The 202,318-nt window shown below is 38.8% G+C and overlaps 4 protein-coding genes and 1 pseudogene across 13 annotated transcripts; 2 read left to right on the top strand and 3 right to left on the bottom strand.

Annotated features, from left to right (window-relative positions):
• Nucleotides 1–27,882: 27,882 nt before the first annotated feature.
• On the top strand, nt 27,883–111,406 carry Ccdc158 (coiled-coil domain containing 158). Of its 7 annotated transcripts, XM_047567018.1 has the most exons (25): nt 27,883–28,128; nt 32,916–32,958; nt 39,892–40,034; nt 42,545–42,762; nt 46,378–46,487; nt 46,672–46,999; nt 47,337–47,413; nt 49,307–49,417; nt 50,292–50,406; nt 57,363–57,482; nt 59,672–59,869; nt 61,031–61,513; nt 65,760–65,949; nt 68,154–68,306; nt 70,333–70,445; nt 72,679–72,837; nt 73,763–73,855; nt 74,532–74,657; nt 89,683–89,831; nt 91,339–91,398; nt 93,043–93,102; nt 95,989–96,056; nt 97,893–98,054; nt 108,899–109,006; nt 111,226–111,406. In XM_047567018.1, the coding sequence occupies exons 3-25, from the start codon at nt 39,965–39,967 to the stop codon at nt 111,300–111,302; spliced, it is 3,348 nt and encodes a 1,115-aa protein (XP_047422974.1). In that variant the 5' UTR covers nt 27,883–28,128; nt 32,916–32,958; nt 39,892–39,964; the 3' UTR covers nt 111,303–111,406. The 7 variants fall into 7 exon arrangements, with proteins under 7 accessions (XP_047422974.1, XP_047422973.1, XP_047422977.1 ...); XM_047567017.1 differs by lacking the exon at nt 32,916–32,958; XM_047567021.1 differs by lacking the exon at nt 32,916–32,958 and having other exon boundaries at nt 108,920–109,006.
• On the top strand, nt 69,025–69,124 carry LOC124995140 (uncharacterized; annotated as a pseudogene).
• Nucleotides 105,994–107,134, bottom strand: LOC124994796 (small integral membrane protein 15-like). The gene is made up of 2 exons (XM_047567058.1): nt 107,023–107,134; nt 105,994–106,112 (listed from the first exon to the last, which is right to left on the bottom strand). The coding sequence occupies exons 1-2, from the start codon at nt 107,132–107,134 to the stop codon at nt 105,994–105,996; spliced, it is 231 nt and encodes a 76-aa protein (XP_047423014.1).
• Nucleotides 111,407–113,061: 1,655 nt separating the features above from the next.
• Nucleotides 113,062–117,089, bottom strand: Stbd1 (starch binding domain 1). 2 transcript variants are annotated; one of them, XM_047567025.1, is made up of 3 exons: nt 116,775–117,085; nt 114,562–114,896; nt 113,062–113,257 (listed from the first exon to the last, which is right to left on the bottom strand). In XM_047567025.1, exons 1-3 carry the CDS (start codon nt 116,977–116,979, stop codon nt 113,186–113,188), a joined length of 612 nt encoding a protein of 203 aa, XP_047422981.1. In that variant the 5' UTR covers nt 116,980–117,085; the 3' UTR covers nt 113,062–113,185. The 2 variants fall into 2 exon arrangements, with proteins under 2 accessions (XP_047422981.1, XP_047422980.1); XM_047567024.1 differs by having other exon boundaries at nt 113,062–114,896; nt 116,775–117,089.
• Nucleotides 117,090–136,934: 19,845 nt separating this feature from the next.
• On the bottom strand, nt 136,935–165,265 carry Fam47e (family with sequence similarity 47 member E). Of its 3 annotated transcripts, none has more exons than XM_047566155.1 (8): nt 164,856–165,262; nt 160,471–160,813; nt 158,177–158,316; nt 154,650–154,794; nt 151,995–152,195; nt 147,422–147,577; nt 144,832–144,909; nt 136,935–137,317 (listed from the first exon to the last, which is right to left on the bottom strand). In XM_047566155.1, the coding sequence occupies exons 1-8, from the start codon at nt 165,062–165,064 to the stop codon at nt 137,246–137,248; spliced, it is 1,344 nt and encodes a 447-aa protein (XP_047422111.1). In that variant the 5' UTR covers nt 165,065–165,262; the 3' UTR covers nt 136,935–137,245. The 3 variants fall into 3 exon arrangements, with proteins under 3 accessions (XP_047422111.1, XP_047422110.1, XP_047422112.1); XM_047566154.1 differs by having other exon boundaries at nt 160,471–160,837; nt 164,856–165,257; XM_047566156.1 differs by lacking the exons at nt 136,935–137,317; nt 144,832–144,909; nt 147,422–147,577 and adding an exon at nt 150,939–151,035 and having other exon boundaries at nt 160,471–160,837; nt 164,856–165,265.
• Between the last annotated feature and the right edge of the window lie 37,053 nt (nt 165,266–202,318).

The following is a 202,318-nucleotide window of genomic DNA, read 5'->3' on the forward strand; positions in this document are numbered from 1 at the left end:
GTGTGTGTGTGTGTGCGTGCGTGTGTGTGCGTGTGCTGGGGATTGAAACCAGAGTCTTACAGATGCTAAGTGAATGCTGTACCACTGAGATATTACCCCAACTGATATGATTTTTATTATAAATAATTATATTTTCTCAAACAAAAATATTACCGAGAAGAGTGGTCTTTTTACATATTTGCAAATTTCTCTAATGGCCAATTTTAAAGACATTTGGATTCTACTTTCTGCTTCTGCATTCAATATGTGGGATATCACAGGTCATAGAGCCTTTGCAAAACTCCACTACACACTGTGAGAAACAAATGGAAAAGACAAACAATGTCTTGGTATTATTATGAAAATGGTTTCGACCTTGATGACCCAAGGGGGTCTCAAGGTCCCCACCCCTGGGGTCCCCAGATCACACTTCGAGATCTGCTGCCTTAAGCAGATCCAACCATGCCTGAAGCCATCTGAGTCGCACAATTACTAGTTTAGTGAGCCATTAATACCTGTTTATTTTTCCCTTAAACCAGTGGAATTGGGTTTCTGCTACTTGCAACTGAAAGAGTTCTGAGCAAGGCATAATGAAACGCTTTGGGGTTCTACTTGGACTGGGAGAAAGATGAGGGGAGCTTATCTCAGCCTCAGAAATAAAACTTCTTGTTTTGTTTTCTCTGCTGATTCCCTCCTTCCTTCTGCTTTTAAATTAGAATTACTTCTATTTTATTAGTTGAATTTTTCTCTTCATGACAAACAGATCCAATACAGGTCACAACTGTACTTCTTGTCTCTACATGAAAAATTCCTACTGCTACTAATGGACTTCATATAGCTCTGTTACTGGATTTATGGCCCCAAAACAAATATTTCACTCATATAAACTCTGCCATTCATCTAGCATGCCCACACCAAATATTCTTTTAAATGTTATTTGCCTAATTACTGTTTGACTTTTTAGAAATCATGTATCACTCTATTTGTTAACCATTATTTAATGAAAAATTAATGTGCTCTTTTCAATTTTTTTTTTTTTTTTTCTTTTCTTTCCCTGTACTGGGCATTGAATCCACGACTTCGTGCATGTAAAGCATGTGCTTTGCCACTGAGCTAGACCTCCAGCCCCTATTTTTGCTAACATTTTAAATGTGCTTTTCAATTTATTAGATTTTACAAAATGCTTTCTGAACTTAATATTTAAGATTGAGTGTCACTAGAAATAAATTTTTAGATGTCACTCTAAAAATAAAGCCAGAGTGACATCTGGTGGTTCTTTTGGCTCACTAAATAACCATTAAAATGAAGTCATTGTAGACAAGACTGTTAACGTATAGGTTTTGAAGGTTATTTGGTCTATCACAGAAAGAATGATTAGAACAATCCCAACAGACAAAAGTCACCTTATTTTAAAGTTTGTGCTCTCTCTCTAGGCAATCTTTCAGGGACAAAAAGTGTTGTGTCTGCAGGTGTGTGCCTCCTTCCTGGGTCTAAGCAGACCTTTCCTAACCTCTAAATACCAAGAAGTAAATTACATGTCTCCTGGGAAAGAAGTAGTTTGGAAGAGGTATGAAAATACAAAGTTTCATTTAAACTAATCAGGATCTGCCTGCTAGAACTTCTCCTGAAACACAGGGCTCTATTGAATGTTGAGTTGAATAGTTCACCAAAACAGTTTCCAAGAGAATGAGGAATGGAAAGTGGATGTACCAACAGTCTCAAGGGTTATCACAAAATGGTCACAGCACCATCAATTTAAATCTTTTGGGAATTATCAAAATGTTCTGTCTTGATTGACATGTTTATTTATCTGTCAAAACTCATCAAACAGGACACTGCAAATAGATGCAGTTAATTAAATGGGAATTATATCTCAATAAAGTCCATTTGTCCATGGACAGATGAATAAATAACCACAAGGCAGTGTATACACACAATGGAATATTATTCAGCATTTAAAAATGAATAAAATTCTGAAACATTCCACAAAATAAATAAACTTTGGAGAATTTTTTTCCCTGGTACTGAGGAGTGAACCTGGAATGCTCTACCACTTAGCTACATTTCATATTAAGGCAGGGTATCACTAAATTGTCCAGAATGGCCACAAATCTGCAATCCTCCTTCCTCAGCCTCCAGGGTAGTTGGGATTACAGGTGTGTGCCACTACGACTTTGGAGATACTACATGAAGTGAAATAAGGCAGACCCAAAAGAACAAATACTGTATTATTCACTTACAGAGGTACCTTCAGTTGTCAGATTCATAGAAACAGAAAACAGAATGGTGTAGGGAGAATTTGGAATTAGCAATTAATGGGTGTAGAGTTTCAATCTGGGAAGATAAAAAAGTTCTGCAGATGGTGGTGGTGATTGCACAATGATGTGACTGTGTAAAAAACAAAAATGTGAATGCCAGGGAACTATACACTTTCAATGGTAAATTTTGCTATGTATATTTTATCATACAATATAAAAGTTTGAAAAAGTTTTTTATAAAGAATCTGTAAAAGATAAAGAAATATAAAGTATGACACTATAATTAATCAGTTCATTGTTTACCACTTAACCCAGGGGAACACGGTATGGGTGAATGTCACAAAATTGCCAGATGTAATTAATACCTGATAGCATATACTTAATACCTGTCAACATTCATAACTGATGAATTATTAGAGTAGATTATTATTTTAAAACGTATATTGAGGTTGAGTCAGGAAGATTGCAAGTTCAAGGCCAGCTGGGCAACATAGCAAGACACTGTCTCAAAGAAACAAGCAAACAAATTTTTTAAAAATCAGTATTTTAAAAAAGGTTGGAGATGTAACTTAGTGGTAAAGTCACCTTATTACATGTGTGCAAGGTCCTGGATTCAATCCCCAGTGTGGAGGGAGAAAAAGAACCAGTAGAAATATACTCATAAACTCACTTTCTAGATTAGAAGTAAAAGATCTTAGTAAGACTGTAGTTCAGCAGCAGGACTTGATTGCACACTCCTGTAATCCCAGCTACTAGGGAGCTGAAGCAGGAGGATCACAAGTTCAAGGCCAGCCTGGCCAATTTAGCGACACCCTGTCTCAAATAAATAAATAAATAAACAAATTTTAAAAAAAGAAAAGAAAAGAAAAAGAGTGAGCTGAGGATTATACAACATTTGTTTAGCATGGTTGAGGTCTAATCCCCAGCATTGTAAAAACAAAAACAAAGCAAAATTCACACCTATGTTGGGGGAGAGATTGCAAAGGGACATGAGGAAACTCTCTGGGGAAACAGAAATTTTCATTGGAGTGCTGGTTCCTGGGTGTATGCATTTATCAAAAGTCATCACTTAGAGGTACATTTAGAATGAATTCATTTTATTGTTAGTGAAGTATACCTCAATAAAGCTGATTTTGAAAACCTCAACACTTAGGATAGCATAGGAAAATAGTTTCAAAAAATAGCCTCAAAGTAGTAATTACTCATCTTCTTAGTCCATGCTACCAGAAAATATTCCTATTAATCTTATCACAGTTCCTCTTGGAAATGCTCTTCCTCAGAGAACCACGTGGCTGCTGCTCCTCTAAATCCTGCAAGGCTTTGTCATATGTCATCACGTGGAGAGGTCCTTCCCTGCTCTATTTACATTCCATTCATCCCCACATCCCTTTCCTTTCTGGCTTTATTTGTCACAAGGGCACTGAAACTTTCTAATATATGAATTTCCTCATGATTATTCATGATCTCTTTCCCAACACCAGAAAGTAGGTTCCATGAGGGCAGATTTTGTTTAATTGGCTGAGTGGTCTTTTTTCCCTTTCTTTTCTTTTCTTTTCCTCCCTCCCTCCCTCCCTCCCTCCCTCCCTCCCTCCCTCCCTCCCTCCTTCCTTCCTTCCTTCCTTCCTTCCTTCCTTCCTTCCTTCCTTCCTTCCTTCCTTCCTTCTTGCTTTCTTGCTTTCTTGCTTTCTTGCTTTCTTGCTTTCTTGCTTTCTTTTTCTGGCAGGGTCTTGCTATGTTGCCCAGATGGTCTTAAATTCATTTTCTTCCTGCTTCAGTTTCCCAAATAGTTAATACAACAGGCATACACCACCCTGCCCAGTAGAGGGCAGGGTTTTGGTGTGTTTTGTTTGGGGACATTCCAGGTACATAAACACTTGTTGAATGAATTCAAGCTTTCTAATTAAATTCATTTCTGTTCTGTGTCTCTGGTGGAGAGAACAATGTCAGAACAATAACTACATAATCTTTAATGTCTTATGCCTTTTCTATTTGCAAAAATTATTGGAGGCCTTTTGCTTCTTATGCCCTCCATGATATATATTGAGTCAATTCTGTGTGTTCAGCTCTGTACTAGACACAGGGAAAATATAGCTGCCAAATAGGATGTAAAAGAGAAAAATTTAAGGCATGATCAGAAAGAGTAAGTATCTACCAAAAATCCAGGCTACTATAACTCTGATTTTGCATTGCACTTAGTTTTGTTTTTGTTTTTTTGTACCAGGGATTGATCCCAGGGGTGCTTAACCACTGAGTCACATCCCTAACCCTGTTTTTCATTTTGAGCCAGGGTCTTACTGAGTTGCTTAGGGTCTCACTAAGTTGCTGAGACTGACTTTGACTTGTGATCCTCCTGTCTCAGCCTCCTGAGTTGCTGGTATTATAGGCAGCAATTACTTGTTTATTTATTATTTTATTTTATTTATTTATTTTTATGTGGTGCTGAGGACCAAACCTAGTGCCTCACACATGGTAGGCAAGTGCTCTACCACTGAGCTACAACCTAGCCCCTGCATTTAGTTTTGAAGACCTTTTAACAAAAGAGGACTTTTAAATTCTAAGTCATAAAGGAAACACAATGGTTAAAGTAATTTTGTATATTCTATACCATAGACTAAGTAAAAATATCTATTTTTCCCAACTCCTATCATTTATGAAACTGATTATGTTGGGTAAACCAAGAATTTTTTTTAACTAAGCAAATCATAAATCAAATTTTTAGTGACTCTACGTATATACATCATGTTTATGATGTCTAAAGTGCTTTTGTGGCACAATTTTAATAAACACTTTGGTGCTAAGATAAAGTTCTCTTCTTTCATTTCATGTTTTTTAATAGGTCATTTTCTTTTATTTGTAAGCACTAATTGTTTGACTTCATTTCCTTTATTTTTCTTTCTTTTTTTTTTTGGAATGAAAAGGGCTGGAGGAAAAAAATCCTTTTCTTATACAGTATGTGGCTGAGTGCTCAGGTCCCCTGCATATCCCATTTCAGATAACAACTTTCAGGTGGCTTAGTGTGTTGGTTGAAGCAGGCCAGAGACCTCCACCCAGAAGACCCTTGCCATAATGAAACTTCTCCTCTTGTCAGAAAGATTTTTACAGGGGATTGAAGATGGCAGACTAGAGGGAGGCTGGGTTCCTTGTTCCTCCCTAACTCAGGTTTTAAACAGAGGAAAATCTGTTTCTCTGTGAGGCAGTCTTTGCTACTCATTGATCCCCTGCTGTTTACCCCATTTGTCCACTGTGATCACCTGCAATCTGCTAGCATAAAAAGTAGTCTACTGGACTACTTTTTGAGTGCAGATGGCTCACTGACTACCACCTATCATCCACCATTTGCCTCTTGCCTGCCCATTGCTTACGTTGGTTATACTGTAGATAATAATCAAACTGCTCCTCTCTGTTTATTATGACAATACTGTTAGCATCTTCATAGGGGTACTATTTGGTTTAGGGCTGCATATTGTCTGTACTGGGTGCTGCTAATATTGATCTCCCCCTTAAAGAAGAGGTTTTGGGAACCTGTAGGGTTATTATAAGCCAACAGGGGGCGGGGGGACTGCAATACCCCAGATCTGCACTGCTAAAGGAGAAGATATGTGAACACCATGAATAAACAAGGGAAGAAAACAATCCAAACAAAGCTAGATTCTATATTAATAGAATCCAATGACAGCATGGTACAAGAAATGTCAGAAAATGGGTTAAAAATATACATGTTTAAAATGATTCGCAAAGGATGAGATAAGAGAGCAAATGCAGGCAATGAATGATCACTCCAATAAACACTTAAAAGAACAACTGCAGAAAATAAAAGATCATTTCAACAAAGAGATAGAGATTCTGAAAAAACAAAACCAGAAATCATCGAAATGAAGGAAACAATAAAAAACTCAATGGAAATCCTCACCAACAGTCTATATCTTTTGGAAGACAGAACCGCAGACAATGAAGACAAAATATTTAATCTTGAAAATAAAGTTGACCAAACAGAGAAGATGGTAAGAAATCATGAACAGAAACTCCAAGAAATATGGGATATCATGAAAAGACCAAATTTAAGAATTATCAGGATTGAGAAAGGCACAGAGATACAAACCAAAGGAATGAACAACCTATTCAATGAAATAATATCAGAAAATTTCCCCAACCTGAAGAATAAAATGGAAAATCAAATACAAGAGGCTTACATAACACCAAATGTACAAAATTACAACAGCTCCACACCAAAGCACATTATAATGAAAATGCCTAACATCCAAAATAAAGATAGATTTTTAGAGGCTGCAAGAAAAAAGCATAAGATTACATATAGGGGGGAACTAATATGGATATCAGCAAATTTCTCAGCCCAGACCCTAAAAGCTAGAAGGGCCTGGAACGACATATTTCAAGCTCTGAAAGAACATGGTTGCCAACCAAGAATCTTATACCCAGCAAAACTAACCTTCAGATTTGAAGACAAAATAAAATCCTTCCATGAAAAATGAAAGTGAAAAGAATTTACAAATAGAAAACCTGAGCTACAGAACATTCTCAACAAAATATTCCATGAGGAGGAAATGAAAAACAACAATGTAGGTCAGCAAAGGGAGGAAAAGTCAAAGGAGAAAGCAAAAATAAAACAAAAAATAAGCCAAAATGACTGGGAATATAAATCATATCTCAATAATAATCCTGAATGTTAATGGCCTAAACTCATCAATCAAAAGACATAGACTGGCAGATTGGATTAAAAAGAAAGAGCCAACAATATACTGCCTTCAAGAAACTCATTCACAGACAGGTGAAAGAATGGGAAAGAACATAACACACACACAGACTCAGTAAAAAAGCGGGGGTTTCAATCCTTATGTCGGATAAAGTGGACTTCAAGCCAAAGTTAGAAGGGATAAAGAAGGACATTTTATACTACTTAAGGGAACCATAAATCAGGAAGACATAACAATTGTAAATATGTATGCTCCAAACAATGGCACATCCATGTACGTCAAACAAATTCTTCTCAATTCCAGGAACCAAATAGACCACAACACAATAATTCTGGGTGACTTGAACACACCACCATCACCACTGAATAGAACTTCCAAACAAAAACTAAACAAAGAAATCATAGAACTCAGTAACACAATCAATAACTTAGACTTAACAGACATATATAGAATATTCCATCCATCGATGAGTGAATACACTTTTTTCTCAGCAGCACATGGATCCTTCTCTAAAATAGACCATATGTTATGCCAAGAAGCAGCCCTTAGTAAATGCAAAAATATAGAGATACAACCTTGCATTCTATCAGATCGTAATGGAATGAAATTAGATCAATGATAAAATACAAAACAGAAGCTACTTCAACACCTGGAGACTAAATAATATGCTATTGAATGAAGCATGGATAACAGAAAACATCAGGGAGGAGATAAATTCTTAGAGGTCAATGAGAACAATACAACATATCAAATCTCTGGGAAACTAAGAAAGCAGTACTAAGGGAAAAATTCATTGCATGGAACTCATTCAAGAAAAGAATAAAAAGTCAACTACTAAAAGACCTAGCATTACATCTCAAAGCCCTAGAAAAAGAAGAACAGAAAAACATCAAAAGTAGTAGAAGACAGGAAATAATTAAAATCAGAGTTGAAATCAATGAAATTAAAACAGAAGAAACAATTCAAAAAATTGACAAAACAATGCAGAGTGAAGAGCAGGAAATGGAGGCCAAGATGGCGGACTAGAGGGCGGCTGCATTTCACGTTGCTTCAGGACACAAGATTCAAAAGAGGAGATAGTGAGAGACTTGGGACCAACTCAAAGCTGCCGGGTGAGTCTCTTCCGTTGGGGAGGCGTCCCGGATGGGGCGGTAGCCCCGGAACACAGGGAATTTGTGAAGTGGAGTTGCTCGGCGAGACGCCCCTCCCCCCACTGGAGTGGTAAACACGGACAACTGGGATCATCGTAAAGGAAGCGACTCAGCACAGCGCTTGGACTCGAGCAACCGCTGGGGCTCCGGGCAGCTGCCTGAGGAGGAGCTGCATGGTGAGCTGTTTAGACCCAGAACGACCACTTCTGAACACCGGGGGGTTGCCCTGAGGAAGAGGAGAAGCTCGGTGGGTCGCTTGGTCTAGGAGTGACTGCATCAGAGCCACAGGCGGTTGCCAGAGGAGGAGCTGCGTGGCGAGCTGTTTGAACTCAGAACAACTGCTCCAGAACACTGGTGGCCTGCCTGGAGGAGGAGAGCGGTGGGACGCTTGGTCTAGGAGTGACTGCATCAGAGCCACAGGTGGTTGCCAGAGGAGGAGGCGAGTGGTGAGTTGATTGGACTAAAAGCGACCGCTCCTGAACACTGGTGGCCTCCCTGGAGGAGGAGCGTGGTGAGTCACTTGGTCTCGGAGCCACCGCTCCTGAACACCCGGGGGGCTACCCCAAGGAGGAGGAGGAGAAACAGGGCGGGTCACTTGGACTTGGAGTGACTGCCTAGGGCTACGGGGGTTGGCAGGAGGAGGAGACCCGAAGTAAGTTGTTTGGACTCCTAGTGACTGCGTCGGAAACCGGGCGGCTGTCCGGAGGAGGAGGTGTGTGGCAGGTCTCTGGGTCTCGGAGCTATTGTACAGGGCTCCAGGTGGTGGCTCAGAGGAGGGGCTGCATAGCCAGGCGATTGGTGCAGAGCAGGGTCCCAGGAGCTAGGTGGCTTCTTGCTGGAAGAGCCGCACAGAGACACGCCTAGGGGCGGAGCTAAGTTTCCAGGGCGGCGGGCAGATTCTCTGGGAGAGGCAGCCTAAGGAGACTCGCCTGTGAAGGGTGAGGCTCCCAGGCCCAGGACGTAGGTCCGGGCCCCTGGGATCGTTGCAGAGGAAGACAGCCCAGCCCAGGCGGTAGTTGTAGATTGAGGGGAACCTCTAGGAGGGCAACTGACCAGCGAGACGTCCACACCGAGTGAGTCTTCCCGGCCGGGGGAGGTTTTCCCACAGGGACGGTAAAACCAGAGACACAGGCACAAACAGGCCTTGCCTCAGCCCACAGTCTAGTTCCCCATTGGATGACCATTGGTCAACAAGTGGAGGCACCTCTGCCCACTAGCAGGGAATATACGCCACCTGAGGGTCACCACCCCTAGAGAGGCAGCTTCTTCGTGGAGCTCTGCATTATCAACCTCCTCCAAGACTTCAGGCTACTGAAGGATAAGAGAGGATATACTAGCAATCTTCAGGGACATTATAAGTTGATAGAGGAAATCTGCAATATCTTAATGACCCACTGATTCCTGAACAATATGAGAAAACAAGGGAAGAAAATGCCCCAAACAAATCTAGATGTTACATCAATAAAATCCAATGACAGCATGGCAGAAGAAATGACAGAAAGGGAGTTCAGAATGTACATAATTAAAATGATTAGGGAAGCAAACGATGAGATGAAAGAGCAAATGCAGGCATTGAACGATTGCACCAATCGACAGTTAACAGAGCAAATTCAGGAAGCAAAAGATCATTTCAATAAAGAGTTAGAGATATTGAAAAAAAACCAAACAGAAATCCTTGAAATGAAGGAAACAATAAACCAAATTAAGAACTCCATAGAAAGCATAACCAATAGGATAGAACAGCTGGAAGACAGAACTTCAGATATGGAAGACAAAATATTTAACCTCGAAAACAAAGTTGAACAAACAGAGAAGATGGTGAGAAATCATGAACAGAATCTCCAAGAACTATGGGATATCATGAAAAGGCCAAATTTGAGAATTATTGGGATTGAGGAAGGCTTAGAGAAACAAACCAAAGGAATGAACAATCTATTTGAAGAAATAATATCAGAAAATTTCCCAAATCTGAAGAATGAAATGGAAAATCAAGTCCAAGAGGCTTATAGGACTCCAAATACACAAAATTACAACAGACCCACACCAAGGCACATTATAATGAAAATACCTAACATACAAAATAAAGACAGAATTTTAAAGGCTGTGAGAGAAAAGAACCAAATTACATTCAGGGGGAAGCCAATACGGATATCAGCAGATTTTTCAATCCAGACCCTAAAAGCTAGAAGGGCCTGGAACAACATTTTTCAAGCTCTGAAAGAAAATGGATGCCAACCAAGAATCTTATACCCAGCAAAACTTACCTTCAAATTTGACGATGAAATAAAATCATTCCATGATAAACAAAAGCTAAAAGAATTTACAAAAAGAAAGCCAGCATTACAGAACATTCTCAGCAAAATATTTCATGAGGAAGAGATAAAAAACAAAGAAGCAAATCAGCAAAGGGAGGAATTATCCTAAAGGAACTGTCAAATAAAGGAGGAACCAAGATGTGTCAAAAATTTTAAATATGAACCAAATGACTGGGAATACAAATCATATCTCAATAATAACCCTGAATGTTAATGGCCTGAATTCATCAATCAAAAGACATAGACTGGCAGATTGGATTAAAAAGAAAGATCCAACAATATGTTGCCTGCAAGAGACTCACCTCATAGAAAGAGATACCCATAGACTAAAGGTGAAAGGATGGGGAAAAACATACCATGCACATGGACTCAGCAAAAAAGCTGGAGTATCCATCCTCATTTCAGATAATGTGGACTTCAAGCCAATGTTAGTCAGAAGGGATAAAGAAGGACATTTCATACTGCTTAAGGGAAGCATAAATCAGCAAGATATAACAATCATAAACATCTATGCCCCAAACAGTGGCTCATCCATGTATGTTAAACAAATCCTTCTCAATTTTAGAAACCAAATAGACCATAACACAATAATACTAGGTGATTTTAACACGCCTCTCTCACCACTGGACAGATCTTCCAAACAAAAATTGAACAAAGAAACCATAGATCTCAATAACACAATGAATAATTTAGACTTAACAGACATTTATAGAATATGCCATCCAACCAAGAGTGAATACACTTTCTTCTCAGCAGCACATGGATCCTTCTCTAAAATAGACCATATATTATGCCACAAAGCTACTGTTAGCAAATACAAGAAGATAGAGACACTACCTTGTATTCTATCAGATCATAATGGATTGAAGTTGCAAATTAATGAAAGAGTAAAAAACAGAAACTACACCAACACCTGGATATTAAACAATATGCTACTATATGATGAATGGATAACAGAAGATATTAGGAAGGAAATTAAAAAATTCTTAGAGGTAAACGAGAACAAAGAAACATCATATCAAAATCTCTGGGACACTATGAAAGCAGTACTTAGAGGAAGATTTATTTCATGGAGTGCATTTAATAAAAGAAGTAAAACTCAAAAAATAAATGATCAAACCCTACAGCTCAAAGCCCTAGAAAAAGAAGAACAGACCAACACCAAAAGTAGTAGAAGACAGGAAATAGTTAAACTGAGAGCTAAAATCAACGAAATTGAAACAAAAGAAACAATACAAAAAATTGACAAAATAAATAGTTGGTTCTTTGAAAAAATAAACAAAATTGATAAACCTTTAGCCACACTAACAAAGAGAAGACAAGAGAAAACCCAAATTACTAAAATTCGGAATGAACAAGGAAATATCACAACAGACATGATTGAAATACAAAACATAATTAGAAGCTATTTTGAAAATCTATACTCCAACAAAATAGAAAATTTCGAAGACATCAACAGGTTTCTAGAGACATGTGAATTGCCTAAATTGAACGAGGAGGACATACACAATTTAAATAGACCAATTTCAAGTAATGAAATAGAAGAAGTCATCAAAAGCCTTCCAACAAAGAAAAGTCCAGGACCAGATGGGTTCTCAGCCGAGTTCTACAAAACTTTTAAAGAAGAGCTCATTCCAATACTTCTCAAAGTATTCCAGAAAATAGAAGAGGAGGGAACTCTCCCAAACTCATTCTATGAAGCCAATATTACCCTGATTCCTAAACCAGACAGACACATCAAGGAAAGAAAATTTCAGACCAATATCCTTAATGAACATCGACGCAAAAATTCTCAACAAAATTTTAGCAAATCGCATACAAAAACATATTAAAAAGATAGTGCACCATGATCAGGTGGGTTTCATCCTAGGGATGCAAGGTTGGTTCAACATCAGGAAATCAATAAATGTCATTCACCATATCAATAGACTTAAAGTCAAGAATCACATGATTATTTCGATAGATGCAGAAAAAGCATTTGATAAAATACAGCACCCCTTCATGCTCAAAACACTAGAAAAAATAGGGATAGTGGGAATATTCCTTAACATTGTAAAGGCCATCTACACTAAACCCATGGCTAATATCATTCTAAATGGTGAAAAACTGAAAGCATTCCCCCTAAAAACTTAAACAAGGCAGGGATGTCCTCTTTCACCACTTCTATTCAATATCGTCCTTGAAACTCTAGCCAGAGCAATTAGACAGACCAAAGAAATTAAGGGGATACGAATAGGAAAAGAAGAACTCAAACTATCCCTATTTGCTGATGATATGATGGTATACTTAGAGGAACCAGGAAATTCCACCAGAAAACTTTTAGATCTCATAAGTGAATTCAGTAAAGTAGCGGGATATAAGATCAATGCACATAAATCTAAGGCATTTTTATACATAAGCGATGAATCTTCAGAAAGAGAAATTAGGAAAACTACCCCATTCACAATAGCTTCGAAAAAAATAAAGTATTTGGGAATCAATCTCACAAAAGAGGTGAAAGACCTCTACAATGAGAACTACAGAACACTAAAGAAAGAAATTAAAGAAAACCTTAGAAGATGGAAAGATCTCCCATGTTCTTGGATAGGAAGAATTAATATTGTCAAAATGGCCATACTACCAAAGTGCTATACAGATTCAATGCAATTCCAATTAAAATCCCAATGATGTACCTTACAGAAATAGAGCAAGCAATTATGAAATTCATCTGGAAGAATAAAAAACCCAGAATAGCTAAAGCAATCCTTGGCAGAAAGAGTGAAGCAGGGGGTATCGCAATACCAGATCTTCAACTCTACTACAAAGCAACAGTAACAAAAACGGCATGGTATTGGTACCAAAATAGAAAGGTGGATCAATGGTACAGAATAGAGGACACGGACACATACCCAAATAAATACAATTTTGTCATACTAGACAAAGAGGCCAAAAATATGCAATGGAGAAAAGATAGCCTCTTCAACAAATGGTGCTGGGAGAATTGGAAATCCATATGCAACAGAATGAAACTAAACCCATATCTCTCACCATGCACGAAACTAAACTCAAAATGGATTAAGGATCTCGGAATCAGACCAGAGACCTTGCATCTTATAGAAAAAAAAGTAGGTCCAGAGCTTCAACATGTCGGCTTAGGACCAGACTTCCTCAACAGGACTCCCATAGCACAAGAAATAAAAGCAAGAATTAATAACTGGGATAGATTCAAACTAAAAAGCTTTCTCTCAGCAAAGGAAACTATCAGCAATGCGAAGAAAGAGCCTACAGAGTGGGAGAAAATCTTTGCCAATCATACTTCAGATAGAGCGCTAATCTCCAGAAGCTATAAAGAACTCAAAAAACTCTACACCAAGAATGTAAATAATCCAATTGACAAATGGGCTAAAGAAATGAATAGACACTTCACAGAAGAAGATATGCAAGCAATCAACAAACATATGGAAAAATGTTCAACATCTCTAGTAATAAGAGAAATGCAAATCAAAACCACCCTAAGATTCCATCTCACCCCAATTAGAATGGCGATTATCAAGAATACAAGCAACAACAGGTGTTGGCGAGGATGTGGGGAGAAAGGTACACTCTTACACTGCTGGTGGGGCTGCAAATTAGTGCAGCCACTCTGGAAAGCAGTGTGGAGATTCCTTAGAAAACTTGGAATGGAACCACCATTTGTCCCAGCTATCCCACTCCTTGGCCTATACCCAAAGGACTTAAAATCAGCATATTACAGAGATACAGCCACATCAATGTTCATAGCTGCTCAGTTCACAATAGCCAGATTGTGGAACCAACCTAGATGTCCTTCAATTGATGAATGGATAAAGAAAATGTGGCATATTTATACAATGGAATATTACTCAGCCATAAAGAATGATAAAATTATGGCATTTGCAGGCAAATGGATGAAACTGGAGAATATCATGCTAAGTGAGATAAGCCAATCTCAAAAAACCAAAGGACGAATGATATCACTAATAAGTGAATGATGACACATAATGGGGGGTGGGAAGGGTTAGTGTTGGGGTTGGAGTTGGGTTTAGGGAGGGGGGCAGGAATGGAGGAAGGAAGGACTGTATAGATGGAGGGGAGGGGTGGGAGGGGTGGGGGGAAGGGAAAAAATGGCAGAATGAATCAAACAACATTACCCTATGTAAATTTATGATTACACAAATGGTATGCCTTTACGCCATGTAGAGACAGAGAAACAACATGTATCCCATTTGTTTACAATAAAAAAAATGGAACTACTTATATCACACAGTATATGTAAAATGATTATTAAACCTTACATAAGTAAAAAAAAAATTTGACAAAACAAAAAGTTGGTTCTTTGAAAAAGTAAGCAAAATAGATAAACCCTTAGCCACACTAACAAAGAGAAGGAGAGAGAAAACTCAAATTAATAAAATTTGTGATGAAAAAGGAAATATCACAACAGACACCATTTAAATACATAACATAATTAGAAGCTACTTTGAAAATCTATACTCCAACAAAATAGAAAATCTGGAAGACATCAACAGGTTTCTGGAGACATGATCCTCCTAAACTGAATCAGGAGGACATACACAATTTAAACAGATCAGTTTCAAGCAATGAAATAGAAGAAGCCATCAAAAGCCTACCAACCAAGAAAAGTCCAGAACCAGATGGATTGTCAGCTGAGTTCTACGAGACCTTCAAAGAAGAACTTATACCAATATTCCTCAAAGTACTCCATGAAATAGAAAAGAAGGGAACACTTCCAAACTCATGCTATGAAGCTAGTATCACTCTGATACCAAAACCAGACAAAGACACATCAAGGAAAGAAAACTTTAGACCAATATCTCTGACCAATATAGGCACAAAAATCCTTAACAAAATTCTGGCAAATCGCATACAAAAACATATTAAGAAGATAGTGCACCATGATCAAGTGGGGTTCATCCCAAGGATGCAAGGTTGGGTCAACATCTGGAAATCAATAAATTTAATTAATCACATAGACTTAAGGTTAAGAATCACATGATTATTTCAATAGATGCAGAGAAAGCATTTGACAAAATACAATACCCCCTCATGCTCAAAACACTAGAAAAAATAGGGATAGTAGGAACATACCTCAATAGTGTAAAGGCTATTTATGCTAAGCCCACGACCAACATTGTTCTTAATGGAGAAAAACTGAAAGCATTCCCTCTAAAAACTGAAATAGGACAGGAATGCCTGTGGGAAGCCATCCTTATTTAGCAGAATCAGACTAGGTTGAACCACGGGACTCAGATGTCTGGTTTCTAGGAACTTCCAGGAAGCATGTGGAGCTGCATGGAAGCGCTTCCCTGTCTCCTTCTGAAATAGTCCCCCTAAGAGAATGACTCCCCTAACTCCACCCCATCCTGTTCATCACAGAAGAAGCTCCTGATCTTGCCCCCTTTACCTGTGTGTTATAAATAAAAGAGAGTTGGGTTACCCCATGTTGTTAGAGGTCAGAGCTGGTAATGGCCAGACCCGTCACACTCCCTTAAATTTAAAAAGAGTATTGGCTCTTGTGTGTTTATTGATTAGATAAGTTTATGGGTAATTGATTGATTTATAGCGAACATCAGTTAACCCTTTTCTCATCTATGTGGGATGTGACAGAAAACCCCACAGAAACCCTCTTTCAGCACTTTTATCCAACATCAGGTTTGAAATACTAACCAGAGCAATTAGACCAAAGAAATTAAAGGAATACAAAAAGGAAAAGAAGAACTCAAGGTATCACTATCTGCTGATGACATGATTCTATAGAGGATCCAAAAAACTCCACCAGAAAACTTCTAGAACTAATAAATTAATTCAGCAAAATAGCAGGATACAAAATTAACACACATAAATCTAATACATTTTTATTCATAAGAGATGAAACCTCTGAAAGAGAAATTAAGAAAACTACTTCATTCACAATAGCTTCCCCCCCAAAAAAATATTTGGGAATCAATGTAACAAAAGAGGTGAAAGACCTCTACAATGAAAACTACAGAACACTAAAGAAAAAAATTAAAGAAAACCTTAGAAGATGGAAAGATTTCCCATGCTCTTGGATAGGCAGAACTAATATTGTCTAAAGGCGCTATACAGATTGTTTTTAATTCATTTTTATTGTAAACAAATGGGATACATCTTATTTCTCTGTACATGAAGTAGAGGCATACCATTTGTGTAATCATACATTTACTTAGGGTAATAGTTTTTGATTCATTCTGTTATTTTTTTCTCCCCCCCCACCCCTCCCACCCCTCTTATCCCTCTATAGGGTCCTTCCTTTCTCCATTCTTGCCCTCTTCCCACCCTCTATATGCGTCATCATCCACTTATCAGTGAGATCATTCGTCCTTTGGTTTTTGAGATTGGCTTATCTCACTTAGCATGATATTCTCCAACTGCATCCATTTGCCTGCAAATGCCATAATTTTATTATTCTTTATGGCTCAGTAATATTCCATTGTATAAATATGCCACAGTTTCTTTATCCATTCATCAATTGAGGGGTATCTAGGTTGGTTCCACAATCTGGTTATTGTGAATTGAGGAGCTATGAACATTAATGTGGCTGTATCTCTGTACAATGCTGATTTTAAGTCCTTTGGGTATAGGCCAAGGAGTGGGATAGCTGGGTCAAATGGTGGTTCCATTCCAAGTTTTCTAAGGAATCTTCACACTGCTTTCCAGAATGGCTGCACTAATTTGCAGCCCCACCAGCAATGTATAAGTGTACCTTTACCCCCGCATCCTCTCCAACACCTATTGTTGCTTGTATTCTTGATAATCACCATTCTTTTTTTTTTTTTTTTTTTTTTTTTTTTGGGTGCTGGGGATCGAACCCAGGGCCTTGTGCTTGCAGGGCAAGCACTCTACTCATAGAGCTATCTCCCCAGCCCCTGATAATCACCATTCTAATTGGGGTGAGATGGAATCTTAGGTATTAGATTTGCATTTCTTTTATTACTACAGATGTTGAACATTTTTTCATATGTTTGTTGATTGCTTGTAGATCTTCTTCTGTGAAGTGTCTGTTCATATCCTGAGCCCATTTGTTGATTGGGTTATTTATATTCTTCGTGTAGAGTTTTTTGAGTTCTTTATATATTCTGGAAATAGTGCTCTATCTGAAGTATGAGTGGCAAAGATTTTCTCCCACTCTGTAATGCTCTCTCTTCGCATTGCTGATAGTTTCCTTTGCTGAGAGAAAGCTATTTAGTTTGAATCTATCCCAGTTATTGATTCTTGCTTTTATATCTTCTGCTATGGAAGTCCTGTTAAGGAAGTCTGATCCTAAGCCAACAAGTTGAAGATTTGGACCTTCTTTTTCTTCTATAACATGCAGGGACTCTGGTCTTGATCTTGCAAGGTCCTTGATCCATTGTGAGTTGATTTTTGTGCAGGGTGAGAGATAGGGGTTTAGTTTCATTCTGTTGCATATGGATTTCCAGTTTTCCCAGCACCATTTGTTGAAGAGGCTATCTTTTCTCCATTGCATATTTTTGGCCTCTTTGTCTAGTATGAGAAAATTGTATTTATGTGGGTTTGTGTCCGGGTTCTGTATTCTGTACCATTGATCTATCTGTCTATTTTGGTTCCAATACCATGCCGTTTTTGTTACTATTGCTTTGTAGTATAGTTGAAGGTCTGGTATTGCAATACCCCCTGCTTCAGTCTTCCTGCTAAGGATTGCTTTAGCCATTCTGGGTTTCTTATTCTTCCAGATGAATTTCATAATTGCTTGCTCTTTTTCTGTAAGGTACGTCATTGGGATTTTAATTGGAACTGCATTGAATCTGTATAGCACTTTTGGTAGTATGGCCATTTTGACAATATTAATTCTGCCTATCCAAGAACATGGAAGATCTTTCCATCTTCTAAGGTTTTCTTTAATTTTTTTCTTTAGTGTTCTGTAGTTTTCATTGTAGAGGTCTTTCGCCTCTTTTGTTAGATTGATTCCCAAGTATTTTATTTTTTTCGAAGCTAATGGGATAGTTTTCCTAACTTCTCTTTCTGAAGATTCATTACTTATGTATAAAAATGCATTGGATTTATGAGCATTAATCTTATATCCTGCTACTTTACTGAATTCACTTATGAGTTCTAAAAGTTTTCTGGTGGAATTTCCTGGTTCCTCTAAATATATAATCATGTCATCAGCAAATAGGGATAGTGAGTTCTTCTTTTCCTATTTGTATCCCTTTAGTTTCTTTGGTCTGTCTAGTTGCTCTGCCTAGAATTTCAAGGACAATGTTGAATAGAAGTGATGAAAGAGGGCATCCCTGCCTTGTTTCAGTTTTTAGGGGGAATGCTTTCAGTTTTTCACCATTTAGAATGATATTGGCCATGGGCTTAGTGTAGATGGCCTTTACAATATTAAGGAATGTTCCTGCTATCCCTAATTTTTTCCAGTGTTTTGAGCATGAAGGGATGCTGTATTTTATCAAATGCTTTTTCTGCATCTATCAAAATAATCATGTGATTTTTTACTTTAAGTCTATTGATATGGTAAATTACATTTATTAATTTTCAGATGTTGAACCAACCTTGCATCCCTGGGATAAAACCCACTTGATTGTGTGCACTATCTTTTTAATATATTTTTGTATGCTATTTGCTAAGATTTTGTTGAGAATTTTTGCATCAATGTTCATTAAGGATATTGGTCTGAAATTTTCTTTCCTGGATGTGTCTCTGTCTGGTTTAGGTATCAGGGTGATATTGACTTCATAGAATGAGTTTGGGAGGGTTCCCTCCTCTTCTATTTCATAAATACTTTGAGAAGTATTGGAATGAGCTCTTCTTTAAAGGTTTTGTAGAACTCGGCTGAGAACCCATCTGGTCCTGGACTTTTCTTCATTAGTAGGCTTTTGATGATCTCTTCTATTTCATTACTTGAAATTGATCTATTTAAATTGTGTATGTCCTCCTGATTCAGTTTGGTTGAATTATATGTCTCTAGAAACCTGTTGATGTCTTCGAGATTTTCTATTTTGTTGGAGTATAGATTTTCAAAATAGCTTCTAATTATGTTTTGTATTTCAATCATGTCTGTTGTGACATTTCCTTGTTCATTCCGAATTATAGTAATTTGGGTTTTTCTCTCTTCTTCTTTTTGTGAGTGTGGCTAAGGGTTTATCAATTTTGTTTATTTTTTCAAAGAACCAACTATTTATTTTGTCAATTTTTTCAATTGTTTCTTTTGCTTCAATTTCATTGATTTCAGCTCTGATTTTAACTATTTCCTGTCAGCTACAACTTTTGGTGTTGCTCTGTTCTTTTTCTAGGGCTTTGAGCTGTAGTGTTAGGTTGTTTATTTGTTGATTTTTTCTTCTTTTATTGAATGTGCTCCATGAAATAAATTTTCCTCTAAGAACTGCTTTCACAGTGTCCCAGAGATTTTGATATGATGTTTCTTTGTTCTCATTTACCTCTAAGAATTTTTTAATTTCCTTCTTGATATCTTCTGTTATCCATTCATCATACAATAGCATATTGTTGAATCTCCAGGTGTTGGAGTAGTTTCTGTTTTTTACTCTGTCATTTATTTCTAATTTCAATCCATTATGATCTGATAGAATACAAGGTATTATCTCTATCTTCTTGTATTTGCTAACAGTAGCTTTGTGGCATAATATATGGTCTATTTTAGAGAAGGATCCATGTGCTGCTGAGAAGAAAGTGTATTCACTCTTGGTTGGATGGTATATTCTATAAATGTACATTAAGTCTAAATTATTGATTGTGTTATTGAGATCTATGGTTTCTTTGTTCAATTTTTGTTTGGAGGATCTGTCCAGTGGTGAGAGAGGTGTGTTAAAATCACCTAGTATTATTGGGTTGTGGTCTATTTGATTTCTGGCATTGAGAAGGATTTGTTTGACATATATGGATGAGGCACTGTTTGGGGCATAGATATTTATGATTGTTATGTCTTGCTGATTTATGCTTCCCTTAAGCAGTACGAAATGTCCTTCTTTATCCCTTCTGACTAACTTTGGCTTGAAGTCCACATTATCTGATATGAGAATGGATACTCTGGCTTTTTTGCTGTGTCCATGTGCATGGTATGTTTCTCCCCATCCTTTTACCTTTAGTCTGTGGGTATCTCTTTCTATGAGATGAGTCTCTTGCAGGCAGCAAATTGTTGGATCTTTCTTTTTAATCCAATCTGCCAGTCTATGTCTTTTGATTGATGAGTTCAGGCTATTAACATTCAGGGTTATGATTGAGATATGATTTGTATTCCTGGTCATTTGACTCTTTTTTTTTTTTTTTTTTTTGGATGCGACTTGATTTCTCCTTTATTTGGTTGTTCCTTTAGGATAGTTCCTCCCTTTGCTGATTTACATCGTTGTTTTTCATCTCTTCCTCGTGTAATATTTTGCTGAGAATGTTCTGTAATGCCAGCTTTCTTTTTGTAAATTCTTTTAGCTTTTGTTTATCATGGAAGGATTTTATTTCATCGTCAAATTTGAAGGTAAGTTTTGCTGGGTATAAGATTCTTAGTTGGCATCCATTTTCTTTCAGAGCTTGAAAATGTTGTTCCAGGCCCTTCTAGCTTTTAGGGTCTGGATTGAAAAATCTGCTGATATCCATATTGGTTTCCCCCTGAATGTAATTTGGTTCTTTTCTCTCACAGCCTTTAAAATTCTGTCTTTATTTTGTGTATTAGGTATTTTTATTATAATGTGTCTTGGTGTGGGTCTATTGTAATTTTGTGTATTTGGAGTCCTATAAGCCTCTTGAACTTGATTTTCCATTTCATTCTTCAGATTTGGGAAATTTTCTGATATTATTTCATTGAATAGGTTGTTCATTCCTTTGATTTGTTTCTCTAAGCCTTCCTCAATCCCGATAATTCTTACATTTGACCTTTTCATGATATCCCATAGTTCTTGGAGATTCTGTTCATGATTTCTTACCGTCTTCTCTGTTTGGTCAACTTTGTTTTCAAGATTAAATATTTTGTCTTTGATATCTGAAGTTCTGTCTTCCAGGTGTTCTATCCTATTGGTTATGCTTTCTATGGAGTTTTTAATTTGGTTTATTGTTTCCTTCATTTCAAGGATTTCTGTTTGGTTTTTTTTCAATATCTCTCACCCTTTATTGAAATGAGCTTTTTCTTCCTGTATTTGCTCTTTCAACTGTTGATTGGTGTGATCATTCAATGCCTGCATTTGCCCCTTCATCTCATCCTTCAATGCCTGCATTTGCTCTTTCATCTCATTTGCTTCCCTGATCGTTTTGATTATGTACATTCTGAACTCCCTTTCTGACATTTCTTCAGCCATGCTGTCATTGGATTTTATTGCTATACCATCTACGTTTGTTTGGGACATTTTCTCCCCTTGTTTTCTCATATTATTCAGGTATCTATCCCTCTAATAGTGAAATATTGGAGATTTCCTCTACTGACTAATATTGTCTCTGTAGATTTCCAATAACTCACCTCTTAGCTTTCAGTAGCCTGAAGTCTTGGAGGAACTTGATAATGTGGTGCTCCACTAGGAAGCTGGCCTTCTACGGGTGGTGGCCTTCAGGTGGGGTATATTCCCTGGTGGCTCTGAGTTGATCCCGAGTCTCTCAATACCTCCTCTTCTTGGCTCCTGGGTCTTGTGAAAGGTCCTCTAGCCTCCTGTAGGTGTCTCAGGAAGGGAGTTGCCCTTCCAATGATGATGACCATGCCCTCAGGAGTAATTCAAAATGCCTGCACCAGCCTATAAACAAGCCTCTGGCTAACTCTGTGATGGCGACAAACCTTGGCGTAGTTGTTGGGTGGGGTTATTCAGTGATGGCGTCTGTCTTTGGCCTGGTGGTTGGGTGTGTTGGCTACCCATTGCCCAGCTCAGCAAGGCAGGTGGGTTGGGTATCTGCCTGTTACCTCTGCAATGCAAGTGGCCTGACTTGCCCTCTAGCTCACTCCGCAACTGCAACCAACCCGTGATGGCACCAACCTAGGTGCAGGAGTCAGGCGGGGTTGCTCAGTTATGATGTCTGTCCTTGGCCTGCTGGCTGGGTAGGATAGCTGTCCGCCACCTACCTCCACCATGTAGGCCACCATGTATGCGGCCTGGCTTACCCACCAGCTCACTCCGCAACTCCCGCTATACAGATTTAGTGCAATTCCAATTAAAATCCCAATGACATTACTCAAAGAAATAGAGAAAGCAATCATGATATTCATCTGGAAGAACAAAATACTCAGAATAGCCAAAGAAATCCTGGGCAGGAAGAGTGATGCAGGAGATATCACAATACCAGACCTTAAACTCTACTATAGAGCAATAGTAAAAAAAAAAAAAAAAAAAAAACAGCATGGTATTGGCACAAAAATAGACAGGTAGACCAATGGCACAGAACAAAGGACACAGAGACAAACCCACATAAATACAATTATCTCATACTAGACAAAGGAGACAAAAACATACAGTGGGGAAAAGATAACCTCTTCAACAAATGGTGCTGGCAAAACTGGAAATCCATATGTAGTAAAATGAAATTAAACTCCTATCTCTCACCCTATACAAAGCTCAACTCACAATGGATCAAGGATCTACAAATTAGACCTGAGACCCTTTACCAAATAGAAGAAAAAGTAGACCTGAATCTCCATCACATTGACTTAGGACCAGACTTCCTTAATAAGACTCCCAGAGACAAGAAATAAAAGTAAGAATCAATAAATGGGATGGATTCAAACTAAAAAGTTTTTTCTCGGCAAAGGAAACAATCAAGAACGTGAAAAAAGAGCCTACAGAGTGGGAGAAAATCTTTTCCACACACACTTCAGACAGAGCACTAAAATCCAAAATTTATAAAGAACTTAAAAAACTTTACATCAAAAATACAAAAACCCAATCAATAAATGGACTAAGGAACTGGGTAGACACTTCACAGAATAAGATATATAGGTGATCAACAAATATATTAAAAAGTGCTCATCATCTCTAGAAATTAGAGAAATGCAAATTAAAACCACCTTAAGATTTCCTCTAACTCCAATTAGAATGGCTATTATCAAGAATACAAGCAATAATAAGTGTTGGTGTGGATGTGGGGAGAAGGGCACATTCATACATTGCTGGTGGAGTTGCAAATTGGTGCAGCCACTCTGGAAAGCAACATGGAGATTCCTCAGAAAACTTGGAATGGACTCACCTTTTGACCCAGCTATCCCACTCCACTCCTCGGTTTATACCCAAAGGACTTACATACTACAGTGATGCAGCCACATCAATGATCATAGCTGCTCAATTCACAATTGCCAGATTGTGGAACCAACTGAGATGCCCTTCAATTGATGAATGGGTAAAGAAACTGTGGTATATGTACACAAAGGAATAGTACTCAGTCATAAAGAAGAATAAAATTATGGCATTTGCAGGTAAATGGATGGAGTTGGAGAGTATCATGCTAAGTGAAATAAGCCAAGCCCCCCAAAACCAAAGGCCAAATGTTTTCTCTGAGAAGTGGATGATGATACATAACAAGGTGGGGAGTCACAGGGGGGCAAGAGAAGAATGGAGGAACTTTGGATTGTGTAGAGGGAAATGGGTGGGAGGGGGTGGAGGAAGGAAAGATAGACTGAGACAGACAGTATTACCCTATGTACATGTATGATTACATGAATGGTGTGCATCTACGTTGTGCACAACCATAGAAATGAAAAGTTGTAGCCCATTTGTGTACAATGAATCAAAATGCAGTCTGTAAAAATAAAAATTTTAAAAAAGGGAAAAAAAAGATTTTTACAAACAATATTAGCAGGGAGGATGTCAGCAGAGGGAATTGTGGTTTGAGATTTCCTCTTTCTTATAAATGCCAGGTTTGCATACAGAAGGTGTGATAGAATAGAGTCTGCAAGCTTGTACAAAAAGATACTATCTGCTTTCTTGATAAAAGCTTGTGAAACTGTGTCTGGTCTAGAGGATGGAATGAAAAGCAGTTGTCACATGAACCTCCAAGTCCCCCGTCCCCCCACACTGGATATAAAGTTCAAAGAATTCCCAAAATCTCTGGAGAATGTTTTAGGCATGAGCCACAAACTTTGGACCGGCCAGCTGCTGCCAATAAAACTGCTTCCTGAAAATTCCTCAGGTATCCAGCCTCTTCTGTCCTACCTCACAGTCAGTCCCAAGGTGCAAATGTTGTCTTCATTTACTCCCCAAAAGGAAACAAAGCTTGTTGCACCTTCCTGCTGAAGTAAGGATGAACTGTGAGGGCCCAGGTTTTGTCAGAAGGGGAAGGTTTATTTTATCTTGGGTTTGAGACTGGGAGGGTAGCATGTACTCAAAATCAATGGGGAAGAACAATCCCCTTTTTGGTCCCTGAGACTGATGATAAGATGATCATCTTGAAGATGTCAATCTCCAAAGTAGTTTCATGTTGGTGGGCTAGGGCTGTGGGAAGCAGGGGTGTCATAATGAGTGGAAAAAATCGAAGTGTGTGGCCCAGGATTACCACCCCACACAGGGATGTTTCCTGACCCAGAAAACTGAAAGTCAGATTTGTCTATCTCTGGTCAGTCCCAGCTCCAATTTGAGTCTTCCCTTCTGTGCATGGGAGAAGGATACTGAGGTCACCGGACCTCCCATGGAGTGGCAGAGTAGAGTGACTGGGTTGGGGAGGCCTACAGCTATACAGAGGAGGCCAGGCCATGACTGGGCAGATCTTCAGCAGGAGAGCACTCCATTTCTCCATCAGCCAAAGGTCAGATGGAACAGAAAGTCAGTGTGAAGGGAAAGAAAATCTCAGCCCACTTTGAGTTCAAGTCCAAAGTGAGGTCTCCTTGTCTCCACCTTTGGTTCACATTGTCATATTAACTCTTAAATATCAAGAGGGGAAGAAGGTGTGGATGCCTCTCAGACAGAAGATCCTAAGTCACCCAAAGGGGTGTTTTCCAAGCCCAGACACTGAATTCTGATTATGTCTTAGGAAAAGCTCATTCCTCGACTTCCTCCAGAGTGGCAAGAACCCAAGGGAAAGGGAAAGGCTGGTCCTTTCTTACAGTGGCCAAAGAATATCAGGTACCTGGCACGGGGCAGGGGTGTGGGGAGCTGGGTAGTCACTGGGTGTACCTGCTCTGCCTCCCACTCTCCACCCATGCAGCCTATTCTTTCATTTTATAGAATTGAAAATGTTTTTTTCCTTTTTTTTCCAGTTATAAAAGCCTCGAGATAATTTCTACAGCTAACATTGTGCAAAAGGTTTACTGGCTCAGGCAAGGTTTGGGTTTGTTATTTTTTTAACCATTCTTAAATTGATGAAGATTTCTTAATTGCATCCTGCAGTCATTTGGATTGACAACATCAGGAAGGACACTTAACAGTGGAATTTCTTGGTGTCTCCCTCAATGTCCAGCACAGGATTTGACTCAGTTGGAACCAATGAAGGGAGACATGCAACAACTCCAGACTTAGGCGTGAACTCTTCCTGAAGACCTCTCAGGGACCTGCGTCCTGTATGACCAGAACCCCACAACCTCTGCTTGTCTGTTCACTCTGCTCAAGCCTCACTGGTCTCCTTATTCTCAAACACACCAAGCACATGCCTGGAAAGCTCCACCTTACCATATCCACATGGCTCCCTTCCACAATACTATAGGTCAGTGTCATTTTGCCAACAATGCTTCTTCAGACCTCACTATGAAATAGCACCTCCATATTCTCTAAACTCCTCACTCTGGCACACTTGTTTTTCCTCTGAGGAATTTGAACTTGTCTATTTGTGCATGGCTCATGTTCCTCCATAAGAACATAAGCTCTACTAGGATAGGAACTTATAGGAACTTTCCTTTGTCTCCTGTTTTATTGTCAAGTCCTACACATGACATAAAGTAGGTGCTCTATAAATATTTGTAGAATGAATGAATGTTAAAGGAACTCTAGACACCTTCCTGATATTTCAATTCTTTATTTTAGAAGCTAAGAATGTTTTTAATATTGTAAAATATCATAAAGTTAAACTTCAAGACATTTCAAAATGCAAAGGATTTTATAATAAAATCAGGTGCACATAATTCTTCACATACATGTGGGTTTAGTTTTATACTTGTCTAACACTTTTTTAAAGCTATACTGGGGATTGAACAGGGCCTCACACTGTGCTGCATCCCTAGTCCTTTCCAAATTTTTAAAAATTTTGAGACAGAGTCTTTTTGCATCACCCAGACTGTCAAACTTGTGATCCTCCTGCCTCAGCTTTCCAGTAGCTGGGATTACAGGTGTGTACCTCTGCACACAACTTCACATTTCTTTTAACTGAAAACTTCAAGAAGAAAAAAAAGTGAATTTTCTTTGACCACAAAACAAAACAAAATGAAGCACCAATGTGAATCATATATTAGGTGGTTAAAATGTTATGCCAAAGAACATACTCATGCTTTGACAAAACAATTAGGGAAAAAAATCAGAATTGCTTTCTGCCTAGATACAAAATCTAACCCACTTACCTTTCTACTTAATATTTTTGGCTTCATTTCCTATTACCACACTTGATTCTTTAGGTAATTCTAAATGTCTGCAAGTGAATAAATCAAAATATTTGTTATAGGTATGATTAAAAAGCAAACTTTAATGTAATTTAGTACTATTTTTACTAAAAATTTTAACTACATCATGTAATGTAGGATTTATTAATATTTCAAATCAGGTTATGCATAAAAGTTATTTGCTGTAGGTGTCCTCATCATGTGATTGCCGATAGAATTAAACGCTGCAGGTTGTATCTGTCACCCACCCACCTTTCTGGATTCCTTCTTTTCGAATGCTAATTTAGACAGCACGGAGAAGTGTGGGTGTGTAATCATACGATCTGAAAAATACTATCTTAGAGATAGGGAAAGTAACTGAGGCACAGTAGAGAAACAGATCTCGGGGTGTAGAATACATCTGAACCTTGAAAAATAATTCCAGACTGAGGAACAGCATCAGCAAAGACAGAGTTGCAAAATGTGAATTCTGCTAACTTGAAATGGTCAAGGGGACCTGAAGAGGTGGGAATGGGTGAGGGTGTCAGAGGATGAGGCAGGGGGAAGGCCAGATCCTCAATGCCACGACTGGGCTTGCCTCCTAGAGCACAGGTAAGAGGCATTGGTGCCGGTTTGTCCGGGAAGATCATTGTGGAGACAACCGTAAGAACCGCCAGGGGGCGTTCGGGTGGCGACAAGAGGAGGGGAGACCCGTTCGCCGGCAGTAGGAAAAGTGAGAGGTACTGAGTGGCAGAGCGTACAAGTGCGGACCGGGTTGCGTCTGGGGTACAATTGGCAGGACTGGCCTGCCTGCGTGCAACCAGCCCTCTTCGCGCTCCGGGGCGAGGGCGCGTGGGGCGGGGGGGCACGTCGCTCGGTTGCCCGGGCGACGGCGTCCGGGGCGGAGTCGGGGCGCTAGAATGACCCCGCCCCTAGGTCGCGGAGCACTTCCTACCACCTCTCTCCCTACGACTCGCGGAACCTCCCAACCGTCCCCACCCGGCTCGTGCCCACAGGGCGGCGGCCGGAGCTCGTGCGCCAAGAGAACCGGCGCGGGGGGGCGGGGCAGCGTCCGGCGCCGCCGCCGACGAGGACAAGCCGCCGCCGCGGGGCTTCGGGGCGGAGAGTGGGGAGCCGGCCAGTCCCCCGCCGCCGGGTCGCGCAGGTGCGACCGCCGTGCCCGCCGGCGCCCCGCGGAGATGCGGCCTGTCTCTTAGGATGAGGTGTTGGTAGCAGGTACAGGGGCGGGTTGGGGTCTGGGGAACAGGGTTGGTGGTTCTCCGGAGAACAGGGGAGCAACTCGTGTTCATTTCTGGAATCTTACAAAGTCTTGGTTTGCACCTGGTAGATGCCCAATAAAGAGTTTCTTAACCGGAATGGACTGCTGTTGTTTTCCGGGATCACTAGACCCCTGGGGACGTTGGCGGTAAAACCGGGGCAACGAAGAAAACCATAGGGGCTTGTGCAAAGTTATTTAATTTGTGGGGGATCATGTGGATCCCGCGCCCCAACAGGACTGCTAACTTCTGTTCCTACCAGCCTCCGGGAAACAGGGGGAAGAGACAAGGAAAACTTGGGGACAAAGAGGAGTCTAGCCTTGGACAGTCAGTAGCCTCTCCTCCAAAATGAGACAGTATTAAACGCTGTGCAAGGGCCCTTTCAGCTTGCACCCTCTCTGAAATCGACTTGAGGACTCCGCTTTGCCCATTATTGGCACCAGTCACAGCACGAGTTCTCGAAAGTCTCCTTTTCCACAAAACTCTGCATCAGGTCCACTCTCAGGCTCTTCCAGGTTTTGTTCGTGCATCGTATTGTACAGTAAAGTCAGGGGAAAGTTGAAGAAAAGTGAGGTAGGCTGTTTCTCAGGGTTTTTTGACTGGCAACTACTAACTGTTACTTTTCTTACCAGCAAATACAGGGGAGAAAGGGCCAGTGTTCCCATTTATCTCAGAGACTAGAGAGCCAAATCTGTTTGGCTGTATGTAAGGTCATCTGCTTAAGTGGAGAAGTGGTGGGGGAGGTCAGACCCTCTGGTTTCTCTGCCACACTTTTTAATCTTAATACAGTTATCTATTCTCTTGTGGGTAAAATGCAATAGAGACATACTCAGAATAAACTAAGGACAGCAAATGACAACAATTTATTTGATATATATGCAAAGCCCTTGCTATTGTGCTTTTGCAGTGAGGACTTAGTGTTGTCTAATATGATAGGGTGACCCACTTTAAAACTCTGTAGTTAGAGCTGAAGAGCTCAGTGTAGAGCTCAGTGGTAGAGCTTTTGCCAAACACATATAAGGCCCTGGGTTTGACCCCCAGCACTGCAAAATCAATCACTAAATCAATCAATCTCTGCCATTTATTAAATAGGGCCTTTTCTGAACCACCTATTTCCAAAGTAGATGATCCCAAATTTTATTGTAGACTAAATAACAGTCACCCCAGAACATCAGGCCTTAATCCCTGGATATCATAAGGGTAGCTTGGGGTAAAGGTTTGTATAGGTGATTAAGTTAAAAATGGTGAAATGGGAAGACTATCATGAATGATCTAGGCGGGTCCTAAATGCACACGCAAGGGTCATAAAAGAGAGGCAGCAGGAGATTTGGAACAGGGGAGGAGAAGGCAATATGACCACTGAGGCACAGAGTAGAGTGCTGTGACCAGGAGTCAAGGAATGCTGGGAGCCAGCAGAGAGAGAAGAGCAAGGAATTCTCTCCTAGAGCCTCTGGGGAGCACAACCCTGCCTGTACCTTGTTTTAAGCACTGTAAGACTGATTCTGAAATACTGGTCTCCAGAACTCTGAGAGAATAAATTGCTATTGTTTGAAGCCACCAAGTTTGTAGAAATTTGTTACAGCAACTATAGGAAACTAATATATATGGCAGTGCTCATAAATCACAAAGAATCCTGTATGGGTGATTATTTAAAAACTACAATGGGGGCAGTAGTGGAGTCCACTGTATATTTTCCTGAATCCTCTAAGTCCTAAGGAAAAGACTTGAATAGGGAATTTGACAAGAAGAGAAAAGAAATTTAAGTGGTGCACAGGAAATTGGTAGTCTAGTATTTAAACCAGTTTTTTTAGACTTTCTTCTGTTATTAATATATCACAGTTTTTGCTCTGGCTAAAGAGAGTAAAGGGATAATGTGACTTGGGCTTGGTCCTTAGCCAAGTCATTGCATATTTATCAGATGTATATCAAATAAGAGTTAGAGACACATGGGACCAAGGTTGGGGACAAAAGGAAATGCAGAAGTGCTTCTAGGTGAGCAGTGTTCAAACCTGACTGAAAGCAACCTCTGGTCATCTGAGATGAAGACATCGTGGGGTTCTTGGGGTACAGAAGAAAGTAGTGTTAAGGTTTAATTGATTCCTGGGACTCAGGCAGCTATTTTCTACTTCTGTTCTCCCTCAGTCTGGTTTCTTTACACTATAGACCTAATTTGCATACCATACAAGTCATCTCCTTTAAGTATACAATCCATTGGTTTTTTTAATAAATTACTGAATTATATAGTCGGCAGCATAATTCAATTTTTGGTATTTTTGTGGTGCTGGGGATTGAACGTATGGTCTCACAGATGCTAGGCAAGTGCTCTACCATTGCAGCCCTTTTTTAAATTTTTAATTTTAAGACAAGAGTCTTCTAATTTGCCAAGACTGGCTTCGAACTTGAGATCCTGCCTCAACTTCCCAGGTCTCTGGGTTTGTAAGTGTGTGTCACTACATGCAATAACAATTGAGTTTTAAAACATTGTCACTCAAGAAAGATCTCATGTATCATTTGCAGTCAATCCCCATTCTCAGTCCCTGCATCCTCTTTGGCTTTGTGGCCTACTTTAGAATTAGGTTTTAGTCCCAGCACTGCACTTCTCCAATTGCCATTTAACTGGCCTCAATTCCTACTCAGTATATTCTCTATCCAGCTGCTGGAGGATCATAGTTTAACTCTACCAATAACTTTCCCTTGTAATTAGAGTAAGTCCCCAAATCTTTAGTATGGTCTCTTTAAGACTCAGTGAGCTCTATGTCCTGCCAATCTCACAACCTTCTCAGGATAATTTTGGAAAGGAATGGAGAAGCACAGCATTCCCTTGCGGGAGGCATGCAGGTGATGTCCCATAATTAGGCCTCTCTTTCCTTGACTACCCCACAGCCTCACTAGCCTTCCTCTTCTTGGTCAGTAACACTGAGCTCTTATCAGCATAGGACCATTGTATGTGGCATTTTCTTTTAAGAAACTACCCAAGGCCTCTACTAGGATGACTCATTTTTGCCACACAGCTCAAGTTCACCTTCATAGAACAGTCTTCCCTGACTTACCTGAACTGAAGTAGCCTTAAGTGCATCATCTCATGGTATACCAGTACCCTGTTTTGTTTTCTTCATTGTGCCTAATTGCTCTCCAAAAGTATATTTGATTTTTTCCTTTAGTGTCTCTTCCCATTAGAATATAAATTCACAAGGGTAGAAACTTGATTGGCCATGATTTTGTTCAACTCTGTCTGAAGTACTTATAAAAAAAGTATTCATGGTAGCAATACGTGATAAACTATCAAAATGTGAGCAACAGTAGTTAATAGTTACTGGAATCTTTCTTAATGCCAGGCCCTGTGCTAAGTACTACATATGCATGAATTATTCAACTGAAGCTTACTACTTTTAACATGTAAAGAGTAAGAGGAGCATGTCTTCCAAATAGAGTCCCCTACATTTAATTTTTTTTTTCAGGGACATTGACAGTTTTCTTTCTGTTATTAGTATGTTGATTTTTAAAGACTGGATCAGTGTATGTGATTGAATCTCTTTCCCCACATCTCTAAACAAGTAGAGAAGTTTTTGCTAGGAGAGAAAGGAAGAACAAAATGCACAGTATAAATAAAAGCAGGGTTCTAAAGAGAGCATAACACACAGCAAGGGAGAGTTATGTTGGAGCAATGTCTTGGGGGAGTGGTGAGAGTTGAACCTGGGGGATTGCTTAGGCCAGACCAGAAAGGGCTCTGAATACTAGTATTAATTCCCACTTTAATCTTTGAGCAGGATTTAGCAAACTAGCTCTGCTTTCAAAGGAAACATGTAATTTAAGAAACTGAAGCTAGATCATTTTGAAGTATTTTGTAGTAGGTCTGGCAAGAATTGATGAAATCATGAAAAAATTCATTGGAACTAAACTTATATAATAAGGTTTTTTTATGACTTATCACCCTACTGAAGTCTTCTTTACTGAGTTATAAGGTACTACAGAAGTGAACTCAACAGAATGTGGTGGTTAAATGGATGTGGAGTTTGAATAGATGAAGAGTAGCTAAACACATGAAAATGTCTAACTTGAGATCCAAGTTTATGGTATCTGAGAACATCTGAGAAAGCAGGTTTAATGGGAAGATGAAGAGAACAGATTTGGGATTAGGTAACAACTTCAATATGACTCCAAACATATATGCAGATAGTAAATGAAAGAAATCCATTAAAATTTATCTGGAAACATTTTTTTTTTTTTAAACAAAACAATCTGAAACTTACTGGCAGCAGTGGAATTGTCCTCATCTGGCTTTAATGTTGACTGAACTCTTGTGTGAGAAGTTAGTCACATTTTGGTTATCTTTTTGCTGAATGTTTTCCATACAAGGCCAGGAATGTCCAAGTTGGAGATGATTTTTAGAGATCTTCTAATCTAACACTCTTAACACTCTGCCCAAGAAAAGGACACCCAGTGACAGTTGCCATCCCAGCAAGTGCTGCTCATTCTCAGCTTGAACACCTCCCAAGGAAGCCCACCCCATGTATATTCATGTCATTGAACATGTTTTGTTGTGCAAATATAGCATAGATAAATGCTATGCACTATTAATTGAAATGTACTTTTATATAAAATGAAAAGTAAGTTTTTGTTGCTCTTGTCATGTGCAAGTGTTTTTTAGTGTTATCAATGAAAATGAACTTCTGATTTGAACTTTTTGAAAATAATAAATTTTAAGTTAATGAATATATATTAATAAGCAGATTTATTTGTTTTCAGGTGTTAATAGAGTAATTGAAAATAAGGATATCCAGAAATTAAGGTATATCCTATTTTACTTCCAGTTATATTTAAGAATTATGAACATATACAATATGTATTATTATATCTGTACCTAATTTATTTTAGAAAACCTGAGACCTTCAGGTTTTCTAATGAGTATCTAGGCTGGAATATCTAAACTATAAGAGCTATAAGAACTTTACCTTTGTGGTTTCCAGCTTTATCTCTGTGGTTGTCTGTCTGGGGCAGAAAGGAAGGTGTGTAGTTGGGGCTCATAAGAGTTAAAGGCTTCCACTGCTTAGAAATGGTTTGCAAAATGCAACTATAATCTCCATTTGGTAAAGATGAAAGTTGAGATTGATATGGGAAGTTTTTCCTGTGCTCTCACAGCTACCTCATGACAGAATAGTTTCCTCATTCTGAGTTCTATGCTGCTTCCCTGTCACCTCCCTACTAAATGAAATCATGTGTACTTACAAAGTATGACCTTAGGCTAGCTTAATTCTACATCATATTATAATAGTCTCTATGCTTAGGCAGTACAGATTAAACCCACTTGTTTTCTCTTCATGGAGCTATATGAAACTTATATATCTACTTTCTAAAACTAGAAGGATATAGCTATTTATTTTGGGAAATTAAGTTAGTATACACTGCTTAAACAATAAAAAAGAGTATTGTTATTCATGTTATTACTACCCTATTATGTGGTACCATATACATATCTATGTATAGATACATATACATTGAGGCAAGTACCAAAAAGAAAGGCCTACAACATGAGTAATTTCAGTTAACCCTTATTCTTTTGAGGCATAGATTATTTATCTTATAGTCTTACAGAAGTTTAATAGTCTCAGGTCACAGAGCTAGAATTTGAACCTAAATGACATCAAGAGAGAGAATGTGATTGAGAAAGCAGACATTGAGAGCAATATGCAGTTAATAAGCAGTTAACAGTAACTCAGGTAGTTAAGTACTGTCCAACATTACTCTCTTCTTTGTGATTCTGAGACTGTACCAGCCCAGAGATGCTACATTGGGATGGTTAAATATGTTGCATTTGAATAATCCTGGGATACTTCAAAATTTTCCAAGGAAACACCTTCAGTCTGGATCTAGGAGTGTATAGACTGATCCTATAAATCCCCAGTCTCAGATGTCCTTGGAAGGTAAGATGGTCCATCATCCTAGAGCCTTGAGTCATTAGTTGATGAATCTGGGAATCTGAATAGAATGTACATCATAAATAATCTGTACCCCATCAAAATAAGGCTTGGATTTTAAATTACCTTGCTGTGGAGACAGTTGTTCATTCTATCATAATCACAAGAGAGGTCCACCTTAATTAGCAGCTAAAAGGAAAGAAATCAAAGGTAAGACTGTTCACACTAGAAAAGTGCAGGTACACATCTATATAGCCTTTTGGAGTTCAAGGAGAATGGATAAGAACCCAGGAGATATTTTCAAGCACTTTCATTCAAGTAGAGAACAAAAACTAAAGCCCATAAACTGTTTTTTTCTGAAATTCCTCTTTGTGGACTATAGTTTCCAAGAACTTTCCTGCAACATTCAAATCAAATTACTAGAGTAGAATATTTACATAGTTATTACCTGTTAGAAATTTAATTCTCCTTTCAATGTGAACTGCTCATAATTTTAAATGAGACAGAATTGTTCTTGCCCATAGATCTTGGGCATACCAGAAAAAAACCAAGATCTTACCTTTATGTTTCACTTTCACACACTTGTAAGTTTCATATCATGATCCTCAAGTCAACCAAGTACAGAGTTTTAACTATTTTATGTTTGAAGCAAAAATCCTTCATTTCCAGAAATTCTTAATTTCCTAAGCTTTATGCCTGAAAATAGGAATAATATTTTAATTCTTAACACTTCCCAAAAATGGAGAAACTCTTCACAAAATTGAGGGTATAGTTAATCTAAAATAGTGAAAATCTGAATTGCAAATATTTGTTTCATTATTCTGAGGCTCATACAAACTACCAGCATTGGCAAATAGAGGTACTAAATATCTTCTTTACAAATAAATGACTGTCTTCAACAAAATTCATCACTAGGGATAGAAGGAACTTATCTCAACATCAGAAAGGTTATACATGACAAACAAAGCCAATATCATACTGAATTGAAGACAAACTGAAAGCTTTTTATCTAAAATCAGGAGCAAGACAAAGATATCTACTCTAACCATTCCTATTGAATATAGTTCTTGAACCTTTAGCTCTAGAAGCCATTGGGCAAGAGAAGGGAATGAAAGGGATACAAATAGGACAAGAAGTCAAATTATCTCTGTTTGCTGGTGGCATGATCCTGTACTTAGAAGCTCAAGGAAATTTCACAGAAGACTCTGAAGCTGATAAATTCAGCAAGATAGCAGGATACAAAAATCAACATACAGAAATCAATAACTTTCCTATACTTCAATAACAAATCTATTGAGGATTTTTTAAAAATTCCATTCACAATAACCTCAAAAATAAACCAACCATCCTTGGGAATAAGCCTAACCAAGTAGGTGAAACATCTCTATAATGAAAATTACAGAACACTAAGAACTCAGAAGATGGAAAGACCTCCTATGTTCTTAGATAGGTTGAATTGATATTGTCCAAACAGCCATATTACCAAAAGCAATACACAGATTCCATGCAATCCCCATCAAAATACCAATGAGTCTTCACAGAACTAGAAAAAATAGTTCTAAAATTCATATGGAAAAACAAAAGACCCAGAATAGCCAAAGCAATACTGAGCAATTAAAGTGAAGCTGGTAACATCACAATACCTGATCTCAAATTATACTTCAGAGTTATAGTAACAAAATCAGAATGGTATTGGCATTAAAACAGACATGAAGACCAATGAAGAACAGAAGACAGAAACAAATCCACATAGATACAATTATTTGATCCTTGACAAAGGTGCTAAAAACATACATCGGAGAAAACATAACCTCATAAAAAAATTGCGATGGGAAAACTGGTTAACCATATGTAGAAAAATGAAACTAGATCCCTATCTCTTACCCTTACAAAAATCAACTCAACAGAGGATCAAAGACCTGAGAGTTAGACCAGAAACATTACAACTGCTAGAAGAAAACATGGGTCAGTACTCTTAGCATATAGGTTTAAGTCCCAACTTCCCTAATAAGATTCCTAAAGCTCAAGAAATAAAACCAATAATTAATAAGTGGATATCTTCAAATTAATAAGTTTCTTCAAAAGAAAAGGAAATAAGAGCATGAAGAGAGAGCCTACAGAATGGGAGAAAATATTTGACAGCTACTCTCCCAAAAGCAGATTAATATTCAGAATATATAAAGAATTTTAAAAATAGGAAAATGAACTAAACAGATGTTCCTCAAAAGAATAAATACAAATGGCCAACAAATATATGAAAAATGTTCAATGTTCTTAGCAATAAGAAATGCAAATAAAAAACATACTGACATATCATCAGAAGGACAGTCGTCAAGAATACAAATAATAAATGCTGGTGAGGATGTTGGGAAAAATGTACACTCGGGCATTGTTGGTGGTACTGCAAATTAGTACAACTTTGGAAAGCAGTATGGTGATTCCTCAAAAGACTAAGTGGGGGTATGAAAAATGGTGGAATGAGAGACATTATTACCCTATGTACATGTATGATTACACGAATGGTATGAATCTACATCCTGCATAACCATAGAAACGAAAAGATGTACCCCATTTATGTACAATGAATCAAAATGCAGTCTGTAAAAATTTTTAAAAATTAAAATGGACCCATCATGTGACCCAGCTATCCCACTCCTTGTTATTTATCCAAAAGAATTGAAATCAGCATACTATAGTGATACATGCATACCAAAGTTTATAGCAGCACAGTTCACATTAGCCAAGTTATGGAACCAGCATAGGGTCCATCAATAGGTGAATGAATAAAGAAAATGTATATATATACACAATGGAGTTTTACTCAGTCATAAAGAAGAATGAAATTTTATCATTTGCTGGTAAATGGATGGATCTGGAGAACATCATGCTAAGTGAAGTAAGCTAGACTTAAAGTCAAAGGTCAAATGTTTTCTCTCATATCCAGAAGCTAGAGAGAAATAATGAACTTTTAAAAAAGGGAGATCTCATGAAAATTGAAGGGAGAACAGTTAAATAGAGTAAGGGGATCAAAGTGTTGGAAGAGGAATTGGAAAGAGGAAGGAAATGAAATTGACCAAGTTATGTTATGTGAATGTATGAATATATCACAATGAATTCCACTTTTATGTGTAGTTATAATGCACCAATTATAAAATAAATTAATAGAAGGAAAACTTAATAGAGTAGAAGAAGACTATCAGAGAGGGAAGGGAAGGGGTTAGTACCAGGGATTGAAATGGAGCAAATTATATGTATTTATGAATATGTCAAAATGGACCTTAAAATTATATAAAACTATAATGCAGTAATTAAAAAACACAAATAAATGGTTGTTTTAAAACTCCTGTTTAAGTAAATAAACTTGTGCTGTCTTCTTTAAACTATTAATTTTGTAAGAAAAAATTCCCTTCCAAAGAACTGTGTCCCAAAGGCTCATTACTAGTCAATCTGAATTAGTTTATTGCATCACCATCTTAAAGTAAACAAATATGGTTTCTACAATTGAGTTCTAAAGTCAAACCTTCACTTTTCTTCTTTCTTCTATTTAATTTCATATATGTTGCTCTCGGATTCTGTTTCCTGCTTGATACTGGATTAGTTTATGATTTCCCAATACTGGGCAATGATTCTCCCTGTCCTGTTCATTCCTCCATGCTCTTGATCTGTCTGTAATTTATGATAACATTACTCAGTAAGTTGAATTTTGTTAGTGTCATTCATCATCTTGAAGAATCCCCCAAAACATCAGATTATATAACCAATCAGATTCTATAACATCAGATAATATAACCATCAGATTATATAACCAACTCTGAAGTATAATTTGTTTAAATGAGAATGGCACGTTTTTCTTCCCAAATAGCAATATCTTCAATTTAGAACATTACAATTGCCTAGCAATTTTGAGTAACATTCCATTTTTATAATTCTTTTGGAATGTTTCCCTGCCTACTACTTATTTCCTAAATGATAGCACAAAGCATATTAAGGTAGAATTTGTCTTAAATTGATAGATGGCACCTCAGTAACCAAAAGAAACTGTAAGTATAATAAAAAGGAATTCTACTCAGTAAAAACTCTGTGTAGTTAACAGTGTTTTAAGATTTTTAAAGCACTGTGTACTTGCAAACATGAATTAATGTGAAATGATAAACAGTGAGTTGTATGTGATTTTCTTCTTTCAATCATTTCAATGGTTCTCCCCTAAGTCTATTTTGTTTGTTTTGTTTTATACCTCAGTTTCTGCTTTATGTTTATTATTTTCTTTTTGTTTATTTTCTATTTTTATTAGATATTTATTTTAATGCTTTCATTTTATCTTTATTTTTAAATTTTTATTTTTTGCAGTGCTGGGGATCTCTTCTTCAAAGAGAAAAGAACAGCTGTCCTTGCACATGCTAGACAAGCTGTCTTCCCACTGAGCTGCCTCCCCAGCCCCATTTTTATTGACATAAATGTTTATGGCTAGGAATTTTCCTCTTTTTTGCTGTTTTTAATGTATCTCAGATCTGATGTATATGTTTTTGCTATCATTTTTCAGAAATTCCTTAACTTCTGTTTGTATTTCCCTTGTTACACAGAATTATTCAATAGAAGGCCTTTTAATTTCCAGATGGAAAGTTGTTTTTGTGTGTGTGTGTGTGTGTGTGTTTTGGTGTTTCATTTTCAATTTCCAGTTGTACTGCATTGTAAACAGAGGATATTATTTGTAACATTTCTACTTTATGGAACTTAATGATCTTTTACTTGTGCCCTAGAATATAATTGATTTTTATGAACTGTGTGCACTTTAGACAAAAGTATATCCTTTATTTTCAAAGTATAGTGTTCAGTATAATGCTACAAGCTACACTGTAGTGATTATTTCATCTAAATCTTTTATATACTTATTTTTGGTCCAATTGGTCTGTCTCAGTTATAAACTGTGTTTCTAGTTCTTATTGCATCTTCTGTTAAAGAAGTGTTTATGTAAGAGATTGCTATGTCATATGATATAGAAATAGAAGTAGTATATCTTTTTTGTGGGATGTGGCTTTTAACTTAAAGTGCTCATTTTCTTATTAAATGGTCTTTGGCTTGAAGACTACTTGGTCTGCTGTCAGGTTTTAAATTGTGCTTTCTTATTTGCATGGCATATCTTTGTCAGTCCCTTTATTTTTAGACTTTTTTGAACCTGTGTTTTAAGCATGCATCTTGCACACAGGGAAAAGGTTTTGTTTATGTTTTGTTTTTGTTTTTTACTACTCTGTAGTGCTGAGAATCCCCAGGGCCTCCTGCATACCAGGCGAGTGCTCTATCACTGAACTGTGTCCCCAGCCCTTATTTTTTATTTTGAAAAAGGATCTAAGTTGCCAAGGCTGGCCTCAAACTTGTGAACCTTCTGGTTCAGTCACTGGGATTATTATCATAAACCACCTTGCACAGCTCCATTTTTATTAGTGATTTCTAATTTGCTGATTTGTGATTCTTGCTAAGGAGATATTTTCTTCCATTATTTGAACAATGTGACTTTATGAGAGGCAAAGGAAAAACTCTGCCCCAAAGCAGAACACTAATTACCATAATAACTAGAGTATTTTTATTTTCAGGTTATCTGCAATAACCCCCTGAACCATTAAAAGCAATAAGTTTTACAATAAAATTTTATTCACTTATTTTATGTAATAATAAAATATTTCCAAATATATAACTTTTTGTGAAGAAAAATTATTACTGAATTTCAAATATTAACAAAGTCAGTTCCTGTTCTCTGAACTTTTTTCACTTAGTATTTTATTAATAAAGATTGAATCCTTGGTCTTTTGTAGACAAGAACTAAAAGAACCAAACAGGGAAGCATTCATAGTTCAAGATCTCTAGGAAGAGGTAGGAATAGTTAACATGGAATCAAAAACATGTGAACCAAATAATGAAGATCTTTTATCAAGTAGTGGCATCGCATCCAATGGAGGTATGTACCCTTTATAAAACAAAGTGGGAAAGTATTTAGAATTAAACAGTCTTCATAATGTTATTTAAAAACTCCTGGTTTTAGTATGTTTTGTTTTTAATTTCAGGGCACAGAACTTAATCATGACTGTCTACTATATTGTTTATAATTCTACTTTATAAGGAAAAAATTGCTTAGTCTTTTAAATGAGCACATCGTTTTTTAGCATAAAATTACATTACCTTTTGCTTTAAAAATTGTTTCTTTGCAGAAACACTTCAACCTCAACATGTTCTACCATGCTTTCCCTAATGCCTTTTGTTCCTCCTATGTTTCTTTGTATACTCATAAGTTAGAATTTTCCATCATTTTGACTCCTCTTCCCTCATGTGCCCCCACATTGAGTCAGGTACCAAGCTCTACTCTTCATATTCTCAGAGAAGTCTTTTAAATTCATTCCTTTAAGGGCTGGGGAGATAGCTCAGCTGGTAGAGTGCTTGCCTCACAAGCACAAGGCCCTGAGTTCGATCCCCAGTACCACAAAAAAAAAAAAAAAAAAAAAAAAAAAAAATTCATTCCTTTACTACTGGCTGGTTCAGGCTCCCTTCATCTCTGCTTCAAATTTCAGTCTGCACTTGGGAAAACAGACACAGATGGAATAAATAGTCAGAATTTAATACAGGGAATTGGTTACACAGAGATGCAAAGGGGAAATACTCCAGAGATTAGCAACTGCTGGAAGCTGCTGTCACCTCTTGGGTAAGACAGTGACAAAAGGAACCATTAGAAGAGCATAGAACCTAGAGCTAGAACCACAGAGAGAGCTGCCTGGAGGGAGGTGAGACCTCCACTAACTGCCAGAAACTCATCTGGGGCTGGTGAGAAGGGAGGAAAACCTTGACCTCTCCCCTCCTCCTGCCTCTGTTCTTCTGCCAGCACTTCTCATTTCAAGTCTACTGGGAGCGAATTGGGAAGTAGTTTTCCACAACCCTCAGCAGAGTTGAGAAGACAGAATGGATTCACGGGCAATGGGCAGATGACCTGCACAGTCCTGACTGCTTTTCCTACTTTGTCTCTCATCTAACTCATTTTTCTAGTATATCTAGAGTTTATTCTCAATTGCTGAAATGTTGTTTTGCTGACCAACTTAACCCTTATTTGGTAAAACTATCTTCTCAGAATGTACATACCATCCTAAAATGCCTTTGTCACCCCCACATTTTCATACCCGTTCCTCCTGTCTACCTTCACTGGCTTACCTCCCACATAACCGCATCTCTTGCAATCATCATGGACACTGGTCCTTAGCCCATGGGTTGTTTCTCCTTCCCTAGGCACATCATCATCTTGTCATGTCATGGTCCTCATGGATGACCCATCTAAGATCTTAGACTCAGAGCTTGACCTCTTCAATTCTTATCATCTTGACCTTTATTCTAACCACTCACTTCCCAAACTTGGGTCTTATTACCAAGAACTGTTGGACTTCTAAAATCTAACCTCCTATCTTTCAGCCCTCTCACTCCCTTATTCCTAGACAGCTTCTATTTTTCTGCCTAATGAAGGTTGTGGTTCTCAACAATGGTCCGTGTTAAAATCACTTTTTGAGATTTTAAACATTTAAATGTATTAGATTCACACCTGAAACTGTGATTCAATAGATCAAGAGTGGGACTTAGGCACCACTGGTGTTTGTTGTTGTTGTTTTATAAAACTTCCCTAGTGATTCTGATTTATAGTGAAGATTGAGAATAACTACAGTAGAGTCTGCCATTTTCTCCTAAATTACCACTCTTCCTATCAGTTCTTCCTTTTGTAACATTATTTTACCAAACCACTTGCCAGTACCCTTTCCCCTTTATTCTGCTGTTGCACTCTTTCAGGAAAAACCCAAATCCTTATCAAACTGACTGACTTCTCTATTTTTGTACTAGGCTGCTAGAATATTTTCCTAGAGAAAATACATGGATACACTAATTTTCCACTTCAAAAGTCATAGTCTTCTATCTCAGTTGGATCCCAATGCCACTGAGTCGCATTTCTTATGATCTTTGCTATGTCTGTTTTCATTTTTTATAATACTTATTTCAGAATTGGACCATTTCAGATGAAATCCAAATTTCTTAGCATGACCCCAGGTCCTTCATGATGTGTCCTACGTTTTCATTCTCATGTCTGACCACTACTCTCCTTCCCCCTGGAATATCCCATGCTTTCTCAAGCCTCCTGGCCTATAATTGTGGTGCTCCCATTGCCCAAAATGTCCTCTCTCCTCTCCTGTTCTCCAGACTGCCAGTTCTCGCTCATGGATACTCTGAAGACTCCTTCAGCTCAGGTGTCATTGGCTTGCCCTCCTCCCTGCAGTCTGTTCCTCCTTTGTGCTTGTGCTCATCTTTCTCAGAGCACTTACTGCCCTTCCACTTGCCTATTTTTTTTCCATGAGCTCTCACTCCTTCAATAGAGAAATCACCTAGCATTATGTTTGCCCCAAAAGGTTGATGAAGTTAATTAATGAATTCTTTAATATTTAGGTTCTTCAAGCCCATTTTTTGTGTCATCAATTCGTGGTACAATAATTGAGAACACAGCTACAGCTGGGACTTTGACACAAATTCCTCTTTTCCCTAAATATGAAGTAGAACTTGATTCTCATAGAAAAATGATCCCTTACCCTGGAAAGGAACACATCGAACGTGTTTTAGAAGAATATTCGCATCAAGTCAAAGATTTGCAGAGAAGACTAAATGAAGTGAGTTGCATTTTTCTCTTCTAGCACCTGACTTTTTCAGGGACAACAGGGAGGCATAGTGCATTGGGAAGAAACTAAACTTCCTGGAAGAAAAAATTGGCCATGATCTCTTGGTTAAACTTGATTTGACCTGTACCTTTGATTTCGGTATTAAAAATTGTACTAATGAACAGTGTACATATCTTTTTGTTGTTAATTTGTCATAATGCCTTGGTGTCATGGTTTAATTTTAATGACACTTGAATGGCTCAATATATTATAATTAATGGCATTCATCTGTAATTATAATTAAGGATTTGTTCAGGCCTGCTGTCCTTTTGTCATGATATCTGTTAACTCTCATTAACCGCCAAGACTCAGCTCCAGCATTTCCTTTTCTGAAGCCTTTCCTCTAGATAACATTGGGTATGTTTACCTCTGTACAGTTATTGCCTTTTATGCAAATGTTATAATGCCTAATTTACCTTGTACTCATTAACATATTGTTCTATCTCATCAAACTGTGTGAGCCCTTCTAGGGGAAACAATCCTACAATATTATTAAGTGCTGAAAATTATGTACCCCACTGTATTATATACAATAGAACATACAAAAATGAATAAGACAGGACTCATAATGAGTTCATAGTTTTGGAGGGGAGCTGGTCAGGTAAAGGAAGAGTGACAATACCTTAGGATAAATTAACTAATTAAGATATATAGAGACAAAAGAAGCGCAGAGGTTCTAGTGAGGAAAAGAAACAGTATCTTTATTTTATGTTCATCCACTGGCAGAGTATGTGACACTTGATTGACTCTCAATAAATGTGTGTTAAATCAGTTGGTAAATAACAGAGCTGTTTGGATCATGTATGTCTTATAGAACAGACATGGTGCTAGGTACTGGATAGATAAAGATGGAAAGGACATGATGCCTTCCAGGTACATATTTGTAGTCTTATTGCTGAGATATTTAAAATAAAAATGTTAACAGTGAGATCTGTCCTTCAGTAGGGGTAAGCAGTGATTGTAAATCCAACTGATGCTTCACATTCTTTATCTATTTTGACTTTTCAGCATTGGTGTTCTCTTCTTCTTCTTCCCCTTCCCTCTTCCTCCTCCTCCTCCTCCTTCTCCTCCTTCTTCCTTCATACTGTGAATTGAACCTAGAACTTCATGCATGCAAGTGCTCTACCACTAGCTATATGCCTTAGTCCAGTATTCTTTTACTCTTTTACTCCAGTATTCTTTAACTCTTTTAAAGTTTGCAATATTTGCTTTTGTGTGTTTGTTTTTGGTGCTGGGGGTTGAACCCAAAGCCTTGTGCTTTGCAACCATATTTTAAATTTCTAAGACAACTTCTTCCCCATTCATTTCTTTGACATAGCATCGTGTTCTTACATTGTGATTGTAATATCTCTTGAATTTTCTGCATATACAAATTTTTGGAAGTGTTTTTCTGTCCTTGCCTTATCTATCTTTTTTCCTCTTTTTTTTTCTAGAGATTTGCTTATTTAAATTTGTTCTGTGCTTTTTATTTTAGAACCAGTGTTCAGTGGCTTTTTTTTTCTGTTCATATGATGAGGTAATAAAAAAACTAATGGACAATTCTTTATTTTTGGGCAGAACTTGATGTCTTTGCTTTGGGATAATTAGGTGAGGCACTAGCTATTATGCTGGGAGCCCCCTCAGTGCCTGATTTTAGAAAGCTTGTGAATTTCTGTGTAGTTGAGCACATTGATTTCAGGTGATGGTGGGTTGTGTTACCAGCGGTAGACTTGGGGTTGCACTGTGGGTGTTGTGTGCTTTTGTGTTCTTGCTGGAGAAAATTCAGGCAAGACAGGAAATGTAGTAAAAGTACAGAGAAGTTTATTAGGAAGGAAGGAACTTTCAAGAGAGAGGGAGAGTGGATTGGTTGTCTCTAAGAGAAGGGAATGATCACATACGCCTTTTGTTCTCCAGTTTTATTGGGGGTCTTAGGGAAGTTTCTAGAGAGTTCTGCCCAGGTACCACCTTTCAACTTTTGACTGACAGTAAGATTATATTAGATTTTAAGTCCTTAGACTTAGCCACAGGTATCCAAGCAAAACCCATGGAGGAAATTTTATTATTATAATGAAATCAAAATCATATGGTAAAGATGTAAAGACAACTTTTGATAAGGATCATAAATGTACTCCCTTCTGGTTAACTGTGTTCTTAGCAGCAAAGAGGAATCTTATAATAAAGAACCTTGAGAGATATAGCTCTTCAGGTAATCCGTTGCTTGTGAGGAATATAACATATCTTGTTGACTTAAGCCAGAGTAGGGCCAGAATGACTTTAGGTAAATTGCTTTTCAAGAGAAAATGAGCAAAATCTAAACTTTTTAGATATCCTGAGGTGACAATATTATAAAAAGTAGAGCTAATGAATTAGCCAACTTGTACATATCTTTTTGTTATAATTCATAGAAAAGATGCACCTTGGACATGGAATTGTTTTTCCTCTAGACAGTGTGTATCAGGACTTGTTCATTTGACTGGCAACAGAGGGATAGATGGAGGCATACAGTGAAAGATAGGAGCAGGTGCTCAAAGATTTACATTTTGATGTGAGCCATCGATTGTGTGCGTCTTCTGGCCATATATAGGAATACTTGAATTCACTGGGAACATGCATTCTTGCTAATATTTTAGAAGTAGACATCTGATAATGAACCCTCTCAAACATGCTTGGTATATTCTATCATTTTGTTTCATTTTAAATTGAGCATTAAGGGAATGCATTATTTTAGTTGTAACTCTGCCTATATGTCTGTCTGGAGACCTGTTGCCATTTCTGTCTTTAGGGAAATTTTTGTCCCCCAAAAAGGATTACAATTTTTTCTAACAGATTGTGTTGATGTAGTGTATTCTTGGTTATCAAAAAATATTTGTGTGGCTTTGGGATTTTGAATTGGTGATTATTTGTGATGTGTGGAAAAGCCCTATATATATTATGATCTCAATCACACAAAATGGAATGTTGTACACATACATGCACAACCTGGAGGGACAAGTCCAACTAAGTTGCTTGTGACTAGATGACTTGGTTCTTTGCTTTTTGTTTGTTTGTTTGTTTCCTACAATGCACATACTAACTTTTAAAAAATAAAATCTGTTTTAAAAACCTGAAAAGAAAAAATAAAGAGAAGATAAGAGTGGTAGGCCAGAACATAGGCCAAGCCTATAGAATTATTCCATTGACTTCATGTTCTCATCACTCATGTCTGTTACTTAGCAGGTTGAAGGTAGGGTTTGACTTTTCTGTATATCACATTCAGTATATTTTCTGTATATATTCAACCAGTTCTCCTATTTTAAGGAATAAAACATTCCCATTTTCATTTTGAGCCAGAAGCCAGATTTATTTTAGATTTATTTATAAAGTAGAGAATGAATGAAAAGAAACCAAAAGAAGCCAAGCTTGAGACAGGGAAATTATTTAAGGTATTCTTATATAGATGAGAAATGAGTATTTGGGCTTTGAATTACAGTGGAAGGACATAGTATGCCATAATGATAAATTAATAATACATAGCTTTTTGAAAATTGTTAGTTATAAGGAACTGTGTGCTGCTAATGGAGGTTAATTTTGCTTTGTTTTTCCCCCCAGAGCAATGAATTACATGAGAAACAAAAGTTTTACTTAAGGCAGTCAGTCATTGATTTACAAACAAAACTTCAAGAAATGCAAATGGAGAGAGATGCCATGGCTGACATCAGGTTGGGATATATTACCTGAATTTTTGTGCAATGCTAGGGATGGAACCCAGGGCCTTATGCATGCTACACAAGTACTCTACCACTTAGCTACACCCCAGCTCTAATTCTGTTTTACTCCAAGCAGTCAAACTACTTGTGTGAATAGGATTTCAACATTACTTCTTTTCTTTCATTTATTTCACAGACGAAGGGAGAGTCAGTCCCAGGAGGATTTACGAAATCAGCTTCAAACTACAGTTCATGAACTTGAAGCTGCCAAATGCCTTAAGGAGAACATGTTAAAAGACAGCAACACACAAATAGAGCAGCTAAGGAAAATGATGCTGGCTCATGAAGGAGTACTTCAAGAAATCCGATCAATCTTAGTTGACTTTGAAGAAGGCTCAGGCAAGAAAATCTACGAACACGACAACACGGCTACTATGCACTTCCGCAACTTGGGCTCAGCTATTAGTAAAATCCTAAGAGAATTAGACACAGAAATTTCTTATCTTAAAGGGAGGATATTTCCAGTAAGTGGTGAGAACACTACTTTAACTTTTTATTAAAATGCATTAAGAGAATAGTATTAGGCATATAATTTTTAAGGTTCTTAAAAGTAAGCCAAGTTCTCATTCTTCTTCTCTGGAATAATAGAGGTTACCTCCACAGTGATCTCTCTTACTGGGAAAATAATGTGATTTCTCTGTATTGCTTCATGAAAGTAGAGCCAGATTAAAAGATCTTGTACAGTATTAGATTTACCTGATTTTAGTATTATTTCTGTTTGCATCTCACTAAAGTATTCCTTCATCTGAAAATCTCTAGGTTTACAAGTACCTAAATCAATGTCTCTTTTTTTAAAACCAGGTAGAGGATCAACTGGAAACATTGAAATCTGAATCACAGAACAAAATAGAGCTACTTCTTCAGCAACATCAAGATAGGTAGGTTTCTGACCAAAGTCAGAAAGTCATAGTGAAATTACACTACAATTTTACAGTCTTGCCTGAAAATCCAAAATCTTATAAGCTGCAAGACACAGAAGATTTTTGTAGGTTTGTGGCAAACCTACATGTTAAAAGGTTTTTTGGCACTAGTTAAAACTTTACGGAAGACATTCAAGACAGTTACAACGGTGGTTTTGCTATAGGTAAGAGAGGCTAAGCTCATTTCCCAAACAACCAGGACAAGAGGAGACTTATAACCAAGGAGCAAGGTGAGAGGATCAGTGGATGGAAAATTATTAGAGGAGACGTAAAACATTGGGTCATTCTTGCTAAAGGCAGGCCAAGGACTTAGATATCTTGTCTGAGGGATGAGGAATCTGATCATTTATCAAGAGTGGGAGGATATTAAAACTGGGTTGGGCCCCAAACAGACTATAGTTAAGGTCAAGGCCTACTTAAAAGATGACTTAGAAGAGCCTAACTTAAGTAAAGTCAAGGAGAGAATATTTGTTGATAATTTATTGGTAAAACTTGACCTAAGCTAATGTTGTTTTTTTTTTTTTTAACAGATAGATTGGTTTTTAATAAAGGAGTTAATTTTCTTTCAATCATATATAAAATAAGAGCAATTAAAAATTTTATTTTGAAAGGAAAATATTTACACATGAAGAAGTAATTGTGCAAAATTTACATGAAAATGTAAAGACAGGGATTTCCTAAAAGATAAAAGGTGCAGCCTTTCTCTGGTGCTGATGAAAATATTGATTAGCCTTCAGTCCACATGCTCAGATTGAAGTCTTCTGTGAGGAGCCACAAGGAGAAAGACCAAGCATTTAGTCATAAAAGTACTATCAATAGCTAATATAATTTTTTATAGTCTATGATTTAATGTGAATATTTACACACTTGGTATTTTCATAATATATTTTGTTTGTAGGACTCTTCCCTTGATTCCACTGCAAGTGTCATATAATACATATAATATATAATACAATTCTCTTTTTTTTTTTTTTTTTGAGACCTTTGCTCAGGCTGACTTTGAGCTCCTAGGCTCAAGTGAGCCTCCTGCCTCCATCTCTCAAACAGATAGAGCTACAAGCACACACACCAGTGTACCCAACTGGGTACTCATAGTTTATTACATTGTAAAATCAAACAAATTCTGAATTCCAAAACCTAGCTGGCCCCTGTAGAATTCAGATAAAGAATTTTGGATTTGTCATAAAAAGAGTAGCATGTACAAAGATGAAGCAAAGTACTAAATGTGAATGTTGACTTCTCAGTATTTACCCTAAAGAATTAAAGTCATCTTACTATAGTGATACATGAATACCCATGCTTATAGCAGCACAATTCACAATAGCCAAACTATGGAACCAGCCTAGGTGTCCATCAATGGATGAATGGATAAAGAAATTGTGGCATATAAAACAATGGAATTTTATTCAGCTGTAAAGAAAAATACAATTATGGAATTTGCAGGAAAATGGATGGAATTAGAGACCATCATGTTAAGTGAAATGAATCAAACTCAGAAAGTTAAGGAGCATATGTTTTCTCTCACATGTGGAAGCTAGAGAGGAAAAAGAAAAATAGGTGGGGATGGATTTCCTAAAACTCAAAGGGAGGTCAGTAGAGGAAAGGGACCAAGGTGTGATCAGCAGGGAAGGAGGGGGGAAATACTGGGGAGTGACATTGGCCAAATTATGTTGTTATATTGTGTGCATGTACAAATATGTAACAACAAAGCCCATCAATATGTACAATTATAATGGACCAATAAAACTGTGGAAAAAATTGGAGAGTGTTAAAAAAATCATTAATTTTGAAGTAATTCATTGTCAGGTGAAATCTTCTTATCAAATAACAATCACCACATTCTTTCTATAGGATTGAGCAGTTGATAAGTGAACATGAAGTTGAAATCACAACACTCACTGAGAAAGCTAGCAGTGCTCGAAGCCAAGCCAATAGTATCCAGAGTCAACTGGAAATCATTCAGTATGTGTCCTCATGGTTCAAAATTAATAATCATTCATCTTCATTTAAAAATATTATGCTAATTAATATCCTAAGATAATTTAGAAATTCCTTGCTAATTGATTCCACAAGTGAAACTTTTCTAATATTCAAATGAACACAAAAATTACAATATGAAAGATAATATTATCTGACCATATAAGATGTATTATCATTAGTGTTTGGATCTTTTGGAATTGCTGTTCTTCTTTTTAAAAATATTTTTCAGTTTATTTACTTATTTATTTTCAAATTACTGAGATTGAACCTGGGGCCTCACTCATGCTAGGCAAACACTCTGCCCTTGAGCTATTCCCAGCCCTTGGCTGTATTAATATTTCAACAGTTGGATAAAGCAATTATACCATATGTATAAATAAAAATTATAGTTTCATATGCATAGATACATTTATTTCTATAAATATTTTATAAATATATATGAATATATACATAAATATATAAACATAAATCTGTATGCATATGAAACTATAATTTGAGATAGTATGTTTTGTATGGATATTTTCAAACATATACCAAAACAGAGGAAAAAAATAGTGTAAAGAACTCATATCTATCCATCCAGCTTTGACAGTTTATATTTTGAGCTGAAACTTTTTTTTTTTTTTTTGGTGCTAGAGATCAAACCCAGGGCCTTGTGTATGCTAATCATGCACTTTAGCATTAAGTTATGCCTTAGTACTGAGCTAAAGCATTTGGGAAGCAATTTTATATAATAAAGATAATTAGCCTAATAATACCACATGAAATAATTAGTGGTTGAGTCTAAATGATAGGGTGCCCATAGGTATCACATTGTTTGCTCTTTGCACTTATATTTCTTCTTAACCCTTTGTAGAGAACAAGCAAGAAACCAAAATTCAATGTATATGCGTCAACTCAGTGAATTGGAATCTACTGTTTCTCAGCTGCGTTCTGAATTAAGGGAAGCCAAAAGGATGTATGAAGACAAAGTAAGTTTAGGTTTTGTTTCTCTGCTCCTAGGAACTATATACACAAAATCAATAATATATTTTTAATAGTTTACTTTAAAATAAGGAATCAGAATAATATCTTCAAATCAAAATCAGTGTATGAGCTGGAATAGGAAGGTGCTAAATTATATGTTAAATTATAAAAATTTTTTATTTAAATTGCACAAATTAATTCATTCTTAGAAACACTTTTTTGCCTATTTCAAGGAAGTTTCTGAAAAACAAATTCAGGGGCAGGGGATATAGTTCAGTGGTAGAGTTGCTTGAAGCTCTGAGTTTAATCCCCAGAACTATGAAAATAAATAGATAAATAATTGAAAATAGAAACATCTTAATTATTCTTACAAGGTTTAGCTTTAGCAAATACTTCAATACCAACTGGTCTACTACCCCTTACACTCAATATTTGGGGGACCTACTTTCTTTCTTACTTTTAAACTCCTAATAATTATTGTATGATTAGCAAATTGAATTTTCTAAGATTAATTAAACTAATTAAATAAAATAAAGTTTAATTAGGAAAATAAGTCTTTATCTTTCATCATGTAATTCCTCTTAAAACCAGATATTAACTAATACTTGATATTCTTCTTCTGTTCTTTCATTTTCCATAGCTAAAGGGAAGTTATTCAATATCATTATCAACCATTTGTTCAGAGCTTAGATTTTTGTTAATTCCAATAATTTGTAAAACAGTAAAGATCCTAAAAAACAAGCAAAGAACTGCCGTTCTGAGGAGCTCATGTTCTTCATTCCCTGTGAGGTTTACCATCATTGATGTTTGTCTGGAATGATCTCAGTTTATTCCTGCTGTCCCAGTGTCCTGTTTTATAATTGCTAGCTTTCTTCTCCTAAGTGTCCCAGTTTGGAAAATAAATCTATCTTTAATAGCCCTACCCATAAGAGATCCTGTTACAGTCATGCAGAGACAATTTAGGTATAGTTCTAACCATTACATTTAGTCAGTTTCTCAACACCTAAGCCATTGGGTGTGATGAGTTAGAAGAAATGGAATATAGGGAAGTCACCAGACTCCTTTTATAAAATGAAAACAATTCTATAGGTAACAGTATGCAGTAGGGGGGAGGGGGCACGGAGTGGAGCTTTGCTTAGGAAGAATTGAATATTGTCAGCACTAATCTTTCCACGACAATTGACCTCCTTTGTGCAATTTTAATTTCCACTGGTGCTCTGGTACTGGCCACAGGAGGGGGCTGTTTTTCCTGTGTCAAGCATAAAAATTAGACCTTAACCTTTAATCTTTGTAGTAAACTAAGACTGGGAAATTTAGCAGTGAAGAGTAACATGAAACTGTATAATCTCAGTAATAGATTTGGATTCTCTACAGTTGTATCTTTTCAGATGTTTTTAATCCTCATAATAAGTATAGTTCATCTTATGACCAATACAAACACAAGCAACTGAACCAATTTTATAAAACAATATTTACCCTATTACACCTGAGCTTGTTTCTCTTCTCAGATGCTAATTTGAAGCTGTTAAAAGGATCTCATGATTTACTGATGTGTTGCAGTTTGAATAATGCTGCTTCTCTTGTAAACCTCCTTGCATAACTCTTGCCTAAATCCTTGTGGCAGGGTCATTTGAACTACTGCCACCTCCAGGGTACCTTGAGAGACCAAGAAACAAAAGCCCAGAGAGGAGCATTTGCTCTTTCCTGCCTCCCTGAGGTCTCCTTTTTGTGTTCTAGTTTTTTTCCTCAGGACAAGCTTTTCCCCTGATGATTGATAGCAGGAATACCCACCCCAACTTGGACAGCCTAAGCCTACACAGAGGGCATAACCTCATCTTACAGAGCATAGAACATAAGGATGGTCATGATTTCAGTACATCATGGTCTGGGAGGATACTGCATTGCTTGGGTCTAGTGGAGGTTGTGCACATCGGCAGAAGTAATAGCTGATAATCTGACAGGATGATGTGTTAAATCCAGTAGAATAACTGATATTCAAGATTTCACAAACCATTTTGAAAAGACTAAATATTCATAATTTAATGACAGATTAAACCCTTTGAAAAGTCACAAAGTACCAAATAAACCTGAACTCATATTTTCTTACATAGTTTATAATTGCCATAGCTTTCCATTACAGCCTCGTTTGGAAAAGTAAAATCTTTATACATAAACCTCACCCATTATTTGCTAATTGTATTTGCTCTGACATTTGGTATCATGTTGATCGACTCTAAGTTAGGGCATGGTAGGAAATTTTTACAAATACTAAAATATCCATCTTAGGAATACAAAAAAAAAGTTCCCAAGTTTTTAATGAACATTTATCTTTGGCACTGTAGAAGCATAAACATCAGAGGAAGGACTGCAAACTTTACATGAATGTTTGTTTTGGGGTCATATAGATACAAACATTAGAATCATTATCTTAGTTTGCTCTAATATGAACAATGGATCACTAAAAATTTTGACAGTCTTACATAATAAACAGTTAATAGAAATAAGGAGGGCTTATTAGCTTACTCAGTTTTAGCTGATATCACTGAGGTGTTGATAATACAGCATCGTGAACTTTATAGAGCCAGCACCTAGTTAACTAGGCTAGTCTCTTTCATTTAGTCAAGGAACACTAAGAGATAATTATCTGCCATGTTAATATAGAGTCAAATATACTTTGGCCTGAAATGGCATTAATTATTTTTCCAACTTTGAAAGCAAGGAAAATCAAGCAAGTTAACAAAATGGATTTCATTTTTGGGCCACAAAAATTCAAATATTAAAATATTTTTGTTATAATAAATACAGAACTGAAAAAGCAAATTCTTCTACTTTCTTTTATTTTCATATGCCTTGACTTTACATTGCGTAAGCCTATGAAAACCTTAAAATTTATTTTATTTTCTGCTGCTTCAGTGCATATTTTAGTATATACTGTCCAAAGAACAATAACAAAAAATGATCAAAGAAAATAATATATAAAACTGTAATTAAAAGTGAGATTTGTGTGGGAAAAAGAAACTACAGGATATGTTGATACTGTATATTAACCTAGTTTATCAAAGGCAGTATTTTTTTCCTGAGAGCAGTCTTCCATTTAAAAAAAAAAACAAACAAAAAACTTTGATCTGGGGATATGACTCAGTGCCAGAGCAAGTATTTAGCATATACAAGGTCCTGGGTTATATCCCCAGTACCCAGAATGATGACGAAGATGATGATGATGATGTTAATGAAAATAGTTTTAATTGTAAAAGAAAGTGTTTACTGTTTTAAAAAATTGTACCATTTAAAACATTGATGGTACAATAGGTCTGAACAAAACTTACCACTAGAATTCCTAAGTTAAAAGAAAACTCATTCAGGAGGGTAATGTTTCTCCTCAGATTAACAAAGTATTTTCATATTGTAAGAATAGAAATTATGTTTCAAAGACAACTTTGTTTATATTTCTTGCGTTTGCACCTTTAAAACAATAAGGTGCATTTTGCACCCTAAGAGTTGTTTTTTACTTTATTTGGTAATTATAGTTTTGAAAATATATTTTAAAAAAAGAAAATTTTAGATGTAGATTTTGGAGCTCACATAAGTGTTTTACTGTAATGCTGTTTTCTATTCTTCTCTTTCCATTTTAGGAGAACCTCCAGAATTCCCCTTTTCGAATTTGGACCAGTAGAAGCTGTCATTATTGGCTCTGTAGATTTGGCTTTACTCTTAACTTTCGCTTTTTGACAACAAAAATATCTCATGATCTTGATTCTAAGTTTAGTTTTCCTACTTTGAAAGCATTTGGGGCTAAATTTCATTCAACTTAAAAATTGGAGATTTAGTAGCACTGGCTGGAGCAGGAAGATTCTGTGCAAATGCTTTGCATAGTTCTGCCAATGCACCTTCATGCTGACTGCAGTATTCCTCATTAAGCAGTGCCTGTGTTTTTGTGTTTTTGTTTTTTTTTTAACACAGAAAAAAATCAAAACAAAGCAAAACAAAAATACTATTTAAAAAATTCTACATGATTTGATATGATCAGTAATATCTCTAAAATCAATGTGAGATTAGAATGAAATTCCAAGCTCACTGTCCAGTGATCCAAACCAAAAAGTGGATTCATAGATGGTAAAAGGGAAAACCAGTGCTGCTATCTAAATAGAAAAGAAAAACAAAACAAAACAAACTTTTACTGCATCTCAGATACCAATATGTTTTCTGGATTTTTAAAAGGCTTTTCTTTGTAGAATTTTTTACAGCTGTTTGTATCAGCTCAGCTGCTACTTCAATGGTTTTCCCTTTCACTGTCCATTTATCTTTTTGATTAATTCATATAAATATTTTTACTCTTAAAAAGTGAAAGGTAAAAGCAGAGCTATAGCAGCTGGGTCAGTACTGACAGCTACAAAATTATGTTCCTTCAGGGGTCTGGAGGAACTTCTGATCTTTAATGAAAAGATGGAAAGATAAGATGCAACTCGTTTTTGCCTTCTTTCCCTCGCTCTTTCTCTCCCTTCCTTCTTCCCTCCCTCTAATTTTGGTCTCATAGATTTTTATCATCAAGTTTGAAGTTATAAAATGGTTATCCAGATTTTTTTTAAAGTAAAACAGACCAAAGAAAGCAGATTTTAATTTGAACTTGTAAAGCACATATTGCTCAAGGATAGAAATAGTTTATGCCAGACTAGGAGTAGAAAATGTTGGCTTTAGTCATGTGATTAACTCACATTAAAAGTATAGGTGAATTTATAGTTCAAAAGACAAACGGAAAATGATATTATTATATTATTATTATTATTTAAATGATATTATTCTTGTATGAAAAGTATTAGAAACAGAACTGAAAGAAACAGGAGATCACCTGGATTTTCTTTTCAAATTATATGTGAAAAAAAAATTGAGATAGAGAGGTTATGTGACAGAACCTGGAGGAGAACCTGAAGGTTTGACTCTTAGTGTGATCTTACTGCTTGGATCACTATTGTCTGCCCATATCTTGCCAGGCAAATATGGTACCTGTATGACAGTACAAGTTTGTGGTTCTTCCCCTAAGTATTTTTGTTATTAGTTTGTGGTGTCGGGGATTGAACCCAGGGCCTCATACATGCTAGGTCAATTTTTAACCACTGAGTTACATCTTAGCCAACTCTAAATCTTAATACCAAGTGTGTGCGAGTCTTTCCTTATAATGATAAATTGAAGGAATGATGTTAACTGATATTATTCATTCATTGTTTTCTCAAGAAGTTATTTATGCTACCGAGTTATGCTTTTGAGACTAAATGTGTGTGTATGTGTGTTAATTATACATGTCTTCAAAGGAGTACGAGAGTAAAAAATAATAAAAAGTACTTCTTTTTTGATGGTGTGGAGGATTGAACCCAGGGCCTCATGTATGATAAGCAAGTGTTCTGCCATTGAGCTATATTCCCAGCCCCAAGTACTTCTTTATGGAATGATTAGAGTTTAGGAACATATTTCAATCAATAGTATTTTTTCTATACTTAATCTTGTGAAGTACATTTTTATATATAATATATAATCAAATGCAATATCAGTTTAAAAATATATCTAATATAAATATTAAAATCTGTATCCTGATCCCTGTAAATCCCTATACACTAAATGTAAAACTGTTTGATATTCCTATATTAGTACTTTCTTAAGTCATGTATGTACGTTAAAATGTTTATAGAAATATAACTTACATGTATTCATGCTTATTATTTATCAAAGAAATGGTTGCAGATATATGTGTATATAATGTTTTTAAATGTATGTTCAGTTAATAAATGAAGATGTTAAATGTATCTGATCCAAATAAAAATAAACTAGAAAGTCATCCAGAAAAAAATTTGTCTTGGTCATATGTTCTCTGGTTAGAGAGGTTTAAGAATAGTACATCATCCAAAGTAAGTTTCATTCTTGACATAATAGATTTGGAAGTCTGTTGAATAGATGCCTTAGAAGTAGGAATAAATATAGAGCATTTATACAGATATGGAAGATTTCTTATCACTGGAAAGTAGATGATAAAATAGTATTGTGGATATCTTTCTAAAGATCAGGTATGCTATGTAACACTATCAGCATATTTTCATTATTTTAATATTTTATTATCTAAGTTATGGTTTGTGTGGCTCATATAAAATCCAAACCTGAAGTCTCATAGTCAGATAATCAAATCAACCCTATGCTGCATGCAGCACCTAGAAGTTAAGAGCTATAGGGACATTATTAACAGTCAGGCAGCCTCTGTCCTCCATGCAGGTAATACAGGCTGAAGACTTTAGGAAAGGAAATGTTTGGTGACCCCTTTGTTTGCTACCAGTGGTACAGTGGAATAAATTTTTCTCCCTACTAAATAGATCAAACAGCTGCCCTGTGAGAGAAAAATAGGCCTATAACAATCCTTTAAAATTGATACTCTTATTCCCATTTTATAGTTGGAGAAAATGAGGATTAGAATGGTTAAGTCAATTGTTCATCTGTGATAAAAACATATTTGGTCAAACTTTCAAAATATGGTAACCATATAATGATGATAATAGCTGTAATATCTATCATTCATTCTTATATTTTCATTGTCTTTTATTACTAAAAAGATATTCTAAAACAAAATAGCTCTTATAAGTATGATAGAGTTCATTTGTGTAGACTCTACAGCATGTTATCTGTGCTACAGTAAACTTCCTTAGAGACCAAATTACAGAACATATCTTGACAGAACATAAACTGAGTAGTTTGAATATGAGAGGAGTGTTATAGACAATGTCCAAACCCAACAGTATCAAATATTTCATTTTGTCTGATTTTTCCTGGCTAAATTCTGCATAAATCTTAAGCTTAAAAACTTTGCAAAACATATCACAAAAAACTTTTATTTTTGCCCCCAACATAATGCTGTTTGTTTTCCAAAGACCATGTTTGTTTTTTATGCCTCACTGACATAGACCGATTTGTGCTCTTCTTTTAGATAGAAGACCTGGAGAAGCAGTTAGTCCTTGCCAACTCTGAGCTCACTGAAGCACGCACAGAACGGGATCAGTTCAGTCAGGAATCTGGAAATTTGGACGATCAACTTCAAAAGCTATTGGTAAGATTATGCTCTAAAATATGAACAAGTTGATTCTGGGAAATTTTTCATCAAAATAATTTTTAAAAACTAGTTTTCTTTATAAAATTTTAAATTTTACAAAATATTTATACACACATAATAGACTATCCTAGACAATGTATAAAACAATGTTCTGTGTACTTTAATTTTTTTTTCTTAAGCAGAGCTGTTATGGTGTTAGGTAAACAGGGATCTTCAAGCAACCACAGTCTTTTTTATTTTTTTTCTTAGTTGTCAATGGACCTTTATTCAATTTATTTATTCATATGCAGTACTGAGAATCAAACCTAGTGCCTCACACATGCCAGGCAAGTGCTCTACCACTGAGCCACAACCCCAGCCCACCAGCCACAGTCTTTTAATTAGAACTGTGTTCTACCAGCCATAGTCTTTGTTTTTTTAATTGTAAACAAATAGGGTACAACTTGTTTCTCTGTTTGTACATGAAGTAGAGGCATACCATCTGTGTGTAATCATACATTTACATAGGGTAATGGTGTTTGATTCATTCTGTTATTTTTCCCTTCCTCCCACCCCTCCCACCCCTCTTTTCCCTCTATGCAATCCCTCCTTCCTCCATTCTTGCCTCCCTCTCACCCCCCATTATGTATCTTCGTCTGCTTATCAGCGAGATCATTCATCCTTTGGTTTTTTGAGTTAGAACTGTATTCTACTAAATTGAAGTAGTGTTAAGTGTTTGTTTTAAAGCTAAATAACATTCAAATGCATACACATTTTGTCTATAGAAATTCTGAATGGATATTTAGGGGGAATTTTTAGAAAAAGAAACCTGCAATAAGATTTTGATAATAGTGAAGTAGTTTTTATCTGTTAGAGTACTACAGGCTGACTGTCTTAGGAAAGGAAATTCCAGGCCCCTTTGTGTGTTATCAGTGATACAGCAGAATAAATTTCTCTCCCTATCAAGCCACATGCTAGGGCATCAGGCTTTGCTGGCAAAATCGTCATCCTTCCTAGGCTGACAGTGTTGATAGGCTGTGGTAAAAGTAGAATTGACAAGTGTGTGCCAGCACACTACACTGTGGGAAAATCCTGTTGAACATTCCCTAGTGTTCTCATATCTAATTTGAAAATCTTAGAGAATGCTGAGGCAGGGGAATCACACATTTGAGACAGCCCTCAACAATTTAGCAACATCCTCAGAAACTTGGTAAGACCCTCTGTACATGTACTTAGTGCCTCCAATAAAACTGCATGTGCCCCCTTTCTGTTTCTTCTTCATCTTTGTAACTCCAAACTGTTCTCAAAGTCTAATTCAAATGCCTTCTGAAACATTTCTATTCCTTTAGTGAAATTATCTCTGCTATATCTTGTCTCTAATGAAAAATCAGTTCCTTTTTGAGTGTTTATGTATATGTCATTTTCCTTTGGATGATAATTCCTTTGAAGGTCAGCGTGTCTTTGTTTCACATACTCAGTATAGATTTTTGGAAACAGTAAATACCCACTGTGTATTTTTCTCAGTGACCGAAAAGAGGTTATTCCATTCACAGTCCAGATGCCACTATTCTGCCATTTCTGAAGCCATATAACTAAGTTACTGTTGTTGTTCCTTTAAGCTTTTGAGCATTTCTTTATTGCAGGAGCACACTTGAGGTAAAACATCAAGTCTTTGTTAAAAAATTCAAGACTTAAAAACAGGATACCTTTTAAAACCTATTGTATTTTTCTTTTCAGTGTATATTATTTGAGGTCTAGTTCCTTGAAATTAATTTGTAATGCTATTTTTTTTGGGGGGGGAGAGTGTGGTGCTGGGGATTGAACCGAAGGTCACAAGCATGTTAAACACAGAGCTCTGCCAGTGAGCTATATCCACAGCCCTCATAATGCTAAAATTTTTAGAAAAGCAAAACATTAACTAATTTTATGGGAAAATAATCACACTTAATCAAGTATTAAAAAAGGAATCAGATTCCAAAAATCAAAACTTTCTCAAATGACATAACTCCAAAAACAAAAGAGTTATATTTTAATTCTTTAATATTAGGTAGGGGGAGGGGGGACATACATTTCTTATTTCTTTGGTTGTGAGAGTGTGTGTGTGTTCCTATGGTACTGGGGACTGAATCCAGAGCCTCACCTGTATTGGGCAAGTGCTGTGCCACTGAGCTATATCCCCAGCCCAGCACATTCCTCACTTCTTTTAGGCAGACCTACACAAGAGGGAGAAGGAGCTGAGTCTGGAGAAGGAGCAGAACAAGCGTCTGTGGGACCGAGATACCGGCAATAGCATCACCATCGACCATCTGAGGCGTGAGCTGGATGACAGGAACATGGAGGTGCAGCGCCTGGAGGCCCTGCTCAAGGCCATGAAGAGCGAGTGTCAGGGCCAGATGGAGCGGCAGGTCAGAGCTTGCAGGCTGTGCCCGCCCCCCAGGTGGCCTCTGCTGGGGGAAGAATGTATTTTATGTCTACTGGTGCAGCTCTCTTTTCTTCTTTTATAAATGGCCTAAAATAGCTCTAAAATAAAATTATGGATTCTGTGAGCAATTTTTAAAAACCTGGCATTTATTTCCATATTTTGACCACTTGTTAAACTAAATATATTAAACTTTATCTCATTTATATATAGGTGAAAAACTAAACTCCAATAGAACTACCTTTTTATTTTTACCAAGAAATTGGCAACCTAATAAATTGCTTATTTCTGCTATAGAAGAGCTCAAGCTATCAGGAAATATTGAGAAATAGCAGGGATGAAGGTTTATAACAGATTTTTTATTGGTTTGTTTTTGCTCTTCCCTCAAGAGTTTTACCCTCTTCCCCGCCTTCCCGCCCCCCCCACACACCAATTGAGACTGATGGGTGCACACCATTCCAGTGCGCCAGCAGCAAGACGTGAATTGCTTTTTTAACAGCTGACTATTTTCAATGCAATGTCAGTTCCTTCTTCAGAGACAAAAGGTACCCCACAAATGTGTGTAAACTTCCCAAAGTGCAAAAGCAAACAAAGTGACCCATCTTGGCTTAGACCCCAGGGAAAGTCATTTCCCCATTCTCTGGATTAACTTGGTCCAGAATAAAGATGAAAGAACCAATCAGAAGTTAGACTCTTACCCTTTTCCACATAAGGACCAGAGGATGTGAATGTGTATTGGATAAAAGCCATTATTCCTTTTCCCCTCAGAGGTAAAATTAAGGGAAGGTTTGGAGTGAAATAGAAAATGAAGGCGTTTATCATTCATTTTACTGTCCTTCTCCTCATCACCAGTGTCCTTAGTCTAGAGTAGTATAGAAAGCATCCTCAGAGGAATTCCAACCCTCCCCTCCTGGAAAACCATTACCGAGAAGCATCTTTATTTGATTGAGGCCTCTTCTCGGTCTAATAAACATGCAGGTCTTAACACATGCTGTCAACCTGGGGTTCTGACAGAAAATGATTTGAGTTAATAAATCACACTTTATCCAAACCATAAGTTCATGCTTTTGAGTTAAATTGTTAAAGCTCCTATTTGCCTATACCTACTCTCCCAAATCCAGGAAACTCTCTTTTCTTTAACAATCAGATGGCAGCGATTCAGGGGAAGAATGAGAGTCTAGAGAAAGTGTCCTCCTTGACTGCTCAGCTCGAATCCACCAAAGAGATGCTCCGCAAAGTAGTGGAAGAGCTAACGGCCAAGAAAATGACCCTGGAGAGCTCAGAGAGGACGGTGTCAGATCTGACAGCTTCTCTCCAAGAAAAAGAGCGAGCCATTGAGGCCACCAATGCAGAGATCACAAAGCTCCGCTCCCGGGTGGACTTGAAATTACAGGAACTACAGCACTTGAAAAATGAAGGTGATCACCTCAGAAATGTGCAGACAGAATGTGAGGCTCTCAAGCTGCAGATGGCCGAAAAGGACAAGGTGATTGAAATTTTGCGCCAGCAGATTGAAAACATGACACAGTTGGTGGGCCAGCATGGACGAACTGCTGGTGCTATGCAAGTCGAAAAGGCTCAACTGGAGAAAGAGATTAATGATAGGAGACTGGAACTACAGGAATTTAAGGTCTGTATGGCATCATTTTTTTTTTTTTTTTGGTTTAATTTGTGAAACTTCTTTTTTCTTGTAAGGAAGAATGACCTAATTTATTGAAAAAGGAATTCTTGTCTGTGGATCTTCTGAAATAGAAAGCATTTGTGTCTATGCGTATTTTTTTGAGAAAGGAATCTTACCTTTGTCAGATTTCAAAAGGAGTGTATATCCCAAAAATGGTTTAGAATCACAGGTACAAAAAAAAAAGAAAAAAATCAGATTATTCACCTTCTCTGATCCCATAGGTTGAGATATTTTCTCCCTTTTCAGACAGACCTAAGTTTGAATCCCATATCCCACCACTTAATAATTGTATAACATTGGACTGTTCACTGAATCTCAGCATCTTTGTCAGTTAAATAAAACAAAACACAAAAACAAAAGAAATACCAACAACTTTATTGGATTGCTGTGAGTTTTACATCAGAAGACATTTATCAAGGACTTAGCCCAGATCCTGATATATATATATAAGGTGTTCAACAAGTATTAGTCCCTTTCCCCATTCTATTCTCCTTCTGACCTTTATAATATTTTACTTGTCCCTGTTCTAATCTGGATTATTTCATTCTATATTGCATATATATAGAATGTATATGTGTGCATGTGTGTGCATTTAAATGGCACTGTTTCTTCTCCCAAACCTTAGGCTTCCTAAAGGGTGCACATCTTATTCACCTTCGTTTTTCCTGCCCCGTGTCTTTTTACCTTGCCTCTCAGAAGATCCTTAGTAAATATTCATCAAAATTCAAAATGATGGGCTAGGCATGATGGTGCATGCCTATAATACTAGTGACTCAGGAGGCTGAGCCAGGAGGATCATGAGTTCAAGGTCATCCTCAGCAACTTAGCAAGGCTCTGATTTGATAATAAGAGACAACAGAAACTTTAGATGCTTCCTTTTCCTCATTCTAAAAATAGGACCAGCAATAGGTTATTATCTCTCTTAGGGAAATAGTTCATTGCATAAAAAACTTAGACTTTTCTATTGCTTAAGCTTATATTAGTTGTATTTTTTAAATAGCCAAACTAACCATGAAAGGGACATACAGACATACATCATTTTTCAATGGTCAACCCTACAGTGAAAACTTAGGACAGGTTTGCATGCAAGATAGAACATATTTAGGGAGAAGAGATAATTGTCCCACCTTCTTGCCTAGGAATATAGATTGCTAGCGTTGTTAAAGTGACAAATGGAAGAATCGCACTGAGTCTGAAACTAAAGATGTAATCAGTTTAATCCTTACGAAAACCTTATGAACGTGGCAGTTATTACCCCACTCTACAAATGATGAAACTGAGACACAGAAAGATTAAATAACTTGCTGGAGAGCAGCACTGCTTTGAATCTTGATCCTAGACAGTACATGAGTAGATATTATTGCCCATCCAGAATCTGCTGGAAGCCTGTTAAAGGCAGGCTGCTGGGCCCCACTGCAGAATATCTAAGTCATTACGTCTAAAACTGGGCTGGTGTTTCTGAACAAGCTTTCAGAAGATGCTGATACTGCTAGTCCAGAAAGCACACATCAAGACCTATGTTAGCACCTCAGTGGAATGTGGATCACCATGAACAGAGTGGCTGATGAAGGTGTCAGAGAGATGGGGACCTGACATGGGAAGAGAATAGGCAGAGAATAGGAAGCAAAGTATTTGAAGCAAGAAAGTGAAGTTGAGTTTATTTTAGCCTAGAGGTGGTATGGGAGCTGGTAAGGGTTTTACATGGCGAAGAGGGGCGACATGAAAATGGCAGTGTTAGAAGTAGATTATGTGACATCAGTACACAGAAGTGGGTGGAGAGATTGAAACTAATCTTCAATTCCCAAATACGTAGCTAGAGCAGCCAAGAGTTCCTCCTAGGTAAGAAGAATTTCACATGGATGCCAAAGCTGTAAGTTGAATACTCAAGCACTAATGCTCAATTCATTTCCCTCCACAGTCAGGTGGAGAAAGGGAAGGGAATTGTAGCCCTAAAAACTGCGGTTTCTCTTACCTCTTGAGGCTAGGTACTATACACATGGACAACAGAGAAGCAGGGTGAGCCTTCTCCGAATAACCATGGCTCCTCAAAGCTGGACCCTTTCTTAGATGATGAAGAAAGGACCAAATGTCCATCAGCTGATGTAAGAGGTGGAAGAGGAGTGGCACATGCCTACCACATGTTGTGATGCCTCAGGGTGCCCAGGGAGAGTCCTCCCCTCCCTTGACCTCTGAGGCCAGCAGTATTTCATGTGTTGGTTACCAAAAGTAGCTAAGTAGAGATCAGATAGCCCTTTTAGGGCCTTCACTGACCAAGCCCATTACAGGTGGGCAGTGAAATAACCCTGGAGTACCCCACCAATCCTTTTTTGCAGCAGCTAAAAGCTTGCCGTGTGTTTACTTTTCAGATATAGCATTGGCCTCTACATCTATACTATTATAACAGTTATATTGCATTGGCTTGTACTGTATTATACTCAACTCATTATTTTAGTCAGTTTTGCATTACTGTGACCAAAATGCCATCAAGAACAATTTGAGGAGGGAAAGTTTATTTAGGGTTCACATTTTCATAGGTCTCAGGTCATGGATGGCTGGGCTCGTTGTGAGGCAGCACATCGTGGGGGAAGGTCCCAGTGAAAGAAACATGCTTCTCAGTCCATGGTGGGGTCAGGAAGCAGAGAGTGAGATGGGGAAGGAACCACAGGAAAGATGCACTATTCCAGAACACAACCCCAGTGACCCAGCTCCTCCAGCCATGTCCCACTTCCCCACCCACCCAGACTGTTCAAACTGAAATGAACTGATTAGGTTACAACTCTCACAATCAACCATTTTACCTCTGAAAATTCCTGCATTAGTAGGAGCTTTTGGGGGACACTTCATATCCAAACCACAACATCCATTAAATCCCAAGTCTTCAATTTAATGAAATTGACTCATGTGAATTAAAATAGTTTAAAAATCATAATCTAGAGCTTATTTATCCTTTATATGTTTTCATATACATATGAACATGTGAAATATACATAATATATTACAAATAATATATATGTGAAATATATATTTTCAAACACCATTATTTTCTCAGAATAGAACTCCAAACATAATAACATTTGTTGCTCAATTTAAATTTTCATGTGTGTCCCATATCTGGGACAATGGGACTTAACATGCTAATGCCATCAGGCCTTAATTGGAAGGACAATATAATGACCCAAGACAGTAAATAGTTTTTCAGATGGCACTTATTTACTTGGAGTAATCTAGGCTAGTTCTGCCCACTAAATGCAAGTCCTTACATTGCCTCTAAGGCTAACTGGATCTTCCATGAGCCTATCTGACCTCATCTCCTACTTTCCTCCAAGTTCACTCCCTTTCAGCTATACTGATGGACCTTGCTGGTACCTGGAGCTCTCTCCCCCAGCTACCCATGTGGCTTGCTCTCTAATCACTTTGAAGATTCCACTCAGTTGTCACCTCGTCAGTGAGGTCTTTCCTGACCAATGGTGTCAGGGTCCACAGAACCAACCTCAGGCTTGGTAATTCTTTGAAAAGTTTTTCTTAAGGCTATGATTTATTATAGTAAAAGGAAATAAAGCAAAGTTTGCATCCTCTCTTTTCTTATTCTTCTGGTCGTTCTTATCTGACCAGAAGATAAATGTTTGTTTTCTGTTTATCTTTCCTCACTAGAGGAGGATGTGAGGACAAAGTCATTGTTTGGTTGTTCCTACTATCAAGGGCCAGGACTAGGTAAGGCAAGTCAGATGTGTTGGTTGGAGGTCCACATCTGTGGCCTCACTCACTTTCCCTGAGTCCTGACCTATTCCCAGTTCCCTAGCACGTAAGAGGGCAACTTTCTCAAACTAGGTGCTCAATACATAATTTTTTAACAAACTAGAATAGAAATATGAAAAATTATGGCAAGTAAAACTGAGAATTGACATTTAGGTTTAAAAAAACAGTGAAATATTACTTTTATCCCACTTACTACTGATGCTTTAAAATAAAATACAGTGTGCTGGGGATATAGCTCAGTTGGTAGAGTGCTTGCCTTGCGAGCACAAGGCCCTGGGTTCAATCCCCAGCACCGCAAAAAAAAAAATACAAACTTAGCATCCTAAAAATAATTTTAAAAATACTAAATGTAGACAGAATACTAATTATATTACTTGTTAATATAATTCAACATTATTTTTATTCCTTTCTCTGTCCTTCATATTTATCATATATTTAGATTTTAAAAGATAAAAAAGATGCCAAGATCCGGGAGCTTGAGGCCAGAGTAAGTGACCTAGAACTGGAAAAGGTGAAGCTGGTGAATGCGGGCTCTGAGCGACTCCGTGCAGTGAAGGACATCAAACAAGAGAGAGATCAATTATTAAATGAAGTGAAGATGAGTAGGAATGAATTAAACAGTCTTTCAGGTATGTGACTTCGTTCGAATTCTACTAAAATATAGGAATGCTGTCAGGTCCAAAAGAAGGGTGGCCATCTCACTTCACAAACACAGATGGTTGTACTTCCCCATTGAACTTACTCATGGCTAAAATCCTCATAATTCTCCATGAAGAGTTTCCACATCTCATGTTCACTAGCTGTGGACCCAAAGAATCCAGAAATTCTGTACCGAGTTTCTAAGAGATGGATGAGGTATATAGATTCCAGATCTCTGAAAGGAAGACAGGTGTTCTGCATAAGTCCTATTGTTTACCCAGTTTGTTTTTATGGAGGTGGAAATGAGTCCTTTGAGTCACATAGCTGGATTACAGGTTTAATAATGTGACTTGTAAATAGACTTATGCAAATTTATTGACAGGAGAAAGTCAAGACCTTACATTAAGCAATGAAATATTACAGTTTTTGACTGTATGATATAGTATTATGTACTTCATTCTCTCTCTCTCACACACATACACACCCGCACAGTCAATAACTACTGAGCGTTTATTATGCCAGATACTGCAATAGGTCCTAGAAATATTGTCATAAAACCTAGAAACTCCCCCACTAGACTGTGAGGTTTATTGTGAAGCTCACATTCTAGTGGGGAGACAGACCTTATAAAGGGGATATAGCACATAGGGTGAGGTACAGTGGAAATGTGCTAGATGCAGATAGCACAGAGAATACAGAATTAGCCTCCTAAAGGAAGTGACGTCTATGTTGGATTCAAAAGAGGGAAAGGAATTTGGTAGATGAAAAAGGTAAAAGAACATTCCAAGCAGAGAGAATATTATGGGAAGAAGCATGAAGGCATGCAAAACATAATGTGATTTCAGAAGTATTAGTTGGAGCAAAAAAAGAAAGGAATGCAGGCTAAGAAATGAGGCAGAATAAATAGGTAGAGCTAGATAGTGTGGAGGCAACAAAGGATTTCAAATGGGAGATTATTGTCATCACATTTTACAAGACCACGTTAGCAGGTAAATTCAGGAAAGACAAGGCTAACGAGTCAGACCAACCAGTTAAGGAGGACTTTGCAATGGCCTTTGTAAATATGAAGAGGGGTTGCAAAGGAAGTGACAGTGAGAATGGAAAAACGTTAAAGAATTAAGAATATTTTTGGAGGTTGGATCAACAGGATTTAGTGATTAGGGTCGAGTTTACTTTTGGGTTTTTAGTTTGTAGTATTGGGATAAAAATGATAGCAAAAACAGCAGGAGAAACCTATGGAAGGGGCAGGCTTGAGGACAAAATCACGAGACGTAGTCAGTGGGAGGCAATTGGTTTTGGGTAGCACTGGGACATCTCCACAGAGACGTCTGGATAGATGGAGATTGATCTTGTTCCCTTCGTATATAAATCTACACCATACATTAATGCATAAATATAATAAGTAGATGGATGAATATGTGTATTCTATTATGTTAAAAGAAGAACTTGGGTCAGGTGATTTGATAGGTACTGGAGAGAAAAAGATAAGATAGAGTTGAGTCTGGTGACACACACCTATAATCCCAGTTACTCGGGAGGCTAAAAGCAGGATGATTGCAAATTCAAGGCTAACTTCAGCAACTTAACAAGACCCTGTTTCAAAATAAAAATTAAAAAGGGCTGGGCACGAAGCTCAGTGGTACAGAAGAGCACCCCTTAGTTCAATCCCCAGCATACCCGCCCCCCTCACACACACACAAAAGATAGGATTGGCAATATAGCTCGGTTGGAGAGGGCTTGCCTAGCATATGCAAGGCCCTGGATTCAATCCCCAACACTGCAAAAATGAAAAAAGATACATGGCAGTCAATTAAAAAAAATGCATGGAAGCCTCAGGTTATTTATAGTGTCATAGAGATTCATCTATCTACAGATGGGGGTGAAATCTGTTAATGGTATATATAGTCTTCCAAGAAGGTTTTTAAGATAAAATAGATTTGAGCTAATTACAATCACTGGGAGGAAACAAATGAATACTAAGTGGGTAGGGGAAGAGGATCCACTCAGCCAGATTAAAAAGAGTGTGCTAGATCCCTGTGTATGTACACATCATTTCTATAACAAATAGAGATGTAATTAAATAAATTCACCTCCAATCTCTAAAATTCTATGATCATTAATTGCAAATGAAACATCCTTCATATCAGTGTGATAGAAAAAAGTAAACAGTATTATTGATTATTGTATTATATAGAGGACTATGAAGTCTTGAAAAGGAATTTTCGAAACAAAAGTGAAGAAATGGAAACTACTACAAATAAACTGAAAATGCAATTAAAATCTGCACAGTCTGAACTAGAACAAACAAGGAATACACTGAAGTCAATGGAAGGATCTGATGGTCATGGTATGCTCTATCAGATATTTTTCTCCTGTTTTTAATTATATTAGTTTAGATTTATTAAAATGCAAACCCATGGACATTGCCTGCCATCTTTTCACAGTGCCAGATAGTTGTATATAGCTATAGGTATTAATGATGAATTTTATGGAGGAGTCATTCAGCCTAATTTTTTTAAAGAAATTTTTAAAGGAAATTGCCGTGTGTTTAATAACCTCTAATGTATCTGAAATCATCGAAGTATCTGAATCTTTCTTTTCCTGTGATTTTTCAATAAATTCTAACTAATTTCGAGGTTAGGTTGTTAGCCAGTTATCTTTAAGAATATAAATACAAGTTACTGATAATTTCCACTGGACCTCTTATTTTTCACATGTATATTATCTACATAAAACTCTAGATTTGTGACTAATTGGCAGTTCTTGATTTCTTCCCTGTGATAAAAATGGGAAGGAGTCCTCCCAACTGAACTACTCAATGAGAGGTCCCTAGACCTGTTTCCTTTTTACCTTGCTGCCCATACTGATCCAGTTAAATTATTGTCTTATCTTAATGATATTAATGAGTATTATCTCATTATCTTAATGAGACTAAGGTTTTGTGTTTTTTTCATGATGTTCACATCATTGTTGGTATGGCTTTATTAACCAAGTATAATATTAATATTAATCAAATTATACATTTTTATTTCTCTCAATATTTCTTAATGTCAGAAGATTCATATGTGCTTTGGCAGCACATATGCTAAAATTGGAATGATACAGCGATTACTATAGTCCATATCCAAGGATGTCACATAAATTCTTCAGATCCATATTTTGTGTAGTTCTTGGCAGTTTGGTTAGTTAACTCGGAAAATGGTAGGATTTTTGAGAAGTTTTCAAAGAGACCGTCTACAGGTTTCTTCTCCCGCCCACCAGGCATATCCACAAACACCCAGTTATGTTAGTTACTAAGTTACCTAGGTGATCTTTGTATTTGTATTGTATTGTATTTTGTATTCAAATGCTTGTTTTCATTGATGAAAAACATTTTAAGGCCAACCATGATTTATTTAATTAGACCAGAATTCTTCAAAGTAGTGAACAAACGATGTAAGACTTTTGATATATTAATAAACCAATGTACTATGCTTCTGTTAACCCTGTTTTTGACAGATTAGATGTAAAAACATTATCTTGTTAATGAGAAGTCAAGTTTTTAATTCTTTCTGATAACTTGTTTTAAACAAGTAGTACATTTTCTTTTTTCGTTTTAACCTCTAAGCTATAGCCAGACCTGATCAAAGTCGTGTCATTTCCAAACCTCTTTCCTCAGCTGACCTAAAAAAGAATACAAACCTAGGGACTTCTGTCTTTCAATTTCTAAAGAAGGATAAGCTTCCTATCTTTTTGATGTCCTACCGCGTCTTAAGCATTCTGTGCCTTGTACCCATCTAGAACATTTTCATTCTATCACCAGTTTTCCAAAAATAATCACATATGTTTCTGGCAACCTCTTGACTACTGAGGATGTAGTCTAAGCACATGACAATAAGCCTGACACTGAAAATTGAATGGTTTGTGATATCACTGGAATCTTTAAAAAGAACGTTAATAGTAGTTGTGTTTTGTGGGTATTTTAAATGTGAGTTTCTGGAAAAAATCATTTTATTAAAAAAAAATAGACATTATTCTTTATATGACTTTCTTTATGTACTTATTTCCTATATGTGTAAGTGTGAGTTTGGTCAATATTATTGTTAACATTGGAAATATGGCATTTTATGATGGCCAATTAAATTAATTCTAGTAGCAAAGAAACCACAAAACATCATCATATCTATTTCTCCCAGCTCAGAATCTCTGAGTAGTTACTAAAATTGTTATATCCCAATACTATGAATCTTGAAGATTTTTTTTCCATAATCTTTCCTGGAAACTCTCCAGCCTCAGAGAATCTTACTTCTCATAGATTAAATTAGCAAATTACAGTACAAATTATAGTGACCTTTCAACACTTTAAGGCCCAGTTTTCTTCCTTTTTTTTCAAGCTATGAAAGTGGCAATGGGAATGCAAAAGCAAATCACAGCCAAAAGAGGTCAGATAGATGCCCTTCAGAGCAAGATCCAGTTTTTGGAAGAGGCCATGACAAACTCCAATAAGGTGAGTCCCTATTCGTAGAATAGGGAAACAAACATGCTCGCTCATTAATGTACTACAAGACAGAATGAGATAGCAGATATACAAAGTCAATGGGGAAAAGAGAAAAGCTTATTTCTGACTCCGAGAATGAGGGAAAAGCTCCTGAAGGAGCAAGCATTGGAACAGGTCTTAGAATAGAGTTAGTGATTTATTTGTCACCATCACCACCACCACTACTATTATTATTATTACTTATAGAACTGGGAATTGAATCCAGGGCCTCACACTGAACTCCATCCTTAGCCATTTTTTAAATTTTGAGACAGGGTCTTGCTAAATTGCCCAGGTTGGCATTGAACTTGTGATCCTCCTGCCTCAGCCTCCTAAGTAGCTGGGATGACAGGTGTACACCACCACACCTGACTGTAGCCAGTGTTTTAAATGGCAGGAATGGGCAAAAGAACATTCAGGGTAGAGACAGGGAATATTATAAACAAAGTATGGTCAATTCTGTCATAATGTTACATATGTATTCCTAAAAACTACCGTGCTGTGCAAAATTGTGTAATAAAAGACACTGGATTGGGGAACAATGGGATTAAGAGCATCACACTAAAAAATTTCATCTATGACAAGTAGAAAACAGTAAACTAATAAAAACAAGTAGTATAGTTTTACTCATATAAAATTGTTAAGAAATGCTATAGTTTGCTTATGGAAGGGTGCACGAAGAATTGTAACTTGTATATTATTGTGAAGCGGGGAGGAAGGAATATTTTCTATAATATCAGATATGACTGATAATACAAGGTAAACTGAGGTAGCTGGCAGATATTTAACGAGTGGGCTTGTAGGCTTTTTGTGTATTCCTATAGAGCTCTATTAAGTTAGGTGCAGTTTTCTACATTGATTTAGTGTTTCTCCTGACTGAAACTATGCTTAAACAAACATGAAATTTGTGTTATGCTCAAATGTGCTTAAGGCTTTAAGAGATTACTGCCTGCTGTCAGTCAAGATACCTGCCCCCATCTAAAGGAAGGCATTCATCATAGCTCAGTGACATTCCCTCAAACAAATAAGAGGACAACTGCAAAATTAATTTTTCTTTCTGAACCCTTTTCTGTCTATTCTGATCACCATAGAAAAATCATTTGCATACAAAAGGTGTGCATTGTAGTGACAATGACCTTCTATCTTACTTATATTAAACATTTTTTTGCTATGAAAAAATATATTAAAAAATACAGACTTAATAAACTGATGTTTCTATTTTACCTTGAAAACTATGTACTTCTTTTTTCTGAGTTTGATTCTGTGAGTCAGTGGGGGGGCTGCTGAAGACTAAAACCAGGATTTCTCGTATGCTAGGCCAGAACTTTACCACTTAGCTACATCTCTTTTATTTTTTTGAGACAGGGCCTCACTATGTTGCCCAAACTGGCCTCATACTTGTGATCCTTCACTCAGTCTCCTGGTCTTGCAGGTGTGCACCACCATACCTGGCTCCTACCTAGTGCTTTTGTAAAGAAGTAAACTAGTTATAATTAAGTTTTATTTAATACCAAAGACATTATACCTGGAAGCTTATTTTTATCACTAGTTGAGGGTAGGAACTTTGTGTCTCCTTTGTTTTTATGTCAGAGTCTGCAGTAGGCATTTGAGAAATGAATATTCAACCTTGAAACAAAATAGAAGCCTGTAAAACTTGCAAATAAATGCATCCTCTCTAAATCTCTTCTGTTATGTTTAAAATAAATTTCAGTAAAATTTGGTATGTGATTACTCAATCCCTGTTTACCAGAACACACTATTTTGATAATTATTCCATATTTTTTAGATTTCATCAAAGATTTCTTAAGCCTAAAAATAAATAATATGAATGATTAAAATATGAAATATGTTATAGTACAGTTCTAATAGCTCCCAACTCCAACTCAGAAGCAATTAAATGGCATATGATTTAAATATACCTAATTCATTTCCTGTGTACATGTATCTCACCATCATGTATATCCACAAGACTAGGATCCTAATTATATATTCCAAGCTTGTATAAATATATAAAAATGGTGTCTACTGTCATGTAAAACTAAAAAGAATAAATAAAAAAATATATATATATATAGATATATATAGATATTAGATATATATATATCTAATTCAGGGTCCTTTAATAAAAGTTTTAAATTTTCATCACCTCTCAGCATCTATACCAGCAGATTATTTCTGATATTTTTCTCCTCTATAATTGTAGGAGAAACATTTTTTAAAAGAAGAGAAGTGTAAACTCAGCCAGGAATTGAGCACAGTTGCAACAGAAAAAAACAAAATGGCTGGAGAGCTAGAAGTTCTGCGATCTCAGGAACGCCGTTTGAAAGAAAAAGTTGCTAATATGGAAGTTGCTCTTGATAAGGTAGTTACCAACTAAATATATGAAGTAATTACCATCCATTTAGTTTCTAATTGCACAGAATTGTTCCAAATGAACGTTCTATGTAGATATAGGAACTGAATCTATCAACTTGTATCATATCTCAAGTACCTAGCACAAAATTAAAAAATAATATTTTATAGAAAATTCTCTTCTGAGGTTTAAAAACATAGTCATAATGTGTTTTTGCCAAATTACCTTTTCCAGGCTAACACAGGCCTTGGAGCAGTTTGATATAAGATGTTCTGACATCCATAGTGGCCTGAATAGGTAAAAATGTCTTCACAAGCATCTAACTTATCCCTAAAGAATGATGTGAACACTGGGGAAGAAGACAGCCTCTTTTTTAATGTAAAGAAAGTAATGCTAATGTTTGGAACGTTGTGGAGTCCAGAAAGTGCAAGTTAAAACATAGATTAAAGAATGAGAAAAACAAGTGACACTGATTACCACTGCAGTTTATTAGGGAGGATAAACCTATTTTCTTGTTACCTAGAAACTCTGGAAGACTAAAATTGTACCAAAATAAATTCTTGATTCCTAGGAAATCAGAGCCTTCATGGTCAGATAAAAAAATCTGTGATTTCATCTATGCCACCTTTGTTTCTAAAATCATGTCACATTGACTTAACAAATTTCAGTTGTGGTTATTTTTAGTCTTTGCTGAGGCTGTTTGCTTAGTCCATTCATTCTTTGAGTGTCCTTTACATATTAAATGCATATGTATGCTGAGGATACAAAGGATAAAGATTTGTCCTCAGTTTACTGAATAAAACAGATGAATAGATAATTGTAAGTGTACTGGGAGTGGTTTATTTCCTTGAAGAGAGGGCAACTCTGCACTTATAGGTTAAGCAAAAGTGCATAAAGAATGGAGGATAAGCCACTTGTGATTGCTTGATTGTAGGCATCTTTGCAGTTTGCAGAATGTCAAGATATAATACAGCATCAAGAACAAGAATCTGTGCGGCTAAAACTTCAACACAGTTTGGATGTAAAGGTAAGGGTTTCTTTAAATCATAAATAGTAGTTTAAGCAGAAGTAACACCTTTGATATTTTTAGATTTTCTTCGTGCACTTTACTCAAATGTATTTTAAACATTATTTGATCCTGGCAATTATTAAAATCTATGCAAACATCATTATATATTATAGCTGTCCTTTTTATGTAGGATAACAAATGGAAATACCACACTTTATCCTAAGTTGAAAAAAAGCAAGTCAAATACAAACAAGTTTCACAAGTCCCCACCTGGGGAATACTCAGGGGAAGAGCCTTCCACCCAGAGGCATGGAGCAAGTGCAGACTCAAAAAACTAGTGTTTGACTTATTCGGGAAACAAAAGTGATGTAATCTACATGACCAAAATGTGTTTTTTAACAACAGTACACTTTACACTGAAATATGTATCTATTTTCAGAAGTATACTGTAAGTTGCCAGCATATTTTAAAAACGTTTTATTCTTTGTATGTGTGTGGAATGGTAGGGGGTCCTGGAATAGAACCCAGGCCCTCGTGCATGCTAGACAAATGCTCAACCACTGACCTGCATCCCTAGCCTTTAAAGTCTCCATAATGGATTTCATCTGTGAAATTAAAAAAATGCATTTTGATTTCATAATTCTTTGGAGTTGTATGAAGGTGCTATTTTTCTCACATCTGTATTGTTTTCCAGGAACTTCAGGGCCCTGGATATACTGCAAATCCTCCCTTGAAACCACACCTTCTCCAGGCAGCATCTGCTATTCGTTCTCATTCTAATGTACCATCTTCCCAGTCTACAGTCAGCTTCCTATCTCATGTAAGTAACCAGTCTTACATTCCACGATTCAAATAACATAATATGTAAGTAACTTTAAATTGGGAAATTTTTCACTAAAAATAGTAACTAGCATTTTCAATTACTAGGTTTTAGATTTGTACATTTTCCTATAAATCCAATGGAATTCACATGAATGAAAGTACTAATGTGGTGTTTTCCTAGGGTAAACAAAAATGAAATATTCAGTGTGATTAATGCTCACAATGATTAAATTATTTAATAGCATTATATTTAATTCTTTGATTATTTCCATCACAAGCATTTTCAGATTACAAAGTAAATATTGAGATGGCTAAAACAAGCATCACTTCAAATGCCAAGGGCAATTTGGTATATTTAATTCTCTACCATGTTGAAAATTATTTGTGTACATTGTTTCCACGTGAACTTATTTTAAATAAAACATTTTATTAATCATAAAAATTTTAAGCCCTTTAGTTAAAATGTTAGTAACTTTGGAAATTTTTTAGTTTAAAATTTCATGATTTTAAAGCTCAAGAAAAAAATATGTACAATGTAAAATTTAGGTTTTATTTCCTTGGTAGGTATAAATTCCTTATAATCACTATTTGAGTCTAACTCTAGGAAAGAGAGATATATTCAGTCAATTTTACTGTTAAAAATCCTATCTAACGTATGGTAGCAGGATCACCAGTACCATTACTAGTTTTCCTTAATACTAGTAATTTCACCAGTACCATTTAATTAAAAATTGTTTACTTTTTAAATAACTAAAAGTTGAAATGGACTCTCATACACTTAAGATATATGCACTGAAAAATAAACTACCACAAAGAATATTTTACTAAGTAATAGAATAATTGTAATATTAGAAGTCGAACATTCTCTCTCACTGGAATTCAGAGATGGCAGATGAAGGACAGGAAACTACAGCTTTTTAAGTATTCTAAAATTGTTTAACTTCTTAAAATATGTTCGTGTTACATTTATAAAAATTAAATCAATCCCCCAAAAGTAACCCACAAATGAAACAACTTACAACAACAAAGATCATCCCACTAGAGATTTTTTGGGACCATAAATATATCTTTAACTTCTTTGTGTGACCTTGGGCAAGTCTGATCCATATATTGTACCTTGGTATTTTCATCTCCAACGAAAAGTTTCTGGAAAGATGATCTCTAGGGTCATTTAGGAAGATCAGCTCTGAAATTTCATAATTTTTCTTTACCCTAAAGCTATTTTATGGGACTGAGAGTATAGATAAGTGGTATATGCTTAGCAAATGCAAGGCCCTGGGTTCAGTCTCTAGCACAGAAACAAGAGGAGAGGGGAAGGGATGAGAGAATCAGCAAAATTTACCTAGTTGCTTTATACATTACTGTATTTTACTATGAAGAACCTTGTGTTATTCAGTTGTCCATCACTGTGACAAAATACCTGAGAAAAACAACTGAAAAGAGGAAATGTTTTTGCTCACAGTTTTAGAGGTCTCAGTCCCTAGTCAGCTGTTTCCCTTGGTTTGGACATGAGACAAGACAGAATATAATGGCAGAAGGACATGGAGGAGGGAAGCTGCTTATTTCATGTCATCCAGGAAGGAGAGAGAGAGAAATATAGAAAGGGAAAGAGGTTAGGGACAAGATAGAGTGCCCAAGGGTATGTGTCCCCAAGTACCTACTCCTTTCAACTAGGTGCCACCACCTAGAGTTTTTACCACCCCCCATTATTCCAGTCAGCTATGAATTTATCAATAGATTAAACCTTTGATGAGGTTAGAGCCCTAATGATCCAATCACTTCCAAAAAACTCTACCTCAGAACCTTGCTACCTCAGGGACCAAGCATTCAACAAGTAAGCCTTTGGGAGACATTCCAGATCCAAACTATAACAGATTTCACCCATCACTAAAAAAGTGCCAGTCATATGTCTGTTAAATTCTTTGCCTTTCTTGTTTTGTTTTGGTAGTAAGGATTGAACCTACGGGTATTTATCAGTGAGCTACATCCTTTTTTTATTTGGGATAGCCTTACTAAGTTGACAAGGTTGATAGCCTCAAACTTACTATCTCCTCTTACCTCAGCCTCCCAAGTAACTGGGATGTCAGGCATATACCACAGTGCCCAGATTTCATTACATTTTTAAATAATTCTAATAGCAAAACTGAGCTATACTACTTGGGAGACTGAGACATGAGGATTGCAAGTTTGAGGCCAATCTGGGCAATGCAGCAAGATCCTATCTCAAAAAAAAAGGATATATATATATATGTATGTGTGTGTGTATATATATATATATATATATATACACACACACATACATATAGATAGACAGATAGATAGACTGTCAAGAATGCTTTATACAATTAATTTCTTCTCTTACAAATTGCTCATTATAGTGCTGAGGTGTAGCTCAGTAGTAGAGCCCATGCTTAGCATTCACAGGCCCTGGGTTCAATTCCCAGCAACAAAAAGAACAATATACATTCTTTGTTTTGTTCACTGATGTGTCCCAAATACCTAGAAATCACTCCCTTCAACTAGGAAACTGTAGGTGTTGAGTTTGCCTAATGGGCAAATGAATTTACTGTAGAGAATTTCTTCAGATTTCCATTGTTTCTTCTGATTAAATCAGTTTTAAATTTTACTTTTGCTCTTTGTAGGTAATTTTTCCTTTTGAATGCTCTTAAGATTCTCTCTGTTTTGGTCTATAGTAGTTTTCTTACAGCATGCTTAGGTATATTTTTTGTATCTATCTTTCTTAGGATTCACTGATCTTTCTGGATGTATATATTGATATGTACATTGATTTTAGAAATATTTATCCCTTATTTTATTATTTATTTTTCCTGTTCTATTCCCTTTTTTCCTTCTGGGACTCCAGTTACACCTATTAGTTTTTTTCATCATGACTATGTGTCCTTATACTTTTTTCTCTTCTGCCTATCCTTTCCTCTCTCTACTTCAGTCTGTTTTTTTGATAATTTATTTTCTAGATCATTCATTATCTCTTCACCTGAGTCCAGCATACTACTAAACCCATCAAATAAATTCTCTATCCATATTTAAAAACCATAACATGAGATATCCATTTAATTCATTTTTTATACTTTTGTACGGAAGTTTTTTCTTATACTATGAAATAACTACAATGGTCTGAATGTTTGTGCCCTCCCAAAATTTATTTTGAAACTTAACCCCTAAGGTATGGTATTAAGAAGTGGGACCTTTGGGAGGTAATTAAGTCATGAGGGCTTCACCCTCACAGAGGGGACTAGTGCCCTTTAAGATGAGCTTCTGGGCTGGGGGATAGAGCTCACTAGCCTGTGTAGCCTGTGTGAGGCTCTGGGTTTAATCCCCAGCACTGCAAAAATAAATAAATAAGAGAAAGGCCCAAGGGAACTTTTTTACCCTTTCTCCCATGTGAGAACATATGGCAGGCACCATTTATGAAGAATAGACCCTCAATCTGCTGGTACCTTGATCTTGAGTTCCCAGCCTCCAGAGCTGTAAGCAATAAATTTATGTTTATAATGCTACCCAGTCTATAACATTTTGTGAAAGCAGCCCAAATGGACTAAGATAGTTAACTATTTAAAAAATTGAAATAATCCCATTATCTAGATTCCCTCTAGGCCTATAAACCTTGTTTCTCTTGATTTCTAATATTGTTGTCTGTTTTCTTTGTTTCTTTTTTTAATAATTGAGTTCTGGACATATGAAAAAAATTTTAGAGATAATTTGGGTTTCTGGATAATTTTTTTTTCTTTCATAGAGAATTTATGTTTGCTTCTGTTCTGAAGAACATGCTCGATCCTACATCACCTTAACTCATTGAAGGATTGAAGTGATTCTGATTATGGTTCTTACTGCAAAGTCTGAGGTTTAACCAGATACTATCCACCTCTGGTATGATTCCAGGTTTCTTCCCTTTAGTTTCTTGATTCTACTGAAAGCTCATGGTATTTTCTTAGTCTCTCAGAAGCTTCTTTTAGAATTGGCAAATATTTCTAGAGAAAAGTGACCGCAAAACCTCACTTCTCTGAATTTCGGGCATAATTCTTTGTTGCTTTGGTAGCTCTCTAAGATGACCTTTTTTTTTTTTTTAAGTCCCTGGCATTGAACCCAGGGCCTTGTCATGTTGGACAAGCGCTCTTCCACTGTGCTACATCTATAGCTCTAGGCAGACATTTAGAAAAAAAATATTTTTCTTGTAAATTCTGAACAGAAGGGTTGGTCTTAAATTACTGGAAAAATGATTCCTCTACTATAGTTATTCCTTGTTCACACAATTTTGGGTAATATCTATAAACTACTGTAGAACATAAATATTTAGCTCTCCTTTAGCCTCAAACACATACGTGCACATGGCACACATTTCTTTTCCTTATTTAACACCACCCCCCATGAAATAATTTCATAAATTTTGGTTAAATCATGTTGAGTGTTTACATTTTTATGACTTTGTAAACACTATTTCCTCACTGAACTCTATGATGAACTATGATCATATTTCTTTTTTTTTTTCCTTTGCCCTTAGATTTGTTTTGTTTTGGCTTAAGATTCTAAATGCCTTGACCTAATTACCTTTCAAATACTCTGAAAGAGAACCATAGTGCTCCTTTTAGTCTGAGCCAGCTAGTCAGTTAAGGTTAGCAGTTCCTTTGTTGGGTGTGTGTATTTACACATGCGTGTGTGTTTTAACAGAGCCCTCCATCTCCTGCTGTCATCTGGAGTGTTCCTCTTTAGGCCTACTGCATGATTGCCTTCTTGGATTTTCCTTCCACCCAAATCTGGAGAATTTCCTTATCATTTTTCCTGTTTTTAGGTTTACCTCTTTCCTTGGTTTATTTCTTTTGTTGGAACATGTAATGCCCTAACTTCCTATTGGAAAGGATGCATTTCATTCTTTTGTCTTAAACTTCATGTGTCTAGAAATGCCTTTATTCTTCACTTATATTTGATTGATGCTCAGAATTTTGTTGCTATTTTGACATTTTGATTCCAGAGTCTTTGTGTGTGACCTATCTTTTCTGTCTTAAAGATTTAGGATCTTTTCTGTACCTTTGATTTTCGTTGCAAGATGATTTCTGCTGGGGGGTCTTTTTCTCCATGTTGTGCTGGATACTTTGAAAACTTTGTTGTTTAGTGCTCAGATATATTCATATTTATTGTTTTCTTTCCTCCATTTTCTTGTCTTTCTCTTTCTAGAATTCTTATTAACCATCTATTAAACCTCCTAGAATGATTCCCTAATTTTCTTTAATTTTGACTCCCATTTTTTCTCATTTTTTATTCCCACTCTTTGAGAAATTTACTCAACTCTTTCTTCCAAACATCTATTGACTTTTTCTGTTATCATTTATATGTGTATATATATACAAATGTGTATATATATATATTTATTTGTGCATGTATACACACGCATACACAGACACACACACAGACACACACACACACATATATATACACACACATATTTTCTAGGAACTCTTTTTTGTTCTTTAGATCTTCATAGCTTTGTAGCTTTCTGTTCTTTCATGGAGGCAATACTTTATCTCTTCTATTTAAGTATAATAACTCAGAGTTTTTAAAATTAATTTCTTCTAAATTATTATTTCTTCCCACTCATTTTTCTGTTTTGATGTCTGTCTTTCAAGTTAGACGCCTTCCTTCCATGCTTGGTGGTCTTTGGCTGTCCCTTCATATTTAAGATGGATGGGTTTTAAAAAAACCTATCCACACTCTGTAAGGTTGGCAGGGTTTGTCAACTGGTTAGGTATTACTTTTTTATTGAGGGACCCAAAAATGATCTATAGATCTTTATTCTTGGGGCAGTTTACTCAAGGGAAGCATCTGTGATCCCAGCAGCACCTCCTGTAGACTTTGAGCCAGCTGTGCCATTTCATCACCCCTCCCTTTCCCTGGACCCAGGAACCTGAGACTCGAATTTCTGAGCTGTTTGGAAATACTCTGGTGCAGAGCAGCTTGCTTCTTGTTGGCTACTTTTGTGAGGTATTTCAAGTTTTAGCTTTCCTTTTTTTTATTATTTTATGATTGATTTAAATTTTTTTTGTTCTAATTAGTTGTACATGACAGTAGATTGCATTTATTTTATGGTTCTTTTTAGTTATACATGACAGTAGAATCCATTTTGATGTACAAGCATGGAATATTTCTTATTCTAATTCAGACCCCAGTACCTCTCCTTCACCTTCCCTTTCCTACCCTCTGCCCCCTTGCCTCTATTGATCTCTCTGCCATTTACTCATAGTTCTTTTTTTTTTTTAATTAATTTCTTGTGGATGTAACAGTGGTGAGATTCACTGAAAAAACTAGGAATGGAATCACCATTTGATCTAGTTATCCCATTCCTCGGTATATGTCCAAAGGATTTAAAATCAGGTTTTAGCTTTCTTTGTTTTGCTAAATCAGTTACAAATTATCGATTTGGCTTCAGTAATTTGTCCCCCAAATTGTTGCCATTACTCATTCAGTGATCTCTCTCCTTTCCTCTTTATTTTTAATTTCTAGTACCATTTCAGTGGAGGGCTTCATATAGAGCAGAAATAAATGCCAAGTGTCATGTTCAGAAGTAAAATAATACTGTTTACATTGTTCTTCATTGCCCCTTCATTTAACTTCATTTATCTTTTAACTTTATTTTACTCTTTTTACTTCATGATTCTAATAATAACTGAGATTTACTGAACACTCCTGTACCCGGCACTGTGCAACGTACTTTGTAGATTATCCTGCTTATTCCCCACAATACTTACATGAGGTAGATGCTATCATTATAATACCTGTTTTACAGACAAGGAAACTGAAATGTGAGGAGCTAGGTGACATAGAGCCTTCAGTCAACAAAAACACAGTTGAACCAAGACTTAACCCAGACAGAGTGAGTCTAGAATTTGTGTTCTTAACCAATATACAGTCATGATTCTCTATACTATTTATCTAAATGCTGTTTACAAAAATAATTTAAATAGTTGTTATGTAAATAGATTCTCTACCTGAATTGTTATTGTGCTTTATTAGGTCTTTGTAAATGAAGTTCATACAGTTTTAGAGCTTCAAAGGTGTTTACAATAATCCAAGAGATTTCCCTTGTGTTACAGGTGAGAAAGTAGAAAAACTAGGAAAGTTATATTATGTGATTTAGTCCAAGCTCAGAAGCTCAAAACATGTATGTTTGTGTTTATAAAATTGGCAGTTTGATTTATAAGTCTTACTAGTTTGATATGGAAGTATTTTAGATTTATGTTTCAGAAATTTTGGTTTCAGCATAAAAAATGAAAATATTTCCATGATGATATAATTTATTTGATTATATGTCAGATTCTGTACATATACACTGTAATTTGTACTGGCTGTACTTGATCTTTGCCACTGGAGTACCCATGGTATGGACAAGATTTTTAGCAACACTTTATTATTACTTTTGCCCTGTTTTCCTACTCATCTATTCTTAATACACTATAAAAATAGTGTATTCCATTTTTATTACATTCTTTTAAAAGGAATATAAGTTATGAGAAAATGGATTTGGTCAGACATTCTCAAAATAGAATAGTCTAATTCAAACTGAATGAGATCAAGCTTTTATATTTAGGTTTTTCATTTATCTTCTGCCTTTAGAGAATGGAGATTGAAGCAGTCAAGAAGTGCACACTCTCTCTAAGCATTATTTATCTTATATCATCACTCATAAATGTGCCTATAACGGACTCAAAGTCATTAGAACAGTATTTGGAGATGAAGGAAGTACAGTAGAGATAAAATTTAGTAGCAATTTTAGAAGCAAATCTAACATAAAAAATGAGTTTTGAGTAAAAATAATAGAAAATTATTGAAAGATAATAGAAATTAATAAAATCACAAAATAAACCTTCAGTCTAACAACAACAATATAAGCTTATATTCTTCTGAAGCCAAAAGGCTGTAGTTTTGCCCTGCAAGAGTATGTTTCCTGGAAACAACCTGAAGTATATCCTAAGCATCAAAGGATTAGAGTGTGGGGTACAAGATCCTTTTGTTGGGTTACTCTAACTTCAGGAAGAGTGTATATTTGGTTTGTTCTTTACTAAACTAACAAGAGTCATATGTAAATCATATATAAAATTTATTTCCCAGGTATTTTCTAATTTTAAAAGTATATTTTTCTTATGTTATCAATCAAGTCAAATTTCATATATAATAAATAGTAAATTATTAAAAATAAATGAACAAGCCAGGAGCAGTGGCAAGAGGATCACAGGTTCAAAGCCAGCCTCAGCAATTTAGAGAGGCCCTAAACAACTTAGCAAGACCCTATCTCAAAATAAAAAATAAAAAAGGGTTGAGGAAGTTGCTTAGTGGTTAAGTGCCCTGGATTCAATTCCCAATACCTACCAAAAAAATTTTAAAAAGAACAAAAAAGATTACAAGATATATAAACATTAAATGGAAAGATTGGTAATTTTTACTAAATAAAAATTCTTAAGTCACAAACCACCATAAACAAAATTAAAAGGAAACTATAACCAGAAAACATGTCCAGTAGCTAAAAAGTGAATAACTGTACATCAATAGAGGAAAATAGCACTCACACCAAGAGTGTTCTAAAGATGTAGATAACATATTCACAAAGAAGTGAAATAGCTGATAGATATGAACAATGTTCGAATTTATTTGTAAACAAATTATAAAACTACATATTAAGGAAAAATGAATGACCAGATTCACATATAAAATGATTAAATGATAATGGGAGGGTACAGTGTGATGAGCACTCTTGGTATCATACTTGACTGATCAGCATACACATTGATGTGACTATTTCTGGTTGTTTTTTGCTTTCAAAGCCCATAATTTCTTTTTTCTTTTCTTAACTTTATTTTTAGGGCAAGTTTTAAGTTTACAGAAAAATTGAGTGGAAAGTATAGAGAGCTCCCATAGATTCCCTTCCCAACCTCACCCCAGTTCTTCCTACTATTAACATTGTATCAATGTGATATATTTGCTTTAATTGACAAGCTGTATTGATACATTATTATTAACTAAAGTCAATGGTTACATCAGGGTTCATTCTTTATCTTATAAATTATATGTATTTTCACAAATGCCTAAAGATATTTATCTACCATTATAGTAACATGCATTTGTTTCACCACCCTAAAAATCTCCTGTGCTTTGCTTATTCATCCCTTCATCCCTGTATCCCTTTTCCTGAACTACTGGCAGCCATTGATCTTTTTACCATCTCCATAGTTTTGTCTTTTCCAGAATGTCATATAGTTATATAGCACATAGGCTTTTCATATAGTAAATTGAATCATATAGTATATTGGCTTCCTTCACATAGTAATGTACTTTTAAGGTCTTTTCATGGCTTAATAGCTCATTTATTTTATTATTGAATATTATTGAATAATATGGATTTCTTGGTTGTTTTCAAGTTTTGACGCGTATGAGTAAAAATGTGATAATCATGTGAAGTTTTTGTGTGGATTTAAGGTTTCAGCTCACTTGGGTAAGAACATAATTAATTTTGTAAGGAACTTCCAAGCTGACTTTCAAAATGACTGTCCTGTTTTGCAAACCAGCAATGAAAATTCTTATTGCCCCACACCCTCATCAGCATTTGGTGTTGTCAGCGTTTTGCATTTCAGGCATTTTAATAGGAGTTTACTAGTAGCTTGTCATTTTAACATGCAATTCTAATGATATATGATGTTGATGTGACCAATTTTCAAATGCTGATTTGCCATCTATCTATATTTTATGGTAAAATTTCTGTTCAAAACTTTTTGCCATTTTTTGAAAATTGTGTTATTTGTTTCCTTATTGTTTTGTTTTATGAGATATTTTTTGTTTTGTTTGTTTTGTCTATTTGGGATATCAGTTCTGTGTTTTGAAAAGATTTTTTTCCTAGTGTGTGACTTGCTTTTTTAACCTTTTGACATTGTCTTTCACAGAGCAAAATTTATTAGTGTTTTCTTTCATAGATCATGTTTTTGGTGTTATATCTAAAAAATTATCACAAACTCCATCTGTGTTTTAGCCTATGTTATTTTCTGGGATTTTTCATAGTTTTGCCTTTTGTCCTTAGAACTGTGATCATTTTGAGTTACCTTTTGTGAAAGATGTCTGTGTATAGATTCATTTTTTGCATGTGAATGTTCAGTTGTTCCATAACCATTTGTTGAAATACTGTCCTGTCTCTACTAAATTGCCTTTGCCTCCTTTTCAAAGATTAATTGACTATATATTTGTGAGTCTATTCTGAGCTCTCTGTTCTCTGCCATTGGTCTTTTTGTCTATTCTCTGACCAGTACCATCTTGTTTACTGTAACTTTATGGTTTGATTTGGTTTTTGTGGTGCTGGGGATTGAACCCAGGGTCTCTAGCAGACTAGGCAAGTACTCTGCTACTGAGCTGACTCCCAGCCCCTATGGTAAGTCTTCAAGTTGTATAGTGGCAGTTCTCTGACTTTGTTCAATATTGTATTGGCTATTCTGAGTCTTGTCTTTCCATATAAACATTAGAATCACGTTGCCTATATCCACAAAATAACTTATTGGGTTTTGGTTTGCATTGATTTCATATATCACAATGGGAAGAACTGATATAACAATATTATATATTCTTATCCATTGATATGGAATATCTCTCTGTTTATCTCTTTTGATCTCTTACATCATAATTTTATAGTTTTCCTATCTGTATTTTCTACATTTTGCTAAGTATTTTATATTTGAGGGCTATTATGAATGGTATTATATTTTTAATTTCAAATTCCCATTGTTTATTGCTGGTATATATGAAAGCAATTGAATTTTTTATATTAAACTTATAGTCTGCCACCTTGTTATAATCTCCTAGTTATTCCAGGAGTTTGTTATTGTTTGTTGTCATTGGGGATTCTTTGGGATTTTCTACATAGGTAGTCATGTCAGCTATGAACAAAGACAGTTTCATTTCTTCTTCTACAAATTTGTGTGCTTTTTATTTCCTCTGTGCATGTGTATGTGTGTGTGTCTTATTGCACTAGCTAGAGCTTCTAGTATAATCTTGACTAGAAGTGGTAGTGAGAAGAGATATTCTTGCCTTGTTTCTGATCTGAATGAGAAAGCACCTAGTTTCTAATCATTAAATATCATGTTTACTATATGATTTTTGTACATTTTCTTTATCAAATTGAGGAAATCCCCCTTCTATTTCTAGTTTGCTGAGAGATTTTACTATCATAGATGGCTGTTAAATTTTGTCAGACATTGTTAGGCTTGGTGGCACATACCTGTAATCCCAGCCACTCAGGAGACTAAAGCAGGATCACGAGTTTCAAGACCAGCCCAGGCAACTTAGACCTTGTCTCAAAATAAAAAAATATAAAGGGCTGGGGATATAGCTTAGTTGGAAAGCACCCCTGGGTTCAATTGTAGCACCTTAAAAAAAAAATTTTTTTTTTTGCAAGCACTCTACCAACTGGCAGCCCCCAGTACCTTAAATTTTTTAAAAAGATTTGTTGTCAGATTATTTTTCTGCATGTATGATTAATTTTCTTCTTTGAGTTTTGAATGTTAACCCAGCCTTTCATACCTGGAATAAATCCCATTAGGGTAAGGTATATAATTTTTTTATACATTGTTGAATTCAATCTGTTAACATTTTCTTATGAATTTTTACATCTGTATTCCTGGAAGATACTGGTCTATAGTCTTCTTTTCTTGTAGTAGCTTTGACTTTCATATTAGACTAATACTGGACTCATAGAATGAATTAAGAAGTATCCCTTTGACATTTATTTTCTGAAAGAGAGTGGAGAATTGGTATAATTTCTTCCTTAAATGTCTAGTAGAATCACCATCAAGCCCACCTGAGTCTGGTACTTTCTGTTTGGAAGGCTATTAATTATTAATTCAATTACTTTAATAGACATATGCCTATTTAAATTGTCTGTTTCTTCTTGTGTGAGTTTTGGCAGATTAACTTTCAAGAACCTGTTCTATTTCATTTAGGTTATCATATTTGTGGGCTTAGCACTGGTTAAAAAAATTATAAACATTGGTGCTGGCTTTAATGGATTTTTTTTTCTTCCAGTACTAGGGAATTGAACCCAGGGGTATTCTACCACTGAGCTATATCCCCAGGCCTTTTTATTTTTTATCTCGAGACAATGGCCTCACTAAGTTGCTGAGGCAGACTGCAAACTTGCGATCCTCTTGCCTTAGCCTCCCAAGTTGCTAGGATTACATGCATGTGTTACTATGCCAGGTAACAGTTGTGTTTTAAACTAATGTTCAGGGAAAATGCTCATGATCTATGAAATGGCTAAAAATCTGGTGACAAAGTATATGCATACACAGATAACTTTTATCTCCATTTTACCAAAGGTCCTAGCATCAGAAATAAGACATAGACATCATAAATCAAGCACCTACACCACCTATGCAGCACAAGCTAAAAGACTGTGATACCTATTTTACTAGTCTTGGCTTGTATCAGTTCAAGATTTTGAAAGAAGAGAGGGTAGAAGTTGAAGAGACCCATAGAAAAGAGTTTTGGGGGCACCTTTCTGTGAGCTATGTTTCACTCCTCCCCTGTTGCAAGGGAATTATGGAGTTTCAGGGACACTTTTCCAGAGCCTGACAAGTGTTCTGTAGAGTTTGGTTTATCATACTTCTTGAGAGAAGTCTATAATGAATAGCTTCTCTGTAGCTGGCAAAGTGAAGAGTATTGCCCTTCTTGGTGCTATGTGACACTCTCCCCAGAGGAGGGCAAAGTTAAGAAACCTACTTCTCATGAGCCCTAGGCAGGCCCTAGAAAAGGGAGATCTTAAAAAGAATCCTATTGAAGGGGACCACCTAATAGGCCAACATGACCACCACAAATATAAACACTGCTGAGAGTTCAGGGCTGGGCAGGAGCATGCATAAATTGGGCTCAGAAACCTGTTCATCTGCTCCCTAGACATCACACCAGGGCCACTCAGGTAGGGCTTTATTTCCCCACAATATCTCTCTCCCCTTTTCTCCCAACCTCAGAGGGACCCAAAATAGCAGCTACCAGAGATCAAAGGAGTAAGGAAAATAGAAAAAGAAACTTACTCCTCCTTTACTGAAACCTACCAAACCTAAAATAGTTCTTTCAGCTTGTTCTATAAATTTATACATCTAAGACAATGGGAGGCAAACACATCAAAATGTTAAAGGTGTTTTTCCACCTCCCTTGTTTTTTGGCGATCAAGGGAGGGCAGATAAGTATATTGCTGAGATACCATGATGAGAATTCATCATCACCTCTGATGGAGAATTGGACTAGAACCAAGTGATCTTCAGAACCCCTCCATACTTGATATTTTTATGATTCTATACTTAAGAAAAGTATGGGTTATATGTAATGGAGTTTAAAAAGACAGTGATGATCAAACTCACTCCTCTGGAATTTACATCTTAATTGGAAGACCAACCCACATTTTGAAATTAAAAGAGATGGAATAGGATGACATCAATAAAATAACATTATAGGATTGGATATGATTAATTGCTAAGTGGATGGTAGAACTGAATGCTTTTTAAAACCCTGTGTCTTGTGACTGCAGGTATAGCTTAGTGGCATAAAACTTGCCTCACATGTGCAAGACCCTGAGTCTGATCCCCAGCACCACAAAACAAATAAAAAAACTCTTGTGTCATTCTCAAAGAACCTAGGTAGGATGAAGACAGAGGCAGGGGAGGAAAAAATCATAATTATATGTTTATAGATTATTACATTTTACCATTTGAAATAAATGTCAAGTGCTTATGCATTTTAATAATTGCTAGAGCTTATTAAATAAACTGTCTAATGGACAGAAGATACAAAGTCCAGGATAGAGCTAAAGTGACTAAAGACTGCAGTAGGATTAAGTTTTTTTTTATCAAGTTCTTGAGATTTTATTCCACCATGGATATGATGTATCTCAGGGTTAGAACAAGAACAAAACCAGAGTTTAGTAAACCAGGATCATCTCCTAGGAAGAAATGTTCTCATTCATGATTAAGAAACTGGTTCACATCTTTATACTTTTTAAGTGAATGGAGTCAAATTTAATAATTTAATGGAGTCTAGTTTATGAAACTTTAGACTCATCATGGCAATTTCCAGGTGAGATGATCATTGGTATACTGGAAAGACCACACTATGACACTTGAGTTAGATGGAGCTCATGATATCTCCAGCTGGATATTGTACGTGATTTGTCAGCAGAGATGGGAAGTAGGAGAAAGTCCAGAGAACCAAACTTTTGCAGTGTTCAACCCTCAGCAGCAATCTGCATTGCAGATGTAACTCTACAATGGGATACATACCTCAGGGGGATAGCTCAGTGACCCACTGAGTCCACTGCAGCAACTTCTGACTGCCATGTGACTTCCCTTCTTGATGTGCCTATTAGGAAAACCTACACTTGTTATTGTATTATAAATATTCATTGGAGAATACTACATACATCAATCTTTATCAAATGTCAACTAACAATTTGAAAATATTGAATGCCTCTTTCTTCATTAGTAAAATGGGAATAGATTAATTCATCTCTAAAGAGTTGTTTACTTCTAAAGTTCTATAGTTTTATAAAATTAGTTTGGCTCTAAACAAAGTAACAAAATTATTTTTCTCAGATGTAATTGAAAATATTTAATGGCATGGTAAGGATGTTCAAACTACATTGTTAAAATTGTATATATAATATACAATTTAATATAATATATTATATTAATTATATTATATTAATATATTATTATATTATATTAATATATCAATACATTATATTAATAATATACAAATTAATATAATATACAATATAACTTAATGTTATATTGTATATTATATTAAGTTATAATACTCTGTCAATTATTGATTGGTTGTTACTGCTTATTCCAATGTGGTAAGATTTTTATACCTGTGTAGTTATTATTTTCCTCTTCTTGCTCTTCCATAATTTTATTACTTTTATGATGAAAATTAACATTTGCATCTGAAAAAATGTTTTTGTTTTGTACATTGTTTTAATTCAGCACTGCATGAAGCCTAATATACTGAAAGAAGACCCAACAAGGGACCTGAAACAGCTTCTCCAAGAACTGAGAAGCGTGATTAATGAGGAGCCTCCTGTGCCTCTGACCAAACCTGAGGAGAGCGGGATAACACCATCTCTCGGAGCCTTGTACGTGCTGTGTGAGACCACATGCCTCAGAGTAGGAAGCGCCTCTCATGAGAAGCTTGCCATTAAGTTGTCCACATGTTACTCTCTGGAAGGTTGAGGTCTAAATAACTTGCAAGAGTGTCTGACGTTACCAGGGGAAGCAGTATGAAAGTGGAGGAGTTAGGCGAAAGTTAAGCAAAAGCAAAAAAAAAAAGTTTGACATCAAGAGAAAATAATATAGTCATTCAATTCAAAAAGTAGCTAGTACAAGGTGTTACTCAAAGTTACACTTGTATAGGAATTTATAATTCCCAGAAGATTTGAGAGCCATACTCTTTTTTGACCATCACAACAACCAGAAGAAGCTTCAAAAGGTTAATTTGCTTGCAACACATGGTCCAATGGTGGAGCTAAAACTAGAAGCCCAAGAACTACATAACCCACCCAGTGTAAATTAGGGAAAGGCCTTTGTTCTCTCAGTATTCATGACAGTTACACATACCAAATTAATAAACAGTCAGAGCCAAAAAGGGTTTAGCCAGCTCACCAGTCTAAATTGCAAAATCAATGAGATTCTCATATTCTTTTCAAATAATACTTTTTAACTTTATTTTGCATTGTCATTTACCCTAGCTTATCTTAAAGCATTTTAAAATGATATATATTTTTATATTTTTCATTTTTCTAATATTTATTTCTGGTTATATGGCAAATATCTAAAAATACTACTGTCTAAAATAATAGCTGTATAAACAATCTCCAGTTCCTTAAGATGTTCTATTAGTATATATTTACCCAACGTGCCACAATATTAGCTGGATTTATCTCATTATAAATATTATTGATAATAATAGTAAAATATTTGTAACAGTCCAGTTATCTAGCATAATATTGCATTGTCTGAATCATATAATGTCAGAAATGTTCTTTTCGCCACTCCATTAAAGAATAGTTTCACTTGAAGAACACTTTCATTTTTCTCATAACTATAATATGCCTTCTAAGCCAGAATAGTAGTATTTAACTCATTTGACAGATGAGTGAATTTAGACATAGATGAACTCACCTCCTTTTATGAAGCTAAGAGACAAATCCAGAAGTAAAAGCTAGAACCCCTGGCTCCCAGCACTGATCATCCACAGGATCAACATGGCTTCCCTGACCAGGCTTCCATCTCTCCAGATGCTAGTTACTGACTTGAGCTGTACTGGACTCTATCAAACATGGATATATTTGATCCCTGCCTTTAGAGAATTTAAGTTAATTTTTTTTTAATCCTATAAAAATTATAGTGACCTTTGTCACTACAGCCTACATTCTGCCTAACTTAAGAATCCATAGAAGGAAATAATTTTTGATTTCATGGATTCCAAAGGTAGCCCTTTGTTCAATTAGTTTGGAGGCCTAAAATTCACATTTTTAGCTCATAAAAATTGAATCATGTGAGCAATTGATTATTTTTAAAAAGACATAGAATCTGGAAATTTACCTATATTTAATTAACTGAAAATTATATGTGTCTGCACAGAAATGATAGAGTAAGAGATTGCATGACTGAATCAAGCCTGAGGTCAGAGATGTGCCATAGGTAAGAAGAATCTGAAATTCTGAATCTAATTTATTGTCCTGGATTTATATGTGGCCTGGTAACTTACAAAGTCTATTTGGATTGTTTTCTTGGAACTTCAAGGGCATATTGGTTTCAGTGAAGAAAACTCATTTCATTGTTGAGTTTAAAAAGGATTTCAATGTAATGAACTTAAAGTAATTTACTTTCTAGAAACCAACTTCATAGGCATTTATTTTTGCTTATTTTAAATTTCACTCATTATGTCAGCTTTCCATCACTATAACAAAATACCTGGAGATGTAATCCCAGCAACTCAGAAGGCCATGGTGAGAAAATTACAAGTTCAAGGCCAGCCTTAGCAGCCTAGTAAGATCCTGTCTTCAAATCAAATATAAAAAGGACTGGAGATGTAGCTCAGTGGTAAAGTGCCCATGGATTCAGTCCCCAGAACAAAACAACAACAACAAAGAATCTGAGATCATTAATTTAGAAAGGGTTTATTTACTTCATAGTTCTGGAAGTTCCGGTCTAGGATCTGATAGACCTATTGCTTTGGGACTCTGTTGGGGGTCCTGATAACAATGGTGGGAAGCAGGTGGAGGAGCAAATTGCTTACCTCATGGACAGGAAGCAAAAAAGAGGAAGGAGCTGGTTCCCTCAGTCTCCTTTGGGCCCATGCCCCCAGTGACCTAAAGACCTCCCATAAGGTCCTACCTCCTAAATCTCCACCATCTTCCAATATTACCATTCTGAGGACCAAGTCTTCAACACATTGGCCTTGAGGAACACTGAACATCCAAAGCACAGCACTGGTGTTTAGCCATACGAAGCTATTTATTATAGGTATTCCATGCCAAAAGAATTATTCTATACATGTTTACAATGACTTATATAAATGTGAAGAGAAGAGTGGTCCAGAAGGGAATTATAACAACCTCAGGGCAGGTTTATAAGAACCTTACTGAAAATAAACCTCCTATCATCAGTAGTTGAATAGCTGAATTCTAAATGAATTCATTAAAAAGAACATTAAAAAAATGAAATCCACAACCTTAAGTAAGACACCAAAAAAAGACAACTTCTGAGAACACATTTTAGCCAAAAAGGAAAAACATTAATATTTTATTATTCATCGCTTGATAATCTCAATAACCCATTGCCTGTAACAATGAGCACATGATCCCCCAGTCTGTACTGAGGAATCTCCTAACTTATCAGCAGACTGCTTTTACTCCCATGTTATGCTCTAATCAAACCAGATTACTCCCGATTCCCAGAGGTTCAAATCTTTTAGTCTTCAAGCTTTTCTCCATATAATTTTCTCTACCTGGAAAAGTCAGAGCCCCAGAATCATTCCTTTGAATCTACATCTGTCTGAAAGTAATATTTAGATGAACCATTTTATTTTATCATATAATTAAAGCTCTATGACCTGTTAACCTGTCTACCACATGGTATCATTTCACGCCAGATGAGACTAAATCAGGCTGGGGTGTAGCTCAGTGGTAAAGTGCATGCCAAGCATGCACAAGGCTTTTGGTTTAGTCCCCAGTGCCAAAACAAAACAAAACATAATAAATTATTTATCTCACAAACCTTTACTAGATTGATAAGGAAGTAGCATTGTGTAATCTTTAATTTCTCTTATTCTTTTACTGACAGAAGCAACAACTCATTAAGAGACTCCACCGAAGGGAGCAAGTCCAGTGAAACACTCAGCAGGTAAAAAATTATCTTACCACCTCCAATTTTCAAAATGTGTCCTTTACTATTCTTCATTAATTAATTCAAAAGATTACTGCCTATAATGTGCCATGTGCTATGCTAAGCCCTTAGAAAATTACAGTGAGCAAAACAGACCCATTTTCAAGGTCTACTCATTGACCAGCCACCTGGCAAAAACTTATTTTATCTTTTCTGTTTTCAGCACTCATAAGAAATAGAGCTAAGTGAGCCCCCTCTTTTTGTCTTAAGAGTCTGAAAGTGGTTTCTACTGTTTAAATTTCGGTTAAATTGAGGCTTATTCATCATTGCATCTTCAGCATCAAGCATAATACCTACCACCTAATAGCCATTTAGTAAATATTTATTTAGGAAATGATTCAAGACAGCATTATAAATATTATATTACAGTCTCTGTTACTTGATCACAATACAGTAAACTTGAACCTTTCTAAATGTATCTTTCTATTAACCTAAAAAATATGAAATTCCTTTTCTCTTGGGGATATAACACTACACAGTACCCATTAATAGTAACTATACTGTATTTTATTTTTTCTGTTTTCTGGTTGCTTCAGACTTATTTAATCTAGCTCATCTAATCTATGAGGTAGGCATTATTTTCCCATATGGAGGTTAAAAATGAAGACTGAGAGATTGCTTTAGCAACGTGATAAGGTCATATAACTTATAGAAAGTGGAACCCAGATTTGAACTTGGGTCTAGCTGTCTCCTAAGTACATGCTTGTGACTCCTACTTGCCTTTGGGGACCTACACTGAACTATTTGGGAAGAAGTCTGTGGAGTACTTATTTTGCCTGAGACAACTAAAGCTCTGCTGTATAGTTCTCCATGACTTAGAAAAATCTGCTTTCTTCAGCAATGAAGTTACCAGAATACCTCATTTTAAGAAAAAAATATATATATCCTTCAAAAAATCACCAAGAAGGTGTTGTTTCATAGTTTAATGTCTGACTTAATAAAAGACAACTGGATTTGTGTCACCATTTTCATTAACCTCTAAAATTTTTTTTAAAATTTCATCCCTGATTTCTTCTGCTAGCCATTGGTCATTCAATAGCGTTTTATTTAGTCTCGGGGTGTTAGAGTAGCTTCTATTTTTTATTTTATCATTTATTTCTGATTTCATTCCATTATGATCTGATAGAATACAAGATAGTATCTCTGTTTTTTTGTATTTGCTGAGTTGCTTTGTGACCTAAGATATGATCTATTTTAGAGAAGGATCCGTGTGCTACTGAGAAGAAAGTATATTCAGTCATTGATGGATAGAATACTCTATGTATATCCATTAAGTCTAAATAATTGATTGTATTATTGAGTTCTATAGCTCTTTGTTCAGAATGGCAATTATCAAGAATACAAGTAACAATAAATGTTGGCAAGGATGTGGGGAAAAAGGTTCACTCATACATTGCTAGTGGGACTACCAATTGGTGCAACCACTCTGGAAAGCAGTATGGAGATTCCTTATAAAACCTGGAATGGAACCACCATTTGACCCAGTTATCCCGCTCCTTGGCATATACCCAAAGGATTTAAAATCAGCAAACTATAATGACACAACCATATCAGTGTTTATAGCAGCTAAACTGTGAAACACACGTAGGTACCCTTCATCGGATGAATGGATAAAAAAATTGTTGTAATATAATTAGTCATAAAGGGAAATGAAATTATGGCATTTGCTAGTAAATGGAAGGAACTGGAAACTATCATGCTAAGTGCAATAAGCCAATCCCAAAAAACCAAAGGCCAAATGTTCTCTCTGATATGCAGATGCTAACTCACAATAAGGGAGGGGGAGATAGGGAAGAATGGAAGTACTTTGCATTAGACAAAGGAGAATGAAGGGAAGAGAGGGGGAATGGGAATAGGAAAGATAGTAGAATGAATTGAACATTACTTTCCTATGTTCATATATGAATACACAACCAATGTAATTCCACATCATGTACAACCAAAAGAATGGGAAATTGTACTCTATGTATGTATAATACATCAAGATACATTCTAGAGTTATCTATAACTAAAGAGAACAAATAATAATAAGAAGAAAGACAATGAAGCTACTTGGGAGGTTGAGGCAGGAGGATTACAAGTTCAAGGCCAACCTGGGTGATTTAGCAAGACCCTGTCTCAAAATAAATAAAAAAGACCGAAGATGTAGCTCAGTGATAGAGCACTTGCCTAGCATGTGCAATCCTCTAGGTTCAATACTCAGTATCACAAAAATAAAATAAATAAAAAATAAAAAATTGGATCTGATTTGCTATGATATCTATTGGCTATTGCTATCAACACAGCCCCTGGGGGAACTCCTCTGATATTTGCAAAGAATGAGACTTAAAAAGCAGAAAACATCTTCATGAAAATAGCTTTGACCTCATAAACCCTCTAAAAAGGAACCAGAACTGCTATGATCTTCTCACACTACCCAGTGCACAGAGAACTTTATAGTTTAACTTATTAATTTTATTAAGTCTTATGCTTTTGTAAACAGATAGCACTAATGCTAAGAGATTTTTGTTGTTGCTGTCTTTGGTTTCTTCTATTTTCAATGAGTTGTTAAGATTGCATTTCCTAGGATTCATGAAAAGATGATTTGGATTTGTCAGTTATTACACAAACATTTATTTTCTGACCAAAATTATATATTATTTCATCCTGAAAAATATTCATGCAAAATGACAATGCAACTTCAAATCTCCCTCTTAGGGTATGTTAGTCTGCAGTTTAGGGTTATGATTGCCACCTTGAATTTTATTTTAAGCCAACAAATTTGCCTATGTTAACAGGTATTCATAAATCTTAGTGCGGTCTGTGTGAACCAGAATGCTTTTGTTACTGTTTGTATGTTTCCAGAGAGCCAGTCATGTTGAATGCAGGAGACCTAGAAGATCCATCTAGTTGTTTCACATTCCAATGCACAGGTGAGTGATACCAAAAGCTTGGTCCTTGTCCCTGATGACAATTTAATAAGGACACAGTTTTGAGAAAAAGGAAAAACAAAAATTATTGCTTTGCTAGCAAAGAAGAAACACAGGGGACCTCTGTCACAGAGGCTGTGATTCTGCCCATCAGGGAGAACAGAGGGCTTTGAAAGAAGTTCTTCAAAGGCTACATTCAAGGTGTACCCCCAGTTGGAGGAGGTTGTGATTCACTTGTTAATTTGAGAGATATCCATTCCTTAGATCTTCTGGTGCCATCCCCCAAGTGTGAATTACTTGGTCCCGGTGGTGGGTGTGTGCTTAGAACCAGATAACTAGGTCTAGGACGGGTAAAATGTAATCTTGTTCTCTTCCTCCAGGTTAGGGAAGGGGAGAGGGAGAAAAGGAAAAGAAAAACACATTTCTTTTAAAATAACCATGGAGGGCTATATTCAAAAGGTGAAGTGGGCCACTGTTAAAAAAGTAGAGAGATAGGACCTGCTGAAAACCCTGCAACTCCCCATTTTCATGAGAGCGAAAGCCAAAGTCATGACAGTACCTCTAAATCCCAATTAACTCTCCTACTATTTCCTCCTTCATTCATTCTGCTTTGTTTACCCTCTGATTGTTCCTTGAACATGTCAGGTGCTCCCCTGTTAGGACCTTTGTACCTGCTGTGCCCACCCCCATTGCTAACCCCCTCACCTTCCTTAAAGTTTTGCTCAGACATTACATTCTCAGTGACACTTAACCCTTACCCCCTTTTTTAAAAAAACCACAGCCTTTTCCTACACTTTCAATCTCTCTTATCTTTTCCTTTTAAATTATTACACACTACCTTATAGCATACTGTGCAACTTACAAATTTATGTAAGCTACATAATTAAACAAAATTTACGTAAATTAAACAAAACCTGCACAGTCTTTAACCATTTGGTTGCCTGATAAATCCCAGGTACCTAGAACCTATCTGACACAAAATAGGTGCCAAACAAATACAGATAAGATGAAAGAAAAAGGAGAATTGAGACAGACAGCACTCTCATTTCTAAGATATTATAAACAAAGTAATCTTTATAAAAGCAAGCTCCTGGTGGAAAAGGTTGAAATAGTGAAACAGGAGTTTTAAGATTAGACTAGATTCCCCCTTTTGCCAATTTCTTCTGGGTTCTTGTCTTGTAAATTTTGAAGAGTAAAATCATGAAAGGGAAGAAAAATAGAGCAGGATTTATTTAAGCACAAAGAGACAGAACTCCCACCATGCGGTAGGGAACCTAATAGCGGAAAAACCCATTTTGGTATGCTAACTTAGGAATTTATATGTGGTTCTGGGTAGAGCATGGAGCAAAATCTCTGTTAAACAGACTTTGAAAGCAGCACTAAAATCATTGATCAAAATCTATGTAAAATAGGCATTGAAAACAGCACCAAGGCTATCTTGCCTTTGAGTTTTTATTCTTCCTATCAATCATATGGGTTCACCCCTACCTTCCCATTTTCCCAACTCTGGGACAGAGGAGTTGACTGGAGTGTTCCCACAGGACAGCCTCATGTCCTTTTACATTTGAAATAGGCCTTGATGGTGCTCATTAATATTTCTACCTGTTGGCCTGCAGGTGTGGTTTCTGTATTTGAACAAGATCTCAATTGGGGCTCATCACTTCAGATTGCTGATCATTCATTATTATTAATCATTAGGATAATTGAGACAGACCTCCCTCTCATTTCTAGGAAATTATAAACAAAATTATCTGTATAAAAGTAAGTTCCTGATAGAAAAGATTGAAATAGTATGCTATTTTTAATCGCTCTTTTATTTTTATTCTTGCAAAATTTCAGCAGCTCCATCGGTGAAAAATTCAGCTTCCCGTTCATTTAATTGTTCTACTAAGAAGTCTCCAGTACATTCACTCCTGACTAGTTCAGCTGAAGATTCAGTAGGTTCCGCATCACAATATAGATCCTCCAAATCTATTCATTCTTCACCTGATTCCGTTAAAGGTAAGAATAATCTGATATAGTTGATGGCATTAATTGATTTCTTACTCTGGTGATCTTAAAGTTCTTTTCCATAGTCAGAATTAATAAGATTTTGCCTGCTGATCTTTTATGCAAGCTCTAATTGATGCTGTGTTAATGGTCTTAAATAAAACAGCTACTGTGAACACCTATGTAAGTCTTAGTAAAATTTGCATAGGTATTATATGGAAGTATTTTCTGATATAAATAATGGACATTTTTACCCTCTATTTTATAAGGTTTGGGGTCTTTTAAAAAAATACTCTGGGTGACTTTTATTTACATCCTTTAAAATATGGCTCTCCTTCAGTCCCAGCCTTTGTAAATGCAAATGTCTATTACATAAGCTTGTCAAAATGTTCCCATTTTTAATATTTAAGTTTATTTGTTATTTGACAAGACAGATGGAAAAAACTGATTTGATATAGAATAAGTGCCTGATAAATACATTGGTATTGAATGTGTGTTAGATTACATTTGAAATGTTTCTCATCATGTATTACAATGACCAAATACCTTCTGTGCTCTATGGCATCATTCCCATTGACCAGGGATAAACCTGACAAGTTGTTGCCTCTCACTGTGTGTCCTGCATGGTTGAGGAAAAGGGTTCCTGTAGAAGAGATGGCCTGGCTAAGAAATAAAAGGCTAATGAAATTTATTTATCATAAATGACAACAGAAGACAGAATTATCTTTGAAGCAGGGGCATGACCGATTGAGCCATCCATAAGGGCTCTAACCAATGAAGGAACCCTGGCTTGATTTATTTATAGCCGTACAGATCAAAGTAGGGCTGGTAGAAGCTTCTTCCGTGAAAAACATGGTAAGGAGTGGAGTTAAGCAAACCCTTTGACTCTAGCCTGTCGTTCCCAGAACCATGACTTGCATTCACAACTTCAGGGGTGAACCAAGGCAGGGTATCCACATGGTTCAGGCAATCGTGAACAATGTTCCATAATTGTGAGTTCCTGAAGCCAGGTTTTCCCTATTTAATAGTCCAACCAAGTCTGGTTTTCTTACGGACCATAAGTGGCACTCTGCAGTTACCTCATCATCATCAAGTCAGTTCTTTTGAAATTTGAAATTTCAAGATTTTTGAAATTCCATGCCATGAACATTTCTAGATCCTAAAAAAATATGAAAATTAGAACCTAATTACATTTTAGTACACTTTCTTATTTACTTTTTTTTTTTTTTTTTTTTTTGTATTTGTGTTCTTCATCTCTTACAATTCTAAGCTATTCTTTTGGCATTTTAAAAAATTTAAAGTGTCTTTGGGCAGGTGGCAGTGGTGCATGCCTGTAATTCCAGCAACTCAGGATATCATGGGAGAATAGATGTCTCTGAAGAAAGAATTTCAGCATGAGCCAGACAAAGGCATAGACATAGTTTATTTAGGAAGGTAGATATACATTCAAGAGAGAATGTGAGCTGTCTCAAGAGTGAGAAGTAGCCCTGACTTGTGCTAGGGGTTCAATATTTATAGAAGAGCTGTATCAGGGGCCAGACTGGAGGTGGATCCAGTTTGGAACTACACAATTTCCTGCCAGTTTTCCTGTGCTTGAGTGTTTTACTCATTTTATGAGGGCCTAGGTCAGGGGTGTGGGCCAAAGTTTACAACTGTGTTTTCTGCATCTCAATGACTTGATTATGCATTTTAATGCTTAAGGGTGTTTCCCTTAAGATTCCATATTTCTCTCTTCTTATCCTAAATCCCTAGACTTTAATCCCATAATCTTAAGGGTTGGTGAGGGCTGAAGAGCTCTCTTTTATGGCTGCTTCAGGCTGGCAAGGGTCAATGACCCTACCTAGCTGGGGATCATAAGTTTCATCCTGACTGTGCTAAAGGAGATAGACATTGGTTCTCAGTTGCAGGGATGGGTTGATATTCCTGTGTTGCTTTCCTCTTAACTTGGAATTGTTGTAATTTGTAAGATAAAGGTTTTATTAGATTAAAAAGACCCAGCCTGAGCAATAGGAACAGAAGTATACTTACCAGAGGTCTGAACAGTGGAAACAGCCAAGTGAGGTTAGGTAAGTAAGTGTAAATAGTTTCATTTTCCTGTACGTATCTCAAGATCTGGATATTTTTTAGCATGTCTGTCAGATCAGAAAAATTAGCTTAAGGCAAACATCATTTTAGCAGTCTCTTCTGATTATTATTATCAGACACTCATGCATAAAACGTTTTCTATATCCTTATTCTTGGTAAGGCTGATTCAAATGAACACCAAATTACATTTAAAAGAGCAAGTCTTGGGCTAGGGTTGTGGTAGAGTACTTGCTTAGAACTTGTGAGGCACTGGATTCTATTCTTAGCACCACACAAAAAATAAATAAATAGAAAAAAGGTATTGTGTCCATCTACAACTAAAAATATTTTTTAAAAGAGCAAGTCTTTTTAAACGTCCATTTATGATTGTTCTTTAGTTATACTTTTGTACCAGGTATCTAAGACCAAGTTGGTAAAAAGTTGACCTTACTTCTATCTACTGTTAGGGTAGATAGGGTCAATTGAGATCTCTCAGGGATCACTTTGGGAGCTTGTGTGAAGCCTCCTCTTTTAGTCTTCCTCTACCAGTTGTGCCATCTGCCAGGATAGGTTGTCCCATCATTTCCTGGGTCCTAGCTGACCTTAAAGAGAAAGGGCCAAAATATTGACTATTGTTTTCTTGGCCCTTTTAACTTCCTTAATTTGGTTTCCACCTTTTGATTTTAAACATCCAGCAGGTCAGTTTCACAAGTAACTTTAATGTCTATAATTTTATTGTTATCCCTTCCCTTTAACTGGGGTTAGTATTAGTACTAGAAGTCGACCTTATAACCTTATAGGTGGTGGCTTATCTCAAAGTAGCTTCTGTTAGAAGGAGTACTTCTTCAAAACACTAACAGGCAAAAGGTATAAATACATTTTGTATTTTTCTTAAAATACAAATGAACAAAACCAAAAACATTCAGTTTGTATAATAGCTTTGAACCAAGAAACATAATTTCTATAATAACACTAGTATCTTTGGTGTTATTACTCCACAAAGACACATTAATTTATCAACTCAATCACAGGAGATCCTTTACAAACTTTACTTTTCTTTAAAACTCTCTTACAATCTTACATATGTCTTACAATTTACCCAAACTTTTACTTAGTTTTGTATTATATCCCTGGTTATTTGGAGGTCACAATAATCTTTAAAAAATCTATCTTTTGAACACAACTTTAAGTAAGTTTAAGTCTAACCTACTTTGGAATCATCCTAACATGGGATAAGGTGAGAGGCAGAATCTTAACTCAGGTGAAGTGGGGCTCTTGACAAATCTTAGGTAAAGTATTTTATTTCTGAAGCTAATCTTTGCCTCTTTCTTAAATATTATTTTACAAAGTTATATTGTTTCTTGAGTATGAATATCAATTAACACAATATAGCATTATATCTGAAACATGAATCAAACAAGCCAAAAGAGTTCCTGACTCCTGTTTGCTGAAAAGTAGAAAAATATTTTCATATTCCCCATTGTCAACCTTTGAACAAATCAGGATCTCCTTATTACCTTCCAAAAATACATTTAAATTCCCATCCCAATGTAAAGGTAGCACAAAATTTTATAAATAACTTATTAATGACACTATTTTCATCTAATTACATAATAAATGATATAAATAAATCCCCAACTAAATTTATTATTCCAATATAAGTCTGAAAGAGACTATTGCCATAGATAATTTTAGTTTGCAGAGCGCCAGCTTGGTAAAGTGTTGTCCTAAACTGTATATTTTAAAGACTGTATACTTGGAGGATGTGAATACATCTGATATACATAGAAGCCCAGTAACAGCATCACAATTACACTGATATCCTTATATTAACCAAGTTTAATTTTTTAAAAAAATTTAGAATCCAGTGTAGGGTAACTATAATTACAGGTCTGCATAGGTCAGCAACACTGACAAAAATTGAAGTTTAACTTTAAATCTCTTGCATGTTTAAGAAAATGTTCAGAAATAAACTTCTTATCTGATGCATCTCATTTCTATAATACAAGCTTTTACATAGCACTTAGACAAAGCTTGAACATACATATTTAGTTCCACATTTAGAACTTTCTTATATCTCTTTCCTGGTTGCTGATCCTTTCTTAAATTTATATTCTGAAACAATCCTTATGAAATTTCTGAATTTTCCCCTATTACTCCTCTTAATAAGATGAAATACATAATGCCATTTACAGTACTTTAGTTGAAACACAACTGAAACTTTTTGTGCTCTTTCCATATGGAATTACACCTGTTAGAATTTTAACTCTTAGTAACATTGCTTAAAGATCCAGAAATAAAATAATCTTAAAACCTCTTTTCATTTACCACGTTATAAAAGCACTTTTAATAGATTCAAATATATATATAACCTTATAGGATTCAAGAAGTTAAGAGTACTTTAATTTGCAAATTAATCAGATGTCTCCTCCAAAAACATTTATGAAGATTAATCCCATTTGTTAAACCTAATTTACTCATTTTTAACTGTTAACTTTAGGTTACCCATGAAAACCAAGACATTAGACAAATATAGTTAACAGTATAAGCCATCTTTTCATTACTGAAGAAAAACCCTAGAACCAATGGACAAAACTCTTCAAACATTTTATAGAAATCAACACTCTATTGATTGGCTGACTACCAAGAAAAACATATGGGTTAATTATTTTAAAGACATTTTTCCTCTTATCTGTTTAACCAATTTAAATTGAACTTTTTCTTAAAGGTTTAAGTCATGTGAACTAAAAGGTATTTGGATCCATTCTTATTTTTTAAATTTAATTTATGAGCACTCATTTATCTGTGTGCCAGTTTTGGTATCATGTTAACAATATTTAGACAAACACACACATGTAGACACAACATACAGTACACAGGCACACACTAAAACAGACATACACACTGACAGGAAACAGATTTTTGAGCTTTCCCTTGAATAATTAACCTCTGAATAAAGACAGAAGGAAAAACAGAGGGCTAAAAAAGTTCTATAGTTAAATAAAACAACACTGATCTGAACAAATTTAGACGTGTAGGATCAATCGTGAATTCATCACAAAACCATGAGCTCAAAAAAATACACAAATTCTGGGAGAAAAAAATACACAAGTTCTGGGGAGCGGGGGGAATGGCACAGCTAAAATTACTCTATTAAAGAGCACACAGAACATCTCCATCAGACTGAAAAAGAGTGCACTTTTGGATCAGATTAGAATCAGGCCAGATATTTAAAGAATATGGGAACCCATAAGTTTCTCAGGAAAATGGTTCTTGAGGTAAAGAAGGCTTGTACATATGGGATATTTTCATTTTTCTTCCCTATGTCCAACTGGAGAGAAGAGGAAACCCCATGAGAAGTAGGGCAATCCCCTGACATTCTCACGCCACCCTATTAGCTTCCTGAAGCTGAGGCTCTGTGATTTGGGGTGACACCTGCTACATTATTCCCAAAACAGAATGTTGACCTCTTAAATATCCCCAAAAGGTCCAAGACCTGGCAGAGCTGGCCTTTCCAGATCCCCTCCGTCGGTCTCTCCTGTTCTCTAGCATTTAGGAAGGAATTTACTGAAAGAGCAGAATCCCAGAAGACAAGAAAAAAGTCCCATAACAGCCTGGATTTAAAAGTGACACGTACCTTCTCTGGTCTTAAACTGATTTTAGCACCTGCTCATGTGGCTGACATTTTAGATGGGTATCAGGTAGGCAGCTACAGAGTAGGGAAAGCTGCCGTGTTGAGCATAGGAGGCAGAATTCTCATACATTCGGCGTTTTTGACCATTCTTTTTTCTCTCCCTTTTGTAAAACCAGTCTCTTAAGGTGTGGTGTAGGTTTGTTTCCCTTTGGAGATGCATTTTTTTTTTTTTTTAATTCTCCCAGCTGGTAATGAGGCCAGGTTTGAATGTAGAATATTATCAGGCATCTCTTTTAATCTGTGATTATGTCATCCCCTGGTATAACTTGCAGCCCAGGATCCCCCCAAAAAAATAAACGAAAGAGAACAGAACATTGGCACCCATGCCACAGAAACTCTTTGGCCAGGGGACATCTCCCCGGTCCTGGAGCCTCTAATGGTCAGCAGTTCCTGCCCCTCTTTCCATGACCTCTGGACTTAACTGCTGCCTTACCAGCATGGTCATAACTTCTCTCTTCCTTAATGGGTGGCCACGAAGAAGGTGCAAGCCTCCAGCTATCCACATTACCATGTGACGGTTACCCTAGGAGACCATGAAACCATTAGATGTCTTTCTTGTAATAAATCCTGATCTTTCTGTGCTAAGCCTATTACAAACTTTGGTGGGGAGTTGGGGGGCAATTGGGCCTCATTCAGAATAGAGTATACTAACTTTTTTTTTTCCTTATGAACATATCAAATTTATTTCAATATCTGGTTTCATTGCAAAAGTAGAGCTGTTGGACAATTATTTAACTTACAATTCATTCTCAGAGGTGCAGAAACATTAATAAGCTATTAAATACAGTGAATAAAATTACTGGACCATGCATTTAGAAAAGCCATGATTAAAAGTCAAAAGTTCCAGTTATACTACTTGACTGAAAGATCCTTTAGCTCTGTACTCCCAATTATACCACTCTTATTTTGAATATGATTTATCCTATTTGTGCAATTATTACTATGCCCAATAAAATCTTCCCAAATTTTAAGACTTTCTTTACCATTTAAGAACTTATGACTTAACTGTTAACTTTGTAAAAGAAATATCAAATTCTAGTTTTCACCTCAAACTTGTTGGATCAAGAAGTACAAGTTAAAGAATAGAACAAAAACCAAAAGTGTTATCAATATAATCAACAAATTATCTGATAAAACTTTTTACATACTTCAGTGTTCTAGTTAACACAAAAATAAACTGGTTCCAAAATCTCTTAAGAAAATGGCAGTGTTCATAAGTACAAAAACTGTTAAAATCAGAAGGTAGTCTTCTACATAATCAAGACAAGACAATTCTTTATAAAATTAGGTTTTAAAATGAGAATGTCTTGATAATTGCCAGTTGTCTCAAAGGCTAAAGTCAGAAAAAATTAAGAAAATAGACCTCTATACTCATTGATTAATACTATTTTACTTTGAGAAATCCAGAAATGATTACATTCCAAGGAATAAGTAATAATGATAAAAGATGTGATTAATATGCTGTATCTCCTTTAAGCCAAAGCAAACTTTTCACCTCAGAGAGGATAATTCTTTTATATTCTTAATATCCTTTGTCCAGAACAGGATCCCATTTTAAGCCACTATTTGAATAAAGTTCATAATCTAAACTCATTTTTCTCCATAGAATGTTTTCATTTCAGTACAAAAGCTACAATGGCAAATGACTTAGTCACTTATGTTTTTAAGAATTTGCAGGTTGAGTATCCCGTATCTGAAATACTTAGGACTAGAAGTGATTGATTTTTTCAGATTTTGGAATATTTGCATATACCTGAGATATCTTGAGGATGGAACCTAAGTCTAAACACAAAATTCATTTGTTTTGTATAGGTTGAAGGTAATTTTATATGATATTTTTATATGATATTTTTAGTGTACTTGTGTTTTGACTTAAACCCTTCAAGGAGTCAGGTGTGGAATTTTCCACTTATAGATCAAGTTTTGGATTTTGGAGCATTTGGGGTTTGGGATTTTCTGATTAGGGATATTCAACCTGTGTAATAAATGCTTATTTATAATAGTTGCCAATAGATACCAAAAAACTTCCATACCCAAGCCTAAAACTACAGTATTGAGGTCAAAACTAGCATGATTCTTCTATAAGGTCAGATTTCATTTACCAAATAAAATTCAAAGAAACCTTAGTGAGTCCTTCCAAAGCTGAATGATTTCCAAATGATTTTTCTCTGGTTACAAAGCCTTTTCATTCCTTCAGTCCTTTTTCAGTCGTTTAGCTTTTGCAATATTTTCTTGACGTTTTTGTTTCTTCTTTTGCTCCTTCTCCCTGGCTTCAATCATCTTGGCCAATTTCCAGGACAGTACAGCACTTGCTTATGATCAAGTGGTGATCTCTAATTTTGTCTGGAATTATTAGTAAGCCAAGCACAATTTCAGATGACCCTTGGTGGCTTTCCTTCTTTGGTTCCACGGTATACTTCTGAGAGGGTTAAATTCACCAAACCGGAAGGAGGAAGGCAGAAGTCCTATACTAACTTCTTGATAACTATTTAATTTAAGGGAGGACATTTACCAGCTAGCTATGCCTTTAAAATTTGCCTTACATGTTCCCTTTGCCTTTTTGGGTCTTCATACTCACAGGACCATTATTTCATATTATGCCCTTCAATTCAAAGTACTCTGTTAGTGCTCTGGGAGATAGCCCCACTAGGGAAAATAAATAATTTGGCTTCCTAAAATACGTTATGAGTAGTTTAGTCTAATTAAGTAAGACAGAACTTCTGGTCTTCCTCCTGCCAGATGAGGGAAGTACAGAAGAAAAAATGTCTTGTGAAAATCGAGAAGGCAATCTAATTTAAAAGCTACAGGAACTCTACCTTAGTAATTCCCCAAAATGAATCCCTATTTAAGAGGTAGACATCAGGGACAGACTTGGGGGAGAAGCATATCTAAAGAGGGAGAGATTGTTCATTTCATACTCTGGGGATTAATGGGTCACCTCTTTCCAGTGACTTCGAATCACACTAAGACTTTATCTCAGGATCCAAGATTGACTGCGTGAGGGCCTCCTCCACTTTGGGGCCAAGTCAATCAGAAACAAAAGACAGACAGTGGTTAATATTTGGTAGTCCTGAGGGCTGTCAGTGTTAGACTTAGGACATGAGACCTTCATGCAACAATGGAGAGTGGCCTGGTCAGCTGCCTTTAATTGTCTTAAGCCTTCCTGTGTCCCATGCACCAACTTTCTCCCACAGAACAGAACTGAAGCACGTCAGGACTTACCCTCCCAACACCTGGGTGAAGAGGGAGATCTGTACAGTTGGAAATGACTGGGACAAGGTCTATCAATCATGTCTGGACACTGAATCAATGGTTCAGGTGGCCAGTTGTCCATCTATGAGGTAGATCCATGTCAGCCATCACCACTATTTATTCTTTTTAGAACATTTTAAAGGAGAAGACCTCTTTCTCTTTCCTTTAATCCCAATTGAGTTTGAGAGTTAGCCCTTCAAAGGCTAAGAACTTTTGAACTGGGCATGGTGGTATACACCTGTAATCCCAGTTGCTCAAGAGCCTGAGGCATACTATATCTTTGGGGTACACTCTGTGTCCCCATCACGATCAGACCTTCCAGTCTGTCCAGCAGTGTAAGCCTCCAGGGTACTCTTGAAATCCCCAACCAGGATTAGACCTTTAAGTCTGTTCTAAATTGTCTGTAAATTATCTCTAGTACAAGTTCTTTGTCCCCATTATGCCATTTTCAGGATTCTTGATACCCCCTACCTAGACCTCACGAAAAGAAATAAGAAAAAAATCCTAAAAATAACATCCCTAAGATCTCAAGTAATCTGGGCACATTTAAGAATTTACAATTTCTTATTATTTTTAAATAGAGAGGACACAAAAACCTGTAGAGAGCTTAGAGACACTTTGGAATAGGACAAAATCGGGTAAGTTTTCATGAGAAATCTGTTCATATAATAGAGGTTCACTTTATAATAGTGGTATTTCTCTCTACTTATCCTAAATCCCTATCTGAGGGAGGTGAGGCAGGAGGATCACAAGTTCAAAACCAGCCCAGCAACTTAGTGAGGCCCTAAGTAACAGTGATTCTCTGTCTCAAAATAAAAAATAAAATGGGCTGGGGATGTGGCTCATTGCTTAAGCACCCCTGGGTTCAATCCCCAGTACTCCTCCCTACCCCCAAAATTTAAAACTTACCTGTTAAAGCTATGATTATTGTAGGAGAGATGATCACTTCATTAATTTATGTTACATGATAACTTGGCATTTTTTCCTGTTGTCAGATACTCAAAAAAATCATGTTTCATATCATTAATGTAAGAAACCTCTCAGGATATTGTTTCTCATCCTCTTGAATTAAAATAATTACTGGATGATGCCTTTAATTCTAATGTCTATAATGAAAAAAGATGTCTTTTGATAGCAAAATGAGCCAGCAAATAATTTTGCGAAGCTTATGTAGCTAGTTAGGGACTGAGATCAAAATTAGAATATAGTTTAGGGGATATAGCTTAGTAGTAGAGCACTTGTCTAGCATGCCCAAGGCCCTGAGTTCAATCCCCAGCACTGCAAAAGAAAAGGAAAAAAAAATAAGGATTGAAATACTTCAACTTGCCAGTCAAGTATCTTTAGAGATAGACAGTACTTAGCATATTTATTGGAGAATAGCTTTCATGCCTCAAGTTACTTTTTAGTTGCTATAGCCACTTTTATCATAAGTTCATTTGACCCTTCCCCATGATGTTAAACTATTCTCATTCAGGTGACAACTAATGCATGAGCAGTGGCCTCATATATATTTGAAAGTGGTACCAGTGTCTGAATTAGATCTTGCTCCTCCAAGCCCCAAGTTAAGGGAACTAGTCAGGTTTGGCATGAAAAGCTGTCATTTATAATGCAGAATTTGTCATTAAACTTGAAGTATTCTCAACCGTCCCATTTAATACTACATAGTTAAATAATAGTAGATTGGTTGGAAACAAAATCAAACAAACTAGCATTGCGATATTTAGATAGGAGACAATTTTCTTTATTTTAAAAGTGTTTTAAAGTTTCCTTTATTTTCAAGGAAAAGCTGTTTAACCTAAAATTGCAAATGTACTTTAGATATCACATCTAAGCAATTTTCTAATAGATTCACAGTCTCCCCCACTAGAAACAACAGGAAAAACATGCAGAAAACTTCAGAACAGATTGGAAAGCTTGCAAACCCTGGTAGAAGATTTGCAGCTGAAGAACCAAGGTACAGTGCTCATTTTTGGAGAGTTGTTGTTCATAATCATACGCAGCTGGGCATGGTGTCACATATCTGTAATCCCAGCTCACAAGGCTAAGGCAGGAGGATCTCTAGTTTGAGGTCAATCTCAGCAATTTAGTGAAACCCTAAGAATCTTAGTGAAAACCCATCTCAAAATAAATAAAGAGCCAGGGATGTGGTTAAGTGTCCCTGGGTTCCATATCAGGGACCAAAAAAAAAAAAGAATATTCAACTTCCCTTCAGGTTAAGTCTCCTAGCTGTAGAGCCACTAAAAAGGTATTGAATTAGCAATTCAGAACCTTTAGTCAAAATTTGAGCTTCTTAGCCATGACCAACATTAATTATCTGACCTTGGGCCTGCTCTACCCTACTCTTATCTAATAGGGATGGCAATTCTGCTGACCAACCCTCAGTAGGGTTGAGTGGTTTTTCACATGGAACTTCCCCATACACTGTCTTTCTCATCTATTTTTTCTGTAGACAGACACTTTTATGATGGTAGCCAACATAGAATTAGAGTTCATAGCCATAAAACAAAACAATGGTATTTAGCCTATACAGAATTTAAATTAGTATAGAGCTGTAAGAGACAGTGCCACCCAATGAACGAATCACAAAATCACTTATAATATTCTAAAGCCATTTGAATGAGATATTGTTACAATGTGCTGATGATAGGTAGCTCTTGATAAGTACTATGCATATGGGAGCGCTATAATGATAACTTCATGAATCCAGAAGTCTCTGTCAGAGAGAAACTAATTTTGGAATACATCTGTTATTCTATCTTTTCATCCCTAGAGAGTGTAAGTTGATGGATGAAGGAAAATACTTTTCTAAGAGCAAATATTTATAAATTTAACCTTTTTCTCATTTACTGAGCACTTCCCAACTATGCACCAAGCCCTGTACTCAGTGCTTTACCTCGTTTTCTTCATGTGGCCCTCGAAACAAAACTGGGAGGTGGATGCTGTTGTTATTGTCACATGAAAATGAGGAAACTGAAGAGCACAGTTGACAAGTTCTGTGTCACACAATGAGCAATACAGCTGAGACTTGATCCCTGCAATTTCTGACTCCAAAATCCATGGATTCTGTTTTAATATACTAGGTTGTATCACATCATTGTTAAGGAAAATTCATAATTCCTTCTGATAACTCCAGATCCATATGTACATAAACATCAAAAGAAAACGTTTGATTTTTAGTTTTTTGGGAGATTGTCTTTTTCTTTAAGGAAAATTTATTATTTCTTTACCCTGTTTTTATTCATACTTTGACTTATATTTCTGAGTTCATCTAATTTATGCCATCATGTAATGATCCAAATGAAAGTCATGTCGTATTTGCTTAAAAAGTATACAAGTATTATTGTATTGGATGCAATAATTTTTAGAAATTCTAAACATATCTTTTTGGAGAGAATTTTGGTAGCATTTAACAAAACAGGCCTGGGGATATAACTAGTAGAGCACTTGCCTAGCATGTGAAAGACCCTGGGTCCATCCCCAGCACTGCATAAAACAGAAATTAAGTATCTGCTAAAGTGCATGTACCCTTTGAGCCAGAAATCACAATTTTAGCAATTCATTCTACAAGAAATAATAGAATAATTGCACAAAAGTCTGTATATTAAAGTATTTACTGTAGTATTGTTTATAAATAAAGAAATTACCTTTTAAAAGTTTATTTACTAACATTTTGGTATATCCATGTAATGAAATACTGTGCAATCAGAACAAAACAATGAACTGGAAAGATGTTGACATTTGGTTAAATGAAAAAACAAGCTACATGTATTTCCATTTGTGTAAAGAAGAAAACTCTCACACAGGCACGTGCATGTGCATGCAGAAATTCACCGAACTATTTACAGTAGTGACCTCTGACCCCAACAGATAGAGGGAGGTGAAGACTTCTATCTCTCTTTGTGCCCTCCTGAAGGATTTGAATTATTTACAATTAGTGTGTATTACTTTTTAAATGATTATATATTGATATTAACCGCTCATTTGAAACAACCCACAGAGCAAAGGTTTGCCCTAAAAATCTGTTCCACAACTCCAACCTTTCAAATAATATGCTACATTGCAATTTTTCAGAACTTCTTAATTCTACATTGCTAACAAGTGAATCTTTAAAGAAGCACATTTAAAACCTAGGTAGATTTTCTTATTCTAACTTTGTTTTATTGACGTTTTCAGCAATGTCTTCAATGATTAGAAATCAAGAAAAGAGGATACAAAAAGTGAAAGACCAGGAAAAAATGTTACTGAAATGACACATTGCTTGCCTATTCTTTACAGTGGGATGATGCCCGATTAATTGTGCTGTTACTTTAATTAGTGCCCTGTGTGCTTTTTTTCTTTTTATGTGAAAATTTAATAAAAGATACCTGTCCTGTAAAATCTACTTTGAAACAAACTATTCTTGAGTACTCGCACAGTAAAACTTCAAACAGTACTAGCTATATTTGGAAGTATTCATATATTATGAAGTATTCATTTGTGCTAGTTCCAGTGTATTGGAATTGTGTTTTGTTATCTTTACTGGCTCTGGGACAATAGGGTCATTTTTTTTTTTTTTCAGCTTAAAAAAAATTCCCGGGATAAAATGTCCTGGGGTAAACAGTGGTATAATGCCAAGGATAGGACAAATTCCAGCAGGCCTCCTTTTGTGACCCTGAACTCACTGTTTGTCCTGTCAATATAAGTGGAGGTAATCAGATAGCAAAACTTTGGAGCACACAGTCAAAACTTTTAGAAGTCTTTATTAATTACTAAATAATATTTTTGTTACTTTATCAAGTGAATAGAAAGTTCTAGATTGAAATAATTCAGTCTTGTCTTAGATTTTAATAAAGTAGAGGGTTTTGTTTGTGAACCAAATGCAGTGAGACAAGAACAGAAACAAACATGTTTCATTTGTGCCAAAACATCAGGGACAACATAGCAGAAGGCCCTGTGTCTAAAAAACTGTGTTCCTGCTTCCCAGTCCAGAACTGTTACTGAGAACAGTTGTCTAGCAGAGGGCCTATTTCCCAGTCCCACTTCCCTCACATCCAGGTGTGACCCCCTGACCAGTTCTCATTAATAGAATGGAAGCTGGGCAGAGCACTGTGGCACTTTGAAGCCAAAAGTGTTAATAATGCACCACGGCTGGCTGGGCCCAGTAGATAGTAAAGGGCTGAGGAGGACATGCATGCTCTCAAAGCCCTATTGCCACTCTCAGTGAAATACTCTAAGTACATCCCATTCTAAATGATTTTTAAAACAAAATTTAATAGTTTATGTGTCTCTTAAGTCTGTTGGCTTTAGTGAAAGATTTTTATTTCATCAGATAACAAAATGAATACTGACAGAATTCTAAAAAGATTTTTATTTAAATTGTTTTACCTTTAATTTTACCATATAGGAATGCTTGATCATTTTGTGCATTAATGATAAATGCCTTCTGCAGACCTCACTGTTACAATATGAAATTCGCTATCAAGTATGTAAGTAGTATATATGAACTTAACATATCGTACTATGAACCCCAAACTTTCAAACATAGTTCTGTTTAGGACTTTCTCTAATGCTACTTTCAGTTGGGTTTATGTTTTTTTTCAGCAAAGACTTTTACTCGGATTAAACATTGGTTCATTAATAGATGTTACACTTTCCAAAAGTTATTTTAACATATAAAAGTTCACTTTCAAGTATACACATGCTGAATTTCCCTCCAAGCAAAAGTTTTAAAAGAAATATTCTAAATTTTTTCTCCAAAGGGAGGAGAAAAACACACTCTTCATACTTAATCTCTCTCTTTTTTTTTTTTCTCTTTCTCCCGTCTGAGGGGCCGGGGATTCAAACCGGGGTCCTTGCGCATGTAGGTGAGCGCTCTCCAACAAGAGCTATTTCTTCAGCCATATTTAATCTATAACTTTTGATATTTGCTGTTTTTCCTGTGTCTTTTATTAGTGGAGGAAAATATTAGTATTTTATTTTGCATGTAGGCTATTATGGTACCAAAATTAGACGAGTAATTCAGACGTTTAATAAAGATTAAAACTCAGATTTTATTCTTTGTTCATTTACAATAACTTAAAGCTTAAGTGTTTCTTTTCAGAGCAAAGGTGTACTTTTGTCTCACTGACCTGTGTAAAATTTGTCACCTGAGATACTACTGGGATGAAAGGAGTGGGAAGGGGGGACGATGGAAACAGTTGAACAGGACAGTCCGTCTGTTGAAGACCTGGTGGGAGAGGGCGGCAGTGAGCAGAGAGATGATCCTAAGGGGCTCCCATGGGGAAGTGATGGGTCCAGCCAGGCTGAAACTGGACCTGCAGGTCCTCCAGGAGGTATCCCTCAGGCCCCCTACTCAGCCTGCATCTGAACCTCATTCATGTCCCCTTTCTTCATGGGGATGTTCCCATGCCTGACTTCCTTGATGACAGACTTTGATTAGGACCCTTGTTTCCATACCAGTCGTAGATCATTAAGACCAAAACATACTTACTACTTCAAACCCACACCTGGCAGAAATCAGATTAAAAACCTGGGGAGTCTCAGAACTTTACCTCAGATCCTTACTAATCCCACGTAGTGGCCAGACATTTTTCTGGTCAGTTTCATATGGTGTTAACTATTTTAAATGTAAAATGTGTGAAGAGAGTTTCTTCAGCTGTTTCCAATGAGACTTATTTAATGCCATGGTCTCCAGAGCTCCTATAAATGCTCAAGCTTGAACCAGTGTAGCTGGTTAGTGTCTGGGCTTCCTGACCTGAGTTTAGCCAAGCCACTGCGGCCATCCCCCACCCCAGAAGGCCAAGCTCCAAGGTAATGATTTATCAATACCCGTCAGTCAACCCAAGTCACAGGGGGAAAAAGACCATGCTCACTGGAAGCATTTCTGACATTAGACAAAAGCCACTAGGAAATTCAAAACAGCTCTGATGGCTAAATTTGGAGTCATGCTGCCTTTATTTTAAATTATTCAGTGTGCTCTGCACCCTCAGCCTCCTCTACATTCTGCTACAGCCTGTTATTTGGCAGGCACAATCAGTGGATCCCCCACAGCCCCTGAACCACTTTATCCTCATGACCAGTCTCTAGGAGTCTATTGCTGCATTCTTCCCAGCGAGTAACTCCCCCATTCTCTACCAACACAAACTTCCATTCCACCACTGTATCTGCTGGCAGGAAAACAGAATGAGACCAAAACCCATCCTTGTGGTAGTGGAGTGGGATGTAAGTTTTCCATCTCCCAAGATTCTCATGGTCTCCAGTTATTGCAATGAATTGCCTATCAGTGCTGGTGATGTAATGCACCTGAAACCTGATGTTAACTTGCCGAGACTCTGAAGCCATTGCTGCAAACTTTTTTGTTTTCCCATTCATTTCCCAACCTCTTGCCTCCACAAGAGTGCTTTTGCCACAGTCCATTGAGGCCTCAAGACTGCCACCCAAACCAACATCTCCCCAGGATGAGTGCCTAGACACCATTTCCCAGTCCTCATGGTCAGTGAGGTCCTGACTGTTCAACCGTGCAAGACTCACTTCTGTAGCTCTGTTCATGAGCAGGTTGCTAGAAGGCATCTTCTGTGCAAAACATGTAGCTGCTTTAGTGGGTGTGTCATGTTCTTTTTGGAATCTCTGTTCTCCTGTGTGAGATTCAAGGCTTTCATTTCTTGAAACTTGAGAGTAACCCCTGGAGTTACCAATCTCAGAAGTAGCTACAGAATGTGTGCCTGGGTTCTGTCTAGCAGGAGCATGCTGTCTTGCATTGTCCCAGTGTTCTCCGGAAGGATTCTGCAGTCCCTGTGATGCTTCCTGCAGGTTACCACGGCCTTTGGTCTCAGAAATCAAATGTCCATTGCTTTCTTGAAGATGCTCTACGGAACAAAAGGAAAAATGTAATGTGTTAGGCAGTTCACAAAAGAAAGTAGACTGAGAATAGAGATTGTTATTGAAGGCTTTACTACAACTCTGCAGTTCACCAAGTCTCTGTTAAAATATAGTACATATTTATTTACCTGGTGTGTTCCCAGCACTGTTCTAAGAATATACATGTCTACCTGATAATAAAAGGCACATCCAGGAGCATCAGTGCGTGAGCACAAGACTGTAAATGAAGTGGCACGTTGTAAAGGCAGAAGTGTAAACCTGTCCTCAGTCTGTCACAGTCCTGGCTGAGTTGGCATGCAACCAAGTTAAGTTGTTTGGCTCCTATCATCAATAATGCTGTCCAAGGGCTGCAGCTATATAGCTCAATGGTAGAGTATGTGCTTAGTACGTGCAAGGACCTTGGTTCATTACCCAATGTATGCAGGCGTGCACACACACACACACACACACACACACACACCAGCAGGAGTCATTTCTGAGGGGGAACAGCAAGGACAGTGCATGGCTGGTCAAGGTAAGAGGGTGAACTGCGAGGGGAGTAGTCTAGTTTCTCCTTGCCAGTACTACAAGAACCTCTTTAAAAAAAAATTTTTTTTTTTTTGCAACCCCTTCCACTGTACATTAAAAAAAGACGTTCTTAAAACTACACAAACCAAGTCCCCTAAGGATTGTTTCCTTCTTGGCCATTTTATTGGTAGTCCAAATAGCTCCTTACAAGACTGAAATCTTCAAATATCACACAATCAATCCAGGTCGGGTATTTGAGGGGAAAACAAAGGGCAGTTGCGTTTCCTTTTCCCTCTTTTTTCAGTGGTGGGTTTGGAAATGAGATGTCAACAAATACTATTCTGAATTTGCAATATTTCGACCTAAAACAAGAGGCTGGCTTTTAGGGGGAAAAAAAAGATAAATGAACCCTATTTACCCCAAACTGATGGCAGGAAAGTCACGGCAGAATTTTATGTGGTTACAAATGAACACTCCACTAAAAATAAAGTTCGCAGATGTCATTTTCACCATTAGGCTGCTGTCCAGGACGGGCTGTTTGCCAGGGGAGGAGGGCACTGGACGGAAGGTTTTGTGCCAGTGCTCGCTCTTTGCCTATCTTCTCTAAAATATAGAGGTTTGAACCTTGATGTCGATTTTACTCATCAGAGCGGATCCCCTTATCAGAGTTGGATCCCCTATTAAGAGTGCCTTCCCGGGGATTAGATCACCCTGCACTGTTCTGGAGGGACTTGTGCGAGGGCTGGTAATTCTGAAATGGGCGCAGGGCTTCAGCTGCGGCGTTCCTGGCTGGAGTCCAAGCTGAACTTTGCCTTCCTGGTAGAAGCATCCAGATAGCAGGAGGGGCTCACGACGCTGTTTCTGAAGTCATCTCTAATGTGGGGTGTGGGGTGGGAGGACGTGGGGCTACGGGAATGGGATTCAGAAAATGTCCCTGATCCGCCAGAGATTGAATAGGATTGTGGGATGCCCCCAAACCTAAGACTTTCTTTCCGAAAAGCCGGGAAGCCGCACCGAAAGAGCAGCCACCCACACCGCACCAAGCACCGCCAAGCCGAGGAGCCAGTCCCGGTTCGAGCGGCCGGGACCGGTGCTCTTGGGCGGGCGCCGAGGGCAGAGGCTGGGCGCGGCCCTTGGATGATCGGGTAGAGTATCTCCAAGACCTCCTTGGAGGATGAGAAACGTGCTCGGGCCTTGGAAAAAGAGGGCTTGGGAAGGGTCCAGGCCCTGTGGGGAAAGCTGCTGCGCCGAATCCGGGCGCTAGTAAAACTCCAGGTGGGTTTCTTTCTTTCCTTCCCTGGTGAACTTCACAGCACCTGGCAGATACGCCCTGGAGACCCGCAGAGGAAAAATAATACCTGGTTTGGTGACCAGCTCTTGCTTCTGAGATCCGGGGCTCAACCCACCGCCGCCAGCATCCTGATCTTCTCCCGCAGCCGCAGCCTCCCCAAGAGCAGCGTCTCCGTCCTTCCCGTTGTCCCCAGGGCCGCCCCGCAACAGCCAAACGAAAAGCGCTCCCGCCAGACCCCCTCCGACCAGCAGGGCTGACCAGACGGAGCCCATGGCTGAGAGGATGCAGCCGCGGGAGACGAGGACCCGGACTAGGGCTCTGATCACGCAGGCAGAGCCACACCTACTCCGCCTGCTCCAGCCTTTTACGGTTTCTGCGGCCGGCGCTCCAGCGCGGAGCCCAGCCCTCCGCGACTAATACTCAACTTTCCCAGCCCCGCCTCACGATCCGCCCCCGAGCTGTGGCCCCGGCAGCGGCCGGGCAGGGACTCGAGCGCTCTCCTCTTCCAGCACTTTGTGCTTGGTTCTTCCAGTCACCCGCTGCTAAGAGCGCTTGGTGCCGCGTTCCGCTTGTGTCCCGCGCGTGTAAAGAACTCAACAGCGCACAATATTCCGCGCGCAATTGAGCCCTTTTTTCTCCCGCGGCTGTCAGGGAGGCCCTGTTCTGCCTCCCGCCCCTACGGGAACCTCGTTTCTCCTCCCCTTTGACAAATGCAGCTTGGCCAACTGTAGGCCAACAGCTTCCAGGAACTTTGAGGCGCAAGAGGCCGCTGTGCGTCGGTGACACGCGGGCCTAGGGCTAGCTCTGGAGAGGACGTGCATTCGAACCCGGGGTGGAGTGGTGAGTAGGTGGATATGTTGCCAAAAACCTGCGAGACCTTGTAGAAACTCCATCTGGCAAACAATAATTTGCGCTTCGTCTCCCCACACTTTGCCTCCTCACCTATAAAATAAAAGGATCGTATTGACAACGTGTCCATCTATAAATGTCAAGTATTTCAGTGACACTCTGTCGTTGCTTCTTGCTTGACCTGCTGTGAAATGCACTCCCACCTGTGTGAACTGGATATTCTCCAGGGATGGAACTCCTATAGATAAATTTATTAGTAAAAATAAAGCAGCCCGTTTTGTATTTCAAGTGTTTTATATGTGTTTAATTTGATCTCCCAAAAACAACAGCAATCCTGTGAGCTCAGAAGTATACACTTTCTCCCATGAATTCCACAGCCTCTGCAAATGTAAGGACGTTACAAACTTACTTTCAAGCTGAAGATCCCCACCTTTGTGTCTGAGCCTGAGCCTCTCCGTTGAACTACAGATTCCCAAATCCAACTGCTGAAGGCCATAGATGGCAACTATCCACTTTGGAGTAATTACTAACATGCCTCCTGGTGGGACAAATCATTTCAATGTACCCCTTTCTGGGAATAGGCAACTCCTGACAGGAAGTTACCAGAGGGCTGGCTCAGCCTTCCTGCGGGTGGCAGATTCTACAGATACCACCCCCGTCCCCCGCCCCCCCCCCACACACACACTTATAAGGAAGGGGTGGAAGGGAAGAGGCTGCCTACTGGGCATCTCCTCTTGGCTGCCTAATGGGCATCTCCAACCCAGTTCACCCAAATCTGAACTCCCTAAATCCTCTACTTGCCTCACTGTTTCTCATCTCAACAAGTGAAAACGATATCCTTCCCATTGCTACAAACAAAACAAAACAGGCTCCATCAAGCCATCTGTCAGGGTGATTTTGTAAAATCAAGAGTATCATGCGAGTCTTCTCCTCAAGACTTTCCTATTGCTGTAGATCTCAGCAAAAACCTTGACAGCTCTATAGCATCTGACCCCCATGACCTCTCTGGACTTATCTCCAACTTGTCCCCTTCAGCCACACTGACTTCCTTGCTTTAAACAGATTCTATATGCATTTTTAGCACAACAGAGGAATCACCTTTTAGTCACATAGGTTTCCTGTCTTCAACTAGTTATGGCATCACTGGAGGATTTGAGGAGCAAACCATATCCAAACCATAGCATGTATCTTTTTTTTTTTTTTTTTTTTTTTTTGGTACAAGGATTGAACCTAGGGACCCTTAACCACTCACCCAGATCCACATTGTTTTATTTAGAGACAGTCTCGCTGAGTTGCTTAGTGCCTCCCTATTGCTGAGGCTGGCTTTAAACTCACAATCCTGCTGCCTCAACCTCCTGAACTGCAGGACTTAGAGGTGTGCCCCACTGCACCCGGCCCATAGCATATTTCTTTTATAATAAACCAGTAAATGTAATTAAATTGTTTCCCTGAGTTCTGTGATCCATTCTAGCAAATTATAGAACCCAAGGAGGGAATCATAGGAAATCCCAATTCATAGCTGGTTGGTCAGAAGTAAGGGAGGCTTGGACTTGGAATTGGGCTCTGAAGTAGAGAAGTCTTGAGAAATTGAGCCCTTTAACTTGTGTGATCTGACACTAACTCCAGGTAGATAGTGTTAGAATTGGATGAGTTCGGAGCTGGGTCCACAGAGAGTTGGAAAGTTGTTTGTTGTGGAACCACCCTTCCCCTTCAGTTTTGGTGACCAAGAGTGAGGTTTTCAGAAAGCAGAGAGCAAACAGTATTTTTTCCATTGCCTTCTTCCTTGTCACTCACAGTGTCTTCGCCCCACTCAGACCTCTCCATCATCTGTCCAGACCACTACAATCACTACCCAAGTCATCGGGCACCTCTTTCTGCTCTGGCTCCCATCCACTCTACAACCATTCCTGATTTAATCCTGCTCAAGTATAGTCCTGAGTAAGACAGTGCCTATCTGCCAGATTGAATTCAGTCCTGATTTTAGCCTTCAAAGTGTCCTAGGACACAGCTCCAACGACCCCTCCAGGCCTTTCTCCACCAGTTGTCCGTACTCCAGCCAAACTGGGACTGGAGAGTCCTGCTCTGCAAAATTTTCATCTTTGATCAAAATATTTCCTAATGCTATTTCCTTCTGTGAAACTCTTCTTTAGCTAAAAATCCCACTCCACACCCCCATTCCTCAAATTGATCTGCCATTATTTTATTTGAACTCTGAACACAGTATAACCTTCTTAGAACAAAATATGAGTTTTTCTCTAATTGTATTATTATTATTGTTTTAGTTTGTCTAATCCCTATGTTAGATCATAAATTCCTATAGGGTCAGTGCCTGTTCATTCTTTGTATTCCTTGGAACACTAAAGCCTATCATCTAAAGGCCTCCATTTCATTGTTCTTGTTTATTGGATACCTAAAATATGCTGACAGTAGGCTAAGTGCTTTGTAAGGATTTTCTCCTATAATGACCTCAGAGGAGTAATTCTGCCCAAGGGCATTCAGATGATGAGTGACTGAGCTGGGAATTGAACCCAGAATTCTGACCCCAGGACCCATGCTCTGACATTCTAGCTATACTGAATCCTAACGGTTGTTAAACTATGTCCAAATTTCAAGGTATAAATTTTAGAAGTGAGTGTGCAAATTTGGATGTGTGACACCTGAGAACCTTTCTGGGAATATTCCAACATTTGTAGTGAATTTCAAACATGCTCTTGGTTTGTAATTCTTCTCTCTACAAGCCCCACCTCCTTAGGGAAATGTATTTATCACCACTAGCACCTGTCCAGTGCTGTCAAACCTCAGCTCCTGGGTCTCTGCATAACATTCAGCACAAGCAAAATTTCCCTGCAAAGCAGTCACGTTGGAGCCACCCGGCTTCAGGTTTCACAGAGACATTTTCTAGCTGCAACTGTTTGCAAACCTCTGACTCATCTCAGTTCCAGAATAGACACCAAGCTGAGCTGCTATGCTAAATGACGAAACCTTTAGAAAAGGAGAATCTGTTGGAAAAACTAGCTCACTGTATACAGAAAAAGTAAAGCTGGATTAGTACTTCATGCCACATAAAATGGTAGACTCAGGAAAGAATAAAGTCCTAAGTGTTAATGGTAAAACTACAAAGCTAATATAGAACAAAATCCGAGAAACTGTCATTGTGACATTGCCTACACAGGAGACAATTTTTCTTTTTTTTTCTTTTTTTTTTTTTTTTTTTTAAGGTACTGGGGATTAAACCCACGGTTCCTTTACCACTGAGCTACATCTCTACATCCCCAGTCCTTTTCATTTTTTATTTTTAGACAGGTTCTCACTAATTTGCTGAGAGTCTTACTAAGTTGCCCAGGCTGGCCTTAAACTTGCAAGTCACTGGGATTACAGGTGAGTGCCATCATGTTGACAGGGATGCTCTTTCTTTGGTGCCTGGAACAAGTCCTGAAACCTAACAGGAACTTATGAAATGCTGGATTGAATAAAATTAACATATGTAGAAATATTCACTCACAGGCAACCTTGTAAATGAAAATTAAAATAATGTTATGCCATTTTACATCAAAGAGGCAAATATTAGAAGATATGGTACTGCTTTTGGAAAAATAAACAGGTATAAACAACCTGTAAGAATTTTGTGACATTAGGAATGCATACACCCCATGACCCAGCAGTCCCACTCCTCAATATGTGTGGCCTAGAGGCCACCTAGCTGCACATCGAAATGAAATCTCTAAGTAAAGTATGGTGTATGCCTATGAAATGCTATATTACTGTGAAATTTTTTTTTTATTGAATGGATAAATGGATATCAGGAATGATAAAGATCTAGAACATATTACCAAACTTATAGCAGGTAACTGTCCAGAGGTCCTTCCTTCCCTCCTTCCTTTCATTCTTCTTGAGAGAGAATGAAGTAGTTTAGACAAGGTCAAAGTAAACAAACCATGATAAGAACAGCCTGGGTGCCTTTACCTCGTGTTTATTGTCTTCTTCCTCTTTTCAGTATTATTCTTTAACTGTTCTCCTGATCCCACCCACCTGACCATAGCACCCAAAATACTGTTTTCTCTTAACCTTTATCAAAAAGAAAGCTGATAGGACACCAATACCTTAGAGAGAATTTGATAGTTTAAAGTAAACCTAGATGGAAGACTAACCAAAAAAGAAAAAAGAATTTCTAATGGACAACCTTTACACCCTGGGTACCTGCCCTGGAGGGTTTTGCCTCAGCTCTTCCCACCAAAATGTGCAGCATGGGCTGCTCATGTAGAAAGCAGCCCTGTGAGTCACCATAGCCACTGTCCAAGGGACAACAGGCTAAGTCACAAAGAAATGCAACAAACCAAAATCATTTCCAAAATGTTCAAGCTCACCAGTAAAAAAGGAAATACAAATTAGAATAACATATCGATTTTCGTCTATCGAATAGGCCAAGTTTTTTTTAAAGAACTCTTATATTCAACCCAAGAAAGAGGGAAAAGATAGATGTTTAGTGGCAATTTATATAATATACCCAAAGTCTTAAAAAATACCAAACAGAACAAACAACTGTGTGGGTATGTGCATGGTCATCTAGATGCATGCATACATTTTCTCACAGGACAATTCCACTTCTGACAATTTTGAGTGAGTAGAAGCCAGACATGTTGCTAAAAATCCTATACTGCATAGGACAACCCTTCAAAAAAAAAAAAAAAAAAACCTGTAAGAATAACCCTGTATAAAACATCGATATTCTATGCTGAGAAACTCTGCCCTACAATATCTGAGCCAAGAGGAAGCACAATACCTCTTATGACCTAGTGACCTCGTCTTGGAATCACACATGACCACTTCTGCCACTTTTATTCATTAGGATGTAACAGTTAAATCCAGCCCACATTTAAGAAGATAAGAATTAAGGCTGGGCATATGCCTATATTCCCAGCAACTTGGGAGGCTGAGGCAGGAGAAGGATTGCAAGTTCAAGGGCCTCGGCAATTTAGCAAGATTCTGTCTCAAAATTAAAAATAAAAAAGGATTGGGGATGTGGTTCAGTGGTTAAATACCCTGGGTTCAATCCCCTGTACCAAAAAAAAAGGTGAAGGAAAAGGAGTAAAGAATTAAGAGTTCCATCTTGTGACCAAAACCATCTGTCTTCTAGCCACAGATTATTTATATTCCTCTCACATATGAAATATACTTACAAAATTTCCCCCAAATCTCATTCCTTTTTAGCATCGCCTTAGAATCCAGAATGTTAGAATCCAGATCAGGCTCAGGTACAGGTGAGACCATATAGGTGTGTTATTATAGTACATTTCCTTTCAATCTGAGACAAGTTATCTGCACCCCACCATAACCACCAGCAGACAATGGTAGCGGAGTTGTAGAACCGGTCACCATAGACTCTCCTGTTCAGAAACGGGGAAACTGGGAACCCAGAGGAGTCAGTGCTTTATAGCAACTCTGAGAACCAACCAAAGCAGTGCTGGAAGTTCCTTGACTAGGACTGTGTTCTGCTACTGCCTGAGAATTATTCTCTATGCCTTCAACTCAGCTCTCTTGGTTCTGTCCTAAGTCATCTGTTCTACAGTGGAAACACATTTGTAACTGAGAGCTTCTCTCAGCATCTTTCAGCTAGTTGAATTTTAGAGACCCAAAGGGCTCTTTTCATTTTACACTATCTCTGATTCTTTTAGTTCAAGCTGGCAATGTTTATACCAATATAGTTCTTTGAAACACTCTATAGGTCTCCAGGGAATTTTATTGAGTCCACACCATTATTCAAAAGTCAAATCCCCAAATCTCTTTAAGTTAAGCCCTTGTCTTCCTTGAGTTTCTGTTGAAGAAAATCTTTCAGCTTCTTAGAAGCTCTGTTGTGTGATCTGAAGAATCTGTGCAACACTCCGTAACATTTTTAGGGAAACTTTTGTCTAAATGATTGCAACTCTGAGGCAACACTTTTGATCTTTCCGAGGTCTTAACAAAAGATTTAACATTCACACCCTTGGATTCATCTTTAGACCATGTTGCAGGAAGTGTCCTGGATTTGACCTCTGCTCTAAATTTTTTTAAATTTAAGCATCATTTCCCATGTGTGAAGCTAGTAATTTTCAAAACCATAAAATCCCAGTTTCTTTTTATTTAGCTGTCCCTTTTGCTTATCTCTATGCATTTTACTATCAGCAGTGAACAGAAGCCAACATTTTGTACGAAAATCTTCCTAGTGAGCTCTAAGTGCATTTGCTACTTTTCATGTATGTTGGAAAAACAAACTGCTTAGGTTTCCTGTTTTCACACCACAATTGATAGAGAAGGCTCCTGTGATCATGTGTGTATGTGTTCTTGTCAGGGACCAAGAAGAAGTTCTCATTCTGAGGACGTTCTGACCTTTATGATAAGCAGCAGCCCAGGGAGCATTTTGCGGTTGCCTCCCCTGCACAAACACCCTGCAGCTGAAGGCTGACGGATTCCCCGAGCGCTCCCCCTCCCCACTCCCGGCTGATAGTTCTGCCTATGGCCCGCCGGTGTGAACTTGCACCTTATCAGGAGCCCAAAAGAAAAACACAGCCAACCAGCCTGTGTCTCATCATACCCCTCATTCCCTCAGCATAAATACCCTTGAGAACAATAAAAATTTGCAGCTTGATCAGAATTCCTGTCTTGCTGTCACTCCCTGTGTCTCTTGTCCCTTCATTCCTTCTCTCTTAGGTTTGCCATTCTGTGTTGATGTCCCGCGGGCCGGGACAGTTGGCGCCCAACGTGGTTGATTGGAACCTTTGCCAGAGAAGCGAACGCCGCCCTCCGGGGAAGCCTTGGCCAAGCGGAATTCGGGATTGCCTCGGTAAACGCGACCGGGAGTCAGATCCAGGAGGAGAGTGAGGCCGGCGCAAGGTGAGTGACACATCATGGGACAAGCAGTTTCGTCGCATGATTTGTTTCTGTCGGGTCTCAAGGAGGCCCTCAAGACTCAGGGAGCGCGTGTTAAGAAAAAGGACTTAAAATTATTCTTTTCATACATAGAGGATTTGTGTCCTTGGTTTCCCCTCGAGGGGTCAATTGATGGTAAAAGGTGGCTCAGAGTAGGAGACTGCCTCAAAGATTATTATGAGACTTTTGGTCCTCAAAAGGTGCCTGTCACTGCCTTTTCTTATTGGAATTTAATTAATGAGATTCTTAAAAGTTCACCCTTTGACAGTGGTACTTTAAACTTGTAAAAATTGGGGAGCAGGCAATGCAATCCACCTCCCGCCCCCCCTCGGCATGCCCTTTGGTTAGTATTCAAATGCCCCCTACTCAGCCTTCTCAGGACCCTGGGACCCTCCCAGACCCCGGGACCCTCCCAGACCCCACCTTACCAAAAGAGTCCCCTAAAAATCCCCCTAAGATTTATCCGGTTTTAAATCCCTATGATGAGGTGACCCCAGAGGAGGAGGCTACCCTGGAGGAGGCAGTGGCTCAACACCATTCTCCAGACCTGCCTCTTAAAAATCCACTTCCCTCTTATACACCCTCTGCCTTTCGTGCTCCGGCCCTTCAGGGACCTACTGCCCCCCCCCCCCAGATATTTTTTTCCCCGCTTCCCTTGCCTAATCTAACCCCTTTACGTGAGTCTCTCCAACATAGGCGGGAACAAATCCAACTTTTAAAAGAACTAAAAACCCTTGATGCCGAACTTTGCTCACTGGCCTTGGGCACTGAGTTAACACAAACTGGCCCCAAACCCCTTAATACTCGTAAGGTGAAGCCGCGTGGTCAGCCTGTTCTTGCCTTTCCAGTTACTCGAAGTCAAGCAGATCAGCTCGCACAGACTAAAGCAGAGGGTCTAGAAGGAGGTCAGGAAAAGGAATCAGGGGAGGAACAAGAGGTAGAACCAGAGGGAGAACAAGAGGAGGACCAGGAATCAGGGGATGAGGAGGAGCCCACCTCTGGACAGAGTGGAGCCCTTGGTTCTTATAAAAGGCTGAGCCTCCGTTTTCTTGAAAGACTTAAAAAGGCTTGTGCTCAGTATGGTCCCACTGCACCTTATACACTGGCCTTGCTAGAGAACCATAGTACACAATGGCTCACCCCTAATGATTGGAAATTTTTTGCCCGAGCCACCCTCAGTGCAGGTGACTTCCTGTTGTGGAACGCAGACTTTAAGGAATACTGTCAGGAAACTACCCCAAAAAATTCAACCAAGGCTTCCTCTAAATCCTGGACCTATGTTAAACTAGTGGGTAATGCGCCATTTGATACTACCCCTAAACAGGCGTGCTTCCCTACTGGGCTCCTAGCACAGGTTCAAACTGCTGGTTTGCACGCTTGGAGACGGCTCCCTCAAAAGGGCTCAGTCACCACCTCCCTAGCAAAAATTTGTCAGGGTCCTGACGAGCCTTACAGTGACTTTGTTGCCCGGCTTAATCTAGCTGCAGAGCACTTACTTGGACCAAGTGAAAGCGAGAGCTCCTTTGTAAAATATCTTGCCTTTGAAAATGCCAACCCGATATGTCAAGATGTTCTTCGGCCCCACAAAGATAAAGGGGACCTTTCTGACTTCATTAGGCTGTGTGCCAGGGTAGGAACAGCCCATGCCATGAGTCTCGCCATTGGCGCTGCCTTCACCAAGGCCCTTCACAACCCTGGCCCACGTACTTGCTTTACTTGCGAACAGCCTGGCCATTTTGCGTGAGAGTGCCCAACAGGGAGACTGGGTCAAGGACCCATATCTCCTCAAACAGGGGCTAAACCACCTCCGCTCACCCTTTGCCCTAAATGTGGTAAAGGTCGCCACTGGGCCAAGGAGTGTAGATCCAAGATCAATGCCCTTGGACAGCCTATTCCCTCTAACTTCCCGGGAAACTCCTCTCGGGGCCAGCCCCTGGCCCTGACCGCCCCCAGAGCAAACCCAGGGGCAATAAGGTTTGTTCCCTCTCAGACTCCCAACCCAATCCAGGCCCCCTGTCCTTCTCCACAATCACCTCCCTCCAACGCACTACCCCAGGCAGCGCAGTATTGGACCTCTGTGCCTCCACCGATACAATATTAGATTCTATGCAAGGACCCCAAATAATACCCACTGGGGTTGTAGGCCCCCCTCCACCTCATATGTGTGCTCTTATTCTTGGGAGAGCTCCTACCACCTTACAAGGTGTTCAGGTCTTCCCTGGCATCATTGATAATGATTACACTGGAGAAATTAAAATACTGGCCACAGCTATTAACAGAATAGCGGCCATCCCTGCAGGAACAAGAATTGCACAATTAATACTTCTTCCCCTCAATTCAGGAAATACTCCCGCCGCCCAAAATTCACCACGAAACACGGCCTCTTTAGGTTCCTCTGATGTGTATTGGGTCCAACCTATCTCCCACAAAAGACCCACTCTTACCTTATTTACTGAAGGAAAGAAATTCCAAGGGATCCTAGATACTGGTGCGGACGCCACAGTTATTTCTCAAAAATATTGGCCATCAGAATGGCCCCTCACCTCATCACTAACTGACCTTAAAGGAATAGGGCAATCAAAAAACCCCTTAGTTAGCTCCAGGGCACTCAATTGGACTGACACAAAAGATAACACAGGAAATAAAGGAACTGTTACCCCCTTCGTTGTTCCTGATCTCCCTGTCAACCTTTGGGGACGAGACATTCTAAGCCAAATGAAAGTTATTCTTGCTAGTCCCGACTCTTTAGTCACTCATCAAATGCTTCGTATGGGCTTTATCCCTGGTACAGACCTTGGGAGGCTAGGACAAGGACAGGTTGAGCCTGTACAGCCCATACAAAAAAATAGACAAATTTGGACTTGGGTATTTGGATTTTTAGTGTCGGTCCCTGACCCTCCTGTACCCCATGCAGACAAAATTATTTGGGAAACTCAAACTCCTGTGTGGGTGGATAAGTGGCCCCTTACCCAAGAAAAATTAGAGGCTGCCTCCATGTTAGTACAGGAACAGTTGACAGCCGGCCATGTGGAACCCTCAACCTCACCCTGGAACACTCCTATTTTTGTTATTAAGAAGAAATCAGGCAAATGGCGTCTTTTACAGGATTTGTGCGCTATCGATAAGGTTATGCGCCCGATGGGGGCACTACAGCCAGGCATCCCTACACCAGTAGCTATTCCTAGGGACTATTATAAAATGGTCATCGACTTAAAAGATTGCTTTTTTACTATTCCTTTACATCCTGATGACAGACCCTATTTTGCTTTCAGCCTCCCCCGCATCAATTTTCAGGGCCCTATGCAAAGATTTCAATGGAAGGTCCTTCCCCAGGGTATGGCTAACAGCCCTAGTCTTTGCCAAAAATATGTTGCTCAAGCAGTAGACCCTGTGAGAGAGCGGTGGCCACAAGTTTATATATTACATTATATGGATGATTTGTTAATTGCTGCACCTAATACCTATGATCTTAACAATTGTTATTTGGATCTCTATAAGGCCCTCACTGCCTTGGGACTTCAGATAGCCTCTGATAAGGTTCAGACACAGGACCCCTACACCTACTTGGGCCTCAAACTTCAAACTAATCAAATTCAAATCCCTAATATACAATTGTGTGTGGACCATCTCCACACTCTTAATGATTTCCAAAAATTACTAGGGGATATCCAATGGCTAAGACCATATTTAAAACTACCCACCTATGTGCTTTTGCCTCTTAATGATATTTTAAGGGGAGATTCTGACCCTTCTTCCCCTCGAGAGCTTACTCCCGAGGCGCAGCAAGCATTAATTCAAGTCACAGAAGCCATTGCTCAACAATTTGTTACACAAATATCTTATAACCTTCCTTTGGTTTTGGTTATATTACCCACCCCTCATACACCCACGGGACTATTCTGGCAGCGGGATCCACATTTTAAAAATAAAGGTTGCCCCTTGCTTTGGGTTCATTTGCCCACCACATCCTCTAAAGTTATTGCTGTCTATCCTGCTCAGGTAGCTTCTATCATTATTAAAGGTCGCTTGCTTTCTCGACAACATTTTGGCAAAGACCCTGATAGCATTCTGATTCCATACACTAAGGATCAAACCCAATTTTTACTACAGACAAGGGGTGAATGGGGTATTGCTCTATCAGGCTTTTTGGGAACAATTGATAACCACCTTCCCAATGACCCCCTTTTGCATTTTGCTCAATTACATCCATTTATTTTTCCTCGGGTTACTCGGAAGGCTCCTATTCCACAAGCCCTTACTGTTTTTACAGATGGCTCCAGCAATGGCCGTGCAGCCTTTGTTGTTGATAATCAGCCCACCACCTTTGATACTGCTTATCCATCAGCACAGCTTGTAGAATTGTTTGCTATAACACAAGTCTTTATGACATTTTTTGATAAACCTGTTAATATTTATACAGACAGTGCTTACATTGCCCATTCTGTGCCCCTGTTGGAGATTTCACCCGCCATTAAGCCTTCCTCCAATGCAGCCTTTTTGTTTAACCAGCTTCAACAACTAATTCAGGCTAGAAAACATCCATTTTTCTTAGGACACATTAGAGCACATTTTGATCTTCCTGGTCCCCTATCACGGGGTAATGCTCAGGCTGATGCAGCCACTCGCCCCCTTTTCCCAGTTCTTATTGGATCCATCCAAGAGGCCACAGATTTACATAACCTTCACCACTTAAATTCTCAGAGCCTTCAGTTGCTTTGTAAAATTACCAGGCAACAAGCAAGGGAAATTGTAAAAGCGTGTCCTGCTTGCGTTGTCTCCCTTCCTATTCAACATCTGGGTGTTAACCCTCGAGGATTACTGCCCAATCAGATTTGGCAGATGGATGTTACTCACTTTCCTGAATTTGGGAAAACAAAGTACATACATGTTTCCATAGATACCTTTAGTGGCTTTATTTTTGCATCACCACATTCTGGAGAAGCTACCAAGGATGTCCTTTCTCATCTTGTCTCAGCCTTTTCCATAATGGGAAAGCCAGCACATATTAAGACAGATAATGGCCCTGCATATACCAGTACCAAGTTCAAACAGTTTTGTGCCACTTTTCAAATCTCTCATACTACTGGAATTCCATATAACCCTCAAGGTCAAGGCATTGTGGAACGTGCACACCTCACCTTAAAAACCTGGCTTACCCGCCTTAAGGCCTCTTCCCTTGCATTTACCACTCCCAGGGATCGCCTTAATCATGCATTATTTGCTCTTAACTTTCTTACCCTAGACAATGAAGGACATTCGGCCGCAGACAGACATTGGCATCCCTCTTCTAATTCTGCTTGCCCATCTGTTATGTGGCACGATCCTTTAACAAATAAATGGAAAGGCCCAGATCCCGTCCTCATTTGGGGACGAGGCTCAGCTTGCATTTTAGATCAAGAACAAGCAGCCCCAAGATGGTTACCAGAATGCCTGGTCAAACAGGTCAATGATTTACCACAACCCAGGGACAGAAACCTTCCCCCTGAGGATGAATCTTCCTCTCTTATAGATGCAGCCGACAATCTATGCAAAAAATCCCCTGAATGGCAAACCCTGTGACTGCACACCATTGCTTCTCTGGATAATGGCTGCCTGTTCACTGCTCTCCCACAGCCATGCAGGATTTGAGGACCCTGCTAAGGTCCCCTCCTTTGCTTGCTGCTTATCGTATCTATAGGTCCTTTGATAGTCAATAAGATCATGGCTTTTCTTAGAGCTCATATTGAGACTATACTGGCGAAACCTATTCAGGTTCATTACCATCGACTGGAGATGATGGATCGGGATGGTGATCTTAAAAGACCATCACCCCTGTGAGCTGAACTGGACAGCCAATGACGGGTAAGATTCGTGAGAGCTCATACCAACCTAAGACAGGAAATGAGGGCTAGAGCCTCATTATCCAATGATGGGTAAGGATCTTGCTCTGTCACGGACAACCTAAGACAGGCACAGTTCCCGAGGGATTGTCACTCCAGCACTGTACCTGTTCGGGCAGGCCACGCCCCCGCCTCGCCACATAGCCTCTATCACCCCTTTAAAATATGGCTCTCAGAATATGATCAATAATTTTATATAAGAAAGGGGGAAATGTCAGGGACCAAGAAGAAGTTCTCATTCTGAGGACGTTCTGACCTTTATGATAAGCAGCAGCCCAGGGAACATTTTGCGGTTGCCTCCCCTGCACAAACACCCTGCAGCTGAAGGCTGACGGATTCCCCGAGCGCTCCCCCTCCCCACTCCCGGCTGATAGTTCTGCCTATGGCCCGCCGGTGTGAACTTGCACCTTATCAGGAGCCCAAAAGAAAAACACAGCCAACCAGCCTGTGTCTCATCATACCCCTCATCCCCTCAGCATAAATACCCTTGAGAACAATAAAAATTTGCAGCTTGATCAGAATTCCTGTCTTGCTGTCACTCCCTGTGTCTCTTGTCCCTTCATTCCTTCTCTCTTAGGTTTGCCATCCTGCGTTGATGTCCCGCGGGCCGGGACATGTTCTCACACACACACCAAACAAGCAACTCTGCAGTGAAAGACAGTCCTGTGTCCTCTAAGTGAATTCAATTCTGACCCTAACCACCTGGAGATAGATAGCATCAGGTCCCACAGGTTGAGAGCTCAGTGTCTGTCCCCTTCTCATTTTAGATGCCAGTCCAAGTCCCAGGTTGTTTTGCCTGTGCTTTTAATTAACCCACTGTAAATTGGGACCTAGGGCTAGATGTGTAACTCAGGGATAGAGTGTGTGCTTAGCACATGTGAAGCTCTGGGCTCAATCCTTAATACCAAAATAAATAAATAAATAAATAAATAAATAAATATCACTCAAATTAACAGCTTTTCCATATCTCTGATGTGAAGATATAGTATTGACCCGGAAAGAGTGAATCCCTGAATTCCAAAATGGAAACATGTCAGAAGATGCAGATGGCGTCAAGTACCCTAAACTCCAACCTAATGAATCTGTACCACTCAGATCTGCTAGAAAACACAACTGGCTCTTGGACCCAGCTGCTTCCTCCTCTGGATCCTTTACCCTAACACTGAGACCATGTTGTTCATGGGCTACTCCCAGCCAATGACTAAAGATGGCAGAAATACCAAGGCAGGCCCTTCTGGCAAGTTCAAAGGCTCTTCCTATAGATCACTTCAATCTGAGGACTCCCCAGTGGACTGCCAGAACCTTTATTCACATCGTGCTTTGGTCCAAGATTCTTCTTAGACTTATCCTCCTTCCTTCCACAGAGATCAGACATGCATCTTCGTCTTCTAACAGCTCTCCTTGTCCTTTCCCGTTTACTTCTCTAGTGGAGCTCATGAGCATCTAACCCCACCTTGCCATCTGCTTCTTGACACACCTGAACAAATGCATTTATCCTCACCAGAGAAATTGTCTCCACATCTCTGTCTCCAAACCTCTGTGTAATGAGGGTTTCCCATCTTCCATGGACAATGGAATGATTGATCTTCTTTGTGGAATTAACCTTGGATTTGCTGATCTGGCTTAGCAAAACCATTCTCTTCATTCTTCACCCCAATATCCCTCATTGCCTTGAAACTTATAAGCAACTATGTGCTAGAAACCAGTTGTAGCAATTCATAAAATCAACTGACAAAATCTCAGGAATTTAGTGAGCTGGTTGGTAAACACAGCCATTATTAAAACATATATACTTACAACAAAATAAATGAGTCCTTACAAAGATAATGACTCAAAAACTTGTCACTCCCTAGTTATTTAGCAACTTTATATTGTTCTCTATGCTCTCAGGTTATTTATATTCATTAAATTTGGGTGTTGGAAACACTAGATAACGGTGCTTCTTGCACTTCTCTATGGATTTTAGAGGCCAGATTTGCACTTGATCTTAGCCAAAAGCCTGAGAAGTGATAAGGAGGTCAGATTTAGACATGCTGTTTCAGCTCATTTCTTCAGTCATCTGAGAAGCTGCCAGCTTTGAGAGCAGCATGAAGCAAGAGAAGGTTTTCTAGCCAGTTCAGGAAGCGCTGCCCTCTGAGTCAGTGGAGCCAATGCGCTTTCAGCACCTGTGGCAGATGGGGCTGCTGAATGGAGCTTTGGCACGTCCAGAAAGGAGAAGCATAGCACAGGACCTCAGAGCTTTGCGACCGAGTCATAAACCCTGTGGCATATAACTGTTCTCCCTTTTGAGAAATAGATCATGGCTTCTTGCTGGGCACTAATAAATAGAGCAGTCTGAGGATGACACAGTAGGTCACCATGTGACCGACGCCCATGATAAACAGGGGGTTATCTGATCCACCAAGCCATAAAGTCTGCTAACATTTAGTGTGTGTGCACATGTGCCAGATTCTCTTCTAAGTACGTGTAACATGTCTTCTAATCCACACCACATTTCTGGGAAGAAGCACTGTCATTTTCTTATGGTCCCTATTTTAGATGAGAAGACTGAAGCAGAAAGAGTGTGTTGGTCAGCTTTTCCTTGCTGTTAAGCTAAAATACCTGATCAGAACAGTGTAGAGGAGAAAAGATTTATTTGGTTAGGTCCATGGTCAGCAGACTCCATTGCTTTAGGCCCAAGCTGAGGTAGAATGTCATGGTGGAAGGGAGATGCAAAGGAAAGTTGCTTACCTATGGTATCCAGGAAACAGAAAGAAGGGGGATCCAGGGAGACAAGTTATAATCCCCAAGGGCATGCTCCCAACAACCCCCTCCACCAGTCATGCTCCACCTACCTACAGTTACCACCCAGTTGGTCCTTTCAAATTATTAATCCTCCAAATGGATTAACCCCCTGATGAAGTTACAGTTCTAATGTTCTAATCATTTCACTTCCTACATTAACACAGGGGCTTTGGGGGTACACTTCATATCTAAATCAGAACAGAGGGGTCAAGCAACTTATCCAAGGTCATATAGTTAATAAGTGGCAGACCTTGGTTAGAGTCTACCCACTGGCTCCAAGGTGCCCATGTTTAGTTGTCAAGTCACATTGCATCTCATGAGCCAGTGGACGTTTTCCATATAGGATGGGGCTTGAGCAGACAGTGAAGACAACAGATTTCATGATGTGCCACTCCTACCACACACCATTTCTTATGCAGCCTAAAAGTCTGACTTGAACAGACAACCAGCACAGCATGGCACCGGCCACAGGAGGACTGCTACAACATTACAGCCCAACCTGGTGGCTCTGAAGATCAACAGGGAAGGGGAATTTTCCAGCAGGCAGAATTTTAAATATTTCACTTTTCCATAGTTTAAATGTCCTCCACCAAAACTCATTCTGAAATTTAACCCACATTGTGAGGTTTTAAGAGGCAGGAAACAATCTGACTATGATATTTAGAGATGGGGCCTTTCGGAGGTAATTAAAGCTAAATGAGGCACCAAGGGTGGGGCACTAATCAGATGAGGCTGTGGCTTTACAGAGGACAGAGCAGAGCTAGTAGGTTCTGTCCTGCCATGTGATGCCCTATGCCATCTTGGTACTTTGCAGAGTCCCCACCAGCAAGAAAGACCGCACCAGATGGAGTAATCACTGAATCTTGAACTTCCCAGTATTTGAACCATGAGCTGAATAATACACCCTTGTATTATTTATTTGTTTTGCTTTTGTTTATTTATTTATTTATTTGTTTACAGTGCTGGGGATTGAGCCCAGGGTCTCATGCATGCTAAGAAAGCGCTCTACCACAGAGCCACATCCCCCGCCCATCCTTTATTGCTTATAAATTACTCAGTCTGTGGTACTCAGTTATAGCAATAGAAAACAAACTAAGACATACCCTGGTGACCACTGGATCTGAAAAGAGAAATGACCTGAGGTGCAGATAACACCAGTCAATAATCAATAGCTGATGTTTTATGTCAACAGCCAGAGACTTGGAAGGTCCAGATATGCAGGGCTAGTGACAAGGACGTTTGAGGGAAGAGGTCTACAGGGACTCTCAGAATGGATACAGACTTGAGAATATTTAGTTCTTTGTGAATGTTCATCAAAAGGCCTCCACAAGAGAGGAAGTAATGAATAAAAGGTGAACAGTTGACCTGTCCTCCGCATGTCACCTACTCCTTCCTCCTTCCTCCAATATATCAATGACTCATGAACAAAGTGGACTTGGTGGCAGAATTGCAGGTTGTATGCGGGTTCAGAAATTTATGAGTTCAGTTGCATCAAAGCTGATCTGGCTTCTGCTGCTGTTGAATATTTAGTTGCTCAGTAATTAAAGCCAATTGTAAGTCCCCGACATGCATCAGATTGAATATAATGATCCAGGAATGACATGGCCAGGGAAGGAAATTAGTTCTCTCCATCCCCCCACTGCCAGCACACTTTCTGCATGGCACCTGAACTCTAGAATTCTGGGACTAAATGCCAAAAGCCTGCCACATCCACAGATTTGTGTTATCCTCAGAGGGTCCTGGAACCAATTCCACCAGATACTAAGGGATGACTTTATTTACTCAACTAGCAACTAACACTGTTTCTCCTATAACCAGAATACACATGGGTCTCAGAGCCAAGAGATGACATCAGGAGGACCTCCTTAAGGTTCACCTGCAAAGTTGTTCCTTAACCCCAGGGCCGGACTCTGATGATTTAAAAGCATGAGAGAAGACTTCCACCATAAAAAAATAAAATTAAAATTAAAATTAAAAAACAATAATAGTTCCATTGATTTTGAAGCTCAGATTGCTACCTGGTCATTGCAGATTCCTCATGCCATTTGACAAACTGGAAAAAGAGAGAGCTATCTTTCTCTTTTTGCGGGGAATGATGAATGATCACTAACAAGTACAGACTGATTTACAAAAGTCATAGAAATCAAGGGACCTCTTGGAGTTCCTCCGTATCCAGTGACAAAAAGTCCTGGCATCAGGATCACCAAGGCCCAGACCTTTTGTGAATAAAGGTTTAGGTCACTCTACCAAGATATAATTCCTACCAGCCAAATGACTAGCTAAAAATAACAAGAATGTGGCTTTGCAAATAGACGAGGGAGGCTGAGACCGAAGCTCAGTGGCAGAGCGCCTGCCTAGCATGTGTGAGGCACTGCGTTCGATCCTTAGCACCACATAAAAATAAACAAAATAAAGGCATGCTGTCCATTTTCAACTACAAAAAAAAAAAAAAAAGAAAGAAAAAAAAAAAAGAAAATAGATGAGGAACTGATACAGAGCAGCCATGGCCTCTTAACCAGTGGTAGAAATGAATATCATTGCTTCTGTATTCATTTTCCTTTTTACCATGTCATATATGCCGTATTTTTCAAAAAGTTTCTTCTTGTCTCTTTCTCCACTAAGGGTGTGTTACTGGTGATCAAATTCATAATGTAGTTAGTTGAGCATACAGATTATTGTGATGGAATCTTGACTGAACCAGAGGATGAAAGGCCCTCACCCAGAGATTTTATATTTGAGGGCAGATGCAGTAATGAATACCACTTTGACCTAACCACTTTTGAGAAGATGATTGTGCCTTCTTCTGTAGGATGGATGATTGCATTAATCAAGGAAAGTCCTATGGGTGATGGTTTTCTCCCTCAGTGGTGCTGGGGATTGAAGCCAGGGCTTCACCCATTATTAAGATATATTTTCTCACTGAGCTACATCTCCAATCCCTCTGCTCTTTTTAATTAAAAAAATGAAAGGTGTGTCCTCTCACACTGTAGAAGCTGAAAATACCATATGCTGTTTTCCTGTGCCTACCTCTCTCATAAGTATGGAGCTGGGTTCCACCAAATACCTCAACAGAGACTCTGAGGTAGAGTGGGCAGAATACACACTGGGGACAGGTGGCTATGACCTTGATGCTGTACTGACTTTTGGAAGTAGTAGAGATGTGACTCTGTGGCTCTAGTAGTGGCAGCTAGCATCCATTGCTGATGGGGACCTCCCAAGTAAGTAATGATTGCCATTACTTACTTGCCCGGGGCATCAACAAAGATGTTTTCACCAACTCAGATTTGGGACATGGATTTGGGTATTGTTCCAGGCAGGATAGACCCTAAATCTGGTCCTCTGACTGTAAAGATACTCTGGAGGAGCCAATATTCTTTTGATAAATTCATTCTGATTAAATCGACCTGAATAGGTTTCATGGAGAAAGATTTAGAAGGATACATTTCAGTGAGTAAAGAATGGTCATTTCTGACTCTTGCAGGAATTACTGATATTTTCAATGTTCTATGTGGTCTGATTTTCCTAACATTTGTATTAACATTTTAATAAAAACAGTTTTTTTAAAAAGTAATTAAAATAGATATGCTATCTTGAGTTTTCATTAAACTTTCTGACCTATGACTTACATTTTAGGGACACACTTATTGTCAATATTAATTGCCTAAAAAAGGAAAAAAACACTTCAGCTAGCTTAATTCAAAGTGAAAGAAAATAATAATGTAAAGGAAGAGAAAATGAGGTACTCACTCAAAACCAGGGATAATAACTGGGAGAAATGCAATAAAGCAATTCTGCCTTTATTTGTTGTTTTATTTATTTTTATAAATAGTTGATATACCTATATAATATTCACAATGATATAAAAATGTGAGACTACATGTGAATATTGATTTCGGAGTTGATAAAATATATAAAACATTAATTAAATGAAGCAGACAGTAATGAGAAACATTTGTAAGTATTAGATCTTACATTTATGGATGTGGCTAAGTTGCAGTCGTATGTCCACAGTAAGACACTTAGGACACTCATAAATTCTACTTAATGTTTAAAATGGGAAAGCAAAAGCCAACTATGTAGTCAATAAAATCTGCCTAATCATCTTCCCAAGATTCTTCTATGCTCAAGTGAGCTTTATAGGAGTCTTATTATGTACACATTTACTTTTCTTCCCAATATACATCTTCTCAAGGCACTAAAAAAAATGAGAGAGGTTTTATTAGATTAGCCAGCAAAACCTGTACAATCCTCCCCACACCACTATCATACCCAAATTAAAAATCTCACCCTCTGACATATATCCTTACACTACACAAAATCACATGTTGATAACTTGACCATCAGAGATGATGATCTATAGAAGGTGGTTGCGCAGCATCAGAAATACTCTGATTGAATTCACATTTGTTCTATGCCCAAGCCTAGCCCAGTCCAGCTCAGCAGTCTTATGCTGCTCATCTCTGCTGTTATAGGCCTGGGATCCATTTGTGGAGCAGAGGAAATGAAGCTGTGGGCAGTGCATAAAGTAGATATTCCAGGAGCAGGTACTGGAATGTGTATATAAATCCATATGCTTAAGTAACATTTGTGAATATATGCCTACACAGTATAACATACTTTACGGTAAAAAAGAGAAGGAATGTTCACATATAAATTTAAGCAAATAATAAGTATATATATATATATATATATTATACTTTGTATATAGGTGTGTGCATGAATATGCATCTCATTTGCTATAATAGCTTCCCTCTTTTAGTTGAAATCTTATTGATAAGAGACCATGGAGGGCCGGGCGTGGTGGCACACACCTGAAATCCCAGTGGCTCCAGAGGCTGAGGTGGGAGGATGGAAAATTCAAAGCCAGCCTCAGCAATGGCAAGGCGCTAAGAAACTCAGTGAGACCCTGACTCTAAATAAAATACAAAATAGGACTGGGGATGTGGCTCAGTGGTTGAGTGCCCCTGAGTTCAGTCCTGGGTACCAAAGAGAGGGGGGAAGAGAGAGAGAGAGAGAAAGAGTGAGAGAGACAGACTATGAAATGCAAGAATAAAGGGACAAAATATTGCAGGACTTTGAGTAACACCTGTTGTCAGAGGACTCAGCTATAGACAGAGGCATCACTTCTCTGGAGTTAAATCAGCTGAAGAGGATAGCCAGTACATCAGGCCTGCTTCTTTCTGCCCCAAATTGATCTACATGCTCATCTATAGAGCAGATTAAACAAACAGGAAACAAACCAAAATGGAAAAAATAGTGTGTTTTGTCACTAAAAAATGTTAAGGTAGAAATATGATACACAATAGCATCGAGAACCAATTAGGGAGCTGGGGTTGTGGTTCAGAGGTGGAGTGCTTGCCTAGCATGTGTGAGGCACTGGGTTTGATTCTCAGCACTGCATATAAATAAAATGAGGTTCATTGACAACTAAAAAAAATATTTTAAAAAAGAGAATAAATTAGGCCCCAGGCACAGTGGTACATGTCTGTAACCCCAGTGATGTGGGAGGCTGAGGTAGGATAACTCAGTGGAAAAGCACCCCCAGGTTCCATTCCCAGTTTAAAAAAAAAAAAAGAATGCAAGAAAAAAAATAAATCAGTATATATGTATATGTATATACATTATCACATAATTATATATCTATATATTATATATGTGAAATCATGTATATAATTATTAAAATATAAAATACTTGAAATCAAAATATATATTGTAATGTATAAAGCTGCTCTCACGCCCATCAGGTACAGCCATTTTCCCCACCTCCCAACCACTTGGCAGTCTGTGAACATCCTAGCTAGCTATTGGTTCATCAGTCAGCTTGCAAGTATCCTTCTCCGATATTGGTCCCCTGTTAGCCTGGCGGAATTCAACTGTTTACCATAGCTTCCCCACCATCTTTTCCCATTCTTTTGTCTGTCCTCCTCGCTTTTCTCTATCCTCCTGGCTTTCCACTCTCTCTAGCGCGTGCCCTTTCTTTTCCTTTCTCTTTTCCTCTCATTCTCTCTCTTACCCTGCAGGGAGACACCGTTTGCTTAATAAATTCCCTTATGTGATTTCCCGTGTCTGGCGTGGTTTCCTGGGATTTCCTTACATCTGGTGCCGAGACTTGGGATGGGTCCTTCCACTGTCGCGAGTGGAACCTCATCTAAGCCCCAGTGCCTCCCGGATACAGCCCCATCTTCCATTCTGCCCGGACGCTCTGCTCTGCATTCATCACCGGACTTCAGGTTGGTGAGTCCTCTAGGCTGGTTCCCCTAGGCCGATTTATACCCTTGAGGAGGCTGAGGGGTGGGGGTACCCCCAGCCACAACTTTTATAGTTACGGCTGGCCCCTATTGTTGGTCTTATCTGCCGGGTGGATTCCTGATTTTATGGTGGAGATTCCCTCTCAGGGTTGAGGCTCATCTCGTACTCGCATTCGCACTCGAAAACCTTGATATCAGGTCCACAACTCTTCTCGGCTTTTGCCTTAGTGCTTGTGTGACGACACAATCAATGTGCTGCCCCTCATCTCCAGCCCAGTACTCTGGCCTCAGGATGCCCTGGCCACAGACTCGGCTGTATCAGTCCCCACCATGGAATCTGGGTCCTCCAATCTGACAGATTCCACCCTGGGAACCCTTCGCCCGACCCCCGGTACTTAAAGCCATCAAAATCCGTTTGTGTAATGACACACAGCTTCCGTGTGCGAGCGGGCAGATGGAAAGGGATTCCTTATCTTCAAGTCTCTTCTTTCTTGCTTCTTAGCTCTTCCTGCAGGCTCAGGCGCCTCCAGACCCTGCTTCTCTGTTTTCCCCTGCTCCCCCATGTAATATAAGCAGCCCCATTCGCCAAGTAGTGGGAGATAATTGTTTAACAATTTTCTGCTTCCAAACCTAAATTAATTACTAACCAGGAAAAAGAGTTAAAAGGACCTAAGCATCAAGTTTCTGCTAGAACATTTTAGCCCCTTTCAGATTCAGATCTCAGTCAAGGCTTACATTGAAATGTAAATAGAAGAAGGCGTAGTGGGAGATCAGTCTCAAACCCAAAGAAAAGAAGTGTCCATTTAAAATTTCTCCTGGGCTACAACTCAGAATACTTTTCTCCCTTTCACCTTTTCTTTCCTTCTCATTTTCTCATGCTTTAATTAATAACCATTATCATTTTTCTTCTAGGACTTTTGTTTTTCTTAAATGCTACATTTTTGAGCTCACAATTTTGATCCTACATACCTACGTTAATGATTTTTGATCAGTTTTTTTTATCCAACTCTAGAGTTATTTTTGAACATCCGTTACATTGCAATGGAGAGAAGTATTACAAGGCCTTTGCTTTTGTGTTAAATATAAGCGTGCATAAAAATTAAAATTTTAAAAATGGATCCAAATATTTTTAATTCACGTGATTTAAAGAGGTTCAATTTAAATTAGGTAAACTAATAGAAGTAAAATGTCCTTAAACTTAACTCACTTAAGTCTCTAGGTGGTCAAACTAATAAAATGTTGATGTTTATAAAATGTCTAACATCAATTTTTCTAGGACTTTTCTTCAACAGGAAAGAGACAGCAAATACTGTTGGTACACTTGTCTGATATCTTGGTTTTTCTACAATAAGATGAGTGAATTAGAATCGACATGTATGGGATTACTCAAATGTGTTTGTTAGAGACATATGATTAATTTATAAAGTTATTCCATGGAGTAACATACTTAAAAACATTATTCTTTGTATATTAAATGTGTTCATATTTTCCAGGTATACAAGCCTTTAAAGCAGAAAATTTATCAAGCTGCTATTCTCCAAATTAAACTTGTCTGTAATGGTAAACGTATCATTTAATGTTCTATTATAGGACCTGTCATCAACAGGGTATATGTAAAATTGGTTAAAGTTATTGAGAGTCTGATTTGTTTAAAGGTTAAGCATAAAAGCATTTTACCACTTTGCCACACAAAAGGATATAATATTAAATTGTGTTAATTAATTTTCATATGAACTCAGGAGTCAATATATGTAAACTTCTTAAAATGACATTTGAGAAAGAGTGTAATGCGCAGTAGCAAAAATGGGACAACAGTGACTGAAATTGGGGTCTCTGATGACCTTATGGCTATGGCATGCCTGGTGCCTGGGAGTGCTCCTGTGCAGGGGCACAAGATGCCTAACTGCTGTGGCAGTACATTGATCTCAGGCACACAGTTCTTGGGCAGGAAGGAATTCTTTTGCTAGATAACCAGTGTTTCATCAGCTCCCTTCTCTGGTTCTTGCCCACCTTACAGTAACTTTGGAACCTAACATTGCACATATATAAAGATTGCTGACATAACTCTTTAGATCCGCATTTCTATCAGAGAACAGAGCTCCATCTGATCTCAGCTTAATCTTCAAAATCTGTATTTATAACCCTTTATTTTCTAATACTCCTTTGCCCCTCACTGAAAAGCCCCACGTTACCTGAGATAAGACTCTGCCTCACAACCCTGCTACACATTACAATGGCTCCAAAGTAAGCCTGACTTTAACTCATTTAAAGTTGTGTTCAAAAGTTTGATGTTTGTTGTAAAGATTACTGTGATCTCAAATAGGAACTCAGCCAAAATTCAAGATAGCTATTGCACAAACTGAATGCTTTACTGTCGGTGATTCCATTTTGTATTTTCCTTGTAAACTCTAATTGTTGCCTGATCAATATTTTGCAGAAGTATTGCTTCAAGAGTGAACACTGTAAATTAACTTGGAATAGTTAGCCATCACCTATAGGACAGATAATGTAAACCCCAATTAGATAAAAGGGGGTAAATAACTGTAAAGTCATAGACATTGAAGTTAAAGCCCAGTACTCTTATTTTATGACTGGTGAGACTGACTTACTTGATGGTTAAGATCAAACTTAGAGATTGAGATTAAATACAGAGGTCAAGAAAAGTCCATATTTGGGTCTTGCCCTCAAAGTCAGCCTGAACCCAGGGAACAAGAGGACTTCTCTAAGGAGGTTTGCAACTCTGGGTCACACAACCTCCTGATCAAGGAGATTAATGAGGCCACTAGAGGAAAAGCCACTCAGTGCACCTGCTGCAGAGGAGGGTCAAGGAAAAAGGGAGACATCCCTGGTGCTTTCAAGGAAAGCCACCTCATCGAGGAGACCCTGCCTAACCAATGGCACTAATGGCGCTAAGAAGCTGCTCTTAAGTTCTCTATGAGTGACCCCTGTGGAAACTCAGCTGACTCTTTGACAGGAACAGGTCACTTTGACCAACTTGATCTTAAACACCTAGCAAAACAGTTAAAACCAAAATATAGCCATTCTTGGGCATTTAAAAGAAATAATACTTAAATGTAACTTAAGATGTACACTTGTGTTAGCCCACTAGAATAAAGACTAAAAGCTACAAAAGAGATTCTTAAGCAAATGTGCCTGATAACTATCAAGAGAAACTGCCAGAGTCAGAAGTTTTAGTCAAGTTTAAAGCCTACAGACACAGGTAGGCTTAATCTTGTTTGCTAGTAACAGAAGTATAGAGATCTCTACTAAATGTTGTGTTTACATTCCTGATAACCTGGACAATGTTAAAGTTCCCAAATAAAGGCCTTGTCCTCTCCAGTCTTTGCTAGGCCTTGTTATGGGAACAACTTCTCAGTTCTTCCACACCCTGGTGAGGAATTATTGACTTCTGTCATCTTTATGATATTCATTGGCATGTTCCAGGTTCTGCAACATTTATATTGTATCAATCTCATTTCAGTACTCATGTCTTTTTGTTCTTCTCTCATAGAAGCACCCATCCCTAGATGCCTGTACAACCTGCTCTTCCCAACCAGACTTCTACCATGAACTCTTCAATTGACCTGATTTCTAAAAAGGGAACTCCAAACTGCTTGCCCCACGCTGCCCGCTTCCAGCTCGAAGAAGCCCGATCAGTCATCACCCCCTTTCCCTACAGCAGTGAAGGAGTTCCTAGAATTAGAGGGGTAAATGAAGTCAGAATTGGGGACAGGCAGTTAGTGTAGAAATAGGGAATCAGTCAAATCGAGGAAATGAAGTCCATGAAAACCATCTGCCTTTGGAAGTCTGGAAGGAGAATGGACTTTTTACATCTCACCTGCAAAACCAGCCCCAGTCACTTAGGCAGGAAGGAGAGAGAAGGCTTCAAAAAGAACTGGAGAGCAAAAGATTTTCTTATAAAAAAAGAAATGGGGGAATGTAATGTATAAAGCTGCTCTCCCGCTCATCAGATGCAGCCATTTTCCCTGCCTCCCAACCACTTGTCAGTCTGTGAACATCTTGGCTAGCTATTGGTTCATCAGTCAGCTTGCAAGTATCCTTCTCTGATATTGGTCCCCTGTTAACCCGGCGGAATTCAACTGTTTACCATAGCTTCCCTGTCATCTTTTCCCTTCTGTCTGTCCTCCTCGCTTTTCACTCTCTCTAGGATGCGCCCTTTCTTTTCCTTTCTCTTTTCCTCTCATATTCTCTCTTACCCTGCAGGGAGACACTCTGTTTGCTTAATAAATTCCCTTATGTGATTTCCCGTGTCCGGCGTGGTTTCGTGGGATTTCCTTATATATATTCTACATATAAATCTGTAGAGATATACTTATGTGAACCTTATGTACAGATTAGGCAGCTATTATCAGTATATATAAGTACATAACTATTTGTATAAATATATTAAACATATCTCACGGGCCTAGTATTGATGTTCAGAGCTAAAGGAGACTCCAGTGTGATTCTGTAAGGGAGTGTTCTAATCCCACATCCTCACCTCATGCTCTAATCTTGTCTCATTTAATCTGCAACCAGTCTGGCTCTGAGCATGGTCAACATCTCCATTTATTTGTCAGTAAATATAAGCCATTGTTAGTTCTATCATCCTTGGAAAACAAATCTTGTTTCCAATTTCTAGGAATATCTGACCTTCTTGGCTGCACTGCGCCCTAATGACCCTGGGGAATGTCCACAAAGGACAGTGGACAAATGCATGACTTACTATATTAGCTGCAACTTTGGTCCCAAATACCTATCTGGTTTCCTGCTGTGGGGACAGGGGTGGTCTGAGTACCCGACTCCAGGCTGGGACCCTTCTGCTGGATGGTCCTCTCTGCTGATCTCCTACTGTGTCTTAGGTGTGTGGTATGGGGGGTTCTCCATAGGAAGAGGCTGGGACTAGCTTTAAAATTAAGCAAACAGAAACCAAAAGGCAGAAAAGAAGAAAGGGAAAAAAGGCATCAGCTCTGACAGGCCCTAGGAGGTAAACTTTTGCCCGAGTCCTTTTCCACTCGAGGGAGAGTTTGCAGTACCGTGATAAAACTGCAGATCTCAACTCTATCTTGTTCTAACTCAAGCCATAGCTCTTTAATCTTAGACCTGGAAATAATGGAGGTTCAAACACTTCCTAGAAAATTCAGTGTGTTTTAGTAACAGTCAGAATTTGCAAAGCATATGCCCTGTACCTAGACCTCTTTCACTTTGGTCCCACTAAGGCCAAACCTAAGCAAAACGAGTGAAATAGCAGAGAGAAAAGGCACCTCAAATAGTAGCAGAAACAAAGCAAAATAAAAAGGGCAAAATGCTGCCTTCTGTCTCTGGGTCCCTGTCTGTAGAAAAGCACGACTCTTCCTCCAAGGGCTCGAGTCTTGAACATGCCTGTAGGAGTACTAAGATTTTGTTCAGGTAGTAACCCCTTCCCATTAACACGGTGAGCTATGAAGCCATATGTACTCACCCTGGGCATCCTGTAGCCCCTGCTTAGAATGAAATCCTTAAAGGTATCTATTCCATGAAGGTCTGCAAGCAACTCTTCCTAAAAAGAAGAGTTTAAAGAACATTTAAAGAACCTGGTCAGCAACTCTTTATCAAGTGCCTCTTTTTAAACCACACCTTCTCATTTCTGAACATGTGTATAAATAATGTACATGAGTTAATGAAGATGAAGGCTTTCAAAGACATGCAACTTTTCTTCCTCATCCTTTATATCACCCTTGTATTAAGGAAAAACTATACATTTTAACAATTAAGACAATTGTTGACCTAGGATGTCTGGAACCTAAGCTATTTGAAACTAACATTATGTCCACAATTTGTAGATCTGAACTCCAAAATACTTAACAATAAAAAGAAGACTTGATCTAGCCTCAACATCCTCTCAATCTTCAAGCATCCTTTCAGTTTTCCTTTACGTTTATTTGAAATTAAAAAATTGTGTATATAAGCTTACACAACTGCAATTTGATGCTAGAAGAGCATTTTACCTTCCAAGTCCCGTCAATCAAGGATGGTCAAAACTCCTGAGTTTCCACAAGACGGTTGTGTGATCATAGTGCCTGCCTGCTGCCAGCATACCATTGCACCCATGTTTGTGAATTGGGGTGCTACAGTATACCAGCATGACCTTAAAGTGTATGGGGCATTGCAAAAGTGTGATTTATTAAAATAGTTGTAGAACAATTCCATTGTTTTGAATCCTCCTTGTCTAAACTTCTTGATAAATATTTTTTTACTATAATAGTTATAAATTTAAATGATATTCCTTTTTCATTATCTGACTGTAGCCATTTTGGCAAACACCTTTTCTGGCTTTTGCCTTAAAAATGAAATATGTTTTGGAGAGTTCTCTAAGCCTTTAAGAATTAATATTTAAGAAGATATCTTTAAAAAGAAAACTTCTAGACATCTTAAGTCAAAAGTGTGTAACTATTTGTTTTTTTTCTTGCTTTAATAATGTTTATAGATATTTTTGTGTTTTAAAATATTTAATACATTGAGAAATTTTCACTACTTTAAAAAATACAACTGAAATTATTTTATGTTACATATTAGACTCCCAAAGATTTCAGCAGTTCCCCAAACTATAAGCCCGATAAATTCTGCCAACCATTATTCACATTATTTTGAAACTTACATAAGCATGTTGTACTCATAAATTTGTGTCATACCTCACACAAAATAAGAATTATATCCAGTCTCGAAAAAGATAAAAATGATCAACGTTCCTGTCTTAGTTTTCTGATCTAAAGGGGAAAATTGATGAGTGATTGTTTATGAATGATACACCAAATTTGAACTGTATTTTGCTTTTCCCAAGTGTTTTCACATCTGTTATCTGGGAGAAATTTGGGGTCTGTTGAAAAGAGAAGATGTTCACGAATGTTCTCATCAGAGTCCTGTGCAAGTGTTGCATCAGCAATTCTAAATATCCAGAACCAAGATCACGATCTTCTTTTCATTAGATATGTAATGTATAAAGCTGCCCCCACTCCCATCAGGTACTGCCATTTTGCCCGCCTGCCAACCACTTGTCAATCTGCGCTCGCCTGCCTCTTCCGTTTCAGGAATTTCTGGCCTCCCCACCACCTGTCAATCTGTGCTCTGCACACCTCTTACCATACAGGAATTTCCGGCTTACACTGTTGCCATTTTCCTGCTTCCCACGTTTAGTCCTAACATGCTATTGGTTCATCAGTCAGCTTGCAAGAATTCTCCTCCGCTATTGGTTCCTTCCAGTCCAAGAGATTCCAATATCTGGGAGAAGCCACACGCCATCTTTCTCTTTTTTCCCTTCTTTCCGCCCTGAGCGGATGTGTTAATCGTCTGCATAAATAAAGTCTCTTGCGTGAGACCGTGTCTGCGGAGCATTTTTTCTGGGAGCTATTGGCAAGCGGCAACTGAGACAAGCGAGCAGCGGCAGTTCAGCAGGATCGGCAGCGGTGGCTACCCGCCGCAGGTCCCAAGTTGAGTTGCATTTTTTCCCCTTACAAGATACTTGTATGCAGAGATGGATAGACACAGAGTTTATTTGTGGTATAACTAGAACACATCTTTGTTGTGTGAGTTTGTAGCTTTGCAATATTAGTGTTTAACTTTGTCCCTTTCCTCTCAGACAGAACCTGCAACTTTACTGAATTGCATAAAAGAAATTTCTCAGTTGCAATTTTGTATTTTTTGACAATTATTCATTACTGATAGGAAACAAGTGTCACACTTAGTAACTCAAAAAGCCTCCAAGACATCATGTCTATTCTGAGGACTGAGGTGGTCCTATTGGGTCATCTGCCCTTGGAACAATTATCCCTGGAATCAACTATCCCAAAATGGCAGAGGTGACCTGCGCGGTGGTTCCATCTTTAGAGACATTGTGTTTAACACTCAGCTAGGAGGATTCAAGTCTTGCCTGTTACCCATTCCCCATAGTATTACTAGCCTTTCTCAATGCTGAATTCGACATGCAAGCTATAGGACTGTAGGCCTCCGTGTTACACCAGAGACACTGTGATCATCCTTAGCTCAGAGGATCAAATCTCAGCATATATACATACCTGTTCCTGTACCTTCTTTTTAAAATTCTCATCCCAAGATTTACATGAAACTTTGGGATCAACCAAAGGTTCATCCGCTCTTTGCTTTTTCCATAAGTTGGTGTTCAAATACCATGCTCCATATCTCATCTTCACCTGTTTTGGTTTATAAGGATTCTATGGGAAATAACATAATGCACAGTGTCAAAAGTTATTGTTTTTTTGTTTGTTTGTTTTGTTTTGTCATTGCAATAAGTCTAAGGTTCTGCTTATGAAAGCAATATCATTACTTTGAATTTACAGTTGGTCCTGGACAAAATATTTTATGAAGTTTCAGCATGTTTTGATTTTACAAAAGAAATACGAAAAGTTCATAATTGAGAAAATAATATATTAGTTAAGAACACAGTCTTTGAATTTGGACAGATCTAAGTTCAAATCCAGTTGTTACTTACCATAGGCCCAACACTCTGCTCAGCTTTACAACTGCTGCACTGTGTTTATTAAACTCACTCCTTTATTTCTGCCATCCCTCAGTAGTGCATCCAGGATGCAAAGAGAACCTCTTGCTGCTTCACTGCCAGATGGTGTGAGTGCAACGGCCGCGTGCTGTCCCATCACAAAAGGGGGTTTAATTCTTAGATGGGGCAAAGAAACATAAAACCACCAAGATTCTGTCTCTCTCTCTCTCTCTCTCCTTCCACTCACATTTAAACTGTGTGGTAGAATGTTAAATGTGCAGGGCATTCTGGAGTTGAGCCAGGTATGCAAATCTAAGACAGACTAGGACAGAGAAGACAGGAGGGAAGTCCCACTGAGAGCTGGAGTTGACATACTATTGAAGCCAGAATTAAGGACAGGTAGTTAGTGTAGAAATAGGGGATCGGGTCAAATCGAGGAAATGAAGCCATGAAGCCATCTGCCTCTGGAAGTTGGAGACTGCCCCTGGAAGAATGGAATGTCAAGGATCTCCGGAGCCCATTGATTACCAAAATTACCTGCCTTTATCAAGGACTGCAAGCAAGGAGCTGCTAATTAATGCCCCCTGGGCCCTTACCTGCCTGAATCACCTTGGCCCTCCCCCTGCCCACTCTTCTCACTTTATGCAAAACCAGGCCTAGTCACGTAGGCAGGAAGGAAAGAGATAAGGGGGAAAGAACGGGAGAATAAAACCTATGAAAAGGACAAGATTTGCTCAATCCAATGGATTCCACCTTTGGGTCCCCTTCTTCCACCCGGGAGAAGTCTGCTTCTACTTTTCTTTAATAAAGCTTACTTTCTACTCTACGCTCACCTCGGCGTGCTTCTCCGGCATTATACTTCAACACCTGAGGAAGCAGGACTCGTCACCGGTAAATGACGGTGTCACTTAGAGGAAATAATGAATATTTGTTGAATTAAAGTCAGGTTTCTTAACTTTGGCACTATTGATATTTGGGATTAAATCATTCTTTATGGGGCAAGGTGACTGGCCTATACAGTAGAGGAGGTTTAGCAGAATTCCTGGCCTATACCCATGAGATGCCAGTAGTACCCTCTGAGTTGTGATAATCAAAAATGTCATTTCCAAACATTTCCAAATAGTCCTGGGAAGAGGGGGAAGGGAGCAAAATCTCCCTCAACTGAGAACCATGAATTAAAGGAAGGCTGGAAAGGAAGAGAGGGGGAAAGGAAGAAGGAGAGGGAGAAGAATGGAATCTACACCACTGACACACTGAAGAACATAAGTTTTAGAACATTATGTTGTTGGTTAACTGGCGATTTTTTTAAACACAGCACAAACATCATTTATTCTCAGTTTTATGGGATGAAACTGCTCTCACCCCATGATTGGTGGAATTGATTATTTCTTCCTATGTTCTGTACACAGACAACATTTTGTTATAGTCAATCATTTATCTATTGACTCCATTAGATTATAAGTTCTAACTGTAGGAAGCAATCCTCTAGTTTTATGTCATTTGCTTCCAGCACTTTTGGACACATAGATTCTCAGAAATGTTTACTAAGTAATACATAAAGGAATGAATGAATAGATACACCCCACAAAGAAAGCTAATGTTAAACTAGAGGCACAGAATTCTATGAGAGATTAGAAGTAAGAAATAAATTTATGTCAACCAAGAGACAACACTCCATACAAATACTCTGTGGAAAAATTTAGCATATATCCTGTGTCTAAAGGATGATAGAGCATCCATATGGGGGAAAGGGGAACTTGAGACAGAGAGAATACTGTGAGAGAGTTAAGGCAATGGGAAAGCTCAGGGTTTCAAAGAAGAACCTCAAAGAGCAGTCCTGAGAAGAGTACATGGAGTAGAAAAACAAAGATGAGGACTTCTACTTCCAGAATAGGGAAAGGATTTGTTCTCCTTCCTACAGCATTTGAGAGAGAGAGAGAGAGAGAGAGAGAGAGAGAGAGACAGAAAAGAAGAAGAAGAAGAAGAAGAAGAAGAAGAAGAAGAAGAAGAAGAAGGAGGAGGAGGAGGAGGAGGAGGGAAGAGAAGAGAAGAGAAGAAGAGAAGAAGAAAGAGAGGAGACAGGCCAATCAATGGTTTGCATGACAGTGAACCTCAGGTAACAGAAGGACAGTGGTACCTGAGAGAAAAGCAACAAACAAACCAAGTCCCATAATTGCCACCAGTTTGTTGCCTTGAAAGAGTCTGCAGGTCACACAAAGAGAGGATAAGCCTAACTAGGAGCAGCCCAATGGCCCCTCTGAATTGAGAAAACCGAATTGAGAATCCAGGGAGAGCAAGGCAACATGATCTTAGCACACAGAGTAAGAGAAAGGAGAAAGTTACACAGAGACAGAACTAACACAGTGCCCTGTACTTGTACAACTAGAATCAGTGCTTCTTTTTTTAAACTGGAAAACCTAACCATTCATGGGACACTGAGAAGAATACACCTGAGGGTCTTGCTCAGTAGTAGGGAACAATCAGTCATAGATTGAATACTGCTTCGATAAAATTTTCTTTTGTTGGTGGTGCTGGAGATGGAACCCAAAGCCTCGCATATGCTAAGCAGGAGCTCTACCACTGAGCTACATACTCACCCCCCAATAAATCTCAAAAGCAAGCTCCCAAAGGATTAGATTCCTCCAAAAAACTCAATCACATCTCACAATAAATTTTAAAAATATTTATAGAAATACAAAAATACCCAACACCAAGTAAGGTAAAATTCACAATGCCTAGCATCCACTCAAAGATCACCAGACATGTAGAGATGCAGGAAAACATTAGCCACAATGAGGACATGAATCAATTAATGGAGGAAACTGACACAAAACAGATATAGATGTTAAAATTAGCAAATAAACATCAAAGTAGTCATTAAAACTGTATTATATGTTCAAAAGATTAAGTAGAGACATGAAAGATAAACTCATTTCAGATGAAATAAATTATGTTTTGGTTAACTTTTTTTTTTTTTTTTAAGACTTTGAGGGAAGAGATTCCCCCTTATAGTTTAGAGCTGGAATGTTCCCCAAAGACTCATGTGTTGAAGGCTTGGTCTTCAGTGCAGCAATGTTCAGAGGTGGAACTCTGACTCAATCAGCCGATTAATCCATTGATAGCTGCAGGTTAATCCATTGATAGCTGAATGGACAACGGGGAGGTGGTGGAAAACTGTAGATGGTGGGGAATGATTGGAGAAAGTAGGTCACTGGAGGCATGGCCTAGAAGAGTATTTCTTGTTCTTAGCCCCTTCCTCTCTCTCTTTTCACTTCCTGGCTGCCATGAGATAAGCAACTCTGCTCTACCATGCCATCTCCACCACAATGCTCTGTTGCACCACAGGCTCATAAAATGGAGCCAGCCCACCTTGAACCAAAACCTTTGAAACTGTGAGCCAAAATAAGTCTTTTCTCCTTTAAGGTGTTCTTTCTAGGTGTTTCGTCACAGCAATAAAAATCTGACTAACACACCAGTACCCATCCAACTTAGGCACTTATATCTCACATTATATATATGTATATGTATTTGAACTGATACATTAGGTAGAAAAGTAAAAAAGTATTCTAAGGGCTCACAGTACTTCCCTTTGGAGCATAGCATGCTATTTCTCCTCTATGTTACCTTATTCTTTCATCTTCATAGCAACTTAGTGCTGAGGAACCTGAGTGATTTGGTAATGATTAGGAAAGCATGTGGTCAAGAATGACTGTTTGTGGTCAATAAGATGCTAGTAAAAATTCAAGAACTCTTTGGGCATATAATTAACAGAGCTTACAATCATAAATTGAATCAATCAATTAATTTTACTAGTGCTCATGAATAATAAATATCAGTGCATATTTCTGCTAGTTGTTAGAACTTCAACATAAAAAACACATAAAAATTTGTCTCTGAGAGTAACTAGTCATATACGAACAATTATTCTGAATGACATGCCTTATTTGAATAATTGACTTTCCTACATGTATTAAATATTCATTCATTTATCAAATATTTATTAAACATGAAAATATCTTAAGAATTCTGCTTAAAAAGCCAGGACCCCTGAATTACCAGAATTCAGGAACTTTTAAGACTTTAATGCAACTTAATTTTTTTAAATTTTCAGGTTGCTCCTTTTCTGCAATCACCTGTGGTTTCCAGTGTTTCCTCTCATGATCTAGTTTCTGGAAGAAATCTGCCTCCTGCAGTTTATTTATCTCCACACTCTTCTTCAGCTCCAGAGGAATCTGGTTTAGCCTCATCACGTGGAGCACATCACAGGTTGGCTTGCTTTGATAGCCAACGTCAAACTGTTTCAAGATGAACTCTTCTTCAATGTTTGAACTTCCCTGGAAGAATATCACAAGCATGAATGGAGGGCAGTGGCAAAATGCTCCGTGCTTTCTCCTTTCATCTCAGGGAGGTTTCTGACCATTGATGGGAAAGTTAGAGGAGAAGCAAAAACAAAAAAAAAAAGCTCAGTCATCATTCATCATTCACTGAAGACAAGAAGTATTTGGGGGACTGGAGGACTTTGTCAGTACATTAAGAGACAGCTTAGGACCTGTAGGAAGCGTGAGTCTCTAGGGAAATAACATCTGTTTGATCAAAAGCAAACTTCTCCAGCACTTCATAGCAGCGACATCTCTGGAGGGATTTTCCAGACACGTCCAGATGTGGCAGTGCTTGTTTTGTCCATGTCGCCTTATAAGGGAAACTGCCTTCCTCATGGTCCCAAGGGGAAGAGGCAGTTCTAGTGAGCCATATTTCAGCTGTACACAGCTGAAACGCAACAACCCTCTCCACTTCTTTCCCCCAGCTGCAGATGGAGAGAGGAGAAATGGACATGTTAACAGCTAATCTGTAGGCTACTAACCTACGATACAGTTAATGCTAGAAGATAAACTAGACTCAACAGAATCGCACTCCAGGGGAGAAAACTGGGAGACAGAATGAGGCCATTAACAACTAGAGCTGAAGATGGAGTGGAATGCATAAGAGGAGTCAAGAAACAGAGGCAGGGCATAAAAGATGAGAGGAATCAAAATGAGAATGAAATGATAATGGAGCAGAATCAGAGCAAGCAGAATCAACGAGATGAAAAACAAATAGCATAAAAGGAAAAGTATAAGTTAGTTGTGAAGAAAATACCACAGAGTGATTTGATATGGATGTAAGTTGTGGAATTTAGGTTAAGATGGGATCTGGTCATAAAGGAGCACAAAGAAGGCTGGTTACCTGATCAGCTCTCTACGACCCTCAGGTTCCTTAAATTTCCTGCCTAGAGGAGTAGTCTCCAGTGGAAGGTTCAGGAGAGGTAGAAGCGCTGGGAACTAGCCAGATTATGGACAAGCAGTAGGGCAGGCACCAGGTGCAGTGGACATCATCTCCTTCTCTAGCACATCTATTCTAATCACCTGCTGGGGACTTTCCCTCCCTCCCTTTCCATCTGGTGTAGCTGAGATGGGCACCCCACTTCTTGGCCTCAGGGTTAGACATGTGACTGGATCTAGCCAATGAGTATACTCCATCTTCTTAATCAGAGTGGTTAATTCAGGCACAGGCATAGGACCCAAGTTAGTTCAGCCCTGGACTTTTCCCTGTTGAAAAGTCTCTTCCCACTTAGGTTGCTCAGTGGTAGAATGTAGGCTTGGAAATTTTTGTGACTGTTTTTGGCATCTCTTGGGGAAAGACTGCTTGAAAATGAAGTGAGATAGAGGGGTACAGAAAAGATAGGGACAGCTTCTAAAAACATTTCAGTCCCTGGACCCAGCTGTGGCCTGACCTCCTAATGTCTCTGGTTAATTCCCTTTTCTCTTTTAAATCAGTCGGAATTATATTGGGGTCTGGAGGGTAGTCACTTACTGAGGAAACAGTACTAAATAAATTCATTGATTAAAACCAACTAATACACTCAATACTGGCAGGTCTTAAATCCAGGGAAATCGTCAGAAATCTAAACATCTATAGAGACTCATCAACAGGAATAAGTAACTTAATAGATTCTTTTTTTAAATTAGATCTTTATGTTATACATAGTAGTTGGGTTCATCCTGACAAACTCAAACTTCATGGAAATTTATGTCAGTTCATGTTTGCTCCTTTTCCTTCCCCCTTTTCCCTCCTGCACCCCTCCAAATATATTCTTGAAAGAAGGGCAAGGAAAGTCCTTGAAAACTGAGTCAAAAGTTTCTTCCTATCTGAAAAACATTTTGTAAAGTTTATAGTCAAGCACAGCTGCCCAAGTAGTTAGAGATAAATATAACTCGGAGGCATGTATTGGAGAAGGAATGAAGGACAGAGAGAAAAGAAGTTCCTGACATAAAGTTCCTGACATAAAGTTCCTGGAAAATAAAAAAAATTCATATCAATGATGTGAGATATAACATAAATGTTTAAATTAGCTTCAAACTTGCAAATTCCAGAAATTTCATCTACCAGAAATATTTCTATTACAAATGGTGGGAAAGTCCTTTATGACTTGGATGATTCCACTTAGATTTTATTCAAATGGTGTTTTTGAATGAAAGTAACTTTGACTTGACTTTTTTTCTTCTTTTAAAAAAATTTTTAGTTGTAGATAGATACAATTCCTTTATTTTGTTTTATTTATATCTTATTTTAATTTAATTTTATTTATTTATATCTTACATTTTATTTTATTTATTTATATCTTTATTTATTTTTAGTGGTACTGTGAATCGAACCCAGCACCGAGGCAAGTGTTCTACCACTGAGCCACAATTGCAGCCCAAAAATTGACTTTTTAAAGTAGGTTTAATTAAGTATTCCTGATAACTTACGAGAGTGGTAGCCCAGTTGCAGAAGTCACTAACTTCTTTGCGTATATTTTCATGAAGAAGCCCATCTTCATGGAGCACGTCCATTTTACTTGGCTTTTTTTCATAAAGCCACTGGTTTGAATGTGACACAGGAGTCTTCTTGGGACTAAAGATAATGAGATCATCAAATAGTTCCTATATGAGGCATAAATTATACTTTGCTGTATTTAATAAATACTTATTAAGCACCAAATATGTGTCAGGCAGGCATGAGACATCAGGAATTAGCTAATAAACAAATTAGCTAATTAACAAATAAAGTTAGAGCTCTGTCCTCAAAAAGCTTATGATTGAGTAGGAAGCACAAGTAGAACACACATAAACATGTGTCTTTATAAGTGATTACAAGTGATATAAAGAAAAATAAAATGGGGCAAGAGGGATGGAGAGGGATGTCAGGGGGCATTTCAACACAGAAAGTCTCTCTACTAAAGTGATAGTTGAGCAGAGACCCAAAAGAAGAAAGAGGTCAAGTCATTAAAGTATCAAAACTTGCAGACACCAGGCAGAAAAGACCGGCAGGTACACAGGCCCTGAGGCGGGATATGATGAGCACTTGCAGGAGCAGCAGAGACCAGAATAACTGGAGAGGAGTGGTTAAGGGTTAGAGTAGAGGAGGAGGCTGGAGAGGTAACAGAGGCCTGATCATATGGGACCGTAGAGGTCACTATATTTGGGTTTTGCCCTGAGTAAGCAAGCAACTGGAGAATTCTGAGCAAAGGAATGGCACTACCCAACTTAGAGGATCATTTTAGCTATTGTGTGACAGATTTGAGAGGGGAGCAAGAGTGGAGGGCATAAGATCAATTCATAAACTATTGCAATAATCCAGGCAAGAGATGATGGTATCTTGGAATGAACTAGAAGTAGTAGAAAGGTGAGACTTTGGATCTCAAAAATAAAGTCATTAAGATTTGTTGGCAGATTGCACCTGTTGTTCTAGTTCTAGAAACAATGGGAAGAATGGGGTTGCTATTTACTGAGCTGAAGAAGACAGGAGGACCAACAGTTTTCAGGAAGAAATCCAGAGTTTAGTTTCAGACTTGTCCAGTCTGAGCTGCCAATTACACACCCAAGGGAAACCATTGAATTATCTATAAATAGATGGACTGGACAAGGCCACTTGGGTATAATTGTACAGAAAAGAAGATGTCAGAGACTGAAGCACTTCAAGGTTTAAAGGAAATGAAGAGGGACAAACAAAAAGAAGACCAAAGAGAGGAATATGAGGTAGAAGAAAAACCAAGAAAAAGGAGTATTCCAGAAACCAAATGAAGAACGTTTTATGAGAAAGACAAGGTCACCAGCTGTGTCAAATACTGTTGATAATATCAAGTGTGGTGATGACTGAAGATGGGGTTAGTATATAGAGATCAATGGTGACCTTATCCAAGGTAAGTCCAGTGCAGTGCTGGAAATGAAAGGCTGGTTGCTGTGATTTCAAGAGAAAAAAAGAAGAAGTGTGTTTGGATGCCTCTTGGAAGGAGTTTTCCTCCTTTAGACAAAGGAGAGACTATCTGGTCAAGGGCAGTTGTCTTCAAGGTGGAAGATATTACCTCGTGCTGTGGCAGACTGATAATGACCTCCAAAGAGATCAGGTGCTAATCCTTGGAACTTGTGTAACTTTATTTGGAAAGAGTCTTTGCAGGTATGATTCAGTTAAAGCATTTGACATGGGGAGATTATCCTGGATTATTTGGGCGGTCCTTCCATGCCACTCCAAGTGTCCTTGTAAGAGAGGGGCAGAGGAAGACTTGACACACACAGAGGAGAAGGCAATGTGAAGACTGAGCAGACAGATTTGAAGCTGCTGGTCTTGAACACTGGAGTGATGCAGCCAAAGCCAAGGAATGCCAGCAGCCACCAGCATCTGGAGGAAGTAAGGAATCCCCTGGAGCCTCTGGAGGGATTGTGACCCTGATGATTCTTTGATTTCAGCACAGGGACTCTTATTTCACATGTCTGGCCTCCAGAGCTGTGACATAATACATTTCTGTTTTAAGCCAACAAGTTTATGTTAAATGTTTATATTAACCAAGGGAAATAGATCATATGCTTATAGAAAAAACTCACCACACCATTATGTAGTTAGACACTTATTTTGTGATATGATAATTTATTAACATAGTAATATTGTCCATTTCCTCTATACTTTTACCTTCTCTCCTTTCAAGTAGATAACCCACTCATTTGTAATTTCTTGCCAATAGATTTTTGCAGGATTGAACAAGGAAATTGCCCAAAGTGAAAGGCAGATTCCATATGTATATTTCTTATTTTATTCCTTCTGTACTCAGGGTCTGAGCAATTTGAAAAATAACGTAAAGAGCAAAGACAAAAGTCAAAATATCGCCTTTTTTACTAGCAGCAGCCATGTTGGATGATGGCGTTAGGTCCAAGAGGACTTGGTAACTGAAACCCAGATACTCTCCCACACAGTTCTGAGCAGGGCTGGATGAGGGTAGACTTCCCCTCTAGGGTGGAGGAGCAAGAATGTATGCTTCACATGGGCCTTCTTGTTCCCCAGTGGAAGAAGGGAAGAACTGAGATGAGCATGCCCAGTTGTTCTCTCCAAATTTATCAAGGAGTAGACTGAATGTCACTACAACAGAGCACCCATCACCTCGGATCAACAAACATATGATTCAATACAGTGAATTCTCTCTTAATCCACCTCTATGTAGGTGACTTGTGTGACTGACAAAGCTCTTCAGAGCCACCACCGAACACACTAACCAGGGTCCGCAAAGCTGTAAACATTATGGGTTCTGTGGCTAGGCTGCTCGCTGGTTTGCCCTACTCTATAGCACCCCCACAGTGAGCTCATTTAATTTTAAAAGATAAACATGTATCCCAAATTCATTTATGTCAACTACACTTATCATAGTATTTATATTATTTAATTAAATATTATGTGAATTGGGGAAACAAGAATGTGATACAAAAGAGAGATGTTTCCACTAAGTGTAAGCTTCGGAAAATTTCAGTGTGGGGTTTATGCAAGAAAAATGAGTGGGAACTCCAAGCAGTCTACTTTCCCAAAAGGTTTGATATTAAGATTAGCAAGTGAATGTACACTTATGCTTTAGGACAAAATAAAATATTTCAAGTACTTATGTCTTACACTTCCCTGTATTATTAAATGTTTTGGTGATTATCTAACTAACTACTGGTCTCAATCAATTTGAGTAAAATGGCTCCTGCCATAGATAATTCAAGAGCCATTAATGCCAATTAATCAGGTTATTTGCAGTTCCCTTGCTGAACAAGAGTCATATGGACACCCATGTTTGCACCATTGCTAAATAAATCATATTCATTTAAGAAATCAGCACTATTCAGAGCAGGACCTGGATACCTTTCCTTCCTCCTCAGGAGTTTAGTTACTTTGCTTTAAGATTATTCTAAAGATGAAAAGCTTTGAGAAGGTAATTTCTAGAATGTTCTACCAGGTGACAGCCACATGAGGGGTTAAGAACAGCACTCACAGTCCCAGGCGCACTTGGGTAGAACGTTTTTTAAAATGCTTTGTGGGCTCCTTTGTTCTTTTCTTGGGGTCCTGACAGTAAGCCCACGTGTCCTCCAGCTTCCTCTCAGGATCAAGCACTTCCAGCACCTGTAATAAGAGCTACAAACAGAAAAGGCCTTAGCAAGAAAGAAAATGTGCTGGAAAGGGGGCCCTGTTCTAAAGCACGGCAGACCCACTGGCCCCTTTGTTTACCCTTTTCAGTCAACTGACACCATCCATCAAGAATCTCCTGTCACCTGGACAGCAGGTGTACAGGCTTTGTACTGTAGCAGTCCCATCGCCTCTAGATGGAATATGCCGCCGGGCCTACCCCATTCCCAAAGGCCCCATGGCTTAAAGTGCCTCCCTAGAATTTCTGAAGTTTTCGCCTGGCCAATCTACATCCTTCCTCCCACAAATAATAGTATCTGGCTTGTTCTTTGGAGAATCACCTCTCCCTACATCTCAACCCACTTGATCTGAATCAGTATAACCACATCCTGACTCTATAGGCAGGTCAAGTCCATCAGAACCACAGTGACTGGTTTAGGAATGGGCTCATCAATGTGTTTGTTGTTTTGCAATCTTAGTGCTTAACCTTTGTCCCCTTCCTCTCAGACAGAACCTGCAAAATAGGATTTGATGGGATCATGCAAAAAGCTATTTTTCTGGCTGGGGTTGCTAAGTGGGTGGAATTTAAACCTGAAGCTGCTGGTGGTCATCTTAGAACCATAAAAAGAGGCCCATCTCAAAAAGAAGTTAACATATGTAGTTGGGAAGGTCAGACATGGAAATGAGAGCCATAATCCCATGCCATATCCCTGTGCCATCTGAGGTGTGTGCAAACAATCTCTCTGTCATGGATTCAGAGAACCAGTGAAATAAAACCCCAGGTGGAAAAGAATTGATCAGCAATTCCAGCTGTCCTCTTCATGGACTTCTCTACCACCGGTCACTTATTCATTAAAAATATTTATCGAGCAGCTACCATGTGCCAAGTATTAGTAATACACAATGAAAGACAGGTCAAGTCCCTGCCCTACAGTGACTGATGCCAGTGAGAAGCCAGTGGTGACAAATCCTATGATGAGAAATAGAGCCTGGGGAGGAACAAAGGACGAGGGTGGAAGGCTCTGCGTACAGGCCTCTGCAACAAAGGGACATTTGAGCAAGAGCTGATGGAGGGAGCCAGGCAGTCATCTGGGGGCAAGTGTTCCAGGCACAAGGACAGGGACCAGAACTGGACATGCGTCTAAGTTTCACAGAACAGCCAGGAGGGCAGAGTGGCTGGAATGGGGAGAGTGCAGAGGAGCAGGCGGAGAAGGTGGAGAGCGGGCAGAGCAGGAGCTCTCGGGGCCCCTTGGACCAGGTAAGGACTTTGGCTTTACCAGATGAGAAGGGGCTTTGAGCAGAGGAGTGACATGATTGGATTTACCTTTGTGACCTGTGGACAGGCCACAAGGGTAGGGATCAGGGAGCTGGCACTGTGAGTTTCCTGCCCTACCCAGTCTGCCATTTTCCCTTAAATCCAGCAGAACCTGGGTTTTGTTCAGGGCTGCAGTGCTTAACTAAGAAACTCAATTTCCAGATGCCCTAGCAGCCAGCAGTTGTCCAGTGAATGATGTGTTTCCTGGGAAAGCTATTATTTGCATCATTACAAGACAGAGTCAGTTGGCATGTACCTTTAACCTTTGCCCCTTCCCCCTTTGTGTTTGAAAGACACACTTAATGTCATTCTTAGATATAAGGACAAGAGACATAGATTTTGGAGTATGGAGCAGAACGTCAAAGTCAAGACATTGGCCACCTGACAGAGCTGCTGCCCAACCTGGGCTTTGACGACTTGGTGGATTTTTCCCATGATCTTTCAAGTTATATGTGATCTTTCAATCTGTCAGTAAGTATTTTAGGACACCTCCTAACTCCAGGCTAATAGGACAGATGTAAGATTAAACAATTCCCTTCATTTTTCCTTTTCCCCAAAAGTCACGATGCAGAGTGGATTGAGGGGAAAGTCAAAATGTCCTGTTTTGTTGTAACTTTGCAAATCAAATGGTTTTATAGGAGCAAAGGGACATGATAAGTGTTGCTGCTGTTTGGATTTCTTGGGGGCAGAGAAAGGAAGGCTTCCTTAGCCCCATGAGAATGTCACCCTGGGGGACATTCTTCTCTTCTTATAAACATGTCCCCTTCTCAAGGAGAGTCTCTCGGCATCTGCAGAGAATTCTCTCCAAGGTCAGTGAAGCCCATCCCACAGGCCCTGGGACAGATCACCTGGGCAGGCATGGCTTCTTCCAGATGGGGATGGAGAGCCAGGGGATGAAGGGCCAGGCGGGCTTCCAAGTCCTCCACAAAAGCCTTCCGAGCCCGCTGGGCCCATGAGAGCCTGGAGAGCAGGGCTGCTTCCTTGGGCAGCTCATTCTGCCTCTTCCTGGAGGGTGGTGGAAGGACTCCATGATAAATCATGGGTGGAAAGGCCTCCTTGGGTCCCGGAGCAATTAGACCTTCACGAGGTGGGCAGCCTTTCCTGAAGTCATCCAGGCCCTCTCTCACAAACACCCAGCGCTGGCTGTTCAGGGAGCTGGGGAACTTCCGTCTCTTGCGCATGGTGAAACACCTGGAAGGCAGATGCTCTTTGTACCTAGAAGACACCATGTCAGCTCTTATGGACCACAGGACTGGGGTGGGAGAAAGAGGTCACAAGGAGGCCGGACTCCACCTTTCTAGGGGAGAGGATGTGGGAAGAAGTATTCACAAGAAGGCTGAGTAATCGTACTCCAAGTTCATGGCACAGTATCACTGGGCTGTGCAAGGCCTCACCCCTGCTTCCTTTATTCTTATTTTTTTAAAAATTAACACAGGGTCTCACCATGATGCCCAGGTTGTTCTCAAACTTGTGAGTTCAAGACATTCTCCCACCTCAGCCTCCCAAGTAGCTGGAACCGCAGGAGTACACCGCCACACCTGGCTCTCCTTACTGCATTTTGTCCCCACATCCCACTTCCTTTGCCCTCCCTTGCATGGGCAAAAACAGTCTCATGGATTTGAATTGCATTCTTTGTTTTCACACATCATTGAAATATCCAAGTTGTCCTTTTATGTGCATGTGTTCTTTTTTCAAAAATATTTTAGTTATAGATGGACACAATACCTTTATTTTATTTAATGTGGTGCTAAGGATCAAACCCAGTACCTCACACATGCTAGGCAAGGGCTCTACCACTGAGCTACAGTCCTAGCCCTGCGTGTGTTCTTAATTTACTTAAATGGTTGATACTGTTCTATTTCTTGTTTAACCAAGCACTGTATTTCAAAGACTCATCTGTGTCACCCATGTCGCTGTATTTTAAAGACCCATCCATGTATAAGTCTAATCCATTATTCAAACTACGGCCACCACATTTTGTATTCATTGTCTTTGAGAAAGACATTCAAATTGTTGCCCTTTTCAGGGACAGTTTCTTTTTTACTAAAAGGGACATAGTTCAGTAGAGTGGGAAGAATCTGTGTCCCAGTGACAATTTAGCCCCTAACTGAGTGATACTGGCACTATAACCTCTAGGGACTTTGGTTCCTCCTGAAACTCAGGAAGTCAAAGGTTGCAAAAAGGTGGTCCATGTGCCACATTGTCACATAATCCTGTCACTTGGCCTTCTTTGTGTTTTAATAAGAATAATAACATAAATTGAGCACTTCCTATATGACAGGCACTGTACTAAGTACTTTGCATGCATTGGTGTATTTAAATATTATATTAGTATTATTTTCATTTACAGATAAGAAAACTGAGGCACAAGAAGTGAAAAGATAAAACACATTGTCAAAGATCCAACAGCTAAGATGTGGTAGGGCTGGGATTTTAAGCCAGGTAGTGTGGCACCAGAAAAGTCTGCTTAACAACTACATTAGAGCTTCCAATATATAAAGGAGTTCACATAAATAAGCTGGAAGACAGCTCCTCTTCAAAAATCAGGAGAGTTTCCAGGATCTGGGAATGATGGCTGCCCAGTTCAGATGAATCATATGCTGTCTCCTTCATAGACTCCACCCCTCCCTATTGCCTCTTAAGATGCCTGCTTACCCAGCTTCCTTACCCACCACGCAGTTTGCAGTGAGTATTTAAGTCATGAAGATGAGGTGGAAGAGAAAGATGGACACATAGGAAAGAAAATGAAAACAGTTTCTGAATAACCTGACACAACCAGTCAATGCCAAAGTCAGGACTTGGAACCTGAGCACTGATTATCCTAACACATCACACAGGTCCTTAATCAGATCTTTCTGAAGCATTGATATCTTTTCCTGAAGCCTCTTCTACCTTCCGGTCCCTATTATCAATGAAAATGGCTCATCACAACGAATCTAATCCTTGCTATAAACATTGCCACAAAACATTTTTTTAAAATAATGTTTTAGTTGTAGATGGACACAGTATCTTTATTGATTTGTTTATTTTATTTTATTTTTGGTACTGGGGATTGAACTCAGGGGCACTCAACCACTGAGTCACATCCCCAGCCCTATTTTGTATTTTATTTAGAGACAGGGTCTCACTAAGTTGCTGAGGCTGGCCTTGAATTTGTTATCCTCCTGCCTCAACCTTCTGAGTCATTGGGGTTACAGGCATCTGCCACCATGCCAGGCTCACCTCTCTGCATTTTGAAAAGCCCCTGAAAATCTTGCTTGACCCATTAAATTGAAAACATTTTTTCTCGCCTGGCATAGTAGGGCATGCCCGTAATCTCAGCAACTTGGAAGGTTCAAGCAAGAGGATTTCAGGTTGGAAGGTAGCCTCAGGAAACTAGCAAGGTCCTAAGTAAGTTAGTGAGACTGTTTCAAAATAAAAAATAAAAAGGACTGCAATGTAGCTCAGTGGTCAAGTGCTCCTGGGTTCAATCTCCAGTAAAAAAAAAAAAAAAGCAAAACAAAACACACATTTCACCCCCAACTGTTTACTATTTTCACAGACACTAGTATAAGATATATGGCTAGTTCCCTCCTTAATAATTGCAAAAAGTAGTGGACATTTACCCTAAAGAAAATAATTTTTTGTTTTGTTTTGTTTTGCTGTACCACTGTGAATTGAACCCAGGACCTCACACGTTAGGCAAGTGCTCTATCACGGAGATACATCCCTTACTCTAAGAAATGAAAACTTATGTTCTTTCAAATACCTGGACACAAATATTCATAGCAGCTTTATAGGTTGTAGTAAAAAAAAAAAAAAAAAAAAAAAAAAAAAAAAAAAAAAACTGGAAACAATCTGTATTTGCTCAACAGGTGAATAGATAAACTGGGGTACACCCATACTGCAGAACACTACTCAGTAACCAAAATGAACAGACAATTGTTACACACCACCTGAATGGATCTCAAAAACCTAAGATCAGTGAAAAAAAGACAACATCAATATATTATACACTGTATTATTCTATTTAGCTAATATTCTTAAAAGAACAACGGAAATGGAGAACAGATTTGTGGTTGTCAAGGATTGGGGGATGGGGAAAGGAGTGATGATAAAGGGGTAGCACAAAGGGGTTCCTTTGTGGTCATGAAACAGTTTGCATCTTGAAGTATACACATGGCAAAATTTTACAAAGCTATATATACACACAGGTGTGCAAGTAAGAACTGCTGCAATCCAGAGAAGGTCTATAGTCTAACTATTGTGTTGTATCAATGTCAATTTCCTGATTTGGTAATGGTCTAGAGTTCTGTAATATTGTACCTTTAGAAGCACCTAGGGGGAAGGATATGTGGGACCTCTGGACTATTTTTGCAACTTCTTATGAGTCTACAGGTATTTCAAAATAAAAAGACTTGAAATGAGGGAGGGACCCCAAATCCCAAAGAGTTCATAATTGCTAACATGTTTACAGTGCATACTATGTGCCAGTGACAGGTTTCCATGTGCTATCTCCCTTAATCATCACAATAATTCTATGAAGCTGATTCCTTTTATTGTCCCCATTTCGTAGTTAAGAAAAATGAGCCCAGAAGGAGCAACTAAGTTACTTAAGGTCACCGGTCAAACAAAAGGAGACCTGGCCTTTCTGATTCTAGACTTTGGCATCTTAGCCACCCCTGGGAACTGCCTCCTCCGTGAGCCAAAGGCAATTTTTATGAATAACAAAGGAAACCCACAGTGCCTGTGACAAGAACCCTCCAAAAAGGTAGGAGGCCTCCCCAGGACCTGAAGCCCCACCAGAGGCTCAGCTTGTTGGACTACCAAAGGCTTCAGGTATGGCAAATGCTTTACACTGGATACAAATATCCAGGCGACCCAAGGCATCTGTAGGAACAGTTGGTCAACCCGGGGAGGATGGGTTAGAGACTCCAAGATCAAAAGCTTGGCTAGGGCAGCCTCCACGATTGACTCTGTGGCCTTCACTTTCCAGTCTGGTTGGGGATACAGCCCCTGGGTAGTTGTGAGGATAAGGGAAGGAAGGGTCCTTTGCTGGGAGCGTGGAGCGCTGGCTATTTTACATCACTGTACTGGCACTAGTGCAGGAGGCGCTGAGGGACAAAGGCAGGTGGGTGGGGCCTCCGCTCAGCCCTCGGCCGCCACCCGGCCACCAACCCCCGCCCCATTTCCAGCCGCTGCCCCGCGAGCACTGGATCCAGGCGCCCTCGCGCGGCCCCGGCACGCCGCTTACCCGGGCCTGCAGTACCGGCGCTCCGGCACCGGGGCCAGCGTCCCCGACCGCAAGAGCGGACAGCTGTCGGCCATGGTGCCCGAGGCTGCTCGATCTTTGCCTGGCCCTGGGTAGTGTGTTCCCCGCCCGCCCATCGGGTGTCTAGGCGACCGCGCAGCCCTGTGCTGCCCGGACCTGCCCAGCGTTACCCGGAGCAAACCAAGCACCATCCCTGACCCCGCGGTGCTGCTCAGCGGCGGCTAGCTGGCTGCCCGCCCTCGGAGGCGTGGACCTGGCCTGGGGGAGGGCGGAGGATCACCACCTTGGTTTAGTCATGTTTCAATCCGCAGGAAAGCGTGTTCTTCTCCTTCCCACTGACACTTAACATCAGCTGGATCAGGCCTTCATCGTTCATCACGGCAAAGTGTTTACTGAAGGAAAGAAAGGACGAAGGGAGCGGGAGAGAAAGAGAAAGAGAAAGCAAGTGAAAGGAGGAGGAAAGAGAGCAAAGTCTTCTAGCACCAAGATGTTTCCCTGGAGGCCTTGGACATCCTGTCTCAGTGCCTCCGGAAATCGAGGGCTGCACACTTGTATCTAGTCACGGTTATTTCCAGAGTCCCTTTCAGCTCTTGTGTCATTTGACAAGTATTATTTAATTTGTTTGCCTAAATCCACTTCCAGCAGGGATGTTACCATTCAGCCGGATATGGATTGCAGGAGGATGTGTTTGGATTTGGCGAAGTTCTGCTCCTCCTTCGGAGTGTTCCTGATTTAAATTTAAGCATTGCTTCCAGAGGAAATACCAGGAAATTATTCTCCGGTCCCAAAATTATTGCAGTGGTTAAATTGTTTGTTAGGCTAGTTTTTTTTTTTTTTTTTTTTTTTAAGCCACTTAGCCAGAATCTTCTCATCTTCAAACTCTGGGAATAAGTTAGTTTCACCTTTGGGAATCTATCAGATAGTATTAAAGGTCCTTTGGCCTGAACTAGTTCCTCATTTTCTTTGACTGTGTATGTTCAACCACCTTTTCTGCGGGTGGAGAGCACTGGAGTCCCACTGCCTGAGATGCATCTTGGTTTTACCATTTAATAAGTGTCCTCCTGGGCATTGTTACTAAAACTTCATTATTACGTTGTCTGAAAAAAAAGGGGGGGGGGGAAATAATAGCATCTACCTACAGGGTTATTAGTGAAGCCAGAATTAAGGACAGGTAGTTAGTGTAGAAATAGGGAATCGGGTCAATTCGAGGAAATGAAGCCACGAAGCCATCTGCCTTTGGAAGTTGGAGACTGCCCCTGGAAGAATGGAATGTCAAAGATCTCCGGAGCCCATTGATTACCAAATTTACCTGCCTTTATCAAGGACTGCAAACAAGGAGCTGCTAATTAATGCCCCCTGGGCCCTTATCTGCCTGAATCACCTTGGCCCTCCCCCTGCCCATGGCTTCTCACTTAATGCAAAACCAGGCCTAGTCACAAAGGCAGGAAGGAGAGATAAGGGGGGGAGAGAACTGAAGAACAAAAGAGACTTTAACCTATAAAAGATGCAGGGTGTGCTCACTTCTTGGGACTTTAGAACATCAGCCATGGCCCCCTTCTCCCTGCCAGGAGAAGTCTGTATTATTACCTTTAAATAAAACCTGCTTAATATGCTTGCCTTGGCGTGCTTCTCTAGTGCTTAATCTTCAACATTAGAAGAAGCAGAACTCGTCACCGGTAAACGGCGGTATCATTAGGAGAAATCAGTAAGATAATGAATGCAAATTTAGTACTGCCAATTAAAAATCCCTGGAGAACTACTGTGTTATAGTAGTATTCCTGCTCTGAAATGGTGATAAGTAATATTCGTTCTACCTCACAGGATTGTTATAAGAATTAATGGATCCCTTCCTTGTTATTTGAGGACCCAGCTATATCACGCCTCAGTATTTATCCTGAAGAATTGAAGTCATCACCTATGGTGAGTGATACATGCATACCATATTTATAGTAGCACAGTTCACAATAGCCAAACTATGGAACCAGCCTAGGTGCCCATCAATAAGTGAATGGATAAAGAAAGTATCATATGTACACACAATGGAGTTTTATTCAACCATAAAGAAAAATGAAATTATGTCATTTGCAGGAAAATGGGTGGAACTGGAGACCATTATGTTAAGTGAAATAAGCCAAACTCAGAAAGTCAAGGGACTTATGTTTTCTTTCATATGTGAAAACTAGAGAGGAAAAAGGAAAAGAGGGGTGGGGGCAGTGATCTCATGAAAATCAAAGGGAAATCAGTAGGACTGGGGACTGATATCGACCAAATTATGTTGTTATATTGTGTCCATGTTCAAATATGTAGCAACAAATCCCATGTACAACTATAATGTACCAATAAAAATGTGGAAAGGGAAAAATTAAAAATAAAACCAAACCCAAAACAAACAGAAAAAGAATTAGTGAAGAAGGCTATATAGGTCATCATTATAAGTAGCCCAATTCAGTATTATTATTATCTTTGATATTAGTCTGTGTTGTGCTTTTGGTATAAGATGTCCCCTAAAAGCTCATGTGTGAGATAATGCGAGAATGTTTAGAGGTGAAATGATTAAATGCTCCACGATATGGATTAACTGGGTAGGAACTGAAGGAAGATAGGGCGTGGCTGGAGGAAGTAGGTCACTGGGCATGGCTTTGGAGTTTATATTTTGTTCCTGGTGAGCAGAGCTCTCTGTCTGCTTCCTGGCTGCTATGTCCTGAATTGTTTTCCTCCACCACACCCTCCAGCCATGATGTTCTTGCCTTACCTTGGTTCTGGAGTATGGAGTCTGCAGTCTACAGACTGAGATCTCCGAGACCTCTGAAACCAAAATAGACATTTCCTCCTTTAAGTTATTCTTGTTGGGTCCTTTGGACACAGCAAATCAAAAGCTGACTAAAATAGTCTGGTAGCAAATTCAAGCTTGTATTATTTTGAAGAGGTAGGATTGTCACAGGAGAGGACATGTCTCCAAAGAAGAGTCCAAGAAGTTCCCAGAGAGAAAGGAGAACATGACTCAGGACTAGTGGAGTTCTTGGCATAAGTGACAGAAAAGAATTTCAGCATGTGCCAGTCGAAGGCATAGACAGGTTTATTTAGGAAAGTAGATATATAGTCAAAGGAGAATGGAGGCAATTGGAGAGAGGCGGCCTTGGGGTAAAGCTAGGAATACATATTCAAGGGAGATAGCAAACCATTGCTGTGGGCTGTTAATATTTACAGAGGGCTGGTGCTAGGGGCTGGACTGGAGGTGGAGGCAGGGTGGAGCTACACAATTTTGTGCAAGCTTTCCCTGTGCTTGCATGTTGCCCTAATGTCACAAGGGCATGGGTCAAGGATGCCAGCCAAGGGCATGTCACCAAGTAGTTGCAATTATTGCTGCATGTCAGTATTTATGGGTACTTCCTTGGAGACTCAGTATCTTTCCCTTTATTCAAAATTCCTATCTCAGAATTTCTATAGAAAACTGGGGGTAGGGATCCTGTCCATTTTGTTCCTAGTACTCTGCCTGGCACATAGTAGGTGTTTTAGTCAGCTCTTACATCTCTGTGACCAAAATACCTGACAAGAACAATTTAGAGGAGAAAATGTTTATTTGGGGCTCAGGGTGTTGCCAAAAGCTTGGTCCTTGTCCCCAGTGCCAACTGAATAATGAGGACATGGTTTTGAGAAAAAAGGAAAAAGGTTTATTGCTTTGCTAGCAAAGGAGAAACACAGGGGACTCCTGTCCCAAAGGCTGTGATTCTGCCCATCGTGAGGAACAGGGAATTTTTTTAAGAGGAATTCAGAGAAAATGAGATTAGGGAGGAGAATTCAGGAAGGAGAAGATCAGGGAGGAGGAGTTTAGGGAAAAGAAGATCAGAGGAGAAGTTTAGGGAAAAGAAGGTCAGGGAAAAGGTTGGGAAAAAGAAAAATATATATAAGTTTCAAAGTGACAAAGGATATAGTTGAAGCATCAACTGAACCCCTGTTACAATGGTTTCAAAGGTTTCAGTTCATAGGCAACTAAATCAATTACTCTGGATTCAAGGTGAGGCAGCACATCATGGGGGAATATTCCAGCAGAGGAAAGCTGATCAGTTCATGGCAGGGTCAGGAAGCAGGGGAGAGGAGGGCAAAGGAAGAACAACACTTCCAAGTAACACCCCTGGTGACCCACCTGCCTATGGTTACCACCCAGTCAGTCCATTCAGTCTAAGACTGGACTGATTAGGTTAGCTCTAATGATCTCATCATGTTGCCTGTGACCATTCCTGCAATAACAGGAGCTTTGGGGAGATACCTCATATCTAAACCATAACAGTAGTAATTCATTGAGGGAGTTTGCCGGAAAGATGGAAAGATTCTGTATCTTGATCTGGATTATGGCTATATGAGCATACATATGTAAAAAATCAATGAGCTGAACTCTTCTTGTTGTGCATTTTATCGTGTAAGTTGTACAGTAATTAAAAAAAAAACTCATATATATAAGAACACATACAGAGAGAAAGATATACGCCAAACATTTAAGAGTAAATGGCATGGAGATGAACAGAAGAACAAAAGTGGAGAATAGGGATAAAAAGGAATGCTTGAGTAAAGGAATGTATAACACCCAATTACTAGTAGACCCCAAATTATTACTTATGTACCCAACTGCTAGTACAGTGCCATGAATTAAAGAATAAGACAGATCAATGAAAAAACCATCCCCAGAAAAATTGTTAGTAGGTGGCTGTGGTAGTCATCTTTTCATTACTGTGACCATAATACCTGACAAAAACAACGGAGAGAAGGAAAAGGTTTTTTTGGGCTCACAGTTTCAGAGGTTCAGTCCACGGTCAGCTAACTTCATACCTCTGACCCTGAGTGAGGCAGAACATCATGGTGGAAGGCATGGCAGAGGAAGGTTGCTCAGCTCAGGAGCCAGGAAGCAGAGAGAAAGAGAGAGAGTCCAGGGACAAAACATAATCCCTAAGGACACACTCCCAGAGACTCACTTCCTCAAGCCGCAGCCCACCTGCCTACCGTTATCATCCAGTAATTCATTTGAATTATTAATCACCAGATGGGTTAATCCATCTGATTATTAGGTTAGATCTTCAAAATTCAATCATTTCATCTTTGAACATTCTTGTATTGCCACCTAAGCTTTTCTGGGGACATCTAATTTTCAAATAATAACTGGCAAATTGTTGTGGTGATTGTTACATAACAATAGGACTGTCCTTAATTCCATAGAACGGTACACTTAAAAATGGTTCAGATATTAACTTTTATGCCATACGTTTCTGTTTTGTTTTGGATTTTGTGGTGCTGGAGATTAAACCCAAGGCCTTGTGCTTGCTAGTCCAGTCGTCTGCCACTGAGTTATACCTCTGGTCCCCTGTTATAAGTATTTTATCACAATGAAAAGTTGGAAAGACATGATAAAGTTTTTTAAGCATATTATGTTTTTGTACCTAACATTGGTAAGCTCCCTGCTTTTCTCCCTCCTATCACACCCCTCTTAGACTTCCTTGGGAACCCGGGACTTGTCCCTTTTAAGTCTGCTCCTTGCTGGCCCTGTAGTTGCCTTTACTTGCCTAATTATTTATGATCACTGAGTTGAGCTAGCCTACTATTGTTGGCTGTGCAGAAAATAAAGGTGAGATGAAGAGGTAAATTCCCCAGGGCCCTGGTAGATCCCTCAGCTAGTCTGTGGGGGTGGTTATTGTCCATCTGTCCTGGAAAGCACACATTCATATTTATAGAATGATAGAAACTGCCTCTGAGAGTTAGATCAAAATTTGGCAGGGATTGGAAGTTAAGGGGAAACTCTGTGCCTAGCACCAAACCAGCCTTGAAAACAACAAGGTAACCTGGAGACATTCAGCTAGACCTGAGCCAACACTGACACAGAAGAGTACTTAGATTCTTGGCAAGCAGAGACCTAATAATCCTATAGCTCTCCTTAAATCCTTACATAGCTCTCCATTAGATATAGAATAAGTGTAGAGACCCCAAGCTGTCCATTTTCCATTACTATATCAACTTACCCAAGGTTGGGAACTTTATAAAGAAAAATTTATTTAGTTCATGGTTTTGGAGGTCAAAAGTCCAAGATGATGCAGCCCTGTTGATTTGGTGTCTGGTGAGTGCCTAAGGGCAGATAGCAACAAAGGTCCCATTGCCTCTTAACATCACCACACTGGAGACCAACACACTGGAGACCAAACTTCCTCACACACAGGCTCTTGGGAGGCATGCTCAGCCTATATCCAAATCACAGCAGATAAGTAATCAAAGCATCCCAAGTCTGGCCTGCTCCCCTATCTTCCCATATTTCCTACTCTTTCTTCTCTCTAGTTATATTATTCTACTTTCTATTCTCCTTTCCATGTATTTTCCTTCTTAATTTTGTTCATGTTGTCTAAAAATTCCTTAGCAGAGCGTCTCCACAGCTGTCTTGGAAGCTCCAACTCTAATCTCACATCTTCCCAGAGGTGTTCCTAGAGACTCCTAGTTAGAGGGAATCTTTCCTTAGCCCTTTTACCTCCAACACAGCTCTTTTCAGTATGAAAAGAAGGCATGAAAAAACTATTTAATGCCTTCTATTAGATATCAAGCATTAGAATTTTTAGTGAATAGTATAGATACCTCTTCAGTGATTATCTTACCCCTTCCCCTTTGTGTAGTTATTACTCATTTGGGGAGAATGGCTAATACTTGGCCTTAATTTTGGGGGAGTAGCTGGGTACCAGGGATTGAACTCAGGGACACTCAACCACGGAGTCACATCTCCAGCCCTATGTCGTATTTTATTTAGAGACAGGGTCTCACTGAGTTGCTTAGTGCCTCCCCATTGCTGAGGCTAACTTTGAACTCAAGATCCTCCTGTCTCAACCTCCCGAGCTGCTGGAATTACAGGCGTGCACCAAGTACTTGACTCTGATGAGTAGAAACCAATCACTAAAATTACATTCCACCAGAGACTGGCTCAGATGGAGACAGAAACCCAGACCAAGTCAATCTGTACACAGCTCCCCCTAGATATCTAGTTCAAATTGCAGTAGTGTTCAAGTTCAATGGCTTAGGGTGAAGTGCAAATTCAAAGGTTGGGGAAGAGTTGTTGTCAGTAGTATTTATCATTACATCTTGTAATTAATCTTTTTTTCACCAAAAATTTTGAGGTGGTGTGAACCTACCATTGAATTTGAGTCATTGGAAACCAAGAAATTATTTACCATTCTTTTTAGCTCCTACCGTGGTCCTTAGTCTGTTTGGGCTGCTAGAACAAAATGTCATCCACTCTTAGCTTATCAACAACAGAAATTTCTCACTCTTCTGGAGTGGAGGAGGTCCAAGATCAAGATAGAATCAATATCTGGAGAAGGTCCACTTTCTCCCTTATAAATGGTGCCTTCTTGCTGTGCCCACACGGTGGAAAGGCTGAAAGGTTTCTCACAGACCTCTTTTAAAAGGATGCCAACTCCATTCATGAGGACTCCACCTTCATGACTACTGTGGTTGAGTGTGTTCCCCAAAATTTCATGTACTGGAATGTTAATTACTGAATGCAGGGAGTCAGAAGATGGGGCCTATTGGACAGAGCTCTCATGAATTAATGCCTTTCTTAAAGGAACCAGTTAGCTATCTTGGAGTCTGGTGCCCTTTTTTTGTCTTTCCCAAGTTTCTACTTCTCCTTTCATTTTCCACCATTGATTGAAGCAGCATGTGATCCCCACCAGCTGCAGTCACCTGATCTTAGACTTTTCCGTCTCTAGAACTATGGACCTTGTAGAAGGTCTTCTACTCTCAGGTATTCTGTTATAGCTGCAGAAAATGGACTAAGATAATGACCTAAAAAGCTACCAAAGACCCTACTTCCTAGTACTATCACCTTGGGAGTTAGGATTTTAGGGTTGTTTCTTTTTTTCTTTTTCTTTCTTTCTTTCTTTTTTTTTTTTTTTCCTTTGGTGCTGGGGATTGAACCCAGGGCCTTGTGCATGCAAGGCAGGCACTCTACCAAGTGAGCTATATCCCCAAACCAAGGGACTTAGGATTTTAAATTACAAGCTTGGGGGGACATATTCAGACCACAGCACATGGTGACTTGTAAGGAGCTCTACAAATATTAGTTGAATTTACATTCAATTTCTGAAGACTCGGGGGACACATGTCAGACTCATTCATGGGTTCAAACTCCTGGGTTTATCCCTAAAATAAGTGAACTTTACTTTCTGTGATATTGAAATTTGTGGAGCAGGACTGGGACAGTCAGTCATCTAAAGGACTAAAGTCTGAGCCTGAGCCAGACATACCTGTTCTTCATATCATCTCCAACCAACTTTTACGTAAATGTGAGTTCCGCCAGCTGCTGCAGCATCTATCAGCACTGTTTAGATGATCACCTCTGATCAGCACATTACATGAAATATGGAGTGAAAAAGTTCCAGACTTTGTTAAAGGCAAAAAAACACATTTCAATGACCAGAGAAATGGAGGAATCTAGACAATTGTGCTGATACTGGAGTGAATCATCTACTGACTATTTGTTTTTAATATGTTCCTTTAAAATTAATAGGTGACCTAAACCTGAATAGCTAGACTGACAGGTTTTGGTTGTTTTGGAACAACTAATTGAAATATTTTTAAAATCCCTCTAAACCACTCCAGATATGTACAAAATTCAAACTAATTTGGAGATTATGGAAGGGTGGTGGAATTATGGAAGGATGGTGGGAACATTGGCTTGGATTTGAACCCTTGCTCTATGACCTACTAGCTGTATAACCTTTGGAAATTTATCTGACCTCTCTGTGTCCTCATCTGCGACAATGAGAGTAATAATATCACTTACTTCATTGGATTTTGTGAATATTAAATCAGTGATCACATATAAAATGTTCTTAGAACAGTGTCTTGCATACAGTTAAGCTCCCAGGAACTATTAAGGCTAACACACAGAGGATTTCTGAAGTGGGAACTCCAACTAGAGCTCTTTGATGAATTTCATGATGTGGTAGATCTGGAAATTCTCAGACAGCTTTTTAAACAGCAGGGCAGGGTAATTAGATGAAAATTACCATGAAAATAAAAACCACATTTTTTTCCTTAATGGACTGATCTCTCGTGAACCTATTTGGAAGTTTTAAATTTGCTCTTTTCCCCTGAAGATAATTTTAGGCCAGAAAATAAATTGACTATAGATAATAGGAAAAAGACATGCAAATTTTACATACAAATATTACAGATCTAAGGCATGAGAGTATTAGACCCAAACAATTGACCCTTATAGAGAGTTTCAAAGGACTGGGGCTTGGGATTCTGGGTAGAAGGTGACACAGGCTGTGGGAGGTTGGGGGAGGGTTGCAGTGAGCAAGAGTCATCTTGTGCAGGTGAAGTTTCTCAGGTAAGAGTAACCTATAGTCGTCTCTATCTGGGCCAGGTGTCAAACCCTCAACCTCTTCCTTCTGTGGAAAGATCCCTTCTCAGAAGAAAGGGGGAATATCAGATAGAAATGTGCCTGTCTGCATTGGTTATTTACTTTGCCAATACAGATAGATGTGGATTTATTTTTACAAAAGAACAGCTTTTTCAGTGCCACTCCTATGTATGCAGAAGCCAGCCATTTCTCTGGATAACTAGCTCAAAATATGCCAAAGAAATATATTAGGGGTGGGGTATGGTACTCTTCCATCTCTCCTTAACTGGGAATCCATACCTGTACTTAGTTATTAGCTTCACAATTAAAATTGTGAAAAGTTGTCATAATTGAAATGGAGTCATTTGTCAAGCACTAACAAAAAATTAATAAAATGGAACTGGGAGGCTAGAAAGGAGGGTACCTTATGGTTCTGCCTGTTAACAGTAACTATCAAAACAGACTCTATCAGAACCACAACCTTGTACAAAGACCACTGCAATGTTGTGCAGAAAGTTCTGCAAAGATTGTAGGCCCAACAATGGTCTGTTTAATTTTGGACTGACATTGCCCTTATAATTGATTCTTATAGCTAAAGATAATTGTTTCCTTTTTTTGGGTGGGTGGGGTTTGGGGAATTGAACTCAGGGGCATTTGATCACTGAGCCACACCCCCAGCCCTATTTTGTATTTTATTTAGAGACAGGATCTCAGAGTTGCTTAGCCCCTTGGTTTTGCTCACACTGGCTTTGAACCTGGGATCCTCCTGCCTCAGCCTCCTGAACCTCTGGGATTACAGGTGTGTGCCACCACACCTGGCTTGATATAATTCTTATTTTTTACAATTTGTTCTTTTTAGAAAGACATGACAGTAGAGTGTATTTTGACATATTATACATACATGGAGTATAAATTCCCATTCTTGTGGTTGTTTGTGATGTGGAGTTTCACTGGTTGTGTATTCATACATGAACATAAAAGTTATGTCTGATTCATTCTACTGTTTTTCCTACTCCCATTCCCTCTCCCTTCCCTTCATTCCCCTTTGTATAATCCAGTGAACTTCTATTCTTCCCTCTCCCTGCCTTACTGTGTGTTAGCATGCACATATCAGAAGGAACATTCAGCCTTTGGTTTTTTGGAGATTGGCTTATTTCATTTAGCATGATAGTCTCCAGTTCCATTTATTTACTGGCAAATGCCATCATTTCATCCTTCTTTATGACTGAGTAATAGTCTATTGTATATGTGTACCACATTTTCTTTACCCATTCATCAACCTAGGACACCTAGGTTGGTTCCATAGCTATTGTGAATTGAGCTGCTATAAACATTGATGTGGCAGTGTCATTATAGCACATCGATTTTAGGTATAAACCAAAGAGTGGGATAATTCCTTTGGGTATAGACCGAGAGTGGGATAACCAAAGAGTGGGATAATGGTGGTCCCATTCCAAGTTTTCTGAGGATTCTCCATACTGCTTTCCAGAGTGGTTGCACCAATTTGCAGTCCCACCAGCAATGTATGAGTGAACCTTTTGCCCCATATCCTTGCCAACATTTATTGTTCCTTGTATTCTTGATAATTGCCATTTTGACTAGAGTTAGATGAAATCTCAGTGTAGTTTTAATTTGCATTTCTATAATTGCTAGAAAAGTTGAACTTTTTTTTCATTTATTTATTGGCCATTCATATTTCTTCTTCTGTAAAGTTCCTGTTGAGTTCCTTTGCCCATTTACTGATTGGGTTATTTGGGGTTTTTTTTTTTTTGTTGTTGTTGTTAAGTATTTTGAGTATAGTGATAGTTTGAGTTCTTCTTTTCCTGTTTATATTCCTTTAATATCTTCCTTCTGCCTAATTATTCTGGCTAGAGTTCCAAGAACTATGTTAAATTGAAGTGGTTAAAGAGGGCATCCTTGTTTTGTTCCAGGTTTTAGAGGGAATGCTTTCAATTTTTCTCCATTTGGAATGATGATGGCTTTGGATTTAACATGTATAGCTCTTCCAATGTTGAGGTATGTTCCTACTATCCCTAGTTTTTCCAGTGTTTTGAACATGAATTTTGCTGTATTTTTTCAAATGCTTTTTCTGTATCTATTGAGATAATCTTGTGATTCTAGTCTTTAAGTCTGTTGATGTGATAAATTATGTTTATTGATTTCCATATGTTGAACCAAACTTGCAGTACTGGAATGAACCCTACTTGATCATGGTACACTATCTTTTTAATATGTTTTTGGATGTCATTTGCCAGGATATTATTAAGAATTTTTGCATCTATGTTCATCAGAGATATTGGTGTGAAGTTATCTTTACTTGATGTGCCTTTGTCTGGTTTTGGTATAGAATGAGTTTGGAAGGGTTCCCTCCTTTTCTATGTCATGGAATAATTTGAGGAGGGTTAGGGTTGGAGTTAGTTTTTCTTTGAAAGTCTGGTAGAACTAAACTGAGAGTTTGTCTGGTCCTGGACTTTTCTTTGTTGGTAGGCTTTTGATGGCATCTTCAATTTCATTGCTTGAAATTGATCTGTTTAAATTTTCTATGTCTCTCTGATTCATATATCTCTAGAAATTTGTTGATGTCTTCAAGATTTTCTATTTTATTAGAATATAAAATTTCAAAATAGTTTGATTATCATTTGTATTTCAGTAGTATCTGTTGTGATATTTCCTTTTTTTATATTCCTTTTTCTATCTCTTCATTAGCTTATCTAAGGGCTTATCAATTTTATTTATTTTTTTCAAAGAATCAACTTTTTGTTTCATTGCTTTTTTGAAATTTTTGTTTTAATTTCACGGATTTTAGCTCTGATTTTAATTATTTCCTATCTTCTAGTTTTGGTGCTGATTTGTTCTTTTTCTAGGGCTTCAAGATATAATGTTAGATTGTTTATTTGGTGATTTTCTATTCCTTTAATGAATGAGCTCAATGCAATGAACTTCCCTCTTCAAACTGCCTTCATAGTGTCCCAGAGATTTTGATATGTCCTTTACCTCACAGATCTGTTTAACTATGTACTTTCTAAACTTCTCTGATGTTTCTTCCACTGTTTTGTTGGTGGATTCTGTTTTTTAAGTATCTTAATTTGTTTGGGGAGTTTTTTTCCATTGCTTTTTCATGTTGTGTGTGTGTCTACCCATCTAACAATATGGAATCTGAGGCAGTTGAGTTTCTACCCTATGGACTTTTAGTGTCCCTGAAGTACCTCATCGTTTATTGGGAGACAAATAATAACAACAACCAATGCAAACAATATATAGCATTAAACCAAATAGTTCCTGCTATGACATCTACAATGTTAATTGTCACAACAAACAGAAATATGATCAGTTATTGCCTACAATAAAAATAGTAAGTTTGCAAAAGGGATTATAATTTCAAATGGTAGACAGGGAAAGAACAGAAGTGATGTAGGATGTGATGATTATGAGGGAGAAGGAGAGAAGATAGAAATAAAACATTAAAGGAAGAGTGAAAAAGAACAATAGAGATTGGCTGTTAGCAGAAGAAAAGAGAGAACAGAATCAAGGGAAACAGATAAGTGAGAGAAAAAATATAAAGTAAAAACTTTAAAATAAAATGAAATAAAAGTATACAAAACAAAACTGAAATATACTAATCAAACATTCTAGTTCTCAAAACACTGATCCATGAAAAATAACTGGTTTAAAAAGTGCTAGAAATGAGAGAATAAAAACAAATATGAATATGTATAAATGTCCATGAACCATTCAGGTCACAATTAAACAGAGAAAAGAAAAAGAAAAAGAAACTCAATAAAAAGTTAAAGAATTGGTTCTGTTGGAGTCAAAAGATTCTCAGCATGTTAGGTGGGGTCATCTGGAATTTGATACTTGCTCCACCCTCAGGGTGGGCTTGCTGGAGTGAGAGAGGCAATCCCGTAGGCAGAACTCCTAGAGGTGGGGTTTAGACTTAGGTGAGCTCCAGGCTCTTCACTGAATGCCAATTGGTCTGGAGATTTTAAATTAGTGCACCTCCAGGGCCAAGTAATTGCTGGTCCACGTTGAAAGACTATACCCCAAAGATCTCGCCTGGGGTCCACTGTGTGGTGGAGGAGCCAATTCTTAGTCCACTATGTCACCTGTAGATCCTCCCATTTCCTGGTCTCTTGGGTTCAGTCTCCAAACTCAATCTCTCCTGCCCCTCCCTTGCGAATTCCTGGCCAGGTGAGTTTCTGCCAGGCAATCCTATAAGCAACCAGATTGTCACGGGAGAGGGAGAGCCAGGTGGGTTTCCACAACCAATATTCCCCTGTGTAAACCTCTCTCTGCATTTGATTTTCTTCCTGGTCACTTAAGCACTCTCCATGTCATGCAGTGTGGGTTTGACAGGCCTGTATTTCAGGCCAATTTCGTGTTTGCCAGGAATATTCCCGCAGCTACCCGGCCCTGTGCAATGGCTGCAAAATTGTTCCTTCCTCTGTCCTCTGCATGCAGCTAGAAGAGATGTAGCTTCTTTCAGTTCAGTCGGGCAATGTCTTTCATCTCCAAACTCTTGGTACCCAGACATGCCTCAGGCCTCCTAAAAGTGTGGGTTCCTTTAATTCCCTTATCCTGCTACTTTGCTTTCAGAGGGACCTCTCTGACTGGTGTCTCAGGTCACAGCAGTGGCTGTGGTGCTGGGGATTTCTTATTTTATTTTATCCCAACCTCCTGAGTTCCCAATCTGCTTTGAATGTCCAGGTTTAAATTCTAGCAAAGTCCCCCTACCTTTTTTTTTTTTTTTTTTTTTTGGTTGTTCACCCACCTTACTGAGAAGCTGCCTATCTGCTTTTTTGGTTTCACACCACAGAGCAACCAAGAAATCAACCTTCTCTATTCTGCCAACTTGAAACCCCTCTTGGGAAATGTAGTATTTATTTCCTACTTTGTGAGACACATTTTCATGTGTTATAAAATAACTATTGGTTATGACTGATTAAGAGGCATGACCTGCTCTTTGAAAAGCATGACTATAGAAGTCTATAATTCTTCTTTTGTCTTTAAAAACTTTCCCTAGTCTTAACCTCTGGAGTATGCACATAATTTACTATGGCATGTGATTCCCATGGCAATGTTACTTCTGAATGAATTTAGTAATCTTTGGAGAACTCTGCTTGTTATTTAGGTCAATGGGATCTTGGGCAAGGTATCTCCTTGAACTCTCCATAGTTTTTCCCAAGAGCAAAATGGGGATAATAATCCCTACTTCCCAGGGTTATTGTAAAGAAAATAAAACATGTAGAGTGCCTACCACCATTCCTGATATGCAACAGAGTCTTCTCCTAACTCATCCCACATTAACCTTAGGTCATTTCATTTTGTATATGACATTTCTTCTCAACTTTTTAGAGAGGCATAAAAACAATTAGTTTTATCTGAAAGAGGTTTCTTGCCTTCACAAAGTTTGCTATTATAATGCTAGGAATTTTTTCCCTCCTTATAAACCTAATTTCAGTCTTTCATAATCTGTTCAAAGTGCTGTAACAAAATATCATAAAGTGGGTGGCTTATAAATGACAGAAATTTATTTTCATAGTTCTAGAGACTGAGAAGTCCAAGGTCAAGGCACTATCAAATTCTGGGCCTGGTGAGGGCCCACTTTCTGGCTCATGGATGGCACCTTCTCACTGCATCCTCAGAGGGTAGAATCTAGGTAACTTTCATGACTCTGACCTCCTAACCTAATCACCATTCAATGCCCCTCTCTCCTAATACAATCACCTTGGGTGTCAAAATTCAACATATGGGGCTGGGCCTGTAGTTCAGTGGTAGAGCACTTGCCTCAAACGTGTGAGGCATTGGGTTTGATTTGATCCTTGGCACCACGTAAAAAAATAAGGGAAGATATTGTGTCCGTCTACAACTAAAAGATATTTTTTAAAAACTCAACATATGATTTTATTTTCTTATACCAGGGATTGAACCCTGGGGCACTTAACCTCTGAGCCACATCCCCAGCCCTTTTTGGATTTTATTTTGAGACAGGGTCTCACTGAGTTACTTAGGGCCTCGCTAAGTTGCTGAGACTGGCTTTGAATTCACAGTCCTCATGCCTCAGCCTCCCGAGCTGCTGGGTTTACAGGCGTGCATCACTGCACCCAGCTCAACATATGAAATCTGGGGGGACACAAACATTCAGGCCACTGCACCATATCAGGGACTCAGGCTCTTTGCTAAAACCTCTGACTCTACTTAGGCCTGCAGATGCCCTATGGGTAACTAAAAGCAGGATAAACTTGGCATCTCTACCTTCATTTTGCATCTGTTTCCCTTATTACCATGAACTTTATGATCTGCTCAGCTCTGCATGTAGGCATATTAATCATTTAAGAAGTATTCATCTGCAAACTAGTAGTCCAAAGAATATTAGCCCCAAATTTACCTGACCTATCTCCTTCCCTTCAAGACTGAGAGATTAGCAGAAACTGTCAGCTTTTACAGACTGTGTTTCAGACCCCTGGTAGCCTAGAAGTCCTCAGTTGTTGTCCTATATCTTTTAGAAGTCACCCCATGGTGAGGCTGCCAACAAAGCAGGAAGAACCATCTCATGGGAACCAAACTACCCCCTTCTAGAATCATAGGTCTGATCAACATCTTGAGCAACAAGTGAAAACTGCCTCCTCCAACAATACAAAGACTTCCTCCAGAACTACCTCTCAGAACCAGAACTGAGAATAATCATCAAGACCACAGTTTGACCAAGACTGCTAAATTATGCATATCTCTCACCCCCGCCCCAATTCTTCCTCTATTTAAACCTAATGTTCCTGTCAGCACCCTCAAGACACAGCTCACATGCTGGATCTCTCTTCGTCTTCCCAAAATAGTTGTACTGATTAAAGTTCTTTTCCTGCTTTTCACCATTAGCTTTTCTGCTTGGTTTTTGGGGCTAGTAGCTGTATCTGGCTTGTTGGGATTCCTGGAGTCAGGCCTGTGGTCTAAGACTCTGGTAATAGCCCAATCCTACTCAGAATGCCTAAGAATGGTAATAATATTACTGTGTAGTGCCAGACACTTTAAATGTTTCATCTCATTTAATCCTTAACCCATCCCTATGAGGTAAGTACTATTATTGTTTTCCCATTTCTATAGATGAAGGAGCTAAGACCTAGAGAGATTTAAAAACTTGCCTAAGATCAAACTGCTACTAAGAGATGGAATTCAAATACAAAGGGTTCAAACACAAATGGGCTCCCGAGTTCATTGTTCAGATGGAATTTTATCAGGAAACAACTACACTTGAGAAGCCTCCCAGTGTGTTTTCATTTCAGCTAGCAAACATCAGAGATAAGTCCTGTCTTCATTGTTCCTCAAGACTTGTACATTGCCTCTACATAACCCCTTCAAGCTTCTGGACAGTCCCGTTTCATTCTTTGATATGTTCCTCCCTAATGAGCACTTGCCCCCCTTGCAATGCCTTGAATAGACCATCTCCCTGATGTCTGGTGCATTTTGCCTTCATGCCACAAAAGCATCAGGTAACCACTAGATCTCCAGTACCTCACAAAACAAATCCAATTTGAAGAATCCTAAACTATTGGCAGGTAATACCTGTTTTGGTTGAGTAAGCCACACTCGTTCCACCCATTCTCTCACAATCATTTCAGAAATTTAACCCATGTGGAGAAGGTAGATCCCCCAGGAGGTATGAGGTAGGAAAGTTCCTAGGAACCCAAGACTGCAGAGCCACTGGCTACGGCTGATAGACTGAGCTGAGGCAAAAGCAGAGAGGATCGAAAAAGCAACTCTTGCCACCATGAGATGCTCTCTTGTCCAGAACAACTGGCCTGAAGCCTCTAAAACTCTGAGCCAAAATGAACCTTTCCTTCTTATAAGTTCATTATCTCATACATTTTGTCACAATAATGGGAAGCTAACTAACACAGAAAAAGCCAAATGCAGGGGGTTTTCAAGATGGTGGACTAGAGGGCGGCTGCATTTCATGTTGCTCCAGGACGCAGGATTCAAAAGAGGAGATAGTGAGAGACTTGGGACCAACTCAAAGCCGCCGGGTGAGTCTCTTCCGTTGGGGAGGTGTCCCGGATGGGGCGGTAGCCCCGGAACGCAGGGAACTTTGTGAAGTAGAGTTGCTCGGCGAGACGCCCCTCCCCCCACTGGAGCGGTAAACACGGACAACTGGGATCATCGTAGAGGAGGCGGCTCAGCACAGCGCTTGGACTCGGAGAAACCACTGGGGCTCCGGGCGGCTGCCTGAGGAGGAGCTGCGTGGCGAGCCGTTTGGACTCAGAGCGATCGCTTCTGAACACTGGGGGGCTGCCTGGAGGAAGAGGAGGAACGTGGCGGGTGTCTTAGTCTAGGAGTGACTGCATTGTAGCTACAGGCGGTTGCCAGAGGAGGAGCTGCATGGCGAGCTGTTTAGACTCAGAACGACCACTTCTGAACAACGGGGGTTGCCCGGAGGAAGAGGAGAAGCACAGCGGGTCGCTTGGTCTAGGAGTGACTGCATCAGAGCCATAGGCCGTTGCCAGAGGAGGAGGCGAGTGGTGAGTTGTTTGGACTCAAAGCGACTGCTCCTGAACACTGGTGGCCTGCCTGGAGGAGGAGCGCGGTGGGTCGCTTGGTCTCAGAGCGACCGCTCCTGAACACCCGGGGGGCTACCCCGAGGAGGAGGAGGAACAGGGCGGGTCACTTGGATTCGAAGTGACTGCCAAGGGCTATGGGCGGTTGGCGGGAGGAGGAGACACGAAGTGAGTTGCTTGGACTCCTAGTGACTGCGTCGGAACACCGGGCGGCTGTCTGGAGGAAGAGGTGTGTGGCAGGTCTCTGGGTCTCCGAGCTATTGTACGGGGCTCCAGGTGGCGGCTCAGAGGAGGGGCTGCATAGCCAGGCGATTAGGTGCAGAGCAGGGTCCCAGGACCGGCTTCTTGGTGGAAGAGCCGCACAGAGACACGCCTAGGGGCGGAGCGAAGTTTCCAGGACTGCGGGCAGATTCTCTGAGGAGAGGCAGCCTAAGGAGACTCGTCTGCGAAGGGTGAGGCTCCCAGGCCCAGGAGGTAGGTCCGGGCCCCTGGAAACGTTGCAGAGGAAGACAGCCCAGCCCAGGCGGTAGTTGTAGATTGAGGGGAACCTCTAAGAGGGAAACCGACCAGCGAGACCTCCCCACCAGGTGAGCCTTCCCTGCCGAGTGAGGTTTTCCCACAAGAAGGGTAAAACCAGAGACAAAGGCACAAACAGGCCTTGCCTCAGCCTGCAGCCTAGTTCCCCTTTGAATGACCACTGGTCAACAAGTGGAGGCACCTCTGCCCACGATCAGGGAATATACCCCACCTGAGGGTCACCAACCCTAGAGAGGCAGCTTCCTTGAGGAGCACCACATTATCAACTTCCTCCAAGACTTCAGGCTACTGAAGGATAAGAGGGGATATACTAGCAATCTTCAGGGACATTATAAGTCAATAGAGGAAATCTGCAATATCTTAATGACCCACTGATTCCTGAACAATATGAGAAAACAAGGGAAGAAAATGCCCCAAACAAATCTAGATGTTACATCAATAAAATCCAATGACAGCATGGCAGAAGAAATGACAGATAGGGAGTTCAGAATGTATATAATTAAAATGATCAGGGAAGCAAACGATGAGATGAAAGAGCAAATGCAGGCATTGAATGATGAGATGAAAGAGCAAATGCAGGCACTGAATGATAGCACCAATCGACAGTTGAAAGAGCAAATACAGGAAGCAAAAGATCATTTCAATAAAGAGTTAGAGATATTGAAAAAAAAACAAACAGAAATCCTTGAAATGAAGGAAACAATAAACCAAATTAAGAACTCCATAGAAAGCACAACCAATAGGATAGAACACCTGGAAGACAGAACCTCAGATATTGAAGACAAAATATTTAACCTTGAAAACAAAGTCGAACAAACACAGAAGATGGTAAGAAATCATGAACAGAATCTCCAAGAACTATGGGATATCATGAAAAGGCCAAATTTGAGAATTATTGGGATTGAGGAAGGCTTGGAGAAACAAACCAAAGGAATGAACAATCTATTCAATGAAATAATATCAGAAAATTTCCCAAATCTGAAGAATGAAATGGAAAATCAAGTTCAAGAGGCTTATAGGACTCCAAATACACAAAATTACAACAGACCCACACCAAGGCACATTATAATGAAAATACCTAACATACAAAATAAAGATAGAATTTTAAAGGCTGTGAGAGAAAAGAACCAAATTACATTCAGGGGGAAACCAATACGGATATCAGCAGATTTTTCAATCCAGACCGTAAAAACTAGAAGGGCCTGAAACAACATTTTTCAAGCTCTGAAAGAAAATGGATGCCAACCAAGAATCTTATACCCAGCAAAACTTACCTTCAAAATTGACGATGAAATAAAATCATTCCATGATAAAAAAAAGCTAAAAGAATTTACAAAAAGAAAGCCAGCATTACAGAACATTCTCAGCAAAATATTCCATGAGGAAGAGATAAAACACAAAGAAGCAAATCAGCAAAGGGAGGAATTATCGTAAAGGAACTGTCAAATAAAGGAGGAACCAAGGTGTGTCAAAAAATAAATAAATAAATAAATAAATAAAAATTTAAAAATGAACCAAATGACCGGGAATACAAATCATATCTCAATAATAACCCTGAATGTTAATGGCCTGAATTCATCAATCAAAAGACATAGACTGGCAGATTGGATTAAAAAGAAAGATCCAACAATATGTTGCCTGCAAGAGACTCACCTCATAGAAAGAGATACCCATAGACTAAAGGTGAAAGGATGGGGAAAAAAATACCATGCACATGGACTCATCAAAAAAGCTGGAGTATCCATCTTCATTTCAGATAATGTGGACTTCAAGCCAAAGTTAGTCAGAAGGGATAAAGAAGGACATTTCATACTGCTTAAGGGAAGCATAAATCAGCAAGACATAACAATCATAAACATCTATGCCCCAAACAGTGGCTCATCCATGTATGTCAAACAAATCCTTCTCAATTTTAGAAACCAAATAGACCATAACACAATAATACTAGGTGATTTTAACACGCCTCTCTCACCACTGGACAGATCTTCCAAACAAAAATTGAACAAAGAAAACATAGATCTCAATAACACAATCAATAATTTAGACTTAACAGACATTTACAGAATATACCATCCAACCGAGAGCGAATACACTTTCTTCTCAGCAGCACATGGATCCTTCTCTAAAATAGACCATATATTATGCCACAAAGCTAATGTTAACAAATACAAGAAGATAAAGACACTACCTTGTATTCTATCAGATCATAATGGATTGAAGTTAGAAATAAAAGAAAGAGTAAAAAACAGAAACTACTCCAACACCTGGAGATTCAACAATATGCTATTATATGATGAATGGATAACAGAAGATATTAGGAAGGAAATTAAAAAATTCTTAGAGGTAAATGAGAACAAAGAAACATCATATCAAAATCTCTGGGACACTATGAAAGCAGTACTTAGAGGAAAATTTATTTCATGGAGCGCATTTAATAAAAGAAGTAAAACTCAACAAATAAACGACCTAACACTACAGCTCAAAGTCCTAGAAAAAGAAGAACAGACCAACACCAAAAGTAGTAGAAGACAGGAAATAGTGAAACTCAGAGCTAAAATCAACGAAATTGAAACAAAAGAAACAATACCAAAAATTGACAAAATAAATAGTTGGTTCTTCAAAAAAATAAACAAAATTGATAAACCTTTAGCCACACTAACAAAGAGAAGACGAGAGAAAACCCAAATCACTAAAATTCGGAATGAACAAGGAAATATCACAATAGACACAACTGAAATACAAAACATAATTAGAAGCTATTTTGAAAATCTATACTCCAACAAAATAGAAAATTTCAAAGACATCAACAGGTTTCTAGAGACATATGAATTGCCTAAACTGAACGAGGAGGACATACACAATTTAAATAGACCAATTTCAAGTAATGAAATAGAAGAAGTCATCAAAAGCCTACCAACAAAGAAAAGTCCAGGACCAGATGGGTTCTCGGCCGAGTTCTACAAAACCTTTAAAGAAGAGCTCATTCCAATACTTTTCAAAGTATTCCATAAAATAGAAGAGGAGGGAACCCTCCCAAACTCATTCTATGAAGCCAATATTACCCTGATACCTAAACCAGACAGACACATCGAGGAAAGAAAATTTCAGACCAATATCCTTAATGAACATCGACGCAAAAATTCTCAACAAAATTTTAGCAAATCGCATACAAAAACATATTAAAAAGATAGTGCACCATGATCAAGTGGGTTTCATCCCAGGGATGCAAGGTTGGTTCAACATCAGGAAATCAATAAATGTAATTCATCATATCAATAGACTTAAAGTCAAGAATCACATGATTATTTCAATAGATGCAGAAAAAGCATTTGATAAAATACAGCACTCCTTCATGCTCAAAACACTAGAAAAAATAGGGATAGTGGGAACATTCCTTAACATTGTAAAGGCCATCTATGCTAAGCCCATGGCTAAATATCATTCTAAATGGTGAAAAACTGAAAGCATTCCCCCTAACAACTGGAACAAGGCAGGGATGCCCTCTTTCACCACTTCTTTTCAATATCGTCCTTGAAACTCTAGCCAGAGCAATTAGACAGACCAAAGAAATTAAAGGGATATGAATAGGAAAAGAAGAACTCAAACTATCCCTATTTGCTGATGATATGATTATATACTTAGAGGAACCAGGAAATTCCACCAGAAAACTTTTAGATCTCATAAGTGAATTCAGTAAAGTAGCGGGATGTAAGATCAATGCACATAAATCTAAGGCATTTTTATACATAAGCGATGAATCTTCAGAAAGAGAAATTAGGAAAACTACCCCATTCACAATAGCATCGAAAAAAATAAAATACTTGGGAATCAATCTCACAAAAGAGGTGAAAGACCTCTACAATGAGAACTACAGAACACTAAAGAAAGAAATTAAAGAAAACCTTAGAAGATGGAAAGATCTCCCATGTTCTTGGATAGGAAGAATTAATATTGTCAAAATGGCCATACTACCAAAAGTGCTATACAGATTCAATGCAATTCCAATTAAAATCCCAATGATGTACCTTACAGAAATAGAGCAAGCAATTATGAAATTCATCTGGAAGAATAAAAAACCCAGAATAGCTAAAGCAATCCTTGGCAGAAAGAGTGAAGCAGGGGATATTGCAATACCAGATCTTCAACTCTACTACAAAGCAATAGTAACAAAAACGGCATGGTATTGGTACCAAAAATAGAAAGGTGGATCAATGGTACAGAATAGAGGACACGGATACAAACCCAAATAAATACAATTTTCTCATACTAGACAAAGGGGCCAAAAATATGCAGTGGAGAAAAGATAGTCTCTTCAACAAATGGTGCTGGGAGAATTGGAAATCCATATGCAACAGAATGAAACTAAACCCATATCTCTCACCATGCACGAAACTAAACTCAAAATGGATTAAGGACCTCGGAATCAGACCAGAGACCTTGCATCTTATAGAAGAAAAAGTAGGTCCAGAGCTTCAACATGTCAGCTTAGGATCAGACTTCCTCAACAGGTCTCCCATAGCACAAGAAATAAAAGCAAGAATCAATAACTGGGATAGATTCAAACTAAAAAGCTTTCTCTCAGCAAAGGAAACTATCAGCAAAGTGAAGAAAGAGCCTACAGAGTGGGAGAAAATCTTTGCCAATCATACTTCAGATAGAGCACTAATCTCCAGAATCTATAAAGAACTCAAAAAACTCTACACCAAGAATGCAAATAGTCCAATCGACAAATGGGCTAAGGAAATGAATAGACACTTCACAGAAGAAGATATACAAGCAATCAACAAACATGGAAAAATGGTCAACATCTCTAGTAATAAGAGAAATGCAAATCAAAACCACCCTAAGATTCCATCTCACTCCAATTAGAATGGCGATTATCAAGAATACAAGCAACAACAGCTGTTGGCGAGGATGTGGGGAGAAAGGTACACTCATACATTGCTGGTGGGGCTGCAAATTAGTGCAGCCACTCTGGAAAGCAGTGTGGAGACTCCTTAGAAAACTTGGAATGGAACCACCATTTGACCCAGCTGTCCCACTCTTTGGCCTATACCCAAAGGACTTAAAATCAGCATAGTACAGAGATACAGCCACATCAATGTTCATAGCTGCTCGGTTCACAATAACCAGATTGTGGAACCAACCTAGATGTCCTTCAATTGATGAATGGATAAAGAAACTGTGGTATATATATACAATGGAATATTACTCAGCCATAAAGAATGATAAAATTATGGCATTTGCAGGCAAATGGATGAAATTGGAGAATATCATGCTAAGTGAGATAAGCCAATCTCAAAAAACTTATTAGCTATCGCTAATAAGTGGATGATGAGACATAATGGGGGGTGGGAGGGGTTAGTGTTAGGGTTAGAGTTAGGGTTAGGGAGGGGGGCAAGAATGGAGGAAGGAAGGACTGTATAGAGGGAAAAGAGGGGTGGGAGGGGTGGGGGGAAGGGAAAAAATAACAGAATGAATCAAACAACATTACCCTATGTAAATTTATGATTACACAAATGGTATGCCTTTACGCCATGTACAGAGAAACAACATATATCCCATTTGTTTACAATAAAAAAAAAAGAAAGAAAAAAAAGAAAAAGCAACTCTTGTCCAAAAACTCCTTTCCAAAATATGTCTCTCTCTCTCTCTCTCTCTCTCTCTCTCTCTCTCTCTCTGTCTCTGTATCACGCGTGCATACACACACACACAAATTCAATAAATGTAGGGATTCTCAATACAAAGCAATAACAAAATTACAATCAGCATTTATGAACATCTACTATATACCACCACATACTTTTCTAAGGTACAGAAATCAGTAAAATCCATGTCTTACTCTCATAGAGTTGACACAAAAGTTGACCTGTAGTCTGGTAGCATTTTTCTATGACTCTCTATATAGGATTGCTTATTGAAGCATACTGGATGAGGACAACCACATAAGGAGTGTTCTAGAGCAATGAATAACACCAAGTATGGAGATAGATGACTCCAAAAAGTATCATCATTCTCTCTTAACAAAAAAACAAACTACTGAATTCTTCGCACCTTAGTCTTTGACAAGCGTGGATATTCACCTTGCAAATATTGAGAACCTACTACCTTCCAAGACCTCTTCCAGAACTGCAGAAACAATCTCATGGTTAAAGATTCCCATGCCTCAGTTTCTCCACTGTTTTATGATGTCAGGGTAAGGCACACAGGTAGCATCAGTATCCTCTTGTGTATGGCATTTGCTTTCAATGCCCAGGAGGGAAATCCTGAGAATAGACAGTCAAGATCTCCATCTCATTTTTGTAATCCTAACACATCTGGTACTGTGAGTATCTAACTTCATTTTCTTTTTGCTTAAGATTCAGAGAAAAACATTGTTTTGTTGTTGTTGTTGTTTTTTTTTTTTCTCTTCTGATATTACCATAGATAACAATTTTGTGCAGGGAATCAAAACCCAGGGCTTCACAAGTGTTAGGTAAGTGCCCTGCCACTGAGCTACATCCCTAGCCCTTAAAGTAAATTATTTTACAGTGTCCTTTGTGGGAATTTTAATAAACCACTTAGTTAAAATAAATTTGTGGAATATCCACAACAAGGGAACAACCATTGAGAAGGCCAGTAATTGGAGTATTTTGTCACTGACTATAATTACTTTTTTTTGCTGTTGTTTCCCCTTTAAGACTCAATTTCCTAGCAAGGGCTTTCATTTTGCTGAGCATTTTTATAGTCCTGGTAGTTGTCATCAATTAAGAAGCAATTATTGATGGAACCAGCTAAGAAGCGCCCTGGAGAGCTCACTAGAAGGGTGTGGCCTTGTGCAGCTTCTCACCCTCGCTCCCTGCCCTGCCCAGATGAACCTGTTTGCATCCCTTTTCCACTTTCTCTCAAATTCACCTGTTGGCCTTCCCTGAGATTCCTCCCAAGTTAGCCTGGACTGAGGAAAGTGCTGGAATGAATATGGAACTTCCCGTGTGCTGCAGGAGTGCTGGAGAGCACATCAGAAGACGGGCCAGCTGAAAAACAAGAGGATATTCACTGGGAGGGTAAATGCAAATAGAGAAAAAATTAATTTTCCCTGATGCATCAAGGGAAAGAGACCCCCCCCCATGCCCACCCCAACCCTGCCTGATCTTAGAGCATTTGCTTTTTTTATTATAATGATTAACACATATAAATTGTCTGAATTAAAGGGTTTGTGACATTTCCGTAGAGATTTTACTTTAGAAAACTTGTCACTGCAAATTCATTCTCTGACCTTTTAAGATATATGTAAATCTTCTTAAAAGCCTTTAAAAAGTCTCTGGCTGCCTTCACAGCCCAGAAATGTCTTTCTCAAGGACCTGAGAGCCAACGCTTAGAAGCAGAATCATTAAGAAAGACAGCACCCTTATCTCCCAATTCCGTGGGAGGGTAGGAGCCTAACTTGGCAGGTGCCTGGCTCCAAGTTGCAAAACTACCTCCTACCATAAAGATAAGAGAATTTTCCTTTTTTCCTTGGGATCAAGGCGATGAGCTAACACAGATGACCAGCCCAATTACCAAGTGAATTTAAGAATAAACTGTGTGCGACAAATTGTTCCATGCAGTCCTCTTACTTGAGAAATGTGCATAAGGGGTTATATCTGCCTGCATATGTACAAGAGCAGGACCTCTTTCACTTTCAGGCTTAGCATTATTCAATAATAAAACTGTTTTCTTTCCCTTTTCCCTTTGTGGAGACAGTTCCTGAGTTGGCAGGAGGTTTGAGTTTGGTTTTTTTCCAGTGCTAGTGATTGAACCCAGGGCCTTGCATGTAATAAGCGCTCATTCTAAATTTCCCCAACATCTTCAGGACCTTGGAAAAGAGGGCATGATGTATCACATAACCCCTGGAGACAGAGCCCGTTGTCTGAAGATCAAGCCTGAACACCCCAGGACAGAGTGATTGTGTGAGGTCCAGAGTGATGCTGGGAGTGTAAAGTAGGCCAGGGACATTGTTCTTTAAGTTCAAGTGTGGGTGTGGGGGGCGAGGGTGAGAATGGAGAGTGCCGATACCATGGGTGAGGTCTACTGAAGGAGACATGAAAAAGCAGGTTTGTGATTCAGGCTTGAGGAGCCACGGGCAGCCTGCTGTACTTCCTACGTATTCCCATGTACATGGGTCACAAGTCATTCTTGTTCAAAGACAAGTTTGGCTTCAGTTAGTTCAGCCCAAGGCCTGAGATTTTCTAATTCTAACAAGCTCCCAGGTGGTTCTGATGCTCTGTATCTTGGGAACACATCCTGAGTAGCAAAGGGCTAGAAGGCAAGAGCAGTGCCCACTGTTGGGAGAAGAATGAAGCAGGAGACGCTGGCACTGGAGGAGCCAGCTGGAAGCCAGAGGAGAAAGCCACATTGTTCTCAGGGCAATCAGAAGTCACTGCCTTGTCCTCCAAGAGGACCCCTAATTATTCTTAGGAATATTATCAGCTCAAATCCTGGACAGATAATACAAATTCTGGATTATGCAGGATTCTACCATCTTCTAACAGTATACAGCCTAATTTTGACTAATTTTCTTCAAAATTAGGCTTCTGGCTAAGTAGGACCAGATAAAACACAGGCTCCAGGGTCATTCCCAAAGAACATAAATTAGCTAAAACTCATTGGAAGTGTACCAAGAAAAAATTCTGTTTACCAAAGCCTTTCTCAGACCAAGCCCTGTATGTCTTTGAAGACCATGTGAATAAGCCACTTGTAGATTGGGGATAAGATCTCCAAAGACAGAGTTAGGGTTAAAATAAAGTGTTTCCAAGGAGGGTAGTTTTCATTACCAATTATGGGCCTTTTGTTTTACTGGAAGGGTGTATATGGTCCTAGAACTGGAGTAGACAAGAGGCTGACCTTTGCTACCAGACCCCATAAACATTTGCCTTTGATGTTAAAGGAAAATAGGGCTTTGAAGAGGTGTAAAATCATTGCTAGTCTGATGCACCTGCCTGTTTAGGTCTGACCCTGCCAGAAAATTCTTATACTTAAATGGTTTCTTCCCACGCACTATCCTTCACCCGGATACTTTTCTACCTGCCTTTCTTCTGAGCTTCAGTTTAGAACTCTCTCTTGACAAAAACCTAAACTAGCTGCTCAGTTGGGGCTTACTAGTCCCCCATGATGGGAATATTCGTGACTAAATGGGGTTTTTTGCCCACATCCAGACCTTTGAAAAATTACTGATACAGTCATGCAATGCATAACGATGTTTTAGTCAATGACAGACTGCACATAGGACAGTGGTCCCATAAGTGATGGTAGTGGTAATGTTAGTGGTCTTAGTTTGTGTAAGTACACTGTATGACATTCACAAAATGACAGTATTACCTAAAGACACATTCCTTAGGATGCATCCACACCATTTGATGATGTGTGGTTATATATATAAAATCCTTAAAACAGAACCTGGGATATAGCAAGTAATATTTAACTTTTCAAAAATTATATATATATATATATATATATAATATATACATAACATAAATATATATATATATATTTAGTTTTTGATGGACCTTTATTTTATGCATTTATTTATATGCAGTGCTGAGAACTCAGTGCCTCAAATATGCTAGGCAAGTGCTCTGCCCCTGAGCCACAACCACAGCCCAGTATTTAAATTTCAATAAAAGAGAATTTGAGAGGATTTCAACACTAGCAAGAAAATTCTGGGTTTATCTTGCAGACTCTAAAAAATCTGAAGGACCCAAAGCCTATTTTGGTGATGACATAGCTGAGTGGCAAGACAGAGCTGGGGAGGCAGAGGAAAAAAACAGAGTAAGGAGAAGGTGGGAGAGTGATGCCCAGATGTCAGAGGTGGGCATTGTTTGGAAGGACTGGAGGCTGTATTTAGAAAATCATATTTTGCACCATCTATTATTGAAACCCAGCCCTTGCTCCATAGGCTACAACCTCCTGCTAGGCATTTGCTAAAAAGGGCTTACGGTTGTAAATATGTATCCCTTGCAACTCAGAAGCTTCTCTCAAGGACCCAAGAGCCATTCCCACGAATGTAACCGTGGAAAGAATGAGCCCTCTGTCTCTAAGACTGCACAGGAGGACAGAATTCTATCTTTGATAAACGTCAGCCAGCAAACACCAGTTGAACTCATCTCATTCACACGAATCAATCTTTTGTACTATTTACTTTTCTGAGTAATGAGTGGCCCCTTCCTCTAAAATGCCCAAATTAGAATGGAGTTAGTCTCTCTTTCCCAACTATTAGGTCTTTAAAAAAAAAATTCTCACTTATAATTGTTGTATAAGATGTTTTACAGAACATGTGGTCCTACTGAGGCAGGAAAAAGAGTTAGGATAGGCAGAAAGGAAACTTGGGCCCCTCCAAGGTCAAGTTTTGAGTGTAACAGACAGAAGGCAGGTCTCATCAAGGTCAGGCTGATTCCTATGTAAGCAAAAAATTAGTTGATAGTGAGACCTCTGTAGCCTAGTGCCCAGACCCTCCCCCCAAAAGGCACAGTAATCTGATTAGATCAAAGGGCATGTAAAGATCTCGTATACAATGAATACCCTACCCAGGACTGAGTCAGGGGGCTAACTTCCTTAACTCAGTAGATACACATAAACCCCTAGACAATGGACACCCATTGGCAACACTTCTTGGGACAATCCCGCCTCCACCCTGCTTTGGGAGTTCTGCTTTCTATCTTTCTATTACTCTAATAAATTCTGTTACTTTGCTCTTGCCCTTGTGTCCTTGGGTTTTATTCTTTAAATTTGTGAGAAAAAGAACTCACCTAACCCCATGCTCCCTGCTATACTATGAAGCACCTTAAAAGTCTGTCCTAAGGATCACCCCAAGTTGGACAGAACTAAGCCTCAGACTTATATTCAGAACTGGGAGCTATATGGACTACCACCAAGAGCAAGGGGCATTGACCACAAAATTACAACACAGGACTAAAGTAGCATAAGCCTTGGAAGAACAACTTATCCAATCTGTACCAAAGACATTATGAGACCCCTCAACTCCTAAAAGCTTTTGAAAACCATCTTCACTGGATGGTCAAGGAGACAGATGGAGCTTGCTTCTTGTCTCCATACCAGGTAACTTCCAATAAAGGTCTTTTTCTTTTTTTCTCGAAGAAAAAAGTGATAGCACCCAGAGTCATATGTGGACAATCCTCCTTGTTATAGAACATAAAACACACCTGTGACTGGTTATCCCTTTTATTTCCCCAAGTGGAAATTTTCTTCACATCACTGAATTTTCGAATATCATATTCTATCAGATCATATTCCAATATCTTATTCTAAGACTGTCACTCAAGTCATAAATGGTATTTGAGAAAGACAAACATTCCTTGGGAGCGTTTGATATCTGCACAACTCCTTCTCATATCTTCCCTCTTCTTTTAAAATTCCCCTGCGATTTGCAATTTTTCTTGATGTGAAATTCACATAACATAAAAGTTAAGCGCACACTTGTAGGTTTTAGTAAGTACACATTATTGTGCAACCACCCTTCTTGGATCACTCCAAAACATTTTCATCGCCCAGAAGGAAAAACCCTGTACCAACTAAAAGTTACTCCTTGTTTCTTCCTCTTCCTAGTTGCTGATAACAGCAATCTGTTTTCTGTCTCTAAGGATTGGCTTATTTTAGATATTTCATACATGATCTTTTATGTCTGGCTTCTTTACTTGGCATACTGTCTTCAAGGTACATCCATGTTGTAGCATTTGTCAGTACTTCTTTCTTTAACTGAATAATATTCCACTGTATACATATTATTCATAATTGGCAGATAGACATTTCTGTTGTTTCCACATCTTGGCTAGTATAAATAGTGCTGCTATGAGCATTTGTACACAGTATTTGTACGAGTACCTATTTTTAGTTCCTTTGGATATGTACATAGGAATGAAATTGCTATGTCACATGGTAATTCTGTATTTAACTGTTTAAAGAGCCGGGGTTCTTTAGAAAGATTTGTTATCTTTTGAATCAATTTCTAGTTTGATTTAGAATAGATGACTACTGTGCTCAAAATAGTTGCAATGCTGTTGAAGCAATCAGTAGTCATGAATATTCTGAAACATTTTCCACTGAGGCTAAATAGAGATAGTATTTATTTATTGAAGAACTGGAAATGTTTCTTTTCCTCCTCCCCCTCCCCCTCCTCCTCCCTTTCCTCTTTTGCTGGGGATGAAATCAGGGCCTCTCACATGCCAGGCAAACTCTCTATTACTGAGTTATACCCCAAGCCCCTAAAACTGGAAATGTTTCTAAACAATTATAAAGTTAACTGAATAAAAATTTTCTTTGAAGTTGGATCAATAAGGAAACTTCTGGGTAAAATTCCAAAGAGACCCAGAGAATGTACTCAGAAGTCACGTGGGGACTGGGTTAGAGACAAGGAACAGGTCTTATTTTTACCTCTCAGTAGTCTAATATCTTAAACTCGCATGCCCTGTCTGCCTCTCCTTCCTGCTTTCCTGTCCTGGAATGGACACTTCCTCCACACGACTTGGGGCTGATAAGGCCTGCCTTGGCCAACAGGCCGTTCTTTCTTTACTTTCCATCTCTCCTGTCTCCCCATCAGAAAGATGCTGAGTAAACTTGGATTTTTGTTTAAACAATGTCTACGGATGGAATGAATCACTGGAGAATAACTGTAACTCTTGTGTTGTTTATTTGGCCTTGATTTCACAACGTGCAGGAAATCAGGCAGCCCTGACATTTCACAATATGTCAGTTTTGCCACACTGAGTTGAAGAGCTATTTAAACAAAACCCAGGCCTAATTTGCTTCTAGAAAGTACCATAAAACTATTTCTAGAGGGAACAGTTTTCAAGTCAGAATGTATTTTGGAAATTATATTTTTAGTCACCCACCTGGCAACTCATTCCTGGCTCTCCATTCTAGTTCAGTATCAAGTTCAGGCAGGCAGAGGTGTTCTCTCTCACACACAGTTGATCCCAGTCCTGGTCTTCTTGAATGCCCGAACCCTGACAACTGTTCTAATGTCACGACTTTTTCAGCAAATATTCATTGTTTTCCTTTTGCTCTCAATTACATGAGGCCAGAAATCCTAAGCAGCAGTGAAAGGGTTCAGAGTGGATGTAAGGGCTGGGATTGTAGCTCAGAGTGCCTGCCTAGCACGTGTGAGGCGCTGGGTTTGATTCTAAGCACCACGTATAAATAATAAATAAATAAAATAATAATATTGTGTCCATCTACAACTAATTTTTTTTTTTTTATAAAGGAGTTGATGTTAGTGTCTAGCTGACTGGGGTTTGGGTACAAACTTTGCTTTTTACTGGTCACATGCTGTTGGACATGATGTTAGTCAACCTCTCTGTGCCCATTTCTTAATTCTTAGAATAGAGAGCGTTTATTTCACAGCCGATGTGAAGATTCAATGAAGTAATTGAAGTCCACCATCTGGCACAGTGCCCGGTCCCTGAACAACTGGTGGAGAATAGTGACATAATCACCACGTTTGTCACTATTTCTTTTCTTCTTTTTAGTTCCCTGTGGCCTACTCATCTCCACTGCACTCCCACCTACACATTCTGCTAGTTAGAAAAGTCTATGCTTCTGGTTTCAGGACAGGAAAGGGAACAAGGCAAATTGTTTGCTTTTTCCTAATTTTCGTGTTTTAGAAAATGTCTAAACCCTTAGAGGAACAACAATTCACATTAATAAAATTTTTTTATGAAAGGATTTGAAGAGGAGAATTCTCATTTTCCATAACACAAAACAAAAGTCAGGTGTAGTGGTACACATCTGTAATGCCAGCCTCTCAGGAGCCTAAGGCAGTAGCATTGCAAGTTAGAGGCCAGCCTGGGCAACTCAGTGAGACCCTGCCTCAAATTTAAAAAATAAAAAGGATTAGGGGTGTTGCTCAGTGAAAGAGCACCCCAGGTTTCAATACCTAGTACTGGAAAACAAACAAACAACAAACTAGAAAAGATTCCCCCAGAATGGGGGAAAAAGATGATAATAGGGAGCCATGAGAATTTATCTTCTGGTTAAAAGAAACAACAAAGAGTTCCAGGTGCAGCCTTACAGAGATGCCCTTTGCCTCGTCATGGCGTGAATGTGATAAAATGTACCTGGTAAATAAACTCGCCTTGAGGAATTTGTCACCTGTCTGCACAAAGAAGTTTTTGCAATGTCGGAAACTTGGAATGATTGGCAAAGAAGAAAGGGAGGGAAGAGTAATTTTTTTCTTATGAATCTCACAATGGTCAGGGTTGAGAATGTTCCACAAACAATTAGAAATAACACATATCAATCGCTACAGTATGACAGTACATTTTATAGATCATCTTCAAATAATAAGAAAGCCAAGAGTTTTAGAAACATTTTGGACCCAGGCTTAGCACAAACTTAGCAAAGCCCAGAGTCACTTCCATTCTTTTTTTAGGCTCCTGGAATATTAAAATAACTAACAAATAACTATGATGAAACAAATCACTCCACAAGGTAGTAGTTTTGGGCACAGTCATTTATTTGCTCACCATTCTGCAATTCAAGCAAAGCTCAGCAGTGATAGTTTATTACTTCTGACGCATAGGGAATACGCTATTTTCATCTAAGAACTTGGCTGGGAATTTATGACATCATGAATGACCTCTCATGCTCCAGGGTCCTTCCCATGTGTTCTCTTATCATTCAGTCATCTAATCTGAGCTTCCAAAATAGAAGTTAGATCCCCAAAAGTTGAAAGAAACAGCTGCCCAGCCCAGTGAAGTCCAACTCTGAACATGGCACAGTATCTATTTTGTCGTGTTCTACTAGTTAAAGCAGATCACGAGGCCATCCCAGCTTTAGGGGAGAGAAATTAACTCCACCTTTGATAGGACAGGCAGCACAAGACTACAACATGAATAAGAACCATTGGCAATTACAGGGAGCCATCACGGTTCCAAGAATCGTGATATATTATATGATGGTCATGGTAGGGCACGCCAGTAATTCTAGCAACTCAGGAAGCTAGGCAGGAGGATCACAAGGTCAAGGCCAGCGGCAGCAATTTGGAAAGGCTCTAGGCAACTTAGCAAGAACCTGTCTCAAAATACAAATTATAAAGTGCTGGAGATGTGGCTCAGTGATAGAGCTTTTCTGAGTTCTGTTCCTAGTACTGGAAAAAAAAAAAGTGGGGTATTATAAATGTTTACACTATAAATGCTTTCAGCATAAAAGTATTCAATGACTATATGATTAACCTCCTTTAAGTGTATTGTCAATATTCTAAATTTAAGAGTGGGGGACCCAAAGAGTTTCTTGCTTCCCCAGGTAGCCCTGTCTTGAAAGGTATGGACAAAGTTCTTTTTTCATCCTGAATGACTGTGGAATTTCAATAGGCACCAAGAATTATTTATTCCTAAGTATACTTGTTCATTTTCAAGTATTCTGACTTTATGTGTAGAGAGGTCACCAGGAATTTTTCTGATCGTCTCCCTACCAGGGTACAAAGCTTCCCACCAAACATAGGAGCGGTGCCCCTTGCCATGGCACCTCACCTACCAGCTTGTCAGGGGCTATTAGTGTATGCTGCCAAGCAGTGGCCACACCCTAAAGTAAAGTGCAGAATCTCACCTGTAGGGTGAGATGACTCTATGGCAATTAAATTAATGATGCCAATTAGTGGCGGAGGCAACATGTTCCATAGATCAGTAATGAGGAGGAAGTTCCAAGGGGCATTGAGAAGTTTATATCAGATTTTTAGACTTTGGATCAAAAGTCCCTACAAGTAGTAGTCATGGGGTAGAGAAGAAGGATCTGAACAGAAAGGCCAAGTGGCTCAAAAGTTATGCCAGCCTTCATGATAAGACAGAAATTATTGCAGGATTATAGACTGCTAGTTTGTGGATATGCATTCTTTTTAAAAGCTGTTTATATTTTCTGTAATTAGGTCGTTTTTGTTCTGTCATAGTATTTAGTACATTTTTTAAATGCTGGTCTAGTCAGCTGTGCTAAGAGGAACCAAGAAAGAGGTTTTTGTCAGTTTGGACCAGAGATTTAAAAGGGAAGTGGTTCACAGCAGCCTGACACAGTGGAAACAACAGAGATCCTCAATGGGAAGGTAGATCAAGGACATCAGAGCTGGAAGCCCCTGTTCAAAAACTCTCCCCACACTAGATATGTTTGTCATATCTGGTTCCATCTCCCATCCCCACAGTCAGTGAGACCACCCTGAGACCAGACAAGCGGCAAGAATTCTCAGTGAATAATGAGACAGATGCAGTGGGATTGGTGACCAGGGCTGGAATGGGTGGGTAACTATGGAGTTTACACTCCAGAATGAAGCCGGCAAACAGAAAATCTGATTTTAGTTGTCAGAGGTAGGGGTAGAGGTTCAATTTGAGCATGAACCTGCAAGTGCCAGCATTTGTTCAGATGCAATACCAAATCATTTTTCTAGTTGGGGAAGGAAAAGACACACAGAGATTGCTGCAGAACTCCAAAGAATACCTAGGAAGGAGATAAATGGAGGTTGATAGGTTAGCATGGTCCCTCAACACAGGGCAGAGTAAAGTTGTTCAGACAACTGAAATCTAAAGCAGACATGGGGAAAAAAACAGACTGTGACCACAGCATGATTCCAGGTAGGGAAAGTCTGCTGGTGGTGGACACAGGAGGACTGGGGACCACACAGGCACACTAGCCACTATGCTTGGAATAGTTGAATCCTTCCAGTTCCCAGCAGGATCTTCCATTCAAAGATTGTTGGTAGCTACAGCTGTGTGGAGCCAAGGAGTTACAGCTACAGTCTGCCAAAACTCCAGCCTCAGTCCTGTCCCACTATCTCAGTCCTGTACCACACCAAGACTTGATAGCTTAAACCAACAACAATCCTTTATTTTGCATTTCAAGCAGGGCTCACCAGGGGTCACTCATCCCTGCTCCATAATGTCTTGACCTCATGACTCAAATGGCTGGGGACAGCTGGGAGACAGGACATATTTTTTTTCTTGCAGGCTCAGAGCATCTCCCTGCAGTCTTTCCCATGCGCTCTCTAGGGTAGTTAAACTAACTTAGTGGTGGCTCAGTATTCCAAGAGCAAGTATGTCCAGAGTCCCAGGTAAAAACTGAAAGATATTTATGACCTAGCTTCAGAAGTTCCAGGATATGGTCATTTCCACCACGGTCTGTTGGTTTAACAATCACTAAAATTCAAGGAGAGAAAGTATAGATACTACCTCTAATAGGAGGAGTGGCAAATTTACATCCATTACCCCATCTCAACAAGTCCTCAGCAAAACTTCTTGATTCCTGTCCCCAGGTTCTCATTGGTGACAGGAACCCACGGAGTAGAAAAGGTGAGGGCTTTGGAGGCCACCAGCCCTAAATTCTAGCCCAGGCAGGATTCACCACTTAGCAACTAGTTTAACTTGTTAGATTACATAACTCTCTGGAGTTACCAATTTCCTCATGTAAAATGAGAATAATATGGTGTGCCACAAAATCTTTAGGAGACTGGTTCTAGGACACCTCCATGCCCTGAGGACATCAAAATCCCTGGACGCTTAAATCCCTTATAGAAAATGACAGAATTTGCATAGAACCTACACCCATCCTCCCATATGCTTTTAAATCAGCGGTAGATTACTTATAATACGATATAAATGCTATGAAAAAACTGTGTTTAGGGAATAGTGACAAGAAAAATAATCTGTAGTTCAATACAGATGCAACTATCCTAGTCTAACTACATAATACACATCAGCAAAAAGGTAGCTTTTATTCCTAAATATAACTACATTGTATATATCAGCAACAACCTAGCTTTTACTCTAATGTTTTCAATCTATCCTTGGTGAATTCCTAAAGGATAAGGAGGGCTGACTGCACAATGCACTGGCCAAGAAATGTACTTCTCAGATCTTCCAGTGCAGATAGCATAACTGCCCAGGGGCTCTGCCCCAGCTGCTGAGGTCTGCTGAATCTATCCTCTGATATTTATCCCCAGGTCCATGCAGAGGCTAGCTTTCCAAGGCTGCTCCCAGACCAGGACTAAGCACAGCAGGGATACTAAGGCAGGACATGCCAGACTTTGGGAACAAGGTTCAAGGACCAACACCCGTCTCCCCAGGGCCTTGCTGAACTTGTTAGTCATGCACCACATCGTCACATGTTTCCTTACCCCCACCTTCCTTCCTTTCCCCTTTCCTTCACAAGAATCACACCTGCATCCCAGGTCCAACTCCCTGTCCAGTCCCCTCCTAAATCTCGTGTGCAAGACTCCTATGGGGCATTGTTCTCGGAGGACTCGGGCAAACAACCATTTCATCACAGGGCTGCTGCAGGTATTAAATGAGTGGGTGTGTGTAAAGCACTAGGAAAGGCTTGGCACAGAACTAACATTCATCCCACGCTTACTGAGTCTTTGCTGTGTGTAGGCCCATCCTGGATGCATGGGACAAAATGGTGAGCAAAGCAGATGATGCCACCAGTTTAACCTGCTTTAAGCTCTTGGGGAATCCCAGTTCTTCAACAGGACACAAAGAGCCCTTCAAATCTGATCCCCAGGGCCCCAACATCCAACCTATGCCCTGCACACCTGAGCCTATGGTCAACAGAAACTTCCTTCTTTCCTCCTGCAGATTTTCTCCTTCATTCTCAATGCCTTGCCCTCTGTTTCCTTCTCTGAAATGCCTCCTCCACCCTTTCTTGCACACCACCCTTTGGAGACTGACTCTTACATATCTTCCAAAACCCAGTTCAATTGTGGGGTCCTAGGTCATCCAGGCAGAAGTCGCTGGCTGGCACAGATCTAAGCACACATCTTGTAAAAGTAAATGTTCCACTGTATTGTAATTTCTGAGACAGTGTCCTGGCTAACTTGGAACTTCCTCTGGAGCAGGGGCAATGTCGCATCCATCATGAAGCCCCAGCACCTGGCCCATAGTAGGCCCTCAGCACTTATCTGCGGAGTGGACAAGTTAAAGAGCGATCGGGAGACAAGCGATTTCACACACCCCTAGTCCGGGATGACTGCGGAGCCTGTGGCG

This window comes from Sciurus carolinensis, chromosome 10, assembly GCF_902686445.1.
Source record: "Sciurus carolinensis chromosome 10, mSciCar1.2, whole genome shotgun sequence".
Classification (NCBI taxonomy): Eukaryota; Metazoa; Chordata; class Mammalia; order Rodentia; family Sciuridae; genus Sciurus; species Sciurus carolinensis.

Coding starts and splice junctions, on each gene's coding strand:
- Ccdc158 (XM_047567018.1), top strand. CDS start 39,965: ATGGAATCAAAAACATGTGAACCAAATAATGAAGATCTTTTATCAAGT. Junction 47,000..47,336: donor TTAAAGGGAGGATATTTCCA/GTAAGTGGTGAG, acceptor TTTTAAAACCAG/GTAGAGGATCAACTGGAAAC. Junction 50,407..57,362: donor AAAGGATGTATGAAGACAAA/GTAAGTTTAGGT, acceptor CTCTTCTTTTAG/ATAGAAGACCTGGAGAAGCA.
- LOC124994796 (XM_047567058.1), bottom strand. CDS start 107,134: ATGGACAACTGGCCACCTGAACCATTGATTCAGTGTCCAGACATGATT. Junction 106,113..107,022: donor TTCACCCAGGTGTTGGGAGG/GTAAGTCCTGAC, acceptor CTTGATCATAAG/CAAGTGCTGTACTGTCCTGG.
- Stbd1 (XM_047567024.1), bottom strand. CDS start 116,979: ATGGGCTCCGTCTGGTCAGCCCTGCTGGTCGGAGGGGGTCTGGCGGGA. Junction 114,897..116,774: donor AGAGCTGGTCACCAAACCAG/GTATTATTTTTC, acceptor TTTGTTCCGTAG/AGCATCTTCAAGAAAGCAAT.
- Fam47e (XM_047566154.1), bottom strand. CDS start 165,064: ATGGTGCTTGGTTTGCTCCGGGTAACGCTGGGCAGGTCCGGGCAGCAC. Junction 158,317..160,470: donor AAGAAGCCATGCCTGCCCAG/GTGATCTGTCCC, acceptor TTCTGTTTGTAG/CTCTTATTACAGGTGCTGGA. Junction 144,910..147,421: donor AAAAGAAGGTACAGGAACAG/GTATGTATATAT, acceptor TCTTCTTTTTAG/GAAGAGTTGCTTGCAGACCT.